The sequence below is a fragment of the Nomascus leucogenys genome, chromosome 19 (assembly GCF_006542625.1).
Source record: "Nomascus leucogenys isolate Asia chromosome 19, Asia_NLE_v1, whole genome shotgun sequence".
NCBI classification, from domain to species: Eukaryota; Metazoa; Chordata; class Mammalia; order Primates; family Hylobatidae; genus Nomascus; species Nomascus leucogenys.
In genome coordinates, this window is record NC_044399.1 from 30,830,135 (window position 1) to 31,102,921 (window position 272,787).

Here is a 272,787-nt window from a genome sequence, read left to right on the forward strand (position 1 = left end):
GTGCTCAATAAACATTTGTTGAATGGATGAATAAACTACCTTATCTAAGCATTTAGAGACCAGGGCAGCTCTAGGAGAGGAGGAGGAGGAGGAAGCTATGAGCAGTGAAAACAAAGCAAGCAGCCGCCAGACAGGTGCGCCCACACCTCCATCCCAATCAACTGCCCTTGCTTGTAGCTCCCCCTTGGTGGGCCTGGCATATGGGGAGGGCTGAGTCAGTCTCCTTCACTCGTTCATGTAATATCTATTGAGCCCTTCCCATGTGCCAAGCCCAGTGCAGGAGGCTGGTGTCCAGAGGTGAATCCAACCAGGGCTCCATCCTCCAAGACCTCACAGGTTAGAAGGGGAGGCACATGTGCGAACAACGATTATGACATAGTATGAGAAGTTGACAGTATGCCAAGGCTACCCTTGATTTTTATTTTAGCAAGATTTCACCTGCACTAACAGTGGGTGGAGGGAGGAAATGGAATCCCTGGATTTGTCTGCAACCTCAGGAGTGGTTCCGACCCCAAGTCGGTAAGAATCCCATCCCTGCTGGTGTTCCCTGGCTCTCGCCTCCTGCTCCTGATTCCTTCTTCTCCTCCCTTCTACTGCAATTCATCAGTCCTGCAGCCCAGGCCAGGCTCACAGTGCCTTCCAAAGTGGCAACCACTTAATCATATTAATAAAAATGGCTGTGGGGCCAGTTGTTCCCTCCTATGTAAAGTTCATGTTTTAGAGATGGCTTTCTAGAGATCATGGCCTTGGTTTTGTTGCCTACTCCAGACCAAGTGGGCAGACAGCTTGATCCTGGGTGGGAAGAGAACCTGACTTGTAGACTTGCCCAACCTCTGCTCAGCAGGCAGGCAGCCACTCACCCAAGTGGGTGAGATTCCCAGGAATCTCAGCTCAGTTCCTGGAGGAAATCTGGAGCCAGTCTGGGGAGCTGGCAGTGCCCAGGAGAGCTGGCAGGCCCAGCCACCTCTCTACCCACCCTCTTCACCTCCCATTCTCATCTCCTGTTAGTCAGAAGGGGCCTTGGCTGCCACGGGAAGCTCACCCACAAAGCAGAATTCCAGGAACTCCAGGCTGAGCAGACTCCTGGCTGCTTTCTCAGTTCCTTTTTGCTTCTTAAAGGTCTCTGGTGCCAGAGCTCAGCCCCCTGACCTTCCAGGCAGCACCCTGGCTGGTTGTCTCTGCACTGCTCCCTCCCTCCCCACAATTACACTTCTCCTTCTTGGGGCTTCTGAGACTCCTAGAAGGTCATCGCTGGAAAGGACCGTATAGATAGCAAAAGAGGAAGCTGCGAGGCCCTAAGGAGAGCCTCTATCTAACCGCTCCCACCTGCCAGAGTCCCCAGCCTCCACAAGTGTAGTCATTAATTGGGCCCCAAGTGATGTGGGCCACTCCTTTGTCCCTGGACCCTTTCTGTAGGTGATGACATAAAAAGATTTAACTGCCCTAAAAAAGGGTAGTGGGGGTGGGTGCCAGTAGCTCATCACATAGCCCAGGATATGAACGGAAAAAGCAGAGCCCGCCATCTGTAAATTATATACCAATTATACGATGGGGTAGTATGCAGTCTTTGCAAGGAATGAGGCAGCTCTATATGTACTACATGGACCTCTAGTGCACAGGGGATACAGAAGTTTCTAGAAGAATGAAGGTATACCTGGAGGGGCTGCTAACTCAAGCGTCTGAGTGCCAAGTAATGGGAACATTGAGTGGAAGAGACTCCAGGCAAGAAGGGGGTGATCTCTTTGGAGAAATTAGGAGGAGGCTTTCCTTAGCCTGTGATTTGTCCTGTAATTAGGATGACACAGCAGGCTTGGGCAAGTGTATATAAGTGCCATTTGGGAGCAGGATCCCTTTGTCCCCTTTCCACTCCCCCACTGCCACTCCTCTCCCTCGAGCCACAGAGAAGAGCCCTAGGTAGGATGGATTGTGTCCTGCCTTCTTGCAAAATGTCTATCCATTTATTTCTTCACTTATTTCTTCAGCAAAGACTTTTGAAGACCTGCTGCAGACACTGATGGCACAAATGTAATCAAGATAGATGTGGTGTCTGTCCTCATGGGGTGCACACAGTCTGATGGAGACAATTAATGCCACATAGTGTGGGATAAAGTGTCAGGTGAGCAGAGAAAAAAAGTAGGTTCTAAGGGAGCACAGATGATGCCCCATCAGTGAGAGCTGGGTACAAGGGAGAAAGTCGAGTCCTGCCTAACCTAGGGGATGACAATGGGTTGGTCAAATGACAGTACCTCAGGCTCAGAGAGGTTAATTGTCACCAAGATCACATATCTAGGCCAGGCGCGGTGGCTCACGCTTGTAATCCAGCACTTTGGGAGGCCGAGGCGGGCGGATCACGAGGTCAGGAGATCGAGACCACAGTGAAACCCCGTCTCTACTAAAAATATAAAAAAATTAGCCGGGCGTGGTGGCGGGCGCCTGTAGTCCCAGCTACTCGGAGAGGCTGAGGCAGGAGAATGGCGTGAACCCGGGAGGCGGAGCTTGCAGTGAGCCGAGATCGTGCCACTGCACTCCAGCCTGGGTGACAGAGCGAGACTCCGTCTCAAAAAAAAAAAAAAAAGATCACATATCTAATCAGTGATAGTCACCAACTCAACTGCCCATCTGTATAGACTGACTGGGTTGGAATCTTGACTTTGCCATTTTCTTTTCCTTTTTTTTTTTTTGAGACAGAGTCACCCAGGCTGGAGTACAATGGTGTCATCTTGGTTCATTGCAACCTCCCCCTCCCAGATTCAAGAGATTCTCCTGCCTCAGCCTCCCAAGTAGCTGTGATTACAGGCACGCACCACCAAGCCTGGCTAATTTTTGTATTATTAGTAGAGACGGGGTTTCACCATGTTGTCCAGGCTGGTATTGAACTCCTGGCCTCAAGTGATCCACCCATCTCGGCCTTCCAAAGTGCTGGGATTACAGGTGTGAGCCACCGTGCCCAGCCACCATTTTCTTTTTTGATTTATTTTATTTTATTTTAAATTTTTTGTAGAGATGAGGTCTCACTCTATTGCCCAGGCTGGTCTTGAACTCCTGGGCTCAAGCAATCCTCTCGCCTTGGCCTCCCAAAATGTTGGGATTGCAGGTGTGAGGCACCATGTCTGGCTGACTTTGCCACTTTCTAGCTTAGTGCCCTTGGGTAAGTACTCTGTACCTCAATTTCCTCATTTGCAAAATAGGGATATAAGAAACCTGCCTCACTGGGCTCCTTGGAAAAAGTAAATGCATTAGTATAGCTATTCTCAAAGTGTGGTCCTAGGACCCCCTGGAAGTCCCCAGGACTCTTTCAGGGGGTCCATGAGGTCAAAACTATTTCCATAGTAATGCTAAGACATTATTTACCTTTAGTGCTCTTTTGTGGAGTTTTCCAAAGACCACGTGATATAGGACATCACAACTGATTGAATGGAGATCTATGAATGCTGCTGTCTTCCATTAAGCTAGATTAAAGGGATTTGCAAAATATAAAACAATGCCACTGTCTTCACTAATTATTTTTTATTTTGTTAAATAGTTATTTTCAAAAAGAATGTTTATATTCATATGTAATGGGTTGTTATTAGTATTTTTAATGAAGGCATTTTTTTAAATTTATGAGTTTTAATTTCCAGTACTGTAAATATCAATAAAAATTCTAGCGGTGCACTGGAGTCCGCTTGCACTGGCTTGGGAAAGTTGACTGTACATATCTCTTCCCATTTCACATTCAGTGATGTTAGGTTGGTATCTTGAAATGGGCCATGGTGGGCCAGGCACGGTGGCTCAACGCCTGTAATCCCAGCACTTTGGGATGCCGAGGCGGGTGGATCACCTGAGATCTGGGGTTCAAGATGCCTGTAGTTCCAGCTACTCAGAAGGCTGAGGCAGGAGAATCTCTTGAACCCGGGAGGCAGAGGTTGCAGTGAGCCAAGATTGCACCACTGCACTCCAGCCTGGGTGACAGAACAAGATTCTGTCTCAAAAAAAAAAAAACAAAAAAGAAAGAAAGAAAAAGAAATTGGCCGTGGTGGAAGTATTTACACTATGGAAATTGGTAAGTGCTACAAATTAGGACTTTTCAGCAGAGAACCAATTGTTAAACATGTACCATCACACCATCGGATATCATCTATAAAAACAAAAGCTCTTTGGAGTCCTCAAAAAAATTTATGAACAAGCCAAAAAGCTTGAGAACCACTGAGCTGGTACTTATAAAAATGTTTAAGTCAGGCCGGGCACGGTGGCTCATGCCTGTAATCCCAGCCCTTTGAGAGGCTGAGGGGGGGCGGATCACGAGGTCAGGAGTTCAAGACCAGCCTGGCCAACATGGTGAAACCCCACCTCTACTAAAAATACAAAAAATTAGCTGGGCATGGTGGCAGGCACCTGTAATCCCAGCTACTCGGGAGGCTGAGGCAGGAGAATCACTTGAACCCGAGAGGCGGAGGTTGCAGTGAGCCAAGACTGTGCCACAGCACTCCAGCCTGGGCAACAGAGCGAGATTCCACCTCAAAAAAAAAAAAAAAAGTTTAAGTCAGGGCCTGGTACATGATAGGTCCTCAGTCATTAATTGAGAGCTCCACTAGATTTCAAAACTCAAGGACTTGCCCTCTAATGGATGGCCTTACTTTTTGTTGTCTCTTATTTCTCAGGCTCCCAGGTGCTCCTTCGGTTGCCTTGGAGCCCTGCTTGCTCCCACCTACTCCCTCTCCATTCAGCTTTGGTCCTTCTTACTGCCCACCTCAAAGGTACTCTGCCCAGGGCCCAGAGGCACCACCCACTCTCCGACCTGTGCCGCAGAGAAAGCGCACAACCACAGCCAGAGACTTACTACCACCTACTTGACCTAAAGAGCACATTTGTGAAATGCCCCTTGTTTACCTTTCCAACCACCAAGCTAATTGTTTGTGTCTTTAGCTAACAAGCTGTGGGTGATTACAGCCCCACTGGTGGTTGTGGGCACTGTTCAGAAGCTTCTGGCTTTGAGATCTCCTCAAAGGCTTACTTGGGCTTGGTTGTTTCATCATATTATATTTTTAGAGAATTACAGGGCAAGCCTCAGCCAGATTACGAAAATCTGACTAAGGGTGTTGCATCAAGGTCCCCAGCAGGAGCATCTCCAACCCCCTCCAGAGCCAGCAATGACAAAGAGAGCGGGGCCTTTGGGGGATTCAAAGAGATCTTCTAAGATAATGCAAATTGGTGACAGTTCTGAAAGCAAAACAAAGCGCCCGGCGCGGTGGCTCATGCCTGTAATCCCAACACTTTGGGAGGCCAAGGCGAGCGGATCACAAGGTTAGGAGTTCGAGACTAGCCTGGTCAACACGGCGAAACCCCATCTCTACTAAAAATACAAAAATTAGCAAGGCTTGATGGCGCGCACCTGCAATCCCAGCTACTCGGGAGGCTCAGGCAGGAGAATCACTTGAACCTGGGAGGCAGAGATTGTGGTGAGCCAAGATCACTCCAGTGCACTCCAGCCTGGTGACAGAGCAAGACTCCATCTCAAAAAAAACCAAAAAACAAAAAACCCACAAAGCAAAATTTTCATGACCAGGAAATCTAAGCATAAGAATCACCAAACAAGTAGTAAACAATAATAAATGATAAGCAAATCAGCTGCCTAGGAAGAATTATGGAGGTGAGAACGTTTCAACATGAAAGATGAGTGAGGATGCAAAAATAAACATCAAATACAATATAACGAGCCTAGCCTTTTCTCCTTGCTTTGTTTAATTTGATGATTTCCTAACCTCACTCATTTGACTATCACCTTTGTGGATTTTTTCCACATCTGAATTCCACCTATGTTATTAATTTACTTAACATTCTTCTCTATATTGACTCATTTTTTTTTTTTTTACTTAAATTATTTTGAGGCTGGGCACGGTGGTTCATGCCTGTAATCCCAGCACTTTGGGAGGCTGAGGTGGGAGGATTGCTTGAGTCCAGTTGTAGGAGACCAGCCTGGGCAACATAGTGAGACCCTGTCTCTACAAAAAATAAACAAAATTAGCCAGGCATGGTGGTGTATGCCTGTAGTCCCAGCTACTCGGGAGGCTGAGATGGGAGGATTGTTTGAGCCCAGGAAGTTGAGGCTGCAGTGAGCCATGATGGTGCCACTGCACTCCAGCCTGGGTGACAGAGAGAGACCTTGTCTCAAAAAAAAATAATAAAAAAATAAGTTTAAAAAATTATTTTGAAAGGAACCTGCGTATTTTAAAGGGAACCTTCATATTTTGACTATAGATGGAAAATCAATAATATTTGCTATATAGAAATAAATCCAGTAACAACCAAACATTGTTATTCAACTCAAGCTAGGCTCTGTGGCCTGTCATACACTCTAAACCTAAGGCCAGCACTTTCTGTCTTAAAGAAATTTATAAGTGTCAGAGAGAGATACATTAAAGACATATTGGCACTCTGCCAGGTGCGGTGGCTCATGCCTGCCAGTACTTTGGGAGGGCAAGGCTGGTGGATCACTTGAGGTCAGGAGTTCGAGACCAGCCTGGCCAAAATGGTGAAACCCCATCTCTACCAACAAAAAGACATATTGGCACCAAAGTGAGACTTTCTACTTGACTTAATTAGAAGGATTGAAAGTGTGACCCACTTCTAGGAGTTAATCCTATGGCTATTCTCCACTACAGAATGGCAGCTCCGTGATGCAGGGACTCCATCTATTGTGTTCACTGCTCTGCCTCTGGTGCCTAGACCTGACCTGGTACATAGTAGGTGTTCAGAAAATATTTGTTGAATGCATGGATTAACTAATATGCAAAATGAAATACGTATAAGGATATTTATTGCAACAATTCTTATAATGGTTGGAAATGGTTGGAAACAAGTCTATCAACAGTGAACTGGGTAAATTATATACCAGTCATACAGTTGAATAGCATGCGTCTTTATAAAAGAAGGAGGCAGTTCTATATGTACAATGTGGAACCCACTGATAAGTGAGATAAGCAAGGTACAGGGCAGTTGTGGATAGTATGCTTCCATTAACTTTTTAGAAAGAGGTTATAGGAATGTATTGTTTGCACATGCTGAAGTACATCTGGAAAAATACACAAGGAACTGGTAAGAATGATTGCTTCGTCTACTGCCATACCACCCGGAACACGCCCGATTTCGTCTGATCTTGGAAGCTAAGTAGGGTCAGGCCTGGTTGGTACCTGGATGGGAGAATAGTTGCTTCAAAAGAGCCTGGGGGCTGAGCACAGTGGCTCACGCCTGTAATCCCAGCACTCTGGGAGGCCGAGATGGGCAGATCACCAGAAGTCAGGAGTTCAAGACCAGCCTGGCCAACACGGTGAAACCCCGTCTCTACTAAAAATACAAAAATTAGCTGGGCTGGTGGGTGCTTGTAATCTCAGCTACTTGGGAGGCTGAGGCAGGAGAAGCACTTGAACCGGGAGGCAGAGGTAGCAGTAAGCCAAGATCACACCACTGCACTCCAGCCTGGGCAACAGAGCAAGACTCCATCAAAAAAAAAAAGAAAAGAAAAAGAAAAAGAAAAAAAGAGCCTGGGGCCAGAGGTGGGAGAAGCATGCTCTTTGGAATTTGTACAAACTGCATGCATCAATTATTCAAGAAATAGACAAATCTAAAAAAGAATTAGAGAATAACTAGCTCAGCATGAGATCCAATGTTTCTTAGAGCTGTGGGCCACCACACATCATCTAGTGCACCCCTGGGGAACCACATGCCTCCCTTTGGGGAACTGTGATTTATAGTAAAGCTCTGTCCAGATGGCACGGATTGCGTGAAAGCATTCTCGTCTCTACAGACAGACATCTGCTCTAATCTCTGCATCTTAACACCTGGGTTTTCCCTCTACCTAATTTGAGCATCCTTTATCTGAATCAGGTGAAATATATCTTGGTCCTGATCAAGACTTCTTGGTGATTAGCACAAGGAGTCACGTAATCCTTGACTGACATTTCCGGCATCTTCTCTAGCCCATGAAGTCACTCATCTCCTTCCACAGCTTTCCCAGGTGAGATTCCCTTTCTCAGAAAACAGGAGTAGCTCTCTCTACTCATGTAGGCTATAGACCTTCTTTACTGTTTCCATATGTTACACAATCCCTAATAAGCATAAGCTTATTACATTTTTTTTTTTTTTTGAGATGGAGTCTCACTCTGTCACCCAGGCTAGAGTGTAGTAGCGTGTGATCTCGGCTCACTACAACCTCCGTCTCCCGGGTTCAAGCGATTCTCCTGCCTCAGCCTCCTGAGCAGCTGGGATTACAGGCATGCACCACCACACCCAGCTAATTTTTGTATTTTTAGTAAAGATGGTGTTTCAACATGTTGGCCAGGATGGTCTCGATCTCTTGATCTTGTGATCCACCCGCCTCGGCCTCCCAAAGTGCTGGGATTACAGATGTGAGCCACCGTACCTGGCCAGCTTATTACATTTACGGCTTTTGCTGCAGTGTAATTTCATCCTGGGGCTACTTTTGCTGTTGGGAATTCTCAAGCTGGCTAAATTTTACAACTCTTAACTGTACCGGTCAGTATTGCATGTCACAGAAACCCAGCTGCAGTGGCTTCATCACATGCCAGAAGCTGAAGGTCAGCATTCCCCAGGAGGTGGACAGTCCCTGGCTGCATGACGGTTCCACGAGGCTATTGGGGACTCAGAGCCTAGCTTTCTGCTCTGCCATCATAGAATTATTATGCTCAAATGCTGGCTGCTACACCTGCAAGCACTGGGTGTGCATTCCAGACTAAAGAAAGGGGATAAGGCCAAGGGCAACAGACAAAAGGGCTTGTGCCAGCTGGGTCAGCCCCCCAGATTTCCCAGAAGCTCCATCCAGAGACTTCCATGTACATCTCACTGGCCAGAATTACATCAAATAACCACCCTAGCTGTAAGACAGTCAGGGAAGCATTTCACACTGGGCAGGTCACGACTATGAATAAAATCTGGGTTCCGATCATAAAAAGGAGAGATTGGATATCCCCCTCTGAGCAAAAGATATGATTTTATTTTATTTTTTGAGATGGAGTCTTGCTCTGTCACCCGGGCTGGAGTGCAATGGCACGATCTTGGCTCACTGCAACCTCCGCCTCCTGGGTTCAAGCGATTCTCCTGCCTCAGCCTCCCAAGCAGCTGGGATTACAGGTGCATGCCACCACACCCAGCTAATTTTGTATTCTTCGTAGAGTTGGAGTTTCACCATGTTGGCCAGGCTGGTCTCCACTCCGGACCTCAAGTGATCCACCTGCCTCAGCCGCCCAAAGTGCTGGGATTACAGGCATGAGCCACTGCACCCGGCTAAGATATGATTTTAAACCAATTCTATTAGCTGTTAGTATGCATGGCTAATCCACCCTAGAAGAATGCATACTTCTGGAGGGCAGTAATGCCTTTTTTCATGTTTATATCTTTCATGCTTCTACCGAAGGGCTGAAACTGAACATGAGACATATTCGGAGGCAACAGTGGGGGAGTAAGGTTAGATACTAAGATGGAACAGGCTTCTGAAGTGATCAACAAGCAGCCACAGCAGGTTTTTTTTTTAATTTTTTATTTTTTGAGACAGAGTCTGGCTCTGTCACCCAGGCTGGAGTGCAGTGTCACGGTCTTGGCTCACTGCAACCTCTGCCTCCCAGGTTCAAGCAATTCTCTCGCCTTAGCCTCCCAGGTAGCTAGGATTACAGGCGCCCGCCACCACGCCTGGCTAATTTTTGTATTTTTAGCAGAGATGGGGTTTCACCATGTTGGCCAGACTGGTCTCGAACTCCTGACCTCAAGTGATCTGCCCGCCTCAGCCTCCCAAAGTGCTGGGATTACAGGGGTGAACCACTGTGCCCAGCCCACAGGAGGTTCTTGATCTGAAGAATGGTTTTGGAGCCACTTCAGGTCAACATACATTTACTAAATACCAACTCACCATTTGGTGATTACAAGCTGCCATCAAGGTGCATACTGTCTGTTAAGAGAGATAAGGTAGGCAGATACATAGCTCGGCTAAGTGGTGCTTGGAGAGGAGGCGTTTCATCAGGAACTTGATGGATGGGTATGATTTGACAGGCAGAGGCGGAGGGGTGCATTTCAGTCCACAGGGCAGCCTTGGGTCAGGATGTACAGACAGGTGGTTTGGGTCAACGGTAAGTAGTACAGAGGGTGCCCACAGGGAAGCTAGACCAAAGAGGTGAGTTGGGGCTAGACTGTGAGGCCCTTATAAGCCAGATAACAAGCTTGTACTTCATCAGTAGGCAATGGGGAGCCATTGAAAGTTTTGGGCGAGGGAGTGACAGACAGTGTAGGAAGGATTGGAATATAAATGACAGGAAGCAAGAGGAAAGGCTGACATACCACAAGGGCATCATCAGAAAGGGGAGATAAAGGGAAACCACAGACACAGAGGTATCACGGAGAGAGCATCAACATGGCTTGGCATGAGACAGCAAGAAGAGGCGGGTGATGAAGACTCCCAGGGTTGGCGGTGAGGTCATTAACAGAGAGGGGTGGTCAAGGAACAGGTTTGGGGAACAGTGCAAAGCTGGAGATGCCAGATGGCTAGAAGGTGGAAATACTCTATGGGCCCCTGGAAACTCTGGTTAGGAGCCTAGGATCACGGTCAGAACTGAAGGTGTTAATCTGGCAGTCAACAGCAAAGAGAGGACAATTGAGAGAGCCAGGGCAGCCCAGATACACTATGTCCAAAGCCAGCACTCCTCTTCTTCTTCCAGAATCCTCTCTTCTCCTGTGGCTCCCAACCTCTGCAGCCTCATCCCAGGCTCGCCCTCCCCACCCATGTCCACATCCTGTCATCATACTTATTTTCTCAATACTGATTCTCTCCGTATTTTGCTCATCTCTCCTGCTTCCCATCTTCCTGCCACTGAGAGTCCAGTTCCCATCATTTCTCACCTGGTTCACTGCAAAGCCCCCCAGCTGGCCTCCGGGTCTGCAGCCTGCACTCTTCACTACTGCAATCAGAGAAAGATTTCTAAATTCCATTCTAGCAATGTTATTTGTCTTTTCTCCAACCCAGTCTACTAAGAGTTGCCTACAAGATCCTCCTCCACAATGCAGGTTGCAGACTGCAGGGCCAGCTGCATCTCCCTCTCCGTTCCTTGCATCCCAGACCCCATTCCTCAAACATGCTTTGACTGTCCCTTGTCTCCATGCCCTTGTATATGTTATTCCTTCTGCCTGAATGCTCTTCCCACCTCATTCACCTGGCTTACTGCTAGTGTAGCTGGCAGCAACCAATTCAAGTATCACCTCCTCCAGGAAGCCTTCTTTGATCTATTCTATGAGTTCTTACCTCACCCAGGGATTCCTTCTACCCTCCACATCTATCATTACCATGTCCATCTCCCCTGTTGAGGCCAGGCCTCATGACTCATTCATCTCTCTCTGGCACCAGGGCCTAGTCAAGTGCCTGGCACCAAATAGGTGCTCAACTACTGTTTGTTGAATGACTCAATACAGCCAGTAGTGGATGAGGACTCCAAGGGAGAGAGTGTAGAGAAATGAGGGGCTTAGGCCTGAAACTTGGAGGGTCTCAATTTTTAAGAATGGGAGAGGGAGGCCAGGCACAGTGGCTCATGCCTGTAATCCCAACACTTTGGGAGGCCAAGGCGGGCAGGTCACTCAAGGTCAGGAGTTCGGGATCAGCCTGGCCAACATGAAGAAACCCTGTCTCTACTAAAAATACAAAAATTAGCCAGGCATGGTGGCAGGCACGTGTAATCCCAGCTACTCAGGAGGCTGAGGCAGGAGAATCGCTTGACCTGGGAGGTGGAGGTTGCAGTGAGCTGAGATCACACCACTGCACTCCAGCCTGTGCGACACAGTGAGACTCTGTCTTAAAGAAAAAAAAAAAAAAGGAGAGGCAAACAGACAAAAAACACAGTATCTCAGAAGCCCTGGCAAGAGGATTGGCCAAAAAAAATGCTGGTGATTGCTGCAAATACTTTCCCCTTTTTAACTACCTTCATCTTTTAGGTTGCAGCTGAGTCCCTTCAGGAAGCCTTCTCTGAGCCTCTTGCACTAAGTTAGTCCCCCTTTATCCTCTCCCATCCCATACCTGCGCTGGTCCTGGGCTGTGTGCTCCCCCATCCAGCCCTCACCTGCTCTGCTCTGCATTGCAAGTGACTGACCCCTCTAGGCTCCCAGGCCAGTAAGAGGCTCTGGCAGGAAACCCAAAGGTAGAAGGAAAGGAGAATCCAGGGATTTCTCCCCATCCCTCTCAGTCTTAGTGGTATCTGTGGAAGTGGTTGTGTCTTCTCTATGGTTTCAACTTCTTCCAAGTGACCCCAGTCCCAGCCTTTGATTACACTGCCCCAGTCCGGTCCCTCCAACCCAGGGGTCGCAGCTGGATTCCTGGTTACTTCTCCCATTGTCTGAAGAACTTCTCCATCCTTTCATTCCCTATGTAACCAATTTCCTGCATTCAATTCTATGTTTATTCTATGTTTAAAAACTCAGAGGCCAGTTGAGGTGGCTCACACCTGTAATCCCAGCACTTTGGGAGGCCGAGGTGGGTGGATCGCCCGAGGTCAAGAGTTCGAGACCAGCCTGGCCAACATGGTGAAACCCCGTCTCTACTAAAAATACAAAAAAATTAGCCGAGTGTGGTGGCAGGTGCCTGTAATCCCAGCTACTCAGGAGGCTGAGACAGGAGAATCACTTGAACCCGGGAGGGGGAGGTTGCAGTGAGTCAAGATCGTGCCACTGCACTCCAGCCTGGGTGACAGAGTGAGACTTCATCTCAAAAATAATAAATAAATAAAATAAAAATAAAAATTCAGAATGAGGCTGGGCTTAGAGGCTCATGCCTGTAATCCCAGTGTTTTGGGAGGCCAAGGTGGAGAATCGTTTGAGGCCAGGAGATCGAGATCAGCCTGGGCAACATAGGGAGACCCTTACCTCTATCAAAATTTAAAAAAAAGAAAAAACACCAAAATGGGTTCTGTTTTCCTGGCTGGATCCTACCTGCCACAATACAGTCTCCCCATCTTCTTGCCACGCTTGCAGTGGCTTAAGTCCTCATCTGTTGCTACCTGTTCAAGGAAGCTCCCTAAGGGCAGGGACTGGTCTGGAGGTTCCATGCTTCCTACCCAGAGCCTGACACAGAGGATCTCAGTGCATCACATTTGTGGCTGGCTGCAGATAAGAAACTGAGACGAGGTCATCTACTAGGAGCCAGTTCATGGAGAGAAGGGCTGGTGAGCAGAAACCAGGCTGCAAGAAGCACACTCAAGTGAGAGATGAAGCAGACTTTCAAGAAGTTTGGGAGTGAAGGGGGAAAGAAGGCTGGGCTAACAGTGCAGGGGAAAGCCAGGACTAGCAAGGTTTTGTTTGTTTGTTGTTTTTAGGGTGTCCTCGGCTTGATCTCCTTTGTAGGTTGAAAGGAAGAAGCGAAAGGGGGGAGATATTGAAGGGCAGGAGATGCTGGGACATTGGGAGTGGAATGACAGGACCTATGCGATCACTTAGGAAGATTCAATCCACCAGAAGGCTTGAGGATAGTGTGGAGAGGAGACTAGAGGTAAGCAGGTGAGTTTGGAGGGGAAAATCTCCAAATCAGGAAGTGAGAAGAATTTGTGTCAAGCCAGGGCACCCTAAGAAGGCTCCAAAGTTGGGAGAGGAGGCTAGATCTCTGGAAGCTATGCCCGGGGCCTGTTCTCGTAAGGTGATCTTTGCCCAGTACCCTCCAGAGACACCCACCAGCCCTCACCTCCACTGTTTGCTGAAATTGGCACTCCTCTCCCCCTCACCCTCTCACCCACATCACCATGGCCCCTCCTCTTCTCCAGCAGCTCTGTGGTTTGTGGTGCCCCCTGCTATCTCCCTATGTGGGGTGGGTTTGGTGGGCAGCAGGCACAGGCCAGAACCAGCACACAGGGTGTGCCAGCAGGTGTTTAACAACCAACTCAGGAGATGGGTAGCCCTGATTTATACTGTTTGCCAACTTCCATGGTATAAATACTCCCAACATGTCCAATTTCAAGCTACCAATATGAGATCACTGATCACAAAATAGCTAGAGAGAATGGATCACACTTTTGCCTGCATCCATTTATCCATTTCCTCTCCTGCCTCCCTGGCCTCTCCATAGACCTTGGCTGACAGCAGCAGGGCAGGTCCAAGCTGGGGAGGGCAGCAACAGCACTGTGGCTGCAACTTCAGGCAGTCTCCACAGGGAAAGGAAAACTGCTCTCCTCCAGGAACATCCACCCTACAGTCCCCAGTCATCTCTTATCTCAGCCTCACATCTGAATTCTCAAGTGTAACTTCAGAATCTCACAGTAATTTGGGGCCTGAAATCCACAGACATTCAGATGACTCATCAGCCACTTTCTCACTGGACATGGCTCAGCACCATAAACCATGCTGACTAAGGCAATAAAAACCAGAATATAATTTCCTTCCTTCCAAGGCAAACAGAAAAGGAAAAATGATCCAAGGATAGCATTCCTTCACTGATTTACTCACTCTTCAGCACTCTCCTAGAGAACTGATGGGCAATTGGCTCCCTGAAGCCTGAAGTCTCTCTGCAGAGTCTGGCATGCAGGAGGGCAGGGGCTCTGGAGTCAGACATGGTTTGAATCCTGGGTCTCCTGTTACAGCAAAGTGACACTGGACAAGTTACTTCTGTCTGAGCTTCAGTTTGCTCATCAGTGAAATGGGGACAGTAATACTACCTATTCTATGGGGTCAGACTGTAGGGGTTCTCAACTAGGGGCAATTTTGCTTCCTTGGTGACATCTAGCAATGTCCAGAGACATTTATTGTTGTCACATTGGGTGGATGAGGGAGTGCTATAGGTATGTAGTAGACAGAGGCCAGGAAAGCTTTTAAACATCCTCCAATGCACAAGACAGCCCTGATGTGGTTTGGCTGTGGCCCCACCCAAATCTCACATTGAGGCCAGGCGCAGTGGCTCACGCCTGTAATTCCAGCACTTTGGGAGGTTGAGGCGGGTGGATCACTTGAGTTCAAGACCTGCCTGGCTGATGTAGCAAAACCCCATCTCTACTAAAAATATAAAAATTAGCCGGGCATGGTGGTGCACACCTATAGTCCCAGCTACTCAGGAGGCTGAGGCACGAGAATCACTCGAACCCAGGAGGAGGAGGATGCAGTGAGCTGAGGTCGCGCCACTGCACTCCAGCCTGGGTGACACAGGGAGACTCCACCTCAAAAAGAAAAAAAAAAATCTCAACTTGTAGCTCCCACAATTCTGTGTTGTGCGAGGGACCCAGTGGGAGATAACTGAATCACTGGGGCAGTTTCTCCCATACTGTTATCATGGTAGTGCATAAGTCTCATGAAATCGGATGTTTTTGTAAGGGGTTTCCCCTTTCGCTTGGCTCTCATCATTCTTTCTTGTCTGCTGTCATGTAAGACATGCCTTTTGCCTTCTGCCATAATTGTGAGGCCTCCCCAGCCACGTGGAACTGTGACTCCATTACACCTCTTTCCTTTATAAATTACCCCGTCTCAGCTATGTCTTTATCAGCAGCATGAAAACAGACTAATACAAGCCCCGTCCCCCAACAATGAATTATCCAACCCCAAATGTCTATAGTGCCAGGCTGAGAAACCCTGGCCTAGAGGGAACATCCAGTGAGGTTATGCACATGAAGTATTCTAAGTCTGTCTGGCTTACTTTTTGTAACGTATCAGAAAACAAGCTGCGATTCTTTTGGAATAGCACAGTTTTACGCTATTTCCAGAAATGAAATGGATGGGATGTGAAAACCCTTGAGTACTGAGAACCTAGTTCACTGCTCCAGGTGTGAGTCATCCTGTAAATGTCAATTTCTTGTATTTAAAGCAGAGCTGAGGCTGTACAAGTGACTCAAGGCCAGAAGCTTTCCCAGGTTGTCTCAACTTAGGCTGGGAGGAAGTAATCTCGTCCCGAAGCTCTCCTTCCAGAGGGTGCAAGCAATTCAAGACTCAGAGACACCACACTGCTCACTCTGGGTGGGTGTATTGTTTCTCACCTCACCCACACACAGTGGGGCTTGGAAAGACCTCAGAAAAGTAGCTGAAACCGAGAGGGCTTGCTTATCCCAAATATCTTCCTTACCAGTGTTTAGTGGTTTGTTCCTCCCCTGCAACCTGATGTGACATTCCTTCTCCAGAGTTACAGTTTTGAGTCAACACAGTTCACTCTCTCGGATTAATACACATTAGTGTTCAGGGACGGATTTAAAGACAGATCATCTTGATGGGGTAAGTGGGAGTGTACAGGGGACCCAGGACCAGAGGTGTCAAGGGAACCTGGGCAAAGTACAGAGGCACTGGGTGTTTTAAAGAAGGAATAGTGAAAGAGAGAGAAGGCAAAGGCAAGCCAGGGAGCGTCTGCAGACTCTGGAGGTGTGCCCACATCTTTCCTGAGAAGTGGTGTGCCCAGAGGCAAACAGGTAGTAGGAGAGGCAATAAGGGCATCCAAGATTGCCGATACCAACCTGTACATCTGGCCAAGCTCTGCCTCTCCCTGAGTCACTGAAATGCAAAACCCTGGGGGTGGAAAGAGATTTGGGGGCCACCAGTCCAGCTTCTTTCTTGCCTGCCATCTCCCAGCTAGTCAGTGGCAGAGCCAGGGTGGGCACCAGAGACTGTTTGGCTCTAAAGCATGGACTCTATGGGAGCCAAAACCTCAAATGCTCCAGGGGCCAGTCAGGTGACATAAGGTTAGATGGTTGGGTGGCGGGAACTGTAAGGAACCGCAGGCTCTGCTCTAAGGCATTCATATTCAAATTTAAAAAAATATTGGGCCAGCCAAACAAAGCATATTTCTGGCCTGGGTGAGTGAATGAGGCCTTCAGGTTGTGAGTTTTTGACCACTGCCTAAATAAAGGGTCTTCCCTATTCCCCAGCAGAGATGACTGTTTGGCACAGATATCCAGAAAGAGTTCAGCTTCGGACTGTCTGCAAAGTAGTCTCAAGCAGATGGTGGTCTTTGCTCACTTTCAGAGATAGGGTGTTCCTTACTTTTCAAGACAGCCTTGGGTGGGGCCTGCCTATCCCTGGACTAGAGCCACTCACCACACCTACCATGGACCCTTCATGGAAGTGGGATGCCCAAGGTAGGAGTATATCTTTTATTTTGCAATAAGAAAAATAGAGTTTGGATTTTTTTTTTTTTTAAAGGATTGCCTCACTCTGTTCCCCAGGCTGGAGTGCAGTGGCACGATCATGGCTCACTGTAACCTCAAACTCTCAGCCTCCCCTCTAGCTGGGACTGCAGGTGCGAACTACCACGCCTGGCTATTCTTTTATTTATTTGCAGAGACGAGGTCCTCGCTATATTGCCCAGGCTGTTCCCCAACTCCTGGCCTCAAGAGAACCTCCTGCCTTAGCCTCCCAAAAGCGCTGGGATTACAGGAGTGAGCCACCGTGCCTGGCCTGGAATTTATTACAAATAAAATACAAGCTCAGTGTGGAAACACTAGATAATACAGAGGAGCAAAAGTTAGAAAAAATTTCCATATCCTCCCTACTCCCCACCCCCGACCCCCATTCAGAAAGAAGCACTGTTGACACTTCAATGCATATTCTGAACTCCAGGTCCTTTCTTTGCATACATCAAGCTCTCATCCTCTTGCCAGCTCTGTGGTCTGCAAACCCAGCGAGCAGATGCTTTGCTCAGCGCTCGTACCACGCCACGCACACACATGCTCTCTTTGTACCTGGGTTTCAACCCACAAGTCGGGCCCCTGTAAGCCCTTGGCTCCCCAAGCTTCTCGAGGGCAGGCACTGTAACCTTCTTTACTCATTCCAGGGATTCTACAGGACCAGACACACGGTAAGAGCTCAATAAAAACGTCTCTACCACCCACCACCTCCCGCCTCAGCCGCCACCGCCTGGCAGCAGAGAGGAAGCGGAACGCGCGCGACCCACGAGGGAGAGCGCCTCGCTGTCTCCAAGGTAACCGAAGTCAGTGGCAGGGAGTGCCCACGCATGCGTACACTCGCCCTTCCTTCCCGTAACCTCGAGAAAGCAGCTGGTAAAACAGCCAGAAGCCGAGGGCGCATGTGTGGTTCCACCAACACCCTAGTCGCCTCCGCCTTCTGTCAGTCCGCCCGCCCAGCGATCTCCCTTCTACAAACATCGTCCGGAAATAGTACCCATTTCTGGAAACCAGGCCTCGTTAACCAATCGTTGCTAGGGAGCGGGAAGAAGGGCTTGCCGGGACGGCCGTCTCATTGGCTGGCTTAGGGCAGTGGGCGGGGCCACGGGTCGCGGAGCGGCCAAAGAAAGGAGGCGCAAAGCGAGGCAAAGGTACAGCCTCCGGGGGAGGCGTGGCCCCGGGGGTGGCCGAGAAGGCGAGGGGGCGGAGCCCGGGACCGGGGCGGGGCGACCACGGGCCGGGAGCTCAGCGGTCGGCGGCCGGCGGCGGGAGATCGCGGGCGAGCGGAGCGCAACACTCGCTTGGTTGGGGAGATCGGCGCTTGGCCGGTAGGTGACGAGGCGGGACCCTGGGGCCCGCAGCGAGGCGCCCAGGGAGCGGCTGGGATGGATCGCCCCTCAGCCCCGGGCTGGGCTGCGGCCTGGCCCCTCGCCCCGGAGCAGTGGGGTCGGCGGCCAGGCCAGCGCAGTCCGACGTATCCCGTCCAACCCACTCGCGGCTGTCCGCGGGCGCGCCCTCGCACGCGCTGCCGGCGCCGCGCTCGCCCCGGGCCTCCAGGCCGCGCACTCCTGCCGGCCACACGCTGGCTCCGAGCGCGCGCAGGGGCCCCCTGCTTCCCCTTCACTAGCGCCCCGCGCCGCCGCCAGGCCCGCCCGCCTGTTCTGCGCCCCAGTGCCCCCAGGATGGAGCTCGCCTGGCGCGGGGCGGACGTGTCTCCTGCAGGAGTGCGCCCTGGCATCTGCCCTGGCGTGAAACCCTCCTGGCCTTTCCTGGGAAGTTCTCAGGTCACACCTCAAGGCGGGGAGCAGGAGCTAAGCCTGTCCTCAGCATGCAGCGGGGCAGTGCTGGCCGCCCGCAGCATCCTCCCTCCGCCTTCGGACCCCAGTCCTCCTCTGTAATTCTTCTGGGCTCTCCAACTCGGGACTTTATCTGTCGGTTCAGATATAACATTCCCATCTTCGAAACCCATTGTGGCCCTGGCATCTTGCAGCCACCGGGCACCAGGCAGAGAGGGGCCATTTGTACAGTTTCCCACCTGCCCGGGAGCCTCCTTAGTGCTGGCTAGCTTCAGAAAAAGTGTTTCCTTCCTAGTCGGGGTTAAAAAGTTGCTCTCGGCCCTAAAGGGTGGACTGGAGGTATGAATGAGAGAGAGGATAAGTGGTGAAAAGGTACATACATCAGCAGAGTAAATGGTAAAACTACTTTTGATCACTGGAGACAATGAACACCAATGACTTAATTAAGGACTTTAAAAGCACGTGAAATTAAATGATTAGAGTGAGGTCATGATATAAAATAGGAGTCTGGAGTTTATTCCAAGAAAAATGTTGAAAACCCCTTGACTAGAAACATGGTCTTTCTGAAAGATTAGAAGGAGACAGTATCTTAACATTAGTGAAGTGTTTTTTACTTAGTGTCTTCATACCTGTGAGCTCCGTTTTCCTTCAGATGGCTGTGTGGTAAGACAGATTGTAGTGTCTTGTTTTATAAGCGAGGCACCTGAGGCAGGTGTGTATGAGGGAGTGGGGGTGGTATATATCTTGCCTGACGCCTCATAGCTGGGACTAAGGATGGGTCTTCCCCAGAATCCTAGATCAGGACCACATTATAGAACTAAGATGCAGAAAGGAGGGAGAAGGTTTTGGTGTGGCTTTTATGCTCTTAATGTGAGAGGACACTTAAAAAGTGCTTGCCTTACTTTGGTTGTGTTTGGATTTACTCTTGGTGTTTTTTAAGTAATATCAATCAGTTCCTTTGGAGCGATGCCAGACCTCTGAATTTTACAGACACCTTTTGGACATCCTTATTTATTTTGAAGGGTGTGGAGAACTTCTCAGAAGATCTCAAAATAAAAGTAATCGTCTCTGACTCTAATTTTAGAGATAAGTACCCAGGTATATGTACCAGCTCTGTTTGAAATCAGACAGCAAGACGCTGCCAAGCTTCAGGCCATCTTCTTAGTGTTTTCTGATTATAAGAAGCAGTTCTGAAGGGGGTTTTTTGTCATTGGTATTGTCTGTTAAGAGTTTGTGGGAGCGGCACCACAGAGACCCTGCCAAATCAGTCTCCCTCTATTAAACAAAAATGTCTGGTTGGGCCGTTTCGCCTCAACAGATGAAGGTTTGGTTCCTCATTTTGGTTCTCCTGTTGAACACTGACTCCTTTGTGATCTGCCTGGAATATGTGTATATCATTTACTGCTGAGAAGATGGCTTGCGCTGATTGGTTGTCCAGCCCTCGGCAACTGTTGTGATTTTTTTTTTTTTTTTTTTTTTTTTGGTGATTGATAACAGTTCATCCCTGGCTAGGGTCTGGTGAGAGATCTGCGGAGATGTGAAAGAGATGAAAGCTTTATCCAGGGTTGTTTTCTTCGTTGTTGGCACCCTCTGAACAGTGTTGTATCGCTTTGGCCTGTGAAGGCACTTTTAACTTCCTATTTTTTTTCCTGTCTCAATGGACAGCACATGGGCTTTCCTAACAAGCCTGCCTGTCTCGATGAAGAGCTGACAGATTCATATTGGTTGGTTTGACAGATGTTCTTTCTGGGGGAAAGTTCAGAAATCTTAAAAGCAAAGTCAGTCCTAAGTAAAAAGTCTAAGTCAGCCCGATACGCATAAAGGCAGCGTATTTCTACTGATGGTTTCCATCATCTCAAGGTTGTTTTTTTTTTTTTCCTGGCAAAAGGTTAAAATGCAACTAAAATTCTGCTTTCATGATTAATAAGTCACTACCGCAGTTATGTCTGATGCTTCCTGTTTGCCCCATTTTAGTATTTCAGTTAAACTGGAAACATCTGAGCATTATGGGCACTATTGATGGCACCGGTGTGAAATTGGTGGGCCGGGGACAATTCCTTGTCAGTGGATTTAGGGAGCTCTAAGGATGTCAGCTCCTCTGGTCTCCACACACCAGGATTCCCTAGTAAAGGAACAGAATGGGGCTGAGCATCTGCAAGAGCTGGGTGGGCATTCAAAGTGATGCATGTGTGAAGGTTTTGCATTTACCCGGTGATGCCGGCTAAAATGCTGACAGTAGTAGCCCAGAAAGGGAAGGCCAGATGTAGGGCAAATTGTAGGGGAGCATTTCTGTTGAGCTGAGCAGGACATTGAAGTATGAGATTTTTTGTTCTGGGCTTATGACTGCCTGAATGACAACGCAGAAAAAGTCATTTTTCTTCAGTGGCCGGTGTGCTCTTTGTGTTCTAGTTTAAAGGAGCCTCTTCCCTTCTTGCTTTTCTACATCTCTTAATCCCTCAGCTCCCTGATAGAAATCCCTTGAATTTATGTGGCATCAAGAGTAATTTTATAGCCAATCTTTGTATTTACACAATACTCATGTGAAGAAGGGCAGGGACAAAGATCAGAAAAGTGAAGCCTCATAAGGAGAAATAGACAGGATTGCTCAGAATCTAAACCCCCTTTTCTTGATATCTAGGTCACTGCTTTTTCTACTAACTTGCTCATGAAACGATAAGGATTTTCTTCCCCCAAACATGTCAATTTTGAATATAACGAAACCAGGGTAGCAGCTTTATTTATTTATTATACCAATCAATTATTAATTGATATTGTTAATAAAAGGCAAAAAGATGAATAGCCTGCTGCCTGGACAGGTGTGCTTGTGCCCATTTTCCAGATGTAGAAACAAAGGCAGAGAGCCTGTGATTTGTCCAGAGCAACAGAACAAGTCCTTGGTGTCTCCGTGTCACATGTGGTGGCTGAGGCTGTCAGGTCAGAGAGACCTGGGTCAGGTCGAAGTCTGCCACTGCCTGCCTGTGTGCCCGCAAGCAAATCACTTCACTTCTCTAATCATCAGGTGTCTCATCTGTGAATGGGATCAGAAATACTTCATGGGGCTGTTTTGAGTAGAAAATGAGAGGAGATATGTAAAGTGCTGAGCCCAGTGCCCAGCACAGAACATAGCGGCTGTAACTGTTGTTGTTGTTGTTATTGGTGGTGGTGGTGGTAGTAATAGTAGTAGTAGCAGTAGTAATAGTAGCAGTAGTAGTTGCCGATTACTGCATTGTGACTAAACCTGTTCTCTGTAAGATAATGTCAAGAAGGGTCAGACTGCCTGACAGCCAGAGTCATTTTCTCAGTAGGACCTTTAGGGGGACAGTTCTTCAGTCTAAAAGCTTCAGCTGTCGGGTTCTCCCTGTCTTACACTATATACTGCCCTCACCACACTCCAAATGAGGCTACAAAGGTCCAGGCTCTGCCCAGCTGACAGTCCTAACTCTGAGCTGGAGACACAGCTAGGCCTGTCTAGGGGCTTCCTGCGTCCCACATGTGATCAAGTAGGTTCCTGCATTAACCCTGGAGGTAAGGAAAGGGAAAATACTGTATGGCATGTAGGTCAGCAAGAACTTGTTCTTTGGGGGAATAGGAGGGAACATTTGGTTCTGTGGGATGAGGTTCCCACTACCACATGGCATCACCAGCTCACCACCCTTTCCCTCTCATAAAGATGTCTTTCTCAGCTTCTCTCTGGGACTATGTCTGGGGGTCCAGGATCTGCAGTCAAGGACTTGCAGATTTCCCTTTAAATCTCACAAGAAGCCTGGAATGGTGATGTGTGTTTCTTTAGTCCCAGCTACTTGAGAGGCTGAGGCGGGAGGATCACTTGAGCCCAGGAGGTCAAGTAGCTATGGGCAACATAGCGAGACCCCATCTCTTGAAAGAAAAACATTTGTTTTAATCTCACAAGGGAAAAAAAAAGTTTCATATTATATTTTAAAGTATTTTTTCCCCTTAATACAAAACAAAAATATAGGCTCTCACCAGGCTGCCGTTCCCTTTAAATAACATTTTGTTTTCTCTTGGGGAAGCTGACTTGATGGCCAAAGAGTCATTTCTAAAGTGAAGCTAGTTTTTAGAAAAAATAGATCACCGGATGTCAAGCCTCATGTGGAGCTCAGTTCAGATGAAAATGAAACCAGCAGGCCTGGCGTGGCAGCTCTGCACTTGACTTCAGGCTGGAGGTGAGAGGCAGAGTGTGCCTGGACCTTGCTCCATAACTGGTTGGCCCCACAGAGTGCATTTGATAGGTGTCTTAGTCATTTTCCAAGCAGCTTTGCTTAGGTGAGCAGAGCGAGCAGAGCACTTTCTCTGGAAGGTGAGTCACCCATGCAGGGGTGTAGGTGACAGGCGATTTATTCCCCAGCACAGTTGCAGAGAAAGTCCTGAGCAGACATTCGTGAGGAGCCCTCTGCCACCAATCAGCCTCATCCCAGCCCCAGGGCTATGGAGGCAGGGGGCAGGAGGCAAACAGGAGGCTTCTGGGGCCTGTGGGCTGACAGCGGAGGGGGGATCGTGGACGGGGCACAGAGCCCAGATCAGCAGTGTCACTGACTCCTGAGTCCAGCCACCCTGAGGGTGGAAAATGGCCTGCTTCCAGTGACAGTCAGCAAAGAAGCAGGAGGGGAGCTTTGGCCCTGGGGAGCTGGGAAATCCCTTGGCAGAGAGCAGAGAGACAAGCCCTATTTTGGTGTGAAAAACCTTTTAGGAACGCTTTTCCACCTGCCTCCTTTTCAGCCACCTGAGTTGGAGGCTCTGCAGAGCTCCAGCGATTGTAAAGGCTAGATTAAACCCTGGATTTCAAAAAGCTTTAGGAATCCCAAGCCTGCCACCACCTGAGTTGTCTACACTTCTAGGACCAGGATTTGTACCCAGAAAGAAGCAGCAGGGGGACTCCTGAGTCATCCCTCTCTCCCAGTTTCTGGTTACTACAGCTTCTCCTGACCCTCTTTCTGCTAAAGCCACTATCAGGTGTCCATTAAGACAGAGATTTTCTTCAGACACTGTTCTGGACTAGTGCAGTTGGTGTTGAACTTGACCGCTTATGGTCAGGGACATCTATGAGCAATGTCCAGGACCATCTACAAGGAGGGCTTGGCTTTAATGAAGCTGCAGCCGAGGAACGGTTATTCTCTTGCAAATAATCTTGTTCCCTGTCTCTGGCAGACTACCAGCCCAGCCCCTGTACCCATACCCCATCAATCTGGACCAACCAGCAGTCACCTCCTGCTGGCATGGCTAAATAACTTTAACCTCACTGTCCAGAAAGAGCTGTTAGGATTATAGCCTGGACATGATCATTCACATTTTTTGCAGTGAGAAAATGCAGAAGAGAAAATGGTGGCCCAAGAAAGCCAAGTGGGTTGCCCAAGGCCACACAGCTAGTTAATGGCAGAGCCTGAACATAAAACCCAGACTCTTCACTGTACTCTGCTGCCAGGGAACGAAGGAACTAATCCTGAAACAGGATTTTTTTTTTTTAAACTAGCTCCTCCTTTTATTCCCCTACCCCAACCCTATCACTCTCAGCCTTTCTGCAAGCTCTGCCAGGCCTAGGAAGGGTGGAGCCACAGCAGCTGCTGCCCTGGGTCTAAGAAAAAGTAAACAGAAAGCTATTTGTTGGACGCTGTCTTATACCATGAGGTTCATGTAATCAAAAGGAGGTCAAGGTTGATAAGAAAATACAATTACCAGGAAGTCTCAAAGGTTGCCCACACCTTTAGGGCACTTTCCTACCTAGCCAAGCAGTATCTCACCTAGAGTGGGTATTTAGTAACTTTCAATGATTGATTACAGGGGTCCAAACCCACAGTGCACAAAGCTCTTCTGCATCTTTCTTCTGTGCAGGAGGTGCATGCATACTCTGCGTGTTATCCTAGCTGATCTGCCTGGCTCCTCTCAGTGACAGGCTCTTCCTTGTGGGTGAAGCATGATGTCATGATGTCATATCTGGATGGTGGCCCCTGAAAGTGCAAAGAATTATTATAGCCAAAAATCTACCACCCACCTTCTACTGACATTAAAATTTCCTTTTACTGGGCCAGAACTAAAAGGTAGGTGTTTCTGGTCCATACTAGGAATAGCCAGGAGGGTTGGGAGGAAAAGGAGGCATAGCCAGCCTCCAATGAGGATGTGGTTGCCAATTAAGATTATAAATGGAGGCCAGGCCCGGTGGCTCATGCCTGTAATCCCAGTGCTTTGGGAGGCTGAGGCGGGCGGATCACAAGGTCAAGAGATTGAGACCATCCTGGCCAACAGGTGAAACCCCGACTTTACTAAAAATACAAAAAAATTAGCTGGGCATAGTGGCACATGCCTGTAATCCCAGCTACTCGGGAGGCTGGGGTAGGAGAATCACTTGAACTTGGGAGGTGGAGGTTGCAGTGAGCCAAGATCCACCATTGCACTCCAGCCTGGGTGACAAGAGTAAAACTCCGTCTCAAAAAAAAAAAAAGATTACAAATGGACTCCTTTGGCCAAGGGAGTTGACTGGACCCACCAGACTCCTTGAGTCCTGCCCAGCGGTCTCCACTGGCAGATGCTGTGCCTGGAGAGGCAGGAATAACTTTGTATAGATCAATGTGAAGGACAGAGTTCAGCACCACCTCCCTCTAGCATGTATTAGGTACATGCAAATATATGCAAATCTGAGCCCAGATGGGTGTTCTCCAGTTCAGAAGGGTTATCTTCTCAAGCAATTAGAAGTAATTGGGTCTCTAGGTCAGCATTTAGGAAAGAGGATGGCAGGAGTGGCTCCACAGCCATCTTTCAGGACACCTGCTTGCTGGGATGCAGTTAGAATACAGCCACCAAGCTGTGCCTCCCTCCCTTCCAGCCTGCCAGGTGATTGGACAGTGTGGACATGTGTCCCTGTCCAGCCAGGCTCTCAGAGCCTGTGGCACTCATTTATTCCTCAGAAGTGTGTCTGTCCTTTCACTCAGGAACACTGGCCAAGTGTGTCAAATGGGCCATATCTGCTGGGTGCTAGAAAACCAAACACAACTGAGGCACCGCCCTGGAGGACCTCACCACAACGGGGGTAAGCTGGGCACGAAGACCGACACCTCACAGGTGAACCCCGGTGCTGGTCGGGAGCCATGACTATAGGAGCTGGAGGGAGCGAGGAGGCCACCATGCGCAGCCCAGTGGCCCTCCTTTTCCAGCCTGAGCCAGCACTGTCAGGCGTAGAGCGTCTCGGAGGATTCTGCAGGTGCCTGGGTGGGAACACCTTGGTATTTCTCTCACCGTGGGGTCTTGTACCACTTGTCAGCTTGGAGTGGGAGCTTGGTAACAATTGGGCAACTTCAGCTCTCTGGGGGAAAGAAGTGCATTTTCAGAAGCGTAGGGACAGTCAGGAGAAATGTGCTCAAATGTTGCTTGGGCACAGTGGCTCATGCCTGTAATCCCAGTGACTTGGGAGGCTAAGGCAGGAGGATTGCCTTTTAGGCCAAGAGCTGGAGACCAGCCTGGACAACATAGTGAGATCCACCTCCAAAAAAAAATTTTTTAAAACTGGCTGGGCATTGCCAGGCGCAGTGGCTCACACCTGTAATCCCAGCACTTCGGGAGGCCAAGACAGGCAGACCACTTGAGGCCAGGAGGTCAAGACTAGCCTGGCCAACATGGTGAAACCCGTCTCTACTAAAAATAAAAAAATTAGCCAGGTGTGTTGGTGGGCACTTGTAATCCCAGCTACTCGGGAGGCTGAGGCACAAGAATCACTTGAACGTGGGAGGCAGAGGTTGCGATGAGCCACGATCGTACCACTGCACTCCAGCCTGGGCGACAGAGCAAAACTCCGTCAAAAAAAAAAAAAAATTAGCTGGTCATGGTGGTGCGTACCTGTAGTCCTAGCTACTTCAGAGGCTGAGGTGGGATGATCACGTGAGCTCAGGAGTTCGAGGCTGTAGTGAGCTGTGGTTGTACCACTGCATTCCAGCCTGGGTGACAGAACAAGTCCTCTTCTCAAAAAAGAAAATATAGTTCAAAGTAGAATCAGACAGTGAGTAGCCAGCTAATAAACACATAACTGACCACCTCCCACCCCTCCAAGTGGGAATTGGGAGGGCAGTGACCACTCTGGCACATCCCATAGGCTTGGTGCCACTGGAGAGTTGTAGGCAGGTGGATCAAGGCAGTGCTTCTAGGTAACTGGGTTCAGCATTCCAAGAAGGCCTTTCGAGGGTTTCAACAGAGAAGGCTGTTCGTCATCCTCATATTCTCGCTGGCCAGCACGGTGCCTGAAACATGGTAGCCACTGGTTAAGTATTTGCTGTTGAGTGAAAGTACAAGACTTGAATCCAAACTCCTCCTGTTAAGCCCTGCTGGCCTCGGGGAGGACGAGAGAGCCGTGGGCTGTTTCATTATTTGCCCTCTTTTACCAAAGAATAGTGTGAGATCCTCTGAGAATATTCCTTGTCATGCCCCATGTCCCAAGCCCTTTTTTCCCTTCCCAGGGGAGGACAAGAATATGACCCCTCATTATAAAGGGACGCCTCTGCCACTCATGTCCTCAAGCTGGTTACTTGGGCCAGCTTGTCAAAGAGCATGTGGGGCAGCATCTGAAATGAGGCCAGGGTCAAGGTTGCCCCGCCACAGGGCGGAGCTGGACCTGTGCCTCCTTCCACGCGTTGGAAGCCTTCTGTGGAAAGCTGAGTTCTTTGGGTTTCTTGTTTATTCTGAAGTTCCTCAAACTAGTTCCTCAATTTCAGAACCAGTCACCAGTGACTACAATGAACTTGAATTCTCCTATACAGGGAGCCTGAGCCTGTCTTTCTTCATCTTTTCTGAACACAGGTAGACGCTGCTTGAAGCCACTCCCACCTCTGAAAACCAGATTTCTAAACCCAGAAAGGAGCGGCGGGTGGTTGTATTTCAGTGAGATTGACCATAGCCTAGGGAACTTCTTGCTCAGAATCCACCCCAAAAGGTTAAATAAGGAGAGTTGTTTTTCACAACCAAAATGCTGCTTGTAACGATGATCTCAAAGCTTGGCAAGATCACAAAGTATGTTTTGAGTCATCAAAGAAACTGGCTGTGTTTCCCATGATTTTAGTGTCAAGGGCAATTATGGCCATCTAATCTTTGGAAATTGGTCATGTTAAGTGGCATACAAGGCAGCCCCCACTTAATCAGAATATTCAGTTACACAAAATACCCTGTTGCAGATTTCAATGACACTTGAAAATTTTTTAATTTTTTTTTATTTTTTATTTTTTTTAATTTTTGGAGACAGAGTCTCACTCTGTTGCCCAGGTTGGTTTGGAGTGCAGTGGCACGATCTCGGCTCACTGCAACTCCACCTCCCGGGTTCAAGTGATTCTTGTGCCTCAGCCTCCCGAGTAGCTGGGATTACAGGCGCCCACCACCACACCCAGCTAATTTTTGTATTTTTAGTGGAGGCAGCATTTTGCCATGTTGGCCAGGCTGGTCTCAATCTCACAACCTCAGGCAGTCCGCCCGCCTGGGCCTCCCAAAGTGCTAGGATTACAGGTGTGAGCCACCACTCCCAGCCTGAAAAATTTTTTATACAATATACATTAAACCTTCCTTGTTGCTTATTGTATAAAATTAAGTACATGTGTGACAGGTTTTAATCTCAGTACTACCTTGCCCCACATGTTCTCCTGCATATTGGGTCTCTGTGGATCCATGATGCCCCCTGTGGCATCTTTTCTATTTGCTGTTGGCTCTCCTTTGCAAAGGATTTGAAGGTTGAATTGAAAATACCACTGTAATACTTCTCTTTTAAAGCTTATAAAATGCCCTGTATCAGGGCCTGGGGGCAAAAGTACTGATGAAATTTATGAAGATAGCAAATGATGCTCGAGTCTTTGTTATAAAAAGAATGGTAAATAGGCTCAAGAAGCCTGGAGCCAGGCTTTGTAAAGTGAATGGCAAATTTGCATTTGTCATAGAATTTCTCCTTGGAATGGGCCCAGCTATGCCAGGCCTGGGTGGGCTGAGGAACACAGGCCCACCACAAGTCCAGCTTGGAGTCTTTCTTCCCTGTTGTCATTTTAAAGTTGCTTTTTCCAGAACATAGGCTGGCTGTAGTTCATGCTTCCTAATTAAGGTGCTTCCTCCCAGGCCAGTCCCTAGATTTCTAACTAACCTTTGACTTGTGACAGCTTCTGCATCTCGGTCCCAATTTTTAAAGCTTAGATCATTTGGAAGTAGAAAGAGTGTCATGGTTAAGAGTATGGGCTTTGACATAAAAGTCCCTTGTGCAAATCCTGCCGCTGCCACTTCACTGCTGCGTGGCCTTGGGCAAATTACTTGGCCTACTGAGGCCCAGTTTCTTCCTCCTTGTAGAGGGATAACATTAGTGCCTTGCTCACAGAGTTGTAAGGATTCAAGAAAAAAAATGCATGCATTACCTAATACATGGCAGATAATAATAGCTGCCATTATTATTCATTTGTATGATTACCAACAACCAGCGTGTAGTTATGTGTATACAAATAGCAGATTGTTTTAACAGCCAAAGATGACCACAGGACAACTAATTTCAGCTTTAGCTGCCAAGGAATTGTGGGTCCCAGTTCGTCACGCAGAGCTGAGGCACTGCCAGTGGACACAGAAGCCAGATGGGGTGTACAGAATGCTCTTCAAAGAACATCTTCGTGGGTTCTTGCTGACCACTCTGTCCCTCTGCTCTCAGGATTCTCCTCCTCCTGCTTTGACCACATCTGTTCCAGACTTTCTGTCTGATGCTAGGGCTGCTGGCTAGAAGCTGTGGGGGAGGCTTCAGCGCCTTATAGCAGCAACTTTCAAGCAACTTAACACTTATAGACCATGACTCACGTCTGTAATCCCAGCACTTTGGGAGGCTGAGGTGGGCAGATCACTTGAGGCCAGGAGTTCGAGATCAGCCTGGCCAAGATGGCAAAACTCCGTTTCTACAAAAAAATAAATAAATAAAATTAGCCGTGCGTGGTGGTGCATGCCGGTAATCCCAGCCACTTGGGTGGCTGAGGCACAAGAATCGCTTGAATCCGGGAGGCGGAGGTTGCAGTGAGCCAAGATCATGCCACTGCACTCCAGCCTGGGTGACAGTGAGACTCTGTCTCACAAAAAAAAAAAAAAAAACGGCCGGGCGCAGTGGCTCACGCCTGTAATCCCAGCACTTTGGGAGGCCAAGGCGGGTGGATCACGAGGTCAGGAGATCGAGACCATCCTGGCTAACATGGTGAAACCCCGTCTCTACTAAAAATACAAAAAATTAGCTGAGCGTGGTGGCGGGTGCCTGTAGTCCCAGCTACTCGGGAGGCTGAGGCAGAAGAATGGTGTGAACCCGGGAGGCAGAGCTTGCAGTGAGCCGAGATTGTGTCACTGCACTCTAGCCTGGGTGACAGAGCAAGACTCCGTCTCAAAAAATAAAAAATAAATAAAACCAAAAAAAATCTTACACTTCCAGTCATACAAAGGTCTGACTGCTCATCTTGTAGCGGCCTCCATCTCACTGGAGGTTCCACTGATGTTTCCAGAGTGCCCACTGCATGCCAGGCACGGTGCTATGTAATTTAAACTTTGTTCCTTGCATTGAGTCACCCTGTAAAATTCTATCATGTAGGTTTGAGGATCCCTATATTACAGATAAGACTCCTGAGTCCCAGATTATGTGACCTGCCCATGGTCATACACCAGAGTATTGAGAAACTCAGATTCAAACTCAGATCTGACTCCAAGGCTATCCTGTCATGTAGCTGAATGGCCATTCCTCAGGATTAGTAAATCATATGTTGGAATAAATTACCTCTGAGGGTCTTTCTGATCCTAAGATCATTTTGATTCCTTTATGATTTATTTATCCATCTACCGATTTTTCTCCCCATCTAGACTGTAAGCATGTTGAAAGCAAGGATAGCATCTTCACAGCAAATAAATAATGTTTGGAAGCCACCTATCTGATGCTGCCTACTTCTCTGACACATAGAAACAGGAGAAAAGAGATACCCATTAACAAAAGAGTCATCCAGAAATTCCAACCCCAGGAGCTTACCACCTAGAATTCCTTCTACAAGTACACATAAATGTGAATAAGGGAAGGGTTTTTTTCCATTATTACTTATAAGTGAAAAATTGGAAACAAAGTTTCCAGGTGGGAAAATGATGGTACCTCTGTACTTTGCAATCTTATGAAGCCTTAAAAAGAATGAATTACAGGTCAGCCGTGGTAGCTCACACCTGTAATCCCAGTACTTTGGGAGGCCGAGGCAGGTGGATTGCTTGAGGTCAGGAGTTCAAGACCAGCCTGACCAACATGGTGAAACCCCGTCTCTACTAAAAATACAAAAATTAGCCAGACGTGGTGGCTGGCGCCTGTAATCCCAGCTACTCGGAAGGCTGAGGCAGGAGGATCACTTGAACTCAGGAGATGGAGGTTGCAGTGAGCCGAGAATGGGCTGCTGCACTCCAGCCCAGGGGACAGAGCGAGACTCCGTCTCAAAAAAAAAAAAAAAAAAAAAAAGAAAAGAAATAAATCTAAATGTGCTGAGATGGAATAGTATTCATAATATCTTGTTAAGTGAAAGATGCAATTTGTATGACATTACATGTGTATAATCCATGTTTCTTTTAAAAATAGTCCCAAACTAGGCCAGGCACGGTGGCTCACGCCTGTAATCCCAGCATTTTGGGAGGCCAAGGCGGCTGGATCACGAGTTCAGGAGATCGAGACCATCCTAGCTAACACGGTGAAACCCCGTCTCTACTAAAAATACAAAAAAAAAAAAAGTCCCAAACTATGTGTTTATATATGTATAGTAATTGGAACTAGAAGGATTTACATGAAACTTAAGTGTTTTTTATGTTGCAGAGAGGACAGGATGGTGCCAGGATTTTTTTTCTATATACAATTTTGTTTCGTTTACATTTTTATAATGAACAATTATTTTGGTATTGGAAAAAAATTTTTGAGACGGAGTCTCACTCCGTTGCCCAAGCTGGGGTGCAGCGGTGCAATCTCGGCTCACTACAACCTCTACCTCCTGGGCTCAAGTGATTCTCCTGATTCAGCCTCCAAAGTAGCTGGGATTACAAGTGTCTACCACCACACCCAGCTAATTTTTGTACTTTTAGTAGAGACAAGATTTCCCCATGTTGGCCAGGCTGGTCTTGAACTCCTGACCTCAAGTGATCCACCCACCTTGGCCTCCCAGGGTGATGGGATTACAGGCATGAGCCACTGCATCTGGCCTGAAAAAAAATTTTTAAGCAAGGTTAAAGATCATATATAAGAAAGGTAGGAGAGGCTAGCTAGGAAAACTGTCCTCCCTTGGGTTTCCCAGACTAGGACTAACCCTGCGATTCCCACCCCTTTGCGCAAGCAGTGGAGGAAGGGCTGGTTTTTTTCTCCCTGGTCCACTTCTGCTGTTTTTCACTCTGGGGGGCCACTCATGCCCAGGGGCATCTGGTCCATCCAGCACTAGCACGGGTCTGTAACCACACATGCATTTGCCATTCGATAAATCAAAGCAGGAAACAGTCCCCATCTTCTGAGCACCTTCCTATGTCTTGAGTCACAACTGATAAAACTCTCAGTCCCCAGCAGAGAACAAGGGAGGGAATGAAATGAAAACCAAAACCAGGAAGGACAAGCTTGCCCATCTCCAGCCTTCTGTTTTAGCGGCCCAGCTGCCAGAACTCAGCGAGCAGAACAGAAGAGCCACAGACTTTCTGGTGAAGTTTCCTGCCTGCACATGGGTTGGTGCTTGCATGTGTGTGCATGTGCGCGCACAGGGTTGGAGAAACCAGCTCATCACATATTTATAAAGCCCCAATCTCAAGTGTGGACCTAATGCCTCCTAAATCCTCATCCCATGCCAAGAGATTCTTTTTTAGTTGTTTTCATGATTAAAAAGTAATACTTGGCCGGGCACAGTGGCTCATGCCTGTAATCCCAGCACTTTGGGAGGCTGAAGCAGGTGAATCTTGTGAGCTTAAGAGCTCAAAACCAGCCTGGGCACCATGGCAAAACCCTGTCTCTACCAAAAATACAAAAAATTAGCCAAGCGTGGTGGCACGCACCTGTCCCAGCTACTCGGGAGACTGAAATGGGAGGAGCACTTAAGCCTGGGAGGCAGAGGTTACAGTGAGGTGAGATCGTGTCACTGCACTCCAGCCAGGGTGACAGAGTGAGATTGCATCTCAAAAAAAAAAAAAAAAAAAAATGAGAACTGAGAAAACTAATACGTGCTCACTGAAAAAGTGGAAAAATTAGAAAAGTATAAAAAGAAATATTAAATCATCCATAAGCCCACCACCAAAAGAGAACCATTGCTATATGTCCTAGGTATCTGCATTTTTATAAATGTCATTGTAATATACCGACACATGTATATAGTGTCATATTTTAGATACACTTGTGTATCCTCTTTCTACTAATTTAATATTCCCATTTTTCCATATTGTTAAAATGATTTATAAACATTTTAATGGATGTTCCATGATTTATTTAATAATTATCCTTCCCCTGTAATTAGACTTTTTTGTTCCAGTTTTTTACTGTTATAGAAATACTGTGAACTTTTTTTTTTTTTTTGAGATGGAGTTTCGCTCTTGTTGCCCAGGCTGGAATGCAATGGCATGATCTTAGCTCACCACAACCTCCACCTCCCAGGTTCAAGCGATTCTCCTGCCTCAGTCTCCTGAGTAGCTAGGATTACAGGCATGTGCCACCATGCCTGGCTAGTTTTATATTTTTAGTAGAGATGGAGTTTCTCCGTGTTGGTCAGGCTGGTCTCAAACTCCTGACCTCAGGTGATCCGCCTGCCTCGGCCTCCCAAAGTGTTTGGATTACAGACGTGAGCCACGGCACCCAGCTTTTTTTTTTTTTTTTTTTTGAAACAGGATCTCATTCTGTTGTCCAGGCTGGAGTGCAGTGGAGTAATCATGGCTCACTGCAACCTTGAACTCCTAGACTAAAGCAATTCTTCCACCTCAGCCTCCTGAGTAGCTAGAACTACGGGCACCTGTGACCATGCTCAGCTAAGTTTTGTATTTTTTTGTAAAGATGGGGTCTCACTATATTGCCCAGGCTGGTCTCAAACTCCTAGACTCAAGCAATCCTCCTGCCTTGGCCTCCCAAAGTGCTGGTATGACAGGCATGAGCCACCATGCTCAGCCCTGAACATTTTTGATTATGCTTTTTTCTGTTTGTTTTTTTTTTTAATTTGTTCCCTACTTAGATTGCAATTCTGTGAGTTGTGCACACAAAAAGTGGGTATCTTCACTTGCTATGATGCTTTATTGTTCCCAGAGTTCCTTCATCTACATTATTTCATTGAATGAGTAAAAGGGAGTGGGGGTGTCAGGACCAGGAGGAGGATGAGGATAGAGGAGACAAGGTGCTGTGGGCAGGCAGAAAAGGAGGCTGTTGTGCAGTGGAGCTGATGGGAGGGGCTTCCTGGGTGGAGGCTGAGCCTTGCCTTTGAAAGACAAGCAGGATGTATCGGGTGGCCCACACAACAGCATGGCACACGTGGGACCTGGAGAGTTGAGTAGCCAAGGGGTTGTAGAGAGATCAGACTGGCCAAAGCCAAACCCTATGTCTGGGGAAACAATGGCCAAAAAGATTATGGACTACAGAGTTGAGACTGAGCCCATAAGCAGTGCAGAGCCAGCAGATGTCTTTGAGCTTGAGGTTGTCTTAAGTACACGATGTTTCAAGATTAGCTCAGCACCAGGATGGGAGGTCAGAGAGAAGCTGAAAGTGGGTAAGACCAATGCCAATAGAATAGATGCGAGGGAATTGCCTTAAACATCTGAAGGGGCCTTATAGACAGTAGTTTCTGCATGGCTAGGGCTGGCCAGCCATCATCAGGCATGTGGTGGTAATTGCAGGACAGTCAGAAACTTTACCCCATAAATTGTATTTACCCTGCAGTTTGACCTGTGGGATTGGCAGCAAGACTGAGTTTTGTTTTTTGGTTTTTTTGAGATGGAGTCTCTCTCTGTTGCCCAGGCTGGAGTGCAGTGGCGCGATCTCGGCTCACTGCAAACTCCACCTCTGGGTTCAAGCAATTCTCTCATCTCAGCCTCCTGAGTAGCTGGGATTACAGGCATGTGCCACCACGCCCAGCTAATTTTTGTATTTTTAGTAGAGACGAGGTTTCACTATGTTGGCCAGGCTGGTCTTGAACTCCCAACTTCAAGTGATCCACCTGCCTCGGCCTCCGAAAGTGCTGGGATTACAGGCGTGAGCCACCATGCCTGGCCGAGACTGTTTTTGAGAGCATGTCAGATTTGTTTCTTTTTAATAATTGATCTGTAAGATTTTATTGATTAATGTACCTTCACATTTCATATCCTCCTTAATGGGAAATGCTTATTCAGAAATTACTCTCCTGGGAAGCAGGCTTCAAGCGGGCCAATGAGTCCAGTTTTGAGGTTCCTCCGGCTGCGTTTCACTCACAGTGCCTGAGTGCCGGCCCCAGTAAGGCCCCTTCCTCCTTCCTCAGACATCTGTTTCTATGTCCCAGGGATCACATGGCCATTCTCCTTCTCTGCCTGAGGGAGAGAGTGAAGCAAGCCTTTCAGAAGCCTGTGACTTGTCAGATTGTTAGCCCAGGCCAGGGTGAGGGTTCTGTAGCAATGGCAGGATTTTCTTTTCTTTTTTCTTTTTTTTTTCTTTTCATAAAGACACAGTCTTGTTATGTTATACAAGCTGATCTCAAACTCCCAGGCTGAAGTGATCCTCTTGCCTCAGCCTCCCAAAATGCTGGGATTACAGGAAAGAGCCACTGTGCCTGGCCAGTGGCTCACTCATTTAATACCCAGCATCCACCATCTGCCCCTACTCTGCGGCTTCTGCCATCTGGAACTTTACCCCCAAGAGTCTGGGAGGAATGTGGAATTATACCCCGCTCACTCATCTGATAATTTAAACCCTGGGGGTATATGAGGATCAAGCGTGTGTCCATGGTCTGATACCTGAACTTCATCTGCAGCCTCCTCTCCTGGGACTGCCTGACTTACACTTTACTCACCGACAACTTCAAGTTGCTGGTGATTGCTGCATTGACTCACCTCTGTGCCTTACCTTTTGCCATCCCCTCTACCCAGAACACCCTCTCCTTTTTCTTGGGCAGGTGTTGCTCACTGCTTCAGACTCAGCCCAGGCATCACCTCCTGGGCTGGACTAGGTGTCCCTGTGTGTTCCCGTCACATCTGCTGTGTGTCTATCTCTGTCCTTGCATCCCTGTATTGTACCGAACTCTTCTGACTTCTTGTCCGTTTCCCCCAGTAGACTGTAAGATCCTCAAGGGACAGTGTCTTCTTCCTCGGTGTACTGCCAGCAGTCGGCACAGGGCCCAACACCCAGCAGACCCAGTACATGCCCAGGAACTGCCATGCATAAGATCCTTGCTCTGCAGCTAGACAGGACACTGTGGGGCCAAGACCTTACTCGACATAAAGCCTCAGCCTGCCTCCAGTCATTGGATTTGGAGGCTCTTTGTCGGGTGCCTAGAAGTGATTATATCTTTTTGTCTTAAGTATTTTGTCTGATACGAATATTACTTCTTTTTGGTTAATATTGGCCTGGCACATCTCTTTCTATGTCTTTATTTCCAACTTTTCTGGATAATTTTGTTTTGTTTCTTTTAGTCAGCATCTAGCTGGGTCTTTTAAAATCCTATCTGGTTTGCTGTTTTATAATCTACTCACATGTACTGTGGTTAATGACATGTTAATATTTTGCCTTATTTCTGCCATCTTGTGTTTTTATTTTATATTTATTGTCCTTTTTGCTTCTTTTTTCCTCCTTTCCTTGCCTTGTATCAGATTGACAGCATTTTCTATTTTTCCTTCTTTAGTCTTCTGATCTGAATTGTATTTCTATTATTTTAGTCATTACTCTTAAATCAACATACATACTAACTGTAATTTTTTCTAATAAAATTTAAAAGTTTTTTACATAAAGTCCCCAAAAAGGCAAGGATCATATTATTTTTTACCCACTGAACAACCCATTTCACCCATCTTCCTTATTATTGGTGTCTAGATTTTCATGTTTTAAAATGATTTAAACTGGCCAGATGTGGTGGCTCATGCCTGTAATCCCAGCACTTTGGGAGGCCGAGGCAGGCGGATCACCTGAGGTCAGGAGTTCGAGACCAGCTTGGCCAACATGGGGAAATCCCATCTCTACTAAGAATACGAAAATTAGCCAGGTGTGGTGGCACATGCCTGTAATCCCAGCTACTCAGGAGGCTGAGACAGGAGACTCACTGGAACCGGAAGGCTGAGGTTGCAGTGAGCCAAGATTGCGCCACTGCACTCTAGCCTGGGCGACAGAGCAAGACTGTGTCTCAAAAAAAAAAAAAAAAAAGATTTAAACCAATTTTTCATATTCAACTGTTAATTAAATTGACCAACATATTGTTTGAGTTCCTGTGCCTACCATTGTTTCTTTTTTCTGTTTACTTTTTTCTTTGCAAAGCACATCCTTCAGTGGTTCTTTCAGTGAAGGCAGTGCCACCTTACCTAGAACTCCTGTTTGTATATGTTTGTATTAGATGTGCATTTATTTGATTGTTTCAAGAAAATGAAACGACCTGTTAAAACCATCAAGTTAAGTCATAACACATAACATAACGGGATTTAGTGGTGTAACTGAACTAAAAGTCTGACAAATTGATGGCTGATTCAGCCCTGACTGACGAGACCCCTCATCAGTAAGGGATCTTCTTCTGCTTCCTGCCTACATGGGCTAAGAGATTATTACCAATAGTAGATGGGCAGATGCTAGGGGTAGTAATATCCACATGAGTAGTAATACTGCTCAGTTCCTGGACGTTCTAGATGCCTCTGCCAACCAGATTTTATTCTAGGAAGGAACTGGAGATCCTTGGGTCCCAAGAGAATGGGCCAAGAGTGTCCTGGCTTGAGCCCTAACTCCATGTTGGATGCTCTAACCGTATAAATTGAGCCTCATTTATTCCTGTAGGTAATGTACCTCTGTAAGCCTTAATTTCTTCATCTGTAAAACTGGAGATAATATTGCCAACCAACTGGAGATGCATTGCCACACTTGCAGGGTCAGTGTGGAATGCATCAGCAAGGCAGATAGAGTTCCTGGCACAGTGCCCCATACACAGAAGACATTTATGGACGGTAGTGGCTATTACATTCCTTGGCACTTGGGAGACACTCATTGAATATTTATAGAGTGGATGCAGAAGCCTACCATAAAAGGCTTCATTGAGTAGATAGGCCTTAAAGGATAGGTGAGATCTGGGCAGACATTGATAAGGAAGGAAGACAAGCAGCCACTCCCTATGGGAGGAACAGGGTGGGCAGAAGAAGAGAATCAGAGGCTTGCCCAGTGCTGCCCTGCTCAGGCAAGTGAAGGAATCAGTCTGGAACAAACTGGGGGAAGGGCTGCAGGAAGGGCAGAAAGGGTAGAAAGGGGAGTCAGGGTGAGCATGTATGGGGACTTCTGAGTCTGCCTCGCCAGATGGCTGTTTTGCCAGGCCAGCTTGCTCTGCCTGATACTTGCCCTTGGTTCCCTCTTTTTTTTTCCCTCCCTTTCTTTCTTTATTTTTCCTTTTGAGATGGGGTCTTGCTCTGTTGCCCAGACTGGAGTGCAGTGGTGCAATCATGGCTCACTGCAGCCTCAACCTCCCAAGCTCAAGCAGTCCTCCTGCTTCAGGCTCCCAAGTAGCTAGGACTACAGGCTTGTGCCACCATGCCTGGCTAATTTTTTAATTTTTTGTAGAGATGAAGTCTCACTATGTTGCCCAGGCTGGTGTCAAACTGCTGGTCTCAAGTGATCCTCCCGCCTTGGCCTCCCAAAGTGCTGAGATTACAGGCATGAGCCACCGCGCCCAGCCCAGCCCCTCACTTTGGGTAGGCAGAGGTTTGCCTGTTGTGGCCTGGTGGCCAGGCAAGCTGAAGGCTTAAAAGAGGAAGTCGGAAGAAGATTGGTTTTCAACCAATATCTTATTAAGGAAGTTGAGTCATTCTACTTCTGCTATTTATCCCCTCTGGGCATTCAGAGAAGGACAAGTTTTTACTTCCAGATGAAATAGTCATGAGAGGGATTTGCCTTGGCCCCTTGTAGACATTTTCAAGCTGGCCCTGTAAGACAGATTTTTATTTCCCTTTCGTGTATGGAGAATCAAGGCTCCAAGCATTGCATGAACTAGGTAAGGCTCAAGATACCTTGGCTATATGGTGCTGAAACAGAGAAGTCCCATCTTCTCAGTGATAGCTTTTAGTAGCCTGGTGACAGACAAGGGAATGAACATTCATTTAGCCTCTTCTGTTGGCCAGGCAACCCGATTGGCATTTCATGTACTCGTCTTCATTCGGTCCTCAAAACAGCTCTGAAGGAGCTAAGAGAAGAAACTCAGAGAAGTTAAGTGGCTAGCTCAAGGTTTAGATGTCGGCTTAGGAGGCAGCAGTCTAGGTTCAACCCCACCTCTGCAACCTGCAACTGCATAACTTTTGGTATGCTACTAAACTTCCCTAAGCCATATCTTCATGTCTGAAAATGAGATGACAGTAGGTGCTTTGTAAATATCGACAGTTAGTGTTCTGAATTGGAGTTGTCTGTCCCTCAAAGAATCCTGACAGATGGGCTATATTCTCAGAACTAGAAGGAACCTCAAAAGATTTCCTAGGCCACTGGTTTCCAAACTCTTTTCTTGGAGAACTAGGATTTTGTAGAGGTCTTCGGTGGATGAAGGGACACTGAGCATGTGGAGCTCTTTCAGCCAGGGCAGCGGTTTCAAATGTGAGTTACATGCCAGTTGCATGCATCTGGCTCTTTTAGTTATTGGGAGTTGAGGTATGATTTCATTTGACAAAAATGGTCCCACTGCTCTTCTTAAAAAAAAAAAAATTTGTTAAGGCTAGAACCCATAACTTCTGGTTCCCAGTCTGGAATTTTTACTGTGTTATACTTGCTAAAACAGGGAACTGAAATATGATATGTTCTAAAAAGGTTATCATCTTTGAAGATTAACATTTAAAACATTGCTTTTGTACCTTCCAGTGAATCAAAAATTTGTTTACTGTAAACCCCATTCCTGCCCCAGAATCCTAGGAACAGAAATTTTGCTGTCAAGAGAAAACACCGCTCTCATCACCTCAGAACAGCACTGTCCAATAGAACTTTCTGCAATGCTGGACATGTTCTCTGTCTGCACTGTTGAGTATGGTAGCTAGTGTAACAAGGAAATGATTTTAAAATTTTACCTCATTTTAATTAAATGTAAATAGCCACATGTTGCTAGTGGCTACCATTTTGGACAGTATCGCCTTGACTATAGAGCAGGGGTCAGGTGGCAGTCTCTGGCCCTTTGGCATCAGAATCATCCAGAGAACTTGTCAAAAGTACAGATTCTGGGCCTAATGCCCAGTGACTCTGGTTCAGCAGGCCTAGGAGGAATGCATTTAAAGAACTTATCTCGTTATTCTAATCTGTGGTCAGATTGGAAACTGCTGCATTGGAGAGCTTTTCCTTGGAGTGGAAGAATAGAGCCAGAATCAGGCATTTAGCCCGGTCCTGATCTTCTAGGCAGACTAGAGCAACTTTCTGGGGAATGGCAGATCCTTGGAGAATCTGTTGAAAGCTATGGACCAAGTCTTCCCTGGAAAAATGCAAATTATATTTTTCTGCCTGAATCCATCCTTGAACCTAGATTAAGAACTCCTCATACAGCTATGCCCAGAGGTTGATCTGGTACTGTCCAGATCATTCCTATCCCCCAGGCTTCTCCAGGAGGTCACTGAGGCACCACAGAAGAAAGAACTAACAGTGTCTGTGCATCAGGCCTCAAAGAATATGGAGTGAATTCTGCTCCTTTCCTTTCCTCTTCTGATTTCATGGGCTTATGGGTGAGCCATGTGGGTTTGACTGTTGCCACTGCTCATGTCCTCAACTCTTATGCAGAGTAGAGGGCCCAATGCATTTGGGGCCTGAATGAAACTGAGGAGAGTGTCTAGGCTGAGGAATGAATCAGGAGTTCGACTTGCCTTCAAAGGCAGAGACATAACTGGCTCCCACTTTGTCCTCCCCACACACTGCAGGAGGGAGAAGGGGCAAAGCGGTAGGGCCATGAGCTGAGGTGACAGCCAGAGGCCAAAGTCCAGGGCTGGGAAGGCGCCCTAGCCAGTATCCTGGACTTAATACAGAACCATGATTTTTGTAGACCAGAGTTCAGATAGAATTAGGAAAGGAGGGAGGGAGCAAGTGCGTCTGTATGTGTGTGTGTCTGTGTGTGCATGTGTGTGCGTGCATGTGTGTCTGTGTGGGAGGTGGTGTTTGGGGAGAGCCACTGTCAGGCCAAAGTGTCCCAAGAATAGCCTCCTGAACTTGGAGGCTGTCGGTGAGGGTCTGAGTCATGGTGATGTGGCACAGAAAAGCCAGCCACAGGAGGAGCTTTACAGCTCCCAGGCTGTGATTTGTGCCCCTGGGAGGTGAGGGTCAGCCTGTTTTCCCCATGTCCTTCACAAGTTCAGCTGCCATCTGCTGGGTCAGCTTCTCAACAACCTCCTTGTTGCTGTCTGCCTGCCAGGCTGTTGGATGAGTCATCGGGGAACTGCAAAGGAGGCTCTGAGCGTGGCTGCCTCAGCCTCAGCTTCCACTTCTCTGGGAAGAGGGGAGCCTGGTGTGCTCACAGAGGGGCGCTGGACAGCTGCCTACCTAACACCAATATGAAAGGACAACTCTGGGACTCGGGATGCCCTGCACCCCCTCTGGAGGAGTTCTAGCTCAGGATGACCTATCCAGAACCGTCCATTGGGCCATGCCAGGCGGAGACAGGCTATCAGAGCCCCCACACAGCCAGATCTCTAATAGCCATGTGCCCTCAGAGCAGCAACTGCACTGCCTGGCCTCATTTTTCTCATTCATCAGGCAGGACTCTCTCTTCCTCCTCAGCATTCAGGATCATCCTGTCTCCAAAGGTTATGGAAAAGCAATCTTTGTCCTTTGAGTCCCTTGTTCAGCCAGCGTCAGCTGCCTGGTCTGTGGCCCCTGTGCTATACACTGGGGAGGCACTGTGTGCAGGGCCCCACCTCTGCCCTCAGAAGCCTGTTGACCAGGGAGGACCTTAGTGTCCCCTCCTGCATTTGCCCAGGGAGGACCTTAGTGTCCCCTCCTGCATTTGCCCAGGGAGGACCTTAGTGTCCCCTCCTGCATTTGCCTGTAACCCAGGAGCTTGGGGAGTGGGCATCATAGCCTAAAGAACCTAGGGTCTGGATCCTGGCCATGCCCTGTCACACGTGGGTTGGGTGACCTTGGGCAAGTCTCCACTGAATTAGGCCTCAGCTTCTCCAAATAGAAATGAGGAGGTCATGCTCACATCGAGCTCCCTGTGAGCATTCCCTGCTGCTGCTAGGTTTGGAGACTTTTTGGTCTGTTCTTAAGATCTCGTTTCCCCTGGTAAAGAGGCTGAGAATGGTGGGATCAGCTCTGGGCTTAGGTCAGTTTCTTTTTTGGAGGTAGAGTGGGGTGGGGAGGTGTGAGGTGGGATGAAAGTACAGTTACCAGAAGCATAGCCAGACTTGAAGGGCTTTTGCCTAATTGGATGTCAGAACACCCCTTAGACTTTTTTTTTTTTTTTCTTTTAGAGACAGGGTCTTGTTCTGTCACTCAGGCTGGAGAATACAATGGTGCAATCTCAACTCACTGCAGCCTCAACCTCCTGGGCTCAAGCATTCCTCCCACCACAGCCTCTAGAGTAGCTGGGACTACAGGCACATGCCACTACCCCAGCTAATTTTTTGTATTTTTTTGTAGAGACAGGGTTCCACCATGTTGCCCAGGCTGATCTTGAACTCCTGGGCTCAAGTAATCCTCCTGCCTCAGCCTCCCAAAGTGCTGGGATTACAGGCATGGGCCACCGTTCCCAGCCCCTCAGACTTCTTAAGATCCTCGGGTAACAGTGAGGCCACCCATTCGGCCTCCTCAGCATCTGACGTTTGGTACCAAATCTAGGCATCCTTGCAGGAAGCTGGAGCTGCTCCGAGTTCAGAGCTAGAAGACCCTTGAAGACAGAGATGCAAGGAACTAATCAATAGTGAACAACAAACCCCACCACACCCCCCAGCCAAGCTGGCAGAGCCTTTCATAGACATTGAGGTGGCAAGACCGGTGAGGCAGATTCAGAAGGAGGAATGCTTCAACCTAGTACCTCAGCTTCCCACCATCTCATTCAGTCCTCAGGCCTCAGGGCAAAAGGCCAGAGGCCTTAGCATTCAGCTTCAGATGGTGTGCCTGTCTGCCCCAGAAGCAGAGAAGTAATCTAGGGTTCACAGAGTTATCGCAAGGAAGATGATTTCTGCTGGTAGCAGCTTTAAGACAAACCTACCATCAGAGAGCAGTTATTAAAAATCTGTCTGAATTTGGGACCTTCTCAGGCTGTTTCTAAAGCAAGTCATGCCTGAGAGGGGCCCTGCCCTTTAAAAACTCCCAGTCTTTAAAAAGGCTTCCAAATGGTAACAGTCTCAAATCAGTGCTCTTCTCTTTTTTGCCAATTCCAGTCTGCAGGCTGTTTGCACAGATTGTTGGCAACTCTGGGTTGCTCTTCTTTGCAGCTTCCTAGGGCTGGGCAAGACAGAACCCAGAAAGACATGAATTTTTGTGCTTTATTCTTTATTTCTAGAGGTATAGGTTGGTGTTAGGGCCTTTAATATAAATTCTATTCCTGATGTTGCCTGAATGAAAAATGATACCTAGAAGTTTTCAGCCAATGAGTTTGGACATTAGAGGAGGAAGCATGTTAGTTCCTTCTGGAGAGCCACAAACAGACGCATTGGGCAAGGAACCATGTGCTGAGCGCCATTTGCATGCTGAGTTTTAGACTTTGTAGGACACACGCACACACACACATATCTACCTCCTACTAGGGAACAGAATAGAACCTTGCTTCTCTCCACTTGGAGAAAAGTCGCTGTGGATGGTGTGTGTCAACAGGTCCTCTCCAAAGGCTTACGTGGGGTCAGTGAGGCCATGGTTTTGGAGTTTGGGATTCACCACGCTGTCCTGGGGAAGCAAAGTTTGCCATAAAACAACAGAAAAAGATTCAGCCACCATAAAGGCAAGAAAGAGCCAACCCAGACATTTGTGCCACAGCTGTCCTAGAGGGAGTGGGCTGGCGTCCTTGCTGGACACAGTGAAGGAGGCTGTTTATGTTGTGGTACTGGGAGGACCAGGGGCCTGTGCCGTGTGGAACATGTGTAGATGTTGAGAGGTGGACTCTGTTACCATTGAGGATGTTTGGAGGATGAGTATGTGTGGCAGAGGCACACATAAAGAGGCAGAGACCCTTTGCCCCTGCCTTTCTCCCCCAACCCAAGGCTGACCTGTGTTCTCCCAGGTCAGGGATTCTAAGTGACCTGCTCTGTGTTTGGTCTCTCTCAGGGTGAGCACAAGCCTGGGAGATGGCAGTGATGGAAATGGCCTGCCCAGGCGCCCCTGGCTCAGCAGTGGGGCAGCAGAAGGAAATCCCCAAAGCCAAGGAGAAGACACCGCCACTGGGGAAGAAACAGAGCTCCGTCTACAAGCTTGAGGCCGTGGAGAAGCGCCCTGTGTTCTGCGGAAAGTGGGAGATCCTGAATGACGTGATTACCAAGGGCACAGCCAAGGAAGGCTCCGAGGCAGGGCCAGCTGCCATCTCTATCATCGCCCAGGCTGAGTGTAGGGGCCTGGGGTTGTTGTGGGCATGGGGCAGGTGGGTGGGCCTGCAGGTGGGTAGCTGGGCCCAGGGGTTCCCTATGGAGGAGAGATGTCCGTGTCACCGCTAGATAAGATTCTCATGAGACACAACCAGAGGTCTCTGCCGAGAATCATGGAAAGTGGGGTGGTAAAAGTGCACAGATGGTGGATGTGGCAGGGGAGGCTGTGCCCATCATGACTGAAGCAGGGGAAGAGAGGCAACAGATGAGCGCTCGGGACTCTTTGCAGAATCATCAAGCAGGCCATCAACCTTCTGCTGTGACCTTGAGCAGCCCCAGTGTCTGGAGAGGCTCCAGACAGGAAAGGCCAGGTCACCTGGAAAGCCCCGCTGGGGCCTGTAGGGCCTTCACCATCTTCCACCTAGAGGTGGCCCCACCCCCAGGAATGAGCACTGTGCTCTTGAGCCTGCTGGGCCAGTCCTGGAGTGGCAGGCCGCCGCAGGGTGAGGCCTAGTCTGGTCCTTTCTGCTTCTACTCATGATACCTTATGATGTCTAGTAATGGTAGCTTCCCTTGGAGACAGAAACTCCCACGAGGCCTGGGTAGGGCCGGGAGTCCTCTCTCTCCAACGCCTTCCCTCAACCCAGGAGGCTTCTTGGGGTGGAACCTGGAGAGCTGGACAGCCGTGCTGGCATTTCTCCACACGCACACATCCTGCCCTCGTCTCCCACTTCCTCCTGGTTGGTTTTTGAGGAGAGATGAGAGAATAAAAACTAAAATGCAGAGAGTGACATAATAATTGTTTTAAAAAAATACACATATATCCACACTTATATGTACACACCTATATAAATACCTAATAGCTGGTATATATTGAGCTGTTTCTCCTATGAGCCAGGCACTGTGTTAAGTGTTTTCTGTAGATCATCTCACTTCAGCTTCATAGGAAGTGAGGCGGGCGCCCTATGATCCCCATATTATAGGCATGGCTATTTCAGAGCAGGTGGCTGAGGCCGTGGTCTGCTCTTGACCAGTAAGCTGAGAAGCTGGGGAGAGACAGTGCGGGAAGGAGGCATTGGTGGGGAGGTGACCGCCAGACAGGGGTTGTCTGGAAAGGAGGGGAAGGAGAGCCGCCAGAGGGGATCTCTATAAGACCTCTCTCCCCTAAGTGCTAAATTCCTATTTTTTCTCCTCTCTGCTAATCTAACTCCTTTTGCTTTAGGTGAGAATAGCCAAGAGTTCAGCCCCACCTTTTCAGAACGCATTTTCATCGCTGGGTCCAAACAGTACAGGTAAGCAGGGGAGACAAGCCTGAGTGGGAGGTGGGGACTGGACCCAGCGTCCTCGTCCCCAGCGCTTGCCTGGGCCGCTCCTGCTGACCCCAGGCTCCCTCCCTCAGCACCTGTGGTTCAGCTCCTGGAACTCGCCCAGGCTTTCCTGGCTGAGCCGCTCTCTCAGCCAAATAAGCTTTTCAAAGGCTTTTCACAGCTTGTGGCTGACTGCCTCTGGGCCACATCAACTTGACGTTTTATTTTTATTCTCCTCAGAGTCCTTAATGCACCCCCTCGTTTCCCATCAACAGGGAGGGTGCTGGAAATAGAAGCTGCTTCCCACTCTTGTGTGACCGTGAGCGCAGGCCGGGTTGGTGGGGGGGGGGGCCTTCCACTGTCCTCTATGAGAGAAACCTGTTGGTGCCTTTTCTCCTGGGAGATGCACCAAGTAGGGATGCGGGCAGTAGAAAAGGAGGGGACAGATAGACTTGGTGGCCCGGTAGAAAGGAAGCCAGGGTGGGGCTGAGTCTGTTCCCAGGCTCTGCATTCCCCCACAGATGATTTTTTGAAACAAGAGTTCAAGTGCTAGGCGCGATGGCTCTCACCTATAATCCCAGCTCTTTGGGAGGCCAAGGCAGGTGGATCACGAGGTCAGGAGATCGAGACCATCCTGGCCAACGTGGTGAAACCCCGTCTTTACTAAAAATACAAAAATTAGCTGGGCGTGGTAGCGCATGCCTATAACCTCAGCTACTCGGGAGGCTGAGGCAGGAGAATCGCTTGAATCCAGGAGTCGGAGGTTGCAGTGAGCCGAGATTGCGCCACTGCACTCCAGCCTGGTGACAGAGTGAGATTCTGTCTCAAAAAAAAAAAACAAAAAACAAAACAAGAGTTCAAGCTAGAAACAGCTCCTTCCTCTATCACCAGGCAGGTTTTTGTATCAGTGGAGTTTGGAACCTGCTAGTGATAAGATTGTGGGGAGGGCAGCTGGCTGCCTTGGAACCAAGAAATGCTCAGTTTGATGGGATTCCTTCTGCTGTCCTGGGTGCCTTTTGGCCCAGGGTAGGAGCCTCTGATAGACACACTTCTTTCAGCTGTCCAAGAGAAGCCTGTAGGCCTCCAGTGGTCTCCAGGACTGCCATGAGTCTGCCTCCTCTGTGGGGGCAGAAGATGAGGCCAAGGGAGGGTGGCCGAGGCCATGATCTGCTCCACAGCTGTTCTGCAGCAGCCCATCTGTTGCCAGGTCCTTTAATACTTGGCAGGGATCCCAGTCCAGTTAGAGCCATGGCAGTGATGAGCCCCGAGGCCAGCAAAGAAAGGCAGGCTCCCCAGTACCAAGCAGCAGCCCAGGCTGTTCACCTTCCACAGCAGCCAGGGACCCCCAGGAACTGTGAGAGTGGAGGTGACCAGCCTTACCTGTTCCTCCATCCGGAGGCAACAGAAACAAGCTCTGCTCAGTCAGAGCTGAGAGGCCTGCCATGAGCGTGGCCCCCTCCTGGGAACTCTCCAGGGGCAGCTCACCTTGGAGAGCCGTGAGCGAACCGTGTCTGCTCCCCTGATTCTCCCCAAGAAGTGCTGAGTCTATACCCCATCACCATAGTAACAAGCACAGCCTCTTGGCAACTTGCCTTGGGGCCAGACACTGAGCTGGGCTTTTTGAATGAACTAAATTATTGAAACTCCATTTCCACCCTGTATGGCAGAAAATACCAAACCCATTTTATAAGTGAGAAAAGTGAGAAAACGGAGGTTCCTTGGGATTTAGAAACTTTGCCGCATTCACACAAGTAATGGCAAGCTGGGATTTGACCTTGGATCTGCAGGAGTCCAGATACAAGTGTCTGGACCATTCCATCTTCCTGCCTCCTGCTCAATATGCAAATCTGTCCCTTTTTTGACAGCCAGTCCGAGAGTCTTGATCAGATCCCCAACAATGTGGCCCATGCTACAGAGGGCAAAATGGCCCGTGTGTGTTGGAAAGGAAAGCGTCGCAGCAAAGCCCGGAAGAAACGGAAGAAGAAGAGCTCAAAGTCCCTGGCTCATACAGGAGTGGCCTTGGCCAAACCCCTCCCCAGGACCCCTGAGCAGGAAAGCTGTACCATCCCAGTGCAGGTGAGACCCTCCACCCGCTGCCCAGACCCCGGGTTCATGGGGCCTTGGAATTGGAGCCTGTCCCTGGGCCCTGGCCCTCTGTGCTGACAGCTGTGTTTCCCCCCACAGGAGGATGAGTCTCCACTCGGCGCCCCATATGTTAGAAACACCCCACAGTTCACCAAGCCTCTGAAGGAACCAGGCCTTGGGCAACTCTGTTTTAAGCAGTTTGGCGAGGGCCTACGGCCGGCTCTGCCTCGATCGGAACTCCACAAACTGATCAGCCCCTTGCAATGTCTGAACCACGTGTGGAAACTGCACCACCCCCAGGACGGAAGCCCCCTGCCCCTGCCCACGCACCCCTTCCCCTATAGCAGACTGCCTCATCCCTTCCCATTCCACCCTCTCCAGCCCTGGAAACCTCACCCTCTAGAGTCCTTCCTGGGCAAACTGGCCTGTGTAGATAGCCAGCAACCCTTGCCTGACCCACACCGAAGCAAACTGGCCTGTGTAGACAGTCCGAAGCCCCTGCCTGGCCCACACCTGGAGCCCAGCTGCCCGTCTCGTGGTGCCTGTGAGAAGTTTTCTGTGGAAGAATACCTGGTGCATGCTCTGCAAGGCAGCGTGAGCTCAGGCCAGGCCCACAGCCTGACCAGCCTGGCCAAGACCTGGGCAGCAGGGGGCTCCAGATCCCGGGAGCCCAGCCCCAAAACTGAGGACAACGAGGGTGTCCTGCTCACTGAGGTAACTAATCCCCCAGCACCTGTATACATCCCTCCACCAGCAACCTGGGGGATGCTTTTCTCTCTTTATCAGAGTCACTCTTGCCTGTGGTGACAAACAGTAGGATAGTGCTCATTGTGGGTGAAAAGTATAATCTCTTATCCGCCAGCCTCACTTCTCACAGCCTTTTTAGCGTCTTCTGAGTTCTTCTGGTTGGTCACCTCCTGCTTGCTGAATGTGGGCACTGCATGAATAGTACACACGCTGAGGACAAGGGGAATCAGCCAGGAGCCACTGGAGATGTTATCATGGCCCCCAGAGACGGAAGATGAGGATGGGACCTGTTTTCACCACCCACCTCCTTCCCTTTTTCCTCTTGTTCACTTCCCAAATAATTGTATAACTTTAAATGATTTTATCAAACTTTGATTTCCGGGTTTTATTCCATCCATCCACTTTTTTTTTTTTTTTAATAAATGTGTTTTTTGAGACAGTCTCACTCTGTCACCCAGGCTGGAGTGCAGTGGCACAATCATAGCTCACTACAGCCTCCATCTCCTGGGTTCAAGCGATCCTCCTGCCTCAGCCCCTCAGTAGCTGGGACTACAAGCATGTACCACCACGCCCAGCTATTTTTTTTTTAATAGAGATGAGGTCTTGCTGTGTTGCCCAGGCTGGTCTCAAACTCCTGGGCTAAAGCAATCCTCACACACTGGCCTCCAAAAGTGCTGGGATTATAGGTGTGAGCCACTGCACTGTCTTATTCCATCCACTTTTTAATTTTTTAATTTTTTTCTTTTGTTTTGAGACAGAGTCTTACTCTGTCGCCCAGGCTGGAGTGTAGTGGCACTGTATCAGCTCACTGCAACCTCCCCCTTCCAGGTTCAAGTGATTCTCCCACCTCAGCCTCCTGAGTAGCTGGGACTACAGGTGTGCGCCACCATGCCAGGCTAATTTTGTGTTTTTTGGTAGAGACAGGGTTTCACCATGTTGGCAAGGGTGGTCTCAAATTCCTGACCTCGAGTGATCCGCCCACCTTGGCCTCCCAAAGTGCTGGGATTACAGGCATGAGCCACCATGCCTGGCCCCTCCCTCCATCCACTTTTAACATCATCCTTGACCCCGGCCCCTCTTCACTGTTCCTCCCTTCCCTCCACCTTCTAGCTCCTGAGTTTTGTTTTTTCATTGTCAAGGTGATTGGCAGTTCTGTTTCTGTCTCACCATCACAAGTCTGGGATGTTTTTCATCACAAGGATCAGTGGCCGCAGCCCATGAACCCTTCCCTTGCCTTCACCTCATTCCTCTACCCCCTCTCTGGTGCTGCCCGGCTCAGATCCCTGACTTCGCCCCAGGCTGTCTGGTTGTGAGGGCTCAGCTCAGCAGCCCTGGCAAGGTCACCAGCTGGAGAGCCTTCCTCATTGTAGCCCTGTAGTCCTCTGCTGCCCTGGCCACTAAAAGTGTCCTCTCTCTCCTGCCAACCCCAGAAACTCAAGCCAGTGGATTATGAGTACCGAGAAGAAGTCCACTGGGCCACGCACCAGCCCCGCCTGGGCAGAGGCTCCTTCGGAGAGGTGCACAGGATGGAGGACAAGCAGACTGGCTTCCAGTGCGCCGTCAAAAAGGTACGCCAGGGCTCAGGGGCTAAGTGAAGAGGGAAGCCAGGAAGGGGGCCTGGTGTGTTCCCTCTACTTTCTTTCAAGGACTGTCGCAGGGTGGCCGTGGGTCTGACTTGTGAACAGAACTTGGCTGTCACTAGCCACCTGAGGTTGGCTGGAACTGGAAGGGAGCAGCCTGTCACGTGTCCTGGCCTGGCTGCTGCCCCTGGCATATGTGTATGTGAGAGGCAGTGTGAGAGGACGCACGTGGCCTCGGTGTCTCAATACAGCCAGGGCCCTGAGGGGCAAGTCCCAACATGGAAGATGGTTGGAGCGTCATGAAATTCACACTGAGGTAAAACCCCTGAACCACATAGGAGGCCGCCCCCGACTTGGGCCAGATGATGGGAAAGCAGTAGCCTCCACCTGTGGGGTGCTTCCAGGAGGAAGCCAGCCTCAGTGGGAGTGGGCAGATCTGCCGGAGTCAGAGCTGCGCCCCCTGTTGGCCAGGTGTGCCACAGTCCTGCAAGACAGACATGGTGGGGACATGAAGCTTGGCAAGACAGGAAGTCACTGGCCTGGTAGCAGAGCCCTGATTCAGACCAGGTCTGTCTGACCTGAGAGTTTGGCTTTCAACCACACTCTTCAGGAAGAAGAGGAAAGAAGATAGACTTGTTGTCCTAGAGTTTTGAGTAGAGACAGAAGACAGGAATCACCTCTCCCACCCCTTCATCTCACTGATGTTACAAGTGGAGAGCAGAGAGGACAGTGTGGCATGCTGGGCCTGGAGCTTAGGCTCCTCCTGTCAGATCACACTGTCCGGTCCCAGAGGGAGCATCGGTGGGGGCTGCAGACCCACAGGCCTCACGGGTGTCGGTCCTTCTCCCCGTCACCAACCTTTCCCCCACCCCCAATTCTCGATCATCTTGATTGGAAGCCACCTTGTCCCCAGTCAAAGCTCTTGGCCAAGACCTAAGGCGCGTTTCTGTGGACCATTCCCTTGGCCCTCTGGGCAGGGTGAAGTAAGCTCAGAGATATACCTTGTTTCAAGTGGCTTATGTCAGAGACACTCCAATCCCCAAAAGGAAAGCAACAAATACAGGTAGAGCATCTGCAATCTGAAAACCCAAAATCTGAAGTGCTCCAAAATCCAAAACTTTTGGAACACCAACCTGACACAGGAAATGCTCACTGTAGCCAGAGCACAAAAGCCCGGCACACGCTGGCCCCATTCAGAGCAGACACTGCCACCACCGTCTGGGGTGCCTGTGGCCTTAAGGGGAGAGGAGACAACTGGGATGTGAATAAACCCGGCTTCCCTGGTGTGTACTTGGGCTGGATGGTGAGACCAGTGAGGGGACTATCTGTAGGTACCACCCCAAGCTTCAGACACACTGTGTCAAATACGAAAACTCTGCCCTCACCACCCCCGACTGGCAACACGTGCTGAGTGCGTGCTGAGTTCTTGCCGAGTTCTTGCCAGTGTGGATCATCGTCTTCCACTTGGTGAGGCCAAGGCCGCATGCCTGACCTGCTCAGCTGCAGTTCCCCTCTCCAGGCTACCGGAGAAGGCTCAGCTGTCCCTCCTGAGAGGTGGTGGGAGGAGAGTGTGAGAGTGTGAAGAGACGTGCACCCAGCGCTGGGAGCTTAGTCACTGGGCTTCTCAGCTGTTCCCCTGCTGAGGGCCTCAAGAGTCTTCCCAGGCAACAAGGTAAACAACCCTAATATAGTGGAAGAGGATAAATACTCCATGTCTCGCCCCTCCCATCCACTGCAAGGCAGTTGGAAAAGCTCCAAGCACAAGGCATGGACTTCTCAGTACCAGAGCTGCAGCTCAAGCCCACCAGAGCTGGCCACTCGCAGAACCACTTCCTTCCCACCCCGGAGAATGTAGTGGGGATGGCTCTTTGGCAGCCCGCACAGCTGCCATTGGTTGGGCAGACAGTGCCTGCTTTCCCTCAAGGCAGTGGTGTCCTTTAGGGTTTTCAGCTGGAAGAGCAGGAGAAACAGTTCCCTGATTAGGGGATGGGGACTGGGAGGTGGATCACGCATCAGAGGTCAGGCCGCACATCGGATCAGAGCAAGTCTGTGCCCCCCGATGCTCCTTGGGGAGAAGCCAGTGTGTGAGGTGTCACATGGCGGTGCCAGCACTCCTTCGTCCTCCTGATCTAGATGCTGATTGGCCATAGGTCCAGGGTTTGATGCAGTTGTTTTTTGTTTTTTTTAAGGTTTTGTTTGATCTTTTTTCTTTTTTTTTTTTTTTTTGAGACAGGATCTCGCTCTGTTGTCCAGGCTGGTATGCAGTGGCATGATCACAGCTCACTGCAGCCTCAGCCCCACAGACCCAAACAACCCTATTGCCTCAGCTTCCCATGTAGCTGGGACGTCAGGCATGTACCACCACACCCAGCTAATTTTTTATTTTTTGTAGAAACAGGATCTCACTATGTTGCCCAGGCTGGACTCAAACTCCTGGGCAATCTCCCAAAGTGCTGGGATTACAGGTGTGAGCCACTGTGCCCCACCAGGATTCCATTTTAATAGAAGAAACGACTACTTGTTTATACACGCATAAAAAGTCCAGGCTAGGTACAGTGGCTCATGCTTGTAATCCCAGTACTTTGGGAGGCTGAGGTGGGAGGATTGCTTGAGGCCAGGAGTTGGAGACCAGCCTGGGCAACATAGCGAGATCGCATGTCTACAAAAAAGCAAAAAACAGAAATAAAAAAGAAATTTTAGGCCGGGCGCGGTGGCTCACGCTTGTAATCCCAGCACTTTGGGAGGCCGAGGCGGGCGGATCACGAGGTCAGGAGATCGAGACCACGGTGAAACCCTGTCTCTACTAAAAATACAAAAAAATTAGCCGGGCGTGGTGGCGGGCGCCTGTAGTCCCAGCTACTCGGAGAGGCTGAGGCAGGAGAATGGCGTGAACCCGGGAGGCGGAGCTTGCAGTGAGCCGAGATTGCGCCACTGCACTCCAGCCTGGGTGAAAGAGCGAGACTCCGTCTCAAAAAAAAAAAAAAAAAAAAAAAAAAAAAAAAAAAAAGAAATTTTAAAAGTCTAAAAAGATTTCTGTCAAAGGGCAGTTACCTCTGAGAATAGGACTGGGGAATGGAGACTTTTGCTTTTTTTGGTATCATTTGAATTCTTTTATAATGAGCCTATATTTGTTTGCAATTAAAAGTAAGATCAGGGCCGAGCACGGTGGCTCACACCTGTAATCCCAGCACTTTGGGAGGCTGAGGCAGGTGGATCACAAGGTCAGGAGTTCAAGACCAGCCTCTGGCCAAGATGGTGAAACCCCATCTCTACTAAAAATACAAATATTAGCCGGGTGTGGTGGCAGGCGCCTGTAATCCCAGCTACTCGGGAGGCTGAGGCAGAGAATTGCTTGAACCTGGGAGGCGGAGGTTGCAGTGAGCCAAGATCACGCCACAGCACTCCAGCCTGGGTGACAGAGCAAGATTCAGTCTCAAAAAAAAAAAAAGAGGTAAGATCAGGCCGGGCCTGTGGCTCATGCCTGTAATCCCGGCACTTTGGGAGGCCAAGGGTGGTGGATCACAAGGTCAGGAGATCTGGCCAACACAGTGAAACCCCATCTCTACTAAAAATACAAAAATTAGCCAGGTGTGGTGGCGGGCGCCTGTAGTCCCAGGTACTTGGGAGGCTGAGGCAGAATTGCTTGAACCCGGGAGGCGGAGGTTGCAGTGAGCAGAGATTGTGCCACTGCACGCCAGCCTGGGCGACAGAATGAGACTCTGTCTCAAAAAAAAAAAAAAAAGAATACCAAAGAAGGCTGGGTGTGGTGGCTCACGCCTGTAATCCCAGCACTTTGAGAGGCCGAGGCGGGTGGATCACCTGAGGTCGGGAGTTCGAGACCAGCCTGACCAACATGGAGAAACCCCATCTCTATTAAAAATACAAAAAGTTAGCCGGGCGTGGTGGCACATGCCTGTAATCTCAGCTACTCAGGAGGCTGAAGCAGGAGAATTGCTTGAACCCAGGAGGCAGAGGTTGCAGTGAGCCGAGATCGCGCCATTGCACTCCAGCCTGGGCAACAAGAGTGAAACTCCATCTCAAAAAAAAAAAAAGAATACCAAAGAAAACGAGGGAAGTTCAGGGAGGAAAAAGTGATCCCCAGTGTCCAGCGTGCAGGCAACTGAGGGGAGGGAAGTGGCTTCTGGATCAGGCAGTAGGCTCATTGCTGACAGTGCTTCCACCTGGGGATGCTCCATCCTGAATGTATTTTAAAACATTAGCATGGATGCCAGGCACAGTGGCTCACACTTGTAATCTCAACATGTTGGAGGCCAAGGTGGGAGAATCACTTGAGCCTAGGAGTTCAAGACTAGCCTGGGCAATATGGCGAAACCCCATCTCTACAAAAAATGCAAAAATTAGCTGGGCATGGCACCTATAGTCTCAGCTACTTGGGAGGCTGAGATGGGAGGATCGCTTGAGCCCGGGAAGGTCGAGGCTGCAGTGAGCTGTGATTGTGCCACTGCACTCCAGCCTGGCCAACCAAGGGAGACCTTGTCTCAAAAAAACAAAAAAAAAAACGTCTGGGCGCGGTGGCTCACGCCTGTAATCCCAGCACTTTGGGAGGCCGAGGTGGGCGGACCACAAGGTCAGGAAATCGAGACCATCCTGGCTAACACGGTGAAACCCCATCTCTACTAAAAATACAAAAAAATTAGCCAGGCGTGATGGCGGGCGCCTGTAGTCCCAGCTACGCGGGAGGTTGAGGCAGGAGAATGGCGTGAACCTGGGAGGCGGAGCTTGCAGTGAGCCGAGATCGCGCCACTGCACTCCCACCTGGGCGACAGAGTGAGACTCCGTCTCAAAAAAAAAAAAAAAAAAAAAAAAGTTCAGCATGGAAAGGCCTTCTGGAGGCGCAGAGTAGCTGGCAGCTCTGGAGTCAGGCTTGCCCGAGTAAAAGCCCGGCTGTGATCTCTTATACCCAGTGACCTTGGGCAAATTACTTGCCCAGGCTTCAGCTTCTTCATCTATAAAATGGGGATAATGATCCCACCAGCTTACAGGCTATTGTAAAATCTCAATAACTAATGCTTAGAAAGGGCTTTACCAGTGCCTGGGAAATGATGAATGGGCATTAGATCTTAGTTCTCATGAATATCTTCATCGCAGTCCAGCCCCCTTATTTTACGGATGAGGAACACGGAAGTTCAGAGAGGAGGGGTGGCCAGACGGGCAGCCAGCTTGGCCTGGAAGACTGGGCTGCTTTCTCCTCTGGCACCGACTTCTAAAGCACCTTGTATTTTGAAGTATCTGCTCCCACCTCTTTGGTCTGGGTGGTTGGAAATATTTTTAGCATGGACGGGACACTCTAAGAGGACTTACAGATTTCTGCAAAGTTAAAGCCAAGTTTCCCCAACTCTTTTGGATCACAGCCCTGTTAATATCTCAGTCATTGTTTCAGGGCAACCCAGGCCAAAACAAATACCCAACAGTTCTGTTTATGAAGCAATGAGGTCAAATAATAAGTCTTTATCCTAACAACTTAGTAGCCATTTGAAAAGCTCAACATAAGTTGAAAGAAAAAGGGTCCTTCCATTTCCAAACCGCCAGATTATTAATGGGTTGTATGCTTTGTTGCGCATCCCAACCCTTGAAATCAGATAGGACACCACCACCTTCATATCCCACATTTTCTCCTTGAAGTACTTTTAATCACAGTGACCTGCAAAAACCTAGCTTCATAGAGATACATTATCAAAGGGAATGTCGCGTGCGTGATCGAACTTTCAAGCTGAACTATCTCGAGCGAGTAGTTCACGTGGTGTCCTGCAGATGTTGCGGTGGCCGTTTCCCTCAAATGTCAGATATCCATTTGGCGCCCTTCTGAGTTATCTGCAGTGCCCCGGGGTGCCTCAGCTCAGTTTGGGGGTGGTTAGGCTGAAGACATTTGCTAACAAGTCCTGTTGTTGAATTTGTTCCAACTCAGGTTCAGAGGCTTTTTAGAGCTGGAAACACTGGCAGAGTCAAAGTTCATGGGAGATGATTAACCAAACCAGATATTAGGGAACCAGAAGGGCGATATTTTCCACTGATAGGCAAAAGTCCAAAAACCCCACAGTGTCAGAGCTGTTTGCCAAGTCAGCAAGTCTGTGGAGATCGCTTCCAAGCTGGTTCTGTTACTGCCAGCGCCCCCTGGTGATGCCACTCAAGGCTTACTTGAGAACCATCAGCAGCCAGGAAGGAGGACAAGTCTATTAAGAAGCCTAAGAGGCCGCGCGCAGTGGCTCACGCCTGTAATCCCAGCACTTTTGGAGGCCAAGGTGGGCGGACCATGAGGCCAGGAGTTCAAGACCAGCCTGGCCAACGTGGTGAAACCCCGTCTCTACTAAAAATACAAAAATTAGTTGGGTGTGATGGCACGTGCCTGTAATCCCAGCTACTCAGGAGGCTGAGGCACGAGAATCGCTTGAATCCAGGAGGCGGAGGTTGCAGTGAGCCAAGATATCACGCCACTGCACTCCAGCCTGGTGACAGAGCGAGACTCCGTCTCAAAAAAAAAAAAAAGAAGAAGAAGTCTAAGAGGCCGGCACAGTGGCTCACGCTGTAATCCAGCACTTTGGAGCAAGGGGCGGACCATGAGGCAGGAGTTAAGACCAGCCTGGCAACGTGGTGAAACCCGTCTACTAAAAAAAAAAATTAGTTGGGTGTGATGGCACGTGCCTGTAATCCCAGCTACTCAGGAGGCTGAGGCACGAGAATCGCTTGAATCCAGGAGGCGGAGGTTGCAGTGAGCCAAGATATCACGCCACTGCACTCCAGCCTGGTGACAGAGCGAGACTCCGTCTCAAAAAAAAAAAAGAAGAAGAAGAAGTCTAAGAGGCCGGGCACAGTGGCTCACGCCTGTAATCCCAGCACTTTGGGAGGCCAAGGCAGGCAGATCACCTGAGGTCAGGAGTTTAAGACCAGCCTAACCAACATGGTGAAACCCTGCCTCTACTAAAAATATGAAAAATTAGCTGGGCATAGTGGCAGGTACCTGTAATCCCAGCTACTGGGGAGGCTGAGGCAGGAGAATTGCTTGAACCCAGGAGGTGGAGGTTGTAATTAGCTGAGATTGCGCCACTGCACTCCAGCCTGGGCGACACAGCGAGACTCTTGTCTCAAAAAAAAAAAAAAAGGACTAAGTGTCAGTCTAAGTATCAGCTTCTCTGATGTGAGCTGGAGGAATTGGGGAGCTAGCACTTCCTGAGTGCCCACTGGTTGCCAGGCCTGGTGTCAGTTACCATCCTTCGAAATCCTTGCTCTACTCAGGAGCAGATACCACCGTCCCTGCTGTTTGCATATGGAAACACGTGGATGGGAAGTCTGCTGCCTTGTTTTAAAAGGCTGAGCCAGGATCTAAGCCCAAGATGTTTATATCCAAGGCCTATTTCCTCTCACCAAGTTGCTGGTCCCTGCAGAAAGGAGTGGATGATCCCGGACCTGCCAGTCGGCAGTGGGAGTGGCCTTGGCCAAACCCCTCCGCAGAAGCCTCCTTAAGTTCCCAGATGCTGGGAGACAGCTGCAAACAGAATAAACAGTGCTCTGTCTATGTGGATGTTTTAGTCCTCCGGGAAAGAAAAGTGTTGAGGCCGGGCGCGGTGGCTCACGCCTGTAATCCTAGCACTTTGGGAGGCCGACGTGGGCAAATCACAAGGTCAGGAGTTTGAGACCAGCCTGGCCAGCATGGTGAAACCCCGTCTCTACTAAAAAATACAAAAATTATCCGGGCCTGGTGGCGCACACTTGTAGTCCCAGCTACTCGGGAGGCTGAGGCAGGAGAATCGCTTGAACCCGGGAGGCAGAGGTTGCAATGAACAGAGATCACGTCACTGTACTCCAGCCTGGGCGACAGAGCGAGACCTCTGTCTCAGGAAAAAAAAAAAGAAAAGAAAAGAAAAGAAAAAAAATGCACCCGATGGAGTCCAAATCTTGGTTCTTGACAGTCAGATAAGTCAGAAACCCAGCTTCTGAGAGTAGACATGGATGCTGATAAGCAAAAGGTCCCACATCCTAGAAATTGCCCAGACATTTAGCTGGAGGAAAAAATGTTCTGCGTTTGGCAGATTTGAGGGCGGACAGCGTGCCAGCAGCCAGGATGAGGAATGTAGGTTGTTTTTTTTGGGGGGTGGGGGGGGGGATTTTGTTTTGTTTTGTTTTTGAGATGGGATCTCACTCTGTTGCCAGGCTGGAGCGCAGTGGTGCGACCTCGGCTCATTGCAACCTCCGACTCCCGGGTTCAAGTGATTCTCCTGCCTCAGCCTCCCGAGTAGCTGGGATTACAGCCACGTGCCACCACACCCGGCTAATTTTTGTATTTTTAGTAGAGACAGGGTTTCGCCATGTTGGCCAGGATGGTCTTGATCTCCCGACCTCGATCTCCTTGATTCGCCCGCCTCAGCCTCCCAAAGTGCTGAGATTACAGCCATGAGCCACCGCGCCCGGGTGGAATGTAGTGTTTTTTTTTTTTAATTTTAATTTTTTTTTTTTTTTTTTTTTTTTTTTGAGACGGAGTCTCACTCTGTTGCCCAGGCTGGAGTGCACTGGTGCGATCTCAGCTCACTGCAAGCTCCGCCTCCTGGGTTCATGCCATTCTCCTGCCTCAGCCTCCCGAGTAGCTGGGACTACAGGCGTCTGCCACCACGCCCAGCTAATTTTTTTGTATTTTTTAGTAGAGATGGGGTTTCACCGTGTTAGCCAGGATGGTCTCTATCTCCTGACCTCGTGATCTGCCTGCCTCTGCCTCCCAAAGTGCTGGGATTAGAGGCATGAGCCACTGCGCCCGGGGCGGATGTAGTTTTTATGTGGCTGTTTTTGCACACAGGCAGCACTCCAGAACTTTAATTAAGTACAAGAAGTTGCTCCTGATACCAAGGGCACGGGATACACCATTTAGCCTCTGAGGGTCCAGCAGGCCCCCCAGGCCCCTGCATCACCACTGGAAACAGCAGCAGCCTGTGTGTGTGGAGCACTAGGGTGCTGACAGGATGCCAGGGACCCAGCTCTGGTCCCCTCACCCTGTCTTAACAGCTGCCTCTGGGCCCTTGCAGGTGCGGCTGGAAGTATTTCGGGCAGAGGAGCTGATGGCGTGTGCAGGATTGACCTCACCCAGAATTGTCCCTTTGTATGGAGCTGTGAGAGAAGGGCCTTGGGTCAGCATCTTCATGGAGCTGCTGGAAGGTGAGGAGCCAGATCCCACTCTTTCTCCAAATTCAGGGCCAAGAGTTCCCCCCCGAGTCTTGCCCAAGTTGGCCTTGGTCACTAACCTCTTGACCCTGTGACCCTGCTTTCCACCGCCTGCCCTGTGCTCTTGCCCTTGGCTGGCGTGGAGGCTCGGGCAAGTCCCATGTATAGCCTGGCCTTTGGTCTCCTAGGTGGCTCCCTGGGCCAGCTGGTCAAGGAGCAGGGCTGTCTCCCAGAAGACCGGGCCCTGTACTACCTGGGCCAGGCCCTGGAGGGGCTGGAATACCTCCACTCACGAAGGATTCTGCATGGGGACGTCAAAGGTAAGGCCCAGGCCCCACAGCCCTGATCCCCAGCAGGCTCTTCTCTCACACCATCCTGCCTGATCTCCTCTCAGTTCTGGGCTAGCCTGGTCATCTCCAGTAGCAGGCCCTGAGTCAGGCTGACAGGACTGTGCCTGTAGGAAGGGGAATGATGTTCTCCAACCCCTTAGCCAAGCACTGTAGTTTCTGGTAGATGGTGGCCACAGAGAACCGAAGGTCAAGCTCCCACCCACTGGTGACCCCTGGTACGGGGTCGGCGCAGGCTAGCAGAGTGGCAGCGTTCCCGAGTAAACCCTGCTCCTGTCCCCTTGCCCTCAGAGATCCTGCCTGCCTCTAGCCTGAATTGATACCCTCCTGCCTTCCTCCACGATTAATGAAACTAATCAGAAGCAGCAGCTGCCACATAGGATCAGCCAGAAAATTATGTCACTGGAGGGCAGGCCAAACCGAGCCAGGGTGGGCTGGGACCCGGCATGACTCACCTGTTCCTTTTCCTCCCCGGGGCGGCCTGGCAGCTGACAACGTGCTCCTGTCCAGCGATGGGAGCCATGCAGCCCTCTGCGACTTTGGCCATGCTGTGTGTCTTCAACCTGATGGCCTGGGGAAGTCCTTGCTCACAGGTAAGGCCCCCCACCAACTGCCATGCCCCCCAATGCGTTCATTCGCCAAATGCCTTCCATGCTTTCCAGAACGGGAATTGAGATGTGAACACTTAGGTCCACCTGTGTGTTTAAGCCCCGCAGCCAGCCTGGATGATTATCAGGGGTTTCTTTGTTATGCGTAAATGTGATAATGGATGTCAGGTGCTCATTGTCAATGCTCCTGTACAGAGGGAAGAGAAGGGAAAGGCTGGTTGACTCTCCGTAGGTCCCAGGCCTTCTGCCTTGGAGGCCCCGTGGCTCCCCACCTCTTGTCTGGCCTTTTCAGGGGAGTGCACCGCCAGCCTGTGACCCCAGCTCTCCTGCGCCTCTGAGCACAGTTGGCTGGAAGCACAGTGGGCAGGCTGACCAAGGGGCCTGGGCTCTAAAGCCAGTGAAATATCTTTCTTTAACTCCTCTGATTATCGAAATAATCCATGCCCACTCTGAAGTATAGAGTTAAGCATATAAAAGAGGCAGAGAACAGAATTCTCACCATTCCTCTTACCCAGAGAGAGAATCACAAATTTTTTGTTATTTTCATTGAGACAGAGTCTCACTCTGTCACCCAGGCTGGAGTGCAGTGGCACAATCTCAGCTCACTGCAACCTCCGCCCCCCGGGTTCAAGCAATTCTCCTGCCTCAGCCTCCTGAGTAGCTGGGATTACAGGCACCTTCCACCATGCCCAGCTAATTTTTGTATTTTTAGTAGAGACGGGGTTTTGCCATGTTGGCCAGGCCAGTCTCAAACTCCAGACCTCAGGTGATCCACCCCACTCAGCCTCCCAAAGTGCTGGAAGTATAGGCATGAGCCTCCGTGCCCGGCCGAATCATGAGTATTTTAAATAACTCCTTCCAGGCTGTTGTTTTCCCTGTGCCTAGTTAGGGCCATTATAACACAATTTTGTGCCCTGCTTTTTTCATTTATAGCATTAAGGATAAAATGATTTCATTTTGACCAACGGAAAAAGAATCTTTGGCAAGTATATAATTGTGTGTTGTTAAAGGACTATGTTGGCAATTCTGAAGATGTAAATTGAATGTGGACACTTGACCTCCACCCGTGTTGTTTTAAGCCCTTTTAAAATAACTGTAGTGGGCTTTTTCTTGTTACAAAAAAAAAAAATGTATCTTTTCTGATTTTTTTAACTTTTATTTTTTACAGACAGAGTCTTGCTCTGTCACCCAGGCTGGAGTGCAGTAGCTCACTCATAGCTCACTGCAGCCTCAAGCTCCTTGGTTCAAGCGATCCTCCCACCTCAGCCTCCTGAGTAGCTGGGACCACAGGCATGCACCACCATGTCCGGCTCATTTTTTGTATTTTTTGTAGATATACATGGGGTCTCAGTATGTTGCCCAGGCTGGTCTTAAATTCCTGGATTTAAGCATTCCTCCCACCTCAGTCTCCCAAAGTGCTGGGATTACAGGCATGAGCCACTGCCTGACCCTTTTTTCTAATATCTTTTGAAGAAAGTAGAGCTAAGCAAAAATTACAAATACAAATCACCAGGAAAAAAACCACTGTTCACATCTGCCATCTATCCTTTCAGTCTTTTACACATATGTTTTCTATTGCGATTTTTAAATTTCACTTACTAGTATTTCAGGAACATCTTACCAGTAATTAGCCTTCTACAACCTAATTTGTAATGTCCAGCCCCTGCCCCATTTTCAAAAAACACTTTAAGGGTTTGGTCCAAAGGGCAGAGTCCACATCATGGATGCTCTGTTGCTTTGTACAAGTTCCCAGCAGAGTCCCCGCCTAGCTCTTCCCTACAAATTTGACTTGGAGACTTTATTTCTATATTTAAAGTACTTTAACATGGCCTGGCGCAGTGGCTCATGCCTATAATCTTAGCACTTTGGGAGGCCGAGGTGGGCGGATCACCTGAGGTCAGGAGTTCGAGACCAGTCTGGCCAACATGGGTGAAACCCCATCTCTACTAAAAATATAAAAATTAGCCGGGCATGGTGGCTCATGCCTGTAATTCCAGCTACTCAGGAGGCTGAGGCAGGAGAATCTCTTGAACCCGGGAAGCAGAGGTTGCAGTGAGCCGAGATCGCGCCATTGTACTCCAGCCTGGGTGACAGAGCAAGACTCCATCTCAAAGAACGAAAAAGATAATAAAATAAAAAGTACTTTAACAGTGACAAATGTAAGATACCCCGAGGATTAACTAGGGTGGCCATTGCCTAGGCTCCTGCCCATCGGCATTCCAGGTGACTTTATGTCTCATCCCCCTTCTCAGGGGACTACATCCCTGGCACAGAGACACACATGGCTCCGGAGGTGGTGCTGGGCAGGCGCTGCGACGCCAAGGTGGACGTCTGGAGCAGCTGCTGCATGATGCTGCACATGCTCAACGGCTGCCACCCCTGGACTCAGTTCTTCCGAGGTCCGCTCTGCCTCAAGGTCGGTGACGGCGCCCGGCATGGCCAACAGGGGGAGCTGCAGGGCCCTGGGGCCCAGGCCGCAGGCTTGAGGGGCTGCTCTGCGGTGGCAGATGGAGCAAGGGGAGGCCTGGTCATCCATGTGGGATCCTAATTCAAATACTTGCCACCCAAATCTGGGGGTACAAGGGGAGATCCAGCTGCGGGGGCTCACCGAGTTCATGGCAGGTGAGAACTCTCTTCTGTCCATACCCTGGGCCCCATCCACCTGCCTCCTAACGGGCCGGGCCTGGAGGCTGTGGGCGTCTTGCTGCCTGGCTCTGGCCTGTTTTACTGGCTCCATTTGTCCCATTCCTGGGAAAAGTGCCCTCACTATAGCCCAGACCCCTCCATTCCTTGTGGTAGACCCCAGCACAGCGGGAGCAGGGGCCGGCGGGAGTTGCACAAAGAGCAATAACAACCGGGCATCAGGAAATGAGGGGAGGCAGGCCTCACCTGTGGTCTTTTCCCCTCCAGATTGCCAGCGAGCCTCCGCCTGTGAGGGAGATCCCACCCTCCTGCGCCCCTCTCACAGCCCAGGCCATCCAAGAGGGGCTGAGGAAAGAGCCCGTCCACCGTGTGTCTGCAGCAGAGCTGGGAGGGAAGGTGAACCGGGCACTACAGCAAGGTAAGAAGAGCCCCGCGCTGGCTGACCCGGGGGGCAGAGGACAGAGGTGGACAGAGGAGGCAGGTGGGCACAGGTCCGGAGCAAGGCACCCCTCAGAGCCTTAGTTTCCCCCTCTGGATTATGGGGGTGCAGGAGCCTCAGGGTTGTTGGGAGATTGCGGCAGTGCCACGCCTTGACTCAGAGGCAGCGCTCAGGAGATGGGAAAGAGAAAACTCACACACAAACTCGAAGTGCTTTTTCCATTCTCCCACTCAATTACAATCAACCCAGAAGACTCCTGTGACCACAGGTGTGGGGATTTCCACCCCACCAAGCCAGCAATCAGTTCTGCAACAGCAGACACTAGCTGGGTGTCCTCTAATTCAGTTCTGTTCCAACACTATCTGCCTGGAGGTAGCGTCAGATCCCGCAGCAGGAGGGCTCGAGCCCCAAGACTGCACCCCCTACCCATGCCAGTCTCAGGCCCATGTGTTTACCTGTGCTTCTGACCAACTGGCTATAAGTCAGGGACCCCATGACCCCCTCCTTGGGATCGATTAATTTGCTGGAGTGGCTCAAATAACTCAGAAACACTTCCTTACATTTACCAGTTTATTAGAAAGGATATTACAAAGGATACAAATGAAGAGATGCATAGGACAAGGCGTGTGGCAGGAAGCGCGGAGCTTCCAGGGCTTGGCACCCTCCAGGAACCTCCATGTGCCCAGCTACCAGAAGTTCTCTGAACCCTATGTTCTTGGGTTTTTGTGGAGGCTTCATTACATAGGTATGATTGAATAAATCACTGGCCATTGGCGAACAGCTTAACCTTTAGCCCCCTTCCCTCCCAGTATGTGGGATAGTGGGATGAGAGTCCCAACCCTCTAATCCTACCTGTGTCTCTCTGATGACCAGCCCCCATCCTGAAGCTACCTAGGGGCTGCTATAGCCTTCAGTCAATCCATTAGCACACAGAAAAAGATCATTTTTGAGAGTAAGGCTTTTAGGAGTTATGTGCCAGAAATGGGGTTAAAGACAAAATATATGTTTACTAGTATCACAAGGGTTATGATATATAGAGGGGGCTCAAACTCACTAGGAATCCAAGAATACAAAATAAAGACAGGCTGGGAGCAGTGGCTCACACCTGTAATCCCAGCACTTTGGGAGGCTGGGGCAGGAGGATCGCTTGAGGCCAGGAGTTCAAGATCAGCCTAGGCAACATAGCAAGACCCTTTCTCTGCAAAAAAAAATTAAAAATTAGCCAGGCATGGTGGCACGTGCCTGTAGTCCCAGCTACTCAGGAGGTGAGAGGATTGTTTGAGCCTGGGAGGTCGAGGCTACAGTGAGCCATGATTGTACCACTGCACTCCAGTCTGGGCAACAGAGACCCTGACTCAAAAAATAAATAAATAAAGCCAGGTAACATTCGAGAGCCATTTGACTGGAAAAAAGCAGAGGTGGGATGTGGGGGCTGTTGGGACCCCTCGGGTGCTGCTGATGGGCATGTGGACAAGGCTACCCACTCTGGAGGGCACCTGGCTGCACTCAGGCAGACGTCTGCAGACTGAGACCAAGGACCTCTACCCCTGGGTGCACTGACAAAGGAATGCCAGCAGATCCATATGGGGACACGCCTGAGGACACGCACTACAGCTTCCTTTGCGGGAGGGGAGTAGGGTACGATGGGGTCCCTCACTGGGAGGACAGAGACACAAAAGAGGATGCCGCATGGAGCGCCAAGCAGTTAAAGCAACTCAGTGTTCACAGAGCAGCATGGATGGGTCCTAAAGCCATGGTGCCGAGTGAAAAGAGAACCCGACACAGAATGGGACCCAGAACATAATGCCTGTTTGGTAAACTAAAAATTGATCAATAGCCAGGTATGGTGGCGCACATCTGTAGTCCCAGCCACTCAGGAGGCTGAGGTGGAAGGATCGCTTGAGCCCAGGAGTTGGAGTCCAGCCTGGGCAACATGATGAGACCTCATCTCTTTAAAAAACAAAAAATAAATAAAAAAATAAAAATTGATAAATAAAACAACACACATTTTGCAAGGACACAACCAAATCAAAAATGACACATCAAACATAATAGAATGTCACCTGAGGGATGGGCACAAAAAGGCTGTGATTATAGGAATGAAAATGAAATAAAACCAGAGAGATCTTGCACCTCACCAAAGACAGCTGGTAGTTTTAAGGATGAGGGTGGTCCCAGGGCTGAACTCGCCCCACGCCAGAACAAACGGTGCCTGGGGAAGTACTGACTGAGGATGGGGTAGGAGAGATTGTGGGTCCAGGATGCCACTTTGCCTGGGAGCTCTTGAGTTGGTGTAGCCCCAGGGCTGTTTTCAATCTTCTCTTTCTTGTTAACAAAGTCTTCTGGAGCTGATTCTGTAGTTTTTGAATTTGCTACTGATACCTAGAAGAAAACAGAATCAAAGACAGAAATCCAGTCCTATCCCTGTTATATTGGGACCATCTTATTGAGGAAGTCTCCTGTGGAGACCACCACGCTGCCTTCTGAAGTCACCTCCCGTGGTGGCCTGGGGCAGGGTCCTCCCCTCTGTTCGCCTCTAGCCCTTCTGCACTCAGGCCACTCCTGCCTGGACCGCTGTCTGTGCACAGCACGCTTCCCCTCACCATTGTATTCTCTGTTTTCTAGTGGGAGGTCTGAAGAGCCCTTGGAGGGGAGAATATAAAGAACCAAGACATCCACCACCAGATCAAGCCAATTATCACCAGACCCTCCGTGCCCAGCCGAGGGAGCTTTCGCCAAGGGCCCCAGGGCTCCGGCCAGCTGAGGAGACAACAGGCAGAGACCCTAAGCTCCAGCCTCCTCTCCCACCAGAGCCCCCAGAGCCAAACAAGTCTCCTCCCTTGACTTTGAGCAAGGAGGAGTCTGGGATGTGGGAACCCTTACCTCTGTCCTCCCTGGAGCCAGCCCCTGCCAGAAACCCCAGCTCACCAGAGCGGAAAGCAACCTTCCCGGAGCAGGAACTGCAGCAGCTGGAAATAGGTATGGGCAGCCGTGGCTGCAGTGGGGCCCTGAGCACTGGCCCTGGGCCACCCACGGAGGCCGGCGTTTCTCTTTACCTGCGGTGTGGGCTTTCTTCCAGCCCCTTCCCCAGCAGCTCAGCTTCTACAGACTGTGCAGGAAGAACCCCTGAAAACACAGCCAGCCTCCTCCCAGTCTTTCACAGCCATCTTCCACTTTTCCCTGCAGAATTATTCCTCAACAGCCTGTCCCAGCCATTTTCTCTGGAGGAGCAGGAGCAAATTCTCTCGTGCCTCAGCATCGACAGCCTCTCCCTGTCGGATGACAGCGAGAAGGTGAGTCGGTTGTGGCCCCGGAGCCATGGCTCCAGGGGTGGGGTTCTCCCGGCCCTGGCACAGAGCAAGCAGCTTTGCGTCCAGCTAGTGAATGGACACTGTGCAAGTAGTGGGTAAAGGGAGGGTGATGGGGGTCACCCCTTCCTTCTGGCAGGGGTCCTCACTAGGTTGGGGGCGGTGGTCATGGTTCAGAGTGAGAGAAACCATGGGAATCTACCCTTCTGGGATTAGGGAATGTGTGTTGCCACCAGAGATAATGGGGAGGCAGGCCTTGGTCCCCCATGGAGGCAACCCTTACCCTCCTCCAGCTAAGGGCATGAGCAGTGCCCCTTTGCCCCAAATGAGACCCAAGCCGGAGATGGATCCCGGAGCCCAGGGCCCTGAGTCCATACCCAATCCTGTTGTTTCAGAACCCATCAAAGGCCTCTCAAAGCTCGCGGGACACCCTGAGCTCAGGCGTACACTCCTGGAGCAGCCAGGCTGAGGCTCGAAGCTCCAGTTGGAACATGGTGCTGGCCCGGGGGCGGCCCACCGACACCCCAAGCTATTTCAATGGTACAGTCCAATTCTCACCTGCTCAGCAGCCCCCGTAGCAGCTGATCTGCCTGGAGCTAGACAGCCATTGAGGGGTTGTGTCTCCCCTCCCCTGGTACAGTGGGAGGGAGGAAGGCGCCTGGTCCCAGAACTTGAGGTTCCTGGCCAGTAAGTTGGGTTTCAAGCAAAGGTCCCAATCACCCACGAGCCTTTCCTGATGGGGCAGTGAGGGACCATTATCCCCTCACTGGCGGCTGATGAAGTCCCAGAAGGTTCCCCTAGCTTGGGGAGGAGAGCAGTCTCTCTTGACCTGGAGTCAGGAAACTGAGCAATTAATCTCTTCTAAAGGGAAAAGGAACAGGACCCATGAGCATTTTAATCAAAAACTCAGCAAAAGGAATCCCCCTCTGGGATTTGAGGTCAGATGAGAAAGACAACATAAAATTCCTTTGTTTTCAAGCTTGATTGCATAGGTTATGATGTGGCTTTGCTATAACAAGGGCATCAGCTCGGAGTTCCCTGGCCCTCTCCAGGGCAAGTGTGACTCATGGCATCAGGGCCCCATGGCTGGCCAAAGGCCACTTCAACTCAGGGAACAATCTAAATTGCCCATAATCTAATTTAAGAATCCTTGTGTTCAGTTCCTTTCTGCTTTGCATCCAAGTTGAAATACTACTTCCCCATAGGAGCCAACCCCAGCTCTTAGCAATGCACACGCCAAATCCCAGGTGCTGACGGCCAGGAAGAACTAGCAGGTGTATATCACATGAAGGCTGTTCCAGCCTGAATTTTTTCTTTTCTTATAAAATGCAGCTTTATGACCGGGTGTGGTGGCCCACACCTGTAATCCCAGCACTTAGGGAGGCCAAGGCAGGTGGATTACATGAGGTCAGGAGTTCCAGACCAGCCTGGCCAACATGGTGAAACCCTGTCTCTACTAAAAATACAAAAATTAGCTGGGTGTAGTGGCGCATGCCTGTAATCCCAGCTACTTGAGAGGCTGAGGCAGGAGAATCACTTGAATCTGGGAGGTAAAGGTTGCAGTGAGCTGAGATCATGCCGCTGCACTTCAGTCAGGGCGACACAGTGAGACTCTGTCTCAAAAACAAACAAACAAAAATGCAGCTGTGCTTAGACCAGCCTAAATTTTATCTCTGCTGCTTCATCACAGCCAGACCTGCTCCCCCCTACATAGGGCAGAGTGACTTTTAACAAAAACGTTCCCCCAGCCCCTGCCAGGACCCTGGTCCTTGGGGAGCCAGCAGCCGCTCTCCTGACTATCACCTTGCCCACCTTCTAGGTGTGAAAGTCCAAATACAGTCTCTTAATGGTGAACACCTGCACATCCGGGAGTTCCACCGGGTCAAAGTGGGAGACATCGCCACTGGCATCAGCAGCCAGGTAAGGGGGGCAGGTACATTCTGACGGTCAGTCCCAGAAGCCAGTGCAGCTGCCCCACCCTCCAGGAGGAAAGCTTTCAAAGAAGTAGAATGGTACTCTAGGGAATACTTGGAATTGGCCTTCGACGTCCCCCAGAGCCTCAAAGCATTCCACAGGGCCTCAAAGCAAGACTGGCAGTGGTGACGAAGAGGTCCTCCAGACCCACACTTGGGCCAGGTGGGATTCTCTGAATCCCATGGAATGACAGACAGACAGTGCCCTTAGGGCTGCCGGTCTGGCTGGAGGGAGACGTCTTTACCTTTCTACGTGGCTTGAGCCCCATGCCATGATCTCAGCCCACTGGTTTGCTCCACCCTTAGATCCCAGCTGCAGCCTTCAGCTTGGTGACCAAAGACGGGCAGCCTGTTCGCTACGACATGGAGGTGCCAGACTCGGGCATCGACCTGCAGTGCACACTGGCCCCTGATGGCAGCTTCGCCTGGAGCTGGAGGGTCAAGCATGGTCAGCTGGAGAACAGGCCCTAACCCTGCCCTCCACCGCCGGCTCCACACTGCCGGAAGCAGCCTTCCTGTTCAGCGCATGATGCTGCCCTGAAACACAGGCTCAGCCGCTCCCAGGGATCTGCCAGCCCCCGGCTCAGCAATGGGACCAGGGCCCGGCAGCAGCAAGGTGGGGGCAAGCAGAACGCCTCCCAGGATTTCCCACCTGAGTCCTGCCCCATCCTGCTGAGAAAACACTCCGCCACGTGAAGAGACAGGGGAGGACGGCAGGAGATACCTCGGGAAACAAACGGGATCTTCTCTGCCCTGCTCCAGTTGAGTTGGCCTGACCCGCTTGGATCAGTGACCATTTGCTGGCAGACAGGGGAGAGCAGCTTCCAGCCTGGGTCAGAAGGGGTGGGCAAGCCCCTTGGCCCCTCACCCTCCAGGCTGGTGTGAGAGTGTCAAGTGTGTAAGGGCCCACACTCAGGTTCAGTGCAGAACCAGGTCAGCAGGTATGCCCGCCCGTAGGTTAAGGGGGCCCTCTGACCCCCTTGCCTGGCCTCACCTGGCCAGCTCACCCCTTTTGGGTATAGGGGAAAGGAATGCCTGACCCTGGGAAGGCTCCCTGGTAGAATACACCACACTTTTCAGGTTGTTGCAACACAGGTCCTGAGTTGACCTCTGGTTCAGCCAAGGACCAAAGAAAGTGTGTAAGTGAAGTGGTTCTCAGTCCCCAGACACGTGCCCCTTTGCTGCTGGCTACCACTCTTCTCCAGAGCAGCAGGCCCCGAGCCCCTTCAGGCCCAGCACTGCCCCAGACTCGCTGGCACTCAGTTCCCTCATCTGTAAAGGTGAAGGGTGATGCAGGATGTGCCTGACAGGAACAGTCTGTGAATGGACATGATCACTGCTAAGGAAAGCAGCAGACAGAGATGCTCCAGCGCCCCAGCCCCACTATCAGTGTCCAGTGTGCTGGTCCCCAGAGCACAGCTTAGCATCACACTGACATTCACCCTGCCCTGCCCCTGGCCAGAGGGTACTGCCGACGGCACTTTGCACTCTGATGACCTCAAAGCACTTTCATGGCTGCCCTCTGGCAGGGCAGGTCAGTGACTCTAGGAGCATAGCAAGCCAGGAGATGGGGTGAAGGGACACAGTCTTGAGCTGTCCACATGCATGTGACTCCTCAAACCTCTTCCAGATTTCTCTAAGAATAGCACCCCCTTCCCCATTGCCCCAGCTTAGCCTCTTCTCCCAGGGGAGCTACTCAGGACTCACGTAGCATTAAATCAGCTGTGAATTGTCAGGGGGTGTCTGCTAGCCTCAACCTCCTGGGGCGGGGGATGCCGAGCCTCCTTGGGAGAAGCTTATCCCCACGTCTTGCCAAGACGGCCTTTGTCCAGCTGTCCACATCGAGCCAAACTGCTCCCGGGGAGAGAGCCCCGGCCCCCAGCACATAAAGAACGTTAGCCTTGGTACTGCAGAGTCTGGGTTGTAGAGAACTCTGTAAGCAATAAAGTTTGGGGTGATGACCAATGTTTCCAGGCCGTCAGTGTCCTCTCGTGCCTGCCGGCCTGCTGAACCTCACGACCCTAACAACTGCCTCTCTTTGCCTTCTTGATGAGATCTTTTCAAGTCCCCCTTGTTTTGGACAAGGACTGTTTTCAACCCTTGAGTGGGGCTGCTTTCCCACCACTCCTCTCAGTGGGTGCTTCTAGGCCCACCTCTGGGCTATTCATTCAGACCAGTTAGGCAAGATGCCTTGCCCAGTGGCATCAGGGAAGTCCCTCGCCAAACACTGCCAGGCTGAGGGGTGGAGGAGGAGAACAACGAAGCCTGCATGCTTTGTGCCACTGCCCAAGTCAGGCAGCCCCCTACCACCAGAAGGGAAATAGGGATGGGTTCTGGACCCTGACCAGCCAGGGGTGCCGGATGCACACCACAGGCCCTCCACCCTCCCCTCCTGTCCTTGAGGCCTGGACTCTTAACCCTTTCCACTGCCTCCTGAGCCCTGCATGGGGCCAGGGATGCCTTCGTGGGCTGAGTTCCTAGGTCATGGAGCTGGGGCACACGGGGTGCCTTATCGAATCTGGCTCCACACTCCCTATGTGCACAAGTGTGTGTGCGCGCAGCTTGGGTTGGTTTAGCCGGTTCTTGGAAGGGCCCTGGGACCACGAAAGGGGCGGCAGCCCTGAGCCCCTGGCGTGCAGAGCGGGTGCAAGTCCGGTCCAGCAGAGCCAGGCTTACCTGCTGCCTGCCTCTCGCTCTGGGCCCGCTGCGGAAGCGCGAGCCCCACCCCCGAGGTCTTTGGAGAGGAGTTCTGGCTTCCGGCCCGCAGCCTTCGGAGGACGCCTCAGTCGGGCCGTCCCCCGTCCGCCCGCCCGGAACCTAAATACGGCTCCCTGCCTGCGGGGTCGCGGCGGGGACGTCACAGAGGCGGCGACATCACAGGCACCGGCGCCTCTAATATTTCCAGCGCCCCCCAGTCCCTCAGCCAAAGAGCACACTGGAGGCGGAGAGGCAGCATCCACCAGCCCGCTCCCCGCCTCCAGGACAGAGCCTCGGTCTGCATGGGGGTGACAGGTGGGAGCGGCCGGGCGCCCGGGCGCGGGGGTTGGCGCAGGCGGGGAAAGCGAAAGTGAGGGGGGCGGGGCGCGAAGGGGGCGGTCAGGAATCCGCCCGGGGCCCGTTCCCCTGCTCCCAAACCCCCGGCACCTGAAAGGCAGGTCGACCCGCCGCCAAAGCCCACCCGGTGCCCCTGACTACGGCGGCTCCCAGACTCAGTCCCTGCGCAGTGCACACCCGTGTGCGCTCACGGACACGCATGCGCGCCTTGGGGTAGGGACTGCAGAGTCAGTGGTTCTTGAAGGGGTTCTGAGACCACAGAAAGAGCAATGGCCTTGAGCACAGGAAACGACTCATGAATTATCCTGAACTGCAGATCCAACAAATCACATCCAGTTGTCCCTGCTTGATGCTTGAGGCTTTGCGGGGAGGAGCGGCAGTCTTCATGAGATTTTTATGGAGCGCTTCCTTGATGCCTTGTACTCTTCTTTGAGCCAATGAGCAAAGATATTTGCCCCCAGTGCCCTGGGTCTCCCCTTCCCATGGGGTGTCAGATCCCCCACTGAAATGGTGGCTTTCTTTTGGGGATCCGCTCTCCCAGAAGGGCATGGGCCAGCATTAAAAATGGTCAAAAATTAGGTGGGCATGATGGCTCAACGCCTGCAATCCCAACACTTCGGGAGGCACAGGTGGGAGGATCACATAAGGCCAGGAGTTCAAGACCAGCTTAGGCAACATAGCGAGACTTTGTCCTCTACAGGAAATGTTTAAAATTAGACAGATGTGGTGGCATGAGCCTGTAGTCCCAGCTACTTGGGAGGCTGAGCTGGGAGGCTCACTGGAGCCCAGGAGTTGCAGTGAGCTATGATGGTGCCACTCCAGCCTGGGCCACAGAGCAAGACCCTGTCAAAAAAAAAAAAAAATTAACCAGAGATCGGGTGCAGTGGCTCACGCCTGTAAGGTAAAACATAGATTAGACAGCCAGGTCTGTCATGGAGAGGATTACACTGATTATTTGAATTGGGCTTTCAGGCATGAGTAGGACTTTGCCAGAAGAAGGCTTTCCAGGTATGAGAAATAGCATTTGCAAAGGCACTGGGTGCAGAAGGGCCTGCCGTACTCTGGGGATAGCTTCGGCTTAGGGTGAGGGACAGGAAGCTGGATGCCAAGAGATGAAAAATGAAGGTAGAGATCACACCAAGAGGCCACATGGAGTCTGGGGGTGACCAGAGACAAGTGAGATGTAGCAGGCTCACTCTGAGGTCATTGAAAATCCAAGTTGGAGGGGGACATAGTTGCAGTGGTCCCACTGGAAGACTAAAGAGATTTAAGACAGTGCAGCGAGTAGCATCCCAGAGTTTGGAGCCAGCCAGACCTGCCTTTGGGTCGTGTGCTGCTCTTAATAGCTGCGTGACCTCATACACGTTTCCTCATCTGTGAGAGGAGAGCCGTGGCCAACTGGGCATAGGGTAGGTATGAAGACTGAATGTGCAAAGCACTCAGCACCAAGTGCCAAAGGGTAAGAAGTCATGGGTGCGTGTTGGCTCTGGTACTGGGAGATGAGGAGAGCATCAGGGGTAGGAGGGCAGGAGCTGCGGAGTGAGGAGTCACAAATGACCCAGGTTTCTCATTTGAGTGAAAGGATGAAGGATGAATAGGGCGAGGAGAGTGGGGTATGGAGAGATGACAGACTAGAAAGGGAGACAGGGGTCAGACAGGCAGAACCGTGGCGGCCACACTTAAGAGTCTGGACATACAGGGTGTGAATTTGAGGTAAGAAATTAGGCCAGGCACGGTGGCTCACGCCTTTAATCCCAACACTTTGGGAGGCCAAGGTGGGAAGATCGCTTGAGCTCAGGAGTTTGAAACCAGCCTGGGCAACATAGCGAGACCTCATCTCTTTTTTTTTTTTTCTTTTTTTTGAGACAGAGTCTTGCTCTGTCGCCCAGGCTGGAGTGCAATGGCACCATCTCGGCTCACTGCAACCTCTGGCACCAGGACTCAAGCCATCCTCCCTATCAAAACCTAACAAAGACATTACAAGAAAAGAAAATTATACACCAATATCCCTCACAAATACGTATGTGAAAATTCTGAAAAACAGCCAATCAGATTCAACAACATATAAAAAGGGTAATATATCATGACCAAATGAGGTTTATCCCAGTAATGCAAGGCTGATTTAACATTTTAAAAAATAAATTTATAGCTGGGCGTGGTGGCTCACACCTATAATCTAGCACTTTGGGAGGCCAAGGCAGATGGATAGCTTGAGCCCAGGAGTTCAAGACCAGCCTGGGCAATATAACAAGACCCATCTCTACAAAAAATACAAAAACTAGCTGGGGGTGGTGGTGAACACCTGCAGTCCCAGCTACCCCAGAGGTGAGGCGGGAGGATCACTTGAGACAGGGAGGTTGAGGTTGCCGAATCTGCGCCACTGAACTCCAGCCTGGGCAATAGAGTGAGACCCTGTCTCAAAAAAAACAATGTATTTTACCATAAACAATATAAAAATATAAAAGAATTATCACCCAAATAATATAACATTACTCATATGTTAATGTATTATAACATATGTTATGTATAACATATACAATACAATATTAAAGAAAAACCATATGATCATCTCAATAAATGCAGAAAAAGCATTAGGCAAAATCCAGCATCCATTCCTAATTAAAACTAAGCAATCTAAGAGAGGAAACTTCATGAAGATGCGCAAGCTAATGAAAGGCATCATGAAGAAACCTACAGCTAGCATCATCCTTAACGGTGAAAGGCTAAACACTTTCTCCTAAGCTCAGAACGAAGCGAGGATGTACACACGCACTCCTACTCAACATTGTATGGAGATTGTCCCCAGTGCAATTAGGCAAGAAAAGGAAATAAGAGGAACCAGATTGGGAACGAAGAAGTAAAAGTGTCTTGACTCACACACATTATTGTCTATGTAGAAAATCCGATAGAATCTAAAAGAAAAAAAAAAGCTATGAGAACAAATAAGATTTTAGTATAGTTGCAGGATACAAAAGATGGATATATTTCTGTGTACTAGCAACAAACCACTGGAAATTGAAATTATTTCGGCCAGGCACGGTGGCTCATGCCTGTAATCCCAGCACTTTGAGAAGCCGAGGCGGGCCAGGAGTTTGAGACCAGCCTGGCCAAAACGGTGAAACCCCATCTCTACTAAAAATACAAAAAGTGAGCTGGGTGTGGTGGCGCATGCCTGTAATCCCAGCTGCTCAGGAGGCTAAGTCAGGAGAATCGCTTGAACTCAGGAGGCAGAGGTTACAGTGAGCCAAGATCACGCCACTGCAACTCCAGCCTGGGTGACAGAGTGAGACCCTGCCTCAAAAAAAAAAAAAAAAATTATTTCAATTATTTCATACACTGCAGAATATCACTGAATCCCTAATAGAACATTCTCCAGTCAGGCACAGAGGTCCCAAGCTGAGTCAATGTCTGACTTTTTCTCCCAGCCCCCAGTGCTGTTAAGAGGCTCACACAACAGTAATTTCTTCTCCTGTCCATACCCAGCTGCCATTTATGGGGGGATTGAGGCTGTGGGTGTTGATTAAACTGCCCAGGGAAATTTTGTAAAGGGAGCAAAGGCCCTGAGGTCAGAAGACTGGGGAACAGCAGGACCTGGGGCAGGGGGAGTTGGAGAGGGAGAAGAGAGACACATGAGGAAGCCAGGGAAGCGCAGTGATCAAGGAGGTGGAGGGTTCTGAAGAGATCATTGAGCTGGCCACTCTGCTGATACATCCCCAAGACCAGGCTGAAGCAGATGGTCCCAATCCCAGGACCAGCCATGCAAGGACCCCTCCCTCTAGCCACTACATCTCTAGGAAGAGACCGCAGTACATTCTCATCCTTCCAATATGATCCTGGGAGTGATTTTTCCCAGCCAGAGCCAGGGCTGTCACTTCCTGCCATACCCCAGGCTGATGGGGACCCACCTTGCATGATGGCAGGGTTGTCATGATGGCCCTGGGTAGCAGAGAACAGGGCAGCCTGGTGCTTCCCACCCCCACAGGGTGAAGAAACAGCTTCTGCAGTAAAAGATACAAGCCTCCAGGGAGGGGTTTGGGGTTGGGGATGTTCCCAAGGAGTCAGTCTCCCCTGTAGAGGGTGATCTGAGCTCATAAATCGTCGGATAGGTGCTAGCACCACCTCAGATCACACACCTGGGGTGCAGGCCTTGGCCTGGAGTCAGTGACGGATGACCCAGAGAGAGTAGAGGAAGCCGGCAGAGAAGCAGGAATGGGGAGATGGGGGAGGTTCACATGGGGCGTTATCGGGACTCCACGCAGTTACAGGGTCCTGGGAGTAGCCGGGGCGGGGCAGGGGGGCAGTTAAAAGTTTCCTGAGTCAAGCCTGCATTCAAGTCATCACTTCAGCTATGATCAGCTGGGGGGCCTTGGGCAAATGGACCTGTCCTAATTTTTTGTGTTGAATCAATGAGATAAAGCAGGTAAAGTGCCCAGGCTATGGAAGCGCTCCGTCGTGGTCGGGGTACTGTTAGCAGTCACGGTTTTGGGGGATGGAGATGGAACCGGGAGCCTCCGAGGAGGCAAGGCACAGACAGAGAGTGGAGGGAGCAGGACTGGAGGATAGGAATGGCGACTGGCTTGGGAACAAGGATAGCGGGGCAGGACGGTGAGGGAATGGCAGCCGAGAAGAGAGAAAAGAAGGGCAGGAAGAGGTGGCTGGCTCTGGAATCCCTCCGGGACTGTCCTCTACCCTGCAGCTCCCTGCCCTCACGTCCTTTGCCCTGTCAGGTACCCATGGATTTCCATGCTGCAGCAAAGGGTCAGTGGAGGTTGCAGAGATGCGGTGAGAACCATCCTCAATCAACACAGGGCCTCCCCTGAGCCCTCCAGGACCTCCAACCTCACCCCCAGCCTAGGATCCCCCAGCCTAGGATCTCCCTCCCTTCTGCCATTTCCAAAACCTCCCCGGGACCAGTGTCCAGGCAAAAGGCTGGGGAGGGCGTGGGGCGTCTATCCTCCCACTTCTGTTTATGCCCTCAGCCCCTGGCATGAGAGGAAGACTGAGGGGTGGTGGGGCACACCCAGGGATGGGATAGGACCTGACCCCTCAGAGCTGCCTGGCTTGCTGAGGACAGAGCTGCTCAAGGCGGGGGTGGGCAGGCACTTGAAGAAAGAGTGGGCAGGTGGGTGGGAGGACGTTGCTCTGGGGCTGCCCTGCTGGGGACTAGTGTTCTGGGCACTAATCCTCAAAGTGAGTTGCCCCAGCTCACCTGCAATGCTTGATAAAAATGAGATTCCTGGGCCTTACCTCCAACCAACTGGATTCCTCTTTGGGGGTGGGGCATGAGTTGGCAAGGAGCTTCCTAAACTCACTAAAGTTTCAGAATACAACTGCAGACTTCCTGGTGGCAGCGGAGTGGGACAGCCAGGGGAGTGGATGAGCTGGTGGCGGGGTGGTCGGGGGGAGGTGCATCGTGCCAGCCTCTGTTACAAGGCAGAGGGCTTTGAGGGCCCCAGAAACCCCCTTCCCGCTGAAGCCACCACCCACCCCACAGATCCCCATCGCCCACTCTGTCTTCTTCTGTCTTAGAGATGATTTAAGTCAACACCGGATACAAGAGGAACAGGAGGTAAAAATGGGAGTGTCCTCTTACAGGGAGGTGGTAGGCAAGCGGCAGGGCTCTTCCCTAAGTCCCCACCAGCCCCTATCCTTGACAATCCTGGGATCCTAGTACCAGGCCAGTGTGGGTACACCCACACACACACACCCTTACCAGGCAGGTCTCTGAGAGGAGGCAGGAATGGGGTTAGGGGGCGGGGGGAAGAGAGCAGGACCCGGGGCAGGGGTGGGGCAGGGACTCGGTGCCAGGGAGGGCCTCAGGGGCAGGACCTCCTGCTCCTGCTCCTGCCTCCTCAGCTTCGAGTTGAAACATTTCAGCTGGAGGCAGACATGCTAGAGCAGAAGCCCCAACTCAAAGTGGACCCGGACCTGGACCCAGAACCAGACCCAGACCCAGACCCAGAACTGGAGATCGGACAGGTGCCGGCTTTACTGGAGTCAGAGCTATACCCAGCCCTCAAGCTTGAAGCTGAGCTGGACACGGAAGCCAACTGGAACGAGGAGTCTGACTTCGAAGAACCCATGCAGCTGGTATGCAAAATAGAGTCCGTCCACTCCAACATGGGGCTGCCCACGCCACAGACCTTCAGACCATGGAGTCTGAATTCAAACTACCAAAGTTTCACGGAGGAGAACCACATGTCTGCCTGCCATCACTCCATCAGTGCGCAGACCTCCAAGCACCTCTTCTGGGCAAACAAGCTCATCCAGGCCTCAGAGCACAGCCTGCAGCGGGCCATCAACATGCAGCTCAACAATGGCAGCGCAGGCCAGCCCATCAGATCCCCCCTCCGGGAGGCCATCCCCACCAATGCCCTGTGCTCCGAGGAGCAGCTCCAGATCCCTGATGCCCACTCAGCTCCTCCAGCCACAAGCTCCCAGGCACCAAGCCCCCTCCTGTCCTCAGATCTCCCGCCACCCATTGGCCTGGCAGAGCTAATCACCTTTGCATCTTCCCTGGCCATGGCCTCCTCCAGCAGGATGGACCTGCCCAGTTTGGAACACATGATGAAAGCTCCACCCCAGGAGGCTCTGGAGCCTTCCACAGAGCCCCTCCTGACCACTGTGGAGGAGCGAGAGCCAGAAAAGCACGCAGAGACCCTGCCAGAGAAACCACGTGAAGCCAGAGCACCACTGAAATCTTGGAGTCAGGAAGACAAGAACTTCGCTCAAGCTTACTTTGACTTCGGCAAGCCGGGGATCAAGAGGGCCACCATCGAAGGGCAAATGCAGCTTCTCCAGCCACCAGCCACGTCCCCTCTGCTGCAGGGAGGCAAGGAAGAGTGAGTGAGGCCAGCCCCGCAGCTCCCATTGAGGGGCTGTGCTAGAACGTGGCGGGGGTCCTCACACAGCCGGGTAGGGGTAGAGAACAGTGGAATGGGATGTGGTGGGCTGTGACGCCTCCACCTCAGTAACCTCATAACGGCTGTTGGAACGACGTTCCAGTGGACTGAGGAGCAGAGCCAAGACAAGGGCAGGAGGAGGCCTGGGGACCAAGGAGGGTGGGCACAGGGGCCTGGGTTCAAAATGGGAAGGACCACACTGGCATTAGGCGGCTTTCCACCCTGGGGGTCGGGCCTCACCAAGGTTGGGAATGCTCAGGCTGGGGTCTGCCCTGTTGAAAGCCTATTGGCCTCAACCCTGGGGTCCAGGACACTTTTCTTGAGGGGAGAATGAGGGTGCAGGGCTCTCCAGTACACCTTGCTTTCTGCTAGTGAATGGACACAGAATGCAACCTCAGCTGCCCAGACGCAGGCAGCAGCAGAAGACCCCTTACCCCAGCGACCTCTTCAGAGAGGCCTCTGGGCTCACCCCTTCCTTCAACCACCCTCTGGGGCCCAAGTGACACTCTCTCTTTTGTGTTGCAGCTCAGTGCCACCAGGAAAAGAGAAAGAAAATCCATTATTGGTGAAAATCCATTTTAAGCTGTCAGCCCCCACAACCCCAGAGAAATGACTAGACAGAACCAATAAAGCCTCCAGTGCTGACCGTCGGCTCAGACTTTTGCGCAAATGCCCCTGGGCCAGGGAGCCCACCTGGCTGCTGTGTCCTGGTCTCGGTTTTTTAGGGATGTCACCAATTTTTTAGCTGCCCCAGCTCCACCTGCCCCCAGAGGGCAATGCCACCCTTGTCCTGGCCACCCATCTCTCACCTGCCCACTCCCCAGGGTCAGTTCCCTTCACTCCCTCCTGGCCAGCCCTCTAAGCCAGCAGAAAGACTTGTGGCTGGTCTTGAGGAGACCTCGGTGTCCTCTGAGGCTTCCATTTCTTAGACTGTGAAATGAGGCTTCGTCTTGGCCTGAGGCCAGGGACATGTTGAGATCATCTGAGGAGATGGCCTCCTGGGCGTGGACTGGGCAGGTGAGAAAGTGGGTCTGAGGGGGTTCTTCCTGCACTCTTCATGGGGAAGGGCTGGCATGGGGAAGGGATGGTGTCCAGGAGCTTGAAGGGGAGGAAAATGAGGCTGAAGGACTGGTCCTCCAGGGGGTCACAGGCTGGAGCTAGACGTACCTCCAAATGCAGGAGAGCCATAGATCACCCAGACATGTGCACACAGACACCACCAACTGCCCAGCACATCACACGTACAGCACCCACACACAGAGGACGCAGCACATGTCACACATGCCCATACACACATGTGCCTGTGACAGTCGCATGTACCAAACATGCACACAAAGCCAGGCGTGGAGTCTCACGCCTGTAATCCCAGCATTTTGGGAGGCAGAGGCCAGCAGATCACTTGAGGCCAGGAGTTCGAGACCAGTCTGGCTAACATGGTGAAACCCCATCTCTACTAAAAATACAAAAATTAGCTGGGCATGGTGACATGCGCCTGTAGTCCCAGCTACTGGGGAGGCTGAGGCAGGAGGATCTCTCGAGTCCGGGAGGCAGAGGTTGCAGTGAGCTGAGATTGCACCACTGCACTCCAGCCTAGACAACAGAGAGAGACTCCATCTCAAAGAAGAAAAAAAAAAATACATGCACACAAATGCACACGCCTCCCACCCAGGCTTTGGCCTTGGAGGCCCAGAGGGCAGGCAGTATAGACTGGCTTCTGGCAGAGTAGAGATGGCAGCAAAGGAAGGAAGGAGATTCGGAGTACCCGGATGGACAAGGATGTGGACAGGGAAGCCTGGGGGAAGGAGAAGGGGAGGCCACGCCATGGCCTGGCCTCAAGTTCCCTGCTAAGCAAAAGCCCAGCCTTGTGGATCTTCAAAAGCCTGCCCAGCTTTTGGAGGGGCCAAGGAGAGAGATGCCCAGGGCCTGGAGGGTGGGATTAGGAAGGGGTGAGCAGTTCAGAATGGGCCAGGGCCAGGAGGAGAAGCGGGCAGGAGACTGGAAGGAGGGACAAGGAGGAGCTGCAGAGGTGGGTGTCTTGGGGGTGGTGCGGGACTGAGCCAGAAGCATCAATGGGCTCTCGGGACTCATCTTTCCATAGGTTTTTTTAAATTAATAGACTTTATTTTTTAGAGCAGTTTTAGGTTTGCAGCAAAACTGAGTGGAAAGTACAAAGAGTTCCCATGTACCCCTGTCCCCACCCACATACAACCTCCCCCGCTATGGACATCCTGTAGTGGTACATTTGTTACAACTGATAAACCTACACTGACTCATCATCATCACCAAAAGTCCACAGTTCACATTGGGGTTCACTATTGGTGTTCTACATTCTATGGGGTTTTGTTGTTTTTGAGATGGAGTCGTGCCCTGTCACCCAGGCTGGAGTGCAATGGCGTGATCTCAGCTCACTGCAACCTCTGCTCACCTCCTGGGTTCAAGCGATTCTCCTGCCTCAACCTACCAAGTAGCTGGGACTACAGGCACCCACCACCACGCCCATCTAATTTTTGTATTTTTGTAGAGACGGGGTTCCACCATGTTGGCCAGGCTGGTCTTGAACTCCTGACTCTAGGTGATCCACCCGCCTCGACCTCCCGAAGTGCTGGGATTACAGACGTGAGCCACTGCACCCGGCCCGTTCTATGGGTTTTGATTGTAGTATGATACAGAGTCGTTTCACTGCCCTAAAAATTCTGTGCTCTACCTGGCCCCTCCAACTCCTGTCAACAACTGGTCCTTTTACTGTTGCCACAGTTTTGCTTTTTCCAGAATGATTTGGAATCATACGGTATGCAGTTTCTTTGGGTTGGCTTCTTTCACCTGGTAATACATGTTTAAGGTTCCTCCATATCTTTTCCTGGCTTGATAGCGCATTTATTTTTAGTGGTGAATACTATTCCATTGTCTGGGTGTATCACTGTTTATTTATCCATTCACCTACTGAAGGACATCTGGGTTGCTGCCAAGTTTTGGCAATTATGAATAAAGCTGCCATAAACATCCATGTGCAGGTTTTTGTGTGGATACGAGTTTTCAAAACATTTGGATAAATACCAAGGAGCACGATTGCTGGATCATGTGATAAGGGTGTGTTTAGTTTTGTAAGAAACTGCCAAACTGTCTTCCAGATTGGCTGCACCATTTTGCATTCCCACCAGCAATTAATCAGTTCCTATTGTTCCACATCCTCACCAGCATTTGGTGGTGGCAGTGTTTTGGATTTTGGTATCTGAATAGGTGCATAATAGTATCTCATTGTTTTAATTTGCAATTTGCTGATAACATATGATGTTGAACATTTTTTCATATGCTTACTTTCGTTTGTATATATTCTTTGGTGAGGTGCCTATTTAGATTAGACTTTTTTTTTTTTTTAAGACAAGGCTTCATTCTGTCACCCAGGCAGAGTGCAGTGGTTCGATCATGGCTAATTGCAGCCTTGAACTCCTGGGCTCAAGTGATCCTCCCACCTCAGCTTCCCAAAGTGCTGGGATTAAAGATGTAAGCCACCACATTTGGCTTTTGCCCATTTTTTTTAAATCGGGCTGTTCATTTTCTTACTGTCGAGGGGTTTTGTTTTTTTGTTTTTTGAGACAAGTTCTCTCTCCATCACCCAGGCTGGAGTACAATGGTGCCATCATGGCTCACTGCAGCCTTGAACTTCTAGGCTCAAGCAATCCTCCATCCTCGGCCATCCAAAGTGCCGGGATCACGGTCCTGAGCACCATGCCTGGCCTTACTGTTGAGTTTTAGGAGTAATTTGCAGAGAGCAGAAGACCAAGAGATCCGAGTCATCACAGAGAACAAACAGGTGACCAGAGCTGGAGGAGGGTCCTTTTCCCTCACCCGGGGTTGGGGGAATCACTGCCCTACCCCTTTCCCCAGAATCCCCTGCATAGAGGGCTGTGGTACAGCTTCATATGGAGGATCCTGGGAGGAGGTGGAACTGTATACCCACAGGCCTGGTCCCAGGTCCCCTGGAGTCTGAGTACCTGAGTGGGCTGGGCCCCTCTGCCCTCTCTCCTTCCTGCCTCTGAGGCCTCCACAGCACCCTCAAAGGCTGCTCACATGAGATCCAGCAGAGGAGCAGGCTGGCAGGATGCAGAAAGGGAGGCTGCAGCTGCATACTGCCTGGCTGACCCAGACAGAGCCAGCAGCAGCCATGGCCACAAAGGCTGAATACACCATGAGGGCAAGAGAAATCCAGGGCCTTGTGAAGCTGCCCATCCAGCAGAGTCAGGTCCAGATGCTGGGTCTCAGAGGTGAAGGCAGGGACCGGAGGCCAGGCCTTGGGTGCTGGGTTTGGGGTAAGGCCTGGCTAGCCCTGGCATTTCTATGCAACAGGTGCAAAGACCTTTCCAACCTCTTTCTTTCTCCTGGGGCAGCTTGACAGGCGAGACACCCCAGCAGCTGGCAGGTAAGGGCCCCAGGACTGACAGTAGAGAAGAAAATTAGGGGGTGCTCAAGGAAGAACTACAAGGGATTGCCTGCCCTGAAGCTGGGGTCACTGAAAGAAGCCAGTGTTTGCAACCATCCCTCCATGCTTGTCTGATTTGCTCATCTCTACAACCCTAGGGCTCACAGAGTCTTTGTGAGTGTGTGTGTGTGTGTGTGTGTGTGTGTGTGAAGGAGGGAGGAAAGGAAAAGAAAACTCAATGGATTGGTAGATATGTGAATGCAGGTATTTAGACGGATGGATAGATGGATGATGAACAGGATGGAAAAGAAGGGAGAAGGTAAAGAAGGAGAAAAAATGGAGGGAAAAATCTGAGTTTCCCTGCCTCTTGGGGTCTAGGACCATAGGGGTAAAGGCAAAAGAAACCACAGCCCCAATGCTCCCCCAAACAACATGTCCTGATATCGGCAAGGGCCCCTCAAAGCAGAATCACTTTATTCATCATCAACAATGTTCAGTGCCTACTACATGCCAGGCACCAGCAGGGCTCCAAGGCACTGTAGCTTCAGAGCCAGACTGCCAGATGTGACCTTGGACATGAGTTTTCAATGTTTTTCAAACATGAGTTTTGGACATGAGGACTGGATGGGCACATAACATGTACCAACACACAACAGCCACTGCTACTCTTTATATTAAAAGTTATAGGCCAGGTGTGGAGGTTGACGTCTGTAATCCCAACAGTTTGAGAGGCCAAGGCGGGAGGATTACTTGAGCCCAGGACTTTGAGACCAGCCTGAGCAACATGGCAAAACCCCATCTCTACAACAAATTAAACAATTAGCCAGGTGTGGTGGCACGTACCTGTGATCCCAGCTACTCAGGAGGCTGAGGTGAGAGGATCATTTGAGCCTTGGGAGGTTGAGGCTGCAGTGAGCCGAGATCTCGCCACTGCACTCCAGCCTGGGCAAAGAGTGAGACTCTGTCTCAAAAATAAATAAATAAATACAAATTTAAAACACCCAGGAGGGAGTTGGAATGAGCCAAGTCATCAGTTCCACCTGAGTTAGAGTGGGCAGCTCTCAGGGTTCCTGTGTGGGTGGTTCATCTTGCCACCTGTCCCCTCTACCCTCAGCCTTCCAGGATATCTTCAAACTTTTCAGCTGCAGCCCAACAGGCACCGTGGACACGTGCAGCATGAAAGTTGCCCTGGGCAATGTGGGTATTCAGCTGAGTCCACAGCAGACGTTCGAGGCTCTGCGGCAGGCAGACTTGGATGGTGGGTGCCCCATCCCTGTCCTCTTGTCCCCTCCCACCTCCAGGCATTCTTTTAAAGAATGCTTCCCCTTCCCACAAAATCCTGGCCTGGTCCTATTTTAAAGTTCCCTCTTCCAGGAAGCCTGCCCTGACCAACACACCTATCCCAAGGCCTGTAAATGTTGCTGCTGTGTTAATCCTAATCCTGATTTGGGAACCCCCAAGGCATGGGCCATTTCTCCCCCATTGAAACTGAGGTCTGCCCTTGGCTAGAGGCAGGACTAGATTCTCTAACACCTGGAACTGCCAGCAGGCATGTGCAAGGCAGGCCTTCTGCAGGGGGCAGGCACCCATAGCACCCCCTCTCCTCTCTCCAGGTGATGGAATCGTAAGCTTCAGTGACTTCCTGGGTGTCTTCAATGACAACTACCGCTTGGCTTAGTGCCTGGGTGGGGAGCAAGGCTGGTGGAGGAGGGGTGGGCCTGGCCTAGGGGGTGCCCCCTCCTCACCCTCCTTCACCTTTTTTGCCCCCAAGCCAGGTGAGGAACAGCCAGGTGTGTGACCCCCCAGGGACTGCAGACCCTGTTCTTGGAAATGCTGTTCAAGCTGCTGGGCCGGGGCTTTGTGCCCTCCAAGTTGGCACAGGAGGTGATGAGGTGGGCACAACCATACCAGCTCCTGGGCCCAGAATGGGAGGAGCAAACCCTGCCCCGAGATGTTCCTGCCCTAGAGACGGGAGCCCTGAATTCTGGGTCTGTTTCCTGGGCCCCAAGTCGCCCCAGGACAAAGACAAAGCAGTGGCTTCCGGCCCTGCTTTGGCTTCCGCACCTGTGAGACAGAGAGGGCTGGGGGTGTCTGAGGCGGCCGCCCCGCCTCTTTTCTCCAAGCTACTACTTCAAGAAGCAGCGGGCTCCGCGGCTCAGCCCAGGCTGCGGGGGTTGGGGGGCGCTCCCACGCGGGCCTCACCTTCTGCCACGCGGCGCGCATCAGTGGCCTCTCCAACTAGGAGCTGGCGCGCTCGCTGCACAGACTGGACGACGTAGGCGCGTCCCCGAGGGGGCGGGGGACGCGGGGACCCGCGGGAGGGACCTCTCCCAGCCACTCACAACACCCGCCCTCGCCTCCGACCCCCAGGACCCGCTCTGAGGACCGTCTCCTCCTCTACCTCCTCCCCGGCACCCGCCCCAGGTGCGTGCAGCCCCTACTCTCAGATTCCTAACCTGGAGGGGTTGGCGCTCCCGGAACGCAGGACACGAAGCCCAGCCCGGGGCCCCGGCTTCCGCCTGATCCAGCCCTACTGGCCCGGCCGTCCCAAGATCCCGCCCAGCCCGGGGCGTGACTCGGCCTAGGTGAGAGCCGGCGGGCGGGGGAGGGACACGCAGTGAGGGGCGGGACAAGTGCGCGGAGGCGGGACAGGCAGATGGGGCGACACCCGCTGGCGGAGGGGAGGGACAGGCGAGGAGCGGGGGCAGGCCCGGAAGAAATGGGGACCCGGCAGGCGGTGACGGAGGTGGCACGCGCGGAAATGTAAGGCGAGGTCACTCATGGCGTCACTAAGTACTGGGTAGGGCGAAAGGAAAAGGGGCCAGGTGCCTAGGTAGGCGGCAGGACTGGCGCAAATGGGGCGGGGCAGCCGGAAGGAGAACTGCTGCGGGGCTGGCCCGGCGGGTCTAACCCCAGCTGCCCGCTCGCCCCCTCCGGCCTCTCGCAGGGATACTGGGCCAGCCACGAGAGCCTCCGCACCCTCGAAGCGGGCTCCCTCGCCGCCAACTCTAGTGAAGAAGCAGCCCTTCTCCCCGGCGTCCGCTGGTTTGCAGAGGCCTGCCATGAAGAGCTTGTACAAGTAAAGCGTTTGCTGAGCGGAAACGGGCTGCGGGTGGCTGCGGCAGGCACGAAGCCGACGCAGATCTTTTGCAAACATCTTTATTAATCTCGTATAAAAATAAGGTCCATGGACGGTCCTCGGGGCTGGGGCTTGCGGGGGCGAGGTGCACTTTATAAGTTACAGGCCAGGCTCCTGCTGAGGCTAAGTATGGCTATTTGGAGGGGGCTTTAGGGTGGGTGCTGCAAGCAGCATTTGGGGGGAGGGGCGGTCGATGCTGCCCTCTGTGGCCAAGAGGAGGATGCACCAGCCCGTTTGAGGCGGGCCACAGCGGAGGAGGGGCTGCCCGGCCAGCCGAGCTGAGGACCACCTTCCTTGAGCCTCAGCCTGTCCACGGCCCCACACCCCTGCCGAATCCACCTGCAGAAATAGCGGCTACAGCGAGAGGTCGGAGGTGACCTGCAGTGGAGGGCCCGGGGGACGCCGGCGGGCACTGCGACGGCCTGTGTCTGCGCGGATGTAGGGCTGGTTCCGCAGATCTGGCAACCGAAGGAGACACATTTACCATTCAGGAGTCCGCCCAGAGCTGGGAGCATGGCTCCAGGGCACAAAGCTTAGCCTCCTAAGGACTCAGATTGTGTGCACATGGCAGGGGTACCGTTTATGTTTGTCAGACCCCCCGACCCCACAAATCACATCCCAGCCATCCACTGGCCCAGGAGAAGGCAGCATGCCTCAGTTCCCCCAAGGGTCCCAGGGGCTGTGGACAGCGTGGTTATCAGAGGCCAGGTCATCTGGGTACCTGAGGGGCTAGAGGGGCATCTCTTCTCCCAGGCTGGCCTCACAGAGGAGCCGGGATGTCCGCTTGCCGGTGCGGGCCGTGAAGGGCACCGTCTTGATCACTGAGTGGGGGTGGGGCGGGTGAAGGGGAGTAGAGAAAGGAGAAAGGAAAGAAAAACAGAAAAGGTAGCAAGAAGCAATGTGGCAGCCAGTCCCCCAGAGGGTAGGGGATTGGGTCAGAAGAAAGCATAGAAGGACAGACTGAGGATAAGACCAAGGCCTGGCCAAGCCCTTACCTGTGATGATGTCTTCAATGGCCCCGTCACGGTCACTCTCATAAATGAGTGGCTCCTTCTGCTGCCTCCGTTTCAGCTCAGAGATGAGGTCCATCTGTGGTCGCCGGGCCTTTGGCGGTGACTAGGGGGAATTTATAGCTCCAGCTCCAGGATGCCTCCCCATCACCAAAACCCTGGAATATCTGCCTGGTCCCCCACAGCAAGGACAGCTGGCTTGAGCAGAAAGAACCCTTTCCCATCCCAGGCTCCTGGGGCAGGGTCTGTCTGTAACAGTGAGGGTGTGGGGGTGACACCAGAGGGTGATGAGATGCCATGCATCCCTGCAGCCCAGTACCAAGCCCAGGAGCAGCTGCCTACCTTGGGTGCTGGGGGCTCCCCTTTGCCTGGGGTATCAGCGCCTGCCTCCTGGGCAGCGGCTTCTTTTTTCCACTGTTCCACCTCCTGCTCAGCTTTCTGTGGGCCAAGGCAGTCTCCATGAGGGTGGCCCTCCCTACTGCCCTACCCACCCCCTAAACAGAAGCAGCCCCACCCGTCCGCTGCCCAGTGGAAAGGCTTCAGTGCCCTACAGGGCTCCCAGCCTGCCCCAGACCCGAATACCTTGTAGGCCTTAATGAAGCGGCTAAAGAGGGAGAAGAACAGGCCTGGGGATGTGGTCTTGGGGTTCTCTCCGAAGTACTCCACCACGGACTCAAAGGCCTCCTGTGGGCACAGCCTGTCAGCCCCCCAGCTTAGACCTCTCACAGCCTGTACCCCTCAGGACACTGGCCACCTGAACTCAGCTCCTCCCAGGCAGGGTGGCCCCTCATTCCTGCTGCATCCCCCCAAGGGGTCCCAGCTACGGCCACACCCCGCCAGGCTGGGCTACCTAGTGCTCCTACATGCCCCACCTCCAGGTGAGGCCAGCCCTGGCGCACCTGAGCCGTCTTGCTGTCTGCCAGCAGCTTGTCCATGGTGGGCGAGTTGGCCCTCAGGAACTCCTTGAGCACCATGCAGTCATCCTGCCGCACAAACTCCCTCTGTGTCAACTCTAGGCCTCGCTGCAGGGAGCGCACGTCCGCCAGGACACTGTCCAGGGACACTGGGCCAGGGATGGGGCAGTATCAGGTCAGTGAATCGGAGAGGCAGCCCTCCCACCAATTATATCCTGTGGCACCCTAGCTTTCTCCCAACCTACCCCAGCCCACGGCCCCTCCCCGCACCCAAGGATCTGTGTGTCCCCTACCTGAGCCCGCCTTGTCCAGGAAGTGCAGGTCGCTGTGGAAGCCTGTGAGTTGCGGGTACTTCTCTGCAATGACCTTCACCAGGTAGTGCAGCAGCGTCTGCTTGCGGTCAGTCGACTTCATCTCCAACAGCTGCACAAGGACCCATTGTAAGCCACAGGCCACCAGCCGGTCCCCAGCCCCAGTCCCCAAGCCAGGGGACCCTCCTCACCGCATCCAGGCTCTGGAGCCGGAAGCCATAGGCTGCCCCACGCTTGCTACTGTTCATGTAGTTGCCAAAGGCCAGGACGATCTGGGAGAGGCAGGAGAAAGGCTCAGCAGAATGCCAGGGCTGAGGACACCGCTTAAGTATATTGCACAAGGAGAACAGGTGGCAAGGAGCAGGCCCCACACACTCAGCCCCTACTGTACTCCTGCACAGTCCCCTCAGATCCACAGCACATGTACATGTGTGTACACACAGGTCTCACACATGTGCACAGTTAACACCATGGGCACACCCAATTTTGTCCTCTGCTAGTCCAACCCACAACTTGTTGCCAGCAACCCCTCCTAGTCTGTGTGGTCACTGCCTTTCCACCAGCCATTTCTACTGGTTCCTGGGCCCTCCACTGAGCAGGTGAGGTTGCTCAGAGAGCAACACTAAAGGGGACTGAGCCCTCCAGCAGGGTCCCAGGTGAGCTGCTACAGACACGGCTGCTGTACCCCTTCCCACTCGCCACCCGCCTTAGATTTGTCCTTCTCAGCATGTACATGAGAAGTGGGAATGTTATCTTTGTTGCATTGCAGGTGGGCAAGGCCTGGGTCTCCCTCTCACACTACCCAGAACAGGCAAGAGTGGACCCCACCTCCTGGCCCCTCACCTCCAGGATCTGGCGGAGTTTGTCAGAGGACTTGACGGACATTGAGGCTGCAATGATGGCATTCAGTTGCTGGGGGTGGGATGGGGGAGATAAGATAAGTTGGAGCCTCCTCCATCTGGAGGCTCAAGTACTCCCAGGTTCCCTGCTGCAGCCCAGGCTGGGAGTTGCCTCCTGCCCATCCCCACCCAAGTCGCACCGCCCTGCCCGCTCCGCCCACACCGGCATGAGCAGCTGGGCTGTGTCCGGGAAGTTGCCCAGGAAGGTGAGTGTGGTCATGCGCTCTGGCAGGCGCGGGATGCGGCTGAAGCATAGCATGAAGCGGTCCTCCTCTGACAGCTCCTCCATCGGCCGCTGCTCCCGCTCAAAGCGGGTGATGAGGCTGCGCTCATACTCTGTGGGCAGGAAGCGCATCAGCAGCTCCAGGAAATCCAGGCCCAGAGCCTGCAGGTCGTACCTGTGGGAGGGAGGAGAGGGGAGAGTGGGCATCATCCATACCCACCAGTCCCTGGGAGCAGGGCTACCCCTGCCTTGATTGAATAAATGAATTTCAGTATTTTCTATTTGCCAACAGCTTCAGAGAGCAAGAGGTAGGAATCCAGAGAAACTGGGAACTGGGAAGCTGGGGTCCCCATCGTACATCAGTGGCAGACGCCCAGCTGTAAATCCTACAGCCTGGGTGCTCACAGCTAGGCAAAGAGGCAGGGAGGAAGTGGGACATCCTAATTTAGGCATGGACTCAGTTTTCTCCACCTTAAAATGGGGACAAGGTTCCTGGACCAGGGTTGGTACGAAGCTTGATGAAAGAGCTCACCATTGAGACTCTTTTACTAGGATCTGCCTGACAACCCCAGCCTAGCAGAGGGGCCGGACTGCCCACAAGCCCAGGACAGGGACACTCACGCCTCAATGGCTTGGCAGATGCGCTCGGCCCCCAGGTTGCCCTTCCGCAGGGTGATGGCCAAGTTCTTGGCCCGGTTGGCCTCAATGAGTGTCGCCTTGCTGGGGGCCTTCTGGGCTGCCTTACTCTTGAGAGCGCTGAGGTCCAGGCTGGGGCCTTGGGACTTGGTCTTGAACTGTTCCTCAAAGTCACTCATGTCCAGCTCCTGAAGGTGCAGGGTGAGGAGGCGGAGCTGGGTGGGGCTGGGGTCTGGCACTCTCCTGGCTGAGCATAGTGCTGGAGCCACCCATCTGGCTCTGACCAGGCCACCAGCAGAGAACCAGTAACCCAGCCTGACCACAGGCCCTGCTGGGAGGCACGGGAAGCACAGGGAGCCTGGAGGAGGAGGGCCGTCTAACCTGGGGGACCCAGACTTGGGGCCACAAGAGCTAAAGGAAGAGCTGAACTGGCCAGCGGTAAAAAGGAGAAAGGAAAGGACATTCCAGGCAGAGGGAACAGAATGGAACAATGGCCTAGAGGCAAGAGAACACATCCTTTTGGAAAACTAGAAGTGGAATCAGGAGGGCTGAAGCCTTGGCTGCCTGTGGGAAAGTGGAAGGAAAGAGGCCTGGAGGCAGAAGAACTGGGGTGAGGGGATGCACCCCTCTGCAGGGATGGAGGGGAAGGCGTTTGGGAAGGCAGGATTCTGCCTGTTAGAGGTACTGGTCCAGTCTGGCTTAATGCCCATCCCTGGGCCTCCCCCTCCTCATCTGTGAAATGGCTTGGAAAAAATGACTACCCCCAGGGCCCAGTCTGACCCAGGCAACTCCCCTCTTCCTCCGGTGCCCACATGCGGAGCCAGGCAGGGACACTCACCTGCAGCACCTTCTCGTCATTGAGCTCTGTGAAGACAGTGCCGGTGATCTGGCTGGGTTTCAGTGCCACCCAGTTCAAGAGTGGCATTCGGAACTTGGTCTGGATGGGCTTCTTGGCCTTCACTCCTGGGACGGGGGTTTGTGGGGAGTGGTGAGCACTGGGGGTACTGGAGGGAACCTGGGCCCAGGGAGGGCTGATGGGGCAGCCAGGAGGCAGCAGAAGACCCCCAGGCAGAGGACCCTGGAGGACACTGAGGCCCAGGCCCCTCCCTCCATCTCCCCCCAGCCCCGTGCCCAAGGTGGTCCACTCCACTCACCTGGGCCCAATTCTGAGTCGCGCCTTCCTAGGGCATCAGGAGGACCTCCGGGAGGCGGCGGCGGCGGCGGAGGCACAGGCCCGTCAGTGCCCGGAGGTGGTGGCGGTGGCGGGGGTGGGGGCGGCTGGTCTCCGGGCAGCGGCGGCGCCGGCGGGGGCTCCGGGCTGCCAGGGAGAGGCGGGGCCTGTGGGGGCGCCGAGGGCGGGGCTTCCTGCGGGAAGGGGAGGCCGGGCAGTGGGGGCGGCGGCGGCGGCGGCGCTGCTCCGGGAGCCGGCTCTGCTGCAGGTGCGAGATCTGAGCCAGCGAGAGCAGGGCAGGGCAGGGCAGGGCAGGGCGGGGCGGGGGGGAGGCGCGAGTCAGCTTCCTTGGCTTGGGTGGGCTCCTCTCCGCCTCCCCGCTCTACGCATGCGCTCCTACCTGAGCCGAGCCTACAATCCAAACCTCCCTCGCCCAACTCTGCCCGCCACAGATGCCCCTGGGCTCCCCTCCAGACCCTGCCCCGCATCCCCGCCAGCCTGAAGCTCCTGCGCACCTGGGCTGGGGGAGCCGGTCGGCACCCCCGGAGTCGGAGCATCACCGCCGCTCGGAGTTGCCACAGCGACGGGGAGGATCTCGATGGAGACAGCATCCCCCGGCCCCCGCAGGATACGGATTAACCCCTTCTCCTCCAGCTCCTCCACCTTCAGCTCCAGGGCCGAGGGCCGCGTCGGGGCAGCGGGAGGCGCTTTCTCAGGCTCTGGGGGACGCCTCGAGGCGCCCATGGCGGTCGATTCGCTGAAGCGCTCCTGCGAACCCCACGGGAGGGGTCAGTGCCCACCAGCAGACTCCTTGGCACCAAGTCCCCATCCTTTTCCCGGGGTGGAGGGAGATGTCAAGCCTAGAAGCCTCAGCTGGCCTGTTCTTGGGCGCCTGGCCCACCACCCGCCCCAGCCTCACCCGCAGGGTCTCCAACTCCTTGCGCGCCTGGCTTAGCTGTTTTTCCAGTTCTGCAATCTTGGCCATGGATTCGTTCTCCGCGTCCCGAAGCCGCTCTGTCAGCTGTAGCACCAGCACATGGTGAGCCCCGACCCGCAGCCCGGCACTGGCACCGCCGGTGAGGGGGCGGCATCAGGCATGCCTGCCTGGAAGACTGGGGGAGGCTCCCAGATCCGCTCAGCCCAGGTGCCAAGGGTGGGCCGAGCCTGGCACTCGAACCCAAGCAAATAAGGAGAGGAAACCAAGGTACCAGTGATGCGGGAGGTGGAGGGAGAGGAGGAGACTGAGCTGGGCGGGGCCCCAGGCACCCATTTCAGTTCACCTGGGGTCTGAGCCTGGGTAGAGGAGGGGCCTGTCAGTGAGGGCGCTTACCCACACTCATTGAGAAAGACACCCAACAGATTCAGGCTTTGGATTCAGGCCAGACTCGGGCCAGGCAGGCAGCACCTCCAATGCACAACTATAACACTGTCTGCCGCCCAGTGCCCATGCCTGCGTGGCCCTGTGGCTCGTGTGCCCTGTGGGCCTATGATGTGCTGGGCTGGGGTCAGGACCCACTCTCACCAGTGCCACCTGCTCCTGCAGTTCCTCCATGTGCTCCAGCACAGCGTTCTTGGTCTCTGTGTCCTCCAGCAGCGCCCCCACATCAAAAACATTGTCCAGGTACGCCTGGATCTGCACCTGCAGCTTGTCACTCTCAGTGAGCCGAAGCCTCTGTCCCCCAGATGGAAGGAGCGGGGTGAGGCCTGGTGTGTGTGGTAGTGGGGAGTCTTTCCAAACCCCCCACCACCACCACTGCCATCCAGAGGAAGGGGCCTGAGCCCTAGCCTACTTTTTCTTTATTTTTTAAGATATAATTCGCATATCATAAAATCCATTTTAAAGTGTACAATTCAGTCATTCTTAGTATAGCCACAAGGTTGTGCAACCATCACCATTATCTAATTCCAGAACATTGTCATCAGCCCAAAAAGAAACCCCATAGGCGTCAGCAGTCACTTGCCATTCTCTCCTCCCCCAGTCCCTGGCAACCACTAATCTACTTTCCATCTTTATGGATTTACCCATTCTGGACATTTCATATAAAGCAATCATAGATAGCTGGGCGAGGTGGCTCACGCCTGTAATCCCAGCACTGTGGGAGGCTGAGGCAGACGGATCACCTAAGGTCAGGAGTTCAAGACCAACCTGGCCAACATGGTGAAACCCCCGTCTCTACCAAAAATACAAAAATTAACCGGGTGTGGTGGTGGTGGTGGGCGCCTATAATCCCAGCTACAGGGGAGGCTGGAAAATCACTTGAACCCAGGAGGCGGAGGTTGCAGTGAGCCAAGATTGTGCCACTGCACTCCAGCCTGGGTAACAGAGCAAGACTCCATCTCAAAAAAAAAAAAGCAGTCATAGAGTGTGTGACCTTTTGTGTCTGGCTTCTTTCACTTAGCATGTTTTCAAGGCTCACCCATGTTGTACCATGTGTCAATACTTCATTCCTTCTTGTGGCTGAATAATATCCCATTGTACAGATAGACCCCCCTGCCAGCCTGCTGTCTACCTTTTGTTAATCCTGGCTTTCAAAAATCCAACCCCAAAAGCCCCGCTCATCCAGGAAACCTCCCAAAGGAAGCAGAGAAGGAGCTGCAGCTTCTCTGCTCAGGCTGGGCCAGGAAGCACCAAGCAGCTCTGCCCACCTTCGCCAGGGCAGGGAACTCCTCCATGTCCTGGGCCTATCCAGCATGAGCCAACTCCTGCTTCTACCCTGTATCTCTGGGTTCCCCATTATATGCTGGAGTCAGAGCACCTGTCTGAGGCTGGTGCTCCCAGAGCCAGACTCTGGGCCACCTTGACTTGTTCTGGTGCCTGCAAAAACAGTTGCATAGACTGGGGGCCTGGTATGTGCCAGGCACTGGTCTATGCATTTACAGTCAAGATTATCTTCTATGATTCTCCTATCTGACAGATGGCAAAACTGACACTCTGAGAGAGAAAGAGACCTATCCAAGGTCACATAGCAGGAAATGGCAGAGCCAGGATTTAAACCCAGGTCTGCCTGACCCCAGCACTCATGCTGCTAACCACTCAGCCATACTCTACCGTGGGCAGGCAGTTCAGTCTGGGGGGCAGTACAGGGCTTACCTCCAAGTACAGGTCCAGGCCCAAGTGGGTGAACTCATATTGCAGGAAGACACGGAAGTTCATGTTCTCCACCGAATGTACCACAATGTTGATGAATTGCATGCAGGCCACCTGGGAGCCAGGGACATGGGCAGATCTATGATCCTCTAGGTGGGGTTGCTCAATGCTTTCCACCTCCACTTACCCCAAGCCTCCCTCCTTCTCCACAATTCTCACTCCACTAACTCCCAGCCTTGGCCTGCCCAACATTTCACCTCCATGTTCCCTCAATCCAGCCCCCTGCCAACATCCACCCTTCCCCTACTGACCACTCAATCCTTATGCTTTGCGGGGGCAGAGCCCATTGCCCAGCGGGGGCAGAGCCCATTGCCCAGCACCCAGGACCCTAGCTGCTCCCTGCACCCAAGAAGGCCTGGCCCAGGCCTCAGGCTGCTGGGCTCCTGAGCTCACCATGAAGTCAATGTTGCTGTCCTCATTCCGGAAATATTCCATCAGCTTTTCAAAGCGGTGCTGCTCCCCACACACCTGGGTAAGGGGAATGGCTGTCACTGAGGCCCAGTGACACACGTCCTAAGCTACCTTCTGGCTGCCACAACTGTGCTTCAACAGGCTCCTCTCCAGTTAATTCTAAGTTGAGCCACATCACTCTTCTGCTCAAAACCTCCACTCCCTCTCAATCTCCCACTCCCCCTCACTTTTTCCACTCCGGCCACACTGGCATCCTGGCACATTCCCACCCCAGGGCCTTTGCACTTGCTGTTCCAACTCCCTGGAGTGCCCTCACTCCCACACCAAGTCCCTTGCTTCCTTCACAGCTTTGCTGAAATCTCACTTGCTCAGTGAGGCCTTCCCTGACCACCCTGCAACCAATTCCCCCTCCCTCTGCAACATTGCTGGCTTTTTTCTCACAGCATTTGTCATTTCCTAACATACTATGTAATTTGCTCATTTATTATATCGTTTCTGTCTTTCCCTATATGGTTTCCTTTGTTCACTGATGTGCCCCAAGTGCCCTGTTCCTGACACATAGTAGGCACTCAATAAATATTCAATAAAGGAATGAATGAATGAAGATATCTTGTCTTATGCATCTTATGCATCCCCACACATCTACTTCTTGCAAGCCTGTTAGCCAGAGTCTGCAACTCCTGGAGGTATGAACCAAGGCTAGTTTGGATCTGGCAAGGCTGAGTCAGAGGTTCAGCAGGTCCCTGTAGTTGTCCCTACCCCCACCCAGGTGGTGCCCTTACCTGACCCTGCACCTTCCATTCAGAACTTCCCCATCCCAGATTGTTGAGCCAGCGATGTGGCTAAACTTCAACTTTTGGGCGTTCCCCAAATGCCCACCCAATGTCCCCAGCTGTCTCCAGCAAAGGCCACAACTGCCAACAACAAGACTCCAAGCAACACCATAGGGGGAAATGCATGTTTGGATGAGGGACTCCGGTACCTCCTTGAAGTTGTCAAAGGCTGCAAGGATGATGTCATGTCCTCCCCGCACCAAGCACACGGCCGCCAGCAGCTCCAGCACCAGAGCCTTGGTTCTGGAGAGAGAAGGGGCAGGTTGTCCCTTGAGAACAGGCAGGACCCGCAGCAAGGGTGGGCACAGGCCTGGCTAGGAGGAGCACAGTGGGTGTGGAATGAGCCTCTGAGACCTGGAGGACACAGTAAGCAAGGGGCTAAGTAGGAGAAGACCCTAGATATGGAGAAAGGTTTGGGGGCCTGGACCTCACCTGGGGTTCTTATTGTTGAGGCTCAGAGCAATCTCATTGACACAGGCTGGGTGGTTCATGACAAGGCTGAAGCCAGACTGGGGAGAGAGGAGAGGTCAGTGTCTCCAGGAAGGGCCCCCCTGGACTTCAGGCACCCCAGCAGAGTCAGTGCCGTGCCACGCGGATCTTTAACTGCCCTCAAGTTTAGGAAGTTCTTCATATCCAACCGCAACTTCTTCTGTGGCCACCAAAACCTGGCCTTGTTTCTCTCTTTTTTTTTTTCAAGATGGGGTTTCCCTCTGTCATCCAGGTTGGAGTGCAGTGGCGCCATCTCAGCTCACTGCAGCCTCTGCCTCCCGGGTTCAAGTGATTCTCCTGACTCAGCTTCCCATGTAGCTGGGATTACACGCACCTGCCACCACACCCAACTAATTTTGTTTGTATTTTTTCAGTAGAGATGGGGTTTCGCCATATTGGCCAGGCTGGTCTCGAACTCCTGACCTCAGGTGATCTGCCCACCTTGGCCTCCCAAAGTGCTGGGATTACAGATATGAGCCACCACGCCTGGCCTCTTTATTTTTTTTTTATTTTTTTTATTTTCATAGAGATGGGGTTTCGGTATGTTGCCCAGGCTGATCTCGAATTCCTGGGTTCAAGCAATCCTCCCGCTTCGGCCTCCCAGAGTGCTGGGATTATAGGCATGAGCCACTGCACCTGGCCTCTTTTTAAAAACCTTTGTGTTTCCAAAAGCCAGCATCAGGCACCTTGGAAACCATGAAGCTGGCTTAAAGGCGGGCTAAGTAAAGGAGGACCTAGCTTCATCCATCAGCCCTCCAAATGAATCGACCCGAGGCTGTTCTCCCCTGGCCCTCTGGCCAGCCCTTCTTGGTAGGTGAGCCCAGTCCCTATGTGAGGCTCCTTCATGTCCCAGCCTTGGGCAGGGGTACTCAGAGAACCTGACAGAGGCAGCAAAAACATGGGCTTCCCCTCAAGACTCATCAGCCTTAAAAGCCCGAGCCAACAGCCCAGATGCGCAAGTTGCCCAGCACGGCACAGGGTAAAGGGACAGTGGATCCCAGAGCCTCGGCAGCTTGTGTAGCCCCCGGTGAGGACAGGCTGGGCTCCCTAGTCCCCAGTCCCATGCCCCCCGGCTGACCTGGTAGTTCATGATGGCACGTAGGCACATAATACAGACGTGGACGTCATCCTTCTGGCTGACGATGCGGGAATTCCGCAGGGCCTTCCTGCTGTGGGCTGGGGTCAGCCTGGGCGGGGTGTGGAGGAGGCAGCAGGAGTCAAAGTGAGCCCCAGCTTCCTGTTTCCCCACCACTCAGATGGCCTCTGGGGTAAGAGGAGGCACATCTGGAACCTGATGGCACCATATCCTGTCTACCCAACCAAAGAGGCTGGCTAAGGGCAGGCAGGCTTCCTCAGTCCTTAGACCTGGGGTCTGGCATGCTTGGAGGAGGGGGGACACGGAAGCTAGACCTGGGGTCTGGCATGCTTGGAGAAGCGGGGGACACGGAAGCAAAGACTCTTCCCAGGGACTTGGTAGGGCGAAGGTCTATAGAAGGAAGAGATATGGGAAGGATCACCACAAGGTGGCGCTCATGGCCACTTGGGCTCATCTCCCAATGTGAGAGGCGGATCTGAATTTACACTGCCAGGGTTCAGGAGCATCCCAGCTCACCATTTACTGGACGAGTCACTTAATCTCCCTGTCCCTCACTTTCCTCGCTTCTAGAATAGGAATGCTAATAATAGTAGCTTCCTGTCAGGGTTGTTGGGACTATGGAATGGGCTTAGAACAGTGCCTGGCACATGGTAAGTGCTATAGGACTGTACTCCCTTATTCTTCGCCAACAAATGTGTGATGTTTTCATTGTTGCAGAACTGCCGACCGGGACTTCCACATGTCAGTCTCCCTGACGATTCTATCACATTCCCAGTAATACCGGGAGGCCCCGCCTTCACCCCCTCCTGCCACATCACCCTTTCTTGTCATTGTGCTAATATGCCAGAGTTTTCGTTCATGCTGTTCCTTCTGCCTGGAATGCCCTTCCCTGTTCCCATGGCTGCCTGTAAAGCCTGTATCTGTCTGTAAGACATAGTTCCAGTGCCACCTTTTCTGGGAAGCCTTCCTGATGCCCCAAGTGGTGGTCACCTCCCTTCTCAGAGCTCCCAGGCACACTTCCATGACAGCCTGTCACACTAAATTGTCCCCCACTTAGACTGTGGGCCCCTGAGGGCAGGGTGACCTATCTCCTGGGCACCTGCCACACAGCTAATACATACTAAGTTTTTAAAAAAAGTTTGTTGAATGCATAATTGCATGAATGGACAAATAACATATTGTGAAAGTTTGAGGCTTAATATGCAATCAATTCTCTAGACCTAAAGTAGGAAGCTAGGGATCCACAAGATGCTCTAGGGTCAATCTACTGCCTGCTTCCTGCCTCCCAGCAAGATGCCCGTGTTAGGATGGAGGAACCCAGCCACAGCACTGAACCCAGGGACATCAGTTGAATACCTCATCCTAACCCACCACCACCCTGGGAGGGAGTCAGCCAGGCATGCACCTGCCCCTAGATGGCTACGTACCGGGGAGAAGGGGGACACCTGGAGGCCGCATGGGAGAAAACAGGGGATTAGATGCATACAAGAGGGGTCCCACCAACCCAGAAACTCCCTTCTTATCCCAGACCCATCCAGACTCCAACTTCTAGGTGCCCACCCCTGATGGCTTCTTTTTTCTTTTTTTTTTTGAGACAGGGTCTCACTCTGTCACCCAGGCTGGAGTGCAGTGATGCGATCTCGGCTCACTGCATCCTCCATCCCCCCGGCTCCAGCGATTCTCCCACCTCAGCTTCCTGAGTAGCTAGGATTACAGGCGTGCGCCACCACACCCAGCTAATTTTTGTATTTTAGTAGAGATGGGGTTTCACCATGTTAGCCAGGCTGGTCTCAAACTCCTGTCCTCAAATGATCTGCCCACTTCAGTCTCCCAAAGTGCTGGGATTACAGGCGTGAGCCACAGCACCCAGCCCCACCCCTGATGGCTTCTTAACATACTGGTGTCCCAAACTCTGTATGAGTCCCTTACTCGGACCCCTAATGGGTGGCTACCCCTCTCGCCAACCCCAAGGGCCCGGGGTGGGCTGGCTAGATGCAGCAGTGTGGGGGCTGAATTCTCTGTTCTCCCACAACCCCACCTTGTGGCCCACATACTTGATGGTCAGGTGGCGACTTTTGGGCACGGAGGAGGGCGGACCCTTGCTGAGGTCTTCCACGGACTGCTCCAGGGGCTTGTTTTTCTCTGAGTTGGAAGCCCCGTTGTCTGTGCTCTCCATGTCATACCTGGGGACAGGATGTAATGGGGCTGGAGGCCAACACTGCAGGGGCCACTTAAGAGGGGGCAGAGGAAATGCAAGGAGAGACAGACCTGCAGGAGAGACTAAGGAGCAGGAGGAGGAGGCTGTGTTCTTGGCACTGTGCTGAACCTAGTGGTGGAAGAGAGGCCACCCCTCCCTGTCGGGGGCAGGCCTTCTGGAAGGAGCATCACTCAAGGCCAAATGGAGGGTTCCAGGGTAGGCTTGGGCTGCTCGGCTTGAAACTGGCCAGGGGAGTGGGTGAGATGCAGGGAGACGGGGATCAAAGCTCTGAGGAGCGGCATGAGGGCTGGGAGCGGGGGGCTTACGTGACGGAGCACTGGGCAAAGGCCAGGTACTCGAGGAGCACATCCAGGCCACGGTTCTCTTCATTGAGGAACTCCTGCACCCACCTGTGGGCACAGGGCTCCCTGAGCTCCGGCCAGAAAGGAGGTCCTGCCCCAGATGGGCACAGAACAGGGACAGCAAGGACCCCTGGGGTGCCCTTTCAGCCCCCAAAGACCCAAAGATACCAAGGGATTCTGGGAGACTCAGGTGGGTCCCACAGCCCAGCCATGCCTCAAGGTGCCAGTCAGAGCATGGGCAGGAAGGGGAGGGGAAGCTGTCCTGGACACCTCCAGGAGGTGGTCCACAAGCACAGCCTTGTGCAGGGGGCAGGGGGAGTAGGAAGGGGAAGCTCCAGGAGCTGCCTGGAAGCAGAGCCTTCCTAGGCCCAGAGAGGAAGATCTGAGCCCTCACTCACCCAATATGGTTTGTCCTCAGGGAGGTCTCCAGCTCCCGTAGCACCTGCGTGGACTCCTGAACTCGCCTCTTAAACTGGGGACCGAGAACAGGGAAGGCTGGTGGGTGGAGCCCAGCCTCCCACAGGCCCACCAAGTCCTGAGGCAGCAGGCAGCAGCGCCCACCCTCCTCCAACTGGCACAAGTGGCCTTTCATGCTCAGCCTCCCCCACCACCTCCACACACCTGCCCAGCAGAATAAGAACTCACAGGCTACGTGTGCTCCCCCATACATAGACAAGCAGGGTGCACACACCCCCGATACATGGGCACACAAGGTATACACATGCACACACACAAAGAGTCAGGGTGTGTGCGCACACACACACACAGCACATGAACATCCGTATACGTGACTCTAAATACCGACATAGGATATCCACACATCCATACATGGACACACACACACACACACACACATTCTCTCTCTCTCCTAGATATGGACTCAAGGGTACACATACACACATCCATAAGTGGACAAAGTACACACATAGTATACATACACACCTATATATGGACATATGGGCTGCACATGTGTATACACACAGTATAAGTACACAGAATGTGTCCATGTAAGCACACACAGGATGTACAGAGGAATATCTAAAGTGCATACCCAGGGCACTCTCAGTCCCCTATAAATACACAGACACACACAAACACACACACACACACTCATACATGCACCCACACACGCACATAGAAAAGTCTGTACACACAGGTACTCCAGCTGACCAGAGCTTGGAAAATGTGGGGGAAAGGGACAGAGTAAAGAGGGGAGACATGTACCCCCAGGTTGGACATCCAATCAGCTGCTACCTTTCGGCTGACCCCACCAGTATCCACATAGCTCTTCAGCTTCTGGATGTAGGCTGCGGGGGGGTTCTTGACTTGAAACCGCTCCTGGGGAGATGGAATGGGGTGTATAGAAAACCAGCCAGAGCTACCCCAGGGCAAATGATCAGTTCTCGTCCCAATGTCCCATTCTCAGCTCTGATCTGAGGTCCCAGGCTTTCTTAAGACGCCTCTGAAATACCAAAGGTATAAACCCAAATAGTCCACCAAGCCACTTTCTTTTATTTTATTTTATCTTTCTCTTTTCTTGCCCTGTGGCCCAGGCTGGAGTGCTGCGGCATGAACATAGTTCATGCGATCCTCCTACCTCAGCCTCCCAGGTAGCTGGGACTACAGGTGTGCACCACCACGCCCAGCTAGCATTGGGCCACTTTAAAGACCCCTGGCCTAGGCCTAGCCTGCCCTTCCCATATGGGCTCCCAGGCCACAGCCCTGACACAGCTTTGGGGTGGACTATGCAGGGGTCAGTCCTGCCGTAGGCCCCGCCCTGGGGTGAGAAGGAACTCAGTCTAGCCGGCAGGTGGCGCCTTCCCTGGACCAGAGCTGGGATATGGCAGGGAAGGACGGCTGGAGGTGCCTCGTGAAGGGGACCCAGCACCTGGGTAGGACTCGGACCCGGCCGCCCTACATGTCTGGGTTGGCAGGAACCTGCGTGCTCCTCTCCTGTGCTCAGCGATGCAATTCCTAACTCCCCTACCCCACCGCAGCCTCCAGCGGCCACTCACACAAAGAGGCAGGGACCACAGCAAAGACCCCTCCCCAGAGGGTCCCCCACCCTTCCAACCCAAACCTCTCAGATTCACCAAGCCACCCCTCAGACTCACTTCTTCCAGCCCTTTGAGCCCCCAACCTCTGAGATGTCAGGCTGAGCTGCTCCGAGGGGACCCCTACCAGAGACTCCAGGGGCAGCTCTCCACCCTCTTCCCACTTCCCAGCCCGTACCCCTGGACTGCTGCCCAGCCAGCTCAGGCCATCTGCTTCATTAACAGGAGGCGAAGGCCCAGGCTTGGCTCCCAGGGGAGGCTCTCAGCTCCCAACTCCCCACCCCCAGCCTCTGCAGCCTCCCTCCTTCACAGAATCCCTGCAGCAGCCTAGCCCCACCCAGCCCAGAGGGTGGGCCCATGGCCGACTGCAGCCCTTGAAGCTGGAGGGGTGGGGGCAGCTGAGTGACCCGCGAGTCCAGGCACCTGGACGGAGCACCAAAGCAGGGGTCCAAAGTGGCGGGCCTTGGGGAGTTTGCTGGTCAACTGCAGCTCCTCTGGACCCAAGGCAAAAGGGCGGGAATTCCTTCCTCCCTCCCTCCCATGGGGTCAGGTGAAGATGTCCAACCCCAGGGTCACCCCCTCCCTTCCCCAGTCCAGAGAGGTTTCTCAGGAAGCTCAGCAGGAGGACAGTGACAGTGACGAGGCCCCAGCTGCCCTAGCCTGAACCAGCTCTGCCAGCTCCTCCGAAGCTGACCCAGCCCTGCTAGTGACTCACAAGGTCTTTTGGGGAGTTCAAGAGAAAGGGATTTGGGAGTCCTGCAGACCCCAGCACCCTCCCCAGGTGCTACATTGGCCACTGAGCAGAGTCTTGGCCCTATGGGCAGTATGGTGGTGCCCCTCTCCCCATAGCCCCAGCCTGGTCAGGGTGGGGTGCTGACAGTGGGAGGGAAGGGGTGGCTGGGCAGTGCTGGCACCTACCTGATCACAGATGAGCTCCCACTTCTTCTCGTTGTCATACTGGCTCAGCAGCTGGACCTTGTCTGGGGGCAAGTTCATGCAGTTCTAGGGAGAGGAAGGACAAAGACCCCTGAGCCTGGGGCCCCAACAAGCGGAGAGGGGAGAATGGGCATTTGGGGGAAACCCACTTGGCTCCCTAGGAGGTGCATCACCCCCATGAATCCTCTGACCCTAGGAGATAAGTAGTGTCATCCAATGAGAAGGCCAAGGCCAAGAGAGACAGAGCACCTTTCCCAGGGCACACCAGCTAGAAGGGACAGTAGGATTTGAATTCGAGTCTGCCTGCGCTGTGTCGCCCCCCACACCGCCTCCCTGGCCTGCCTGGTGTGCAGGCAGGTGCGTGGGTTGTCAGCCTACCTCTCTGGGGAGCTGAGACACTTCTGGGCCCCAGTTTTCCCATTGGGGCATCATCTCTTCCCCCATTCTGGTGGGAAGCTAACAGGGGAGCCATCACCAGTCAGGCCAAAGTGTGGCCAGTGGCCAGTGGCCCACCAGATCCCACGTGTACACAGACCAGGCCCAGGGCACCAGTGCCTCACCAACACCAGGAAACCTCTTGCAAGGAGGGTGGACAGCAGCCTTCTCCTCATCCCTCTCCAGCCCCCTCCCACTTGGAGGAGAAGGCTGAGAAAGGAAGGAGAGGGCTGGGGAAGCTGAGGGCAGCCATGTCAGCAGGCAGGGAGTTCCAGATCACAGCTGCAGGGGTGGGGAGATTTGTGGGGAAGGTCACTCGGCCACAGCACTGGGGAGAAGAGCCAGTGCCCTGGGTCTGTGGTGCGGGCCGCCCAGCTGGGACTCCCCCAGGAGCTGAGAAAGGTCAACAGAGCTCTGCCTGGGTCCTCCTCCCCTGGCCACAGACGACAAGGGTACGGTGCCCCTGCCACCACGGAGCAGGTTAGGGCCAGCCCAGGGCTGCAGAATCAACCAAGTGTCAATAGCACCAGGGGCTTTCTGGACCCCCAGACTTGGCTTGTCTCCCTGACAGACCCAAAAGATGAGGCCAGTTCCCTTCAATTTAGTAAACCTCAGGTTATTGAGAGCCTTCTATATGTCTGGCCCAAAAAGACAGTTCCTGCCCTCAAGGAGCTCTGAGTTGAGTAAGGGTCTCCATCGGGGATGTGGGAGACCCCGAGGGGCTCACCAGCCATGGTGGTTCACGCTCCACACCCTCAGTCATGTGGTTCTGAGGAGAGGCCACAGCTGGAGCAGTCAGAGGGCCACACCCACCTGAGGCTCCCCAGCCAGCTTCCTCTCCAGGGTTCTGGGCCTAGTTCTGGGGCTCCAGCCAGACCTTATCCCCAAAATCACTGCCTCGGGTCAGGCCCAGACAACAGGAAGCTGGGTGCACTCAGCCTCCATTGCCTAAGCTTTCCGGCCAGGCCCTGCTGGAGAGGTGAAACTGCCCCTCCGCCAGGCCCCCGCCCCCAGCGGCTGGGGAGGGTGGAATACGTCATCCTTCTCCCCCATTGCGAAAGTGAGCCTGGATTGAGGAAACCACCGCTGTCTCATTGGCCGCCCTCCCCCAGCCCTCCAAGGACCAGGACAGCTCCTGCTACCACAGGGGCAGGGAGTCGGGGGGACCGCCCAGGAGTACAAAGGAGGCGAGGTCATTCTCTGTCTCTGTCTGTCTGTCTCTCTCTCTGATCCATCTTGCTAATGGATCAGAGTAACAGATCCATGGCTCTCATGAGAGCCATGGGGTGATGGCTCTCAGTCACCCCCACCCCACAGGGACAAAGGGTGGGGCAGGGCCAAGGTGGGAGCAAGGTGGAGGAAAGGGACAAAGAGGGGAGACAGGGCCAGCAGTGCCAGGGAAACTGGAGCCGTGGCCAGCACAAAAGAATGGAGATGGTGGCCAGGGAGTAAGGGGATGGCTGAGCCCAGCAGCACAGAGCCACAGAGGGGACAGCTGCTTCCCGACATGAATCCTCCCAGGCCCTCACCCACCCAGGGACCTTTATGGTTCTGGAATGGCCCCAGCGGCATTGCTAGAGGCAGTAACTAGTCATAATGACATCCCCAACAGGCAGGTAGCCAGCTCCACCAGAATGCCCACTGTGCAAGGCACTGCTCTGAGCCCTGCACGCCGATGACTGCCTTCCACCCTCACTGCCATCACTGGCACCGTTAACATTCCCACCTCACAGGTGCAGACACAGATTAGTTTAGTGACCTGCCCAAGGTTACGAAGCCAGTAAGAGGAGAGCCGGGCTGGCTTTGAGCCTGGAGCTGACTCTGAGCCACTACTCGGGTCCACTCCCCCCAGGACAGCCCCCTGGTTGTTACTGCGGAGGGGAGGCCTCTGCTGGGGCCTGGAGCACCTGTCTGAACAGTGGTGGAGGGCAGGGTGCCCATGCCCCTTCCCCACCTGGGCTTTCTCAGGCCCCCAGGCCCACATGCCAGCCTGCCAGACGGGCTAAATTTAGGCTCAGAAATCAGAAATAGCTCTGACAGCGCCGAACACTAATTAGCAGCTGCTCCTCAGCTGTGGCTGTGCCCACCGAGGAGCCAGGCACTCCAGGGAGTAGGAGAGGGGCCATGATATGCCACTCACTCGGGGTGGAGACCACCCGGAAAACAGGAACAGACCCCCAGACCAGGGCCTTCAGCAAGGCAGCAGCACCATGGGATGGGGGGCTGGGGGACACACGGAGAGTTAGCTGACAGTGCTCAAGTAGAGGGGAGGGGCTGGCAGTCCAGGTGGGTGGGATACCTGCCTCCTGAGGGGGGTGGGAAGGGACAGCTATGAGCTGCCACATGGAGGACCTGGAGCTGGCTTCAAAAGACCCAGGCTCTGGGCCCAACTAGCCCTACAGCTTCTTTGCCCCCTTGGACCTCAGCTTCCTCCTCCATAAAATGGGCGCACTCCTTCACCGGAGCCTCACACTCACGGAGCTCCTGGAACACTCAGTGAGAAGCTGAGTTTGGATTTAACAAAGCTCTTCAGTGGCCTAATACTATGAAGAAGCACTTCACAGAGGCAGGAGCAGTGGAGAGGCAGGGGTCCATGGGAGACCCCAGGGTAGGGGATGGTAGGGTGAGCAGAAGTTTGTGAAAACATCCAGAAACACAGACTTGTCTCCAAGGCTTTGGCCAAACCTTAACTAGCCTTCAGCCTACTTTCCCTGCTGCCTTTAGTGCTTTGGGTCAGATGAGGAAAGAGACAGGATTCATCTTTTAGGGTGTGGCCGAGAAAAGGAACTGATTCCCCACATCTTTCTATTAGAATGTGTGGGGACCATTCTCCTCCCTCCCTGCCCTGGGTGTGAGAGGGGACCCCCAGCATCTGCTCACCTAAGACCAGCCCCCAAAAGACACTGCTAAGAGCCCTTCCCCCACCTCCCCCACACCAGTGCTGACTTCTGAGACAGTGTCCCAGGAGGCTGAAGGGGCTGCATCCACATCTGGACACAGCCACACCGTAGGGTTTCACTTTCAGTTTGAGCGGAGCCTACGTCTCAGTCCACCTGCCCATCTCTCCCTATGGCCTAGCCCTTCAAGCCCCAGGGTACCCCTGAACTTGGACATCAATCCCAGTCTCAGGCCAGCCCCACAGGCGTTCCTCAACCCGATGGGCCCAGAAGCTGAGCCTGTCCCCCAGCCCCCACTCCCCCATCCATCTCCCTGCCACCTGCCCACCTCTATATGGTCTCAACCTTAGTTGTAGTGCTCTTGGCACATCTCCAAACACAATCAATTTTACCCACTTTTTTAAACTTGGCATATAGATTTTCTGGAGCTCTTATAAGCAATTCCAGGCTTACAGGAGACCTATGAGGAGACCCAGCCCTAGGATCAGGTGCTGAGGACCCAAAGAGCTAACAGCTTCTCCCATCAGAGTTCAAGGGTCCCCACAGCTGGGACAAGGGCAAGCAGGGTGGAAGCCACTACCGGTATCATCCAGGCTGGTAGGAGGAAAACAACACCGACAATAATAACAATAACAAGTGCTCCCCAGACACTTTTTTTCAACTCAGAATTAATCTCTCAGTCCCCAAACACTCGGTGCCTAGGTGCCGTTCTAAGCGCTTTACATCAAAACTCACTTAAACCTCAACAAGCCTACAAAATAGATACTGTTATAATCCCTAGTTCACAAATGGGAAACTGAGGCTCAAGGAGGTTAAGGTGCTTGCCCAGGGTGGCCTCAGTGGCAAGCTAGCAAGGAAGACCAGCTCCCTCCAAAGAAGGAGCACCCGGGGAATGGGAAATGTGGGTCCTGGCCCCCAGGGGTCTTCTGCAGACAGCCTGGCCCAGGTCTCCCATCTGAGGAACCAGGAACAGCCAGCCCCATTTCCTGCCACCCAGCGCCCCACGCTTCCTGTTGTTGCCCACACCGAGCTCTTACTCACTGGGGAACCCCCCCCCCAGCACACCCTCTCTCAGGGGGAAGTGGAGGCCTCCCCTCCCCCTCCCATGTGCACACTGCTACCGTTAGCAGCACCGCTGCCCCACCCTCCAGGAGAGGTGGGCCCTCCCTCCAGCGGTTTCCGGCCACCAGGCAGTTTTCGGTCTGGGCCCCACTGCTGGTGACCTGCATAACGGTGGGGAGGTTGCCTGGCCCTCACTAACTAAGGATCTGGGGCTCCTGGGGAGTGCACAGTAACCTTGGGTGCTCTTGGTAGTGGAGGTGGAGGGAGAGGAGAGGCAGGGTCTGGGCTCCCTCCACTAAATGGGCCCTGAGATGGAAAGGACCAGATCAGCTCCAGCTTTATCCCCTTCCTCACAGTGGAGGGGGGGTTACTGAGCATCTGCTCTGTGCCAGGCACTGTGCGAAGTCCTCTACTTCACCCTCTTGACAATCCTAGGAGGCCAGCAGATGCCATTATTATTCTCTTTTTACAGGTGAGGGAAACTACAGCTCAGAGAAGTTAAGTAACTTGTCCAGGGCCATGCGGGTAGTGACAAAAATGAATCTTAACCCCCAAACATCATGACCCCAAAGCTCAGGAAACGTCCCTCCCTTTCCCGTAAGTAACCCCTGTCCCCTCAAAGGTCACCCAAGCCACCTTCCAGGGCTCCATGTTCCCAGGAAAAAGACAGAGGTAGCCCCGAGAGCACCTGCTCCTGCCCATCTCACCCAGCTCTCTGCCAATCAGCCCCAGATGTCACTGTGAATCATGCCCACCACATCCGTGGCTTTCCAGGGTTAGTGTGTGCCAGCTCTGCCTGCTGGGAATGTCACCCCTCTCCTCTGCCCAGCCCAACATCAGACCACATGGCCACATCCCCCCTGAGATCCTCTGTCCTGCAAATGGGAGGCATAAGGCCTGAGCGACCCCATGGCTCCATGTCCCCACACTTCATCTGCCCTGTCCCGGAGGTGGGAGTGGCCAGGGGGCAGTGCCTCAGTTGCAGTCCCTCCTGCCCTTTACTGCCAGCCCCAGAAGGGAAGGGCCCCAGCTGCAAGCAGGACTCCAGGCCCGCACCCAACATGGGGCCATCCTGACCTCCCCACACAGCCTGGCCAGGCACCCGGGCCCCTGGGCACAAGCTAAGAGCACCCATCAGACAAATTCCTCTCCACTGCTACTGGATGCCAGCATGGCTCTTGGCCTCACGTACACCACCCCTGACATCTTCCCTTGATCCCTCTGCCCCAAGGTTATGGGATTCTCCCTGCCCGGCAGATCAAGGGTGTCCCAGGCCCAGGTATAAGCGTGGCTCTTCTGGCAGGCCTGGAAAGGTCGCCTTGTCATCCCAGTCCCTGACCCTGCGTGCCTCCCAGAGGAAGGCATGAAGGGGCTGGAAGACACCCAGCCTTGGGCATGGGCGTAGGAGAGGCGAGAGCTTGGCGCCCCGCCGGCTGGTGTTCCCACCATCGCAGCAGGCCCGTGGGGCTGGGCAGCCACCGCTCCTCTGCTGTTGCTAAGGCAGCAGCCGGAAACCCTGGCTCAACCTGCTCTTTCTCTCCACCCCCATTTTAAGCAGGGGGCACCCCTTTCTTTCACAGCTTTCTTGGAAAGGTAGCCCCCCACCACCCACCCTTGGGAGAAGGGCTTCCTGCACCTCCTGTCTGGCTGTAAGTGGGGACACCCCTCACCCACAAGAGAGGTCCCACAGCCAGGAGAGGAAGGAGAGTTTGGAGTATCAGGATCCTATGCCCCACCAGGGACAAAAGGGGAAGGAAGAGGTTCCCTGGGGTCCCTGGACTACATCCCCGAGGGCAGGACGGTGCTTCTCCCATTGAGACTGGGGACCACTGATGGCGGTGGGCCCCTCCCCTCAGCAATCTAAGGTTCTTCTTCTCTTAGACACTGACTGAGGACAGGACTCAGCTCTGGCCATGGTGGTTCGGGTGGGGGTTCAGATAGCGACCCACTCTGCGATACCCACTGCCAGACCTGAGGGTTGAACCAACTCTTTAGCCCTGGGCAGCCTCAGGCAGAGGTCAAGGTTGTCACCCTGGGGCAAGCCTCATGCCCCTGCTGGTGGGGAATGAGAGGAACCAGGGTCTTAGCCAAGTGTCCTTAGATTGGGTTTAACCTGCCCACAACAGGATATAAGACAGGCTGAGCCAGCCCAGGAAGAAGGTATAAACACACTGGGGTTCCTGGGCACCCGGTAGGGGGTAAGCCCTGGTGGGTGCTGCTACCCTAAATTTCTGCTAGTCACCTCCACTTTCTCCACCAGCACACCCTCTCTAACCCACCTGTGGGTGTCCCCCCTCCACGTCCTGGTACTCAGGGACTCCCAGTGGCATTTACTGTCAGACTGAGCCAATCAGTTACAGCCACAAATCCAAGCAGGGCAAACAAGTCCTACACACACATCAGAACCTCACCATTTGACTTGTGAATTTTCCCCTGGTCTGAATTATTCACAGGGCTCCTCCCCATCAGCGTGCTAAATGGAAATTGGGGTCAGGACCTCACCCCAAGAGCCCACACCCCCGACCATAGACACAAACTTGGGGGAAAGACAGACCCATGTCCCTCCAACCAGGCTGGCAGGGGTCCAAGGACCCACCACCAACGCAGGCTCTCCAGATGGCCCCCAGACACTGTGTCTCCTCATTCTCCCCCCTCCCCCATCTGCTCAGCTCAGCTCAGCTTTGTGAAGTCCTATGCTTGGGGAGCGGGGAGCAGGGCAGGTGGAGAGATGGAGAAGTCAGGGGCCAGACTGGTGTGAGGCATCCCTCAGTGTCCCTGCCCTCCTCTAATCAAGCAAGGTGTCTTCACAAGGATGGATCCCTCGCCACCCCATAGCTCCTCCAAACTCCCCCCAGCCTTCTCTTGGGAGAGGACAGAAGCCAACATTTTCAGGAACTGTTAGGAGGCGACCCTTTGGGGCCATGCTGAGGATCTAGCACATATGGCCTAATGACTGGCCAGGCGAGGGGAAATGATGTCAAGGAGATGGAGGGCCACCAACTGAGCCAGCACCCTCTGCAGCCTGTGTCTCCATTGAGCCCCCACCCTCAGACCTGCAGGGCTGTCTGCACAGACTGGGAAATGCATCTGGGAGAAGGCACAGCCTCATTTGCCTGTCACCCAGCGTCCAGCAAGGGAAGGCTGACAGTAGGCAGGCCACCAGGCAATTAGTTAGAGGAGGGAGCCAGGGCCAGGGCTTGGGGGGGTGGGGGGAGTGAGAGTGAGCAGCTCTTCCTCTCCCTACTTCTGCCTTATGCAGGGTCTTGGGGACCCCTGAGTCTGCTCTGGAGCCCCCACCCCACTGAACATGTTGACTGTTTCCAGGCTCGGCCTGAGCTGATGGTTCCCTCCCAGAGACTTATTCCCCAGCGCCCCCACTCCAATTCCCCAGGTAGGCACAGTGGGGGGTGGTTCCAGATTTTGCTCCACCCCTAGCCTGGGCGACCCACCCGTACTGACCCCACCCTCCCTCATCTTACTCCCTTCAGTGGCTTGGAAAGGATGCCCCAAGATAAAGACCCGCAGGCACCCTGGCTCTGACATATGGCGGGGCAGAAACACAGATACCTCCTGGCCATGATCCGACAACCCGACTCCTGGCAGCCCAGGCGCCCAACAAATCAGGACCCAACACCTCCAGCAGGTCTCCTGCTCCCGGAGGTTGTAACCCTTTCATCTTTGACCCCAGACACAGAAAGGCAGATGCCCCAGACCCGCGCCCGGTGGCTGGGCCTGCGTGCAGTGGGGAAGGGGACGACCCGGGACCCCTGTGCGTGCCCCGCTGCCAGCTTCTTCACAGGACATACTTGTTTAGACCTTTAGACCCGGCAGGGGTGGAGGTGTCTTAGGGAGGAAGACTGGGCGATTACTGAAGAAAGTTTTGGGGGGAGAGTGCTAAGTCACTCTGAAAAAAAAAGGCCACTGTCGCTCCCACCTCCTGGAGGGAGCAGCTGCCGGACCCGGGATCTCCAAGCGGCACCTGAGTCCCCGGGGGCGGGGACGCGCGCCCAGCCCCTGCCGCGCCCCTGCCGCCCCCCGCCCGCGCCCGACCCGCCTCCGGGTCGCACTCACCAGGGCGCGGTTGAACCTCTCCTCCAGCTCTCCGGCCGCAGGCATCGGCTGCTTGGGAGGCGCGGGCTGCTTGGGGGGCGGCGCGGCGGGGCCCGCGGGCTGCTCGGCGCTGCCGGCCGCGTTACCCATGGTGGTCCCCACCCAGCCGGCCAGGCGCCTCCAGCCTCGGAAATCCAGCTTTCCGGGGGACGGGGACGAGGCTCCCGGCCCGGGCGGGGGCGACGGGGCAGCGGCTGGCGGCGGCGGCGGGGGTCTCGGCGGCGGGGGGCGCTCGGCTCAGCGGCGCGCAGGGGCCGGGGCGCGGCGTCCCATCGGGGCGGCCCCGTCCGTGGGACCGGGCGGCGAGCTGCAGGGTTGGGGGAGGAAGTCAGGCTGCAGGCCGCCGGGGCCAGAGGGCTGGGCCGGGGGCAGGAAGCTGCGGCGCTGGCTCCCCCCTCGGCGATTTTCGAACTTCTGCTGTCGCTCCCCGTGCGCGCAAACCGCAGTTCGCCGCCGCCGCCGCCGGGCACCCAGCCCCAGGGGGGCGGGCTGGAGGGAGGGGGCGGGCGCCGGGTGCCGGCCGGGGGACCCCCGCAACCATGGCGGGCGGGGAGTGGGCTGCCGAGCCGCTTCACCTGCCGCAGAGGGGGCGGCCGGCGCCGCTTCACCTGCCGGAGCAGGAGGCCACCGAGGCGAGGCCGAGGCGGCGGCGCGCTCGGCGGCGCCTCCGGGTCCTAGAACCGCATCCTCCCGCTCGCCTCGGGCGAGGGATTGGCCGGGTCTGGGTGAAGGGGGTCACGGCCTGGGGATCGGAGGGGCACATCTCCTCCGCACCGAGGATCTCAACGACTGCGAGCACGGCTCGGACACCCACGGTGGTGCAGCGTTGGCGCGCCAGGGCTGCGTTCCCGTCTCGGGTCCCGAACTGAGAAGGTGGGAACCCCCTTCCAGGCCCCCCACCTTTTATTTCTCTCCTCCCCTGCTTAGCCCAGAGACGAGCTGAGGACCAGGGGGAGCCATCTCCAAACAGGAACTCCTAAACAGGGTTGGGGGCGCGGACGCAGGCCAGTGGAGACCCCCACCACCTGTCCCACCTCGACCAACCGTGCGCCTGGGCAGGGTACCCCTACAGGTTTTAGAATGGGGGCACCTATGGAATAGGGCAGGCTGCAAGAAGCTGGGCCCGCCAAGGTGGTCCCAAGGAGGAGTGGGGGGTTGCGGAAAGGAGGATGAGAGCCAGCCGCAAGGCTGGAAAAGGAGCGGGCACCGCAGAGGAGGGAAAAAGAATCTTGACACTGTCACCGCCAGGGATCTAGAGGGGCCTCTCACCTTGGAGAATAACAATCTCTGATGTCTGCTAATTACAGAAATACTTCCAGAGCTCTTTCATTCATCCGGACAATGGCCAGAGAAGGTAGGTATTGGTAGCCTTATTTTAGAGATGGAGAAACTGAGGCTGAGAGTAGGTAAGTGAGCTGTCCAAGGGCACTCAGCTAACAAAGGACAGAAGCAAGACTCCTCACTGTCTACCTCCAAAACCTACACTGGCTTGGAGTTGCTGTCCTGGCCCTCCACTGCCCATCTCATGTAGGATGGGAGAGTATGGGGGGCTGGGGTCCCATCTATAGCCTGAATTTGAGACTTTCAGTTGCTCCTCTCATTCCCCATTTAATTTGTGGGGATCCCCAACTGACCCCTCCCTACACTTCCAGGGCACTGAGGAGGGAGGGCCCGCTGAAGGAGCCCCGGATTATCTCTAGGACAGGTCAGGAGCCATTAGTGTCCCCTCCCCTGACAGCATCCTCCTCCTTCTGCCCTCACATTCAGAGCCACTGACGAGACTAAGCAAGAGACGGAAAGTTAACATCTAATCTGGAGGAAGACCCTGGAAGGAGCCAGCCCCTTCCCCCAGGTTGACCTGGTTTAAGCCTTTCTTCTGCCAAGGTCACCAGCACCCCAGATGGGTGAGAGATGTGATCACTGGTTTCGTGGCCTGACCAAGGACCTCCAAGGTGAGTCAAAGCAGGATTCTCCTTGGGCATGCAGGGAAAATGATCCATTCCCTGCACACTGCCATATTCTCCCTCTCAGACAAACCAGAGCCTTGCCCTTGGGTCCTTGCCCTTCAGATTAGCTAGGACCTCCTCCTCTTCTTCTCCTTCTTTCTTCTTTCTTCTTCTTCTTGTCTCTATAAGATAACTGTTGTGGAAGACTTTTTTTTTCTTTTAAGACAGAGTCTCTCGCTGTTGCCCAGGCTGGAGTGCAGTGGCTCGGTCTCAGCTCACTGCAACCTCCACCTCCCAGGTCCAAGCAATTATCCAGTCTCAGCCTCCTCAGTAGCTGGGACCACAGGCACGCACCACCACACCCAGCTCATTTTTTGTATTTTCAGTAGAGACGGGGTTTTGCTATGTTGACCAAGCTGGTCTCGAACTCCTGACCTCAAGTGATCCGCCTGCCTCGGCCTCCCAAAGTGCTGGGATTACAGGCATGAGGCACCCCACCCAGCCTGGAAGACTTTTTTTTTTAATGAAAAAAAAAAACACATTTTTTTAAAGAATGGATTCCCTGATTCCTCAATGGCTGTCTCTTTCAATTAAACAATAAACCTTTACTTAGCACCAGCTATGTGCCCATCACTGTGCTGGGTCGTGCAGATTCTGTGGCAGATGAGAAATGCCTCGGTCCTTGGGCTGCTTGCAGCCTAGCGAGGCACAGACTTTTAACCTCTCTAGGAGAGTGGCTGCTTCAAGTCATCCTATGGGACCAGCTGTTCATGCTTCCTCTTGCCCAGAACTACTTCTGTGAGAGGAAAAGAGAAGGGTAGGAGCGTGCCCTGCAGCTGGAAACCCAAGCCAGGCGGGGAGCCACGAATGCAGTAGTTACCAGACTGTATCCTCAATCCTGGGGGCTTCTCAAGCCATTGCCAGCCACTCTTCACCCAAGGCCTGGTGAAATAAAGCTGGGCTAAGTAACACCTCTTCTGTGGAAAATTATTGTTTCTGCAAGCCTACCTTCATTCTCTCTCTCTGTCTCTCTCTGTCTCTCTCTCTCTCTCTCATGCTGATCAGATCTGTGAGTTACAAAAAAAAATGAGAAGATGGAATCAATTATTACGTAGTAAATTTCATTGGCTTGGCGGGAGGTATCTTTCCCATCTTGGCCCACAGAGGAGGAAATCCTAGAAGGGGTGACTGAAGCTTGGGACTAACACATTGGTGGATCTGTGCTACCCCCTGCTGGCCACAGACGGTATGACAGCCAAGATAGGGCAAGGCTTCGAGGGGCGATGGATGGATTCACCGCAGCGGAGACATTTCTGGACTGTTGTCACCTTCAGTGCAGTCACTGGGGATATTCAGAACCCAGGTGATTGATAAGGTTTCCCCAGGGATCTCTTCTCTCCCCTTCACCATTACTCAGTAGAAGCCTACTTAAAAACGGAAAACGAGAGGCCGGGAGCGGTGGCTCACGCCTGTAATCCCAGCACTTTGGGAGGCTGAGGCGGGGGGATCACGAGGTCAGGAGATCGAGACCATCCTGGCTAACACAACCACGTCTCTACTTAAAATACTAAAAATTAGCCGGGCGTGGTGGCACGCGCCTGTAGTCCCAGCTACTCAGGAGGCTGAGGCAGGAGAATCGCTTGAACCTGGGAGGCGGAGGAGGTTGCAGTGAGCTGAGATGGCGCCACTGCACTCCAGCCTGGCCTACCAAGACCCCGTCTCAAAAAAAAAAAAAAAAGGAAAAAGGGGCTGGGCGCGGTGTCTCACGCTTATAATCCTAGCACTTTGGGAGACCAAGGCAGGCAGATCATGAGGTCAGGAGTTCGAGACTAGTGTGGCCAACATAGTGAAACCCCATCTCTACTAAAAATACAAAAAAGTAGCCGGGTGTGGTGGCGCGTGCCTGTAATCCTAGCTACTCGGGAGGCTGAGGCAGGAGAATGGCTTGAACCCAGGAGGCCGAGGTTGCAGTGAGCCCAGATCACGCCATTGCTATCCAGCCTGGGCGACAGAGCAAGACTCCGTCTTGAGGAAAAAAGAAAAAGGGGCCAGGCATGGTGGCTCACACCTGTAATCCCAGCACTTTGGGAGGCTGAGGAGGGAAGATCGCTAAAACCCAGGAGTTCAAGACTAGCCTGGGCAACATGGTGAGACCCCATCTCTACAAAAAAAAAAAAAAAAAAAATCTGGGCATGATGGTGTGCACCTGTAGTCCCAGCTATTCGGGAGGCTGAGGTGGGAAGGTTGTTTGAGCCTGAGAGGTCAAGGCTGCAGTGAGCCAAGATCGCATCACTGCACTCCAGCCTGGGTAACAGAGCAAGATCCTGCCTCAAAAAAAAAAAAAAAAAAAAAAAAAGGAAAAAGGTTATTACACAGTTCAAAAGAGAAATAAAGTGCAAAAGCATGTGCAAAGAAAGTAAAGTCCCTCCTGGCCAAGTGCGATGGCTCACGCCTGTAATCTCAACACTCTGGGAGGCTGAGGTGGGTGGATCATTTGAGGTCTGGAGTTTGAGACCAGCCTGGCCAACATGGTGAAACCCCGTCTCTACTAAAAATATAAAAATTAGCTTGGCGTAGTGGCAGGTGCCTGTAATCCCAGGTACTCGGGAGACTGAGGCAGGAGAATCACTTGAACTTGGGAGGCAGAGGGTACCGTGAGCCAAGATCGCGCTAGTGCACTCTAGCCTGGGCAACAGAGCAAGACTCTGTCTCGAAGGAAGGGAGGAAGGAAGGAAGAAGGAAGGGAGGGAGGGAGGGAGGGGGGAGGGAGGAAGGAAGGAAGGAAGGAAGCAAGGAAGGAAGGAAGGAAGGAAAGATCTCTTGCCAATCAGCCTCCCTGTTGCCCTGTTGCCCATTCCCTCCCCAGAGGCAACCACTCTTAACAGTTTTTTTTTTTTTTTTTTTTTGAGACAGAGTCTCACTCTGTTGCCCAGGCTAGAGTGCAGTGGCATGATCTCAGCTCACTGAGACCTCCGCTTCCCAGGTTCAAGCAATTCTCCTGCCTCAGCCTCCTGAGTAGCTGGGACTACAGGTGTGTGCCACCACGTTCAGCTAATTTTTGTATTTTTAGTAGAGACGGGGTTTCACCATGTTGGCCAGGCTGGTCTTGAACTCCTGACCTCAAGTGATCCACCCGCCTCGGCCTCCCAAAGTGCTGGGATTACAGGTGTGAGCCACTGCGCCTGGCCTCTTAACAGTTCTAATGTATCTTTGCAGAGATATTTGGAGCATATGCTGTGTGTGTGTGTGACACAAATGATAGCACACACTCTACACTGTTCAGCACCTGCTATTTTCATGTCATAATATACCTGCCTGTAGATAGTCAACATAGTTTTCCATCATATGGTGTGTCACAATTTACTTACCATTCCCCTCCTAGTGGATATTTATGTATGTCCACCTTTTATTACTACAAACAATGCTAATTGCAGGAAATATCTTGGTACATATATTTGCAGACATATGTGTGTGTGTAAAATAAATTTATAAGTATAGCAATTCTGGGTCAAAGATTATGTACTCTTAAATGTTTTATAGGTTTTCACAGAATTGCCCTCCAAAAATTTTGTACCAATTTACAATCCCCAACAACAGATGAGATCACCTGTTTCCCCAAATCCTCACGAACAGGTTAATATCAGGCCTTTTGATCTTAGGTGATGACTCTTTGAAAGTCCTGGTCACAGAGCAGGTGATGATCTGTCTTTTTCTTTGGGCCGCGGGTTTCTCCAAGGCAGGGACTGTGTCTTTCTCATACCTACATCCCCAGTGAAGGACTTGACACCATCCTTGGGAGTTACTCAAGAAGTATCTGCTAAATATTGAGTGAAAGAAACAGAGCTGCATTTTGGCAGGCCTGGAGGGAGAGAGTAAAAGGTCAGGTTTGAGCACGAGGCCTGCTTTCTTTTTTTTTTTTTTGAGATGGAGTCTCACTCTGTTGCCCAGGCTGGAGTGCAGTGGTGCGATCTCGGCTCACTGCAACCTCCGAGGAGGCCTGCTCTTTAGGGCCACTTTCTCTTCCAGACTCTGGTCAAGCCTCTGCCCCAAATCCAAAAGCCTTCCTCTTGCAGGAGCCTCCCAGGTTGCAAGGTTTGAGGTTGAAGGCCCAGAACTCCCAGTGCAGCTTTCACCCAGCTCTGCTGCATTCCAGGGACGGGCCCCATCATCCCCAAGCTGCCTGAGAACTGGAAACAAACTAACTGTCCAACTTTAGGGGATCAGTTAAACCACTGTCCTATAGAACTTTCTGCAATGATGAAAATGTTCTCTATCTGCCCTGTCCAATATGGCAGCCACTGGCCACTCGTAGCTACCGAGTATTCAAGCTGTAGCTAGTTCAACTAAGGAAATAAATAAATGTTACTTAATTTTAATTAATTTCCATTTAAGTAACCATGTGTGGCTACTATATTGGACAGTGAAGGGTTCAATAAATTATGATATAGCCCCACAATGGAAAACTATGCAGCTGTAAAAAAAAAATGAGGATGCCAAGAAAAATGGAAAGATCTTCAGGATGTATTTTGAAACAAAAATGTGGTACAGGCTGGGTGCAGTGGCTCGCGCCAATAATCCCAGCACTTTGGGAGGCCAAGGTGAGAGGCCGAGGCAGGAGGATCACTTGAGTCCAGGGGTTCAAGACCAGCCTGGTCAACATAATGAGACTTCCGTCTCTACAGAAAGTAAAAAAAAAAAAAAAAAAAAAAAGACAACATGGTGGTATATGAATGTAGTCCCAGCTACTCAGGAAGCTGAGGTGGGAGGATTGCTTGAGCTGGGGAAGTTGAGGCTACAGTAAGCTGTGATTGTGCCACCACACTCCAGCCTGTGTGACAGAGCAAGACCCCATCTAAAAAAAAAAAAAAAGGCCAGGCACGGTGGCTCACACCTGCAATCCCAGCACTTCGGGAGGCCGAGGACCGTGGATCACCTGAGGTTGGGAGCTCAAGACCAGCCTGACCAACATAGAGAAACCTCGTCTCTACTAAAAACACAAAATTAGCCGGGCGTGGTGGCACATGCTTATAATCCCAGCTACTCAGGAGACTGAGGCAGAAGAATCACCTGAACCCAGGAGGCGGAGGTTGTGGTGAGCCAAGATAGCACCACTGCACTTCAGCCTGGGCAACAAGAGTGAAACTCCATCTCAAAAAAAAACTGTGGTTCAGAACAGTATACATAGTATGTCATCTTTTTTGAAAGAAAGGCAGGTAGAGGAGGCTGGGTGTGGTGGCTCATGCCTGTAATACCAGCACTTTGGGAGGCCAAAGGGGACAGATCACTTGCAGAAATGTGAGACCGGCCTGGACAACATGGTGAAACCCCATCTCTACACAAAATACAAAAATTAGTTGGACGTGGTAGTGCGCACCTGTAGTCCCAGCTACTCAGGAGGCTAAAGTGGGAGGGTTGCTTGAGCTGGGGAAGTCGAGGCTTCAGTGAGCCAAGATTGCGCCACTGCACTCCAGCAGGGGTGACAGAGTGAGACAGCAGGAGTGACAGAGCGAGACCCTGTCTCAAAAAAAAAAAGAAAAGAAAAGAGCTTTGCACAGTGGTGGTATCATAGCCAATGAATGAAAGGGAGGTGGAAATAAAAATCGATGTTTATATTTGCTTGAATTTGCATAGGGAAAGTCATAACAGTGGGTGACCTATAGGGAGCTGGGGAATCCTGTTGGGGGGGTAGGCAAGGACAGGGTGGGAACGGAACTTTCTAGTGAATTTCTTTGTATTTCATTTTGGTTGTTGAAACATGTACATATATTACCTATTCAAAAAGTTAAATTAAGGTCAGGTGCAGTGGCTCATGCCCGTAATCCCAGTACTTTGGGAGGTTGAGGTAGGAGGATCTTTACCCCAGGAGTTGGAGACCAGCCTGGGCAATATAGTGAGACCTCCTTTCTACAAAAAGTTTACAAATTAGCCATAAGCCGGGTGCGGTGGCTCACACCTGTAGTCCCAGCACTTTGGGAGGCAGAGGCAGGCAGATCACCTGAGGTCAGGAGTCCGAGACCAGCCTGGCCAACATGGTGAAACCCCATCTCTACTAAAAATACGAAAATTAGCTGGGCATGGCGGCGGGTGCCTGTAATCCCAACTACTTGGGGGACTGAGACAGGAGAATTGCTTGTGCCCGGGAGGCAGAGGCTACAGTGAGCCAAGATTATGCCACTACACTACACTCCAGCCTGGGCAACAGAGCAAGACTCCGTCTCAAAAAAAAAAAAAATTAGCCATATATGGTGACACGCTCCTGTAGTCCCAGCTACTTGGAGGCTGAGATGGGAAAGTCACTTGAGCCAGGGAAGTTGAGGCTGCAGAGAGCCAAGATCGCGCCACTGCACTCCTGCCTGTGCGACACAGTGAGACTCTGTCTCAAAAAAATGAAAAGGTGGCTGGGCACAAGGCTCACACCTGCAATGTCAGCACTTTGGGAGACTGAGGCAGGCAGATCACTTGAGGCCATGAGTTCGAGACCAGCCTGGCCAACATGATGAAACCCCATCTCTACTAAAAATACAAAAATTATCTGGGTGTGGCAGTGTGTGCCTGTAGTCCCAGCTACTAGAGAGGCTGAGGCAGAAGAATCACTTGAACCCGGGAGGCAGAGGTTGCAGCAAGCCAAAATTGCACCACTGCACTCCAGCCTGGGTGGCAAAGCGAGACTCCCTCTCAAAAAAAAAAAAAAAAAGGAAATTAAAATGAAAGCAAATTGCTTGCTATCTAACCATGAGGGCCGCTCTCTCCCTCTTCTTGGCAACTCATGATAGTCACTACGTTATCCTTTCTTTCTTTTTTTTTTTTTTTTTAGACAAAAAACTGGAGTGCAGTGGCACGATCTCAGCTCACTGCAACCTCCACCTCCTGGGTTAAAACAATTCTTCTGCCTCAGCCTCCCGAGTAGTTGGGAATACAGATGCATGCCACCATGCCCGGCTAATTTTTGTATTTTTTTAGTAGAGACGGGGTTTCACCATATTGGCCAGGCTGGTCTCGAACTCCTGACCTTGTGATCCACCCGCCTCGGCCTCCCAAAGTGCTGGGATTACAGGTGTGAGCCACCGCACCCAACCCAACGCTATCCTTTCTATGTAACTCACTAGAGGACAGCCCCAGGGAGTGGACCAGCGAAGACTGCATGAGCCACACCCCAGTGACACAGGCTCCCAAACCCGGCCATGCATCACAGTCAGAATCTGGGGGGAGTATGGTCAGGGATCTGTGTCTTTTAAAGTCCTCCAGGTAATTCAGTCAGTTACTGACCTGTCCTTGTCAATGCTTCCCAGTGAGCAGAGTACAGGCTACATGTCCCAGGTACATATCCCTTCCCTTTAGACAGCAGTCATCACTGACATCTTCTGAGTACCAATGCTGTGCCAGACACTGAGGCATTCTACGTGTTACTGTAAGGCCAACAGCATCCCGGCAGGGCAGGCCTCGACACTGAGCTCAGTGTCCTCTGGAGTGACTGACTTATTCAAGGTCATATCGCTCGTAAATGTCAGAACTAGGATCTGAATCCAGTCATAAACTCCCTGAGCCTCTATTTTCTTCTCTGAAAAAAAAAAATGATGACATGATTTTATTGAGTTGTTTTGAATGTTAAATACAATTTTATGTAAAGCACTTAATTAGCCGGGCGTGGTGGCGGGCGCCTGTAGTCCCAGCTACTCGGAGAGGCTGAGGCAGGAGAATGGCGTGAACCCAGGAGGCGGAGCTTGCAGTGAGCCGAGATTGCGCCACTGCACTCCAGCCTTGGCAACAGAGCGAGACTCCGTCTCAAAAAAAAAAAAAAAAAAAAAATTAGCTAGGCATGGTAGCACAAACCCAAAGTCTCAGCTACTCAGGAGGCCAAGGCAGGAGGATTACTTGAGCCTAGGAGTATGAGGACAGCCTGAGCAACATAGTGAAACCCCGTCTCTACAAAAAGTGTTTAAAAAGGCCGGGCGCGGTGGCTCACACCCGTAATCCCAACACTGGGAAGCCGAGGCAGGCAGATCATGAGGTCAGAAGTTCAAGACCAGCCAAACCAATATGGTGAAACCCCATCTCTACTAAAAATACGAAAATTAGCCAGGTGTGGTGCTGTTCGCCTGTAGTCACAGCTACTCGGGAGGCTGAGACAGGAGAATCGCTTTAACCTGAGAGGCAGATGTTGCAGTGAGCCAAGATCGCGCCACTGCACTCCAGCCTGGGTGACAGAGTGATAATCCATCTCAAAAAAAAAAAAAAAAAGTTTAAAAATTAGCCGGGTGTAGTGGTGCACACCTGTAGTCCCAGCTACTGAGGAGGCTAAGGCAGGAGGATTGCTTGAGCCAGGCAAGTAGAGGCTGAAGTGAGCCATGATTGTGCCCCTGCACTGCCTGGCCAACAGAGCCAGACCCTGTCTCAAAAAAACAAAAAAATTCAAGGCTGAGTTTGAGGGTGATCACTGAGTCTGGGAAGAGAGAATCCAAAGGATGAGATACAAACAGCAACCCTGTGAACTGGAGATTATTCTAGTTTCGTTTTACATTAGCAGCCACTGAGGCTGCTAATGATGAAGTAACTCAAGTCACCCACTTATAAAGTGGCAGAGCCAGGATTCAAACCCAGGTTAGCCCTCTTGCTTTTCATGGTGCCTCTGAGGGGACAGCTGAGGGAGGCCAGGAGGAGCTTCTTGGTTAATAACAAATGTTTATATTTTTACTTATTTTATTTATTTATTTATTTATTTATTTGAGATGGAGTGTCTCAAAAAAATTTTTTTGTATTTTTTGTTTTGTATTTTTAGTAGAGACGGGATTTCACTGTATAAGCCAGGATGATCTCGATCTCCTGACCTCGTGATCCACCCGCCTCGGCCTCCCAAAGTGCTGAGATTACAGGTGTGAGCCACCGCGCCTGGCCTATTTATTTATTTATTTTGAGGCAGAGTCTTGCTCCATTGCCCAGGCTGGAGTGCAGTGACAAAATCATGGCTCACTACAGACTCCACCTCCTGGGCTTAGGCAATCCTCCTACCACAGCCTCCCGAGTTGCTGGGACTACAGACATGCACCACCATGCCCAGCTAATTTTTTTTTTTTTTTAATTATTTGTAGAAACAGATTCTCCCTATGCTGCCCAGGCTGGTCTCCAACTCCTAGGCCTCAAGTGATCCTCCCACCTCGGCCTCCAAAGTGCTAGGATTACAGACATGAGCCACCATACTTAGCCTCCAAATCTTAATCTTAGATTAAGTGTCTTAATCTTTGAAACCGTCTGCCAAGGAGACATTTGGTCACTTCTCACACTCTAGCTGTGTCTGACTGAGCTGAGAGGCTGCAAACCACAGCTGTCTGTTAGTCTGTCTGGAACAGCTCTGACAACCCAGCCAGAAGAGGAAAATGTAGTCATTTCTTTCAAGGCCCCAAGTCTTACAAAAAGTAGGGCAGATGGGGACCGGCTGCAGTGGCTCCTGCCTGTAATCCTACTGCTTTGGGAGCCCAAGGCGGGAGAATCACTTGAGCCCAGGAGTTCAAGATGAGCCTGGGCAACATAGTGAGACCCTGTCTCTATAGAAACTAAAAAATTATCAAGGCGTGGTGGTGTGTGCCTGTTGTCCCAGCTACTCAAGAGGCTGAGGTGGGAAGATCACTTGAGCCTAGGAGCTCAAGGCTGCAGTCAGCCATGGTCGCACCACTGCACTCCAGCCTGGGTGACAGAGTGAGACGTTGTCTCAAAAAATAAACAGGCTAGGTGCGGTGACTCAAGCCTGTAATCCCAGCACTTTGGAAGGCCGAGGCAGGTGGATCATTTGAGGTCAGTAGTTCAAGACCAGCCTGGCCAAAATGGTGAAACCCCACCTCTACTAAAAATAAAAAATTAGTCAGAAGTGGTGGCAGGTGCCTGTAATCCCAGCTACTCGGGAGGCTGAGGCAGGTGAATCACTGGAACCGGGGAGGTGGAGGTTGCAGTGAGCCAAGATCATGCCACTGTGCTCCAGCCTGGGCGACAGAGTGAGACTCCATCTTAAAAAAGCAAACAAACAAACTAGGGCAGGTGAGGTCCCATCCAATCTGCAGCCAAATAGACTGGGACTCACAGCTGCCCAGAGCTGCTGAGCTAAGAGGAGAGAGTGGACTAAGGGGGCCCCCTAGAAAACCTAGGTCCATTCTTGGGGCACAGCCTGGCATCTGGTACACAGTAGGTGTTTAATGAATGCTAACAGAAGGAACAGTTATCAAAGACCCTCTGAACACGAGGCGCTGGGCCTGTGAAAGGGTCTTGTTAGTTTCATCCTTGTGGCAATACATTTAGGTTGGTGTTACTAGTCCCATTATTTCATTAAGATGCAGAGACTGGGGCGCTGAGAGGCTTAGTGATATATCCAAGGTCAAGAAAATGGCAGAGTCCTACCCAGAGCAATCAGACAAGAGAAAGAAATAAAGGACATCCAGGCCGGGTGCGGTGGCTCACGCCTGTAATCCCAGCACTTTGGGAGGCTGAGGCAGGCGGATCACGAGGTCAGGAGATCGAGACCATCCTGGTGAACACGGTGAAACCCCGTCTCTACTAAAAATACAAAAAAAAAAAAAAAAATTAGCCAGGCGTGGTGGCAGGCGCCTGTAGTCCCAGATACTCGGGAGGCTGAGGCAGGAGAATGGTGTGAACCCGGGGGGGCGGAGCTTGCAGTGAGCCGAGATTGCGCCACTGCACTCCAGCCTGGGAGACGGCAAGACTCCGTCTCAAAAAAAAAGAAATAAAAGGCATCCATATTGGTAAAGAGGAAGTTGCTGTTCACCAATCATATGATCATATACCTAGAAAAACTCTAAAGATTCATCCAAAAAGCTCCCGGATTTGATAAACAAATTCAGTAAAGTTTCAGGATACAAAATCAATCTGCACAAATCAGTTGCTGTATACCAACGATGACCAAACTGAGAATCAAATCAAGAATCTAACCTTTTTTACAATAGCTGCAAAAAATAATAATAAAATACTTAGGAATATACCTAACCAAGGAGGTGAAAGACCTCTATAAGGAAAACTACAAAACACTGCTGAAATAAATCACAGACACAAACAAATGGAAACACATTCCATGCTCACGGATGGGTAGAATCAATATGGTGAAAATGACCATACTGCCAAAAGAAATCCAAAACTCTAAGGCAATTCCCATCAAAATACCATCATCGTTCTTCACAGAACTAGAAAAGACAATCCTAAAATTCATGTGGGGCTGGGTGCGGTGGCTCTCACCTGTAATCCCAGCACTTTGGGAGGCAGAGGCAGGCAGATCACAAGGTCAAGAGATTGAGACCATCCTGGCCAACATGGTGAAACCCTCTCTCTACTAAAAATGCAAAAATTAGCCGGGCATGGTGGCACGTGCCTGTAGTCCCAGCTACTCAGGCAGCTGAGGTAGGAGAATCACTTGAACCAGGGAGGTGGAAGTTGCAGTGAGCCAAGATTGTGCCACTGCACACCAGCCTGGTGACAGAAGGAGACTCCATCTGAAAAAAAAAAAAAAAAATGCACATGGAACCAAAAAAGAGCCTGCATAGCCAAAGCAATGCTAATCAAAAAGAACCAATCTGGAGGCATCACATTACCTAACTTCAGACTATATTATAAGGCCATAGTCACCAAAACAGCATGGTACTGGTATAAAAACAGGCACATAGACCAATGGAACAGAATAGAAAACCCAGAAATAAATCCAAATACTTACAGCCAACCGATTTTTAACAACTCAAACAAAAACATAAAGTGGTGAAAGGACACCCTATTCAACAAATGGTGGCTGGAATAATTGGCAAGCCACATGTAGAAGAATGAAACTGGATTCTTATCTCTCACCTTATACAAAAATCAGCTCAAGATGGATCAAACACTTAAATCTAAGACCTGAAACCATAAAAATTCTAGAAGATAACATTTGAAAAACCCTTCTAAACATTGGCTTCAGCAAAGACATCATGACCAAGAACCCAAAGGCAAATGCAACAAAAACAAAGATAAATAGATGGGACTTAATTAAACTAAAAAGCTTCTGCACAGCAAAAGAAATAATCAGCAGAGTAAATAGACAACCCACAGAGTGGCAGAAAATCTTCACAAACTATGCATCTGACAAAGGACTAATATCCAAAATCTGCAAGGAACTCAAACAAATCAGCAAGAAAAAAAAACAAACAATCCCATCAAAAAATGGGCTAAGGACATGAATAGACAATTCTCGAAAGAGTATATACAAATGGCCAACAAACATATGAAAAAATGTCCAACATTACGAGTTATCAAGGAAATGCAAATCAAAACCACAATGCGATACCACCTTACTCCTGCAAGAATGGCCATAATTTAAAAATCAAAAAATAATAGATGTAGGCATGGATGTAGTAAAAAGGGAACACTTTTATACTGCTGGTGGGAATGTAAACTAGTATAACCACTATGGAAAGCAGTATGGAGATTCCTTTTTTTTATTTTTTGCGATGGAGTATTGCACTGTTACCCAGGCCGGAGTGCAGTGGCACAATCTCAGGTCACTGCAAGCTCCGCCTCCCGGGTTCATGCCATTCTCCTGCCTCAGCCTCCCAAGTAACTGGGACTACAGGCACCTGCCACCATGTCTGGCTAATTTTTTTGTATTTTTAGTAGAGATGGGGTTTCACCGTGTTAGCCAGGATGGTCTCAATCTCCTGACCTCGTGATCCGCCCACCTGGGCCTCCCAAAGTGCTGGGATTATAGGCATGAGCCACCGCGCAGGGCCAGGAGATTCCTTAAAGAACTGAAAGTAGATCTACTGTTTGATCCAGCAATCCCACTACTGGGTATCTACCCAGAGGAAAAGAAGTCATTATATGAAAAAGAGACTTGCACACGCATGTTTATAGCAGCACAATTCACAATTGCACAATTGCAAAAATATGGAACTAGCCCAAATGTCCATCAATCAATGAGTGGCTAAAGAAAATGTCATATATACAGGCTTATGCCTGTAATCCCAGCACTTTCGGAGGCCAAGGTGAGCGGATCACCTGAGGTCAGGAGTTCAAGGTCAGCCTGACCAACATGGAGAAACCCCATCTCTACTAAAAATACAAAATTAGCTGGGCGTGGTGGCACATGCCTGTAATCCCAGCTACTCGGGAGGTTGAGGCAGGAGAATCACTTGAACCCGGGAGGCAGAGGTTGCTGTGAGCTGAGATCATACCATTGCACTCCAGCCTGGGCAACAAGAGCAAAATTCTGTCTCAAAAAAAAAAAAAAAAAAGAGAGAGAAACAAAATCATGGCCTTTGCAGCAACCTAGATAGAATTGGAGACCATTATTCTAAGTGAAGTCACTCAGGAATGGAAAATCAAACATATGTTCTCACTTATAAGAGAACACAAAGGCATAAGAATGAACAATGGACTTTGGGGACTCTAGGGGAAGATTGGGAGGGGGGCGAGGGATAAAAGACTACACACTGGGTACGGTGTACAAGCTTGGGTGGTGGGTGCACCAAAATCTCAGAAATCACCACTGAAGAACGTATCCATGGAACCAAACACCACCTGCTCCCCAAAAACCTATTGAAATAATTTCTAAAAGGAACAGGGGCTGGGTGCAGTGGCTCACGCCTGTAATCCCAGCACTTTGGGAGGCCAGCGCGGGTGGATCAACTAAGGTCAGGGGTTTGAGATGAGCCTGGCCAACATGGTGAAACCTCGTCTCTACTAAAAATACAAAAATTAGCTGGGTGTAGTGGCGGGTGCCTGTAATCCCAGCTACTTGGGAGGCTGAGGCCGGGGAATCACCTGAGCCCGGGAGGCAGAGGTTGCAGTGAGCCAAGATTGTGCCACTGCACTCCAGCCTGGGTGACAGAGTGAGAGTCCGTCTCAAAAAAAAAAAAAAAAAAAAAAAAACAGGAAACAATAACTGGGGGGAAAAAAGAAAAAGAAAATGGCAGAGCCAAGACAATAACCCAGAAATTGGGACCCAGCTTTCTCCACTGTTTCCCCTGTACAAGGGACAGCCAGTTTCCAAAGGTCTCCCTCCCAACAGCCAGCCAACACGTAGGTCCCTGTGATGAAAGCCAAGAGCAAGGCCAAGCCTTAGGCAAGCCCTGAACCTCTTTGCTCATTATTGCATAATTTTTTTTTCTTTTCGAGACAGAGTCTCACTCTGTCACCCAGGCTGGAATGCAATGGCCCAATCTCGGCTCACTACAACCTCCGCCTCCCAGGTTCAAGCAATTCTCCTGCCTCAGTCTCCCGAGTAGCTGGAATTACAGGCACGCCCCACCACATCCAGCTAATTTTTGTATTTTTAATAGAGACTGGGTTTTGCCATGTTGACCAGGCTGGTCTTGAACTCCTAACCTCAAGTAATCCTCCTGCCTCAGCCTCCCAAAGTGCTGGGATTATAGGCATGAGCCACTGCGCCTGGCCATTATTCCATAAATATTGATGGAGGGCCAACTGCATGCCCAGCACCAAGGGATAGAGAAGAATTAGACCCCAGCCTGCCTAAAAAGAGTTCACAGCCTGAGAAAGGAGTATGAGGGGAGGTCTGTTTAACCTAGGGGCTGCTGAGGAAGAAACACTAAGCCCACATCCATTCCTGACATAATTCTGCCTGGACATCCACTGAGTCAGGGTCAGAGACTCAGGGCTGCCCTCCTGGGTTGTTGAAAGAGAGGCATAGTTGAAACCACTAGAAGGTGGGGCTCTCCAGGGGAAAGACCAATTCCAAGCACCCCATCTGAGGACAAGAGCTGGGAGAACATCTTTGCTGGGGTGTGGGGAGTATACAAGAAATACCAGGACCAGGCCGGGCGCAGTGGCTCACGCCTGTAATCCCAGCACTTTGGGAGGCCAAGGCGGCTAGATCAGCTGAGGTCAGGAGTTCTGGAGACCAGCCTGGCCAACATGGTGAAAGTCCGTCTCTACTAAAAATACAGTAATAAGCTGGGCGTGGTGGTGGGCGCCTGTAATCCCAGCTACCTGGGAGGCTCAGGCAAGAGGCGGAGGTCATGGTGAGCTGAGATCATGCCACTGCACTCCAGCCTGGGCAATAGAGTGAGACTCGGTCTCAAAAAAAAAAAAAAAAGAAAGAAAAGAAAAAAAGACCACGACCTGCAGAATTTTCCTGACAAGCCACCACCTGCAAAGCTGGCTCCACAGTGGATCCACCTCTGTACCTCCCAGAGCAGCCGGCATTCTGTCATTTTTGATGAAGGAGATGGGAGGAGACTGGGGCAGCCAAGCGCGGCCTTCTGTGGTTTTAGGGAGAAGGGCGGGTGAGCCAGTCCGTTGCCCTGAGAAGAGGTCAAGAGGATGAAGACTATGAAAGCGACTGAGTTGGGCAATTAGGGGTCCCTAGTGGCCTTCAAAAAGAATGCTTTCAACAGCAGCTGCTAAAATTTCAAGGGCAAGTTTGGTAGTGGGAGGGGAAGAGGGAGAGAGAGAAGGCAGAGCCTAAGCCAGCCATCAGCAGAGTGAAGACACATGCATAATTCATGATGTCCTTCTTAACTTGTTTTGAAAATCTGATTTTTTTGACAGACAACTCAGGGGTTAATCAACCTCAGAGGTTCAGAAGTTCCATGAATCCCTTAAAGTGGAGAGAACTCCACCCAAACAACATAATATTGCTTATATTTGCACCAGGGAGACATAGCCTGAATCTATCCATAAGGAAATACCAGACAAACCTCAAATAAGGTGCCTTCGATTAAAAGGAAAAATGTGTGGGGGAGTCCTACTCTGAAAAAATGTCATGAAAGATGAAAAAGATGAGGAATTGCCCCAGAGTAAAGAAGCCTAGGCCGGCACGGTGGCTCATGCCTGTAATCCCAACACTTTGGGAGGGTAAGATGGGCAGATGGCCTGAAGCCAGAAGTTCGAGACCAGCCTGGCCAATATGGCAAAACCCCGTCTCTACTAAAAGTACAAAAATTGTGGTGGCATGCACCTGTAATCCCAGCTACTCGGGTGGCTGAGGCAGGAGAATCACTTGAATCCAGTTGAGCCGAGATCGCACCACTGCACTCCAGCCTGGGCAATAAGAGCAAAACTCGGTTTCAAAAAATAAAAAAAATAAAAAATAAAGAAGCCTAAATATCTGGGTGTGGTGGCTCACGCCTGAAATCCCAGCACTTTGGTGGCTGAGGCAGGAGGATTGCTTGAGCCCAGGAGTTCAAGACCAGCCTGGGCAACATAGGGAGACCCCTGTCTCTACAAAAAAAATAGAAAAATGGCCAGGCGTGGTGGCTCATGCCTGTAATCTCAGCATTTTGGAAGGCCGAGGTGGGCAGACCACGAGGTCAGGAGATCGAGACCATCCTGGCCAACACGATGAAACCCCATCTCTACTAAAAATACAAAAATTAGCTGGGCATGGTGGCAAGTGCCTGTAATCCCAGCTACTCAGGAGGCTGAGGCAGGAGAATTGCTTGAACCCAAGAGGCGGAGGTTGCAGTGAGCCAAGATGGCGCCACTGCACTCCAGCCTGGCGACAGAGCGAGACTCCGTCTCAAAAAAAAAAAAAGAAGAAAAATGGCCGGACACAGTGGTTCACACCTTTAATCCCAGCACTCTGGGAGGCTGAGGTGGGTAGATCAGCCTGAGCAACATAGTGAGATCTCATTTCTTTTTTTTCTTTTTCTTTTTTTTTTTGAGATGGAATCACGCTCTGTCACCCAGGCTGGAATTCAGTTGCATGATCTCAGCTCACTGCAAGCTCCGCCTCCTGGGTTCACGCTATTCTCCTGCCTCAGCCTCCTGAGTAGCTGGGACTACAGGCACCCGCCTAATTTTTTGTATTTTTAGTGGAGACAGGGTTTCATTGTGTTAGCCAGGATGGTCTCGATCTTCTGACCTCGTGATCTGCCTGCCTCGGCCTCCCACAGTGCTGGGATCATAGGCGTGAGCCACCGCGCCTGGTCGAGACCTCATTTCTAAAAGAAGAAAAGAAATATTAGTCAGGTGTGGTGGCACACAGCTGTAGTCCCAGCTACTCAGGAAGCTAAGGTGAGAGGATCTGTTGAGCCCAGGAAGTAGAGGCTGCAGTGAGCCAATATCACGCCACTGCACTCCAGGCTGGGTGACACAGTGAGACATTGTCTCAAAAAAAAGGAGAAGAGGAAGCCAATTAAATGCAATGTGTGATCCTGATCTGGATCTTATACTAGAGGGAAAAAATATTCTAAAGGATCCTTATTGATAAAAATTGGAATATAGACAGTAAATTATTGTATTGATGTTAAATTTCACTGAACTGTGGTGATACAAGAAAATATCCTTGTTCTTAGGTAATACCCACCGAAGTATTTGGGGGCAAAGGGGCATGATGGCTGCCACCTTCAGTTCAGTTAATATACCAAAAAGAAAACTATGTTTTTATTGTTTTTTTGTTTTTTGAGACAAGACCACGCTCTGTCACCCAGGCTGGAGTGCAGTGGCGCAATCATGGCTCACTGTAGCCTCAATCTCCCTGGTTCAAGCCACCTCAGCCTCTTGAGTAGCTGGGACTACAGGTACACATCACCACAGCTGGCTAATTTTGTTTATTTTTTTTGCAGAGATGGGGTCTCACTATGTTGCCCAGGCTGGTCTCAAACTTCTGGGCTTAAGTGATTATCCCGCCTTGGCTTCCCAAAGTACCGGGATTACAGGCATGGGCCACTGCTGCTGGCCTAAAACTATGTTGTTTTGTTAATTTTTTATTTTTCATTTTCTTGTCCCCCACGTTCAACCAACTAAAACTACGTTTTTATCTACGGTATATACAAAGAGAGAAAGAAAGCAAATGGGGCAAAATTTTATCAACTGATAAATCTAGGTATGGGATGAAGAATCTTTATATCATTCTTGAAGCTCTTCTGTAAGCTTTAAAGTATTTCCAAATTAAAAAATAATAATAACTACCCAAACCAGGACCTCCCTAAAGTGAGTGGCCTTCATCCTATCTTTTTCCCCAGCCCTGGCCCTCGGTCAGTGTCCTGGGTGAACAGGGTAGTGTTAGGGGCACAGGTGGCGGCCAGAAGGGCAGAGGCCCTCCGCTTCGGGACATTCCTCGGCTCGCAACATTTTCTGATCTGACAGCTCAGGAGGCCACGGAGCTAGGCCAGGAGTGACTCACCCGCGGGGCTCCCAGGGCGGTGGAGGAGCCCTGCCCCGCAGAGAGGGCCCCAGCCGGCAGGTGCCGCTGTTGAGCCAGCTCTGGCAGAACCTGGCTGAGGCTCAGCCGGGCCCTGGAGCTGGTCAGCCCATGGTTTTCTTCCAGAACCCAGCCCACCAGGGTCTGTAAGCAGCCTCACTCCTCTTTGCCCCCATCTGGCCTCGGGCTCCCCGGCCCTCAGCTTCCCCGCATTCCCGTCGCCATCACGGAAGCCCCAAGGCAACTCCTTGGGATAATGCCAAGTGGAGGAGGGGAGGAGGGCAGGAAGAGGCTTCAATCCTTGGCCCTAAAATCTAAGCTGCAAATTAATCCTCCCCCTCTTCTCCTCCTCCTTCCTTCTCCTCCCCCCCCCCTCCTCCCCCCCCCCCCCACTCCTCCTCCTCTACAGGCTTTCAAAACAAACACACACCTCCCCAGCCCATCCCCCTGCCTGGGCCTTTTTCTGGGGGTTGTGGGTCCTAGACTCCAATTCCTTCTGCTGGATCCAGAGCTCAGGGTAGAGCTGGAGAAGGGGTGACAGGGTGCTGGGGAGCGGCGCAGACAATGCCCTGTGACATTATTTCTTCCTTGTCTAGAAAGGAGTTGCTCTCGCAGCCCCTCAGTCGTAGGGGCTGGGGAGGAGGAGCCATTCCCTGCCTGGGCTAGTGGAGCTGGCCCTTTACCCTAGGCTTTCCCCTGACCTACTCAAACTCAGGATGAAAGAGGCCTAGAGAGCTGATTTTGTCCATCCCCTGGCTCCAGGAAAGACCATAACTGTGCGTAGGTCTCCTGATCCTACATTCGTTCACTAATTCCTTCAACAGCCCTTCACTGAGCACCCGCTATGTGCGAGTACCAGGAGCTTTACCTAATGCTTAAAGCACCTTAAATCCTCACTAGGACCATCAGAGATGGGTACTATCACTCTAAATTTGTCCAAAGATCCAGTTCAATCCAGGCCTTCTCTGTGACTCCTTCCAGCCCGTGCAGTGGAATTCATCTCATTCAGCTTTGGGGCCCCCTGTGTACCTCGAATAATATCCCAGTTACTGTATTTGTGTCATCGGCTTCCAGTGATTTGTCTTCGTGGGACCCCCCCACCACTACCAGATGGTGTCAGACCACAGCAATAGGGACAGTAAAGCCTGGAGGTTCTGCACTAGCCCTCACTATGTGTGGCCTTGAAATTCCCTAACTTTAAGTTCAGTTTCCCATCTGTAAAACAGGGTTAACAGCAATACCTTCCTCATGGAGTTGATATGTAGGTAAAATAAGAAGATGATATAAAGGCCTGGCATGGTGGCTTATGCCTGTAATCCCAGCTGTTTGGGAGGTCAAGGCTGGCAGATTGCTTGAGGTCAGGAGTTCGAGACCAGCCTGGTCAACATGGTGAAACCCTATCTACTAGAAGCACAAAAATTAGCCATGCATGGTGGCATGCGCCTGTAATCCCAGCTCTTGGGAGGCTGAGGCATGACAATCACTTGAACCCGGGAGGCGGAGGTTGCAGTGAGCCAAGATCATACCACTGCATTCCAGCTTGGGCAACAGAGCAAGACTCTGTCTCCAAAAAAAAAAAAAAAAATGCATGTAAAATGCTTAGCATAATAAATTTGACTTAAAACAGGGAAGTTGGGCTGGGAGTGGTGGCTCACCCCTGTAATCCCAGCACTTTGGGAGGCTGAGAAGGGCAGATCACCTGAGGTCAGGAGTTCCAGACCAGCCTGACCAACATGGAGAAACCCCGTCTCTACTAAAAATACAAAATTAGCCAGGCGTGGTGGCGCATGCCTGTAATCCCAGCTACTGGGGAGGCTGAGGCAAGAGAATTGCTTGAACATGGAAGGCAGAGGTTGCGGTGAGCCAAGATCATGCCATTGCACTCCAGCCTGGGCAACAAGAGCGAAACTCCATCTCAAAACAAAACAAAACAGGGAAGTCCATCCCCACTAGAATGGCTAAAATGAAAAAAGCAGTCAACACCAGGTGTGGGCCAAGTACGTGGAGCAAAGGAATTCTCATACTCAACTGGTGAGGGTGGAAAACCATTTAGCATTTTCTGTTAAAATTGAATATATTTATGTAGTATGACCCAGCAACTCCAATCCTAGAAATAAACTCAGGAGGGCCGGGCGCGGTGGCTCACGCTTGTAATCCCAGCACTTTGGGAGGCCGAGGTGGGCGGATCACGAGGTCAGAAGATCGAGACCACGGTGAAACCCCGTCTCTACTAAAAATACAAAAAAAATTAGCCGGGCGTGGTGGCGGCGCCTGTAGTCCCGGCTACTCGGAGAGGCTGAGGCAGGAGAATGGCGTGAAACCGGGAGGGAGGCGGAGCTTGCAGTGAGCCGAGATTGCGCCACTGCACTCCAGCCTGGGCGACAGAGCGAGACTCCGTCTCAAAAAAAAAAAAAAAAAAAAACAGGGCTTGGGGCTGGGCACAGTGGCTTATGTCTGTAATCCCAGCACTTTGGGAGACCAAGGCAGGCAGACCACCTGAGGTTAGGAGTTCGAGTCCAGCCTGGCCAACATGGTGAAACCCTGTCTCTACTAAAAACACAAAAATGAGCTGGGCGTGGTGGTGCACACCTGTAGTCCCAGCTACTCAGGAGGCTGAGGCAGGAGAATCTCTTAAACCGGGGAGGCAGAGGTTATAGTGAGCTGAGAGCCGAGATCATGCGATTGCACTCCAGCCTGGGTGACAGAGCTAGACTCTGTCTCAAAAACAACAACAACAACAACAACAAAAAAAAAAAAAAAAAAAAACAGGGCTTGGCTGGTTCTGGGTACAGATAGAGTTGTTTTTCTTTTTCTTTGTTTCTTTTGTGAGACAAGGTCTCACTCTGTTGCCCAGGCCAGAGTGCTATGGTGAGACTTCAGCTCACTGCAGCCTTCGCCTCCCAGGCTCAAGCAATCCTCCCACCTCAGCCTCCCAAGCAGCTGGGACCACAGGCACATGCCACTGTACCCAGCTAATTTTTTGTATTTTCAGTAGAGACGGGGTTTCACCATGTTGCCCAGGCTGGTCTCAAACTCCTGGACTCAAATGATTTGCCTACCTTGGTCCCCGAAACGTGATGGGACTACAGTCATGAGCCACCATTCCTGGCCAGTTGTTTCTTCACTGGGTGTGGTTACATAGGTGTGTTGACTATGAAAATTCATTAAGCTGTACACTTACTATTTACCTACTTTTTTTGTATAAATGTTGTATACTTCCATAAAAAAATTACCCTTAATACAAAAAAAGACAAAGAACAAAGACAAATGAATTGAGCTACATGTATCACATAAATCTTTTTTTTTTTTTTTTTTTTGAGACGGAGTCTCCCTTTGTCACCCAGGCTGAAGTGCGGTGGCGCGATCTTGGCTCACTGCAAACGCCGCCTCCCAGGTTCAAGCGATCCTCCTGTTTCAGCCTCCTACAGACTACAGGCACGTGCCACCATGCCCGGCTAATTTTTGTATTTTTAGTAGAGATGGGGTTTCTCCATGTTGGCCAGGGTGGTCTCTAACTCTCGACCTCAGGTGGTCCACCCTCCTCAGCCTCCCAAAGTGCTGGGATTGAGAGGTGACAGTGTGCTGGCAGTGCTCACAGCCCTCGCTCGCTCTCGGCGCCTCCTCTGCCTGGGCTCCCACTTTGGCGGCATTTGAGGAGCCCTTCAGCCCACCGCTGCACTGTGGGAGCCCCTTTCTGGGCTGGCCAAGGCCAGAGCCGGCTCCCTCAGCTTGCAGGGAGGTGTGGAGGGAGAGGCAAAAGCGGGAACCGGGGCTGCGCGCGGCGCTTGTGGGCCAGCTGGAGTTCCTGGTGGGCGTGGACTTGGCGGGACCCGCACTGGGAGCAGCTGGCTGGCCCTGCCGGCCCCGGGCAATGAGGGGCTTAGCACCCGGGCCAGCGGCTTCGGAGGGTGTACTGGGTCCCTCAGCAGTGCCAACCCACCGGCGCTGCGCTCGATTTCTCACCGGGCCTTAGCTGCCTTCCCTCAGGGCAGGGCTCGGGACCTGCAGCCCGCCATGTCTGAGCCTCCCACCCCCTCCATGGGCTCCTGTGCGGCCTGAGCCTCCCCATGAGCGCCGCCCCCTGCTCCACGGCGCCCAGTCCCGTCGACCACCCAAGGGTTGAGGAGTGCAGGCACACGGCGCGGGACTGGCAGGCAGCTCCACCTGCAGCCCCGGTGCGGGATCCACTGGGTGAAGCCAGCTGGGCTCCTGAGTCTGGTGGGGAGGTGGAGAACCTTTATGTCTAGCTCAGGGATTGTAAATACACCAATCAGCACTCTGTCTCTAGCTCAAGGTTTGTAAACACACCAATCAGCACCCTGTGTCCAGCTCAAGGTTTGTGAGTGCACCAATGGACATTCTGTATCTAGCTACTCTGGTGGGGCCTTGGAGAACCTTTGTGTGGATACGCTGTATCTAACTAATCTGGTGGGAACATGGAGAACCTTTGTGTCTAGCTCAGGGATTGTAAACGCACCAATCAGCGCCCTGTCAAAACAGACCACTGGGCTCTACCAATCAGCAGGATGCGGGTGGGGCCAGATAAGAGAATAAAAGCAGGCTGCCCGAGTCAGCAGTGGCAAGCCGCTCAGGTTGTTTTCCATAGTGTGGTAGCTTTGTTGTTTTGCTGTTTGCAATAAATCTTGCTAGTGCTCATTCTTTGGGTTCACACTGCTTTTATGAGCTGTAACACTCACCGAGAAGGTCTGTAGCTTCACTCCTGAAGCCAGCGAGACCACGAGCCCACCGGGAGGAAAGAACAACTCCAGACGCGCCGCCTTAAGAGCTGTAACACCACGAAGGTCTGTAGCTTCACTCCTGAGCCAGCGAGACCATGAACCCACCAGAAGGAAGAAACTCCGAACACATCCAAACATCAGAAGGAACAAACAACTCCAGACGCACCACCTTAAGAGCTGTAACACTCACCACGAGGGTCCGCGGTTTCATGCTTGAAGTCAGTGAGATCAAGAACCCACCAATTCCTGACACAGAATTACAGGCGTGAGCCACCGTGCCCGGCCCACGTAAACAAATCTTAAAACGTTTTAAGTAAGCAGCAAGTTATAAGATTTTGGTAGTATGATTCATAAAAATTTTTACAGTGCTTAACACTACATATTATTTAAGTATACATACCTAGGTAGTACAAATAAAAGACATGCAGTGGGCCAGGTGCAGTAGCTCATGCCTGTAATCGCATGAGGCGGGTAGTCTCGCCAGCATGGTGAAACCCCGTATCTACTAAAAATACAAAAATTAGCCAGGCATGGTGGTGGGCACCTGTAATTCCAACTACTTGGGAGGCTGAGGCAGTAGAAAAATTTGAATCCGGGAGGCGGAGGTTCATGTGAGCAGAGATTGTACCACTGCACTCCAGCTTCGGTGACAGAGTGAAACCTCGTCTCAAAAAAAAAAAAAAAAAATGCAGAGGAGTGATAACACTGAATGCATAACAGAGATTTTCCTTCGGTGTTTCAAAAGTTTTTCTAGGCTGGGAGTGGTGACTCTTGTCTATAATCCCAGCATTTTGGGAGGCTGAGGTAGGAGGATCAATTGAGGTCTGGAGTTTGACTCCAGCCTGGACAACATAGTGACACCCCATCTCTACAAAAAAATTTAAAAATTGGCCGGGCGTGGTTGCTCACGCCTGTAATCCCAGCACTTTGGGAGGCCAAGGCGGGCAGATCACGAGGTCAGGAGATGGAGACCATAATGGCTAACACTGTGAAACCCTGTCTCTACTAAAAATACAAAAAATTAGCCAGGCATGGTGGCAGGCGCCTGTAATCCCAGCAACTCAGGAGGCTGAGGCAGGAGAATGGTGTGAACCCGAGAGGCAGAGGTTGTAGTGAGCTGAGATCACGCCAGCCTGGGTGGCAGAGCAAGGCTCTGTCTCAAAAAAAAAAATTAAAAATTAACCAGGCTTGATAGTGTGTACCTATAGTCCTAGCTACTCAGGAGGCTGACACTGGAGGATTGCTTGAGCTCAGGAGTTGGAGGTTGCACTGAGCTGTGATCAAGCCACTTCACTTCAGTCTGGGCAACAGAGTGAGACTCTATCTCTAAAAGTTAAAAAAATAATAATAGGCCGGGCGCGGTGGCTCACGCCTGTAATCCCAGCACTTTGGGAGACCGAGGCAGGTGGATCACAGGTCAGGAAATCGAGACCATTCTGGCTAACACGGTGAAACCCCAGCTCTACTAAAAATACAAAAAATTAGCCGGGTGTGGTGTTGGGTGCCTGTAGTCCCAGCTACTCAGGAGGCTGAGGCAGAATGGCAAGAACCCGGGAGGCGGAGGTTGCAATGAGCCAAGATTACGCCACTGCACTCTAGCCTGGGTGACAGAGCGAGACTCCGTCTCAAAAAAAAATAATAATAATAAGTATTTCTAGCTTGCTTGCTTTCTTTTTTTTTTCTTTTTTTTGAGACAGAGTCTCACTCTGTCACCCAAGCCGGAGTGCAGTGGCACGATCTCAGCTCACTGCAGCCTCTGCCTCCCCAGTTCAAGTGATTCTCCTTCCTCAGCCTCTTGAGTAGCTGGGACTACAGGCACATGCCATCACGCCCCGTTAATTTTTGTGTTTTTAGTAGAGACGGGGTTTCACCATGTTGGCCAGGATGGTCTCGATCTCCTGACCTCATGATCTGCCCACCTCAGCCTCCCAAAATCCTGGGATTACAGGCGTGAGCCACCGCACTCAGCCACTTTATGTCTTAAGCGGGATGGTTCTTATCATGGGTGTTCATTTTATTATTCTGAATACTTTATATTTTTCTGATTGACATAGTTAAAAGAACTCCTCAGCAAAAGAAAGAGGGAGAGAGAGAAAAAAAAGAAAAGAGAAGACAAAAGAAAAGGAGGAAGGGAGGAAATTGTGTCCTATTTATCTTTGTCTTTCCAGTGCCAACCCAGTGCTGGCCCTCAACAAGTGCTTGGTGAATGAAAGATTACTCGATCACTTGGCCAGTAAAGCATCAGAACCAAGGTTTGATGCCAGACCGTCCTATGCCAAATCCCAAGTCCAGGCCATTCCCTACTCTTCTGCAAACAGGGGGTGACTGGAGAGGGGCAGCAATAGTAGAGACGCCAACCTGACTCAGCACTATCCGTGTCTGAACTGAATTACAGAATTACTGAATTACAGGGCACAGTGAAAGAACAAAACTTCATTAATCAGAACTCTGCAAATTCAGGGCCGGGCGCAGTGGCTCATGCCTGTAATCCCAGCACTTTGGGAGGCCGAGGCAGGTGGATCACTTGAGGTCAGGAGTTCAAGACCAGCCTGGCAGGCCGGGCGCGGTGGCTCACGCTTGTAATCCCAGCACTTTGGGAGGCCGAGGCGGGCGGATCACGAGGTCAGGAGATCGAGACCACGGTGAAACCCCGTCTCTACTAAAAATACAAAAAAATTAGCCAGGCGTGGTGGCGGGCGCCTGTAGTCCCAGCTACTCGGAGAGGCTGAGGCAGGAGAATGGCGTGAACCCGGGAGGCGGAGCTTGCAGTGAGCCGAGACTGCGCCACTGCACTCCAGCCTGGGTGACAGAGCGAGACTCCGTCTCAAAAAAAAAAAAAAAAAAAAAAAAAAAAAGACCAGCCTGGCCAACATGGTGAAACCCCGTCTCTACTAAAAATACAAAAATTAGCCGGGCATGGTGATGGGTATCTGTAATCCCAGCTACTCAGGAGAATCACTTGCACCCAGGAGGCAGAGGTTGCAGTGAGCCGAGATTGCGCCACCGCACTCCAGCCTGGGTGACAAGAGTGAGACCCTGTCTAAAAAAAATAAATAAATAAAAACTGCAAATTCAGAATCAGGTGGCCCCAAATTTCTATGGATAAATACTGCTCAAATCTTGTTTTTTGTTTGTTTTTGTTTTGTTTTGAGACAGAGTCTCGCTCTGTCACCAGGCTGGAGTACAGTGGCACAATCTCGGCTCACTGCAACCTCCGACTCCCAGGTTCAAGTGATTCTCCTGCCTCAGCCTCCTGAGTAGCTGGGATAACAGGCATGCACCCCCACACCCAGCTAATTTTTGTATTTTCAGTAGAGACGGAGTTGCTTCATGTTGGCCAGGATGGTCTCGATCTCCTGACCTCATGATCCACCCACCTCAGCCTCCCAAAGTGCTGGGATTACAGATGTGAGCCACCAAGCCCAGCCAAATATTTTAATAATTTGATCTTTATTGGAAACCTTTTCAGATTTGCCTATGTGATAGATGTAGCTCAACCCACTGGGCTCTTTTATATCACTGCATTGTCCTTTTCATGGGACAAAATGGAAGAGGGGGCTCTCTAAGCCAAGGTCTGGCCCAAACAGCTTGTGGCATCGCTTTGAACAGTGCAAAAAAATCAACAAACAGCCTTCAGCACATTAAGTCTGCGTGCAGAGATGCCACTAATTGCAGACACGTTTTATCTGTTTATTAGGCCTCATGTGGAATGCAGCCTCTGAGAAAAGCACTTCTCACCACTCAAAACCCACCAAAGCATGCCCAGCTCTGAGAGGGGCTTCTAGGAATGCAAAACGAGCTGTCTCTGCAGCCACAAGCAGAGCTAACCGCATAATAAGCACACTGGAGGGGATTCACAGGCTTTGAGGATTGTTTTGAAGGAAGAGAAATCGGTCCTACTTCTGTGGGAGACTGATTATCCCATTAACTCCAATCAGAGCTGATAGTTTGAAGGGTAGTGAATGACGCTGGCAGTGGTTGAAGCTGCAAGAAGCCCATCTAGTTACCACATCATCGCACACCTGCCCGCACAGCAGATTTCTCACCCTGACTGATATGCATTCAAGCAAGGTCTCTACTAGGCCACACTGATGAAGGCAGAGGTGTTACTGTACTGAATGGTAATAAAATGACAATTCTCTTCAAAAATACTCTCGTTCACACTTTGCACTCAGACTGTCTTGCTACCAGCAACTCCCTTACCAGGCAGGCTGAAATCAGTCAGTTACTCATTCGCTCATGTATCAATTTAGTATTTAACAAAAAGCCATTTGTGCCAGCCACTGTGTTAGCCACTGGGGTGACAATGACCAAGAGGTTCCCTACCCTCAGGATCTTGGAGTCAAGCTAACAGATCATTAGGATTCTGTGTGATTAGGACAATGACAGAGGGAAATACGGAAGCCAGGGCCCAGAGGAGAGTGAGGCTAGCTACTTACCTGACCCAGCCCCTCCCTGACAGGTACCCAGCTTACCAGCCATGCCAACATCTGCCTCCCAAACTCACTCCCCTGGGTCTTTACCCTGCCGTTCTGTTGGTGACGCCCCTTCCTATGCCCACTTGTACCCACACTGCTGCTCCTCCCCCAGGATTCAGGTCAAAATGATAAGCCCCAAATTCAGAAGGGCAGTTCATCTAGAAGGATGAAATCAGGCTGGGCATGGTGGCTCACGCCTGTCATCTCAGCACTTTGGGAGTCCGAGGCTGGTGGATCACCTGAGGTCAGGAGTTCAAGACCAGCCTGGCCAACATGATGTCTACTAAATATATATATATATGGCCAGGCGGGGGTGGCTCATGCCTGTAATCCCAGCACTTTGGGAGGCCGAGGCAGACAGATCACCTGAGGTCAAGAGTTCGAGACCAGCCTGGCCAACATGGTGAAACCCTGTCTCTACTGAAAATACAAAAGTTAGCAGGGTGTGGTGGCACACACCTGTAGTCCCAGCTACTCGGGAGGCTGAGGAAGGAGAATCGTTTGAACCCGGGAGGCAGAGGTTGCAGTGAGCCAAGGTGGCGCCACTGCACTCCAGCCTAGGCAACAGAGTGAGACTCTGTCGCAAAAAAAAAGGCTGGGCATGGTGGCTCACGCCTGTAATTCCAGCACTTTGGGAGGCTGAGGCAGGAGGATCACCTGAGGTCGGGAGTTCGAGACCAGCCTGACCAACAAGGAGAAACCCCGTCTCTACTAAAAATACAAAATTAGCCAGGCATGGTGGTGCATGCCTGTAATCCCAGCTACTCAGGAGGCTGAAGCAGAGGAATCACTTGAACCTGGGAGGCGGAGGTTGCAGTGAGCCAAGATTTGTGCCATTGCACTCTAGCCTGGGCAAAAACAGCAAAACTCTGTCTCAAAAAAATAAAGAAAGAAAAAAAGAAGAAGAAGGATGCAATCAGGGAGGAAGACCCTGGGGACTGTTTTGAGGAGGGCAGGGTAGTATTTTTAATGTTTTATTTCCTAAGCAAGAGGTTCATTCTATTATTCTATATATGCCTTTCTGTGTCTGAAATATTTCATCATAATATATTTTCAAAAGAGATTCCATTCAAACTACACCTCCATCTTTAGACCTACCTTCTGCTATGTTTCCTTGTCAAGAATCAAGCTCGAAATTCCTTTACTGTCAGTCAAAAGCAACTTCATGTTTCTAAAGATGCATGGAAATGATTGTCACCAAGCTAGGATCCCAATTACCTCTAGGAGGGAGAGTGCAATTAGAGAGCAGAATAATGCTGGGGCTTCAACAATCACCACAATGTTGCAACTTTTTTTCTTCCTACACACAGCATTAAATGCTTCCCACACACAGCATTAAGAGTTGATAGTTCTTAAACTGGGTGATGGGTACATAGGTGTTTTAGTAGAGACAGGATTTCGCTGGGCAACATGGCAAAACCCCATGAATATTTTAGCCATAAATATAAAATATTATATAAAATATTGTATAATATTTTACAGCCATATGTGTGTGTGTGTGTGTGTGTGTGTGTGTGTGTATATATATATATATTTTTTTTTTTTTTTTTTTTTTGAGACGGAGTTTTGCTCTTGTTGCCCAGGCTGGAGTGTAATGCCGCAATCTCGGCTCGCTGCAACCTCCGTTTCCTGGGTTCAAGCAATTCTCCTGCCTCAGCCTCCCGAGTAGCTGGGATTACAGGCATGCGCCACCACACCCTGCTAATTTTGTGTTTTTAGTAGAGACAGGGTTTCACCATTTTGGTCAGGCTGGTCTCGAGCTCCTGACCTCAGGTGATCCACCCACCTCGGCCTCCCAAAGTGTGGGGATTACAGGCTTGAGCCACCACGCCCAGCCTAAAATATTGTATATTTTATGGCTAAAATATCATATAATAAATTAAACATTTGAAAAGTAACTCTGGGCCGGGAGGGGTGGTTCACGCCTGTAATCTCAGCACTTTGGGAGGCCAAGGCAGGCAGATCACTTGAGGTCAGGAGTTCAAGATCAGCCTGGCCAACATGGTGAAACCCCGTCTCTACCAAAAATATAAAAAATTAGCTGGGTGTGGTGGCGTATGCCTGTAGTCCCAGATACTGGGGAGGCTGAGGCAGGAGAATCACTTGAACCCGGGAGACAGAGGTTGCAAGATCCCACCACTGCACTCCAGCCTGGGCGACAGAGCTAGACTCCATCTCAAAAAATTAAAAAATAAAAATACAAATACAAAAACTAGCCAGGTGTTGTAGTGCAGGCCTGTAATCCGAGCTACTTGAGAGGCTGAAGCAGGAAAATTGTTTGAACCTGGGAGGCGGAGCTTGCAGTGAGCCAAGATAGTGCCACTGAACTCCAGCCTGGGTGACAGAGCAAAACTCCATCTAAAAAAAAAAAAGAAAGAAAAAGGGGAGGAGGAGGGAAGAAGGAAGGGAGAAAGGGAGAAGGGGTTGGGCACAGCGGCTCACACCTGTAATCTCAGCACTTTGGGAAGCCAAGGCAGGAGAATCGATTGAGGCCAGAAGTTTGAGATCAGCCTGGGCAACATAGGAAGACCCCATCTCTACAAAAAAATAAAGGGAAGGTAGAAGAAAAAAGGAAGATGGAAGGTAGCAGTTAATGCACTTGATAAGGAAGAGCAAAGAGGTGGCTCTCTGCTAGGCATGGAGGGAACATTAAGGTTTGACGTGCTGGTGTAGAGCAAAGGGCAGCAACAGAGACATGAGGCTGTCTTTTTTTTTTTTTGAGACGTAGTCTCGCTCTGTCACCCAGGCTGGAGTGCAGTGGCACAATCTCGGCTCACTGCAACCTCCGCCTCCCCAGTTCCAGCAATTCTCCTGCCTCAGCCTCCCAAGTAGCTGGGACTACAGGCTCCCACCACCATGCCTGGCTAATTTTTGTATTTTTAGTAGAGACGGGGTTTCACCATATTGGCCAGGCTAGTCTCAAACTCCTGACCTTGTGATCCGCCTGCCTTGGCCTCCCAAAGTGCTGGGATTACAGGCGTGAGCCACCGCGCCCAGCTGAGGCTGTATCTTGATGTAATGAGCAACGTGGGGTGGCTGAGCTGGATGCTGCCCCTGGGCTGCCTGGGCTCAACTCCTGATTGTGACCTTTTTTTTTTTTTTTTTTTTTTTTTTTTTTTTTTTTTAAGAGACGAGGTCTCACTATGTTGCTCAGGCTGGTCTCCAACTCCAGAACTCAAGTGATTCTCCCATCTCAGCCTCCAAAGTGCTAAGATTACAAGTATGAGCCGCCACACCCAGCCCGGATGTGACCTCTTATTAATGATGTGACTTTGGACACCTTACTTCAATTACTTTATCCTGCAAAATGCTTATGGGGATCAAATAAGATGAACTACTGACTGGGTAATTTATTTAAAAAAAGAGATTTATTTGGCTTATGGTTCTGGAGGGCGAGAAGTCCAAGATCAAGGGGCCCTGTCTGGTGAGGGCCTCCTTGCTGCATCATGACATGACAGAAGGCATCAAATGGTGGAAGTATGCAAGACAGAAAGAGGAAATCTGCCAAACTTATCCTTTTATCAGGACCCAGTCCCACAATTAACACAGTTCCTCGATAACGGCATTGATCCATTCATGAGGGCAGAGCCCTCATGACCTAATCCCCTCTTAAACGTCTCACTTCTTTTTTTTTTTTTTTTTTTTTTTGAGACAGTCTGTCTGGCGCCAGGCTGGAGTGCAGCGATGCAATCTGCGCTCACTGCAATCTCCGCCTCCCAGGTTCAAGCAATTCTCCTGCCTCAGCCTCCTGAGTAGCTGGGACTACAGGCACGTGCCACCACGCCAGGCTCATTTTTTGTATTTTTAGTAGAGATGGGGTTTCACCATGTTGGCCAGGATGGTCTCCAACTCCAGACCTCATGATCCACCTGCCTGGCCTTCCAAAGTGCTGGGATTACAGGCAATAGCCACCATGCCTGGCCAAATGTCTCACTTCTTAATGTTGTCACAATGGGCCAGGCACGGTGGCTCACGCCTGTAATCCCAGCACTTTGGGAGGCCAAGGCGGCAGATCACCTGAGGTCAGGAATTCCAGACCAGCCTGACCAACGTGGTGAAACCCCGTCTCCACTAATTTCTCCACTAAAAATACAAAAATTAGCTGCGCGTGTTGGTACATAGCTGTAATCCCAGCTACTTGGAAGGCTGAGGTAGGAGAATTGCTTGAACCTGGGAGGCGGAGGTTGCCGTGAGACGAGACTGTGGCATTGCACTCCAGCCTGGGTGACAAGAGCAAAATTCTATCTAAAAAAAAAAAAAAAAATTTGTCACAATGGTTATTAAATCCTAACACTAGTTTTGGAGGGGACATTCAAGCCATACCACAATGGTTGGCATTGAGCAAGTGCTGGATATTGTTATTGCTTGTGTTATTACTTATAAGTCACGTGACCCTAAACAAGTAATTTCAGATCTCCAAAAGACAGTCTTCCCACTCGTGAAATGGATCTCACCATATCACCCAAATAAACTCATATGGCCTGGGCGTGGTGGCTGATGCCTCTAATCCCAGCACTTTGGGAGGCCAAGGTGGGCGGATCATGAGGTCAGGAGATCAAGACCAGCCTGGCTAACACGGTGAAACCCCGTCTCTACTAAAAATACAAAAAATTAGCTGGGCGTGGTGGCACGCGCCTGTATTCCCAGCTACTTGGGAGGCTGAGGCAGGAGAATCCCTTGAACCCGGGAGGTGAAGGTTGTAGTGAGCCGAGATCGTGCCACTGCACTCGCCTGGGAGACAGAATGAGACTCCGTCTCAAAAACTAATAATAATAAATAAAAAATAAACTTATATTAATGAAAGCACTTTGAATATTCCAAAGTGCTTCATAAATGAGAGTTATTGTTTAAAACTACTGGCCGGGCATGGTGGCTCACGTCTGTAAAGCGCTTTGGGAGGCCAAGGCGGGAGGATCACCTGAGGTCAGGAGTTTGAGACCAGCCTGGCCAACATGGTGAAACCCTGTCTCTACTAAAAATACAAAAATTGGCTGGGTGTGATGGTGTGTGCCTGTAATCCTACCTACTGGGGAGGCTGAGGCAGGAGAATCACTTGAACCCAGGAGGTAGAGGTTGCAGTGAGCTGAGATCATGCCATTGCACTCCAGCCTGGGAGACAAGAGTGAAACACCGTCTCAAAAAAATAATAATAATAAATAAATTAATTAATTAATTAAAATAAAACAAATAAATAAATAAAATAAAACTACCAGCCTGGGCAACGTGGTGAAACCCTGCCTCTACCAAAAATACAAAAATGAGCCAGGTGTCATGGTGCGTGCCTGTGGTCCCAGCTACTCAGGAGGCTGAGATGGGGGATGATTACTGGAGCCCAGAAAATCGAGGCTAAAGTGAGCTGATCGCACCACTGCACTCCAGCCTAGGTGACAGACTGAGACCCTGTCTCAAAAAAGAAAACTTTATATGAAAAGATCAGAAGAGACTGTAAGCTCCATAAGGGTAGTGACTGTGTCCATCAAGCTCACTGGGATATCCCCAGCATGCCCAGCGTGGACACCCAGTGCTATGAATTGAATTACGCACCCCAGACAAAAAAGATATGTTAAAGTCCCAACTCCTAGTATCTTTGAATGCAACCTTATACGGAAACAGTCTTTACAGAGGTAATCAAGTTAATGTGAGGTTATTAGGGTGGGCCCTAATGACTGGTGTCTTTATAAAAAGGAGAAATTTAGTCCGGGTGCGGTGGCTCACGCCTGTAATCCCAGCAATTTGGGAGGCTGAGGTGGGCTAATCACCTGAGGTTGGGAGTTCAAGACCAGCCTGACCAACATGGAGAAACCCTGTCTCTACTAAAAATACAAAGAATTAGCCGGGCGTGGTGGCGCATGCCTGTAATTCCAGCTACTCAGGAGGCTGAGTAGGAGAATTGCTTGAACCTGGGAGTCAGAGGTTGCGATGAGCCGAGATTGTGCCATTGCACTCCATCCTGAGCGACAAGAGCGAAACTCCATCTCAAAAAAAAAAAAAAAAGGCAAAATTTGGACACAGAGACACACATGCATAGAGGGAAGATGGACATATGAAAACAAGGAATTGAAGCCATGCATTTACAAGTCAAGGAATGCCAAAGATTGCCAGCAAACCACTAGAAGCTAAAAATAGGCAAGGAAGGCCAGGTGCGGTGACTCCTGCCTGTAATCCCAGCTCTTTGACAGGCCAAGGTGGGAGGATTAGTTGGGGCCAGAAGTTCGAGACCAGCCTGGGCATTATAGCAATATCCCGTCTCTATACATAAAAGTAAATAAAGAGGCAAGGAAGGATCTTTCTCCTACTGGTTTTAAAGAAAGTGTGGCCCTACCAACACCTTGATTTCAGACTTCTGTCCTCCAGAACTGAAACAATACATTTCCATTGTTCTAAACCACTCGGGGGTACTTTATTATAGCAACTTAGGAAACAAATACACCCATTCAATATCTGTTGAATGAACAAATGGTGCTGCTTGTGTTCCTGATGAGTCATGGCATCTTTTCACCAGGAGAGAGGGATGTGTGTGTCCAGGCAGGAAAATGGAAAGGTGCCTGGCCTGCTCTGCAGAGGGTAGGGAGCAGCAGTGAGCCAGGCAAGGCAGGACTTTTTTTTTTTGAGATGGAGTCTCGCTCTGTGGCCCAGGCTGGAGTGCAGTGGCGCAATCTCAGCTCACTGCAAGCTCTGCCTCCCGGGTTCACGCCATTCTCCTGCCTCAGCCTCCTGAGTAGCTGGGACTACAGGCACCCACCACCACGCCCGGCTAATTTTTTTGTATTTTTAGTAGAGACGGGGTTTCACCGTGTTAGCGAGGATGGTCTCGATCTCCTGACCTTGTGATACGCCCGCCTCGGCCTCCCAAAGTGCTGGGATTACAGGCATGAGCCACCATGCCCGGCCAGGACTTTTTTTTTGGAGATGGAGTCTCGCTCTGTCATCCAGGCTGGAGTGCAATGGCATGATCTCAGCTCACTGCAAACTCCACCTCCCAGGTTCAAGTGATTCTCCTGCCTCAGCCTCTCAAGTAGCTGAGATTACAGGTGTGCATCACCATGCCTGGCCAATATTTGTATTTTTAGTAGAGACGAGGTTTCATCATATTGGCCAGGCTGATCTCAAACTCCTGATCTCAACTGACCCACCTGCCTCAGCCTCCCAATGTGCTGGAATTACAGTCATGAGCCACTGCACCTGGCCAAAGTCAGGATTTGAACCTGGGCTGTCCAACACCAATCTGTGCTCTCAATCTCTACACTTGTCAAGACCTCAGAGTAACTCAGCTAGCTCTAGAGAACCCTCCTTGTCCTGACCTCCAAGTGGCCTTCTTCCTCCCCACCTCTGCTCTGAGTGAAGCAGAAGAAATGGCGCTGGGATAATCAAGAAGATACTAAAGAGGAAGCAAGGATAGCATTTGATTCTGAAACTTCCGGGGAGCTCATACACAGCACTTGCCCCCATGTATGCCACCAGCAGGAGGCCTGGAGTAAACCCCGGTGCAGAGGCCCCCTTGCCTGGATAGGGCAGAAGTCATCTCACACACACACACACACACACACGCGCGCGCACACACACACACACGCACACACCCCCCACACACACACACGCATGCACACACACACACACACGCACACACACACCCTGGGGCAGGGCGTTGTGCTGTTGTAGCAAAAAAGCAACAGTTCCTTGCTAGGCAGAATTTCAGAATCTGATTGCTGGAGGAGCACTTGGCATGTTTTCTGGTCTGACCTCCTGCCCTTTCACAGGCACCCTGGCACATCCACTGATGGGAGCCAGGAGTCTCTGGAGACAGCCTGACCCGTAGCTGAGTGGTGGAAATTCCTCCTTCCCTTTAACTTGAGCTCTGCCCATTTCCTGGTCGGCCCTCTAAAGCTCCCCTGCCTAGTATCTAAACCCTGGAGGTCGTGCCATCTTGGAATCCTCCTAGGGATGTGGGCAGGTGCAAGGCACCCCACACTTGGGGCTCCTGGTCAGGGCAAGCCGGGCAGAGAAAACCTCTGCAGCTCTCTGAACTCTGGTTCTCAGCCCTGGGTGTACCTGGGCATCCCCCAGGGAGCCTCAAAAATCCCAGAACAATTAAATCAGAAATTCTGGGCCGGGTGCGGTGGCTCATACCTGTAATCCCAACACTTTGGGAGGCTGAGGTGGGCAGATCACTTGAGGTCAGGAGTTGGAAACCAGCCTGGCCAAGATGGTGAAACCCCACCTCTACTAAAAATATAAAAAATTATCCAGGCATGGTGGCAGGTGCCTGTAGTCCCAGCTATTCAGGAGGCTGAGGAGGAGAATGGTGTGAACCCGGGAGGCAGAGCTTGCAGTGAGCCGAGATCGCGCCACTGCACTCCAGCCTGGGAGACAGAGCAAGACTCCGTCTCAAAAAAAAAAAAAAAAAAAGAAATTCTGGGCATGGAACCCAGGCACTGGAACTGTGAAAACTTTCTCAGGTAATTCCAGTGGGAAGTAACATTGAGAAGCAATGATTCTTGAACATAGGTGTTCTACAAAGGGAGGGAAGCTGGACTCTGGCAAGATGGAAAGCAGCAGGAAGGCAGTCATAGGGAAAGGCTTCCAAAAAAGTAGAAGGTCTGGTACAGATAGGGGTTTAAAAAAATAAATAGGCTGGATGCAGTGGCTCATGCCTGTAATCCCAACACTGTGGGAGGCTGAGGCAGGTAGATCACCTGAGGTCAAGAGTTCAAGACCAGCCTGGTCAGCATGGTGAAAGCCCGTCTCCACTAAAAATACAAAAATTAGCCAGGCGTAGTGGCACGAGCGTCTAGCCCCAGCTACTCAGGAGGCTGAGAAGCAGGAAAATTGCTTGAACCCAGGAGGCAGAGGTTGCAGTGAGCTGAGATCATGCCACTGCACTCCAGCCTCGGTGACAGAGCGAGACTCCATCTCAAATAATAATAATAATAATAAATAATTTTTAAAAATGGAAAAGTAGAATGGTGGTGTTCAGGGGCTAGGAGAATGTGGGAAATGATGAGTTATTGTTTAATGTGTACAGAGTCTTAGTTGAGAAGATGAAGAGTGATGGATGATGGCGAGGTTACAGAACAATTTGAATGTATTTAAAGCCACTGAATTGTACACTTCATTTTTTTTTTTTTTTTTTTTTGAGATGGAGTCTCGCTCTGTCACCCAGGTTGGAGTACAGTGGCACTATCTCTGCTCACTGCAAGCTCGGCCTCCTGGTTTCAGGCCATTCTCCTGCCTCAGCCTCCCGAGTAGCTGGGACTACAGGTGCCCGCCACCACGCCCGGCTAATTTTTTGTATTTTTAGTAGAGACGGGATTTCACCGTGTTAGCCAGGATGGTCTCGATCTCCTGACTTCGTGATCCACCCGCCTTGGCCTTCCAAAGTGCTGGGATTACAGGCGTGAGCCACCGTGCCCGGGTGAATTGTACACTTGAAAATGACTGGCTGGGCGCGATGGCTCACACCTGTAATCCCAGCATTTTGGGAGGCCAACGCAGGTGGATCACGAGATCAGGAGATCGAGACCATCCTGGCTACAACGGTGAAACCCTGTCTCTACTAAAAACACAAAAAATTAGCCGGGCGTGGTGGCGGGCGCCTGTAGTCCCAGCTACTCGGGAGGCTGAGACAGGAGAATGGCTTGAACCGGGGGGGTGAAGGTTGCAGTGAGCCGAGATCACGCCACTGCACTCCAGCCTGGGCGACAGAGTGAGACTCTGTGTCAAAAAAAAAAAAAAAAAAAAGGATTAAAATGGGCTGGGAGCAGTGGCTCACGCCTGCAATCCTAACAGTTTGGAAGGCCAAGGTGGGCGGATCACTTGAGGTCAGGAGTTTGAGACCAGCCTGGCCAACATGGTGAAACATTAGCCGGGCATGGTGGTGTATGCCTGTAGTCCCACCTATTTGGGAGGCGGAGGTGAGAGAATTGCTTGAACCAGGGAGGTGGAGGTTGCAGTGAGCCAAGATCGTGCCATTGCACTCCAGCCTGGGCGATAGAGCAAGACTCTGTCTCAAAAAAAAAAATTAATAAAATGGTTAAAATGGCAAATTTTATGTAATGTATATATAATGTATATTTCCAACAATAAAAGAAAAATATAAGAGAGAGTCATAGATTTAAGCAGACATTTAATCCAGCCTAAAGATAGGATGTTGAATCAGCTAACATCTAGGAGTATCTCGCATGTCTCTTTCCAACACATCTATATCTGCACGTATGTCTGTCCATCCAACTAATCTTTTTTTTTTTTTTTTTTTTTTGAGACAGGGTCTCACTCTGTCACCCAGGCTAGAGTGCAGTGCCGCGATCACAGCTCACTGCAGCCTCAACCTCCTGGGCTCAAGTGATCCTCCCACCTCAGCCTCCAGGTGTACACCACCACACCCGGATAATTTTTGTATTTTTAGTAGAGATGGGCTTTCACCATGTTGGCCAGGCTGGTCTCAAACTCCTGACCTCAAGTGATCCAGCTTCCTCGTCCTCCCAAAGTGCTGGGCTTATAGGTGTGAGCCACTGTGCCCAGTCCATTTGTTTTTGTTTGTTTTTTACTTTTGGTAGAGATGGGATCTCCCTTTGTTGCCCAAGCTAGTCTAGAACTCCTGACCTCAAGTGATCCCTCTGCCTCGGCCTCTCAAATTGCTGGAATTACAGGTGTGAGCCACCATGCCCGGCCTGTATAGTCATTTGGAAAAATTAAGACTACAACAATAATTGTGTGTGTGTGTGTGTGTGTGTGTGTGTGTGTGTGTGTGAGAGAGAGAGAGAGAGAGAGAGACGGAGTCTCGCTCTGTTGCCCAGTCTTGAGTGCAGTGGCACCATCTCAACTCACTGCAACCTCCAACTCCTGGGTTCAAGCCTCCTGCCTCAGCCTCCTGAGTAGCTGGGATTACAGGCGCCCGCCACCATGCCCAGCTAATTCTTGTATTTTTAGTAGAGATGGGGTTTCACCGTCTTGGCCAGGCTGGTCTCGAACTCCTGACCTCGTGATCCACCTGCTTCTGCCTCCCAAAGTGCTGAGATTACAGGCATGAGCCACCATGCCCAGCCTACAACAATAATTTTTTTTTTTTTTTTGAGATGGAGTCCCACTCTGTTGCCCAGGCTGAAATGCAGTGGTGCGATCTCGGCTCACTGCATCCTCCACCACCTGGGTTCACGCCACTCTCCTGCCTCAGCCTCCTGAGTAGCTGGGACTACAGGCGCCTGCCACCACTCCCGGCTAATTTTTTTTTTGTATTTCTAGTGGAGACGGGTTTCACCGTATAGCCAGAATGGTCTCGATCTCCTGACATCATGATCTGCCCGCCTCAGCCTCCCAAAGTGCTGGGATTACAGGCGTGAGCCACCGCACCCGGCCTACAACAATAATTTTTAAAATCCGCTAGAATCTGGAGCTCAGGGAAAGAGGGGAGGAGAGGGAGCAGGGGATTGCTGCCCAGGGAGGCCAGGGAAGCCAGGGTTGTTCAGGAGAGAGCCTGGGAGGAGGGGTGTAGACCTGTGGCAACAAACTCAACTAATGTGAATTACAAGTGAGGACAGTGGGACCAGGGGCCCAGAGAAAAAAGATCCTCTTTCTCAGAGGCTCAAGAGGGAAACAGCTGGCTGGCGCTGAGAAGCAAAGGCATGGAGGTCAAGCCCATAAGGATGCGGGGCCTGGGGACTCCGTGGTCCTCAGGCTGGGAACTTGCCAGCCCGGTAGCCACAGGGCTCGGCTCAAGGTACGGGCCACGAGGAAGCCTGTCCAGGTCCTCAAACTGTGGCAAAGTAGTCACCATATGGCTGACTGAAGCTCATGTGGGTCAGAGGGCTCGTCTGGGGTTTTCCATCTTAAACGGGGTCTATAGGGGGCCTCTGGGGCAGGTGGTCTCTGCAATGACCATGCTCATAAGCCGCCGGGACACAGTGGCCAACTGGGTGTCAGCTGTGCAGCCTGTCTACCTGACAGGCCAGGCCTGAGCAGTCCCCTCCTTTCTCTGGCTCCACAAAAGACTTCCTGTTTGAGGGGCAAGGGTGGAGGTTCAGCCATGAAAATATGGATAAATACAGTTTGAAGGGATGTGGGGAGGAACAATAAAATCTCCTTATTTGAGGGGGAAGAAAAACAATGCTTTCCACACATCCACTTGCCTGAAGGGCTCAGGGTCCAAGGCCCCCTCCCAGCCCCCACGAAGGCTGTCCTCAGCCTGGCGCAGCGGCTCACACCTGTAATCCCAGCACTTCGGGAGGCGGAGACGGGTGGATCACCTGAGGTCAGGAGTTCGAGATCAGCCTGACCAACAGGGTAAAACCTCGTTTCTATTAAAAATACAAAAATTAGCCGGGCGTGGTGGCGGCCACCTGTAGTCCCAGCTACTCAGGAGGCTGAGACAGGAGAATTGCTTGAACCTAGGAGGCAGAAATTGCAGTGAGTCGAGATCACACCACTACACTCCAGCCTGGGCAACAGAGCAAGACTCTGTCTCAATTAAAAAAAAAAAAAAAAGGCCAGGCGTGATGGCTCATGCCTGTAATCCCAGCACTTTGGGAGGCTGAGGCGGGTGGATCACGAGGTCAGGAGATTGAAACCATCCTGGCTAACATGGTGAAAACCCATCTCTACTAAAAATACAAAAAATTAGCCAGGCATGGTGGCGTGTGCCTGTGGTCCCAGCTACTTAGGAGGCTGAGGCAGGAGAATGGCGTGAACCTGGGAGGCGGAGGTTGCAGTGAGCTGAGATTGCGCCACTGCATTCCAGCCTGGGCCACAGAGCGAGACTCCATCTCAAAAAAAAAAAAAAAGAAAAAAGAAAGAAAGAAAAAGCTGTCCTCCTAGAGAGGCTGGTAGAGAGGGCAGAGAGGAAACCTGCTCCCAAAGTTAAGGGAGGGAGGGCCGGGTGCAGTGGCTCATGATCGAGATCATCCTGGCCAACATGGTGAAACCCCGTCTCTACTAAAAATACAAAAATTAGCTGGGCGTGGTGGACTGTGCCTGTAATCTCAGCTACTCTGGAGGCCGAGGCAGGAGAATTGCTTGAACCAGGGAGTAGCAGGGAGTAGGAGGTTGCAGTGAGCCGAGATCGCGCCACTGCACTCCAGCCTGGCAATGAAGCGAGACTCCATCTCAAAAAAAAAAAAAAAAAAGGGAGGGAGACAGTGAGAACTCCCAAGAACTACCTTGTAATGGAGCTACTCATGATTACACAATGTCCTGAAAGTCATAAAATGTATGGCTGCTTCCATCTGAGCACACCTCCCACACAGCTGGCACTTGGCTAAGCCTTTAATTTACTTTTTCTCTTTGAAGATAGGAGACTAAGGTGGCCAAGGGCTCAAACTACAATCAGAGAACCGGCTAAGGCTCCAGTATGGCAGGAATTGTGCGGCCTTGGGCAAGTTTCTCAGCCTCTCTGAGCTCAAGTTTCTTCATCTCCTGTGTCTTACCCTAAACCCCACAGTATTAATCACACTGTCCCCTGGCTCCACCTTCACTGCCTGGACTCACAGGGAGGAGGCAGGAGGTCAACGGGGTGGTTGGCCAGGCAGCATTGTTCCAGGTAGAAGCCCCCTGGCCAGGGATGGGTCCTGGAGAATGCAGGATTCTAGACTGGCCTGAGGCCACCTCCCAACCCCTTGAACAAATGAAGAAAAAGAGCCCCTGAGTGAGAAGCAGAACTGGGATGGATCACAGGGCTCAGGACTCCTGGTCCAGTGCTCCCTCTACAGCAGCATCCTCAGGGAGTCTGTGTGTTTCAGGTACAGACACCAGACCAGAGAGTTTTCCCCTCATGGCTCTACCACCAGAATATCCAGAATGAGTAAACCCATAGAAACAGAAAGGAGATTGGTGGCTGCCAGGCTAGGGAAGGAGGGAATGGGAAGTAAATGCTTAATGGGTACAGGGTTTCCTTTCGGAGTGATAATGTTTGAAACTAGAAGTGGCAGTTGCACACATCGTGAATATGTACTAAATGCCACTGAGTTGTTCACGTTTTTTTGTTTTTTGTTTGTTTGTTTGTTTTTTTGAGACGGAGTCTTGCTCCGTCGCCAGGCTGGAGTGCAGTGGCGCAATCTTGGCTCACTGCAACCTCCGCCGCCTGGGTTCAAGTAATTCTCCTGCCTCAGCCTCCTGAGTAGCTGGGACTACAGGTGCACGCCACCACACCTGGCTAATTTTTTGTATTTTTAGTAGAGACAGGGTTTCACCACATTGGCCAGGATGATCTCCATCCCCCGACCTCGCGGTCTACCCGCCTCTGCCTCCCAAAGTGCTGGGATTACAGACCTGAGCCACTGAGCCCAGCATTTTTTTTTTTTTTTTTTTTTTGAGTCAAGGTCTCGCTGTCACCCAGGATGGAGTGCAGTGACGCAATCACGGCTCACTGCATCCTTGGCCTTCTGGGTTTAAGCAATCCTTCCACCTCAGCTTCCTGAGTAGCTGGGACTACAGATGTGCACCAACACACCTGAATGTTTTGTTTGGTTGTTTTTTTTTTTTTTTGGTAGAGACAGGGTCTCACCATGTTGCGCAGGCTGGTCTCGAACTCGGGCTCAAGCAGTCTTCCCACCTGGGCCTCTCAAAGTACTGGGATTACAGGTGTGAGCCACCATGCCCTGGCCTTGTTCACTTTTTTTCTTTTCTTTTTTTTTTTTGAAAAGGAGTCTCGCTCTGTCGCCCAGGCTAGAGTACAGTGGTGCGATCTCGGCTCACTGCAACCTCCGCCTCCTGGGTTCAAGAGATTCTCCTGCCTCAGCCTCCCAAGAAGCTGGGATTATAGGCGCATGCCACCACGCTCAACTAATTTTTTTTCTTTTTTTTTTTTTGAGACGGAGTCTCACTCTGTTGCCCAGGCTGGAGTGCAGTGGTGCGATCTCAGCTCACTGCAACCTCCACCTCCCGGGTTCAAGTGATTCTCCTGCCTCAGCCTCCTGAGTAGCTGGGATTACAGGCGCACGCCACCACGCCCGGCTAATTTTTGTATTTTTAGTAGAGATGGGGTTTCACCATGTTCGTCAGGCTGGTCTCAAACTACTGACCTCATGATCTGCTCGCTTTGGCCTCTCAAAGTGCTGGGATTACAAGCATGAGCCAGCATGCCCAAGTTAACTTTTATATTTTTTAGTAGAGATGGGGTTTCACCCTGTTGGCCAGGCTGGTCTCAAACTCCTGACCTCAGGTAATCTGCCCACCTCAGCCTCCCAAAGTGCTGAGATTACAGGCATGAGCCACCCACGCCCAGCCTTTGTTCACTTTTAAAGGGGTGATTTTGTGGCATGTAAATTTCACTTCAAGAATGAAAAATAGGCTGGGTGTGGTGGCTCACACCTGTAATCCTAGCACTTTGGGAGGCCAAGATGGACAGATCACCTGAGATCAGGAGTTTTTTGTTTGTTTGTTTGTTTTTTTGAGACGGAGTCTGGCTCTGTCGCCCAGACTGGAGTGCAGTGGCGCGATCTCGGCTCACTGCAAGCTCTGCCTCCCGGGTTCATGCCATTATCCTGCCTCAGCCTCCCGTGTAGCTGGGACTACAGGCGCCCGCCAGCACACCCGTATTTTTTTTTTTTTTGTATTTTTAGTAGAGACAGTGTTTCACAGTGTTAGCCAGGATGGTCTTGATCTCCTGACCTCATGATCCGCCCGCCTTTGCCTCCCAAAGTGCTGGGATTACAGGTGTGAGCCACCGCGCCAGGCCAGGAGTTTTTGAGACCAGCCTGGCCAACAGGGTGAAACTCTGTCTCTACTAAAAATACAAAAATTAGCTGGGCATGGTGGTGGGCACCTGTAATCCCAGCTACTTGGGAGGCTGAGGCAGGAGAATTCCTTGAACCTGGGAAGTGGAGGTTTTAGTGAGCTGAGATTGGGCCATTGCACTCCAGCCTGGGCAACAAGAGTGAAACTGCATCTCAAAAACCAAAACAACAAACAAAAAAAGAATGAAAAATAGGCTGGGTGCGGTGGCTCATGCCTATAATCCCGGCACTTGTGGAGGAGGCCTGGAGGTGAAAGTCACTAAAAAAAAAAAAAAAAAAAAAAAAAAAAAGATGAGTCGTCCTTGAGGACAGGATGTCATTTCTGAACTAGCAGGACAAAAAAAACCATGTCTCACCATGGGATGAACATGACTCATGACAAAAACATAACTCGGGGGTGGGGGGGGGGGGGGGGGGCATTAAAAATAACAAAAATAAGTAAAAAAAAAAAAAAAAAAAAAAAAAAAAAAAAAAAAAAAAAAAAAAAAAAATAAGCTGGGTGTCGTGGCAGGCGCCCATAATCCCAGCTACTCGGGAGGCTGAGGCAGGAGAATTGCTTGAACCTGAGGGCGCAGAGGTTGCAGTGAGCTGAGATCGCACCACTGCACTCCAGCCTGAGCAACAGTGAGACTCTGTCTCAAAAAAAAAAAAAAGAAAGAAAAAATAAAAAGAATGGTACCAGCAGCTAAGAGTGGACAAGTGCTAAAGAGGTAGGGGAGGTAACAGGAGGGGCTGAGGGCTGGGAGAGGGGAAGACTTGGCAGAAACAGGTAAGGTTGAGGTGGTGGAAAGGTTTGAGGGAAGGTCCCAGGCTGCAGGTGAAGGTAGTCTGGAGGAAGCTGACTTTGATCCCTTGGCCAGCAGGGGAGAAGCAGAAGGAGCGGGATTCAGGGAAGGCCCTTGCAGCCTCTGGGCTGTTTGCTTCCTCTCTGACTGGAAGGTCCTGGTTAGGGGGTAGGGCCTGCATCCTTTGAGCTGTTTCACTTTCAAAGTGGCATCACAGGTGGATGGTTCTTTTAAAAACCCTGGCACCAATGGAATGAAATGGAACACGTAGGCAGCAGGAAGATTCGCCGCCGCCCACACCAGGGAAGTGAGGCTGGCACCGGGCTGCATGTGTGCCACCTCCAGGCAGCCAGGAGACTCCCCAGGGCAGAGAGGGCCTGCCCAGCACCCATGGCAGCTTCAGCACTTGCAGAGGGCAGCACCCCCTGGGGCCTGGGGTGGGGGAAGGGATTGGGTGAGTACCATGGGCTCCTTTGTCAGACCCAGGAAGGAGAGTGGGGGCAGCTACCGGAAGTAGGGGGATGAGAAGCTCCCTCCGGAATGTATGCCCCCATCTCCCCTCCCCTCTCCTCCCCTCTCCTCCCCTCTCCTCCCCTCTCCTCCCCTCCCCACATGCACAGCCCCTGCACATGCTCAGTGTGCCCATGAATTGGGTTGGTTGGGGGAGGGCACTGACTGGCACCCCCACTTAAAGGGCCAGTGCCACACTTGCCTGTTCCCAACAAGGGCAATGGGACCTGGCCACCTTTCCCCCCAATACCGTTACTTCCTTTTGGACCCCCTCCCCCACTCCCTGGCAGCTTCCTCCTGCCCCACCCCACCAATCTCTGCCCACCCCTCTCCCTCATTCCCTGACCCTATTGCAGGCAGGGTCTGTCCACTGGGCACAGAAGTTTCCACCTGGGGTCGGGCAGTTCCTGCCGGGGAAGAAAGAGGGATCCTAAGACAGGCTGGGCAGGGGTGGTGGGAAGCTTCAACAATCACTCCAGTGAAACATATGTTCTCTGCGCTTCCCTCCCCCGGCCCAGTTGACCAAGAGGGTCCCAGAAAGCACAGGGCGTGAGGGCAGCTCTGGAAAGGCCCAGGGAGGCTGTGTCCAAGCCCAACTTCCCCAGCTAGGGCGTGTGATGGGGGGGTGGGGGTGTCTTGTAAACTGGAGCTTCCACCATTGCAGTAGGCGGAGTGGAGGCCCAGGCTTCAAGACCAAGCAGCAGGTGTGGGAACAACTGGAAGCAGCAAGGGGGGCGGGGCACCGAGGGACCCAGGCCTGGCTCCCACCCACAGCTGAGCCGGTTCTCTCCAGTGCTAAGCCCCAGCTCTGGCCCCAGGACGATCTCCTCCCTGCACACCCCTTACCCAGGAATCAGGGAGCCAGACGGGCAGAGGGGCGGACAGGGACCCTTTTCATGGACCCCTCCCATTTGGGTTCAGGCCCTCCCACACTCCCTGCTAGCATCCTCTCCTTTGTTCTCTTCTTGCCCCACCCACCCTCCAGCGGAGTGAGGTGGGGGTACAGGAATTAACCCACCAAGGTGCTGCCCTATTTGCGCCCTTCAGCCTTTTATGTGTAAGGGGGATGTTGGAGGAGCAGCTAGCAGCTTTCCTGCCTCCAGGCTCCTCAGCTTCTGGGCCCAGAAGGGCCAAACTCTTCACCTGCCCCTCCCTGGCGTGACCAGCCGACAATGCACCCCCAGTACTCTCACCCACACCCCTCCCCCGACACTCCAGCAGCCCTCTGGAATCTTCTCTCACCTCCTAGACACACACACACACACACACAGAGGCACCTCCGGGTAAACAACCTTTGTCCACCTTTGTCCCGGGCCTCGTCTCTCCCTCGGGCTCCATGCTGAGGAATGCAGCTGGGAGGCTGCCAGCAAATGCCAAGGGGCCTCTGGGTCCCAGGCTAGCACCCCACAGCACCCCACAGGGGCAGGCAGGCCTCCAGAGGCTCTCCTGGAATCCAAAAAGCCACTTCCTCGCTAAGCCTCTGGTTTCCCGTCTGCAAAGTGGGGATGGTCATTCCTGCTGCCCTTCTTGACTGAGCCGTCTGAGGACCCAGGGTTCCAGGGGCAGGTCTCCCAGATGGGATTTTGCTTTCTCTTGAAACCCATGCGTTCCTAGAATCTGTTCCCTGTTTCATTGTAGGAGGCTCTGGCCAGGCCTGGGTGTGGCAGTATAGAAATGAAAGTTGTCCTGGCAACACACAAGATTTCATCAACATTTCCATCCCCAACAGCTCCTGGGCCGAGCCTCATCTTGCCAAACGTGGCCTGTCAAGATGAGGGCCTGGAAGAGAAGCCAGACTGGGCAGCCAGGCCTCTGCCCCTCCCCTTGCCTGGTGGCACAGCCAGCACTGGCTCACTGGTGAGTTGACTAATTTCCTCCGCCACCACTAGTTGTCCATGTTCATTGCTGCCTGACACCCAACACCAGCCTGCAAGGGCACCAGGAGGGGATGGAAGAGACAGGGTGTCTGGGGAAGGGTGGCTCTGAGTGTGAGGGGGTGGGTGAGCTTGTCTCAGAGCCTGACGCTGGCGGTGGTATCTGCTGGCTGGTGGTATCTGCGTTACCCAGGCTGACCCAGCTCTCTCTGATGCAGACAGGCGAGGGCCTCACACACTTGAGAGAGAATTCACACCCACATGATGAGGCTGAGAGGAGCAGGACGCACAGACACACGGCAGGCACCAGGACAGCCAGGCTGCTCTGCTCTGCTCTGCTGGGGATCCAAGCGCTGTTCCCCTCTGTCTCTTGACTTTATTTTCTACCAGGAGAGCGCCTCCCTTAGTACCCTTGGGAGGTAAGGGACAAACACAAACACGTGACGACTAACCTCAGGCCCAACCCCCTGCAGAGAGGGTCAGGGTTGGGGGCTGTCAAGAACAAGGAGGCACAAGGCACCCAGAACCCGTCTAGTCCAGCCTTTAAACTGTGGGGAGAATACAGGGAGCTCAGGAGCAAACTCTGAAGGAACCCCTGGGCCTGGGTCTTCTCCGAAAATCCCTGTTCTCTCCTTCAGGGAAAGCTCACAGCTCCTCACAGCGATCTGGTATCTTGAGCGTCAGTTTCTGGCCGAAACTGGGGGCTCCTGACTGAACTCCCTCCCACCTAGAAAACCTTCTGTGCAGTCTGATTGCTCCAACACCCACAGAGCAGGATTCAGGTATCCTGGACACCTTGGGAGGTCCCCATCCAGAGGTCTGCTGTCCTGCCAGGCTTGGGGCAGCAGGGACTGGGACCCCACTCAGACCTCTCTGGGGCAAATGTTTTGGTTCTCACAACAGCCCTAGTGAAATCAATCCTAGACACTCCCATTTGGTCCCACCAAGGCCATTTAATTTCTCTGTAAAGGGTAAGATGACACAAAGGAGCCAACTATGGAAACAGTGAGGTGGGAGTCTGAACCGATTTAGCTGTTCTCAGGTGGCACAGGGTGTTGACGGTGGTTTTCATCTGCCACCTGCCTCCTTGAGACCCAGCTGGCCTGAGTGTGCACGAAATGGGACCTTCTCCTTGGGTGCACCAGGCTGGGAGGCACCCCTAGGTACCCGGCCCCTCATCACAGCGGCAGCCCTCTCGGTTCCACATCTGGTTCTCCTGACGAAGCCGCTGGTTTTCGGTCCGGAGCCTCTCGACCTCGGCAGCCAGCTCCTCCACCTGGCGGCAGGACTGCTGGCCGGTGCACGCCTGCAGCTGCTGCAGCCTCCTAGTCTCCTCCTCGGCCTGCGACAGCCGCTTCTCCAGCTCCAGGTAGTCTCGCACCAGCTCCTGCTTGCTGCGGCCCTGCAGGCTCTCGGTGTGGAAGCGCTCGTAAATCTCAGAGAAGTCCTTCCGCTGGAACTCACCGTGCGCTCGGCCCCGCCCATCACCGTCCCCGGCCTCACTCTCCCCACTGGAACCTGGGTGGGAGATCCCATGGGGCACATCCAAGTTGGGCTCCTCCGGGTCTCTGTCATTCATCAGGAACTGGGTGGTGTTGTAGGGGGCCACGGGCTGGCCTTTGGCGAACATCTCCTCGCGGACCCGGGAGGCCCTCTGGCTCTGCCTCTCATCCCGCTGTTGTTTCTCAGCCCAGCTCAGCTCCAGGTAGGGTCGCCAGTGCCTTTTGCGCTTCGACGGCCGCCGACGGTGTTTCTTCCGGGCCAGCACAGCCTCCGCTGAGCAGCCCCCTGGGCTCTGGGTCCGGGGACTCCTACTGTTCCAGCCCAGGCCACCGACAGCCCCAGCAAGATCTTCATCCTCTGAGTGGCTCTCCATCCGCGGTGTCAGGGGCAGGGAACCACCAGAGTCATGAGGCTCAGGGGGTGTCTGGGGGCTCCCCGGGGCACCAGAGGTCTAAAGAGAGGGAGGAGGAAGAAGGATGGATCAGACAGCCTGTCCTTGGAGGTGGAACCCTTCCCTCTCTACCCAGCCTGAAGCCAACCTTCCCACACTCAGCTAACTTGGTCACTCTTAGCCCCTCAACCTGTTTCAACCATTTGTTTACAAAGCGACCTGTCTACTCTCTGTCCCCCAACCTTCCCCAAGTAAACTCATGGTGAGAGCAGGAATTTTGCCTGTATGTTTCACTCTGTAATTTCAATGCCTAGAATAATACCTGGCACTGAGTAGGAGTTCCATAAATACTGTCCAAATGAGTAAAGTAGGAGAAGAAGAAAACTGGGATAGAAGATGGATCTTGATGCATTTGCTTGATCAGAAGCCCAAATGGCACCGGCTCTCCCCTCTTCCCAGAAAACCTGACTTTCAAACACAGCTGGCTTCATGGGCAGGTGACCTGTGAAGTCCCACAGAGGCCCCACGCCTGGCTTCATGCTGTCCTTGTCTTAAACATATTATTCAAAAAAAAACCCTTATTTTTATTTTATTTCATTTTTTGAGACGGAGTCTTGCTCTGTCACCCAGGCTGGAGTGCAGTGGTGCAATCTTGGCTCACTGTAACCTCTGCCTCCGGAATTCTCCAGCCTCAGCCTCCCGGGTAGCTGGGATCACAGGCACGTGCCACCACGCCTGGCTAATTTTTTGCATTTTTAGTAGAGACAGGGTTTCACCATGTTGGCCAGCCTAGTCTCAAACTCCTGACCTCAGGTGATCTACCCGCCTCAGCCTCCCAAAGTGCTGAGATTACAGGTGTGAGCCACCGCGCAAGGCCTACAATAAGTTTTTTTAGGCTCAGCATGGTGGCTCAGGCCTGTAAAGCCAGCACTTTGGGAGGCCGAGGTGGGCGGATCACCTGAGGTCAGGAGTTTGAGACCTCACTGCAACCTCCGCCTCCCGGGTTCCAGCGATTCTCCTGCCTCAGCCTCCTGAGTAGCTGGGACTACAGGTGTGCACCACCATGCCAGGCTAATTTTTGTATTTTTAGTACAGATGGGGTTTCACCGTGTTGGCCAGGCTGGTCTGGAACTTCTGACCTCAAGTACTCTGCCCACCTCGGCCTCCCAAAGTGCTGGGATTATAGGCATGAGCCACTGCACCTGGGCTTTTTTTTTTTTTTTTTTTGAGACGGAGTCTCACTCTTTCGCCCAGGCTGGAGTGCAGTGGCCCGACCTCGGCTCACTGCAACCTCCACCTCCCAGGTTCAAGCGATTCTCCTGCCTCAGCCTCCGGAGTAGCTGGGATCACAGGCGCCCACTACCATGCCCAGCTAATTTTTTGTATTTTTAGTAGAGATGGGGTTTCACCATGTTGGCCAGGCTGGTCTCAAACTCCTGACATCAAGTGATCCACCCGCCTCGGCCTCCCAAAGTACTGGGATTACAGGCGTGAGCCACTACCGCCAGCCACCTTTTTTCTTCTTTTAGAGCTTAGTTCCAATGTCACTTCCTCAGGGAGCCCCTCCTTGACCACCCTACCTAAAGTAGACTCCCCCATCTCCCCTCCCTAGTGATTCTATCACGTCACACAGTTAGCACATAGCATTTAGCATATGGCCATTTAACATCTGTCTTCCTCATGTGAGAACGCATCTTGTCTGTCTGTCCAAGTCACCACTATATTCCTATGCACAGCACAAGGGCAGTGCTCAGTAAATATCTGTTAAGTGGACTAAAGCTTATAGGATCGGGAGATCCAAAAGATATTGGGAAATAAGACTTATGGCCGGGTGTAGTGGCTCATGCTGGTAATCCCAGCACTTTGGGAGGCCAAGGAGGGTGGATTGCTCAAGCCCAGGAGTTCAAGACCAGCCTGGGCAACATGGCAAAACCCCATCTCTATCAAAAATTACAAAAAATTAGCCAGGCATGGTGGTGAGCACCTGTAATCCCAGCTACTTGGGAGGCTGAAGTGGGAGGATCACTTGAGCCCAGAAGGTTGAGGCTGCAGTGAGCTGTGATCGCGCCACTGCACTGCAGCCTGAGTGACAGAGCTGGAGTCTCAAAAAAAAGACTCCCCTTCTCCTTCTGGCATAAAGAAGATGCAGCGGGCCGGGCACAGTGGCTCATGCCTGTAATCCCAGCACTTTGGGAGGCCAAGGCTGGTAGATCACCTGAGTTTAGGAGTTTGAGACCAGCCTGGCCAACATGGCCAAACACCGTCTCTACTAAAAATACAAAAAAATTGGCCGGGCATGGTGGCCCGCACCTGTAATCCCAGCTACTCGGGAGGCTGAGATAGGACAATCGCTTGAACCTGGGAGGCGGAGGTTGCAGTGAGGCGAGATCACGCCACTGCACTCCAGCCTGGGTAACAGAGTGAGACTCTGTCTCAAAAAATAAAATAAAAAAATTAAATTAAACAATAAAATAAAATAAAATGATGGAATATATTTATTCCAGGCAGAAGTTGGTAGTTGGTATCACTCTCCAATATGAATGGCAGGAAAGAGATCCTCTCCAAGGAGAGGGAGGGTCAGCCTCCAGTCTGCAGTGAGAGAGTTCCAGAACTTATCTAAGAGGTAGAAAGGCTGTCAAAAGAGTATGTTCAGGGCATCTGTTTATCTCTGTTGTGGGAAGGGTGGGAGTACTGGGTGTGGGAGATGGGAAATGAATTGCTCTAAGTTTGTGGTTTGGGCAATTTCTAATAATAACCACTACCACTGGTATGTTGTTGAATAATATGCAACGCAGTCCAGAGACATGTGAGCATGGTCCATGCACACAGGGTGTGTACTGAGGAATGTGGTGTATGCGCGGCCCTTAAGAGCCAGGCATATGTCATGTGTGTTTTGCAGACCCTGAAGAGAATTTCAGGGAAAAGGAGGTATGTCAGGGTGTGTATGTGTGTGGGATGTGTATATATGTGGAGTTTGTTGTGATACTTCACCTGCAGGGAGATCACCAAATATAAGCAATAGCCCTTGTCTCCACCAGTGGCTTGGGCCAAATGAGACAGAGCTGTTGCCCCACCTGGGACAGGCAAGGCCACTGGGATGCCAAGGCATGGTGGCTTGTTGGTGTGCACAGTCACATGCTCCCAGCCCTCAGTAGAAGTGCCCTGTTGATCCTCCACCCTCATCCAAGCGAGCCCAGCCCCCTAGCCCTACCTGCTGCCTCCCTCCTGAAGACTTGGCCCTCTACCACCATGACCGCTACTGTAGATAAGTTGTGTGACCTGGCTGAACATTGTAGCCCTGACACGTCATGAATTCCGAATTCAGTCAAGCCAGAAAACATGGAATAGGCTAGGCAGGGTGGGTCAGAAGCTCTCTAACCCCTGTCCTAAGCCCCCTGCTTATCTATAGGGAGTCATGGACTAAGGAAGAATGGGTAAGGGCAGGTAGTGAGAGAACACGGGCTGAACAAGCATGGGTTCTTGTTGCCGGGTTGGGAAGTGCCATCCTCTGAGGGCCTGATATGATCTTTCTCTCTCCTCTTTCGTGGGTTATATCCTACCCCCTACTTCCATTCCAAATTATTATTATTTTTGAGAAAGTCTGACTTTGTCACCCAGGCTGGAGTGCAGTGGCATGATCTCAGCTCAGTGCAACCTCTGCCTCCTGGGTTCAAGTGATTATCATGCCTCAGCCTCCCAAGCAGCTGGGATTACAGGCATACACCACCACGCCGGGCTAATTTCAGGTTTTTTTTTTTTTTTTTTGAGACAGAGTCTCGCTCTGTTGCCCAGGCTGGAGTGCAGGGGCATGAGCTCAGCTCACTGCAACCTCCGCCTCCCAGTTTCAAGCGATTCTCCTGCCTCAGCCTCCCAACTAGCTGGGATTATAGAAATGTGCCACCACGCCTGGCTAATTTTGTATTTTTAGTAGAGATAGGGTTTCTCCATGTTGGTCAGGCTGGTCTCGAACTCCTGACCTCAGGTGATCTGCCCACCTCAGCCTCCCAAAGTGCTGGGATTAAGGCATGAGCCACTGCGCCCGGCTTCTAGCCTTTTTTTTTTTTTTTTTTTTGAGAGAGAGTTTTGCTCTTGTTGCCCACGCTGGAGTGCAATGGCGCAATCTCTGCCTCATGGGTTCAAGTGATTCTCCTGCTTCAGCCTCCTGAGTAGCTGGGATTACAGCCGCCTGTCATTACGCCCATCTAATTTTTGTATTTTTAGTAGAGACAGAGTTTCACCATGTTGGCCAGGCTGGTCTTGAACTCTTGACCTCAAGTGATCCACCCACCTCAGCCTCCAAAAGTGCTAGGATTACAGGCGTGAGCCACTGCGCCTGGCCTGTTTTTGTTTTTGTTTCTTTTTTGAGATGGAATGTCACTCTGTCGCCCAGGCTAAAGTGCAGTGGTGTGATCTCAGCTCACTGCAACCTCTGCATCCTGGGTTCAAGTGATTCTCGTGCATCAGCCTCTTGAGTAGCTGGTATTACAGGCATGTGCCACCATGCCCAGCTAATTTTTGTATTTTTAGTAGAGATGAGGTTTCACCATGTTGACCAGGCTGGTCTTGAACTCCTGGTCTCAAGTGAATTGCCTGCCTGGGTCCATTCCAAATTATGACCCAAAAACTCTTCTTCCTGCTTCAGACTTGGTTCTTAGCCTGGACAAAATGTAAACCTTCAACCCAGTCCCTCCATGCCCTCTTTGGACTTGAGGTCAAGGCAATGTTCTGTTGTCAGAAGGCCCTAAGTTTAAACCCTGGGTCTGTTGCTTGTAGACAGCATGATTCTGGAACAGGTATTTCAGGTCTCAGAACCTTAGCTTCTGGGAATTGGAAATAATTCCTACCTGAAAGTGTTACTAAGATTTTTTTGTTTTGTTTTGTGTTTTTTTTTTTTCTGAGACGGAGTCTCGCTCTGACACCCAGGCTGGAGTGCAATTGTGAGATCTTGGCTCACTGCAACCTCCACTCCCTGGGTTCAAGCGATTCTCCTGCCTCAACCTCCCAAGTAGCTGGGATTACAGGCATGCGCCACCACTACGCTAGGCTAATTTTGCATTTTCAGTACAGACAGGGTTTCACCATGTTGGTCAGGCTGGTCTCGAACTCCTGACCTCAGGTGATCCACCCACCTAGGCCTCCTAAAGTGCTGGGATTACAGGTGTGAGCCACCACACCCGGCCAGTTACTAAGATTTCATAAGCTAGCATAGACTGGGATTCCAGCCTATTGCCTAGTACATAGTACGGACTCGTCAAAATACTGGTTTTCCAAATCTGCCAACACATCTGAGACAAGAAGTTTGGATCTCAGCTGTGGGACCCATGCTCGGGGTACTCGGGTGGACAGGAGGGCAGGGACTTACCTTGGCCTCCTCCAGGGCCACTGGTGACTCTGCATTACAGGCGGTCTGGTTCGGAGTGGCCATCATCTTCCATTCCAAATCTTTCAGCAGACGCCTGGAACTAGTGACACACCTGCTTTGAACAACAACAGAAACCTAAATTCTGAAGGAACGTTCTCAGGAATAATCTGGCTGCCCAGAATTGTTTGCCCAGGCGGTGGCAGCCATTTTGTACCCCAGCCCTTCATACCCTTATTCTCAAATGCAGGCCCCAAAGGCTGCCTCCACCGCTGGTTTTCACACTTCCGGCCAGCAAGGGGCCAAATGGGATTCAGGGGTCGTCTTCCCTTCCTGCTCCTCGGGTCCCTCACCAGGACTTATGTCCTGTACTGTCCTCCTGGAAGTCACCGAGGCCCAGGCTGGCAGCCAGGAAGCCAGGTGTAAGTTTTGTTTCCCCAACCACCAAAGGGGAAAAGGAGGACTGCCTGGGGAGGCTGGGAGTGCAGCGGGGCTGCTGCCGCCACGGGAGAACATGGAGCAAGCTCAGGAGTCCTTCCCCACTGTCTCCAGGGGCCCCAAACTTGATGCAGCCCTGCACCTCCAACCTTCTCCCCAAGCTGGGCTCCAAAGGCCAGAAGCACAGCTGGGACCTGGGCCAGCCTAGTGTTGAGGCCTTTTCCTCTAAGGTCCTGGCCTGCCTCCCTCCTTCCTCTCAGAAAGGAAAACAGGGGACAGGGGAAAGAGGTCTTTGCGCTACATGCAGCTGGGAGGGAAACCCAACTGGGATAAGGATGGATTTCTTGGAAGAGGGGAGATAGTCATGGAAAGAGGTTTTGCAAAGGTGGAACTGACCTATTCGCTGTCAAGGGCTATGCACACCACTACATCTGTGTGTCTTTCTGTGCGACTGCCTGTCGGTGCAATTCCCAACGCCTGAGCCCTACCTCTTGCTGCAGTTGCAGCAGCTCTGGTCAAGCCGCTCAGGCCACTAAGATGGGGGGAGGAGATAGCCTGAACGCGCGGTGCCTGTTGGGGATTGTAGTTCTTCTAGCCTGGAAAGCGATCCAAGCGCCTGTAACGTCAACAGCCACAACCGAGACTCCAAAACCCATCTACCCTTGCGCGGGGGCAGACGGCCGCCGCGCATCGCTACCTTCTTCGATTGGTCAAGCCTTCTGCCAATATTCTCGCTTTTGGCAACGATTAGCTGTGAGGAGGAACCACTGGACCCGCCTTCTCCGAACTCAATTAAAGAGTTCATTGATGGCGTTAATCTTTACGGGGCAGAAAATAGATCCGGCTAAGATGGGCGGGGCAGTAGGCGCGGAGGGATCCTTGGCCTTTGAGGAAGGCGACGAGAAGATCGGCGGCCATCGCCGCCATTTTGGGCTGGGAGGAGGCAGCGGAGGGACTCGCTGCGCAGTGAGAGCACCCCGTGGGGGGTGGTCCGGGCGCGGGGAGAGGCCGGGCCGAGTGGGCTGCCTGAAGTGGCGGCGCCGGGAGACGGCGGGAAGTGGGACCGGGAGCCAGGGAGGGTGAAGGTTGGAGTCTCCCCGGCCGAGCCCGGTCCTCAAACCGTCCCGGCAGCCCCGCAGCCTCGCCTCTCACAGAGTGCGGGGTTCTTCGGTAATTACCGCGTGTTTCCCGAGACCCCAGCAGGGGAGAGGCTGGTGAAACGGCTCCCCTCTGCCGTCCTTCCACAGGGGCGCGGATCCTGAGGCCGAGCTCTGCCAACTTCCCTCCCCACCCCCATTCGGCCTGGGTATGGCGGCGAGGCCCCGCACAGAGGGACTCCCACTTCGACTGAAGAGGTGGGGGCGACGCCAGATTCCAGAGGCTGGCGCCGCGGGGGAGGGCGGAGGTCGCAGGTCTGGCCACAAGTCGGCGTGGCAGTCAGCTGGAGGCTCCGAGAGCGGAGATCCCAGTGCACCCACCTTACCTCGCTTACACCAAAGCGCCATCTCGCCGCCCGGGGTGCGAAAAACCACGGCCCTCTTAAACTACTGTAGCAACCACTAATTCCCCCTGGGACCAGCTAGAGAGGGGCACGTGGAAACCTTCACGAGCCCGGTGCCTGAAGGTCTCTGAGGCTCTTGCCCTCAAGATCTCTCCCATTCAGCCCCGATTCTCCGGACAACCTGACCTAGCATGTCGCCAGCCTTTTGGTGAAAGGCCTAAAGTGTGCTGCCCCACTTCTCTTGAAAGTTTACACCGAAGGGATGAGGTTTTGCCCTTTACAGGGTTGGGGCACAAAGTCGGAGTCGCTGCGGCTCCGAAATAGAAATCGAGTTGCCCATTTCGTATGCTTCATCAACATCTGCTTGCATTTTGAAATCCGAGTCTTAACTTTAACAAAACTTTTAGAGAAATGGCTGCCCTCCTAGAGGGAAAAACAACTACAGTAATTCCAATTCCATTGTAATCTTTGTAAGGCTACAAAATCTTTCCAGTTTAAAGATTTTTCTCTTCCCACGGACTAAACAAAATCAGAGTATTTTGTGTTCTAGTGGTGTATTGTTACTAGGTAACCTCTATTTTTTGAAATTCCAAGTAATTGAAGGATCACTTTTGTAGATCCTAAATGCTACCAAAATAGAAATTGGAGTTTTTATCTACTTCATATGTGTAGCGTTTAAGAGATGAGGAGACCTGCTTTGAAAGAATAAACTCTTAACCTTACATTATAGCTGTAGCAGCTTCTTAAAGATTGAAGTTTGATGTGAAGTTCTTTTATTGAATTGCAGGTTAAACCATCTTATTTCCTACTGCTTGAAATCTAAATCCAGAGAGATTTGTGGCTCAAGGATATTTTCAAATAAAAGTTTTATTGCTAAAATGTCAGTTAAAATTATGCCTAGGTAGGCGCTGAAGTAGGAGAGGCTTTGACGTAGCAGGGTGACTGGCAGTGAATTTTGTGGGTACCTTGTGATGAGTCTCATTATCAGTTACAAATGGTCAAAACATGCCTAAGCCTTCAGCCTTACTAAAAGTTTTCCAGAACTTGGCCTGGCGCGATGGCTCACGCCTGTAATCCCAGCCCTTTGGGAGGTGGAGGCGGGTGGATCACCTGAGGTCAGGAGTTTGAGACCAACCTGGCCAACATGGTGAAGCTCTTTCTCTACTAAAAATACAAAATCAGCCGGGTGTGGTGGTGCGTGCCTGTAATCCCAGCTACTCGGGAGGCTGAGGCAGGAGAATCGCTTGAACCCTGGGGGGCAGAGTTTGCCATGAGCCTCTCACCGTTGCACTCCAGCCTGGGTGACAAGAGTAAGACTCCGTCTCAAATAAAAAAAAAAAAAAAGGAAAAAAAAGGTTTTCCAGAACTGAAGTTCTGCTCCTTCTATTAATAATTTTTCTTCAGTTGGAGTGACAACTCCATAGCATTAACTTTTTTCCCTCTGCTCCCCAGATGTCTTACAGCTGGATTACAAAATAGAATCATCATTGACTAGGGTCCTCAATCCAAAACTGGAACCACTTAACTCCTAACTGAAGCTTCAGTACACTTGATCCCTACTGTGGGTTGATTTTTTGCCTACATATGACATGTTGGCTCTACACTGATCAAGAGATGTGAGTTTAAAAAAGCTAACTAACTTGGTAGGACTTAAATAGTCATAGGAGCAGAGAAGGCTTTTGAAGATGATCTTTGGGGGTCTTCTGTCAAGAATTTAATGGGAGAGGGTCCTAGACACCTGGGATTCATCCTCCATTATGAAGTAATCTAGTGAAACTTTTGGATGCTACTGAGTGGCAAATACTGTACCAGCAGCAGAAATTTGTTACTCCTTTGTGAATGAAACTTACTATCCTTAAGGTTGACCCACAGGCTTTTCCATTCTTTGCTAAGAAAAATTGGGAATAGGCCGGGCACAGTGGCTCACATCTGTAATCGCAGCACTTTGGGAGGCCAAGGCGGTCAGATCACGAGGTCAAGAGGTTGAGACCGTCCTGGCAGACATGGTGAAACCCCATCTCTACTAAAAATACAAAAATTAGCTGAGTGTGGTGGTGTGTGCCTGTAGTCCCAGCTACTTGGGAGGCTGAGGCAGGAGAATTGCTTGAACCCTGGGGGTGGAGGTTGCAGTGAGCCGAGATCATGCCACTGCACTCCAGCCTGGGTGACAGAGCGAGACTCTGTCTCAAAAAAAAAAAGAAAAGAAAAATTAGGAATAAAACCGGCTTATTAATGGCCTCCTGGTTATCTAAGGAAAACACAGGACTGAAGGACTGAAAATTAGGAACTCCAAGTTCTGTTTCTGTGTGTGCTGCCCTTGACTTGGTTGACTTGGCCAGAGGCCAAATACTGATGATGAGGCCAAACTGGTCATTTTGTTGCTTAGTCTATTGTTCATCTACTGTTCAACCAGACTTTCAACTTCCTCTTCAGCTCTCCCCTCTCAGATGAGTTGCATTATGCTTTTATGACAAATTCTACAAACTCTATGTTCATTTGAAAATGGTATCAGTGCTGTCTCCCTCATAAATGCCTAGAGGAGGCCGGGCGCGGTGGCTCACGCTTGTAATCCCAGCACTTTGGGAGGCCGAGGCGGGCAAATCACGAGGTCAGGAGATCGAGACCACGGTGAAACCCCATCGCTACTAAAAATACAAAAAAATTAGCCGGGCGTCGTGGTGGGCGCCTGTAGTCCCAGCTACTCAGAGAGGCTGAGGCAGGAGAATAGCGTGAACCCGGGAGGCGGAGCTTGCAGTGAGCCGAGATTGCGCCACTGCACTCCAGCCTGGGCGACAGAGCGAGACTCCGTCTCAAAAAAAAAAAAATAAATAAATGCCTAGAGGAGTAACTAGTCTTAAGTCGCTATGTAAACACCTACTCCCTGTAACTTTGTTATATGAGAACTTCACAACGAATGCTTCAAAGATCATTGGGGTAGTTGGAAAGCCTGCCTTACCAAAGTGTGGCCTTAGTTGTCCATAACATCACAAAAGAGCCATCTAAGTAGGCTGAATGAGGATCAGTCTCAGGGTGCCCACTGGTTGTGGCTGTGAAGTCCTGGACACTCATTTTGCCTGATGGCCAAATCCTAGGGACCAGTGACTATGTGTGAGTAGGATTCGTTGACAGAGATAGGAGTTTGTTTTTTTTTTCCTACTGCCTGTATAATTGCAGAAAAGGAGTGATTCTTTACAGTAATTCCCCCTCTTCGGGATGAAGATGCTTGTTTCTGTTTGGTTTCCACAGTTAATCAATTTTTTTTCTTTTCTTTTGAGATGGAATCTTGCTCTGTCGCCCAGGCTGGAGTGCAGTGGCGTGATTTCAGCCCGCTGCAACCTCCACCTCCCAGGTTCAAGCGATTCTCCTGCCTCAGCCTCCTGGTAGCTGGGATTACAGGCACTTGCCACCATGCCTGGCTAATTTTTGTATTTGTATTTTATTATTATTATTTTTTGAGATGGAGTTTCGTCTGGTTGCCAAGGCTGGAGCGCAGTGGCATGATCCCGGCTCACCACAACCTCCGCCTCCTGGGTTCGAGCGATTCTTCTGCCTCAGCCTCCCGAGGAGCTGGGACTATAGGCATGTGCCACCATGCACAGCTAGTTTTGTATTTTTAGTAGAGACGGGGTTTCTCCATGTTGGTCAGGCTGGTCTTGAACTCCCAACCTCAGGTGATCCTCCCGCCTTGGCCTTCCAAAGTGCTGGGATTATAGTCAATGAGCCACTGTGCCCGGCCTGTATTTGTATTTTTAGTAGAGACGGGGTTTTACCATGTTGGCCAGGCTGGTCTCCAACTCCTGACCTCAGGTGATCTGCCCGCCTCGGCCTCCCAGTGTGCTAGGATTGCAGGCGTGAGCCACCATGCCTGGCCAGTTAATTTTTTATGCTCCTGTGTTTAGACCCCAACATCCTGTTCTTGATCTTTTTTGGCAGAAATTTGGCCAAAGATTGAAACTTTGCCTCCTGGACCATATGTTTTGTTCCAGTTGCAAAGTATGACTTTTATCCTTTGGTCAGCAGTTCCCATGGTGTTTAGGGCCTGAATTTGACATTCTTTTTTTTTTTTTCTTTTTGAGATAGAGTCTAGCTCTGTTGCCCAGGCTGGAGTGCAGTGGCACGATCTTGGCTTGCTGCAACCTCTGCCTCCCAGGTTCAAGCAATTCTCCCTGCCTCAGCCTCCCAAGTAGCTGGGATTACAGGCACCCACCACCACGCCTGGCTAATTTTTGTAGTTTTTGTTTGTTTGTTTGTTTGTTTGTTTGTTTTTGAGACAGAGTCTCACTCTGTCACCAGACTGGAGTGCAATGGTGCAGTCTTGACTCACTGCAACCTCCGCCTCCTGGGTTCAAGCGATTCTCCTGCCTCAGCCTTCCGAGTAGCTGGGACTACCGGTGGGTGCCACCATGCCTAGCTAATTTTTTAATGTATTTTTAGTAGAGACGGAGTTTTACCATATTGGCCAGGATGGTCTCAATCTCTTCACCTTGTGAACCACCCGCCTTGGCCTCCCAAAGTGCTGGGATTACAGGCGTGAGCCACTGTGCCCGGCCAATTTTTGTAGTTTTGGTAGAGATGGGATTTCACCATGTTGGCCAGGCTGGTCTCCAACTCCTGACCTCAGGTGATCTGCCCACCTCGGCCTCCCAAAGTGCTGGGATTACAGGCGTGAGCCACCGTGCCTGGCAACATTCTCTTTTTTAAAAAAAATAACTTTTTATTTCTAGCCTCAACCATTTACACTTTGCGTGAGAAAGAATAATAAAGTGGAATTGTTATTCCAGTGATGTGCAAATGTGAGAAATAGTACTTCCCCCAAAAAAACAAACCTTGAAACCCCACAAACTCAGGTGTACTTAAGTACTTAATGTTCAAGTACTATTTAACTATAACCAACTTTTCCACCACACTGTTGTGAATATTTGTTGCTAGCTGTTATGGGTATAAGTGATCAAGGGAAGAACTGATGCATTACCTAATGCTTGACTAAATATAGCCAGCCCTTAAGTAGGTAGACTATTTGGTTGTGGGTTTTGTTGTTTAAGTCTGTGGAGTCCCTCTTTGGTTTCTCTAACTTTTGCAGTCATTAGGGCAGAGTGTATTTATTTACATTTCTCCCAGCAAAGTCTTGCTCTGTTGCCCAGGCTAGAATACGGTGGCGGGATCTCGGCTCACTGCAACCTCTGCCTCCCAGGTTCAAGCAATTGTCCTGCCTCGGCCTTCCGAGTAGCTGGGATTACAGATACCTGCCACCATGCCTGGCTAATTTTTGTATTTTTAATAGAGACAGGATTTTGCCATGTTGGCCAGGCTGGTTTCGAACTTTTGACCTCAAGTGATCCATCTGCCTCGGCCTCCCAAAGTGCTGGGATTACAGGCATGAGCCACCATGCCTGGCCCAAATTTACTTTTTTATAGAGACGAGGCTGGTTATGTTGCCTGTGTTGGTAACTGTGTTGCCTAGGCTGGTCTCAAGTGCCTGAGCTCAAGTGACCCTCCTGCCTTGGCTTCCCAAAGTGTTAGGATTACAGGCATGAAGCCACTGCGCCTGCCCTGTCTAATCTTTATTATGCTTCCCCTTTTTAGAGATACTTAGTCTATTTTTCAGAACTAAACCAGTCTGGAACTCCCTGGCTCGCTCTCCTAAAACTCTGAAGTCTAAAGGACCCTGTCTCCTGAGGGCTCTAAGAAAAGCTGTCCAGCTAGCTGTGTCAGTTTGAGAAGCAGTTTTTCCTGGTTGAATACCTAGGCCTCAGTAGGAAAAAGGGAACAAACTGAAATTGCTAATTTGTAAGCTTGGTCTTTTGAGCAGCTCAGTTAAAATGCTTGACAGAGGACTTAAGTGAAAGGCTAGAGTGGGCTTGGGGATCATTTATCATCAAAGCCCCCTGTTTAATATAGGTAAATCAGCGGGGTGTGTTGGTATCCACCTTTAGTCCCAGCTACTCAGGAACCTGAGGTGGGAGGATCGCTCAAGCCCAGGAATTTGAGGCTGCAGTGAGATTTTTTTTTTTTTTTTTTTTTTTGAGACGGAGTCTCGCTCTGTCTCCCAGGCTGGAGTGCAGTGGCACAATCTCAGCTCACTGCAAGCTCCGCCTCCCGGGTTCACGCCATTCTCCTGCCTCAGCCTCTCCGAGTAGCTGGGACTACAGGCGCCCGCCACCACGCCCGGCTAATTTTTTGTATTTTTAGTAGAGACAGGGTTTCACCGTGGTCTCGATCTCCTGAGCTCGTGATCCGCCCGCCTCGGCCTCCCAAAGTGCTGGGATTACAAGCGTGAGCCACTGCGCCCGGCCTGCAGTGAGATATGATAGTGCCACTGCAGTCTAGCTTGGGCAACTTTGGGAGACCCCAGCTTTTTTTTCTTTTTTTTTTCCCAACTATTTTTTTTTTTTTTTTTTTTTGAGACAGGGTTTCACCATGTTACCCAGGCTGATCTCAAACTACTGAGCTCAAGCATTCTGCCCACCTTGGCCTTCCAAAGTGCTAGGGTTACAGGTTTGAGTCACCGGGCCTGCTGAAACCCCAATTCTTAAAAAAAAAACCAAAAACAAAACTTTTTTTTTTTCTTGAGACAGAGTCTTATTATGCCGCCTAGGCTGGAGTGCAGTGTGGCGTGATGTTGGCTCACTGCAACCTTTGCCTCCCAGATTCAAGTGATTCGCCTGCCTCAGCCTCCCAAGTAGGTGGGATTACAGGCACCCACCACCATGCCCAGCTAATTTTTGTTTTTTGTTGTTGTTTTTGTTTTTGTTTTTGAGACGGAGTCTCGCTCTGTTGCCCAGGCTGGAGTGCAGTGGTGTGATCTCGGCTCACTGCAAGTTCTGTCTTTCGGGTTCACGCCATTCTCCTACCTCAGCCTCCCGAGTAGCTGGGACTAAAGGCGCCCACCACCACGCCCAGCTAATTTTTTATATTTTTAGTAGAGACGGGGTTTCACCATGTTAGCCAGGATGGTCTCGATCTCCTGACCTCGTGATCTTCGCGCCTTGGCCTCCCAAAGTGCTGGGATTATAGGCGTGAGCCACCGCACCTGGCCAATTTTTGTATTTTTAGTAGAGACAGGGTTTCACCATGTTGGCCAGGCTGGTCTGGAACTCCTGACCTCAGGTGATCTGCCTGCCTTGGCCTCCCAGAGTGCTGGGATTACAGGCGTGAGCTACTGCGCCCGGCCTTTTTTTTTTTTTTTTTTTTTTTTTTTTTGAGGCTGAGTTTCACTCTTGTTGCCCAGGCTGGAGCGCAATGGGGCGATCTCGGCTCACTGCAAACTCCGCATCCCGGGTTCAAGTGATTCTCCTGACTCAGCCTCCCGAGTAGCTGGGATTACAGGCATGCGCCACCATGCCCGGCTAATTTGTATTTTGTATTTTTAGTAGAGATGAGGTTTCTGCATATTGGTCAGGCTGGTCTCAACTCCCGACCTCAGGAGATCCACCCACCTCAGCCTCCCAAAGTGCTAGGATTATAGGCATGAACCACCACGCCCGGCCTAAGCTTTTTTTTTTTAAATTAAAATATAGGTAACTAATTCTTCTCTCTGCCATGAGAGCAATATGCTAGTTAAATGTTTCAATAGAAAGTGTAGAAATAGGAGGCCGGGGATGGTGGCTCACGCCCATCATCCCAGCACTTTGGGAGGCCGAGGCAGGTGGATCACGAGGTCAGGAGATTGAGATCATCCTGGCTAACACGGTGAAACCCTGTCTGTACTAAAAATACAAAAAAATTAGCCGGGCGTGGTGGCGGGCGCCTGTAGTCCCAGCTACTTGGGAGGCTGAGGCAGGAGAATGGCGTGAACCCGGGAGGCAGAGCTTGCAGTGAGCCGAGATCGCGCCACCGCACTCCAGCCTGGGCGACAGAGCAAGACTCCATCCCCCCGCACCAAAAAAGTAAAGAAAGTGTAGGAATAGGCTGGGCTTGGTGGCTCACAACTGTAATTTTGGGAGGCCGAGGAGGGCACATTGCTTGAGCCCAAGAGTTTGAGACCAGCCTGTGCAACAGGGTGAAACCCTGTCCAAAAAAGGAAAAAAAAATAGCCAGGCATGGTGGCAAGTACTAGCTACTCAGGAGGCTGCGGTGGGAGGATCGCTTTAGCCTGGGAAGTGGAGGTTGCAGTAAGTCCAGATCGCGACACTGCACTCTAGCATAGGCAACAGAGCAAGACCCATCTCAAAAAAAAAAAAAAAAAAAAAAAAAGCCGGCGCGGTGGCTTATGCCTATATTCCCAACACTTTGGGAGGCTGAGACGGGCAGATTACTTGAGGTCAGGAGTTTGAGACCAGCCTGGCAACCATGGCGAGACCCCCTCTCTACTAAAAATATAAAAATTAGCCAGGCGCAGTGGCGTGCACCTGTAATCCCAGCTACTTGGGAGGCTGAGGCAGGAGAGTCGCTTGAACCCGGGAGGCTGAGTTTGCAGTGAGCCGAAATCACGCTACTGCATTCCAGCCTGGCAACAGAGTGAGACTCCGTCTCAAAAAAAAAAAAAAGTATAGGAAGTGTTAATACAAAACTGAAATTTTGAATAGACCTCATCATTGTGAGATATAAATGCAAAAAAAGTAAAATGCTAGTGCCTTTGAAAGCAAAATTCAGACATACTTGCATAGCTTGAAGTAAATTGATGTATGAGAGTTACGGATATTTGTATATATATATATATTTTTTTTTTTTGAGACAGTTTTGCTCTTCTTGCCTAGGCTGGAGTGCAGTGGCACGATCTCCTCTCACTGCAACCTCCACCTCCCAGGTTCAAACGATCCTCCTGCCTCAGCCTCCCAAGTAGCTGGGATTACAGGCATTCGCCACCACACCCGTCTAATTTTTGTATCTTTAGTAGAGACGGGGTTTCTGTATGTTGGTCAGGCTGGTCTCTAACTCCCGACCTCAGGTGATCTGCCCACCTCAGCCTCCCAAAGTGCTGGGATTACAGGCATGAGCCACTGTGCCCGGCCAAGACTAGATATTTGTATATTTGAAGACTGGACTGAATTTGTCTTCTAAAACATGCTTTTTCTGATGATAAATGCATTTATAGTCTTTCCAAGATTCATTTTGTAAATATCATTTTTCTAACAGTAGGGGAAATAAGATTTTCATAGGTGAAAATCTATGAAAGAGGGTCTCGGCCGGGCGCGGTGGCTCATGCCTGTAATCCCAGCACTTTGGGAGGCTGAGGCGGGCGGATCACCTGAGGTCAGGAGTTCCAGACCACCCTGACCAACATGGAGAAACCACGTCTCTACTAAGAATACAAAATTAGCCAGGCGTGGTGGCACATGCCTGTAATCCCAGCTACTAGGGAGGCTAAGGCAGGAGAATCGCTTGAACCTGGGAGGCGGAGGTTGCAGTGAGCCAAGACTGCGCCATTGCACTCCAGCCTGGGCAACAAGAGCGAAACTCCGTCTCAAAAAAAAAAAAAAAAAAAAGAAAAAAGGGTCTAATATCAGAGATAATCACTGCTGCATCCTACAGTTCAGTCAAAATGAGGCTTCAGCTCTGCACTGTAAAGCCAGAGGGCACTGTTGCTGCCTTTCCAAGCAGCTGTTTTTCTGGGGCTGCTGCATGACGTCATAGCAGAAGAAAAAAACACGAAGAAAACTATTTCAAAATAAATGTTTAATTTTTAGACCAAAGAAAAACTCGATCATACATTGTATCCAGTGGACCATATGTGCCAGAACAGGACCAACTCAGTCCAGCTTTGAAGGCCCTGATTCAGTCCTACTGGTGTAATCTCCCTTGATTTATTGATTTGTGTATGCTTCTTATGCAATACAAGGTGCATTTTACTCTTGAAGTCCCTATCACTTCCACCATTGCCATTTAACTGCAAAAGCATGCTTCCTAATGGGTTTTCTTCCCCCTTCCCTGCAGAAGTTCTGAACCTTCAAGGAGTTTGACAATCTTATGAATCTCTTGAACCTTCTCCCCAGAAAAATGTACATACAAGTCTACAAATAATTTCATGGGGTTCATGGACCCCAAGGCCCACAATGGTTTCTAAGGCCCCAAATTAAGGAACCTCTGTGCTAGTGATTTGAGCAACGCAATTGCCCTCAGAAAACACTGACAGGGCAGGTGAAGGACTGGGTTAACCAAAGTGACAGGAGGGAATAATCTCATAATTTCTATTTTTATTTTGGGGCAAAATTTAGTTCTCAGGGCCTCCCTACATTTAAGAGCAGAACTACTCAAGAACCTAAGCAGCTATCAGCATAGTTTAAGCGATTTAGAATAGGGCTGTGCAAGGGAATGTACAGGGTTCCTCATTCAGCTGAGGACCTCATTTAGCTCCTTAACTGGAAGCTTTACATTTGATCTGCAGTGAGGGGCCATTTCTAATTTTAGTTTGACCCACATGGAAAGGTGGATAGCTCTTTTTTTTTTTTGTATAGAGAGCACGTAGAATTGGACAATTAGGGTAAGTCCTTGGAATCCCCCAAACAGCCATTTCCTTTATAAATCCAGTATTTCTTACCTCTGAATGTCTTAAAGAGCTGCCTCACAAATTAATCTAACCATTGCTTGCACTAAGAAGTTTGCCAAGAGCCTCTTCCAGGCATCCAGGAACTTCTTCCAGCCTTATTGGGGGGAAGGAAGAGATTACTGAAAACCAACTTGTAGGAATGAAATGAGGCTGTCAATTGTCTAACCTAACAAACTGCCAAATTAGGTTTACATTTGTTGTTATTAGACTTTTGAATGGCCGAGGCAGAGTTAAATTTAAAATTTTGGATCGTAGCCACTTTCCACTCGCCTAAACACTCAATACCGGTTTGTTTATTTTTCCAGCATCAAGAAAGAAAACCAAGGCACTAGAAAGCAAGCACACTTAAGTATTGAAGATAATTACATCTTAAATTTTGCCTGAACAGTATATTGTAGCATACTTAAACCCATTCAAGGAAAAAATTGGCAAATTGAAAATTCTCCCATTAAAGATAGATATTTTTGCAAACTGTCAAATTTGATTTCGGTACTCCTCCCCAGAAATGCAATCACATAAAATAAATCAATACTATTTTGAATTAGCTCTAGAAATCACACTGAAACTATGTTACATTTACAAATATTAAATTTATTATAACTAAAATGAATTTAATTGTCCTCAGATTTGGCCACCTTATAGCTCCGTTTAAGGAGGGGATTTGTTAAAAACAAAAATGCATTGTAACTTGGTCAAATTACTTTCACATTAAAGAAAAAAACTTCTAGAAAGGAAAACAAGAAAAGCAACTCTTCAGGTTCACATAATTAAAAGAACAGGAGAAAGCACGCAAGCTACATACAGCTAAATTTACGAAACCAAAGCCAGGGGGATTTCTCTTCTGATTATGTGTCATAAAAAGGTCCACTGTCTTATATACACATGTATATAATGTTACATTCCATCACTGTAAAAAGTCCCCTTTGCCCCCTCCCCCAAAAAGTTTCAGTCTAGTCTCCAAACTTGGAAAGCGGCGCTCGCTCCTGCTGCCGGTGCAGTTCGTTCTCGGTCAGCAGCTGGAGGTTCTCTGCGCGCAGCCGGTCCAGCTCCAGCTCTAGCTCCCGCACACGCGCGTCGTCGCCACCCAGCCGCTTGCTCTCCAGCCGCAGCCGGTTGTTCTCGTCCTCCATGCGCGAGAGGCACTTCTCCAGTTCCAGGTACTCCTTGATGAGCTCCTGCTTGCTCATGTTCTGCAGGCTCTCCGTGTGGTACCGCTCGTACGTCTCCGAGAAGTCCCGCTGCAGAAACTCGCTGCCGTCCCCTCCCATCCCATCGCTGCCCCCATCCTCCTCACCCCCTTCTTCCATGAAGTCGTCATCGCTGGTGTCGTCGGATTTGGCGGCGGCCCGCTTGGAGTACAGGCCAGTTTTGAGATCCGGCTCCTCCTGGTCGTGATCATCCATGAGGAACTGCGTGGTGTTATAGGGCGCGACCGGCTGGCCCTTGGCGAACATCTCGGCTCGGATTCTTGAAGCTCGAAGGCTCTGTTTCTCGTCGAACTTTTTCTTCTCCTCCCAGCTCAGCTTGTAGTACGGTTTCCAATGCCGCTTCTTCTTGGACGGGCGTCTCCTATGTTTTTTCTTCCCCAGCTGTCTCTGCTGCTGTCCCCACTCCTCTTCTCCCCCTGCGGCAGGAGCCCCCAACTTACTGGCCTCGGAGTCATGACAAGGCTGGGCGAGCAGCTCGGCCTCGGGCGTCGGTTCCACTTCTGCCGGCGGCGGGAAGTCGCCGCCAGCGGACGAGTCGTCCCCATTCTGGCCCTTCTCGCCCTCTCTCAGGCAGCTAGATTCTGGACAGGCCTGGGTCTGCAAGGGAGGTGGTTGGGACTCCAGGCTCCCTTCCCCCTCCGGCCCCGCACGGCCACCCAACTGGGGGAACGCTCTCGATTGCCACCTACTGTCCTCCTCGGGCACCCGCTCCTCCGCGCCTGGGGGGCGCTCAGGGTTCAGCTCTTCCTGGACAGCAGCAGCACCTGTACAGTTGCTAGTTTGAGGCTGGTGTTGATATTCTGACAAGAATGGCTCGGCCATGGCTAGTAGAGTCCTCGAAGTTTAAGAAATTTTGGCTAGTAAGTCCTTAAGGAAAAAAATGGGTTTTTCTTAAAAAAAAAAAAAAAGAAAAAAAACACAGTCCAACAGAGTCCTCTTCAGTTTGTAATTCCTGCAGTGACGCCTTTAGCTAGTCCTATCAGCAAACTCCAATTGCAATCTGGGGAGCTCAAGTCAGTAAAGGGTTAAGCGCCCACAGTGCGGCCAGCTAGCGGGTCCAAGGGGGTGCAGCGGCAGGAACAGTACGTAATGTGCGGAGGTGGGCCTCAAACCTCCAAGCGGAGCACCCCAATAAAGGAGTTGGTGAGCAAGGTGATGAGGGTAAGTCCAGTGCGTGAAACCCAGCCCCGAAGGGGTTAAAACTACCGATGACGCTGCCTCCGAGGGGCCAGATCCACAAAGGGTTAAATCCCCTGCCGCAGAGCCCACAAGGGGTTAAAGTCCCGGCGCCACCTCCTCCCACTTCCACGGGTGTCGCTTCCACCCAAGCTCCCAGTTCCCTAGGCCCGGCCGGAGCCTCAGCAGAGGACAGACAAACTCATCTCCCCTTTGGCTCGATGCTCTGCTCTGCTCAGTTCTCCTCCGCCTCCTCCTCTTTTTCTCCCTCCCTCCTCCCCCTTCCCACAGCTCCTCTTCCGCCTCCTCCCCCGACTTTCCCTCCCAACCTGCCTCTCCACCTGCCAACTTCCAACTGCTGTCTCCCAGCCCTCTGCGCCCCTTTTATATAGAAGCTTGTTCGCCCCGCCCGTGCGCATGCGTAACGGAGTTCCCTTTGCGGGGTGCCGGGAGTCGTAGTTCTTATCTTTCGGGCCCGCCGTCCTCGCGCGCCGTGCGACGTAGCCAATCCCAGAACGCGTAGGGGGCGTCTTCCTGGCCACCACCTTCCATCGCTTAGCCCTCGCTAAAGAAACGCGAGCGGCCATTGGTGAAAAATCACACGACTCGCTGAGGAAGGACGGCCAATCGCAGAGGAGATGGGGCGGGTTCTGGACCGTACCATTCTGTTTCAGGAATACGAGAAGATTCGATGGCCTGTGAGAGTCCACCCAGAATATTTTTACGGAAAGGTGCGTTATAAAGGCTATTATTGTATTCTGTTCTCAGCGGAAGGGTTCCGAAGGTTATAAACCTTTATTAACTAACGCAAGAATGGTTTATTCCTAAAAAGTAGTCCCTAAAATGTAAAATAATTAAATCCTATAAAGAGAGACGTCGGCCCACGGCTGCTAACTCGCGATTCTTAAGATTACAGAAACGGCTTCAAGGCGGGTAGTGAGCGCCTGAGACTGACGCTTGCGGAAGGATATCGCGAGCACATTTTGTAAAGCACGAAAAGCGCATGAAGAAGTAAACAAATGAAGAATAAAAAGTGCCGCCTTAAAGGGACAGTGTGACTGCCTTTAGCGCCGCAGGCTCGCACTAGGCCTAGGAAGACGAAAAGGCGGGTTCGAGTCCCGGTGACGCCGACTCCCGGACTGACCTCGGTACCCTTAGCTGAAGGTGGGGGAGTCCCAGCCCCAGCCTGGTCTGAAGGCCGCCCCCACCCCAGGGGCCAATGCAAACTGGTGATTCGCGGCCAAGGCTCTTCCCTGGGCCGAGATCGGAAAGCCGGGGCCGAGGGCGGGCGGGCGGGGGGGGGGCGGTGGAGGGGGAAGCGGGGGAAGGCCTCGCCCCCACGCCTCAGCTTCTGTCGAAGAAAATGGCCTCCTGGGGCCGATTTGGTCTTTTCACTTCCGACCGAGATCATTTCCTGAGCCGGGACAGAGGAGGTCCGGGCCAGCCATGAGGCGGTTTGTTGGGAAGAGTTCGGAATGATTAATGAGTTGAAATCATCAGCCCTGGCTATCCGAGAGGGAAGCAGGTCTCACCCGCAGAGGCCCTTCCTCATCAGTGGGCTCTGGGCAAGACTGGGAGGGAAGCATGGAGGAGGCCTTGCCCCGAAACTTGCGGCAGGGGATTCTGGCGCAGGGCTGGGGGGCCGATTCCCCCCGGGGGCGTAGTTTCTCAGAGAGAAATTCTCCAGACCCAAGCCCCCAGCCCTCCATAAACAGGGACTGAGAGGACCCAGAGAACCTCCATACCAGTCACCGAGGCCTAAAATCTTGGCGCTCTTTCCACTTCTCCCTCGCCACACACCCAGTGACCCTTTCTTCTTATTGCTTCCTTAATAGCATCCCTGACATTCCAGCACGTTTGCACTGTGCACCTTTTACGCACAGAACCATGTGACCTCACCACAGCCTGGCAAGTTAGACACGATAGGAATGAGTGTCTCCATTTTACAGATAAGGCATCTCTAAGACACTGGAAAATAAGTGACTTGTCCAAGGTCACATGACAACCATGGGGCAGTTCTGGCTACAGCACGGGTCTTTGTGACTCCCCATGACATTTTTCTGTCACAAACACAAAACCCCGTTTTTTCTTAAAATCGGGGAAAACTCTGGATTTCGTTCTTTTCATTCCCAACAACTTCAACCTTATTCAGCCCCTATATCATTTGGCAAACAGGAGGGTACAAAGAGGGGTGGGATGCCATCCTTGCCTTCAAGTTGCTCATGGACTGTGGAGAGGCCGTCAGACCACAGCCAGCCTAAATGGCAATTGAGGGAAATCCCGGTGGGAGCTGATGAGCTGAGTGCGTGGGAGCTGGGAATTATGGACAAGTGTCAGGAGCAAGTGACTTCCTGGCTGGCTCTGAAGGATGAAGAGCTTTCAGGCAAAGTGGCACGAAGAGGGGCATTTTAGGATGACCAAGCATCATGTGCCAGGAAAGGGCTAGTCTGGGACCTCGGTGGCTCTGGGCAGTGTGAGATATCGGGGGTGGGGGCCAGTGGTGATGGGCATGGCCAATGTAGATGCCTCTAAGGGGAGCCGCAAGCACGCGGGCCTCTGGGCACAGCTATATGTTCTGAAAATGAACACCTTCGTTTGTTTTCTCTGGGCTTCCAAGAATTCGGGTCCACCTGAAAAGTTCCCCGCTCCGTGTGTCTTCATCCCTCAGGAGGCTTCCTGAGAGCAAGAACTGCCCCTCAGAGCGCTCCTGGAGGAAAAAGGGATTTTGCGAGAACTTGGTTATCACAGAGACCTCCAAATTGTTACCCCATCTTCAGACTCCAGAGGATTCTGGGGTACCCCCAGTCAGGGCATTTGGAAGGCACTGCTGAGCCCAGCCTCAGTGTCCTGGACTGGGCTCCATTGTATGGTCTCGTGTTATACTGGGGGAGAGATGGACTGACGAATAGGTTGTGGAATTCTAGAATTCTGTCAAGGGGCCAGGCAACCTTACTGTTAGTTGGGTTCTAACCCTTTGCCAGGCATTTAACATGCCCCATCACTGGTAAACCCCAGGACTGCCTTATGATGAAGAGATCAACCCTATTTCACAAACAAGGCCACCCAAGCCCAGAGCAGTTAAGAATCTTCCCCAAGGGGGCCAGGCGCGGTGGCTCACGCCTGTAATCCCAGCACTTTGGGAGGCCAAGGCGGGTGGATCACGAGGTCAGGAGATCGAGACCATCCTGGCTAACATGGTGAAACCCCGTCTCTACTAAAAATACAAAAAATTAGCCAGGCGTGGTGGCGCCCGCCTGTAGTCCCAGCTACTTCCGGGAGGCTGAGGCAGGAGAATCGCTTGAACCTGGGAGGCGGAGGTTGCAATGAGCCAAGATCGCGCCACTGCACTCCAGCCTGACCAAAGCGAGATTCGGTCTCAAAAAAAAAAAAAAAAAAAAATCTTGCCCAAGTTCCACAGCTACTGTGCAAGTGGTGGAGCTGGCTTCAGCTCCAGGCCTGCATCCCCCACCAAGGTGGCCCTGTTGTTGTCTGTCCTGCTTGCTGCAGTCCAGCCTTATCACAGGGGCTATTCAGCCTGTGCTTGTGACCCTGGGCTGAGCCGTGGAGGTGCAGAGCGCAGCGTCTAGCCTCAGGGATGCCTTCCCGGCTTTGAGAGGACTGACGACTAAAGAGTGACTGTGGCTTCCAGTGGGGCCAATGATGGCCAAGCCTGGGGCGGTGGTCGAGACTAGAGGCTGACAGGGAACTCAGGAGTTTAAGGATCTCAGCCAGGGGCCTTCAGAACTGCCTCTTCCTTACCCAGGGGTAGGAAGGTCCTAGGGGCCAGGTGGTGGCAGCGGCGGGGGACTCCGGTAGGAACCCCGGCCAGTGGACTTGGAGGCGCTGGCACCAGGCGGCGCTCAGAGCGGCCAGTTTCGCCATTGAATACAGGCCGGGCCGAGGTTTGAGCCAAGGCGACCCATGGACGACAGGGCTTGTGCTGACAGAGGGAGGCCAAGGCTTCTGGCCTGTACCCTCGGGAAGGCGATTGCACGCGGGCGCTCGGCCCATCCCGACAAGGGCTTCCAGGCGCGCAGGGCCCTGCTCCCTACTCAGGGCGGGGCGAGGACGAGTCTCTCGCTGGGCCTTGGCCTTCCAGAAAATTCCCTGGAAAGGCCCAGGCCCGGAGGTCAAGGTGGGGCACCGGGAACAGGCAGCTGAGGAGGGGGCAGCGGACATTTCTGGGGCCGGGTGCTCGGAACCTCATCTCTACGCCTGGGGCGGGGAGCTGGAGCAGCCGCCGTCCCCTTTGGGCGAGGGGCAAACCGGCTCCTCGGCCCCGCCCAGCCGTGCTCCGCTCCTCCCCGCCATCCCCAGCTCGCTCGGACCCCGCGTCCCCGACGGGGCGGCGGGCAGGGCCGCGCCCTCGGCCCTCCGCATTGGCCCCGCCCTCCCAAGGGCGCCCCAATCCCGGCCCGGGCCACCCTTGGTTCCCCTCCCTCTCCCCTCCACACAGAGGCCTGTTTTCCCTTCGCTTGCCCGGGGAGGAGGGAAAATATTCCCCATTCAGAAACACCAACCGCTGGCTTCTTTCAGGGCCATCAAGGGGGCATTGGGTGGGGAGCAGGAAAAGGACTTGTGCCTCGCTCGCTCCGGGCCCCGCTCCCCGCTCCCCCCGTAGGGGACCAGACAGCAGAAGATTATGGTTTTCTTTTATTTAGTGAAACATTCGTTTGTAAGTGAATCTTCAATGAAGACGTCCTGAGTGTGTGTGGGGGCCGAGGGGGCCGGCAGGGGAGGAAAGCGAGCAAACTGCGCTCATCCCCCTCCCCCGGGGCCTGCTCACTCCTCCCAACTGGTCCGGGCCTCCTGGCCACCCTCCCGCAGCCTCCCAGCCAATCATTCTTCCAGGCCCCGGCCCAAGTCCCAACTTGCTCAAGAGCTGAACCTCCTCGGGGAGAAGCAGGGGTGGGAAGAGTCAGGTGACCCAGAGAGTGGGGAGGGCAGGGGCTGAGACCCGACAGCCCCGCCCCCGAGTCACGGCCAACCCAGCACCGGGGACGTGTACCACAACTGCAGCCTCCCAGGGAGCCTGGGGTGGTTGCGGGGAGGGAAGGAAGCGTCCCTGTGAAGCTGCAGGGAGGGGTGGGGTCTTATTTGCCCCCCCGCGCTGCTTTAGGGGAGGAGGTGCGAAGGCAAACACTGACAGGAGGGGACATTTTGAATGCTGTTCTTCTAAACCCTAGGAAGGCTCAGGGCACAGCAAGATAGTGTCAGTTGGCTGCAGAGACCCCTCCACTGACAGTCACCTCTTTTGGGTCCGAAACATTCGGAAGAGCCACTGGACGACGAAGGGCCACAGGAGGAAGAAGAGCAGCGCGCGCCCCGGGAGCCCAAGGGGCCATGGCCGAGCACTGGGCCTGGACTGCGGCCTCTGCAGCCAAGAGGCAGGGAGTGAGAGGCCAGTCTAGGCCTCAGCACAGCCTCCCTAGGAACCTGCTTCCAATTCAGTGGAAGATTGGAAAGACCTTGCCCCTAAGTCTGCACCACTAGAAGGGAAGTGGCCCCCAGGTGGTTCTGACAGGTTGAATGCCAACTCCCTCCCACATCTTCCTCCCCAGGGCAATCCCAGTGTCAAGAGAGGCTGGAGGGGCTGCGGGTAGAGGGAGCAGCTTCCATGCCATCTTCTCTGGGCCACAAAGCAATGACCGTTGGTATGACCTGAAGACCTGTGTTGTTAAGGATGTGCCACATATGTCAAATGAGGACCCTGGGTACCCAGATTTTAGTTTCCAAGTATCATTCTCCACTAAAAAGGAGCCAAGGCTCCTTGGAGAAGTGGCTGATTCCAGGCCTGGGGCAGGGAAGGTGGGAGTGAATGTGGGGCGCCTTGCACCAGGAAAGCAAGGTCGCTTTTAAAGATTCATCAGGTCGTGTTATAAGAACATAAGATCTGGTATGAAAGGGTCTCGAATGGCCAAAGTTGTGACTGTCTGAGCATCACTAAGAATGACTGTGGCAGACCGGGTGGGGTGGCTCACGCCTGTCATCCAGCACTTTGGGAGGCCGAAGCAGGCGGTCACGAGGTCAGGAGTTCAAGACCAGCCTGGCCAAGATGGTGAAACCCCATCTCTACTAAAAATACAAAAAAAATGCCGGGCGCGGTGGCTCACGCTTGTAATCCCAGCACTTTGGGAGGCCGAGGCGGGCGGATCACGAGGTCAGGAGATCGAGACCACGGTGAAACCCCGTCTCTACTAAAAATACAAAAAAATTAGCCGGGCGTGGTGGCGGGCGCCTGTAGTCCCAGCTACTCGGAGAGGCTGAGGCAGGAGAATGGCGTGAACCCAGGAGGCGGAGCTTGCAGTGAGCCGAGATCGCGCCACTGCACTCCAGCCTGGGCGACAGAGCGAGACTCTGTCTCAAAAAAAAAAAAAAAAAAAAAAAATACAAAAAAAATTAGCCAGGCATGGTGGTGGGCACCTGTAATCCCAGCTACTCGGGAGGCTGAGGCAGAGAATTGCTTGAACCCGGTAGGCGGAGGTTGCAGTGAGCCAAGATCGCGCCACTACACTCCAGTCTGACCAACAGAATGAGACTACATCTCAAAAAAAAAAAAAAAAGAATTACTGTGGCTCCTGGGAATACTGAATCTGTGAAATCCATGAGCCCGCAGTGATACTCAAGAGAAAACTGGAATTTTGTCACCATTTAGGTGGCTTTTAAATTAATTTCTTTCTTTTTCTTTTTCTTTTCTTGTTTTTTTTTTTTGAGGAGTCTTGCTCTGTCTCCCAGGTTAGAGTGCAATGGCATGATCTCGGCTCACTGCAACCTCCGCCTCCTGGGTTCAAGCGATTCTCCTGCCTCATCCTCCTGTGTAGCTGGGATTACAGACACCTGCCACTATGCCCAGCTAATTTTTGTATTTTTAGAAGACATGGGGTTTCACCATATTGGTCAGGCTGGTCTCGAACTCCTGACCTCAGGTGATCCATCCACCTAAGCCTCCCAAAGTGCTGGGATTACAGGTGTGAGCCACCGTACCCAGCCTAAATTAATTTCTTACTTTAAAAATAGATAACTAAAGAGAAAGAATGAAGTATTTATCTTGCCTTTCCACTGTATTTCAGGGAAACCCAAGATGATGAGGGAAACAGTACACAAATGATAGTTAATAGATGTTAAAGGAATCATAGCATTTAAAAGTCAGCTTTTTTTTTGGCAATCACTAAATTATTGACTCAGGCATGGATTAGCAATTGTCAAAAACTAGCAAATGGAGTTGATGGGGGACCGGATATTCTCCAACTGCAGGAGGAAAACATGACTTTACAATGGTGGGATCAGACCCCCTTCAACCATGCCAGTGGTCCATGCTAGAGTTACTAATGATGGGGCATCCAGATAGTATGTGTCCTCTGCCATGAAAAAACATCACCTCTGATGTAGTCTGGTCCAAAATGTTGTGTGTTTTTGTGCTTTGTGTTTTTTTGAGACAAGGTCTCACTCTGTCGCCCAAGCTGGAGTGCAGTGACACCATCATAGTTCACTGCAGCCTCAATCTCCTGGGCTCAAGCGATCCTCCTGCTTCAGTCCACGCCCAGCTAATTTTTAAACATATATTTTGTGGAGACAGGGTCTCACTACGTTACCCAGGTTGGTCTCAAGCTCTTGGGCTCAAGCGATCTGCCTGCCTCAGCCTCCCAAAGTGCTGGGATTACAGGCGTGAGCCACCATGCCCAGCCAAATGTTTAATGTGACTCTAATCTAGTGTTTAGATCCAACCTGCAGTTCGCAGGAAATGTGTATCGAGGAACCACCCATAAGGATGTAATTAGACCCAAAAGGTGGAACATTCTATAGGACACCAGCCCAGACGGGTCAGCAAGTCAATAGCAAGGAGAAGGACTGGGCTAGATTAAAAGAGAATTGAAAGGAGAACAGATGCAATGTGCGGTCCTAGACTGGAAAAACAGAGCAGCTGGAAAAGGCGGTTTCAGGATAACTGGAGAAACTGGCATTTAGATTGGATATTTGATGATATTAAGAAATTAATAATTGTGCGTAATAAAATGTTGTTTAGGCTAGGTAGAATGTTCTTATTTTGAGAGATATGGTTTTTTGTTTGTTTGTTTTTGAGACGGAGTCTTGCTCTGTAGCTCAGGCTGGAGTGCAATGGCACCATCTCAGCTCACTGCAACCTCTGCCTGCCAGTTGCAAGTGATTCTCCTGCCTCAGCCTCCTGAGTAGCTGGGATTACAGGTGCCTGCCACCTCGCCCAGCTAAGTTTTGTACTTTTAGTAGAGACGGGGTTTTGCCATGTTGGCCAGGCTGGTCTGGAACTCCTGACCTCAGGTGATCCGCCTGCCTTAGCCTCCCAAAGTGCTAGGATTACAGGCGTGAGCCACCACGCCCAGCCTATTTTGAGAATATGAACCCAACTCTTTCGGGGTGGAACATCATGATGTTTAGAATCTTTTTTTTTTTGTTTTTGAGACAGGATCTTGCTATGTTGCCTAGGCTGGTCTCGAACTCCCAGGCTCAAGAGATCCCCCCTCCTCAGCCTCCCAAAGTGCTGGGATTACAGGTGTGAGCCACCACGCTGGCCTGTAATCTACTTTAAAATCTTCAACATTTAAAAGTAGTAAATGGTAGGAAAAAAAGAAAAGGGGGCCAGGTGTGGTGGCTCACACCTGTAATCCCAGCACTTTGGGAGGCTGAGGCAGGTGGATCACAAAGTCAAGAGATTGATACCATCCTGGGGACCATGGTGAAACCCCATTTCTACTAAAAATACAAAAACTATCTGGGCATGGTGGTGCTGCCTATAGTCCCAGCTACTCTGGAGGCTGAGGCAAGAGAATCACTTGAACCCGGGAGGCAGAGGTTGCAGTGAGCCGAGATCATGCCACTGTACTTCAGCCTGGGCGACAGAGCAAGACTCCGTCTCAAAAACAAAAAACAAAAAGCCAAAAAAAAAAAAAAAAGAAAAGAAAACAGAAAAAAAGAAAAGAAAGAAAGCCCTGTTGAGGGGAAGGGGCAGTGTTGAAAAGTTAGCCATTGGGGATCTGAGGAAACCCTGCCACTGTGGGCTCACACCTGCTGTGCTGAGTGGGTTAGGGGTCACCCCGGAGATGCCTCACATCTGGGAACCAGCTTCTCTGCCCCACCACCTCAGGTTTTTCAAGAGCAGAGCCACTCAGAGTTAATGGTGGGCACCAGCTTTGCAGAGAGACAGACTAGGGGCCACTGCCAACTCCATCGCTTAATGTTAATATTAACAGCAATAGTAGCAACAGAACCGACTGGAGAAGGCTTTCTGTGTGGTGGGCACCACGGAAGCACCAACATGCGTGGTTGAATCCTCACAGCAGCTCAGAGAGGCTCTCTCAGGCTGTGTGCCCTCAGGCAAATTAGCCCCTTGGAGCCTTAGTTTCCCTCTCTAAAAGGGAGGTGAAAAGAAACTCTCTCATAGGGCTGTTGTGTGGATTCAGTGGGAAGATGCCCATGAGTGTTTGGTACCCAGTGGGGCTCCAGCAATGGCAGCTGTTATTTAGTTTGCAGGAGCCCAGGATCCCAAGTGTCAGAGGCAAGCAGAGCTAGGAGTTGAGGAGAGGGATGCAAGGGCTGAACCATTTGGGGCAAATCCTAATTCTGGGAATGGAAGTCCTGACTGAGGGGCAATAGGGACCCGCATCCTCAATGCCCAGAGCAGACACATCATGGCCCTTCCCACACGGGATTAGTCCTGAGGCTTAGCTTCTCTCCAGGCAGAGGGAGGGGAGAACGGCAAAGGGCCCCACCCACTCTGCCTTCAGAGTGGAAGCATGTCAGCCCCCTCCACCCTCACCCCCACCTCCTGCCTGCAGCAGGAGCCATGCCATTCTCTGGAGAGAGATGTGGGCAGGTGGAGGTGTGAGGACAAAAACAAAAGTGGCTGGAAGAGGAGCCCAGAATAAAGACTGGATTCTGCCATCATCTTGTCCTATGGGGTGGGGGACTCTACCTGCTCAGGGGGCCGGGACATGCTCTCCAGGCTGTGCACCCTCGCCTGCACCTCCTGCATGCTCTCCTGTAGTGCTCGAACTGTCCCCAGCAGCCACACGTCCAACTCCTGGGGCCCTGGCGGGCTGCCCCACAACCCCTCTGCGGAGCACAGACACACAGGGAAGGGGGCTCAGGAGGCAATTCAGCTCCGGGCAGGGTGGGGGCAGGCTGGGGCAAGCCCAGGAAAGTGTAGGAGTGGACCCAATCCCTGTACCAAGTGTAATTCTTGCAAAGTCCATCTATGTAGCTGAGTAATGGGCTGCTGTGGGTTTAATCCCAGCATGGCCGCTTATGACATAGATCAAGTCATTAACTTTTTTTTTTTTTTTTTTCTGAGACAGTCTTGCTCTGTCGCCCAGGCTGGAGTGCAGTGGCACAATGATCTCGGCTCACTGCAACCTCCGCCTCCTGGATTCAAGCAATTCTCCTGCCTCGGCCTCCTGAATAGCTGGGATTATGGGTGCCCACCACACCCGGCTAATATTTGTATTTTTAATAGAGACAGAGTTTCACCATGTTGGCCAGGCTGGTCTCGAACTCCTGACCTCAGGTGATCTGCCTGCCTTGGCCTCCCAAAGGGCTGGGATTACAGGCGTGAGCCATCGTGCCCGGCCAAAGTCATTAACTTCTCTGGGCATCATTTTATCATCTAAAAATTAGGAGAAGATGTCATTTCCCTCACAGGGCTGCTTGCTCAGAGGAATAAAGGAGATACTTTTGAAAATGTCCATACAGGACCTGACACACAACAGGAGTTCTAGAAGGGAAGAGGGCAGAACTCATTGTCTTCTGAGATTTCCAAACGGGGGAGTCCAGAGAGTATGGATGACCTCCCGAGGTTGTGCAGCTGTAGGTGGGAGAGCTGGGCTAGGACCCCCATCCCGCTGGCCTTACTCAGCACCTGCAGAGGGTGCAGACTCCTGGGTGCCCTTCGGGGAGAGGAGGGAGGGAGGAGACTTTGCCCATCCAGGCAGGTATCTGGCTGGTTGGCAGCCCCCTTCCTGGACAGAGGCTTCTCGCTCAGTGCCCAGCAATGGACTTTCAACTCTGCCCTAGGAAGGCAGCCAAGAGAAGGCCTAGGGTGCCAGGACCACAGGAAAGAGCAGAAGCGGGTGAGGGGTTGGGCAGGAGCTCACCTTTCTCTGCGGGGGGCACGGGGCTCTTCCTGGGGTCACGCTGTCCTCCAGATGCTGCCCGCTGCTCTGTCCAAACCTGCTGAGATGAGTCAGAGGGCTGAGGGTGGGAGTGGGAGCACAGTGGGGTGGGAAAAGGGGGGGATGGGGACTGGTCTCACCAGCTCAGGCTCCAGCTGCTCCAGGGAATCACAGAAAACCTCGGAGTCCAGGTCCCTGGGTGAATGGGACTCTGTGGAGGGGTTGGTAGAGTTACTGCCCAGAGGGAAGCTGTGGAGGGAGAGCAGGGCTGCGCACTGGGCAGAAGCACCTGTTTAGGAGACACTAGAGATACGAGGCACTAGAGATATCAACACCTGCAGCACAGATGGGTGCCAGAAGCAAGGCCCTGGAACAGGAATCCTAGACCCCAGTCCCCACCTTTGGGAACACAGGAAGTCTCAGTGTCTGTGGAGGGCACAGCGTGGCATCCAGCCTTCTCCCCTCCAGCCCTCCCCCAGCCTGAGTTTGGCCCACCCCTCCTGCTCAAGCACTAACCTGGGCTTGGGGGTGCTGGTTCCTTGGGGAGGCAGGGAGGCTCTGAAACAGCCCCAACATCTCCATTCACAACCTGCTCTTTCCAACCTGCCAAGACACAGCACCCAGAGACGGGGCTGGGGAGAGGCTGGCACCTCCCAGGGTGATCAAGCCCCTACTCGGGATGAGCCGTGGATGCTGCCTGAGATCCACCTCTCAGGGGCATGGGGGTCCTAACAGGGATGTCGCCTGGAGCCCTCTGCCCCCAGCCCACCTCAGGCTAGACCTAAGACAGTTCACTCAGCACTTTTGGAACTCCCAGCCGGGGAGTCTGACCTGTGACCCTTCTCAGGAAGGTCTCTGGGGGCCTCGGCATGTCAGGGATCACCTGGTACAGGGGCTCGAAGTAACCAAACATGTCCTCTGCCACCTCACCCAGGGGCACTGTGTCGATCACCTGTAGGGGAGGGGGTCTGTTGGGGATGGAGTGGCCTCCTGTCCCTTCCGCCCTGCTCCTGCCCTGTCACACACCTCCACCCTGTGCCCAGTCAGGGGCCAAAGATAGGCAGGGCTGGGGGTAACATGAAGGTGGTGATTCCCATGAGGGGGTCCATGTGTAGGAAACTTGGTGGGGGTCAGAACTGGAAGGGTGAGGCCACCTGGCCAGGAGCCTGGGGACAGAGAACCTGGAGTCCCTACCTTCTGTGCCACCAGTTTCATTTCAGTGATGTAGGCAGACATGGCCTCCTCCCTGCTCATCTTGCCCAGACTGTTCCAGGCGTCCCTGGGGGCAGAGGGCTGTGAGAGGGCTGCTTGACAGCTGAGGCTTGTTTGCCCAGCCAGCAGGGAGCTCACCACTTATATCGTCCAATGGGGTCCCAGAACCCGGGCCGGGGGACCAGGCAGGGCCCCATAGTGGCCTGCTTGTAGTAACTGTAGAATCGCAGCATCTCTTCATAGGAGGGGCGGTAAGTACCTGGGCAGAGAGTTGGAAAGCCAGGGCAGAGCATCACTCCCAGCTCCAAGGGGCGGAGGGGCGGGAGAACCCCGCTTGGAAAGGGCAGAGGTGGGGATGGGTCCCACCCAGGGCATCTGGACTGGGGTAGGAAGTGGAGGGAACCCCCAGGACAGCCCAGGCAGGGGCTTGTCTGCAAAAACTGCAGTGATCAGGACCATTCTTTCTTCAGTCAGACCTCAGGCGTCCTGAATGTGAGTCCAAATGCGAGTCCCGGCAGCCTCACCGTTCTTAGGCAGGTTCTGGATGACGCTCACTGCAGCCTGGAACTGTTTCTGGCAGTCGGGCTCTGGGCTTTCTTTCCCGGTGCCCATGCTGCTGCGAGCCCTGGGGCCCTACTTTTGAGCGACTCTGCAAGAAGCAGCCTTCGTGTGAGGGGGCCTCCAGGGTCCCCCCGGCACCATAAGCCAAGGATTCACTTCCCAGAGGGGCAAACTAAGCTCTTTAGAGGCCCCAGACACCCTGGGAGGTCAGAAGTTGTGGTTGAGGAGCCTCCTTTTCCTACCTCAAGGCAGCGTGGTGGGGTCAGGGTCGCCAGGGCCTCGGCAGGTGGAGAGGCAGGTGGCGAGGGCCTCAGTGCCAGATGTGTGCGTCCCCAAATGAGCCTCCTTTAGGTGCACATCTCCAACTCCTGGACAGGTGGAGAAGCAAGAGAGGAGGAGTCAGGGCGGGGCGAACAGTCTTCCAGCCTGGCCGCCTGCACCTTGGCCCAGCCTGTGTCCCGCGGCGCCCACCGCCAGGACACCTGGATCCTCTCTCACCACCACCCCGCGGCTTCCTACTGACCCCGGGGTCCAGCAGGGCCGGGATGGCGACGCAGAGCGAGGGGGGAAATTTAGGCCAATGAGAGAGCCTGTTTCACATTCGGCTTACCTACTTCAACCATTCAGCACGGCCCTTTCAAGATCATGCAAATAGTTTCTCAGAGCCTTTCCCAATCAGGCGGGGCTTAATCCAAGGGTCGGACTTCCCAGCCCGGGATGGCCAAGGCGGGCGGCAGCGCCCCCTGGTGCACATAGTGAAAGGTCGTGGCGTCCTAGCGCCCCCTGGTGGAAATCCGCATCTGTTCGCTGATATCCAGGCCTGGCCGATCCGAGGCAACCCACTCAGCTCTCTAGACACTTAGGCACTGGGGATTAAAAAAAGTCATGTCCTGTGGTCAGGTGTTCTGGAGGAGGGACATCACAGCTCAGTTTTGGAAGGCGGTCGGGCACGGTGGCTCATGCCTGTAATCCCAGAACTTTGGGAGGCCAAGGCGGGCGGATCACCTGAGGTCAGGAGTTCGAGACCAGCCGGGCCAAAATAGCGAAACCCCCTCTCTACTAAAAATACACAAACTAGCCGGGCGTGGTGGCGCGCGCCTGTATTCCCAGCTACACGGGAGGCTGAGGCAGGAGAATCGCTTGTACCCGGGAGGTGGAGATTGCAGTGAGCCGAGATTGCCCCACTGCACTCCAGCCTGGGCGAGAGAGACTCCATCTCAAAAAAAAAAAAGAGTAAGCAAAATGGAGATCGCAGAATGATGGTTACCAGAGGCTGGGAAGGGTACTGGGGAGGGGGGGAAATGGGTACAAAAATACAGTTAGAATGAATGAGATCCAGTATTCGGTAGCACAATACAATGATTATAGTTACCAATAATTTATTGTATCTTTTTATTTTGTTTATTTTATTTATTTATTTATTTATTTTTGAGACGGAGTCTCGCTCTCTCCCAGGCTGGAGGGCAGTGGTGCGATCTCGGCTCACTGCAAGCTCCGCCTCCCGGGTTCACGCCATTCTCCTGCCTCAGCCTCCCAAGCAACTGGGATTACAGGCGCCCGCCACCACGCCCAGCTAATTTTTTGTATTTTTTAGTAGAGACCGGGTTTCACCGTATTAGCCAGGATGGTCTCGATCTCCTGACCTCATGATCCGCCCGCCTCGGCCTCCCAAAGTGCTGGGATTACAGGCGTGAGCCACCGCGCCCGGCCTATTGTATCTTTTAAAATTAATTATTTTAAAAACAATTTTTGTAGAGGCAGAAGTCTCATTATGTTGCCCAGGCTGATCTTCAATACCTGGCCTCAAGTGATCATCCCACCTCTGCCTCCCAAAGTGCTGGGATTACAGGCGTGAGCCACCGCATCCGGCCGATTTATTGTATATTTCAAAATAACTGGGCGGGACGTGGTGGCTCAGGCCTGTAGTCCCAACACTTTGGGAGGCCAAGGCAAGAGAATTGCTTTGAGGCTGCAGTGAGCTATGATCATGCCACTGCACTCCACCCTGGGCAACCAAGTAGTGAGACCTTGTCTCTAACAAACAAATAAATAAAATACAAATACAAATAACTAAAAGTGGAATTGGAATGTTCCTAATACAAAGGAATGATAAATGCTTGAGGTGATGGATACCTCAATTACCTTGATTTGATCATTACACATTTTATACCTGTATCAAAACATTACATGCATCTCCATAATTCTCTGCAACTATTAAGTATCCGTAACAATTAAAAGAAATGTAGATTTAGCCTATCCAACAACAACAATAACAAAAGGGTAAACCAGGAGAATAAGGAAGGTTGTTTCTGGAGGAAGGAACGGCAGGATCAAAAGCACAAAGGCGAAGACGATAATCAGGAAGAAAATTCAGGACCCCAGAGTGGCGTAGGGACCCAGGCCAGTGTGCAGAATCTCTGGTCCCGGGAGATCTGAGGATGGGGTAGAGCAGGGCAAGTAGGTGGCAAATCCAGGCCCTGAGCACTAGCCTCTCTGTAGGATGCCACGCCGCTGGCCGCCGCAGAGTGGCGGTGTGCGCCCATCTCTCTGCCGGACCCAGGCCACCGGCTGCAGAAACGCTGCCACCTGGACGTCCCCCACTTTGCGCACGCACTCTGGTGCTTGCATATAAATAGTAAGTGCACACCCGACTCGGCCACCAGAACCTGCACGCGGATGCCCACCCACGGGTGGACGTCGCAGACAACTACACCGCGGGTGCCGGGCTAGGGTGCCGGCCTGTCCAAGCCTCGAACCCAGAACCAGTTGCTGGGGACTCCAGGCTCGGCTCTGCCTCACGCTCCCCAGGTCCGTCCGCTCCGAGACTGTGGCTCTCCAAGGGGGCAGCACCTGGCCTGGCACAGGAAGGTTAATCCTATGACGTCACTGCCAACCTTCCCACCCCCATGCCCATCCCTTCGGGTTCGCGCTGCCTCGCGCGGCTCAGCTCCCGGGGCTCTGCCGTCGCTCCCGGCCCTGCGTCCCGTCCCGGTTCTGGTTCCCTGTTGAGGCCTGTGGCGCGACGGGGACGCGGAAGGGAAGGAGGAGGGGGTCCTGCGTCAGCCTCGAGTCAGGGCCCCCGGGAAGGAGAAGGTGTCTGTGCCAGAGGGCGGTCCTCGTCCCCAGTGCCAGCTCCCACCCCCAGCCCCGCAGCATGGGGGCTCTAGTCACCGTCGCGGCCAAGATCAGAGGCTCGCCCGGACGAAGGGGAGATGGACTCACGAGCAGGGGCGAGCGCTGAGGCTCCGGGGTTCCAGGCCACCGCCTGGCCCCGCCCCCTTCCCGCCCTGGCCCCTCCCCATTCCCGCCCCGCCCCGCCTCCTGCTGCCTCCTCCGACTCCCTCCCGCGCCGCTAAGTTTCTTCGCTCGCTGCCTCGCTCAGAGCCGGGGCCGGGCCAGAGCGGCGCCTCGCTGCCCTGTCCCCGCGTGCAGACCCCGGGCCCGGCCCCGGCCCCCCGCCAAGCCATGCTGTGCGGCCGCTGGAGGCGCTGCCGCCGCCCGCCCGAGGAGCCCCCGGTGGCCGCCCAGGTCGCAGCCCAAGTCGCGGCGCCGGTCGCTCTCCCGTCCCCGCCGACTCCCTCCGATGGCGGCACCAAGAGGCCCGGGCTGCGGGCGCTGAAGAAGATGGGTCAGTGACGGGCAGGGGGCGGTGGGGTGGGCGCGGACCGTTCCCAGGGGCCCAGTCTGGGGAGCTCCAGGGAGCAGTTCGTGGACTCCCCAGGCTGCACGGGGCTGGGAGGCTATGGCTAGGGGCGGAGGGCCAGCTCCGTCTAGCCGGGGGTCGCACCTGGGGTCATCCGAGGGTCCCGGGGCGAGCCGGGCGCCCAGGATGTTCTTTGCTTCCCACCAGGGGGCGCTCGCGGGGCGTCTGGAGCGCGAATTCGGACACGGGGCGCTGGTGGAGTCCCCAGGGAGAGTGGAGCGGGAGAGGGAGGCTTGGGGTGTCCCTCGTCCAGCTCCCCAGCGGTATCTAGGGTCTGCCAGGGTGTCTCGGGGTCTTGGCGGCCCTTAGGAAGGATGCAAGTTTACAGCTGGCCTCCGCAGAAGAGGCTGGCCTCCGCAGCAGCCCTCCAACCCGCGGCCCCACAGAGGCGGCCACAGCCACACTGCTGTGGCAGGACTGGTCTAACAGCCTACGTCCGAAAGCCAAGGCTCTCCTCTCAGATTTGGGGAAGTCAGTCGTGGAAAAGGAATGTAACTGTGGCTCACTGGAACATAACAGAGGCAGCTGGCACTGGGTGGGTTACACAGGTGGTGTCTTGCAATCTTCCTCGACTTCCTAGGTAGGAGGTGAATCCTCATTTCACAGGTGAGGAAACGGACTCTGAGACGGCAAGGAATTTGCCTGTGACCACACAGCCAACAAAGGGCAAAGTGTGACTGGCACCCCGGTGGTGCCCCACCACATGGGCCCTGGTACCCTCTCAGAGTCTGGGAAAAGTGGGACCCTCAGAGTAGTGGAGGGCTTGAATGAGAGGGTGTGTGCGAGAGTGTTGTCTGACGTGGAAAGGACCGTGCCACTGAAGTGCTGCGTTGGACCTGCCATTGGTAGAATAGTCAGTGATGGAGAGGCTAGGTGTGGAACTCCGGAACACAAGGACAAGGCTGCCAGGGACCCCGTGTAAAACCTGGGGCAGAATTCAGGGGTCCTGATTGCCAGTTTTGCCTTCTTGTTACCTTCACTCCTTCCACCTGAGCGCTGACTATGTCTGGGCGCTGTGCCTGGCACTCTGGTTACTGAGACATAGGACACCGACTCTACCCTGCCATCCATTCAACTGTGCATGCATTGGACAAGCACTTATGCAGTGCCCATGGTATGGTACTATGGTACAAGCACTTGTGGAGTGCCTATGGTATGCTCCGCCCTGGGGCTCTTGTGTTAGAGAGCTGAGGTTCCAGCAGGGAGATCAGACAGTGAAACAAAAGAACAGGACCTTGGGGGTGGGGGAACAGGGGGCAGCACATGAGGGGCTGGGGAGCCAGCAGGCCCTGGCTGGCCCCAGCTGAGGAAGACGGGAGTGGCAAAGGGGAGAGGCTGGGGGTGGGAGGAGCTCCTCCAGGCCCTCGCTGGAGAGTCATGGACTTTATCTGGAGGGCATCAGGAGCCCCAGAAAGGGCTTGGGCAGGAGTGAGTGTGGAGAGTGGGGGGCAGGTTGGACGAAGGCAGGGGAGAAACAGGGAGACCCAAGGAGGGAGGCTGAGGAGTTAGTTGGGCAAGGGGTGGGGACCAGACTTGGGGGACACCCAGGATGGACCCCAGAACTCCCAGGAGATAGACTGGGCTGGATTCTGTGATTGACGGGTGTCATTCTCTGGGCTAAGAAATGGTGTGGTTTGGGGATGACTGAGCGTAGCCCTGGGAGTCAGCCCCGGGAGGGTCATGGGTGCTGCGGAAGGGCTGAGGGCAGGCGCCGTGTCCGTTGGCCTCTTCATCTCACACGTTTGCTGAGCGCCAGCCATTAGTGGGCCAGAGTGCTGTGCCAGGGGCTGGAGCTACAGAGATGAGTAGCACAGAGCTTTGCCTTCAGGGAGTGCACAGTTTAGTGGGCAGAGTCACATGCAGACAAATAACTACAGCTGAGCCCGGGCCTCGGTACTCAACAGCTGAGTAAGGCTGCACGGGAGCTCTGGGCACTTCATCAAGGTGACACTCTCGGGAACTACATAGATATCAGAATGTCATCTAGGCCACCCTCATTCCTCACCACTGCCCTGTCCTGCTGAGTGACTGCAGAGAGAAGAATGTTGAGTCCAAGTCTGTTGGGAATGTCCCTTCCCCAGGCCATAGGGAGCCCAGGGACAGGGTGGAGAAGGAAACCCAGTCTTGGGGCCCAGCCCCTTGGGCCATCAGAGGCCAAGGCCTAGGCCTGTCACCCAGGTAGCCTCCCCCGCCTCGCTCTGCCCCTGCCATCACCACACCCCTTAGCCTAACAGAGAATAGATTTTATATCAAATCAGGTCAAGGGACTAGGGCAGGGAGTGGCTCAGAGGGGCCTGAGGAAGGAAAAACCTTCTAGGGCCACACTAGGGAGACCCAGATGAGTGGGGAAGGAGGAAGAAAACACCCCCACAGTGAGTGGGAGTCCTTTGTCCCCTCTCCAGTCCCCCGCTCCTGGGCTGGGCTCTGCTGACTTGCAGGGAATCATTGAAGAGAGAGGAGCGCTAGAGCCCAGTGAGCACCCGCCACGTGAGAGGCACTGTGCTGAGCTTGCATCAGACCTGATCCTGCTTAATCCTCAGGCATCCCTGTGCGGGAGGTGCTGTCCTCATGTCACATTATAGACAGGAAGCTCAAGGCAGAGGGGTGAAATCACCGCCCAAGGCCACATGCCTGCCTGCTGCCAGAGCCTAGTTTTCCATGATGGCTCCCAGTGAATACTTTTTGTTGTTGCTGTTGTTAGTTGTTTATGAGACAGGGTCTCATTCTGTCACCCAGGCTGGAGTGCAGTGGCACAGTCACAGCTCACTGCAACCTCAAATTCCTGAGCTCAAGTGATCCTCCCACCTCAGTGTCCCGAGTAGCTGGGACTCAGGAGGCTGGGAGACTGGGTACCACCACATCCAGCTAATTTTGTTTCTATTTTTTGTAGAGTTGGGGTCTCACTGTGTTGTCCAGGCTGGTCTTGAACTCCTGGGCTAAAAGGATCCTCCTGCCTTGGATTCCCAAAGTGCCGGGATTACAGGTGTAAGCTACCATTCTTGGCTAGCCTGGTGAATACTAATGAACAATTTTGTCACTGTCCCAGGCGCTTTTCGCATATTATCTCATTTAATGCTCACACTAATATGAGGTAGGTGGTACCAGTAGCCTTCTCTTACAGATGAGGAAACTGAGACTCAGAGAGGTTTGGTAACTTGCCTAGGGTTCAAAGCTGGGAAGTAGCTGAGAGAAAATTTGAACCCAAGCAGTGTGGCCCAGAGTCCGTGCTTGTCACACAGCGACTGATAGAGAAGCTGATACCTGCAGGGGGCCTGCTGGCCGCTCCTCTCCCATGGGGGCCCTGCCAGTCCCCCAGGAGCGTCCTCACAGGGCTGCCAAATAAAATACAGAACACCTGGTTAAGTTTGGAATTCCGCTAAATGCGGAATTTGGAATGTATTTATACTAAAAAATTATTTTTTATCTGAATTTCACATTTAACGGGTGTCCTGGATTTTCTCTGGCAGCCCTGTGTCCCCAGAGCCCTGTGTGTGCCTGTGCCCTGATGCTCCGCCCCTGCCCCTCATCCTCCCCATGGGCAGAGGCCTGAGTGGGCAGAATCCTGCCCCCTTGCCTCCCCAGCCTACACACACTACCAAGTGCTCCTGAGCGAGAGGGCTCGGCCCATGGCCTGCCTGGGATGTCTTCCGCAGGGTAAGTGGCACTGCCGTGGGTGACTTGGCAGGTGAGGGTCTTCAGAACAACCCCCAGCCCTGGCAGATGCCTGGCCTGGGTGGTGGGTAAGCTGGGCGGCCCTCCAGTCTAAGCAGGGGCATGCTAGGTGGGACTAGGGGGCTGGCTCTGCCAGGCCCTGTGGTCCCCGTCACATCTTTCCCTGTCCCCTACCCTAACTTCTGCACCCAACCAGACTTCATGCCTGTTCTGACCCCACAGAAAAGGGTGCTGCCATCCCCCCTTGCTGTGTCCGGCCCAGGGCCAAGGGACGCACCGCCTGCCTTTCCTGACTTTGTTGATTCTCCAAGGAATGTTTTGGACTCTGGCGCCGAGCCCCCGCCAGGCTCCAGCCCTGGGTGTGGCAGCCAGCTGGGTCACGGGGGACAGGCTTGGTGCCTGAGGTGTGGAGGCTGCCTGCTGGCTAAAGGATTAGGGTGGGAGGGTCTCTGGGCCCCCTCGCCATTGTGTGTCCTCTCCTAGAATCTCACAGCCCCGGCCACCTGGAAACACTCTTTCTCTACTCCCTGCTCGGCCTTGGCCATGGCTGCTGGCTGTAGCAGTTCCCTGCATGACTCACATTCCTGTGGAGCCCTGTGTGCACCTCCCGAGTGCGAGCCGCCTGTTTCCCCCTGGCTGGCCCACCTTCCACCCTCTCCACCCATGAACCCTATACACACACACACTCACACGCACACACTCACACACATTCACTCACACTCATACACACACACACTCTCTCTCACACGCACACATACACACTCACACTCATACACACACACTGTCTCTCTCTCACACACACACACTCCCCGCCTATGCACACACCCCGCACACACCCTGCCCTGCATGCCACCCCTCCGGGACACGCCTGGACAGAACTCCCACCCTCCCCGCCAGCAGCCCTGGCGCCTGTCTCCACCGCACAGCCTCTGTATCCATCCCTGCCTGGGGGCGACCTGCACTGTCTTCAGCACACAGGGCTTGTCCTCTCTGAGCTCAGTGGTGCACCTGTGAAAAGGGTGGGATTTTGGGGCCCCTTCCAGCGCTGACATGAGGTAGTTTCTGGTCCCTGGTCTTGGCTACCCTTACAGAACTGCTCAGGCCCCAGACCATCCACGCCCCAAACCACCCAGGCTGCAGGTGGAAGTTGAGAAACTGGGCCTGCCCTTTCCTCACCACGCCTGACCCCTCTCTGGAGGCTGAGATAAGCGGGCAGCTTGGGAAGGTGTCTGAGCCCCAGCTGACAACACCGAATTGGGCGGGAGATGCCGCTGTCCTGGTCTGGGGAAGGTACCAGCTGGAGGCCATGAGACTAAGGGGACAGATGGATCAGAACGCATGGGTGCCTCTTCCCACCCGGGGCACTGACTCACTTCCCCAGAGCCCTGCCTCAGTTTCCTTCTTTGTGATCATTTGCTGAGCACGCACTATGGGCCAGGCCTAAACCAGGCTCCATGTGCTTGTGCCTGTTGTGGCCACACACAGCTGTTTGGGGTCAGACTCCCCCAACTTCCACCACGTTTCAGCCCCACCGGGTGCTGACCTGGCTGTCTGCCTCTTTAACAGCATTTTTGAGATATTAATTCACATACCTTATAATTTATCCATTGAAAGTACACAGTGCGGAGCACTTTGCGAGGCAGAGGCTATTGAATCACTTGAGGCCAGGAGTTTGAGACCAGCCTGGGCATCATAGTGAGACCCCAACTCTACAAAAAAGTTTAAAAATTATTCAGGCCTGGTAGTGCAAGTCTGTAGTCCCAGCTCCTCGGGAGGCTGAGGTAGGTGGATTGTTTGAGCCCAAGAGTTTGAGGCTGCTGCAGTGAGCCATTATTGTGCCACTGCACCCCAGCCTGGCTACAGAGCAAGACCCTATCTCAGAAAAAAAAAAGAAGTATACAATGGTTTCCAGCATATTATATCATTAAACTTTAAAAATTATGGTAAAATAGGCCAGGTGCTGTGGCTCACGCCTGTAATCCTAGCACTTTGGGAAGCTGAGGTGAGTGGATCACTTGAGGTCAGGAGTTCGAGACCAGCCTGGCCAACATGGTGAAATCCCATCTCTACTAAAAATACAACAATTCGCTGGAAATCACTTGAACCCGGGAGGTGGGGGTTGCAGTGAGCTGAGATCGTGCCACTGCACTCCAGCCTGGGCAACAGAACGAGACTCTGTCTCAAAAAAAAAAAGGCTGGGCGCAGTGGCTCATGCCTGTAATCCCAGCACTTTGGGAGGCTGAGGCAGGTGAATCATGAGGTCAGGAGATTGAGACCATCCTGGCTAATACGGTGAAACCCCGTCTCTACTAAAAAATACAAAAAAAATTAGCCAGGCGTGGTGGCGGGTGCCTGTAGTCCTAGCTACTCGGGAGGCTGAGGCAGGAGAATGGCGTGAACCCAGGAGGCAGAGCTTGCAGTGAGCCGAGTTCGTGCCACTGCACTCCAGCCTGGGCGACAGAGCGAGACTCCATCTCAAAAAAAAAAAAAAATATATATATATATATATGGTAAAATATATATAATGAAATTGGCCATTGCAACCATTTTTTTTTTTTTTTTTTTTTTTTTTGAGACGGAGTCTCGCTCTTTCACCCAGGCTGGAGTGCAGTGGCACGATCTCAGCTCACTGCAGGCTCTGCCCCCGGGGTTCACGCCATTCTCCTGCCTCAGCCTCCCGCGTAGCTGGGACTACAGGCGCCTGCCACCTTGCCCGGCTAATTTTTTGTATTTTTAGTAGAGATGGGGTTTCACCATGTTAGCCAGGATGGTCTCGATCTCCTGACCTCGTGATCCGCCCGCCTCGGCCTCCCAAAGTGCTGGGATTACAGGCGTGAGCCACCGTGCCCGGCCATTGCAACCATTTTTAAGTGGTTAATTCACTGGCATTAAGTACATTCACACTGTTGTGCAACCATTACTGTTGCCTATTTCCAAAACTTTTTCATCATCCAAGCAGAAACTAACCATCAAGCAGTAACTCTCCATTACCTCCCCATTCCAGCCCCTGGTACCCTCTCAGCTACTTTCTGTCTCTATGAACTTGCCGCTCTGGGTACCTCACATGGGTGGAATCACATAGTATTTGTTGTTTGGGGTCTAGCTGCTTTCACTTAGCATGATGTTTTCAAGGTTCATCCATATTGTAGCGTGCATCAGATTTCACTCCTTTACATGGCTAAATACTATTCCATTGTATTCATAAACCATATTTTGCTTATGCATTCATCTGTCTCATCTGTTTTTTGTTTGTTTTGTTTTGTTTTGTTTTTTGAGACAGAGTCTTGCCCTGTCACCCAGGCTGGAGTATAGTGGCACAATCTCAGCTCGCTGCAACCTCTGCCTTCCAGGTTCAAGCATTCTCCTGCCTTAGCCACCCTAGTAGCTGAGATTACAGGCGTGGGCCACCATGCTAGGCTAATGTTTTGTATTTTTTGTAGAGACAGGGTTTCACCATGTCGGTCAGGCTGGTCTCGAACTCCTCACCTCAAATGATCCACATGCCTCAGCCTCCCAAAGTGCTGGGATTGCAGGTGTGAGTCACCATGCCCAGCTGATGTTTTATATTTTAAATAGAAACAGGGTTTCACCATGTTGGTCAGGCTAGTCTCGAACTCCTGACCTCAAATGATCTGCCTGCTTCGGCCTTCCAAAGTACTGGGATTACAGGTGTGAGCCACCATGCCTGGCTAATGTTTTGTATTTTTTGTAGAGACAGGGTTTCACCATGTTGGTCAGGCTGGTCTCAAACTCCTGACCTCAAATGATCCGCCTGCCTTGGCTTCCAAAGGTGCTGGGATTACAGGCTTATCTGTTGATGAGCACTCAGGTTGTTTCTACCTTTTGGCTCTCGTTTGCCCTCATTTTCACTGCTATTATTTTGTGATTGTCTCCACCCACTCAGTCACTGGCCCAGCAGCTGCAGGATCAAGGAAGAGATGGTTCAAGTAGATACAAACCCCACGGGAACAGTAGGAGGTGGGCGGCTTGTGCACCTGCTCAGAGCAGGTAGGAACAAGGTCAAGGCGACATCTGTGGGTTTGGGCCTGGCAGGACCTATAAATGTCTACTGGGTGGCTGGATGGAGAGCCACGGTCCTCACAGCATCACTGCCCCGGCCCTGAGCCCTCCCTCTGACCTTGCCTCCTTACCTCTGTTGGTCCTGCCCTTCCTGCTGGTCACCCCAGTCCTCTCACTGCCCCAGGGTTCAGAAGCACGAGCAGTGGGGAAACAGAAGCACCCACGCAGGGACTCAGCACCTGGCTCCCCTGGACTGCACTCTCCTTCTGTTTGGCTTTTCCATTGGGTGTGTGGTTGGGGGGCAGTGCCAGTTTGCGGGGCAGCCTGGAATGTCACCCCTTCCCCCAACAGGTTCCTGGGGAGCTGAGGGTAAGGGGCCAGGAGTAGGGGCCCCCTCCACTGGGAGCCTGCCCAAGTAGGGGCCCAGTCAGGCGTTCAGGCTGCCTGTGTTGATGGCCTGTTTGCAGAAGGCTCTGGACAGAGCAGGCCCCGGTGACTCACCCCCATTTCCTGCCTTAGTCACTCACCTCCCCCACACCCATGGGCTTGGCATCAGAGGGCCGGCCTAGGTAGGGGAGGCGGCCCCGGCTGCAGAGCCTGCTTGTCATGGCAACGAGCAGTCCCCTTTCCCATGGCCAAGTGTGGTGGCACTGCAGGCTCCCCCTGACCGTTCTGCCTTCACCCTGTCATTGCTCAGGATGGGACCATTTAGAGGCTACCTGGACCTGGTGGGTGGGGGGGTCTGGTGAGCCCCTCGGCCTGGCACGTGCCATGTACGCCCAGCTTTTTGTCTGGAAAGAGGAGGGTTCCACTTTCCCCTTCCTGACCAGGGGGCACCGAGTGGGCATTCACTCAGAGGGCCACAGTCTAGACCCTGAGGGACCCTCTGGAGCTGTAAGGGCCACAGGATGGCCCCAGAGGGGTTATGGCTTCTTAGGGAGGTGGATTTCTCCTCTTGCCTCTGAGATCCTGATTTTCAGCCATGGTCAAAGTGGGTTTTAAAAATACAGATGCCCAGGCCCCATCCCACACCAGCTGAGTGAGATGCCCTGGGCTGTGGTGTCTGCAGCCTCCCCTGGGTAATTCCGATGCACAGCTAAGGTTGAGAAACCCTGACCTGCGAGGCCTCTGCCCTGAACTCCAGACAGATGGGGCAGAGCTGGGGGTAGAATTCGCTTAGTCCCCCCATCTGCCCGTCTACCTGTCTGCCCCTTCAGTCAACACTAGCTGGTAGCCTGGCTCTGGGATGAGCACTGCGGTGAGGAGATAAGACCTCATTCTGCCCTCAGATTTATTAAAGTATATAGGCGGGTTTTGTGTTTTATTTTAATTAAAGCAAAAAGTGCTGTTAGTGGTCAGAGAGGGAGAATGCCCACTTGAGGACAAATCAAGGAAGGCTTCCTGGAGGAGGTGATATCTGAACTGGTCCTTCAAGGACTCAAGAGGAAGAGAAGGGAGAAGGATCCTACAAAAGGGTCCAAGAGAGGGTGAGAGGAGATGGTCCAGAGATATAGACTCAATTCCTTAGGTCAGAATTTGCAATTGGGCAAGCCAGGGCCTTGGGGTCACAAAGCCAAACCCAGTATTAGGGGCTTGTCGAAATAAAGGGAGGAAGAGAGGCCCACTGTCATACTTCTTTTGGCCCACACAGGGGTTATTGGTTTTTGTTTTTTTCAATTTGATTTCGTTGCCAACATTAGAATATGTGGAGGCTTCACACACGGATCTATACTCTGGTTCTCTGGAAACTCTGGGCCCTCATTCACTCCAGGCTGTGCCCCACCTCCAAAGGCCATGGACTCCGTTTACCCAGTTCCCACCTCCTCTATTGTCCTCTGGCTCAAAAATCTTTGGTTGTGACTCTCGTTGAGGCATTGTAGAGCAGCGCGTGGCACTATCTGGACTGGGCATCACGTGTTCCAGGGGGCCAGAGCCAGGAAAGGGCCAAACCTCTCCGGGGCACAGTTCGGTCATGCTGCAGAAACCTCTGAATTTTGGATTTTGCAGCAGGTATGATTGTGGTCTCCATTTTATGGATGGAGAACATGAGGCTTAGTGCCAGGTTAGTACCACTGGGGCCATGTATTAAATAACTGGGAAGTGACAGAGTTGAGACTTACTTCCCAGACTTCTGAATTTAGGAGCACTAGAAGAGCCGTGCAGTGCAGGGCCCAAGGGCAGAGGCGCTGGACCCCGACCTCCAGAGCCCAAAGTGGCTTCTACCAATATGGAATTCTGACAACTTACTTAAGCTTCCCTGAGCCTCAGTTTCCTTGTCTGTTAGTACATGAGCAGGGCCTGCACACAGGAGATGCTTTTATTTATTTATTTTTTAGAGACAGAGTCTCACTCTGTTGCCCAAGCTGGAGTGCAGTGGCTGGCGCAATCTTGGCTCACTGCAACCTCCGCCTCCCGGATTCAAGTGATTCTCATGCCTCAGCCTCCCATGCCTGGAGATCAACTGGGCAGGGCTGATCCTGGAGTCCTTGGCCTGTGACCCTGGAGCCAGGGTGGCCTCTGCTGTCCTCCTTGTCTTTGGGAAAGCAGAGGCAAGGTGCTTGGGTTACAGCAAGAGAGATCTAGGTTAGATGGTGAGACCTTCCTGATGGCTATGGTTTCACGTCAAGGGAAAAAGGCTATTGGTGGCAAATTCTGGACTTGAAGGCTGGAAGCCATGTGGTAGGGGATAGTGGCAGAAAGGGCAACTTTTTTTTTTTTTTTTCTTTTTTTTTGTTAAGACGCAGTCTCACTCTGTTGCTTAGGCTGCAGTGCAGTGGCACCATCTTGGCTCATGGCAACCTCCGCCTCCTGGGTTCAAGCAATTCTCCTGCCTCAGCCTCCCGAGTAGCTGGGATTACAGGCATGTGCCACCACACCCAGCTAATTTTGTATTTTTAGTAGAGGTGGGGTTTCACCATGTTGGCCAGGCTGGTCTCGAACTCGCGACCTCAAGTGATCCACCCACCTGGGCCTCCCAAGTGCTGAGATTACAGGCGTGAGCCACTGCGCCCGGCCAGAAAGGGCAACCTTTAGTGAGGCCTGAGTCCCAGGCATTGTCCGAGGGCAGTTCCACACTGAGGGACTGCAGAGGCCGCTGCTTGGAAGGAAGGAGGGAGATGGGGTACGAGCAGGGGTTAGGGGGCGCTTAGGGCTCCAAAGCTTAAAGCCAAACCCAGTGCAGGAGGCTTCTTACAATCGGGGAGGAGGGGAGTCCTGCGAGGGGCAGGGAAGCTTACTGTGGGGCGAAGGCCTGGGTTTGGAGAGGCTGGAGGAAGGGGCAGCAGGTCCTAGCGGGGTAGGGCAGAGGAGCCTCTGGGCAGCGACGGCCTGACGCCCCGGGTCCTCCCGCCCCGGCAGGCCTGACGGAGGACGAGGACGTGCGCGCCATGCTGCGGGGCTCCCGGCTCCGCAAGATCCGCTCGCGCACGTGGCACAAGGAGCGACTGTACCGGCTGCAGGAGGACGGCCTGAGCGTGTGGTTCCAGCGGCGCATCCCGCGCGCGCCATCGCAGCACATCTGTGAGCGGCCGGGGAGCGCCGGGCGGGCAGGGAGGTGGGGACAGGCCGGGTCCTCCGCCCTGACCCGGCCCTCCTCTCAGTCTTCGTGCAGCACATCGAGGCGGTCCGCGAGGGCCACCAGTCCGAGGGCCTGCGGCGCTTCGGGGGTGCCTTCGCGCCGGCGCGCTGCCTCACCATCGCCTTCAAGGGCCGCCGCAAGAACCTGGACCTGGCGGCGCCCACGGCTGAGGAAGCGCAGCGCTGGGTGCGCGGTCTGACCAAGCTCCGCGCGCGCCTGGACGCCATGAGCCAGCGCGAGCGGCTAGACCAATATCCTGCCGGGGCTGGGACGGAGGGCCCCATCTTTGGAGAGCCCCCACGCCCAGGGGAGGCAGGGCCCCTGTCCTGAGGGCGCACAGTCTGGGTCGGAGCCCTTGGTCTTCGAAACTGAGGGTGGGGACACGCGCCCCGGCTAGGCCCAAGCTCCCATCAGGAGGGGTGGCGCGCGGCCCCTCCTTCAGGGAGGCCTGAGGCCTTCTGAGGGTGGAGACAGGTAAGCCCCAGGCCTGCGGAGGAGACGCTGCTACCGTGCTCGGGGAGTCCACAAGCCAAGGGGAAAGTATAGCCCCTAAACTGGGGAGCCCCCAGACCCAGGTGGGGGTGACTTACCGGCCAGTTACCTGGGGGCTGGGGGCAGCCTGGCGTGTTGCTGTTATTTCCTGAGCACCCACACCTGGATCCATTCCTATCTGCACCGCGCCGACTCCAACCAGGACAGCAAGATGAGCTTCAAGGAGATCAAGAGCCTGCTGAGAATGGTCAACGTGGACATGAACGACATGTACGCCTACCTCCTCTTCAAGGTGGGCTTCCGCCCTGAACCCCGGCCCCTGGCTCTGCCATCACTCTGACCTCTGCCTGCCCCCAGCCATCTGAGTCATCAGCTCCCCTGCCCTCTCCACCTGCAGCTTTTTTGGAGTGAGCAGCCTTTCCCTGCACAAAGGCAACATCTGGGTTTAGTTAGCCTTTTGCCTCCCCTGAGGCCACTGGGCCAGGAAGGGAGTGGGGAGCCAGGGCCCAGAACTTTCCTCACCCTCAGTTCCTACCCCTCCAAAGTGAGCAGCAAAGCCGTTTTCATTTCCCTGAGTCTGCAGGGCACCTTTTGCACGTGGGGGCACAGGCAGGAGCCAGGATACAGGCGTGCATGTGCACAGATACACGTGTGCACCCTTCTCCATGCAGACCCTCCACTGTGGCACGTGTTGGCAACTCATGCATGGGAGCACAGGGGCACACAGGAGTGGGCTCTGCAGCTATGGCCCAGCTGGAGCCCATGGCAGACCTCTGTGTGCATGTGGACGGTGGGACCCACCCACCTGTGACCCCGAAAGACAGGAGAGCCCATGGCAGCTGGACCCCTGGGCCACAGCTTCACAGGGATGCTCCATGAATTCTCATTGACTTGTTCAATGACCCTGGGTGTGAATATGTGCGTGTCAGGATAGTAACATGTCCACCTAGGGGAGTGTGAGGGCCCAAGGGCCCTGTCTTGGCCCAGGGTCACCATTTTTCCTTCCAGATCTTGATTCTTGGGGTAGGTTATGGTGCAGAGGGGCAGACACTGAACCAGAGACACCTTCTTTAAAGTCCAGCCCTGCTGGCCAGGCTCAGTGGCTCACCCCTGTCATCCCAGCACTTTGCAAGGCCTAGGCGGGAGGATTGCTTGAAGCCAGGAGTTTGAGATCAGCTTGGGCAACATAGCAAGACCCCATCTCTACAAAAAATACAAAAATTAGCCAGGTGCAGTGGTGCACACCACTGGTCCCAGCTGTCCAGCTATTTGGAAGGCTGAGGTGGGAGGATCACTTGAGATCACGCCTTGGAAGCTGCAGTGAGCTATGATCATGCCACTGCGCTCCAGCCTGGGTAACAGAGCAAGACCAAACAAACAAAATACCTAAAAAACAAACCAAAAAATCCTGCCCTGCAATTACCAGCTGTGTGAGCTAGAGTCACAAGTCTTACTCTGTTTTTCCACCTGTGAAATGGGGAACATTGCCTTCTCAGATGTGGTAGATGACAGATGGGTCAAAGGGGCCAGGTTTCCTGGAGCGTCCGCCTCCTCTGAGCTTCTCCTGTTGCTCCCCAGGAGTGTGACCACTCCAACAATGACCGTCTAGAGGGGGCTGAGATCGAGGAGTTCCTGCGGCGGCTGCTGAAGCGGCCGGAGCTGGAGGAGATCTTCCATCAGTACTCGGGCGAGGACCGCGTGCTGAGTGCCCCCGAGCTGCTGGAGTTCCTGGAGGACCAGGGCGAGGAGGGCGCCACACTGGCCCGCGCCCAGCAGCTCATTCAGACCTACGAGCTCAACGAGACAGGTGGGGGGGGGTGGCACGGCCAGGTCATGGCACCTGACAGAGCTGTGTTCCCAGCTAAGCGGGTTCTGCTGCGGGCTGGCACGGGCACCATCTCGGGCAGGTTACCTCGCCTCCTCCAGACTCAGCTTCCACGTGTGTAAAATGGCACAACAGTGCATCTTCCTCCCAGGGGCTGGTGGAAGGTTAAGTGGCATGACTTACGTGGAGTCTAGTCAGTAGATTGTCTAGCCATTATTCCTAAGTTGAGTGGGCCTTGGGGGCATTGGAAGCTGGACATGGGGGATCCCCATGTGGCCTGATGCCCTCTCCTGCCACCCCTGCAGCCAAGCAGCATGAGCTGATGACACTGGATGGCTTCATGATGTACCTGTTGTCGCCGGAGGGGGCTGCCTTGGACAACACCCACACGTGTGTGTTCCAGGACATGAACCAGCCCCTCGCCCACTACTTCATCTCTTCCTCCCACAACACCTATCTGACCGACTCCCAGATCGGGGGGCCCAGCAGCACCGAGGCCTACGTTAGGTACTGTAGCAGGGGGTGAATGTTTCCGGGAGCCCCACCTGGGGAGAGACACGGGGCTGGCTTCCTGGGGCCTTCCTGGCCCAGCCTGCCTGCTGCCCTGCTCTGTGGCACTCTCACAACACCTTGCCCGTCCACCCATCTGTCCACCCACAGGGCCTTTGCCCAGGGATGCCGCTGCGTGGAGCTGGACTGCTGGGAGGGGCCAGGAGGGGAACCCGTCATCTATCACGGCCATACCCTCACCTCCAAGATTCTCTTCCGGGACGTGGTCCAAGCCGTGCGCGACCATGCCTTCACGGTGAGCCCATGGGATGCCCAGCCCCAGCCCCACAGCCTTCCCAATGACCTCCATCTGCACTCACATGCCAGCTGCCCTCCGTCCTTCCAGAGGAAACCCTTGCCCAGAGAATCATTCATTCACCAAGTGCTGCTGGGATAAGTGGCCAATGGGGTGGCATAAAGCTGAACGAGATGCCACCCTCATATTTGGGAAATATATTCCCTCTCTCATATTTGGGAAATGTCCTAAAAGTCACAGAGTTTCCAGAAGAAAACCTTTGGGGGAGGGAAGGACATTTTAATCATGACTTCCAAAGAATAAATAAGCCGTAAGAGAAGCTCACCAGTGGCATCTGCATAAACACTGCAACTTCAGTCACAGTGTGCAAATCTTCCCATCAGCAAATGATGGGAGGAGAGTTTTCCACATCACTGACATGGTCAATGTCATTCACATGTAAAAAGCATTTATGGGACCAGGTGTGGTTGCTCACACCTGTATTCCCAGCACTCTGGGAGGCTGACATGAGGATCACTTGAGGCCAGGAATTCCAGACCAGCCTGAGCAAATAGCTACATCCTGTCTCAACAAAAATAAAAATTAGCTGAGCATGGGGGCATGTGCCTGTAGGCTGAGTTACTCAGGAGGCTGAGGTGGGAGGATCACTTGAGCCCAGGACTGGAGAACACAGGGAGACTGACTGTGCCACTGCACTTCAGCCTGGGTGATGGAGAGAGACCAAAGCATAAACAACAACAACAACAAATCGGCCGGGCGTGTTGGCTCACACCTGTCATCCCAGCACTTTGGGAGGCTGAGGTGGGCAGATCACCTGAGGTTAGGAGTTTGAGACCAGCCTGACCAACATGGTGAAACCCCATCTCTACTAAAAATACAAAAATTAGCCGGGCGTGGTGGCGGGCACCTGTAATCCCAGCTACTCAGGAGGCTGAAGCAGGGAGAATCGCTTGAACCCGGGAGATGGAGTTGTAGTGAGCTGAGATTGCACCACTGTACTCCAGCATGGGCGACAGAGCAACACTCCATCTCAAAGAAAAAAGAAAATCATTCCTGCAGCTGCCCTCAGCCTCCCGGACAGTCTGCCACTTCCCTGGGTTCTCCAGAGCCCTGCCTTTGCCTGCCTATCCTGAAGGGTCTGGGAGCCAGATGTTGGGAGATACTGGCAGAGGGAGGGGCGTGGCTCTGAGCCGCTGCCCTTCCCCCCACAGCTGTCCCCCTACCCTGTCATCCTATCCCTGGAGAACCACTGCGGGCTGGAGCAGCAGGCTGCCATGGCCTGGCACCTCCGCACCATCCTGGGGGACATGCTGGTGACACAGGCGCTGGACTCCCCAAATCCCGAGGAGCTGCCATCCCCAGAGGTGACGCCTCGCAGCCCCTAGCCTGGGTGAAGGGAGGTCTGGTGGGAGTCTGCCTCCCCGCACTGGTCGTGCCACCTCTTGGCTCAGGACCCCTCACCTCTCACTGCCTTAACTTTTCTCTGTTCCTCTGTTCATTTGAGGTCTGCCATCCCCTGGTTTTGTCCTTCTGCTGCCCTCTGGCTCTCCATTCTTGACTAGACTCCCCCCCACATACACACCCTCTTCTGTAACCTGGCTTTGCCCTGCTGGCCCTGTGTCCCTGCCGGTAGAGTCCTGCAGGCTCTGCCATTCCCACCTGCAAGGCCCCGCTTGACACCTTCTCCACCTGAAAGTCCCTTCTCGGCCATCCACACTTGCCAAGCGTCACCTGCTTAGAATTCAGCTCGACTTCAGCCGCCTCTTCCTGTGGCCTTATCCGCTTCTCCAACTCTCAGGCCCGAGGCGGCCTCCTGCTCTCCCCCAGACACCAGAGCGCATCCTCGGCCCTCTCCAGACATTTATCCTGTCGGGCTCCTTGAGAAAACTCTCCTCCTACTTCCAATCCCCAACATGCAGGCAGGGTTGACTCACCCTCGTGTGTGTGTGAGACGTGATTTTTGTTATTAGTATGAAAATCACACCCATATGGTAAAAGAAAACTGAGCTGTACTAAGGGATGCGATGAACTGTGCTCCCCTCCCTCCACTGACCTGTCCTCTTTCACAAGAAGTAACCATCTCCAACTTTCTTGCGTGTCCTTTGAGAATTTCCTCACACACATTACCTGTGTACATATGTGTACTGTCTTCTCTTTTAAATGGTACCAAAAAAGGATCATGTGATTCCAGGTTGTAGCCTCACTTCTTCCACATAAGATCTTTTTTGAAGAGGGCCCCTTCCCTTTCATTCCTGAGCTGTCACGTGCATTGTAGTGGCTGGTGTGTATATTCTGATGTTGAGGGATCTTATTAAGCATCCCTTCCTGATGGCCTCCTAGGCCGTTCTCCACTCTTTCCTATTAGAAACATCACTCACCTCTGTGTTTCCTTTCCCGCCTCCCACCCCTAGCCAGCCCCTCACATGGTGGTGGTTGAATAACTGACTGACCAGCTGCCACAGGGGCGAGAAGGCCTAACCCTTCATCCTCCACGTTGGCCCCCACAGCAGCTAAAGGGCCGGGTCCTGGTGAAGGGAAAGAAGCTGCCTGCTGCTCGGAGCGAGGATGGCCGGGCTCTGTCAGATCGGGAGGAGGAGGAGGATGACGAGGAGGAAGAAGAGGAGGTGGAGGCTGCAGCGCAGAGGCGGCTGGTGAGAGCTCGGATGGGTGGGGTGGGGAAGCGGGGGAAGTGGGAGGACGGGTGTGGGAAGCGGGTGCCAGCTGAGCCCCGCTGAGGCTGGTCTCCTAGGCCAAGCAGATCTCCCCAGAGCTGTCAGCCCTGGCCGTGTACTGCCACGCCACCCGCCTGCGGACCCTGCACCCTGCCCCCAACGCCCCGCAGCCCTGCCAGGTCAGCTCCCTCAGCGAGCGCAAAGCCAAGAAACTCATTCGGGAGGCAGGTAGGAGCTGGGGCACTGGGTGTCTGGGGGCGAGAGGGTGACAGACCTCCTGAAGGGAGTCTGGAAAGGAGTTGAGGGGGCTTTGGGGGACAGTAAAGAGGTCAAGAGGACCCTAAAGAGGGGCTGGGCTGAGGGAATGAGGGCCCTGCACATGCCAGGGTGGATGGAGGGGAGAGGCACGCTGAGGGCTGCCTGCTGTCTGCCTTCAGAGCCTTGTGGTGGGGCCGGCCATAGAGGGTGATGGATCAGGCTGGGCTGGGGGCTGGGGGAGCCCAGCAGCTGCTGCGACACTGGGGAGGAATTCCTGGGGCAGGTGATGCTGTGAGGACACATCACCTGGAGGACTAGGAAGCAGCCAGGTGAAGAGGGGGGAGCGCTTTCCAGACAAGAGGGACAGGTTGTTGAAGGCCTGGGGGCTTGGCCTGGAGAAGAGTTCCAGGAACCGCGGTGGAGCTGGAGGGCTGTGGGCATTCAATGCACTTGGTTAGAACTTTGTCAGGAGCAGGGAATTGGGGGCTGGGGATTCGGGGCCAGGCTGTGTGGCTGGAGGGGGTCCCTGCAGCCTCCTCAGTGAGCTCCCCTCTCACCCTAGGTCACAAGAGAGTGAGGAGCGGGGGCAGGGCGAGCTGGGGACAGGCTTGGGCTCTGTTCCCTGGAGGTTACAGGCCGGGGCTTTGGGTGAGGGACCCCCGGAGTCTGTCACAGTCTCACCCCAACTCTGCCCCAGGGAACAGCTTCGTCAGGCACAATGCCCGCCAGCTGACCCGCGTGTACCCGCTGGGGCTGCGGATGAACTCAGCCAACTACAGTCCCCAGGAGATGTGGAACTCAGGCTGTCAGCTGGGTAAGTGGGGGGCCACAGGAACGGGAGCAGGCGGGGTGCCACAGTGTGGGGGAGGCCTCAGCAGTGAGGGGCCCACACAGCCTTCCAGACGGTGGAAACACGCATTTTGTTGATTATTTTTAAAGTTGCCAGCAATGTAGGTGGGAAAATCAAATCAGGCTCATTTGTTCTTGTCAGTGTACAGGTCTCGCATTTTTATGATGGTAGAAATTAAAACCTCCACTCCCATGTCCCCCGGATACACACAACCCCCACACACCTGGCAGTCCCACTAAGTCAACACTGACAAGGGTGTCCTCTAGGGGACGCTGAGCCCCACCAAAGGAGGGCTGTATTGTCTCCTTGGGGTAAGGATGGAAACCCCAGGCTTCCTCAGACCACTGGCGCTGACCCAAGCCTGGCCCTGAGGGTGGGGGCTTTTTCAGCACCTCCCACCCCAGCTTTGAGGGATCCCAGGGCAAAAGTACAGGTGACAGTGGGGGCTGGGTCCATGACCCCCTCCCCTAAAGTCATGGTGGGGGCAGAGCAGCACTAAGCAGACAGTAGGACCCCAGGCCCTTTGTAGGGAGGAATGCAGTCCCCTGAAACTGAGTAGTGAGAACAGGGCCGCTAAGAGCCCCTGCTCTGACCCTGCTGTGTCCACAGTGGCCTTGAACTTCCAGACGCCAGGCTACGAGATGGACCTCAATGCCGGGCGCTTCCTGGTCAATGGGCAGTGTGGCTATGTCCTGAAACCTGCCTGCCTGCGGCAACCTGACTCGACCTTTGACCCTGAGTACCCGGGACCTCCCAGAACCACTCTCAGCATCCAGGTCAGCAGGCTGGAACGGGCCCCAACCTGGGGTCAGACTGGTTCTGGAGAGGCTCTTTGTGAGGTGGAGGAAGGCAAGGGAGGCTGGGGACATGCTGGAAGTGAGGGTGGGGTAAGCTTGAGGCCCATGAGGGGATGGCGAAGGTGGGCGTGGGCCCCAGCCACTCCCTCCCTCACCCCACAGGTGCTGACGGCACAGCAGCTGCCCAAGCTGAATGCCGAGAAGCCACACTCCATTGTGGACCCCCTAGTGCGCGTTGAGATCCATGGGGTGCCCGCAGACTGTGCCCGGCAGGAGACTGACTACGTGCTCAACAATGGTGGGCAGCTGCTGGCAGAAGTGGGGTGGGGGGAGATGGCAGAGAGCTAAGGGTGGTGCAGGGTGGGTCCTGGGGCCCCTGGGCTCTGACTGCCACCCCTGTGCCCTAGGCTTCAACCCCCGCTGGGGGCAGACCCTGCAGTTCCAGCTGCGGGCTCCAGAGCTGGCACTGGTCCGGTTTGTGGTGGAAGATTATGACGCCACCTCCCCCAATGACTTTGTGGGCCAGTTTACACTGCCTCTTAGCAGCCTAAAGCAAGGTTGGTGGAGGCTGGTGGGGATGGAGAGGGATGTGGGTCCAGGCCCTGCAGACCCTGTTCACCTTTGTGCCTCGAATTTCCTGCCCTGAAGCAGGCCCGGGCTGGGCCAGACCCCCAGGGTGCACAGAGGACCTGAGGCCTGGCTGTCCTCCCTACAGGGTACCGCCACATACACCTGCTTTCCAAGGATGGGGCCTCACTGTCACCAGCCACGCTCTTCATCCAAATCCGCATGCAGCGCTCCTGAGGGCCCAGCTCACTTGCCCTGGGGTTTGCGAGTGCCAGTCCACATCCCCTGCAGAGCCCTCTCCTCCTCTGGAGTCAGGTGGTGGGAGTACCAGCCCCCCAGCCCACCCACTTGGCCCACTCAGCCCATTCACCAGGCGCTGGTCTCACCTGGGTGCTGAGGGCTGCCTGGGCCCCTCCTGAAGAATAGAAAGCTGTTCATGTGACTTCAGTGAGCTCCAACCCTGGGGCCCTGAGATGGCCCCAGCTCCTCTTGTCCTCAGCCCACCCCTCATTGTGACTTATGAGGAGCCAAGCCTGTTGCTGCCAGGAGACTTGGGGAGCAGGACACTTGTGGGCCCTCAGTTCCCCTCTGTCCTCCCATGGGCCATCCCAGGCTCCTTCCCCTAGAGGAGCGCAGCCACTCCACTTGGCCCCCACCGGGGGCTTAGCCCCTAAGCCCTCTTTTACCCCAGGCCTTCCTGGACTCCTCCCTCCAGCTCCAGTACCTGAGCTCCCCTTCCTTTCTCAAAGCAAGAAGGGAGCGCTGAGGCATGAAGCCCTGGGGAAACTGACAGTAGGTTTTGGTTTTTATTTTTGAGACAGGGTCTTGCTCTGTCGCCCAGGCTGGAGTGCAATGTTGCAATCACGGCTCACTGCAGCTTTGAACTCCCAGGCTCAAGCGATCCTCCCATCCCAGCCTCCTGAGTAGCTGGGACTACAGGCACAGGCCACCAAACCTGGCTAATTTTTAAATTTAATGTAGAGACGGGGGGGGTCTCCCTATGTTGCCCAGGCTGGTCTCGAGCTCCTGACCTCAAGTGATCCTCCTGCCCCAGCATTCCAAAGTGCTGGGATTACAGGTGTGAGCCACTGCCCGGCCTGGCCATAGGTTTGTAACTGTTTCATAGAAGAGCCCTGGAGAAGACAGTAGAATGAGCCTATCTAGTTTAAAAAATAAAGAAGCACGTTTATTTCACCACCGCCACTCCCTGAGCACCTCTATGCTGCCACCCCCACAGGCCTATGAGGAGGGACAGGGCTGGATGAGTTCCTTGGGCCTCTCCCCTCAACAGGGCATGGACTTGTTTAAGACAGCCAGGGGGTGGCAGCAGGAGATGCCACAGCTCTAAGTAGCCCGACCCCCTGCTCCTGGCTTAAAGCTGCTGCGAGTATCACAAGACTGTCTGAGGATGCCAATTCACAAGGTCAGCACCTACCCACAACACACACACACACACAGAGAGGCCTTGAATGAGGAGGGGACAGGAGTCTGAGGGACCCTCAGACTGCCACTCTCCAGGCTTGGCTGGGCTCAAGGCCCCTGTCTGCTCAGTAGGGCAAATCCCAAGGACATGGGCTTCCCTTCCTCCAGCCAGCCAGCCTTTTTTACACAAAGGCTGGAAACGCTGCTTGGGCCACCTCTATAGAAATGCTGGGAGAGCACACTGGACACTAGGCGACAGAATCTGGAGAAAATCCTGCACCCACCCCTGCCAGCAGGGTGAAATGTGGAGGCCTGGTGTTTTAGGTTCTGCCAGGCAACAGTGCCGGCACTGGACAAGGGCAGAACTTGACATTAGTCCCCAGAGGGTGGCCTGGAACTGGGCTGGGATAGGCCTTGAACTGGCCCCAAGCCCTGCAGAAACCAAAACACAGGGCTGGGGCAGACTCCACCTTCTAGCAACTCCAAGAACTGATGCAGAAAGTGGCAGTGTCCCCCTCTCCTTCATGCTGGGAGTGGTGGTTGGCTCAGGTGAATTTGTGTGTCTGAAAGAGGATCATCAGAATCAAAAGGCCCCAGAAGGAATGGGCCGGGCCAGGCAGCCCAGGCATCTGGCACTCAGGGCTGTCAGAGGATCAGGCTGCCAAACTGCAGCCTCAGGATGGGAGGCACGGTGAGGCTAAGTCCAGCTTTAGCAAATGAAGAGCTATTAGCACTGGCCAGCCCCTGCAGAGCCAGGTCTGGCCAGAGGCTGGCTGGGGGGTCTGGGTCAGGTGAGCACCAGACCCAGGGCTGAGTGCCCATCCTGCTTGGCTTCTCTGGTTTCGTATCTGGTACCAAGAGGAAGGGGTGAAGGCTAGGATGAGGGCCCAACACTGAGAAGGCTGCCTTGAAAGGGCAAGAGTCTTTTTTTTTTTATTTGAGACAAAGTCTTGCTCGTCCCCCAGGCTGGAGTGCAATGGCGTGATCTCGGCTCACTGCAACCTCTGCCTCCCGGGTTCAAGCGATTCTCTTGCCTCAGCCTCCGGAGTAGCTGGGATTACAGGGGCCTGCCACCACACCCAGCTAATTTTTGTATTTTTAGTAGAGACGGGGTTTCACCATGTTGGCCAGGCTGGTCTCGAACTCCTGACCTCAGGTGATCCACCTGCCTTGGCCTCCCAAAGTGCTGGGATTACAGGCGTGAGCCACTGCACCCAGCCAAAAGGGCAAGAGTCTTTAAGGAAGTGAACTGGGAAGCGGAAGCAAGGGAGAAATCACAGGTTTTTTTTTTGAGACGGAGTCTCCCTCTGTCGCCTAGGCTGGAGTGCAGTGGCAAGACCTTGGCTCACTGCAAGCTCCGCCTCCCGGGTTCACGCCATTCTCCTGCCTCAGCCTCCCAAGTAGCTGGGACTACAGGTGCCCGCCACCACGCCCAGCTAATTTTTTATATTTTTAGTAGAGACGGGGTTTCACCGTGTTAGCCAGGATGGTCTTGATCTCCTGACCTCGTGATCCACCCGCCTTAGCCTCCCAAAGTGCTGGGATTACAGGCATGAGCCACCGTGCCCAGCCTGAAATCACAGCCTTTTACCCCAGAGGCCCATGGGTAGAAACAACACATAGGGCTATGTTCTCTCAGCCCAAAGCTAAGGGCAGGAAAAAAGGCATGGGCCATAGGAGCCTGAGTGACTTGGTTTGGGACAGGAAGGTTGGGGGGCTTTAGAGGGGTCAGGCAGGTCCTGTGTCTTCTCACCTTCCCTGGAAAAGGGCTTGGAGGCACCAGCTATGGACCTGAAAGGATCAGGGGGTCAGGGAATGGGTAAGTTCCAGAGGATGAGAACAGAGGAAATGGGAAGTCTTAACACAGCTACTGGGGCCCAGCAACTTGCCATGTTAAAATGCACCCCTAGTGACTCAAAGAACCACCCGGCCAGTGGTGCAGGAGGAGAGACGTGGTACCTGGGCACAGTGGAAAGGCACGGGGCCTGCACCTCCACCAGAAGAGCCACTGCTGACCTGGACCAAGGGGGCTGCTCGGTGCCCAGCTAGGGAAGCCTGGGCCGGCTCCTGTGCTGAGGTGCTCAGGTGCTGGCTGAGAGCCCAGCTGCTGCTCTAACTTGGAGTGAACCTGGGTCAATAGCAGCACGTCTCTGGCGGGTGGGAAGGGTCTGACAACACCAAGTTTGCCCTGGAAGAAGGGCAGCCTTAAAGGAAGGCCTTTGGAAGCTGGCCTGGTGCTGTGGGCTTGAGGGCCTTTGTGGCCGAGCCCTGTCGTCCTGGCTCCAGCTTAGGCCCCAGCACTCCGTTTCTTCCACTGCCACCTGCTGACCAGGAATACCAGGACAGAAGGTCTTGTTCAGCTGCTTTCTTTATTAGAAACAAGTGAGATGTATTGAGCAGAACAACAATGCATTTGGTATTTCCTCCCCGACCCTGGAAGTGGATGCCCCCCCATAGCCCAAAGAAAAGCCAAGACAAAAAGGTGAAGCTTCCCCGTCCCTGTTCCCAGACGTGGCACCTGCCTGCCAGCCAGTCAGTATTTTTTAATTTAATGGAATGAAATTGTCCTAAACAGCCTCCTTAGGTGCAGTCGGCTTGCGGGCCTGCCTTCATTTGCAGCAGAGCAAAACAAGCCTCAGGCCTCCCCTGGTTCTGGGGAAGGTGGGCCAGGCCGTCAGAAGGCTGCCTCACAGGTGGGTAGGCACTGACGGGAGGGACACTCCTGCTCCCTCCCCTAACATCTGGTTCCCCTCCCTCTCCTAGAGCGCAGGCAGCTCCATGCAGCTGTCCAAGGCCTTTGGGCCCTTAGGTTGGTTAAATGCTGGTCATCTTTGGGGAAAGAATTCAGGACCACAGGGACTCCCCTAGGCTTCCGAGAGCCAGCAAGTAGGGGGGCGGTGGCAGTTAGACGGGAGTTGTGGGGAAGGCCTGACATTTTCCATAAACCTGGTGTTAAAGTAGCTGGGTGTGGGCCGGCCTTCAAATAAGAAGCCTCTTCAGAAATAGGCATGTGTGGGGAAACGAGCCCTATACAGGCCTCGATCCGGAGTGGAGGCCTCCTACTCAGCTCTCTCCCTACACAGACTGGAGTCCGTGGTCAAATGCAGAGTCAATCCAAAGGCAGGAGGTAAAGGTCGTCTTTGAAACATGGCAGCTGGGAGGACTGGGTGGCAGAGGGTGGGGGCCAGGCCCAGGGAGGCCTTCCAACAGTGGTTGCTCGAGAAGGGTTAGCGTGAAGGCCTCGGGGTCCTTCCTTTGCTTGGTTTGAGCCAGCCATGGCGCCACCACACTGCAGGGCTCCTGTGGGGAGGCCCTGATGCTCTCTGAGTGCTCTCTGAGCTGGTGCTCTCTGAGCTCTCTGACCTGAAGTCCCAGAAGGGGTTGAATGAAGAACACAGGGACTACTGGAACAAAAATCAGACGAGCAGCAAGCAGCCCCCAAGCCAAACCCTGCACACCTGGGCAGGGTTCTCACCGCGAGATAACGCAGAGTCCGAGGAGGCAGGCACCCGGTTTCAGTGAGGGAGATGCTGGGGCCTTTGCCGAGAGATCTGTTTCTTTCAGAACAGCCACTGGGGCCTCACCGTTTCCATTCCATGACCTGGGTCAACCGAAACAGAGCTTACTCCAGAGATCCGCACAGCCCAAATCTCAGAGGCAGCTCAAGCTGGGACCTGGCCCAGAACAGATCAAGACTAGGACAGGGAGCCTTTCCAAGTTCCAGGTTCCCCCAAGGTAGGAAAGACTTGGGCACTTTGTTCTTTGATATCCTCAAAGGTCTGGACAGGGTGAGCCACTCTGGGGCTTGAGGCACTGTGCAACTGTTGTCTGTGGGGCTGCAAAGCAAGCCCCTGCCTCTCCAACTCCTCCCACCTGTGGAATGCAGTGCGCATCTTGCTAAGAACAGCAGCTTCTTTGGTCTCGGTTTCTTGGAGTCAAGGAGTCAAACGTCAGTCACGATTGCTGGGGCCTGCAATTTGCAGCACAGGAACAACGGGAAAAGGGAGGCCCCTGCAGGCCTCTGATGAAAATCCACCTTAGTGGAGTTGCTGGCTCTAGCAGCAGTCTGCAGAGCGGGCAGCATTCCCACGGGTGGCACGGCCCCCATCCCAAGCATATGATGTCTTCTGGTTTTGGAAACTCTGCAGAATTAGCCTCCAACAAACCACACCAAAACCCACAGCCTGCAACAAGCCCCTGCTGGCCTGCAGAGAGTGGCTTCGGTGAGTGGCACAGGGCTGAGCCTGGCCTCCTGGCTAAGGCTTCACTCCTGTATGAGCGGAGAGGTGACGGCAGCAAGGAAACCCCGCACGCCACACGTCATGCTACCTCCTCCCCACCACTTGCTTCTCTAGAGCAAAAATTACATCCAAGCCTGGAAGTGAGTTCCTGACAATTCCACAGCCCAATTTTGCCCGGTCACTTGGCTGAACACCACTCCAGAATGCCTACATCGACAGCCATGTGACCAGAGGCTTAATTACGTTTTGGGAAACTGGCAGCACTGACAACCATCACTACCACAAAAATCCACAAAACAGCATCAGCGAAAATCAGACTCAGACAATGGAGATGGGAAACCACTTCTGTTGCCAAGTCCAGATCTGCCTCTAATCACTTCTTGCTACCACTTGCAGGCTGTATCTTGGAAAGGGGCAAAACAAGAAATGGCTAATGGGTTGGAAGGCATAGGCCAGGGGCTGGTGGCTGAAGGTGTCTGGGTACTGGCCCCACGCCACTCCTGCCTAGCCACCCCGGGGACATCAGGGTGCTGGCTCTTTGCTCTAAGATGAGCTAAGCAGGGCTTACACTGATATGGTCTCCAAAGGTCCCTGATGCTACAAGGAGGTCCAAGGGCCTCTTCAAACTGCATCATCCCAGGCAGTGGAAAAGCAAAATCTCACAGGGGACTCATCCCTATAAGGTTGGCAACAACTGGCTAAAGAGCCCTTTTAAATCAGTTGGCAGGATGACTTCCTACAGGGAGCAGGCCAAGGGGATGGAAGAAGGGACTCAATCAATGAGGTCTGCTTCTGCGGACCGTCCCATTGCTGTGTCTCAGAATGCAGGCAGGTCTGGCCCTGCAGGAAAGTCCCTGCCCAGGGTCAGCCCCAGCCCAGAGCTCCATGTGCCATCCCGTGAGATCTGAGCCTGTTCCATCTTCCCTTCCTGCTCAAAGCCAGTCATCCCAGCTGATTCAGAAGGGGAGCTGGATGAAGTTCTCCAGATCCTCTTTTTCCCCAAGATAAGCCAATGTCTCCTCTGGAGGAAACCATGAACTGTGCCAACGTGTCTGTCTGCCACTGTCCTTGGGTCCTCATTCTGAGGAATGATCTGGATTCAGCTTTTCATTAAAGACCAAACATCCTTGTACATTTGGAACATGAAAGATATTTAAAATATTTATATATATATAATATATATATATACTTTTATTATTCACCCGTTAACTCCATTATATGCCAATCACGAGCTAGTTTTCAGCAGTTACATTCCCTTGATCATGGCTGCATGAGGATGTAATTAACTGGAAAACACGGAGACCAGAGACACGACCGGAGGTGAGGTCACGCAGCCCGCGCCATCGCAATACCATTGTCAAGTTCGCTGGCGGTTTGGTAAAGCCGGTTCAGTTCTGCTCCCTTTGCCAGGGATTCTCACGTGTGTGAAAATTGGACCAACAGTGGTGGGGTTCCATTTCCTGGTTCGAATTTTCAGTGGCTTTATCCAGAATCGTACTGGTGACTGGTTATTGTAGCACCAGTCCAACCTAGGAGAGCCAACAGGGAGAGGCAGAGCTGAGTCCACAGTGGCCCAAAGACTCTCCCACACTCCCTATCCCCGAAGTTCCGAGTGACTGGGCCCGGGTCCACCGCCTGTGCTGTGGGAGCAGGCTCACACCCAGCCGGCCCCACACTCAACCTCCACACCAGGGTTCACACGTCCATCAGACCTCCCAGGGAAAACTGGCCCACGCTCCAGCTCACCCCCATGTCCCCTGTGGCGCTGGGGGAGGAAGGGCTAAGAAAGTGTCATGCCAGAAGAGGGCAGCAGCTTGGGAGAGGAAATCTCCTCAGAGTTCCCCCAGCCCTACCCTCCTAGCAAACCGTGGGCAACTCAACTTCCACGGTTCCCTCAAGTGGGAAGGCCTCACTGGAGATGACCTTGTGCTCCTGTGTGGCTCTGTCCCGTGCCATCCTCACACCAGTTGCTGAGAGGGGAACGCTGACCTGCTGGTCTGGCCAGCAGAGGGAGGGCACTTTCAAAGGTTCAACTCGAGGTAACAAGGACCCAGACTGCGGCTGTCTCCCCAACCCATGGCCCGGTTTCTGCTGGAGACATGGACTCCCTGAGCCGGGTGGCCTGGACTCTGGCTGTGCGTCGCCTACCTTCTCTGCCCCCATGCTGGGGCATTTCCAATTGTAAAGGTAATACTGCAGGTTGCCGTCCCCTATGCCAAACTTAAGCTTCTCCAGGAAGGTTTTGTTCTCCATGAGATCCAGTGCATTGAACACATCAAACCCTTTCTGCAAAGCAGCAGGGAGAAACAAGAGCAGGTGAGGACAGGTGGGGACAGCCTCCTTCCTATCCCTTTGCTGCCATTTCAAAGCTGTCCTGTGGGCAGCCACAAGAACAAGGTTCCCTCAGAAGCTCTGCTGCTTCCACGTTAATCCCCGCTCTCCGGGTGGTTCTCAGGACACTCTGAGTGCCCCCTCCAGCCTGGCCTCTGCCCAGTGTCCCTCTGAGTGTACACATATGTACTCAGTGTCCAGGCCGGGGCTCTTGCTATTCCTGGTTATGCCTCCCTGAAACTCAAGTAATTTCCACAGTCCTCTCTGGAGTCCAAACCCTGAGCCCCTTCCTCTGAGAAGCTGGCTCTGGTCAGCTACGTGGGGTTTGTGTTGCTTCCTTACTCCATGGATGCCCCAACTCTCAGGCCCTCAGTGTACCTCACGTTGTATGACACCTGCTGTGTTGCTGGGAGACTGTGAAGATGCTTCCTACACCTCACCAACTGGAGCAGAAGCTCTCACAGGGCAGGGACCAGATTGCCCATAGCAGGCTGGGCTGGGCACAGGTCACCAGAACCCACAGCAAAGCATTGATGGACGGGCTCGCCACCCGCTGCTGGCAGTTGGACACTCCAATGACTCACCACGACTGACAGCAATCACCCCTTTCCCACGCTGGGAAAGCTGTGAGGAGAACCCCTGTCCTCCCAGGGAAGGCCTGGCTATTCAGGCTCCTTGGTGGTGCCTCCTGTGAGAACGAAACTCACTGAAATGAATCAGGAGTTCAATGCCTTTACTTCGGATGCTCCTTGCTCCCTCTGAGTTTTGAGTTTCTGGCTAAAAACTGTGGGAACCCTGCCTAAGCAGAACAGGAGGTGAGGAGGACTCAGAGCCTCCAGCCCATGGGAGGCTGTGTCCCGGGAGCTGTGCTCACCATGGCTCCACTGCCCCTTCCCCGCACATCCCCAGAGACCCCCTGGTCTGCTCCTCACCATTTTAGCGAGGACAAGGGCGTCACTCATGAGGTCTAGAAGAGGGGTCTGGGTGTGAACATTGTAGAAAGAATAAGCAGCTTTGAGACTCTTGTGGGTTGGATGGTTCATGATGGTGGAGGGCAGCGTATAAAAGCTCAGGAAATCCGTTACCTCTCCATTTGCGTTCTGAAGGGAAGGCAATAAAAAGAGGCAGTGTCAAGCATGCACAGTGGCATGGCGGCCCGGGAACGAAATGTTTTCTCTCACTCCGCCTTCAGGCAGCTCTGCCCCTCTAGATAAACGGGTGGAAACTGCAACAGGACACGTGGGGAGGAGGAGGGACATTGGCTCAGGGCACTTGAGGACAGAGCTGTGATCGTGGGCTGAACCTGCCAGACCTCTTTCCCAGCATGGGCACCGCCAGGGACCTCTTCTTGCAGCTCACATCCCCCCAGACTGTGTCTCCTATGTCTGGTCAGCACTGGGTTAAGCTGGGACAGGCAGGGAATTGCAGGCTTTCCTGAAGGATTAAGCGGGGCTCAGTTCTCTCTATTTTGTGTTATCAAAGTGGGGCAGAGGGGGAGAAGGGCTCAAGCCAGATCCAGAGGTATCTTTTCAGCAAATTCAAGCACCAACTCCCTGTTTTTAGGGAGAACCAAACACAGACGGTCAAGGAAGTCTAGGGTGCCAACACTCGAGCCCTGGGAACCCGGCCACTCAGGGGGGTGCCTCTCTGGGAACGCGTTAGAGGCCTGGAACACCACTCCCCAACTCACCTCCACCACGAAAGTGTCGATGATATTCTCCTGGGGGTAAAACCAGTGCTCCACCTCCTCCTGGCTCATGACGGGCGTAAGGTGAAATTGCTTCAAGTACCTGGTGAGGAGCTGGTGCACTACTGGAATGTCCTTTGTTTCCATTGGTCGCAGCCCAGCTGTCTTGGGAGTCTGGAAGCAAGACAGAAGAGATGGAGTGAGATGAGCTGATCACCCTGGATCTATCCATGGCAAGGATAGATCAGGCCCTCAAGAGAGAATCCCTGGTCATTCGGCGGCTCCCTGCACCCCCATGCATATCTCCTCAGGCACAGGGCCTGCCTCTTCCATATCTTCTGGCCGTTTCCCTCCTAGTCCAGGCGGACTCAGGCTGCTACATCAATCAAGCATCCACAGGGCCCCAGGCTAACTCCCTAAGAAAACACAACCCTTCATGCTCCACCCTTGTTTCAAACTCCCCACCCCAGAGCACAAGACTTTCTACCCTTGGGCCAGGTTGGCCTTTCTAGCTGTACCTTCTGCCCGCACAGCTCAGCAGTCCTCACAGGCTTCTCACTGAACTGTGACTGATGCCATCCCACACTCACTGCTCTTTCTCTGCTAGACTTAGAGGACTTCACGGACAGACCCCAGGGCCCAGCCAGGGTCTGCCCACCCAGACACCATTACACCATTACTTCCCAGAGAGACACGGCTGCGGGTTAAATTCAGAAGAAAAGCAGCATACTCCCAGGATTTTATCCCCAGTCAGCGTCCCACCCGGCAGCTGCTTTTGCTAGAAAAATGCTTCAGTGGAATGAAACCATGTGATCCTGTGGAGCAAATACCGGGGCTGGTAGAACATCCCCAGAGGCTCAGATACACAAAGGTGGGCTTGGGGCAATCTGCAAACAAGGTGGTGTCACAGTTTACAGGCCTCAGTCAGTGCCTGACACAATGCTTCTCAGAGCAGGAATTGCTTTTAAAACTTCAGTTCTAGACCCTCCAGCCTCTAAAATTCCTTGCTAAATCCTCGTCTCTCTAGGGGAATGCTCAATGACCTCATTCTACATGGCAGCTCCCACAATGATACCTCAAATCCTGGACTGCAAACAGCCATGCAGGGGTTTCCACCCAGACATGGGTGAAACATTCTTCTGGCTGCTGCAGCACTGTAAGAATACTCTCTGCCTGCCTGCCCACCGGTCTAGAATGCAGGGCAGATCTGTCATGAGAACAGAAGGGAGAAGACACATACCACAGTCCCCCAAGCCTGTGCTTTTGGCAGTGTCTAACGGTACTGCAGCAGTCTCTCAAGATGGGACACTAATGACCCCAATCACTTGGTGGATTAGCCTGATTTTAGAGTGATCAATCCTGTTTAGAGGCTGAGGAGTCCAGGCAGGCAGCCTCACATCAGCGGGAACGCAGTAACTGTGTGGACTGATGGCCAATAGGAAGCACTCCGAGGAAAGAGAAGAGATTTTTTTCTTTCCTTTTTTTTTTTTTTTTTTTTTTTTGAGACGGAGTCTTGCTCTGTCGCCAGGCTGGAGTCCAATGGTGCGATCTCGGCTCACTGCAACCTCTGCCTCCCAGGTTCAAGCGATTCCCCTGCCTCAGCTTCCCAACTAGCTGGGATTACAGGCACGTACCACGCCCAGCTAGTTTTTGTGTTTTTAGTAGAGACGGGGTTTCACCGTGTTGGCAAGATGGTCTCAATCTCTTGACCTTGTGATCCGCCCGCCTAGGCCTGCCAAAGTGCTGGGATTACAGGCGTGAGCCACCGCCAGGCCTGAGAAGGGATTTTAAGAATCCCTACTGGGATGGGCGCGGTGGCTCAAGCCTATAATCCCAGCACTTTGAGGGGCTGAGGTGCGTGGATCACTTGAGCCCAGGAATTCAGACGAGCCTGGGCAACATGGCAAAATCCTGTTTCTTTTTCCCCTTTTTTTTTTTTTTTTTTTTGAGATGGAGTCTCGCTCTGTCGCCTAGGCTGGAGTGCAGTGGCACAATCTCAGCTCACTGCAAGCTCCGCCTCCCAGGTTCACGCCATTCTCCTGCCTCAGCCTCCCAAGTAGCTGGGACTACAAGCGCCCACCACCATGCCCAGCTAATTTTAGTAGAGACGGGGTTTCACCATGTTAGCCAGGATGGTCTCGATCTCCTGACCTCGTGATCCGCCCGCCTCGGCCTCCCAAAGTGCTGAGATTACAGGTGTTAGCCACTGCGCCTGGCAGCAAAACCCCGTTTCTATAAAAACAAAAATTGGCCGGGCATGGCCTGTAGTCCCAGCTACTTGGGAGGCTGAGGTGGGAGAATCACTTGAGTCTGGGAGGTCGAGGCTGCAGTGAGCTGTGACTGTGCCACTGCACTCCAGCCTGGGCAACAGAATGAGATCCTGTCTCAAAAAAAAAAAAAAAAAAAAAAAAAAGAATCCCTACCTGAAGCCAGCCACAGTTGGAGCATTTGTTTCTTTGGGAAACTAGGAAAACTGAGACCCAGAACAGAAAAGCAGCTCGCTTTAAGGTTGCCCAGTCCTTCAGCCAAATCTGGGTGGGGAAATTGGGATTAGAAATCAGGGCTTCCCTCACAAGCTCAGGTCACCCTTTACCTGACCCGGCAGAGGGGCGTCGCAGACCCTCTAGTGCATGTGCGCTGGGCTTTGGAACGCGCTGCCATGTGTATGAAGGTTCACTAAGTGGATTCATCATTCTATTTATGCTTTACTTAGGCTAAAATTACAGAGAATAGGTGTTCTCTGAGCCTTTCAACAGATGGCAGAAAAGCTAGTCCAGGCACAGACTCAGAGGAACTGAGAAAGTTAAACTAAAATAAAATCCTGCTTCAGATAACAGAAATAGAAAGTCCAGGAAATCTGAAGACTATGGGCTAGTTCACTTTTCCGGTAGGAGAAAGCTCCCTCTCCACCCAGAGCCCTTCTCTCCTGCTGATAGCCAGGCTCTCCTTGCCCTCTCTCTGCCCCCTGCCCACCACCCGGGGCACCACTGGCCTCTGGCAGTCGGTAGAGCTTCATGGTGCGCTGCATGGTCATATTTCTGCTCAGGTGGGAGAACTTCACTTCAATCAGCTTCCGTGGGTTTAGGGACCGATGCCAATACCTGTGGGGACACAAATGTCCTGTCCTCAGGGTTCTGGCCAATCCCTATTACAAAGACAATGGCAGGGAGACCCCAGCTGGCCAGCAGGTGGCGTGAGAGACACATCAGGTGCCTCCGGAGTCAGTGGTGTCACCCTGCTCTCCAGCCTCCCCCTTCCCCTAGTGAGTGCTGCCAAAGCTCCTCCTGGATTTTCTTTCTCAATTTCAAAAACTATTCCTTTGCTACAGCAGTTGTCCGGGGAGAGCAATCCTCACTCAAGTCAACGGAAAAGGACTGTAGTCAAGCCCAGAAGATGATGGCAGAGGCACTCACCCTCCTCCCTCCTCCTCTTTTGCTTTCACACCTGGTGTTTTTACTTTTAAAGTTCTCTAGGGAGAGATGATTCAATTGTTTTAAACAACTTTCTAAGGCAGAGGCTGCCCTTAGATCACATAGCTGACTTGCTCTATTTGGTGCACACAATATTCAAAACAATTTGAGCCAACCATTTAAAACTTCAGGACATTTCCCATAAAAATCCAGATTTGGGCTCATCCCTAAAAACAAAAACAAACCACCAGTACCGCCCCCCACCATCTCCAAATGGCAGCAGCCAGCAGACACCAAGAGCCCTCCTGACAAGGCAGGGACTTGCCAGTCTGCCATCCCTACAACCCTCCTACCCTCTCCATGCTCCCCATCTGGCTTCTGCAGGTACCAAGTGCCCGCCTTACCAGATACTCCAGAGGTGGGATGCTAAGGGCAGAGCTGTGACTCACAGTGGCACATGCTCCTCAACTACAGTGCAGACACCCGTATTTTTGGGGACTTACAGGAAGACAGTTTTACCTGCAGGTGCCAACGGGCTTTGGTAGTACCACCCCAGCAGTGTAAACTGCTTGGAAGATGCCCTCCAGGTGAACCCGCCTGGTGATCTCTCGGATCAGGACTGGAGCCACCCTCTTGGAACGCAACTTCTTGTGGACACACAGGAAGTTGATCTCTACCATCTTCTTCTCTCTAAGAGGGGGAAAAATCCAGGTGACATGGTTTTTAACAGGGAAGGGAATGGTGATCCCATCAAGTACGTGCAGCCACACCTAGAAGGACCAGGTCTGCAGCACAGGTGTACTTTTAGCTGCCACCTGCACTCAGTACTGGGACTCCCCACCACACTCCACCAGGCCAGGAGCCTGCCTCACTTCAACAGAATCTATCTCCAAAGGAAGGTGGGACTCAAGCAAACGCCTTTATTTGAAGGTACCACCAGCATCTCCCTGATGAGTCCCTGGGAGTCGACTGGGGAATCCCACCTTCAGCATGCAGGGAAGCAGCACAGGGAACCCACGGGGCAGGTCAAGGCAATTCTAGGGTTTCAAGCATTCTGATTCCCTCAAGAACACAGCTGATAAGCCCTGAAGACTGTGGCAGGCAGATGGTTTCAACACTTCCAGGGAAAATGAAGAGCAGAGATCACAGGCCCCAAGGACTATCTGAATCTGGGTCACACTGGCTCTGGCCCATTTCTGCTGCTGTTCAAGTGCTTCCATGTGTGACTGGTACAGGCGTTCAAAAATGAGCCTCTGATTAGCGGGGTGTGGTGGCGTGTGCCTGTAATCCCAGCTACTTGGGAGGCTGAGGCAGGAGAATCATTTGAACCCTGGAGGTGGAGCTTGCAGTGAACCAAGATCACACCACTGCACTCCAGCCTGGGCAACAGAGTGAGACTAAAAAAAGCCTCTGGCCAGGCACAGTGGCTCACGCCTATAATCCCAACACTCTTGGGAGGCAGAGGTGAGTGGATCACTTGAGCTCAGGAGTTTCCCTGAGACCAGCGTGGGCAACACAGCAAGACCTTGCCTCTATAGAATTTAAAAAATAATAAACAAAAACAAAAACAAGCCTCTGCTGAGCAGGCACACCAGGCCTCAGGGTGGGCTCCTTCCAACCCGGGCCACAGACAAGGGAGCCGGCTGGGACTCTGAGCAGAACAGGTGGTTCCTAGGATGAATCTGCAGTCCCCGCACCTGGGCATCCTCCCTTCCTGAGACCTTCCCTCTTCCTTTCATGGGGCACGTTGTGCAGCCTTTTTCTCCTCCCTCCCAGACCAAGCAGGATGGCGGTGTTGTCGGGGGTGGGGGTAGGTGCAGGTGCTTACGTGTCATAGATATGGATGTTTGCTGGGATGGCGCTAATGAACCCAACCAATTTCCGACTTGAGACCACTCGAACCCCGCAGTGCCACTGGGGGAGCCAGCCGGGTGGCCGGAGAGCCCTGGAAAAGAGAGGCTGGGGTAGTTGTGCTGCTTGCCGGCAGGCTGGACAAGCTGTTTGGGCTCCACAGCCAAATTTGGTTTGGACCTGGTGCTACCACCTCCCTGGGGGTTAACAGCTGAATTCTCTTTAGGGCCAAGCCCTCCTGGACACACAGAATCGAGCCATCACCATTTCTGGCTGCTCATCCCACTTGGCCTGGTTACTCATCCAACCCAAGGTTATCATACTGAGGATTTCATGCCTGATCTAATTTCTGTGTGTTCATTTTGACAGCTTGAACCAAGGGACTGGCATCTTTGGTTCGGAGGCCAGTGGGTCCCACGGTTGAGAGCTGATTGTGGCAACCCTGGAGCTCTGGTCTCCCATCTCCCTCCTTCTGGTACAAATTCTTCCTTCCCTTTCAGGTAGTCCCTCTCCATTTCGGCCCATGCCTCTCTCTTCCTGGATATTAAACGTGGCCTTGGCAGGTGGATGGCTCAGCCAGGCAAGGCTATACAATTGAGCATGCTCAGGAACTAGATAGAAAATGTGCCTTCTTTTCTTTCCGTCTTAGTAGGTCTCATGCCCCTTCCTTTCTTATATAAAGTCACCAGACAATGAATACCTCTTCCCTGGGTACCAGCTCTACGAAGGTCTCCCTCACCTAGTCAATTGTCTTAAACAAGGTTGCAATGCTAAGCGCCAATGAAAGCAAGTCTCCTTCAGATGCAGGAACTCAAAAATGAGACACTAATTTGCCATTCAAAGGTTGGCCCCTGGCAGGGATGAAAACTCTGGTGCCCTCTGGTGGTTCTGCTCTACGACTTGCCCTCAAGAACCTCAAGAAAGCCCCTACAACTTACCACAAAAGAAACTCTGGGGAATAATCAAATCGGAACATGTTGTCATCATCTTCCACATAGTTCTCATTCAGGAGGGTGTATAGTTCTTTTAGCTGTAAAGAAATAAGCAGCTCACTTGGAGGTATTCTGCCAGGTAGGAGACCAACTCCAATACCCTGGGGCTCTAGGCTTTTCAGAAGGATGAAGCAAACTACCAAAAATGACGTGGCGCCTCACAAATCCTTCTGCCCCCTGGCATGGTGGGAACTCTTGGAGCAAACACCCTAGTTACAGTAGAAAACGGAGCCATCATGTGGTAGAGTGGCAGACCGAGAATGCCACCTAACTAACCAGCCACTTCATCATTCTGCGCCATCAACAATGGAGAGCCACTGGTCTCAACTTCTGTGAAGTGCCGTGGAGGGATGACTCTCGAAGCTAGTCAAGGAATTACTCCATGGAGAGTCACTGCTATTTCCCACCTTGTCTGACTTTTTACCATCTGGCCCAAACAAAGGCCTTTTTTCCTTTCTTTTCAAGATAGAGTCTCACTCTGTTACCCAGGATGGAGTGCACTGGTGTGATCATGGCTCGCTGCAGTCTCCAACTCCTTGGGTTCAAGCGATCCTCCTACTTCAGCCTCCCAGGTAGCTGAGACTACTGGGGCATACTACCATGTCTGGCTAATTATTAAATTTTTTTCTTTTGTAGGGGGACAGTCTCACTATATTGACCAGGCTGACTGATTTTGAACTCCTGGGCTCAAGCGATCTTCCCACCTTAGACTCCCAAATTGTTGGGATTACAGGTGTGAGCCACCACACCCAGCCACAAAGGCCTTTTTCTGCCTTCTCAGCTATCTCCATCTGCTGGCCCAACTTTGGTATTAAAAAATTCTGTTGGCCAGGTGTGGTGGCTCAAGCCTGTAATCCCAGCACTTTGGGAGGCTGAGGTGGGCGGATCACCTGAGGTCAGAAGTCAAGACCAGCCTGGCCAACGTGGTTAAACCCCATCTCTACTAAAAAATAAAAAAATTAGCCGGGCGTGGTGGCAGACGCCTGTAATCCCAGCCACTGGGGAGGCTAAGACAGGAGAATTGCTTGAACACAGGAGGTGGAGGTTGAAGTGAGCCAAGATCGTGCCATTGCACTCCAGCCTGAGCGACAGAGAAAGACTCTATCTCAAAAAAAAAAAAAGGGTGGGCGCAGTGGCTCATGCCTGTAATCCCAGCACTTTGGGAGGCCAAGACGGGTGGATCACGAGGTCAGGAGTTCAAGACCAGACTGGCCAACATAGTGAAACCCCATCTCTACTAAAAACACAAAAATTATCCATGTGTGGTGACAGATAGTTGTAATCTCAGCTACTCGGGAGCCTGTGGCAGGAGAATCGCTTGAACCTGGAAGGTGGAGGTTGGGGTGAGCCAAGATGGCGCCACTGCACTCCAGCCTGGGCAACAGAACCAGACTCCATCTCAAAAAAAAAAAAAGCCAGGCCTAGTGGCTCATTGCCTGTAATCCCAGCACTTTGGGAGGCCAAGGCGGGCGGATCACCTGAGGTCAGGAGTTCGAAACCAGCCTGGCCAAAATGGTGAAACACCATCTCTTCTAAAAATATAAAAATTAGCTGGGCGTGGTGGCACTCACCTGTAATCCCAGCTACTCGGGAGGCTGAGGCAGGAGAATCGCTTGAACCCAGGAGGCGGAGACTGCAGTGAGCTGAGATGGTGCCACTGCACTCCAGCCTGGACAACAAAGCGAGACTCCATCTCAAAAAAAAAAAAAAAAAAATTCTGTTGACATTTTTTTTTTTTTTTTGAGACAAAGAGTCTCGCACTGTCACCTGGGCTGGAGTGCAATGGTGCGATCTCAGTTCACTGCAACATCCTCCTCCCAGGTTCACGAGATTCTCCTGCCTCAGCTTCCCGAGCAGCTGGGATACAGGCGTACACCATCACACCTGGCTAATTTTTTGTATTTTTAGTAGAGATGGGGTTTTATTATGTTGGTCAGACTGGTCTGGAACTCCTGACCTCATGATCCGCCTGCCTCGGCCTCCCAAAATGGTGGGATTACAGGCGTGAGCCACCGCGCCCAGCGACATTTTCATCATCCTTTATAAGGGAAATAAATCCCTCAGGTCCAAACAAGGGGCTCTGGGTGGCCGGGGTGGAAAGCGGAGGACAGGGCCTCATTTAGCAGCCCCAGCTGCTCCAGTCAGGAGACAGACTAGAAAGAAAATAAGGAAATAAATGAATGAACAAAAAAGAATAAATGAAAAACAGGTATCCACGTTGGGGAGCTACAGACGTTAACTTTCAACCTGCCAGAAAAGCTAAGAGCTATTTATGTGGAGTCTTGGCCATGCCCCAGGAAGTTACAGACGGGAGTTTGTTCAGACCTCCTTGGCTCAGCTCTCTAGGGCTCGAGTAGACGTGGTCTCGGTGAGACTGCAGGGCTTACTGTGAAAGTGGCTCCTACCCGCAGGTGTAACCTTCTGAGGGCCCACTCACCACACCACGATCGCCCAGGTCCAAAGCATCCCAGGTGAAGCCCTGGGGCAGGGTGTAGGGCTCCTGGCGGATATTGTCCTTGTCAGGCTCCACGGGGCCATGGGTGTTCACCACTTCGCCTGAAAGAAGAGCACAGCTGTGAGCCTCACCCTTTGCCCCCTCGGGGCAGTAAAGGGCTCAGCTCAAAACTCAACCAGAGCAAATTCCTCCTGTCCCTAGGAGCCCTCCATCTGAAGAACTTTCTGTGCTTGGCAACTGCAAACCATCTTTCCAGCTACCCTTAGCCCCTAACTGAGGGCCAATTTATGGCAAAACCTCAGGACAATCACTGGGATCCAAGGTGGTTCGTGTTTTGGAAATCCATTTAAATCTCCCTTGGGTCACTGAATGACAAACATTTATCTTTAGTAATTTGGCTTCCTGCCTCCTGGTTGGTGTAAAGAGTGCTGTCAGGGCCCTGGCCCAGGCCCGTCAGTCTGGATGGGTTTGTAAGGAGTCACAACAAGCCTGCTTTTGTGTCAACAGCAACAACAATGTACTGGGCCCATTTCTGAACCAGATGATGGCTTCTAGGCGCCAGGCTCAATCGTGGCCCTGCCAGCCTTGGCTTTCAGCAGCGTGAGCCAGTTAACTGCTACTGCCAACTCAGGCCCTCAGTGTTTAGAGTCCTGCAAGTGCCTTTGGGCTGAATCACCAACTCTACACAGTGCTGCCGGGAAGTCACCCTGACACAACATCCCCTCCCTGAGCAGGATAGGCCCCTCCTCTGTGGGAGCGTGTGGGGAGTGCTCCAAAGACACAGCCCTCATTCCTATCCAGAGCTCAATCGGACTCATAAATGCTGAGAGATTCACCACTGAATTCTGGCCCTTGGAATGATTTCAGTTCTACAACGGGCTCACTCATGTTTACATTGGGAAGAATGCAATGTTTAGTGCATTTTGGAAAATGGAGTCTTCAAAAGGGACCAACCCAGTAACAGTGTTCCTAGCAAAGGGCTCTGTATAGACTAGGCACTCAATTCATGCTTTTACTGACTTTCAGACTCCTGATCCCAAATATTTTCTTTTTCTTTTCTTTTGAGACAGCGTCTCATTCTGTCGCCCAGGTTGGAGTACAGTGGTGCGATCTTGGCTCACTGCAACCTTCACCTCTCCAGTTCAAGCGATTCTCCTGCCTCAGCCTCCCAAGTGGCTGGAATTACAGGTGTCTGCCACCACACCGGCTAATTTTGGTGTTTTTTTTTTTTTTTTTTAGTAGAGATGGAGTTTCACCATGTTGGCCAGGCTGGTTTCAAACCCCTGGCCTCAAGTGATCCACCTGCCTCGGCCTCCCAAAGTCCAAACATTTCATTCTAACATGTAACAGGAAGCTCTAGACCTTCCCAGAATGATAATCTGTGGGGCAAGTGTGGTGGAAAGGGCTGCATCAGGCTGCAGCACACGACACCACCGCTGGCACTGATCATCTCACCCTCTTCCATCAGACACATTACTGAGCGCCAACCATGCACCAGTGACTCAGTGACCATGCCAGCCCCTAGTGTACAGCAGGAAAAAGGACCAAGTCCCTGTCCTCACGAGACATACCATCTTCTGAGGAAATAGTAAATAAATGAGTCATTATCCACGTGCTGTGGGTCAGGATCTGGAAAGTGCAGGGAAGCAGCAGGGAAGCAGCCTGCTCTGTTGGTAATCAGGCTTCCCAACAGGTTTGCTTAGGAGACAGGTCATATTTTTCTTCCCTAGTTAGGAAACTCATGACTGGTGAGATGGGGTCTTGCTCTGTTGCCCAGACTGGAATGCAGTGGCATAACCTTGGTTCACTACAGCCTCAACCTCCTACGCCCAAACAATCCTCCCATCTCAGCCTCTTGAGTGGTTGGGACTACAGGCATGTGCCACTACGCCTGGCTAATTTTATTTTTCGTAGAGATGAGGTCTCACTGTTGCCCAGGCTAGTCTCGAGCTCCTAGACTCAAGTGATCCTCCTGCCTTGGCCTCCCAAAATGCTGGGATTATAGCATGAGCCACGGCGCCCAGCCAAAATCCACCATTTGATTATTCATTAAGTAGCTCTTGTGAATTTGTTTAAGTCAATCTGCTTCCAACTGACAGCTATGTATATTAAAAAAACATTTTTGAGCCTACAAAGCTGAGGGCCAGACCCTCTAGTCTTATCTAGGTGCTAATTTCCCAACTTGTATTGGATTTATACCTTTTCCTATACACTTCAGAACCTTCTTTTTTTCCCCCTAAATTATTTCCATGGCCAAGAATACTGATGGTCTTCCCTACTGTACTAAAATAACCTCAAGGCTAAATCTTCTCATTTAGGCTGGCTACTAGGTCCTACATGCAACAGGCACTTCCATTCACTCACTCCTTCACCAAGTGTTCACTGAATACTAGAATGTGCCAGTTCTGTGGCAGGGGCTGGCGAATGAAACAGACACAGGTCCTTACCATCATGGACACCAAAGAGACGAGCAAGGAGGCACGTGCCACCCGGCATGGCGAGGGCCAGTAAGAATGAAGTCCAGGGTGCTATGGGACGTGTGTGTGTGTGTGTGTGTGTGTGTGTGTGGAAAGACCTCTCAGAGGAAATATCTAAAGACAAGACCTCAAGGATAATTAGGAATCAGCCAGGTTGCAGGTGGACTATGTGGGGCAGGGTGGGTGTGAAAAAGTAGAGCTACAGGAAACACTGAGAAGGGAGCAGCCACTTTTACTAGACTCCCACTGTGGAGTGCCCTCAATGCCAAGAAGCAGCCCAAGCCTCCTGTGCTGTCCTCGATCTGGTGCCAGCATCATGGCCTCTGCTTGTCCTGCTCTGTGGGGAGCAGCCTGCCTTCTCCCTTACAATGGCCTTTGAGTACCTCCTGCTGAGCAGGGGTGGAAGGCTGCTCTGCAGAGCACAGCAAGAATGCAGCCAATTCTCTCAAGGCCAACATGAACCAATAAATGACTAAGGATGACACTTCAAACTTGCTTTAAAAGAATCTGGAAGTTTAAAGAAAACCCTGAGCTTTCAATGGGTTTCTTTCTGCACACTCTTCCCTCAAAATTCTTTGAGAATGTCTGAGATGTGGAAAACATTAAACCAAACAAAGGCCAGGGAGAGGAAAAAGAGAGGGGAAGCTTCTCTCTGGGACCCACGGAAACCAGGTGAGTGCACATCCTCCCTTTGATAGTTACTTTTTAAAACAGAGTGGCCACACTGCATTCCACTGACCAAAGACAGAAAAGGATACTGCTTCCATTGACATGAGTGGGAAAGGGGTGACTTTAAAAAGAAGAATGACATGATCTGAAGCGGGGGATCAAAAGTTCATCTGCAGCTCTTACAGTATATACAGACTAAAACGCTTCTGCTAAGAAGGCCTTTCATTTTTATTTATTTATTTTTTAATCTTTGAGACAGGGACTCGCTCTGTCACCCAGGCTAGAGTGCAGTGGCATGATCATGGCTCACTACAGCCTCGACCTCCAGGACTCAAACGATCCTCCCACCTCAGTCTCCTGAGAAACTGGGACAGCAGGCATGTGCTACCATGTTTGGCTAATTTTTAAATTTTTTTGTAGAGACGAGGTCTTTCCCTGTTGTCCAGGCTGGTCTTCAGCTGCTGGGCTCAAGCAATCCTCCTGCCTTGGCCTCCCAAAGTGCTGGGATTACAGGCATTGAGCCACCACACCTGGCCTAAGAAGGCCTTTCCATGGTAAACCTAGGATAATTTTAAGCTTCTAAAGAATTGCAGGTCTCAGTCAGGTGCAGTGGCTCACGCCTATAATCCCAGCACTTTGGGAGGCTAAGACAGGAGGACAGCTTGAGCTTAGGAGTTTGAGACCAGCCTGGGCAACACAGTGAAACCATGTCTCCACAAAAAATTTAAAAATTAGCCAGGCATGGTGGCAGGCACCTGTAGTCCCAGCTATTCAGGAGACTAAGGTGGGAGGATTGCTTGAGCTCAGGAGATCAAGGCTGCAGTGAGCCATGATCATGCCACTGCACTCCAGCCTGGGCAACAGAGCGAGATCCTGTCTCATGAAAATAAAAGAGAGGGCCAGGCGCGGTGGCTCATGCCTGTAATCTTAGCATTTTGGGAGGCCGAGGCAGGTGGATCACGAGGTCAGGAGTTCAAGACCAGCCTGGCCAAGATGGTGAAACCCCATCTCTACTAAAAATACAAAAATTAGCCGGGTGTGGAGGCGGGCGCCTGTAATCCCAGCTACTCGGGAGGCTGAGGCAGAGAATTGCTTGAACCTGCAGAGGTTGCAGTGAGCCGAGATCACGCCACTGCACTCCAGCCTGGGCGACAGAGTGAGACTCTGTCTCATAAATAAATAAATAAATAAATGAATAAATGAATAAGAGAGACTTGTAGGTTTCTTTAGTGGAATACCATCTAATTAAAACTCTCCCAAGAAGGTGGAGAGTACTGTAAAAACACAGTGCAGCTAATATGCACGAGATTTATAATCATTAGTCCTCCAATTAAGTGACAAAAAAAATTAGGGCAAGAAGCTGTAGGTAGCACCACCCCTGAGAAAACTCAGAACTAGGGTGACGCCTCAGCCATGCAGGCTAACACGCCTGCCAAGGTGGCACTTTCTACAGGCTGACACAAACAAAGGAATGTAACTGGGGCTTGACTGACCCTGGACCTCAAAGGCAGACTAGTCAGATGCTCAGGGTGACCGCTCTTCCATAGAGTCCAACACCACGCACTGCACAGAAGACAAAGCCAGAAGAAATAAAACCAGACCTTGTTCCTCCTTCCTCAAAGTGTCAGGGCCCGTATGAGCAACTGTGTGGTTTTCTCTTGAACTTTCTGAGAACTAAACTGAAGCACTTTCTACATTTACAGGTGAAAGGAAAACAAAGTATTGCTGGGCTGAAGAGGAACAGAAGCAAATTAATCCCAGCTGCCTCTTTTTTTTTTTTTTTTTTTAATTTATTTTTGAGACGCATTCTTGCTCTGCTGCCCAGGCTGGAGTGCAGTGGTGCAAGCTCAGCTCACTGCAACCTCCGTCTCCCAGGTTCAAGCGATTCTCCCACCTCAGACTCTCAAGTAGCTGGGATCACAGGCCCGTGCCACCACACCCAGCTAGTTTTTGTATTTTTAGTAGAGACGAGGTTTTACCATGTTGGCCAGGCTGGTCTCGAACTCCTGACCTCAGGTGATCCACCCGCCTCGGCCTCCCACGCCTGGGATTACAGGCGTGAGCTACCGCACCTGGCCTCAATCTGCCTCTTTACCAGGTGCCACTACTTGTGAAGAATGTAGCAAGGTTACTCATTTGCAAATTCCTCAGGAAAAATAAAATCAAACCAAAACTCCAAAATGCCATCTGAAAACAGAGCCAAGATATATGGCAGCCACCACACAACACCTCATCAGGGATTTCATTCAGAGGTGAGATGTGTGGCTCTCTGCATCCTTCCTGCTCCTCAGCGAGAAACTGGTCACTGGGACCCCACCCTGTGGCCCAAAGCCTTGCTGGAGGGCTTAGCCAGTGGGCCTGGGACCTGGCCGATGAGGGCAGCCAAACACACACGGTGATGGGGGATTCAGCACCCCTCTTGTCCACCTGGGCAGTGCTCTGCTCTCCCTCACCTGCGGGGATGCACCTCCTCAGCTTGCGTCTATTGTGACCAAGCTTCTAAGAACTGCATCCACTCTAGAGCAGAGCTTCTCAAACTTTCAAAGTGGACACAAATCCTCTGGCAGTTCTGATTCTGCAGCTTTGGGGTGGGGCCTGACAAACTGCATTTCTACTAGCAATTAGGCAATGCCCATCCTACAGGTCTGCAGGCCTCATGGAGTAGCTGCTCCCAACCTCTGCAGCAGACAAATCTCCTTGGGCACAGCTGCCTTCCTCCCCTCACCAGTCTTTGGCCCTACCCTGTCTGGCCCTGCCCCACCCTCCTCCTCTGCACCGAACATACTAGTGAAGTCTCGTTGTGTTTCAGGAGGGGAGCAGTAATGTGGACAAGCTGAAAGTCATTCAACATACTTACTTTCCCAGTCACAAAGAAAACAGGAACTAGGCCACCAGTGGGTCCAGAATCATGATACAACCACTTCAGAAACTTTGTCAGCTGAGTCCTGAAGTTAGCTATCAAGGTTGGCTTGGCTCAGTCTTGGCAGGCACGTCTAACAGGATCCAGTCCCTTCCAGAATCCTTTTAGACATTCTGCCTATTCCACCCCTTTAGCAGTTCATTATAGCTTTTTTACGGGGTGCTAATGAAATCTATATATGGTATTCCTGTTGTTGAACCATCACTGCTAAGCAAAATCTCAAACCACTTTGCATTTAGTAAGCATGCATTGGCTAGGAGACAAAGGGGAAGAGGCTGGGGACTTTGCCCATTCCAGGAATAAACATGTGCCCAGACAAACAAGACAAACTCTCTATAAACCTAAGTGGAAAAAAGACCTCTGGGCAGACATTCCCACTCTTCATGTGCCAATAGTTTTGGTTTTTTTTTTTTTTTTTTTTTGGTTTTTTGGTTTGTTTGTTTTTTGAGTTGGGGGTCTCACTCCTGTTGCACAGGCTGGAGTGCGGTGGCGTGATCTCAGCTCACTGCCGCCTTGACCTCCCAGGTTCAGGTTATCTTCCCACCTCAGCCTCCTGAGTAGCTGGGACTACAGGTGCATGTCACTATGCCTGGTTATTTTTTTTTTTTTAATTTTTTTTTAATTTTTGTACTTTTTGTGGAAACAAAGTCTCACTATGTTGCCCAGGCTGGTCTCGAACTTTTGGGCTCAAACAATCCTCCCGCCTCGGCCTCCCAAAGTGCTGAGATTATAGGTGTGAGCCACTGCTGTTGGCAAGAATCATTATTTGTTCTCAAGGTGTGCTGCTATAAAATGGTAAGGTCTCTGAATGATAGTCTTTGTGCTGCATTTTTAAAAACCACCCTCTGAAAACAACTACCAAGGAACTACAGGACTCTACTGCCCTCCCTATAGTAATTCAGCATGAAACCCTCATGAAGGCACAGCTGAGGCAGATCCCTCGCCCCTGACCTGGCAAAGAAAGCAAGCATATACATACCCAGCTTGGGGACGGGCTGCGTATCCCAGAACTGGTAGCTTCGCTTGCTAGCCTCCTCCATGGTTTTGGCAGGTCCCTGACCCACTGAGAACAGCTCAATGGCCTTCTGTATTTCCTGGATCCTCTCTGCTGGCAAAGAGTTCATCTGGACAAGACAAAGTTGGGGAGAGAAAAGGCCCATTATGTTAGTAAGACTTTTGATTAATTATGAGTTCAAGAGTTAGGGGGGGCTGGGTGCAGTGGCTCATGCCTGTAATCCCAGCACTTTGGGAGGCCAAGGTGGGCGGATCACTTGAGGTTAGGAGTTCGAGACCCACCTGACCAACATGGTGAAACCCTGTCTCTATTAAAAATATAAAAATTAGCCAGGCGTGGTGGTGGGCACCTGTAATCCCAGCTATTTTGGGAGGCTGAGGCAGGAGAATCACTTGAACCTGGGAGGCGGAGGATGCAGTGAACCGAGATGGCGCCATTGCACTCCAGCCTGGGCAACAAAGCTAGACTCCGTCTCAAAAAAAAAAAAGAGTGCTGGGCACAGTGGCTCATGCCTGTAATCCCAGCACTTTGGGAGGCCGAGGGAGGTGGATTGCCTGAGCTCAGGAGTTCAAGACCAGCCTGGGCAACACAGTGAAACCCTGTCTCTACTAAAATACAAAAAATTAGCCAGGCATGGCAGCGTGTCCCTGTAATCCCAGCTACTCAGGAGGCTGAGACAGGAGAATTGCTTGAACCTGGGAGGCAGATGTTGCAGTGAGCCAAGATCGCACCACTGCACTCCAGCCTGGGTGACAGAGCAAGACTCCATCTCAAAAAAAAAAAAAAAAGAGTTAAGGGGTAGAACTCAAAGAAGGGGTTTGGTTCCTCTGTCGTAATGCCAGAGGTCATTACAACCGGAGAAAAAGTGGTTGACACTGAGCTATATGATGGGCGGGTGCTGCCCGCAAGGTTTCTCCCCTTATTAGTCTTATGTTGTTTGATGGCAAAAGTAATACATGCTCAATGTAAATTTCAAACAATGCAGAAATGTGTAAGACACAGAGAAAGTAAACACCCAACAATCCCATCCCCCAAATATAATCCTTGTCATCAACAGTCTCCACTTGGGAAGGTGAGAAGAGGCAAACATAATTCCAGACTTTTTTGCATGCAAGTTCCAAATGCACGCACACACTTTTCAAAAACTAAAATTCGATCATATAATATTATCGTACAAACTGCTCTTTAAAGACTGTCTTAGAGACCTTTCCAGGTGAAAACACATGGACCTACCCATTCTACCAACTAAGTCCACTGTATGTATGGACCACAGTATATTTAGCCAGCCCCCTACTCATGGGCATTTTGGTGATTTTGTTCTTCAGTAATACAACAATGTTGCAGTGAATTTCTTTTTTTTTTTTTTTTGAGACAGGTTCTTGCTCTGTTGCCCAGGCTGGAGTGCAGTGGCACAATCATGGCTCACTGCGGCTTCAACCTCATGGGCTGAAGGGATTCTCCCACTTCAGCCTCTTGAGTAGCTGGGACTATAGGTATGTGCCACCAGGCCCAGATAATTTTTTTGTTTGTTTTTTTGTTGAGACGGGGTCTCACTATGTTGCCTGGGCTGGCCTCGAACTCCTGGGCTCAAGCGAACTGCCCACCTCGGCCTCCCAAAATGCTGGGATTACAGGCCACCACACCCAGCATAAATTTTCTTATACATCTATTTTTACCCACTGGGATATATATTTCTGTAGGATTAAGTTAAGAAAGAGGCTTGCTAGGTCAAAAGGTATGCACTTTTGAAATTATTTATCATCAATTTGCTCTCTAAAAAGAGACTATCAGTAATCCAATGAACAGTGTATGAGAGTAGCTCCAGACCCTCACCATTAGATTTACCAAGCCTCAGCTGAGCTTGGTGGCTCACACCTGTAATCCCAGCACTTTGGGAGGCTGAGGTGGGAGGACTGCTTAAGCCCAGGAGTTCAAGTCCAGCCTGGGAAATATAGTGAGACCCCCGTTCCTATTAAAAAAAAAAAAAAAAAAAAAAAAAAAGGGGCCAGGCATGGTGGCTCACGTCTGTAATCCCAGCACTTTGGGAGGTCGAGGCGGGTGGATCACAAGGTCAGGAGATCGAGACCATCCTGACTAACACGGTGAAAACCCATCTCTACTAAAAATACAAAAAACTAGCTGGCATGGTTTCGGGCACCTGTAGCCCGTGCTACTCGGGAGGCTGAGGCAGGAGAATGGCGCGAACCCGGGAGGCGGAGCTGGCAGTGAGCCGAGATTGCGCCACTGCACTCTAGCCTGGGCTACAGAGCGAGACTCCGTCTCACAAAAAAAAAAAAAAAAAAATTTACCAAGGCTTAATCTATGCCAATCTAAGAGAAAAAATTACCGCTTTAATGGTCATTTCTTCCATTATGACTTTAACTATCTCATTATTCACTGATTAAACATTTTTTCTTTCTGAACTGCCTATTCATTCAATTATTTTAAACTAATACATATGTTGCAAATATTGTCCCAGATTGTTGTTTATCTTTTGACTTCTACAAAGTTTTAAATTTGTCAATTTCTGTTTTATGGCTTCTGGGTCCTATGTCAGACTTAGGTTAATAAAAATACATACATTTTCTTCTAATATTTTTCTTCTAATATTTTCTATTTTTCACTTAGATTATAAAGGAAAGAAAGAATATGAACCAATATGTTCATATTGCTTAGGCCTCGGAGGTGGCATTTTAATTTTCTTCCCCTTGCAGTTTATTAAATAAATTCTCGGCCACGTGTGATGGCTCACTCCTGTAATCTCAGCAATTTAGGAGGCCATGGCAGGCAGATCTCTTGAGCCTGAGTTAGAGATCAACCTGAGTAACGTAGGGAGACCCCATGTCTACAGATAATAAAAAAATTAGCCGGGTGTCGTGGTGCACACCTGTAGTCCTGGTTACTCAGGAGGCTGAGGTAGGAAGATTGCTTGAGCCCAGGAGGTTGAGGCTGCGGTCAGCCATGTTCGTACTTCTGCACTCCAACCTGAATGACAAGTCTCAAAAATAAATTAAATAAATAAAAAGGGAAGACTCCCACCTACCTTGTAGGGATGGTGATGGTTTGGAGCTAATTTAAATGAAGTGCAACATGGTATTAAATAATAATGGTATTTTTTTCATAGTGAGTTTTATATTGGAAATACTAAAAAATTACTTGAAGTCATGTCTCAATAAGGTAGTAGATTCAAGTTGGGGCATAACATTTGAGGCATAAAGCAAAGTGTGGGTATATTGGAATGAGTATGGATTTTTGCAAGGCTTATAAACTGTTTCAGAGGCTGTTCTTTTTTTTAAAATTTAAAAACAAATTTTTTTTTTTTGAGACAGAGTCTTGACCTGTCGCCCAGGCTGAAGTGCAATGGCGCGATCTCAGCTCACTGCAACCTCCGCCTCCTGGGTTCAAGTGATTCTCCTGTCTCAGCCTCCTGAGTAGCTGAGATTATAGGTGCTTGCCACCACGCCCAGCTAATTTTTTTTTTGTATCTTTAGTAGAGGCGGGGTTTCACCATGTTGGCCAGGTTTGTCTCAAATTCCTGACCTCGTGATCCACCCGCCTTGGCCTCCCAAAGTGCTGAGATTACACGCGTGAGCCACCATGCCTGGCCACTTAATTTTTATTTTTTGAGACAGAGTCTCACTCTGTTGCCCAGGCTGGAGTGCAGTGGCGTGATCTCAGCTCACTTCAACCTCTGCCTCCTGGGTTCAAGCGATTCTCCTGCCTTGGCCTCCCGAGTAGCTGGGATTACAGGCGCCTGCCACCATGCCCAGCTAAATTTTTATATTTTTAGTAGAGACAGGGTTTTACCATGTTGGCCAGGGTGGTCTTGAACTCCTGACCTCAGGTGATCCACCCACCTTGGCCTCCCAAAGTGCTGGGATTACAGGCATGAGCCACCGCGCCTGGTCTCAGAGGCAGTTTTAAAAGGTGAATTATGAATATGTTTGAGTTGTCCCCCTGCCCCTGTCAGCCTACTTTGAAGAAGACAACATTTACCTGCAATTGTTTTATTTTGTAATGTTGTTTTATTTAAGAAACAAAACAATCCTTACCCATATCTCTGGGTTTCATGCCAGTGCATCACTCTCGGGTTGTAAGCCTTAGGCCAGTGGTTCTCATGGAGTAGAACTCAGAAAGACTCTGTGGGACTCATGGCTTTCATTATAATGACTATGGCCTTAAGAGAATGTTTGCAAATATATAAAGGTCTCAAGAAGAGGTCTTTGGCTGAACGCAGTGGCTCACGCTTGTAATCCCAGCACTTTGGGAGGCTAGGGCAGGAGGATTGCTTGAGCCCAGGAGTTCAAGACCCAGCTTGGGTAACATAGTGAGACTCCATCTTTACAAAAAATTAAAAAAAAAAAAATTGGACAGGTGTGGTGGCATGCACCTGCAATCCCAGCTACTTGGGAGGCTGAGGCAGGAGGATCACTTGAGCCCAGGAGTGGAGGTTGCAGTGAGCTATAATCATGCACTGCACTCTAGCCTGGGCAACAGAGTAAGACTCTGTCTCAAAAAGAAAGGGGGGGGCCTTTCACTGTCAGAGCGGTGGGGACTTAAGACAGAGAACCACTGCTCTAGGTGCCAGGGGCTGTCACACGTAGCTCCCCAGGGCACTGGCACAGCAGCACATGCAGTATGCACCTGTCCATTCTGATGGGCACCATGCTTGGGAGTCAGTGTCTGACCCGCTGTATCTTTTAGGGTACTGAGAGCAGTTTCATCACCTAGGTCTAGGGCAGCAGAGGACAGCACTGGGATCCAACTCTTCCATCTTGAAGTAATACCAGTGGAGAACGTCAATCCAAGTTGTTCCTATACATTCACCTCAAAACTCTCTCATGTGAAAAAGTGACTCAGTCACAAAAAACAGAACCTCCTTGTTACCTTCACAGGCTGATCCTGGGCTGAATCTGTCTCACTGCCTTTTTCTTTCTTCTTTTTTTGTTTCTTTTTCTTCTTTTTGGCTCCAGTGTCATTGGCTGGACTCAAACCACTGTAACAAAAAGTAAATACTAATGCAAGGTTTAAAAAAAAATCTGTTTTGTGCTACCCCTGACAAAGAGCTTTCTGTGGAGCCAGACCTTTCTTAATCAAGCCTGTTGGCTTCAGAATCCGGCTGAAGAACCCAGGTCCAGAAAGGGCATTTGGAGGACACCAGCACTCCTCCTGACTCGCGCCCCCTCAGCTTTCAGGGTGGGAGTGCTGGGCAAGGGATGTCCTATTTGTGTGAAAGGGCCTTTTCCGTTCTTGCTTTTATGTTGCTTATTTTCTTTAGACTGCCAGGGTAATGGCACCAAACACGAATGATAATTGTAAACAAGGCATTCATACCACAATACTTCCTTGAACTCTGAATGTAAAAGGATGACAGCCAAAAGGCAGTGGTGGGCTTTCTGGAATGCTTTGCCCTTCCTTCCTTCACCTCCCAAATGTATTAGGTTTCATGATTTTCCCCAGCTGGATCTGGAGCACAAGACAGTACGAAAAGGGAGTGAGGGATGAGGAAAAAGGCACATTAACATTGCCGCAATCTGTGTCCAAAATGGTCAATCATGAGAAATGCCTAAATCGGCCAGGCGCGGTAGCTCACACCTGTAATCCCAGCACTTTGGGAGGCCAAGGTGGGCGGATCACGAGGTCAGCAGATCAAGACCATCCTGGCTAACATGGTGAAACCCTGTCTCTACTAAAAATACAAAAAATTAGCCGGGCATGGTGGCAGGCGCCTGTAGTCCCAGCTACTCGGGAGGCTGAGGCAGGAGCATCGTGTGAACCCGGGAGGTGGAGCTTGCGGTGAGCCAAGATCGTGCCACTGCACTTCAGCCTGGGTGACAGAGCTCTGTCTCCAAAAAAAAAAAAAAAAAAACAGGAAAAGGCTGGACGCGGTGGCTCACACCTGTAATCTCAGCAGTTTGGGAGGCCGAGGCAGGCAGATCACCTAAGGTCCAGAGTTCGAGACCAGCCTGACCAACATGGAGAAAGCCTGTCTCTATTAAAAGTACAAAATAAGCCAGGCATGGTGGCACATGCCTGTAATCCCAGCTACTTGGGAGGCTAAGGCAGGAGAATCACTTGAACCCGGAGGGCGGAGGTTGCTGTGAGCTGAGATCGCGCCACTGCACTCCAGCCTGGGAAACGAGAGCGAAACTCCGTCTCAAAAAAAAGGGAAAAAAAAGAAATGCCTAAATCGGGTCTGCAGGATTGAGGACAACTGTTGGCAAGCTCAGACTGAGGGATCACCACCGGCAAAACCCAGCATTAGGAATCTTGGGAAATTAAAACAACAATAGCACCCAGTTACTCCTGCCATGGAGAGATTACAAGAAACATGTGGCCGGGCGCAGTGGCTCACACCTGTAATCCCAGCACTTTGGGAGGCCAAGGCGGGTGGATCACGAGGTCAGGAGATTGAGACCATTCTGGCTAAAATGGTGAAACCCCGTCTCTATTAAAAAAATTAGCCAGGCGTGGTGGCGGGCACCTGTAGTCCCAGCTACTTGGGAGGCTGAGGCAGGAGAATGGTGTGAACCCGGGAGGCGGAGCTTGCAGTGAGCCGAGATTGCACCACTGCACTCCAGCCTGGGCAACAGAGCGAGACTCGGTCTCAAAAAAAAAAAAAAAAAGAAACATTTCTGTGTGTATGCACATGTGCATGTGTGCACGTGATCAAGGGACTTCCTTGTGCTGCTTTCCCCTACATGACACACCCAATGAATGAAGCAAAAAGTTTCTTAGCCTCATTAATGTTTTATTAAATTAAAAAATAGAGACAGGGGTCTCCCTTTGTTACCCAGGCTGGTCTCAAACTCTCTGGGTTTGAGTGATCCTCCTGCCTTGAACTCCCAAAGTGCTGGGATTACACGGGTGAGCCACCATGCTCGGCCTCTTAGCCACATTGAAAAGTCAAAATTGGCTGGGTGCAGTGGCTTATTCCTATAATCCCAGCACTTTGGGAAGCCACGGTGGGCAGATCATGAGGTCAGGAGTTCGAGACCAGCCTGACCCACATGGTGAAACCCCATCTCTACTAAAAATACAAAATTAGCCAGGCGTGGAGGCACGCGCCTGTAATCCCGGCTACTTGGGAGGCTGAGGCAGGAGAATTGCTTGAACCTGGGAGGCGGTGGTTGCAGTGAGCCAGTATCGCGCCATTGCACTCCAGCTCTGGGCGACAGAGCAAGACTCCATCTTGGGGGAAAAAAAAGAAAAAAAGAAAAGAAAAAAAGAAAAGAACAAAAGAAAAGTCAAAATTAGGAGTCCAACCTGAGTACAGTGAATCCTAATCTGTAGGATCAGATAAACGCAGGGATAATTTTAACTGTATATTCTAGATAACCGATTTTCAAATAACTGTAAGGTCCGGCATGGTGGGTCATGCCTGTAATCCCAACACTTTGGGAGGCTGAGGCAGGTGGATCACTTGAGCTCAGGAGTTTGAGACCAGCCTGGGCAACATGGCGAAACCCTGCCTCTACTAAAAATATGCTCAGGAGTTTGAGACCAGCCTGGGCAACATGGCAAAACCCCGTCTCTACCACAATTCCAAAAATTAGCCAGGTGTGGTGGTGCACACTTGTAGTCCCAACTACTTGGGAGGCTGAGTTGAGAGGCTGGCTTGAAGCCTGGGAGGAGGAGGCTGCAGTGAGCTAAAATCACACAACTATACTCCAGCCTGAGCAATACAACCAGACACTGTCTCAAAAAAAAAAAAACAAAAAAAAAACAAAAAAAAAACCACCAAAAACCCCAAGAATTAAAACAATATAAAATACAATTTTCCATTAACATTATGTTAAATACAATTTATAATTCAGAAAGACTTCAGGGTCTCAAAATGCCTTGGAGTTATTATGAATATTACTATTATCTCACAGACAGATACTGTGTGTGTGTGTGTGTATATATATATATATATACAGGGAGAAAGTGATCTGAAATCACATGCTGCCAATTCTCTTCATAGAATGTCTTCAGATTCTCCTATCTCTTCCTGTTCCTGGGAGGAATGCTCACATCCAGACTTCATGACCTTACCCTTGGACTTAAGTTACCTCCAGCCTTTTCTGGATCTCTCTGCCTTCACAATCTTTCTCCATCACCTGAACTCTATATAGCTGTGGGACTCACCTCTGTGAAAATGGCTTTCCATGTGTCCCCCCCATGCTTGAAATCCTGGAGTGACAGCAGCTTCTTAACTTGGAAGGTATCAAGCCCAATTTTTCCCTAGGCCCATCACCCTCAGTTCCCACTTACGCTGTCCACTCTTGCCTCCCACAGCTTCTATCTGGCCGGGCCTCTCAATGCCCCTGATGCAGAAAGACTGTGACAGGGAGAGATCCAGTTAAGTCTGGAACTTCCTTTAGTCCAAGCATAAGGTCATGAAGTCTACATGCAAGTACACCTACTTGGTATGACATTAATGAGACCCAGAAGGCATTAACATGGAGGGAAGACTGAGAACATTCAAAGGGGAAATAAGGTAACTTCCTTAAAACCAGACGCTCAGCAAAACCCCCAAGGCCATGGCAAAGAACAGAAACCATAAAGTCATTTATGGCCTAAAGATAACTTCTTCTTCTTAATAACTCAATTTTGTTATTACACACAGGACCATCTGCAGCCTAGGACAACTCTGTGGTTTTCCTACTCCAGATATTTTCACTTCAGTCTCAGGATTATGTGAAGCATTATAAGATTTAAAAACTGGCTCATAGGCCAGGTGCGGTGGCTCACGCCTGTAATCCCAGCACTTTGGGAGGCTGAGGCAGGCGGATCACCTCAGGTCGGGAGTTCGAGACCAGCCTGACCAACAAGGAGAAACCCCATCTCTACTAAAAATACAAAATTAGCCGGGCGTGGTGGCACATGCCTGTAATCCCAGCTACTCGGGAGGCTGAGGCAGGAGAATCACTTGAACCTGGGAGGTGAAGATTGTGGTGAGCCAAAATTGCACCACTGTACTACAGCGTGGGCAAAAAGAGTAAAACTCCATCTCAAAAAACAAACAAACAAACAAAACCTGGCTGATATTAGGAGACAAAGCAGTGTCTCATTGTTGGATACAATTTATAATATAAGTTCTTATTCATAACAGCTTATGGAACAAATTATCTGGTCCCAGAATATAAATTACCGTAAGAATAACTTTTTATAATTCTATAAAAGAAAGAATCAAAAAGGTAAGGTGAAGAACTGCTGTAGATTAACCAACTGGATACTTACTAAACATAATTTCACATGGGGAAAATAATTACTTCTTCCAACTTTAAAAGTCTTTACAAATATGCAAAATCACTGTAAAAACTACCTTCCTGCCTTTGTTCTTGCTATTTAGTGGAGATACTTCCATGTAGCTATCACCTCATGAACCCAATTTTTGTGGAAGGATCTTGGGCTGAACTCTTGTTCTGCTTTATGCATTGCCAATACAAGTGTCTAGAAATCTCCAAGACCGAAACTAAAATCAGAGAGCAAATTTCATTTTCTTTATATTGGCTTGCATTTGTACAAGCAGCCAGTTACTGAGCAAAAATCCTGTTTCAACTTGTACATCAAGCACATGGCTGAATAACACAGGGAAGTTATTTATTTATTTTTTTTGGAGTGCAATGGCACTTTTTTTTGCTGGAGTGCACTTTTTTTTGCTGGAATGCAATGGCACAATCTCAGCTCACTGCAGCCTCCGCCTCCCAGGTTCAAGGGATTCCCCTGCCTCAGTCTCCCAAGTAGTTGGGATTACAAGCATGTGCCACCACGCCCAACTAATTTTTGTATTTTTAGTAGAGACAGGGTTTCACCATGTTGGTCAGTCTGGTCTCAAACTCCTGACCTCAGGTGATTCACCTGCCTCAGCCTCCCAAAGTGCTAGGATTACAGGCATGAGCCACCATGCCCGGCTGCTTTTTTTTTTTTTCTTTAATGAGTCATTTTCACTGAGCTACCAAGTATTGAGCCCCATCCGTGAGGACACATTATGAGTACACATAGTCTCACAGTCAACACCCCCAAACAGAAGACAACCAATTCAGCAAAACCAGACTTCCAAGGAGCCCACTACAGTTAGCTTTCACGGTAATTATAATAATTTTAATTATTCATAGGGAACCAAGCTCAGAGGCCTTGAGAATAGAACTTCAAAAAGCATCCTAGCAAGCTAACGCCACTTCACAGAAGAACGGCCTCAATTTGGACTAAGGGAAAACAAAACCAGAGGACCCCACAGAAGCCACGCTAATCCTTCTCCAGGAATCTGGCATCATTTTTTGTTTGTTTCTTGATTCACGTTTTTTGTTTTTGAGATGGAGTCTCGCTCTGTTGCCCAGGCGGGAGGGCAATGGCACAATCTCGGCTCACTGCAGCCTCCTCATCGCAGGTTTCAGTGATCTTTCTGCCTCAGCCTCCTGGGTAGCTGGGAATACAGGCACATACCACCATGCCCAGCTAATTTTTGTATTTTTAGTAGAGATGGGGGTCTCACCATGTTGGTCAGGCTGGTCTTGAACTCCTGACTTCAGGTGATCTGCCTGCCTCGGCCGCCCAAAGTGTTAGAATTACAGGCGTGAGCCGCCGCGCCTGGCTTTTTTTTTTTTTTTTTTTTTTTTTTGAGACGGAGTCTTGCTGTGTTGCCAGCCTGGAGTGCAGTGGCGTGTTCTCAGCTCACTGCAACCTCTGCCTCCTGGGTTCAGCGATTCTCCTGCCTCAGCCTCCCGAGTAGCTGGGACTACAGGCACGCACCACCATGCCCAGCTAATTTTTCATACTTTTAGTAGAGATGGGGTTTCACCATGTTGGCCAGGCTGGTCTCGAACTCCTGACTTCATGATCTGCCAGCCTTGGCCTCCCAAAGTGCTGGGATTACAGGCGTGAGCCACCGTGCCCAGCCATTTTTTTTTTTTTTTTTTTTTTTTTTTTTGAGACGGAGTCTCGCTCTGTCGCCCAGGCTGGAGTGCAGTGGCGCAATCTCGGCTCACTGCAAGCTCCGCCTCCCGGGTTCACGCCATTCTCCTGCCTCAGCCTCCGGAGTAGCTGGGACTACAGGCGCCCGCCACTGCGCCTGGCTAATTTTTTGTATTTTTAGTAGAGACAGGGTTTCACTGTGGTCTCGATCTCCTGACCTCGTGATCCACCCTCCTTGGCCTCCCAAAGTGCTGGGATTACAGGCGTGAGCCACCGCGCCCGGCCTTTTTTTTTTTTTTTTTAAAGGCAGAGTCTCGCTCTGTTGCCCAGGCTTTAGTGCAGTGGTGTGATCTCAGCTCACTGCAACCTCCGCCTCCCAGGTTCAAGCAAATTCTCACACCTCGGCCTCCTGAGTAGCTGGGATTACAGGCACCCACCATCAGGCCCAGCTAATTTTTATATTTTTAGTAGAGACGGGGTTTCACCATGTTGGCCAGTCTGGTCTTGGACTCCTGACCTCAAGTGATCCACTCACCTCAGCCTCCCAACGTGCTAGGATTACAGGCATGAGCCACCGCACCTGGCTGTTTGTTTATTTTTGAGACAGGGTCTTGCTGTGTCACCCAGGCAGGAGTGCAGTGGCACCATCATGGCTCACTGCAGCCTCCAACTCCTGCCTCCAACTCCTGGCTCAAGCAATCCTCCTACTTCAGCATCCTGAGTAATTGGGGCTACAGGTGTGCACCACCATGCCTGGCGAATTTCAGGCTGGGGTCAAATTCCTGGGCTCAAGCAATCCTCCTGCCTTGGCCTCCCAAAGTGCTGGGATTACGGGAATGAGCCACCGTGCCTGGCTGGCATCATTTTTAAAGGGATTTGAAGTCCACACCCACTGGGTGGGAATCCTAGGCATGCTTCGATTTGGCACACTGAAACAGAAATCTCTCAGAGATCTAAGCTGCCAGTGGCCTTATTTCAAACTGAGATTGGCCAGAACCAGAATCTTAGAATACAGCAAACCAAAGTCCAACTTGTTTCACTTGGTTCCAAAATAAAAAGTAGAGAATTAAGTAAAGTTTGCCTTGGTGCAGCGACAGAAGTGCCTCCTCCCCGAGAAGGGAGATGGCAGTTCATACAAAAATTGTGAGACTTACATTCTAAAGTTGATCAACTCAAGTCATCAATGACCAACCTAGCAAATACAGGGTGAATTAGAATAAAAGATCCAGGAACAGAGCAGAAAAGCAATCAAGAAACGTAATCTTGGCCGGGCGCAGTGGCTCACGCCTGTAATACCAGCACTTTGGGAGGCCGAGGTGGGTGGATCACGAGGTCAGGAGATCGCGACCATCCTGGCTAACACGGTGAAACCCCGTCTCTACTAAAAAACAATACAAGGCCGGGCGCGGTGGCTCACGCTTGTAATCCCAGCACTTTGGGAGGCCGAGGCGGGCGGATCACGAGGTCAGGAGATCGAGACCACGGTGAAACCCCGTCTCTACTAAAAATACAAAAAAATTAGCTGGGCGTGGTGGCGGGCGCCTGTAGTCCCAGCTACTCGGAGAGGCTGAGGCAGGAGAATGGCGTGAACCCGGGAGGCGGAGCTTGCAGTGAGCCGAGATCGCGCCACTGCACTCCAGCCTGGGCAACAGAGCCAGACTCCATCTCAAAAAAAAAAAAAAAAAAAAAAAAAAAAAACAAAAAAATTAGCTGGGCGTGGTGGTGGGCGCCTGTAGTCCCAGCTACTCAGAAGGCTAAGGCAGGAGAATGGCGTGAACCCAGGAGGCGGAGCTTACAGTGAGCAGAGATCCAGCCACCGCACTCCAGCCTGGGCGACTGAGCAAGACTCTGTCTCAAAAAAAAAAAAAAAAAGAAATGTCATCTTTTAACGAAGACCAAAATGTTCCAAGTTCAAAGATGTAAGACATCCTAAGGATGCTCTTGTATAAATTCAGACCTCGGGGAGGAGATGGAAAACGAACTTCGGTACTTATTTCTAGAAATAGAACGCAGTGCTGGGTATGTGAGCGGGTGGGAGGTAAGGGCAAGCTGGCAGATGAACGGCAGGAGAAGAGGAACTTCTAGACAACAGGAGCAGCGAGGGTCCATATGTGGGCCTCCTCTCAGTCTTACTGGATGATGCAATCCGCTCAAAACTGCATGCCTGGGAAGAAAAAGCTCTATCATAGGGGAGGGGAAGCTGAGCCTCCAACACTGGAATCTCAGAACCATCTGGCTTAACTTGTTGTTTACAGATGAGGAAACTAAGGCCCAGAGATGTGAGGCAAACTGGTTATCAACCAACCAACTAGCATCTAGGGAGGAGCCATCAATCTCTAAAGACTTGGCTTGGGGCCATTTCCTCCCAAAGGCTATGGCTTCATTCCCTATAAGAATTGATTTGAGAATCCTCCAAAGCCAGGAGAATATTGTTTCCTCACACTAGGCTTTAGAACACAGCTTTAGTGTTTGAGAGGAGCAAGCATTAGAGGTAATGAGGAAAGTGAGTCATGTTTTATCCAGAAAGTCAGCTCTGACTATTCTAGTTCTCTGATGTCTGCCTGTTTTAAAACTATAATCTCCTAAAACACTTTATATATAATAATATATTGCTTTCTTGGCTTCCCAATGACATTAAAAATTTCCTAAGAATAGGGACTACATCTTTTTTTTTTTTTTTTTGAGACAGAGTCTTGCTCTGTTGCCCAGGCTGGAGTGCAGTGGCGTGATCTTGGCTCACTGCAACCTCCGCCTCCTGGGTTCAAGCGATTCTCTTCCTCAGATTCCTGAGAAGCTGGGATTTCAGGCATGTGCCACCATGCCCGGCTAATTTTTGTATTTTTAGTAGAGACAGGGTTTCACCATGTTGGCCAGGCTGGTCTCGAACTCCTGGCCTCAAGTGATCTGCCTCAGCCTCCTACAGTGCTGGGATTACGGGCGTGAGCCACCGCGCACGGCCAGACTACATCTTATACAGCTGTTTCTCACAGCACCTCTAGTTGTGCTGAGCACACAGTTAACAGTTCAACAATTATATGCTTGACTGATGCTTTACAGGCATAATAGACTAAAATAAGACCTTGAAAAGCTAGAGCCCAAAAGAAGGTCAGCAAAACATCTTCAGTACTGTTTGCACAGGACAGCTGTGTTAATATTCTATGAGAGCAATGGAAATGCTGTGCTCTTGAGCTACTGATTGGGATTTGAAATTATCAACTTTCTTTTTTTTATTAAAAAAATAGGCCGGGCGCAGTGGCTCACGCCTGTAATCCCAGCACTTTGGGAGGCCGAGGCAGGTGGATCACGAGGTCAGGAGATCGAGACCATCCTGGCTAACACAGTGAAACCCCGTCTGTACTGAAAATACAAAAAATTAGCCAGGCGTCGTGGCGGGCGCCTGTAGTCCCAGCTACTCGGGAGGCTGAGGCAGGAGAGTGGCGTGAACCCGGGAGGCGGAGCTTGCAGTTAGCCGAGATTGCGCCACTGCACTCCAGCCTGGGCAACAGAGCAAGACTCCGTCTCAAAAAAAAAAAAAAAAAAAAAAAATTGGCCGGGTGCAGTGGCTCACACCTGTAATCCCAGCACTTTGGGAAGCCAAGGTGGGTGGATCACCTGAGGTCAGGAGTTTGAGATCAGCCTGGCCAACATGGCGAAACCCCATCTCTACTAAAAAAATAGAAAAATTAGCCAGGTGTGGTGGTGGTACATGCCTGTAATTCCAGCTACTTGGGAGGCTGAGGCAGGAGAATCGCTTGAACCTGGGAGGCAGAGGTTGTGGTGGGCCAAGATTGTGCCACTGCACTCCAGCCTGAGTGAGACTCCATCTCAAATAAAAAAATACTGAGTTTTTTTTTTTTAAGACAGGTTCTTACTCTGTTACCCAGGCTGGAGTGCAGTGGCACAATCATGGCTCACAGCAGCCTCAACCTCCCAGGTTCAAGTGATCATCTCACCTCAGCCTCCTCCTGAGTAGCTGGGACTACAGGCGTATGCCACCATACCTGGCTAATTTTTATATGTTTTGTAGAGACAGAGTTTCTGTATGTTGCCCAGACTGGTCTTGAATTCCTGGACTCAAGCTATCCACCTGCCTCAGCTTCCCAAAATGCTGGGATCACAGATGTGAGCTACCACATCCAGCCCTAATTTTCTTATTCATTGTCTTCTCTCTCCTTAGGCTCTGTCCTACTCCTTGAAAAATTAAAACAGGCCCAGCCAGGTGTGGTGGTGTGAACTTGTAGTCCCAGCTACTCAGGAAGCTGAGGCGGGAGGATCTCTTGAGCCCAGGAGTCTGATGATGTAGTAGTGCAGCACGACCACGCTTGTGAATAGCCACTGTACTCCATCCTGGGTGACAAAGTGAGACCCCATCTCTAATAAGTAAATAAAACGCAAACAAAAAAGCTCTACTGTAACTATTTCTAATGGTTTCAATGTCTTAAACACAGACCACAGGTTTACAACATAAGAAAAAAAAGTTCAGGAAATAAAATTCACAAATTTGGCCACTTTTTTTTTCACTGTAGCTCTCAGATCTCATGGCCATTTGTTTTTTACTTTTATTTTTTAAAGGCTAGTCAAGTGAAGCAGTGGGAGTGGAAATGGAACAAAGAGATCTATAACTGGTTATGACAAATTAGTCGTAAACACCACTGCACTTGGACTAGCCGCCACTTGTTTTCTACCTCTGAAAAAAAAAAGACAGGAGTTAGAGACCAGCCTGGGCAACATAGTGAGATCTGGTCTCTACATACACAGACAAAAAAATTAGCCTGTAGTCCCAGTCACTCGGGAGGCTGAAGTAGGAGGACTGCACCATGGCACTACGATCTGGGTGACAGAGTGAAACCTTGTCTCAAAAAAAAAAATGAATTTTTTGGGTTGAAAATCAAATTATCCGGAGAAACTTATTAAACTCAAACCTCTAATATCCTTTTGATTCTACTTTTAGACATCAGGAAATCCTTTTGCAAATCAATTAACTCTTGAAGTATGGTAAGTCCACTAATAATCCTATTAGCACTCAGAAAGACAAAAGAGAGGTGAATGAAATGGCAAAGATGCCCAGAAGGAAACGACATGGCATGAATCAGTATCAGCTGTCTAGTCTCTGTACTTCTGCGGCTAAGGATCACTCAGTGCAATACCCCCAACTCTGCACATTCCCACCAATTAGTTATATCAAAAACTGCTTGTGAATCCCAAATGATGGGAAAAATAAAAACACTTTAGTACTGCCATCAAAGTACTCTGGGGCTGGGCACAGTGGCTCATGCCTGTAATCCCAGCACTTTGGGGAGGCTAAGGCGGGCAGATCACCTAAGGTCTGGAGCTTGAGACAAGCCTGGCCAACATAGCGAAACCCTTCTTTACTAAAAAATACAAAAATTGGCCGGGTGCGGTGGCTCACGCCTGTAATCCCAGCTCTTAGGGAGGCCAAGGCGGTCGGATCACGAGGTCAGGAGATCGAGACCATCCTGGCTAATACAGTGAAACCCTGTCTCTACTAAAAATATAAAAAATTAGCCAGGTGAGGTGGTGGGCCTCAGGAGGCTGAGGCAGGAGAATGGCGTGAACCCGGGAGATGGAGCTTGCAGTGAGCCAAGATCGCGCCACTGCACTCCAGCCTGGGCGACAGAGCGAGACTGCGTCTCAAAAAAAAAAAAAAAAATTAGCTGGGCATGGTGGCGGGTGTCTGTAATCCCAGCTACTCGAGAGGCTGAGGCAGGAGAATCGTTTGAACCCAGGAGGCAGAGGTTGCAGTGAGCCAAGATTACACCATTGCACTCCAGCCTGGGTGACAGAGTGAGACTCCATCTCACAAAAAAAAAAAAAAAAAAAAGGTACCCTGGGAGGTCTGTGAAGAGAACAGCAGGTTATAAGAAGGGATTACAAAAGACCACTTTTGCTGCCACCCTCGGCCCTCCCTGGGATAATAAGCCAGAGTACTGAGGGTGAACAAGCCAATTCTTGTCATGGACGATAACTGCTTTTTAGAGGTCACAAAAGCTCTGGTATACTAAACTCCTTAAAACTGGAATGAGACAAACGTGTAAATTCCACATTGAGTTTTTTTGGCGAGTTAGACTTTGACTTTGCAACTCCAAGGTAAAATCAAATGCTGTTCAGAGACCATTATCAAGAATATGTTGAGCAGTGGCTCAATGCTGGCAGAAATCTCACCCACTAGAATGACTTCTTTTTTTTTTTTTTGAGATGGAGTCTCCCTGTTGCCCAGGCTGGAGTGCAGTGGTGCGATTAGAATGACTTCTGAAAAAAATACTTGTCTATCATGGAGAGACAAACTGGCTCCCAAGTTTGGGAACGTCCATAGGCTGTCAAGTGGATCCAAAGATAGGATTCACACTGCTGCAGATTCAAGATGCAGAAGTCAATTCAGCAGGGGAAAGAAATCCAGCAAGTTCAGAATGGATCCTCTGAGATGTCAGAGACCAGTGGAGATGCAAATCTTAAGCCTCACTATAAAAACTGAAGTCTGGCTGGGCGCGGTGGTGGCTCACACCTGTAATCCCAGCACTTTGGGAGGCTGAGGTGGGCGGATCACGAGATTAGGAGTTCCAAGACCAGCCTGGCCAAGATGGTGAAACCTCGTCTCTACTAAAAATACAAAAATTAACTGGGCGTGGTGGCATGCGCCTGTAGTCCCAGCCAGCTATCCAGGAGGCTGAGGCAGGAGAATCACTGGAACCTAGGAGGTGGAGGTTGTGGTGAGCCGAGATCACGCCACTGCACTCCAGCCTGGGGAACAGAGCAAGACTCTGTCTTAAAAATAAATAAATAGATAAATAATAAAAAATAAAAAATAAAGTCTGGCCAGGCATGGTGGCTCACGCCTGTAATCCCAGCACTTTGGGAGGACAAGGCAGATGGATCACGAGGTCAGGAGTTCAAGACCAGCCTGGCCAAGAGGGTGAAACCCCGTCTTTACTAAAACTACAAACGTTAGCTAGGCACGGTGGCAGGCACCTGTAATCCCAGCTACTTAGGAGGCTGACGCAGGAGAGTCGCTTGAATCCCGGTGGCAGAGGTTGCAGTGAGCCGAGATCACGCCACTGCACTCCAGCCCGGGCGACAGAGTGAGACTGTCTCAAAAAAACCCCAAAAAACAAGAAACTAAAGTCCAGGCATGGTGGCTCACGCCTGTAATAATCCCAGCACTTTGGGAGGCCAAGGCAGGTGGATTGCTTGAGGCCAGGAGTTCGAGACCAGCCTGACCAACATGGCAAAACCATGTCTCTATTAAAAATACAAAAATTAGCCAGGTATGGTGGTGTACACCTGTGATCCCAGCTACTTGGGAGGTTAAGACACAAGAATTGCTTGAACGTGGAAGGCAGAGGTTGCAGTGAGCTAAGATCGTGCCACTGTACTCTAGCCTGGGTGACAGAGTGAGATTCTGTCTCAAAAAAAGAAAGAAACAAACAAAAAATCCCTAAAGTCTTCGTAAGTGAAATCATGGAGGATATCATCCACGTAAAGGGCTTAGCACAATGCCCACTACGTAGTAATAATAGTAACATTTACTAAACACTTAACCATAGTGACTCCTCAGTTGTCTCTCAGAGAGCAGCTCTAGAAAGTTGTTGTTTTTTTTGTTTATTTTTTTGAGATGGAGGCTCTCTCCGTCGCCCAGACTGAAGTGCAGCGGCGCCATCTGGGCTCACTGCAACCTCTGCCTCCCAGGTTCAAGTGATTCTCCTGTCTCAGCTTCCCATATAGCTAGGACTACAGGTGCATGCCAGCACGCCCAGCTAATTTCTGTGTTTTTAGTAGAGATGGGGTTTTGCCATGTTGGCCCGGCTGGTCTTGAACTCCTGACCTCAAGTGATCTGCCCACCTCAGCCTCTCAAAGTGCTGGGACAATTTTAAGGCAAATACTGAGCCTATGGAGGAATTCCAGTTTAGTATTTTTGGCGCTCTCAATAGAGAACACCATATTTTTGTCCCTTAAATGTAACAATCACAAGGACATCTTCTTTGAGGAACTGGAAGAGAGGCCTGAAGGGTGGAGATTTCAGATAAAAAGCTAAAGAGAAAGAGTTAAAGAAGCATCCTCCTGAAGTTACTAAATGTATGGCTCATAAATCTATGGGCTCTATAGGGAAAGGGTTAACTGCCAACTTAGTAAAGCTGGCGAATTTTAGCGTGTACATATTAGTTGAACAATGTGAAAAATCAGCAAAACTGCTTTGCCATGAGCAGCGAGTCCCTGAAATAGGCTCTCATTTACTTTCCATTTCTTCTGCTTTCCAGTCTCTTCTCTTTCAAGCAGCTCTTGATTAGTTTCTTTTTAATTGCCACTTAATTGGGAAATAAAATTAGAACACTTATTTGATATCAGTGATGAGGTTTCTCTTTCCATTCTGCTTTGATCTAGTTTTGAAAAACCAAAAGTTGAAGGGAGAAATTAAAAAGGAACTAAAAAGATTTCTTATTTCCAAGAGCTAGCTGCAGCTATAAGCCAACAAACAGGGAAAGAACGACTCTTAGAGAAGCTGAAGAGAAAAACAAAAACAAGTAAGGCTAGCTTTATGGAGTTTATTTTCAGAAAGACTGTTCTTTCCTCCTAAGTTTTCATAAGGGATAATATCTCACAACCAGGAAATGAGGAGAACTTATAAAGAATCCATGTTAACCTGTCCCAAGGAGTAAGAGAGCAGGATGGAGATGAGACACCTCTTGTCAGAGGGCTCTTGACCCATGCTTACCAGGATCTCAATGATACTGAAGACACTGCAAAATAAATTCCGAGACTCCTAGAACACAATAGTCTAAAAGTTCTTTTTTGTTCCAAAACACTCAGACAAACTTCACTTATTACCCCCAAATTAAAATCTGCCAACTGATGAGATTTATTCTTTGACAATACTTCTTGGAAAGACTCTCATTAAAAAAAAAAAAAAATCAAATTAAACCATGTAGATGAATCATGAACTACAGGTGGATGCTGCATAAAGATTATCTTAGTCTGACTCTCCTCTCAATTGTTTAGGATAATTATGCTAGGCACGTAACTGGGGGAAATTCAGTGCAGTAAAAAAACAAACAAAACTGGCTGGAGGCAGGAGCTTATGCCCACAATCCCAGCAGTTTGGGAGGCCAAGGTGGGAGCATCACTTGAGGCCAGCAGTTTGAGACCAGCCTGGGCTAAATAGTGAGATCCCCATCTCTACAGAAACTTTTTAAAAAGAAAATTAGCCAGGGATGATGGTGCCTGTCTACAGTCCTAGCTACTTGGGAGGCTGAGGTGGGAGGATCGCTTGAGCCCAGGTCAAAGGCTGCAGTAAGCCATGATCACACCACTGTACTATAGCCTGGACGACAGAGCGAGGCCCTGTTTCCAAAGTAATAATAATAATTTAAAAATTAAATTAAACATTTTTAAAATAGAAAAAACTGAAGAGATGCACCCATACACATTGCATATGTATGCATGTATACCTATATGTATACATGAAGGGTTTGGGGTTTTCTGTATTTATAGAGATGGGGTCTCACCATGTTGCCCAGGCTGGTCTCGAACTCCTGGGCTCAAGTGATTTTTCTGCCTCAGCCTCCCAAAGTGCTGAGATTACAGGCATGAGCCACTACACACAACCACATGAAGTTTTATATTCACCAAATGTTTATGCTGATTTAATTATGGAGGAAACAGAAGACTAGAAAAGTCAAGAACTAAACTCATATACAAAGAGACATAAGAAACTAATACAACTGGCCGGGCATGGTGGCTCACGCCTGTAATCCTAGCACTTTCGGAGGCCAAGGCAGGCAGATTGCCTGAGCTCAGGAGTTCGAGACCAGCCTGGGCAACGTGGTGAAACCCCGTCTCTACTAAAATATGAAAAATTAGCCGGGCGTGGCGGTGTGCTCCTGTAGTCCCAGCTACTTAGGAGGCTGAGGCAGGAGAATTCTTGAACCTGGGAGGCAGAGGCTGCAGTGAGCCAAGATCGTGCCACAGCACTCCAGCCTGGGCAACAGAATCCAGTACATGAATTTAGCTCATTTTATTAGCACAGAGCACTGACTTTAGTTCCTGAAAAAAACGGCCAGGAGGCTGGGTGTGGTGGCTCATGCTTACAATCCCAGCACTTCGGGAGGCTAAGGCAGGAGGATCACTTGAACCCAGGAGTTTGAGACTAGCCTGGGCAACACAGCGAGACACAGTCTCTTTTTAAAAAAAAAAAAAAAAAAAAAAAAGGCCTAAGAGAATAAGGGTTAACTTGAACTAACATTAACCTTTATTATATATTACACATTTTAGACTCTCTAGCATTGAAAGGAAAACTTCTGTCAATTTTTACATGATTTTTGAGAACATTTTAAATAATACTAAGTAAAGACAAAAAACATTTCAAGAAGCAAAACACAGTGGAAAGCACACAACAGTGGAAAGCTCAACAGCAAATTGGAGCTTCCTGGTTTCTGTAGGTATTTCTTTTTTTTTTTTTTTTTGAGACGGAGTCTGGCTCTGTCGCCCAGGCTGGAGTGCCCAGTAGTGCGATCTCAGCTCACTGCAAGCTCTGCCTCACAGGGTCACACCATTCTCCTGCCTCAGCCTCCCGAGTAGCTGGGACTACAGACACATGCCACCACGCCTGGCTAATTTTTTGTATTTTTATTAGAGATGGGGTTTCACTGTGTTAGCCAGGATGGTCTCGATCTCCTGACCTCGTGATCCTGCCCGCCTTGGCCTCCCAAAGTGCTGGGATTACAGGCGTGAGCCACCGCGCCCGGCCTCTGTAGGTATTTCATAAAAATTGTAGTAAGGCTTACAATGAGAATTATTTGGGGAGAGAAAATGTGTATGTAAGAAAAATCTGACATCCTCTCACTTGGTGAGGGGAGATGAAACTCCACTAATATTGGGCTAGGCACTTTAATATCTGCCATTCATTCATACAGCAAATACTCATTAATGCCCACTAAGTGCTAGGCATTTCGAAGACACAATCCTGTTTACATGCACCTTACTGTCAGATGAGACAGGTACCTGACACATTAAGAAAAATTACTAAACATGTAGTTATATTTATTGTTATTATAACTATTGTTACAATAAAAGCTACAATACAGTATGTGATAAGAGCAGAGGGGCAATCTGGGAGGTTAGGGACAATCTGAAGAAAAAGGAGGAGGGAGGAAGAGGAGTGCATTCTAGATGTTATCTCATTAATCCCTACAACTCTGAGTTAAGTACCTTTCCCAAGGTCACAGGACTGTTAAGTGTCAGAGCCAAGCTTTGAGATGAGATTTTGAGATCAGAGGCTTGCTCTGTTGCCCAGGCTGGAGTGCAGTGGAAAGATCTCAGCTCACTGCAACCTCTGCCTCCTGTTTTCAAGTGATTCTCCTGCCCTCAGCCTCCCGAGTAGCTGAGATTACAGGTGCCTGCCACCACACCCAGCTAATTTTTGTATTTTTAGTAGAGATGAGGTTTCGCTATGCTGGCCAGGCTGGTCTCAAACTCCTGACCACAAGCGATCCGCCCACCTCAGCCTCCCAAAGTGCTGGGATTACAGGCGTGAGCCACCGCGCCTGGCCTGAGACCAGATTTAAATGATTCCAAAGTCCATGCTTTTCCACTATGCCGTGCTGCATTTTCCCACATTGCTGCTTCTCTCCAAAACCATTTCCTCTTAAAATTCATGGAAAAATGTTGACTGTACCCCAGATTCTTAGTGCCAGAATTAGACTCTCTCCTCCAGACTAGGCCCTTGGTTTTTCACCTGCTACCTCCAAACTCATTTTCACAGATCTTTAGATTTGGGATGCTAATAAACATAATTTTTTCACCCAGACCATAACCATGCACAGAAACACCACCGCAAACTGTCAAAGTTTTTAAGGTTATTACTTACTTCTTTTTTTTTTTTTTTTTGAGACGGAGTCTCACTCTGTCGCCCAGGCTGGAGTGCAGTGGCACAATCTCGGCTCACTGCAAGCTCCGCCTCCCAGGTTCACGCCATTCTCCTGCCTCAGCCTCTCTGAGTAGCTGGGACTACAGGCACCCGCCACCATGCCCGGCTAATTTTTTGTATTTTTAGTAGAGACGGGGTTTCACCGTGGTCTCGATCTCCTGACCTCGTGATCCGCCCGCCTCGGCCTCCCAAAGTGCTGGGATTACAAGCGTGAGCCACCACGCCCGGCCGGTTATTACTTACTTCTACTACAAATAAAATAATTTTATTCATTTATTTTTTTTGAGATGGAGTCTCGCTCTGTTGCCAAGCTGGTGTGCAGTGGCGCGATCTCAGCTCACTGCAACCTCCACCTCCCGGGTTCGAGTGATTCTCCTGCCTCAGCCTCCCGAGTAGCTGGGACTACAGGTATGTGCCACCATGCCCAGCTAATTTTTCTATTTTTAATAGAGACAGGGTTTCACCATGTTGGCCAGGATGGTCTCAATCTCTTGACCTCGTGATCCACCTGACTCGGCCTCCCAAAGTGATGGGATTACAGGCATGAGCCATTGTGTGTTTTTTTTTTTTTTTTTTTTGAGACAGAGTCTCGCTGTTGCCCAGGCTGGAGTGCAGTGGTGTGATCTTGGCTCACTGCAGGCTCTGCCCCCCGGGGTTCACGCCATTCTCCTGCCTCAGCCTCCCGAGTAGCTGGGACTACAGGCGCCCGCCACCTCGCCCGGCTAATTTTTTGTATTTTTAGTAGAGATGGTTTCACTGTGTTAGCCAGGATGGTCTCGATCTCCTGACCTCGTGATCTGCCCGCCTTGGCCTCCCAAAGTGCTGGGATTACAGGCATGAGCCACCGCGCCCGGCCCACTTTTTTTTTTTTTTTTTTGAGACAGGGTTTTGCTCTGTTGCCCAGGTTGGAGTGCAGTGGCGCAATCTCAACTCACTGCAACCTCCACCTCCCAGGTTCAAGAGATTCTCCTGCCTCAGTCTCCGGAGTAGCTGGGACTATAGGCGTATGCCACCATGCCCAGCTAAATTTTGTATTTTTAGTGGAGACGGGGTTTCACCATGTTGGTCAGGCTGTTCTCAAACTCCTGACCTCAAGTGATCCGCCTGCCTCGGCCTCCCAAAGTGCTGGGATTACAGGTGTGAGCTACCACGCCAGGCCAATAAAATAACTTTCTGGCACACAGTTTTGAAAAGTGATTCACAGATTATAGGGCACAAACCTAAGGACACTGGTCAGGACAACAATTAAGAAGACAAAAATAAAAGCAACTACAAAAAGAGGAAAGAAAATGCCACACTTTCACTTCTGGAATGACTTTCACATTCACCAACTCTCATCTGTGATTCAGATCTCTACTCAGGAGAGCTTCACTTTCCCTTCTTCCGGTTCCTACTTCCTCTTTCTCAGCTCTTCCATTTTTAGGAATATCAAACTTCAAAACAAGACTTTTATTACATTAGATCTGTTGTGAGTTATAGCAACAGAACAGTCATAAAAACTAAATTTGGCAAGCTTCCTATTCCTCTACATTCTTCCTGTGATTTTTTTTTTTTTTTTTTTTTTTGAGAAGGAGTCTCGCTCTGTCGCCCAGGCTGGAGTGCAGTGGCGTGATCTCAGCTCACTGCAAGCTCTGCCTCCTGGGTTCATGCCATTCTCCTGCCTCAGCCTCCGGAGTAGTTGGGACTACAGGCGCCCGCCACCACGCCCGGCTAAATTTTTGGTATTTTTAGTAGAGACGGGATTTCACAGTGTTAGCCAGGATGGTCTCAATCTCCTGACCTCGTGATCTGCCTCCCAAAGTACTGGGTTTACAGGCGTGAGCCACCGTGCTCGGCCCTTCCTGTGATTTTTTAATGCTGCCTGAAGAACATAAAAGCTAGATCTTTTAACCTAAGATTTACCACAAGCAGATTATAAACCACTTAAATACAGTCATGCTTCACTGAACGTCAGGGGTATGTGCTGGGAAATGCATGGTTAGCTGATTTTTGTCTTGCAGACATCATAGGGTGTACTTACGCAAACCTAGATGGTATAGCCTACTAAATGCCTAGGCTATATGGTGTTCATTACAGTAACATGCTATACAGGTTTGTAGCCTAGGAGCAATAGGCTACTGCATGTTACTGAGTACTGCAGGCAACTATAACACAATGGTAAGTATTTGTGTATCTAAGCATACCTAAACATAGAAAGGATACAATAAAAATATGTACTATAATCTTGTGGGACCATCTCTTCTATGCAGCCTTTGGTCTTTATACCTTTATATCTGGACTACCACCAATACTGCGAATAACAAGCTGGCTATGAAAATCAGACTACCTCAGACTCAGCAAGTTATACACCCAAAAATCTCTCACGACTTTCAGTTTAAAAATATATCTACAAATATAGACAGGAAGATGGGGAGAGACAGCGTGAGTGCCAGTGCCAGGCACCAACCATGTGAAGAAAGATGAATAAGCTGTGGCTTACAGCAGTAAAAACTAATTTGGAAAAAGAATTCAACATTCAAATGCCTGGTGCGTTTCTTCATCCCTAGGAACAAATAGTAACTAATGGCAAGACCCTAAAGTACAGGATAGGCAGTATGGAGCCCGAGGATTCCAAATACTCTCCAAGAAACAACATCGCTCATTTCTTGAAGCCTGGGGCTGCTCTGCAAAGGTAACAAGGCAAAGATGTTCGAAGACTTAATTATATTAATATATTGTTCAGGATACTTATGGATTATTTGGAGCAATGGAAACTATGTAAATCAAAGCATTACCATATCGTTAATTACATAGGTTTATAAGGTGAGTTTATATTTTGGGATTCTCTGGCAGTGATATTTTACAATATAATTATATATACAGTTTGTATAGTCTGATGAGTTTCCTCACTGAGGGTGAACTGCTGCGAAATGTTTTATTATTCGTTTATTGCTAGTCACGTTGTTCAAACAACACGTCTATAAGTAACGTTCCCTTTGAACTGTACTGTTACTAGACTGTCCTGTGTTGTACCATCGAAAACCATCGTCCAACATGCTCTTTTCCCAGGAATGGCCTGAAGCACACGAGTGGAACATTGCATAGAACTTTTATATAATAAAAGTACTGAACGTCTCCAGCCCTTAATATCCAGAGCACCCACCCTTGGTAAATGACAAAGGCAGTAACCAATCGCCAGGCAGGAGCCAAGTGACTTAGCCAATAAGAACATGAGGGTGGGGCTAGACTAAGCTCCCGGTGACTTCCCCGCACCCCAGAGACCCAGGTTGTGGGAGGCTGGACAGGAATTGGACTCCGAGGATTTCGTTACCCCCGGTTGTAGCTGTTGTCCTCCTCATTCTCGCAATCGCTGCAGTGCTCATGGCCGTTCCCGTTCCCTTCCATCATCTGCGGCAGCGGAGGTGCCGGCGGCTTCACTGCTGTCTCACTCTCGTCCGCCATCTTGAGTTGCGAGAGCAGGGCTCCGCGCCCCGCTACATGGGGGGTTCCTATTGGACAAGGGGAATTTGCGCTGCATTCTGGGTTTTGTAGTTTTTCTGGCGAAGGGAGCTGCCATTAGGAGCGACTCTTTCCCAGGAAACTGACTACAATACCCAGGAATCACGAGGACGGCTCCAGTCGGATTAAGGGGCAGGGCCACTAATACCCGGAAGCCTAGACATTCGGCCACGCTTTGAGGAAAGAAGGGGCGCAAGGTTGGTGGGACCGACCCTGGGAACCGGGCGGCCGCCTGGCATGCTGGGAGTTGTAGTTCGATGCTGGTTTAGGGTTTCAGGCGTGGAGGTTCCAAATCCAAGGTTTGATTTCAGCCTGCCCTTGCCAGTGCCTGGGCCGCTGGGAGCCGTTATTGGCTGCCGTTAAGGACCGTTACCTTTCCCGGGTAAGTGAAAGGGCCTGAAGCCCGCGGGTGCGACCAGGCTGGAGCCGGAATGCCCCAGGCCTTCTTGGAGTGGGCTTTTCTGCAAGAAGCCGAGTTGATTCCTGGCCGCCTTCCTCACTCGGGAGTCTGGGCAACGCGCGGTCATTGGCAATTCAAGGTCTCATGAGAGGCAGTGGATTTTTTTGTGCGAAGCGCTGATCCTAAGCCAGGAGACCACACTGCTAGGGAGGCAGGGCTCGCCGCCTCATCTTGGCCTCCAGGTGCTGATCTTCGCCAAGCTCTTTCGCGCACACATGGTCCCTTTAATTCCCCACAAGAATCTTCCACAACGACTCTTTTTTTTTTTTTTTAAATACGGCCGCCCTCTGTCGCCCGGGCTGGAGCGCAATGGCTCAAGATCACGGCTCACTGCAATCAAGCTATCCTCCCACCTCAGCCTCCCAAGTACCTAGGACTACAGACGTGAGCCACCACACCCGGCTAATTTTTATATTTTTTGTAGAGACGAGGGTCTCGCCTTGTTGCCCAGGCTGGTCTCGAACTCCTGGCTTCTAGGGATCTTCCTACCCCAACCCCGCAAAGTGCTGGGATTACAGACGTGAGCCACGGCAGCCAGCCCACATCGACTCTTTCTTTAATAAGTGCCAGACTCTGTAGTAAGGCCTTTCGTACATTATCTCATTTAATCCTCTCAACAAGTCTACAATACAAGTCTACAATATAGGTCCTATTATTATTATTCATCTTTTTGTTTTGTTTTGTTTTGAGACGGAGTCTCGCTCTGACGCCCAGGCTGGAGTGCAGTGGTGCAGTCTCGGCTCACTGCAACCTCCGCCTCCCAGGTTCAAGTGATTCTCTTGCCTCAGCCTCCTGGGTAGCTGGGATTAAAGGCTCATGCCACCACACCTGGCTAATTTTTGTATTTTTAGTAGAGATGGGGTTTCACCATGTTGGTCAGGCTTGTCTCAAACTCCAGACCTCGTGATCTGCCTACTTCAGCCTCCCAAAGTGCTGGGATTAGAGGTGTGAGCCACCGTACCCGGCCATATTGACCTTTTTGACAGATGAAAAAATGTGGCCCTGAGAGGTTGGTAAATTGCATAGTCACATAGCTAGTTAAGTGGCAACTCGGTATACAAATCTGGATCTGTGTGCCCCTAGGCCCTCTGAATTCTTTGCCACCATAGAAGTCCCATTTTCTGATACACTGTTCACTCAAGGAAATCAGTTACTAAAAGGTAACTGTGACTCTATGTGTGTATTCTATGTCAGGGGAAAAAAGGTAACTGCCACATTTTAATCTGTTTTTAACCTTGATTGAATGTTTCAGTCCCTGAGTCTCACTCTTGTGATTGAGTAATCTCACTTGAGTGCCCAAAGACATGGTTCCCATTTGTGGAAATTTCCTATTCGGGTTGAGTGTGGTGGGTGATGAGAGGACTAATTCTTACCATCAGAGCACTCCATGGCCAAAAAGGGAAATGATCTTTGCCTTTGGGAAGGATCTCAACATGGGAAGAATGGCAGGGTGGGAAGAAACAGTTCCCATGTGACTCAGGGAAAGAAAACACAATTAAAACACAGAAGTAAATATAGTCAACTCTGTTTCTTTTTTTTTTTTTTTTTTTTTGAGGCAGAGTCTCGCTCTGTCGCCCAGGCTGGAGTGCAGTGGCGCAATCTCGGCTCACTGCAAGCTCTGCCTCCCGGGTTCACGCCATTCTCCTACCTCAGCCTCCCAAGTAGCTGGGACTACAGGCGCCCGCCACCTCGCCGGCTAATTTTTTGTATTTTTAGTAGAGACGGGGTTTCACCATGTTAGCCAGGATGGTCTCGATCTCCTGACCTCGTGATCCGCCCGCCTCAGCCTCCCAAAGTGCTGGGATTACCCAGGCATGAGCCACCGCGCCCAGCCAACTCAACTCTGTTTTTATATCCATGGCATGAGCCACCGCGCCCAGCCAACTCAACTTTGTTTTTATATCCATGGCATAAGCATAAGTAATTATGATCCAAAGCAGCAGATAATCCCCAGTCATTTATATTTGACTTTGGAAGGCAGTCAAAGATGCCCACTCAGTCTGAGAGCTGTCACCACACTCAATTCTTCCGGGGTCCAAGACTGCTGTTCAACGCGATTGCCCTATTTGCAGCTGCAGGGAAGCGGGGGTCAGAGATAAGAATAATAATAATAAAGCCAGGCCAGGTGCTGGGGCTCACGCCAGTAATCCCAGCACTTTGGGAGGCCGAGGTGGGTGGATCACCTGAGGTCAGGAGTTCGAGACCAACCTGGCCAACGTGGCAAAACCCCGTCTCTACTGAAAATACAAAAAAATTAGCTGGGCTTAGTGGTGGGCGCCTGTAATCCCAGCTACTTGGGAGGCTGAGACGCGAGAATCTTTTGAACCTGGGAGGCAGAGGTTGCAGTAAGCCAAGATTCTGCCACTGCACTCTACCCTGGTTGACAAAGCGGGACTCTGTCTCAAAAAAATAAAAAGTAGCCTGGGCGTGGTGGCTCATGCCTGTAATCCCAGCACTTTGGAATTACAATAATAAAAGATAAAAAGGTATTGTGTATGTTATTTTTATTTATTATTATTATTTTTGAGACTGAGTCTCGCTCTGTCACCCACGCTGGAGTGCAGTGGTGCAATCTCGGCTTGCTGCAACCTCTGCCTTCTGGATTCAAGCAATCCTCCCGCCTCATCCTCCCCGGTAGCTGGGACTACAAGTGCGCACCCCCATGCCCGGCTAATTTTTGTACTTATA

At 51.6% G+C, this 272,787-nt stretch overlaps 10 protein-coding genes, 3 long non-coding RNA genes and 1 pseudogene across 41 annotated transcripts; 7 read left to right on the plus strand and 7 right to left on the minus strand.

Moving 5' to 3' along the window:
* Nucleotides 1-18,247: 18,247 nt before the first annotated feature.
* Nucleotides 18,248-70,711, plus strand: MAP3K14 (mitogen-activated protein kinase kinase kinase 14). 2 transcript variants are annotated; one of them, XM_003270715.4, is made up of 16 exons: nt 18,248-18,433; nt 44,280-44,555; nt 45,756-45,825; nt 47,706-47,916; nt 48,025-48,639; nt 50,103-50,240; nt 59,282-59,411; nt 59,606-59,737; nt 60,253-60,357; nt 62,625-62,788; nt 63,283-63,433; nt 66,080-66,433; nt 66,641-66,747; nt 67,158-67,302; nt 68,582-68,682; nt 69,042-70,704. In XM_003270715.4, the coding sequence occupies exons 2-16, from the start codon at nt 44,300-44,302 to the stop codon at nt 69,204-69,206; spliced, it is 2,844 nt and encodes a 947-aa protein (XP_003270763.2). In that variant the 5' UTR covers nt 18,248-18,433; nt 44,280-44,299; the 3' UTR covers nt 69,207-70,704. The 2 variants fall into 2 exon arrangements, with proteins under 2 accessions (XP_003270763.2, XP_030655401.1); XM_030799541.1 differs by having other exon boundaries at nt 66,080-66,747; nt 69,042-70,711.
* LOC105737937 lies at nt 66,333-68,137 on the minus strand. Its single transcript, XR_004026950.1, has 3 exons — nt 67,321-68,137; nt 66,511-66,726; nt 66,333-66,423 (listed from the first exon to the last, which is right to left on the minus strand). It is a non-coding gene; the product is annotated as an uncharacterized LOC105737937 (long non-coding RNA).
* A 933-nt stretch (nt 70,712-71,644) lies between the features above and the next one.
* Nucleotides 71,645-79,335, plus strand: SPATA32 (spermatogenesis associated 32). Of its 2 annotated transcripts, XM_003270717.1 has the most exons (7): nt 71,657-71,747; nt 72,762-73,198; nt 73,659-73,862; nt 76,517-76,571; nt 77,319-77,358; nt 77,667-78,631; nt 79,217-79,335. In XM_003270717.1, the coding sequence occupies exons 4-7, from the start codon at nt 76,567-76,569 to the stop codon at nt 79,302-79,304; spliced, it is 1,098 nt and encodes a 365-aa protein (XP_003270765.1). In that variant the 5' UTR covers nt 71,657-71,747; nt 72,762-73,198; nt 73,659-73,862; nt 76,517-76,566; the 3' UTR covers nt 79,305-79,335. The 2 variants fall into 2 exon arrangements, with proteins under 2 accessions (XP_003270764.1, XP_003270765.1); XM_003270716.1 differs by lacking the exons at nt 72,762-73,198; nt 73,659-73,862 and having other exon boundaries at nt 71,645-71,747.
* A 3,518-nt stretch (nt 79,336-82,853) lies between these two features.
* Nucleotides 82,854-85,693, plus strand: LOC115831479 (annotated as a pseudogene).
* A 558-nt stretch (nt 85,694-86,251) lies between these two features.
* On the minus strand, nt 86,252-111,613 carry FMNL1 (formin like 1). 5 transcript variants are annotated; one of them, XM_030799547.1, is made up of 28 exons: nt 111,403-111,613; nt 102,920-103,003; nt 101,172-101,285; nt 100,346-100,419; nt 99,912-99,995; nt 99,443-99,571; nt 98,816-98,833; nt 97,371-97,479; nt 96,236-96,312; nt 95,953-96,046; nt 94,953-95,027; nt 94,503-94,613; nt 92,934-93,083; nt 92,331-92,432; nt 91,927-92,179; nt 91,395-91,688; nt 91,079-91,203; nt 90,226-90,428; nt 89,545-89,779; nt 89,326-89,394; nt 88,674-88,754; nt 88,465-88,594; nt 88,157-88,320; nt 87,840-87,941; nt 87,600-87,695; nt 87,243-87,363; nt 86,969-87,068; nt 86,252-86,705 (listed from the first exon to the last, which is right to left on the minus strand). In XM_030799547.1, the coding sequence occupies exons 1-27, from the start codon at nt 111,529-111,531 to the stop codon at nt 86,977-86,979; spliced, it is 3,315 nt and encodes a 1,104-aa protein (XP_030655407.1). In that variant the 5' UTR covers nt 111,532-111,613; the 3' UTR covers nt 86,252-86,705; nt 86,969-86,976. The 5 variants fall into 5 exon arrangements, with proteins under 5 accessions (XP_030655407.1, XP_030655406.1, XP_030655404.1 ...); XM_030799546.1 differs by lacking the exon at nt 86,969-87,068 and having other exon boundaries at nt 86,254-86,705; XM_030799544.1 differs by having other exon boundaries at nt 86,254-86,788; nt 86,969-87,363.
* On the plus strand, nt 111,530-113,567 carry LOC115831480 (collagen alpha-2(I) chain-like). The gene is made up of 3 exons (XM_030799770.1): nt 111,530-112,314; nt 112,749-112,795; nt 113,180-113,567. The coding sequence occupies exons 1-3, from the start codon at nt 111,530-111,532 to the stop codon at nt 113,215-113,217; spliced, it is 870 nt and encodes a 289-aa protein (XP_030655630.1). The 3' UTR covers nt 113,218-113,567.
* A 572-nt stretch (nt 113,568-114,139) lies between these two features.
* Nucleotides 114,140-134,169, minus strand: LOC115831481 (protein GVQW1-like; the record flags this gene model as incomplete). The annotated part of the gene is made up of 3 exons (XM_030799771.1): nt 114,140-114,183; nt 133,133-133,403; nt 134,161-134,169. Coding segments are annotated over 3 exons (324 nt in total), but the record flags the coding sequence as incomplete, so codon positions are not given.
* A 23,265-nt stretch (nt 134,170-157,434) lies between these two features.
* On the plus strand, nt 157,435-161,788 carry LOC105737927. Its single transcript, XR_004027051.1, has 3 exons — nt 157,435-157,689; nt 159,475-159,602; nt 160,258-161,788. It is a non-coding gene; the product is annotated as an uncharacterized LOC105737927 (long non-coding RNA).
* Nucleotides 160,548-169,934, minus strand: HEXIM2 (HEXIM P-TEFb complex subunit 2). The gene is made up of 3 exons (XM_030800309.1): nt 168,794-169,934; nt 166,876-166,987; nt 160,548-161,573 (listed from the first exon to the last, which is right to left on the minus strand). Exons 2-3 carry the CDS (start codon nt 166,939-166,941, stop codon nt 160,779-160,781), a joined length of 861 nt encoding a protein of 286 aa, XP_030656169.1. The 5' UTR covers nt 166,942-166,987; nt 168,794-169,934; the 3' UTR covers nt 160,548-160,778.
* On the plus strand, nt 168,219-169,695 carry LOC115831540. Its single transcript, XR_004027052.1, has 2 exons — nt 168,219-168,276; nt 168,558-169,695. It is a non-coding gene; the product is annotated as an uncharacterized LOC115831540 (long non-coding RNA).
* An 8,477-nt stretch (nt 169,935-178,411) lies between the features above and the next one.
* HEXIM1 (HEXIM P-TEFb complex subunit 1) lies at nt 178,412-184,029 on the minus strand. The gene has a single exon (XM_030800308.1). It carries the CDS (start codon nt 181,325-181,327, stop codon nt 180,248-180,250), a length of 1,080 nt encoding a protein of 359 aa, XP_030656168.1. The 5' UTR covers nt 181,328-184,029; the 3' UTR covers nt 178,412-180,247.
* A 2,290-nt stretch (nt 184,030-186,319) lies between these two features.
* Nucleotides 186,320-197,893, minus strand: ACBD4 (acyl-CoA binding domain containing 4). Of its 21 annotated transcripts, XM_030800326.1 has the most exons (13): nt 197,818-197,867; nt 197,280-197,450; nt 195,210-195,461; nt 194,838-194,963; nt 194,559-194,683; nt 194,173-194,293; nt 194,017-194,101; nt 193,654-193,774; nt 193,339-193,425; nt 192,963-193,071; nt 192,805-192,883; nt 191,628-191,767; nt 186,320-187,055 (listed from the first exon to the last, which is right to left on the minus strand). In XM_030800326.1, exons 5-13 carry the CDS (start codon nt 194,644-194,646, stop codon nt 186,857-186,859), a joined length of 1,029 nt encoding a protein of 342 aa, XP_030656186.1. In that variant the 5' UTR covers nt 194,647-194,683; nt 194,838-194,963; nt 195,210-195,461; nt 197,280-197,450; nt 197,818-197,867; the 3' UTR covers nt 186,320-186,856. The 21 variants fall into 21 exon arrangements, with proteins under 21 accessions (XP_030656186.1, XP_030656175.1, XP_030656181.1 ...); XM_030800315.1 differs by having other exon boundaries at nt 194,838-195,461; nt 197,243-197,450; nt 197,767-197,892; XM_030800321.1 differs by having other exon boundaries at nt 197,243-197,892.
* A 19-nt stretch (nt 197,894-197,912) lies between these two features.
* Nucleotides 197,913-219,036, plus strand: PLCD3 (phospholipase C delta 3). 2 transcript variants are annotated; one of them, XM_030800311.1, is made up of 15 exons: nt 197,913-198,223; nt 209,348-209,509; nt 209,590-209,818; nt 210,222-210,351; nt 211,638-211,866; nt 212,190-212,391; nt 212,545-212,689; nt 213,901-214,053; nt 215,197-215,340; nt 215,439-215,589; nt 216,317-216,433; nt 217,079-217,245; nt 217,429-217,564; nt 217,674-217,823; nt 217,982-219,036. In XM_030800311.1, exons 1-15 carry the CDS (start codon nt 198,061-198,063, stop codon nt 218,068-218,070), a joined length of 2,367 nt encoding a protein of 788 aa, XP_030656171.1. In that variant the 5' UTR covers nt 197,913-198,060; the 3' UTR covers nt 218,071-219,036. The 2 variants fall into 2 exon arrangements, with proteins under 2 accessions (XP_030656171.1, XP_030656170.1); XM_030800310.1 differs by lacking the exon at nt 217,674-217,823 and having other exon boundaries at nt 197,914-198,223.
* Nucleotides 219,037-221,606: 2,570 nt separating this feature from the next.
* On the minus strand, nt 221,607-269,610 carry NMT1 (N-myristoyltransferase 1). Of its 2 annotated transcripts, XM_030800334.1 has the most exons (12): nt 269,452-269,610; nt 248,191-248,299; nt 243,268-243,412; nt 236,205-236,323; nt 233,714-233,805; nt 232,753-232,869; nt 231,444-231,614; nt 230,507-230,615; nt 227,518-227,688; nt 226,760-226,927; nt 225,645-225,782; nt 221,607-225,025 (listed from the first exon to the last, which is right to left on the minus strand). In XM_030800334.1, the coding sequence occupies exons 1-12, from the start codon at nt 269,580-269,582 to the stop codon at nt 225,005-225,007; spliced, it is 1,491 nt and encodes a 496-aa protein (XP_030656194.1). In that variant the 5' UTR covers nt 269,583-269,610; the 3' UTR covers nt 221,607-225,004. The 2 variants fall into 2 exon arrangements, with proteins under 2 accessions (XP_030656194.1, XP_030656193.1); XM_030800333.1 differs by lacking the exons at nt 221,607-225,025; nt 225,645-225,782 and having other exon boundaries at nt 225,792-226,927.
* Nucleotides 269,611-272,787: the final 3,177 nt, after the last annotated feature.

Excerpts from the sequence above, each read along its gene's own strand:
- FMNL1 (XM_030799544.1), bottom strand. The coding sequence starts at position 111,531 with ATGGGTAACGCGGCCGGCAGCGCCGAGCAGCCCGCGGGCCCCGCCGCG. Across the intron at positions 100,420-101,171 it reads ATTGGATGTCCAACCTGGGG|TTTAAGAGGCGAGTTCAGGA; the intron begins GTACATGTCTCC and ends CTCGGTCCCCAG. Across the intron at positions 89,780-90,225 it reads ATCTGCCAAGCCATTGAGGC|GTACGACCTGCAGGCTCTGG; the intron begins GTGAGTGTCCCT and ends TCCCTCCCACAG.
- LOC115831480 (XM_030799770.1), top strand. The coding sequence starts at position 111,530 with ATGGTGGTCCCCACCCAGCCGGCCAGGCGCCTCCAGCCTCGGAAATCC. Across the intron at positions 112,315-112,748 it reads TCGGGTCCCGAACTGAGAAG|AAATACTTCCAGAGCTCTTT; the intron begins GTGGGAACCCCC and ends TGCTAATTACAG. Across the intron at positions 112,796-113,179 it reads CCGGACAATGGCCAGAGAAG|CATCCTCCTCCTTCTGCCCT; the intron begins GTAGGTATTGGT and ends CTCCCCTGACAG.
- SPATA32 (XM_003270716.1), top strand. Across the intron at positions 77,359-77,666 it reads GGATACAAGAGGAACAGGAG|CTGGAGGCAGACATGCTAGA; the intron begins GTAAAAATGGGA and ends GAAACATTTCAG. Across the intron at positions 78,632-79,216 it reads CTGCAGGGAGGCAAGGAAGA|CTCAGTGCCACCAGGAAAAG; the intron begins GTGAGTGAGGCC and ends TTTGTGTTGCAG.
- ACBD4 (XM_030800328.1), bottom strand. The coding sequence starts at position 194,646 with ATGGGCACCGGGAAAGAAAGCCCAGAGCCCGACTGCCAGAAACAGTTC. Across the intron at positions 193,072-193,338 it reads ACCAGCACCCCCAAGCCCAG|CTTCCCTCTGGGCAGTAACT; the intron begins GTTAGTGCTTGA and ends CTCCCTCCACAG. Across the intron at positions 191,768-192,804 it reads CGTGCCCCCCGCAGAGAAAG|AGGGGTTGTGGGGCAGCCCG; the intron begins GTGAGCTCCTGC and ends TGTGCTCCGCAG.
- PLCD3 (XM_030800311.1), top strand. The coding sequence starts at position 198,061 with ATGCTGTGCGGCCGCTGGAGGCGCTGCCGCCGCCCGCCCGAGGAGCCC. Across the intron at positions 212,392-212,544 it reads AGCACCGAGGCCTACGTTAG|GGCCTTTGCCCAGGGATGCC; the intron begins GTACTGTAGCAG and ends GTCCACCCACAG. Across the intron at positions 212,690-213,900 it reads TGCGCGACCATGCCTTCACG|CTGTCCCCCTACCCTGTCAT; the intron begins GTGAGCCCATGG and ends TTCCCCCCACAG.
- HEXIM2 (XM_030800309.1), bottom strand. The coding sequence starts at position 166,941 with ATGATGGCCACTCCGAACCAGACCGCCTGTAATGCAGAGTCACCAGTG. Across the intron at positions 161,574-166,875 it reads TGGCCCTGGAGGAGGCCAAG|ACCTCTGGTGCCCCGGGGAG; the intron begins GTAAGTCCCTGC and ends CCCTCTCTTTAG.
- HEXIM1 (XM_030800308.1), bottom strand. The coding sequence starts at position 181,327 with ATGGCCGAGCCATTCTTGTCAGAATATCAACACCAGCCTCAAACTAGC.
- NMT1 (XM_030800333.1), bottom strand. The coding sequence starts at position 269,582 with ATGGCGGACGAGAGTGAGACAGCAGTGAAGCCGCCGGCACCTCCGCTG. Across the intron at positions 231,615-232,752 it reads AACATCCATATCTATGACAC|AGAGAAGAAGATGGTAGAGA; the intron begins GTAAGCACCTGC and ends TCCCCCTCTTAG. Across the intron at positions 227,689-230,506 it reads AGCTCTACCGACTGCCAGAG|ACTCCCAAGACAGCTGGGCT; the intron begins GCCAGTGGTGCC and ends TCTTGCTTCCAG.
- MAP3K14 (XM_030799541.1), top strand. The coding sequence starts at position 44,300 with ATGGCAGTGATGGAAATGGCCTGCCCAGGCGCCCCTGGCTCAGCAGTG. Across the intron at positions 44,556-45,755 it reads TATCATCGCCCAGGCTGAGT|GTGAGAATAGCCAAGAGTTC; the intron begins GTAGGGGCCTGG and ends CTTTTGCTTTAG. Across the intron at positions 47,917-48,024 it reads GCTGTACCATCCCAGTGCAG|GAGGATGAGTCTCCACTCGG; the intron begins GTGAGACCCTCC and ends TTCCCCCCACAG.